The following is a 288,358-nucleotide window of genomic DNA, read 5'->3' on the forward strand; positions in this document are numbered from 1 at the left end:
GAGCAATGGCACACGCCTGTAATCCAATGGCTAGGGAGGCTGAGGCAGGAGGATCTCAAATTCACAGCTAGCCTCAGCAACTTGGCAAGGTGCTAAGCAATTCAGTGAGACCCTGTCTAAATAAAATACAAAATAGGGCTGGGGATATGGCTCAGTGTTGAGTGCCCCCGAGTTCAATCCCTGGTACCCTACTCCCCTGAAAAAAATAGAAAATAAAAAAAATTATAGCTAGTATATTATGTTAGGAAGACAGGATCATTGGCAATACCTTTTAGAAAAAGTTTCATTGAAAAGTTTAAATAAAGCTGAGTAAAATGTAATTCTGAAGGGACAAGATTCTTGTACATGAAAACTAAACTTATATTGGATGCTTTATCACCTGATTTGCAAGTAAAAATATTATTGTAGCCAACTTTTAGTACCACAGTAGATTTAAGAAATTAGAATGATGAAAGATTCCTTGAAATATTTTCTGAATTATTTTCCTATTTTTATATAAAGCCATGTGTTTCCTAGACCACAATAATGATGAGTAAATTTAACAGACTTTGTTTTGAAAGCTGCTCTCAGTAATCCTCTTCTTATTTTCCTAGAAATGCTACCTAACAACTAGACTAAATCTTTCATAAACACCCAAAGCTATTTTTGTCTTATTTCTATTTCAAATTTGAGGTAATCTGGCTCCTCTATTTATCCTGACTCACCAGGTCTTCTTCTATGCTACAGACTATTTGTTTTGATGAAGGTTCTTGTAGAATTTTGTTTCCAAGGGGGAAAAATAGAGAACTGATGCCCAGGACATTTGAAAGTCCTTATTGGTTACTGAAAACTATTTGGCACTTTGCAGATGGGCCTCCTGGAAGCCTAAATTTGAAGTCTGGTCTAATCAATATAATCCTTGGAAATGCTCATTGTTTTCATGTGAACTCCATGTGTAGCACGGGGGGGGGGGTACCTGCTAAATTGCAGATTTCTAGGAGCCACTCTGGGCCTCCCTGAATAATAACCTGAAGGGGCAGGACCCAGGCATCTGCATTTAGCATGCTTTCCAGGTGATTCTTCTATACACTATTCTTTGGGAATCTGGGGTCCAGGTTGTACTTTGCACCTACCTTAGTGAAAATTCAGTCAGTACAAGATTTTTGCCTGTAGATGACGCAAGAAAGTCTTTGCTTTCTGGCTTGAGACCAGTGGTACTTTTTGACTCTCACTTGGCGTTCTGTTTCCAAACTAATTTCTGTGATTAATTGCCCAGTATATTGACTTACAGTGGGATCAGCCATCTAAGAGGGGTATTTTTTTTTTTTTAAGAGTGGGTATTAAAGCTTTTGTTCTAACAAAGGCATGCTGTTGACTACCATATTCCTAACAATGCTGCACCTCCCAGAGATCTAGGACCCTCAGGGAGGAGTCTGCTGGTCTTTATCTTGGAAAGTTAGAAATCAAAATGCAAAGTGTTTCTTCACCAGAGGGTTTTCTGTTTGTCATGCAGGCTTTGATTTTAATGTTCAGTCCCATACTTGCCATTGTTGATATTTAATGGAAAGTGAACAGTTTCTGACATCCCAATAGTGAATTCTCTTAGGGAGAGCATCTGGATGGATTCTGACTCCTTAATAGGAAAGAGCTTGTGTTTTGCATCATATTTTATTGTTTGAGCCTTCTGGGCCCTGTAGGTTAAATGCTGGCAGTTGCTTTTCAAGGAACTGTTACCATCTATCTGTATTTTTAGTCTTGGTCATCATCTCACAAAGGGAAAAAAGCAGGCTGCCTTTTCTTTCAGCTAGTGGCCTGTCTATTCACCAAATTGTGATTTATAGTAAAAATTAATTTAACAGTGAAAGACAAATGTATTTTCATCTAGTAATAATGTAATTACTAGAATAATTATCTATAATTTCTGTTTTAAAAAATTATCAAGCCATATGAATTTATGCACTGGTTAGGCAATTCCTAAATAATTGGAGTTTGGTAATAAAGACATGGCTTTGTCTGGGCAGTAGAAACGCCCAGGCATAGGACAAAGGAGGGAAAAAATCCATCTGAGTGCCAATGAGATTCATAGAGCTAAAGAGGCCATTTATGTTATTTGAGCAACTTGCTTTTGCTTTTCAAAGTAACCTTATTATAGTTTCTAACATGTCAGTAAGAGTTTTTCTCAAAAAAAAAAAAAATACCTGAATTAATACTGTTAGTTTTCTATTGCTGCAATGAAATACCTGAGAAAATTAAAAAGAATGAAGTTTTATTTTGGTTTATGGTTTCAGTCCATAGTTGCTTCGATCTAGTTTTTTGGCCTCTAGTGAGGCAGAACATCATGGTGGTGAGGGCTTGGTGGAGCAGAGCTGATTACTTCAGAGCATTCAGGAAGAGGAAAAGGAAGGAGCAGGGGTCCCAGTGTCTCATTCAAAGGCATACCCCCAATGATCTAGCTGTCCTCCACTAGGTCCCACTTCCTAAATGTTTCACCCTTTCCCAATAGCACAACAGACTGGCCACTAACCCTTCAAGATGTATGGGACAGTTAAGATTCAAACCATGGCAAATGCTAAAACTGTTTACTTGCTTTCAATTTTTATAATGAACTATTCTGATTTGGTATTTATCATACACTTATTTTCCAGTTGCCATTTATTGGAGTCCTTTGAAATTTTATCTCTGTTATTATGTCATAATGATAATCTGTTTTGATTATAATGGGACAATTGGTTATATTTATGATTCTGAAAGTGACAGATTCATGGTAAAAAATCCAAACCATACTAAAAATTATATATAAAATGTAAAGCCATGTGCAATCCACAATTCATGCATAACTTCTTTTATGAGTCTGGATAATCACTGTTTTCAGAACATTTCTCTCTACATATATATATGCATACAGATATAATTTTAAAATTTAATAAAATGAGATCATAAGGAGCTGTTCTGTACCCTCTTATAGGCATATGTCATGGGCAACTCTTCCTGTCAGTACTTAGAGAACTATGTCATTACTAATGGTCATGCTCTTCGTCAATGCATATTGTTTGCATAAGTTCTTTACTTATCCCCTATGAATGTATGTTTTCTCATTATTTTGAAACATTCTATGTATGAATCATCTTTTTACAATTACATGGTTAATATCTTAGGGTGTAGTCTAGGACATGGAATTTCTGTGTCAAAGTTAAGGAATAACTGCTGTAATGTTATATATGACAAATGATTCTTCCAGAAAAGTTGAAGCAATTTTCATTACAGCCAACAGTGCATGAATGTATCCATTTCCCTATACTCAATTTGACAGAATATTTATAAAATTCATGAAAATTTGTGTCAATATGCTAAATCTAAATGTGTTGATTTTATTTGTAGAACAAAAATGTGGATTTCATTCATATAACTTCAGTAAGGACAAACATCTTTTCATACTTATTAAGATTATGTATATAATTTTAAATATCTCATATATATATATATATATATATATATAAACTTATACATAATATATATATATATTTTGAATGTTTTTGGCTCACATTTTCTGTTGGCTTGTCTTTCCTTTTTTAAAAGAATTCCCCCCAATTTTATGTGAGTTCTATGAATAATAAAGATATGAACTATTATATGTCAGATGAGTTATAAATATTTCCTTCATTCAGCTTGTGTGTTTATTATTTATTTATTTAGGGACAGGGGATTGAACCCAGGGTGCTCTATCACTGAGTTAAATACTCAGCCTTTTTAATTTTTTATTTTGAGATAGGGTCTTATTAAGTTGCTGAGGCTGTCCTGGAACTTCCAATCCACCTGCATCAGCCTCCTGAGTCATCAGATTATAGGCATATGCCACTACACTCAGTAAATTATTTAGTATTTTTATATACTTTACATCAGAAAGATTAAAAATTTTTTTCATAACAGGAATTGTGTTTTACAACAAAAATATTTTGGATTTATTATGATTTGAGATTCTGATTTTATTATATGGAATACAAGACTAAAATTCCAAACTATCTCTTATATATTAATCTATTATCTTAGTATACTTCTACTTGAATTATGTCTTTAGAATAGGGACATAAAATTACAATTAATGAGCTTGCTGTTCTTATGACAGAAGTAGTTTTCTCTGAATCTGGGTCACCACTAAACACATAAGATTGGCTAATTTAAGATAAACTACTTAAAATTTAAGAAATCTAAAATGAGAAAAATGCATTTATACATTTATTATGAAAATTTATAGAGCATGTTAAACTTTACAAAAACATTTTCACCTATTTAAAAAAATTTTTTAGTTGTTGATGGACCTTGATTTTTTTTGTTGTGCTGAGAATTGAACCCAGTGCCTCACCCATGCTAGGCAAGTGCTCTACCACTAAGCTCCCACCCCAGCCCCATTACCTATTCAATTTTATTTGCTTCTTAGAATCACCCTAAGTTGGATACCATTATGTATTTTTTATATATGTGAAAAACAGGCTGGGAAAATGAAATAAAATCCTTTTCTGACATAAAATTAACAGACCTAATGTACATAGGATATGGTCAGGATTTGAATTCAGGTTTTTTGAGGGCAAATTATATACTATTCTTATTTAATGGTCTTCAATCCTAATTTTGATTTTACAGTATAATAAAAATGAAAAGCAGGTGCTTAATGGCAAGCTTGTCCAATCATCTGTGGATAAGTGACTTCTTAAACTGAACAATGTGACATAAAGATATTTTCATCGTACCTACAGAAGGAATTCTGACAACCACAGGTTTGATGCATTTTGAGCACTTAGCTAAGAGTAGAAGAATGCATTATATTGTCACTCTTGCTTTAGAAATTTCAGCCAAAGAAATGAGCTAATTCCCTAGTCACACTCCATAGCTGCTGAGAAGCTGCACCATCATTGTCCCTGATGAATTCCCCCATGGAACTAATTACTTGGAGGAAGGAAGGAGGCAAAGATGAGCATCCCTTGTGGAATATGCTCTTGTACCACACAGCTTCTCCTTAACCTACCAAGGTACCAGGAACTGCTATTTTCCCAAGGAGGCCATGTCAATTCTGATATTAAGGGCCATCACATTAATAAAACAGAACCTGAAGGAAGGGACACTGCTAGGAGAAACCAGAATTCACCCAGCACTCCTAGAAGTAAAATGTAATGGCCTGTTACCTGAAAATGGGTGTATGTCTTGATATTGACCTAATTCTCATCCATCAAAAAGCTCCTGGCCATCTCTCCACTCCCCACAAGCCTGCTTTCCAGTGACCTCCCAGACAAATCCCCAAATAATTCCCCAAATCAGTGAAGTCTCTTTAGACTCTCTTTGGAGATCTTAGCATAAAAGAATTTCCACAAGATATTCTATCACCTCTTTCCTCTTTGTGTTTTCTCCCAGTGGAAATTTCCTTGGTTCTTTCTCTAACACATTAACTATAGTGTAGTTTTCCTTAAAGCATTTTCTGAGAGAAAAATTCTGTATAACTGTTTCTATTTCTGGTTTAGAAAAATCAGAATTCTCTTAGGACAGAGAAGGAAACAATCAGATATTATGCATTTGGTGTATAATATAAATTATTATTTTTTCAATAATTTAATTTTGTTAAAACAGGTATCAGTGTAGCTTTAGGTAAATGGCATCTGTGGCTACATTTTTTCCTGTCTGTTCCTACCTATTGTCAATATATCTTCTGTTTACTTCATGTAAGGTCCTTTGTCTGCCTATTTGCAAGTATATTTCACAATAGGTCTTTCAAAACCTTATTATTTACTTTTTAATACCCAAGAGGTAACTTCTCTCCTGAAGCATTATGATACCTGAGATAAAACAGAATGCTCTTGAGAAAATGATTACACAACTTACCAATAAAAACACAGGATGTCCACCTAAGCTTACAGTTCATCTGAACAAACAACAAATAATCTTTTGGTATAAATATACCCCCAAATATTGCATAATTCTTTATGGGACATAGTTATGCTAGGTGCAATGTCATACCAAAATTATTAAAAATAAATATTATTAAAAACCTAAACAATTATTTGCCTTTCGAAACTCAGATGTAATTAGGTATTTTGTATGTCAGGCAACACTACCTGAGGCCAGTTTTCCAATTCTATAGGACCTGAGGTGGAGTAAGTCAGAAAAGAAGCATGGTTTTCAACTTTCACATGAAGTCAGCATCTTCTCCCATAGAAATGGCACAAGAAGGGATATTAGTTCAAATATATGCACCTCCCCACCTCAGGGCTGACCCATTCTGACATCTGAGAATCAGAGCACAAGCATGTATTTTAATTAATTGCTATTCTATTGTACTTCCTCCTCCCCAAGGTGATTTAAAAATCTTAACTCTATAAATCTAACTAGTAAATTTCTGGGTCTATTTCAATGTTGACATTTAAAAAAAAATTTGAGGATTGCATTAAGCTTCAATGAGCCATAGGATAAAGCAAGATAAATAAAATATAATTGCCATTGAAGTCCATAAAAATAAAAAGTTCTCCAAAGTGTTAAACTAAAACAAAATTCCATGCAAACATTGTGTATAAATCATATCTTATGGTTCGACCAAGTTTAACCAATATTGGTTAGAGTTCCAATGAGTCAGTTTAAAAAAGTAAACATGCCAAATTCCAATTTTTAAACTAGAATCTTATTGTTCTCTAAGTTAACCTGTTTATAAGCCTCAGAACTAAAATCAACAATTTTTCAATAGTTGGATGACATCTTTAATGAAGGAAGTCTATACCAGGCATCACAGCTACACTGCCATCTACTGACCTTATTTTTTTTTAGAAATGACTATGTTAGTTCTACCTCCCATCCTGGTTCTCATTTATAAAAACTGATAGGGTTTGCTTTTTAGGTGGGGAGGAAGAAGATCTGTAATAGTTTTGTTACCACTCCCCTCAAAATTCTATAGCAGTGTAGTAGATTAAATATGGTGCCAAATTCTTTGCTCTTTTTCACACTGAGAAGTAAAGTCTAATTTTCTTCCCTTCAGTCTGAATTGGTTTTAGAAACTTTTTTTGATCAATAGAATGTAGCAGAAGTGGCTGTGAGTTTCCTAAATGTTTCATAAGGAGTCTCTGGTTTCCACCTAGGCCTCTGAAAATACACTATGTAACTACCTGAGACCACAGGAGTATGCTGGGAGCTCCCACCCAGGCCCTCTGGTAGGCTGATCTAGTGGAGCTCAACTGTCTGGCCATTCCCTGTGGGTAGACCGTGAGTAGAGCCATTTGGCCCCTTCACCCTGGTCCACCTGCCAGATGAATAACAAGGAAAGGCTACTGATTCCTCTGGGGAACAGGACAGCCTGGCTGAACCTGTTGGAATTCTTGGCCCATGAAATCCTGATGTAAGCAAGTGGTTGTCATTACAAAGTTTAAAGAAGCTCGTTGAACAGGAATAGATGGCCCAAACAAACAGTGATTGTTATGCTTTAAAAGTAACAGAATGAAGGAAAAGGAAAGAAGGCTGTGCAAAGGGAGAAGGTGAAAGGGGAGGAGTGGAATAAAATTCCAAAGAGGAGAACCATAAATGTCTTGGACACCAATAAAAGAGGAGTTGGGGATGTAGAAGACCTACAGTGAGTTTTAAAAAAATCAGAGTCAAAAATGTTTAGCAGGCTGCTACCATGATTTTGGACAACTCACAACTTTGGCCCAACTTCTTAGAGATTCAGAGGAAACAGCAGTCATGTTCCACCTCATGAGGCAATGAATAAACATGACAAATAAATATGCAGAAAATAAGAGCTAAAAATGATAAATATGTAAGAAGCAATCTTTGTTCCTACAAAAAAATCTTTCATCAGGTGATTTCAAATTAGAAGGAGTCTCAGGAGAAAATAATACTGGAAATATGAACCGATTTTTATTTTTGATGCTTTTATTGAAAAGGTACATTTAAAAAAATACACAGACATTTTACCATTTACAGATTGCAGATATAGATACTCTAAAAGAGTTCACTATTTTATTGTTTTATGATACTTCTTGCCCCTGATATCACAAATATTCTAGTCTTGTTGATTCCAACTTCGAAAGGGGGGCATGGGAGCATGACCTGCAACATATTCAGTGAACAGAAAGACAAATTGTTCAATTATAAATTTTATATCTTCTGTACATTATTGCATTAGGGAGCCACAAAATTATGTAGCATCATTACAAATGAAAACAGGTTAAAAATGAAGATAATTACGTAGAAATACATGGATTCATTGTCTTCTTGCAGAATGCACAGGAGGTGCCAAAATGTGCAATTTAGGAAGCTCTTTTTGTGTTTGTATATATTTGCTTAGCAACTCAAACCAGTGAGGAAGCTACAAAATAAGTTAGACAAAAATAGCAAACAGGTAGTAATTATAGCTATGTTATATGGCTTTCTATTTTGTTTAAATATCTCCAAATAAAATATGAAATAAAGAAAATACATTATCTTTTGTTCTCTTAACGAGAAATTCAAAGCTATTTTGCTTCCTAACATTTACACAGCAACTAAAGATGTTGAATTCAGACAAGAGATACAATCTAGTACTACACAGGATACAACAGTACTTGGGTCTAAAACAGTACACAATCCCTGTCGACGAGAGTACACCAAAAAGAAAACGTGATCCGTTGGTAAGATGGTATTCACAAGTAAGCACTTGTGTTCTATTTTTCTTCCACACTAGAATATGCCCAGTTGGATTCCAGAGCTATTTACAGACATCTGAGGAAGATCCTAGTTTTCAAGTCTGTCAGGAAAATATTCCATATTGTTCTAAGCCAGATTATACCCATGGGAAAACAGAGACTGGTTTTCTTTTTCTTTACTTTCTGACTGTATATTTTCAAGAACCCAGATTTCTCAGATACACCAATTAAATGGGGTCGAGTTGGGGAGGGAAGAGGGAACCTGTGCTGCTCACATTCCAAAATGATTTGATCGGTCCATAAAAGCACTCTTGAATCTAGTGATTTGTTTTTCACTGGAGCTGGGGTTTCAGGTGGTAGGCTGCATTTTGTGGGTAGGTGGGATACTTACTGTAACACAAAATGCTCAAGTTGCTGAAATCCTTTTGGCTTGGCTTCTCGACTTTCCTACTGGCCTGGCTGGTCTTGGGGCTTGCAGATGTCAGTATGGGGCAAACAGGATGGAGGCCGGAGTGGCACGGATGGGCCCGTGCCCTGGCCTCAGGAGAGCTGGAGGGATGGCTGGAGCCTGGAAGAGCGAGGCAGATGGCCGGGGTGGCAGTGACAGTGCAGAGGACACAGCCGCTGCTGCTGCCAGGGGTGAGGACAGGAAGGCTGGGGCCAAAGGTTTCATCATATCTTTCTGGAATGCAAGTTTTGCCTAATGAGAGGAAAAAGACCAGGAATGGGGTGAGCAGGTTGTTGTCGAATAACAGCACCACAGAGAAGTCTTAAATTTAAAGTCTACTTTCAGGAGTGAAGAGATGATTATTTTCCCCAAGCTGGTGTCAGTGTCTTTTAGTATTGATATAGTTTTATTTTGAGTTGTTCCCATTTCAAGTCTTTCTTTGGTCTTTGATCCTGGATACTAGGGCACAGAGCATCTCTATGAATAGACACAAAGGGGCTCAGCAAGAAAGAAATAAAACAAAACATGCCCAGAAGTTTCCTGCTTAAGCAATGGATCTCATTTCAAAATTCACACTTATGTTAAACCACCTTGTAGCTTAGAGAAAAGTTTCTTGATTTTTCTTTTATTTATTTTATTTTATTTTTTTTAGAAGTACGACCCTTCACATCACTGCTCTTGGATAAACTGAAATTTAGGTAAGTAACTGAGTTCATTCAGGACATTAGGGACTCAGGAAGAGTAAAAAGACAAAAAAAAAAAAAAAAGTTAATTCCTTCCTTTTCCTGGCCACATAATGAGAATTTCCTGAAAAATTAGCTAAATTAAGTATCTGTTACTGGGAATGACTATTAGTGGACTAGAAACTTTCTCTATTTAAAGGAGTCCCAGGGTAGAATCTTCATGTGAAGTAGGAAAATAATCCTTAATTTCTCTCTTTTGCAATCAGAGGAGTTGTGCAAGATGGGTATGCCTAATGCAGATACCACCAGCTTGCTGCAGAAGCCAAGGTTTTGGAGAAGCTGGAAGGTAAACTCAGCACCACCTCCAGCTGGCCAATCCCAGCTTCATCTCAGACTGAATACCATGCTGGGCCAGGTCCCAGGGAGAGTGTGAAATCCATCCATCTGGGTATTTATATGACACCTACTGTTGAAGTTCCTAGGTATTTTTGCAAAACACAGAAAACTGTACATATTGAGAACAGGTAGGATAGGCCGATCACCAACATGCCTGCTAGAATGGAATATAAACACTACTTTCTTGCAAACACGTGCACGCGTGCGCGCGTGCACACACACACACACACACACACACACACACACACACACGGGAAACACAGGGATATTAAACTAAATGGATGGATTTTTGTTTTATGAAAGCAACCTCTCTGCCGGGTTCCACACATCCCAGGATTCCTCAGGCATCACTTGCCCTGTCCTGAGTCTTTGCTTTTCCTTATATAGTAAAGAAGATAGTCTTCTGACAAGGTCTTGGTAAAGAGTAAGGTATTAGTTCTTCTTTAATTTTATTTTTTATTTTAAGACAGGGTATTCCCCTGTATTAGTTCTTCTTTAATTTTATTTTTTATTTTAAGACAGGGTCTTCCCCTAAGTTATGAGGCTGATGTTGAATGTGCAATAATTCTGCTTCAGGCCCCCAAGTAGCTGGAATTACAGGCATGAGCCAACACACCCTGCTGGGCATTAACTCTTAAAGAGGTTCAGTTTTTCTTTCCTAAAGGAGCTTTCTTCAAGATGTCCTTATAGCAGGAACTAAGCAGTTCATTCTAAAATTTCTGTCTATGTAGGTTGTTTAAATTCACAGCCTTTAGGTTCGGGGTGTTACTTTAGTGGTAGAGCACATGCTCAGCATGTGTGAGGTCCTAGGTTCAATCCCCAGCATGGTCAAGATAAAATAGATAAATTCACAACCTTCCCATGACTGTTAGTCCCTAGGTCCTCCTTACAGCTCCTGCCCAACCCAGCAAGGCTGCCCTCCCCAAAAGGTGAGCAGGTGAGTGAACTTACTGCTAAAATGCTTGGGCTCCGCTGGAGTTTGTTGTAAGGGCTGTATTTCGGCTTCAGTGGCTTCCCTGCAACTCGGTCTTTATGCCTCCGGCTAGAAATGTGCTGAAAAAATGTTTGATGCATAAGCTAAATCCATGAAAGATACATTTCCTACACAGAGGTTGCTGGTTTCTCCATTCCAGCTCTTGGTTCATCCTTCTAGAATGGTTTGGGTAAAATCTTTACTACCTCCTTTAAGACCTGCTTCCTCCTCCCATTGTTCTCTATGACCTTCTCCTTTCCATCTTTTGTTTTCTATAGGCCTTATCAGGTTTTTTTCTGGTGTTTCCACTGTTACTGAAGAATCTCTCTACCTAGACTTTGGGGCCTTGGCAGACTTACCAGTGGCTTCTGCTGGACTGTAAGCTCTGTGTGGTTTTTATGTCCATCCTTCTATCCCTAACACTTAACCTGGAACCTGACATACAGTAGTAGTAGATGCTCCATTACTGGATACTGACTTTCTTTTCCACAGAGAACTTTTATGTTGCATAAGTTATGCATCCTTAAAGGTTAGCAAAGTTAACTGTGAGCACAGTGAGAACCACTCTGTAGATGAGGAGGAGATAGAGATCTTCAAGTAGTGACCCCAAAGAGCAGAGTACACTAATTTCATTACCTGTTTGAGTTGAATTTCTGAGTTAACATGAACATCACAGATTTCACAATGAAATGTCTTGTTCTGTAGTCCTGACCCCTTATTGCCATTCTGCATCTTTAATCTTGATCCAGGTCTAGGATAGGACTTAATTGGACCAGCTCCATTACGAGCCTCAACCATGGTCTTGTGTTTAGATCCTAAAATAGAAAAAGGCATATATTAAACAGCTATTTAAGAACTATAGGAAGCAACTTCTATCTCTCTCTCTCTTTGTTTACTTTTTCCTGTCTTTGTTGTCATTGTCGTCGTTTTTTTTTTTGTTGTTGTTTTTTTGGTACTGGGAATTGAACTCAGAGGCTTTTTGTCACTGAGTTACATCACCAGCCCTTTTATTTTTTATTTTGAGACACAGCCTCACTAAGTTGCTGAGGCTAGTCCAAAACTTATGGTCTTTCTGCATCAGCCTCAAGTAGCTAGAATATAAGCATGTAGCCTGGCAGGAAGCTCTTTATTTTCTTATCCTTGAGAACGTTATCTTCAGACTGAAGTTCCCAGTGCCTTTTTAGCATCATTTTTACACTAATTGTAAGTTTAACATGTTTTCATTGTAACACATGGGAAACCATGAGTGTATAATAAAATATCCAAAATATTGAGAAAATAAAGATTACCTAGAGTTGTACCACTATAGATAACCACGGTTATCAGGGTTTTTTTTTTTTTTTTGCTATGCTAACAAATATGTTTTTTCAGAATTTGGATTTACTAATTAAATATCCTGAAATTTTCAAATATCAAATCATGTATTTATTTTCTAATAATTACATTTTATTGATTAACATATTCTATCATTTTTGGTTACTATAATTTATTCATTATTTCCTTATCAATAAGCTGTTGTTTCTAATTTTTCTCTTATAAAGTGTGTGGCAGTGAATATAGCATAAAACTTTTTGTCTTCATCTCTATTACCTCATCAAAAATGAGTTATAGGGCCAGGGGTGGTGGCACATGCCTGTAATCCCAGTAGCTCAGGAGGCTGAGACAGGAGGATCGCTAGTTCAAAGCCCACCTCAGCAAAAGCAGGGTGCTAAGCAATTCAGTGAAACTCTGTCTCTAAAAAAAATACAAACTAGGGCTGAGTATGTGGCTCAGTGGTCGTGTGCCCCTGAATTCAATCTCCTGGTACCTACCCCCCAAAACAAGTACTTGTTATGGAAAGTATTTGATGCTTTTGAGGGAATGCTTTTGCTTTGTTATTTCTAAAGATATTATGATCATAGTTTTAAACATCATTCCTTTGAACTCAAATGGTAGAGAACACACTATACACACTTCATACCTGGACAACAGAGTGACATTCTGATGGGAAAAGCTGGGTTTTGTTATAAACATTATTTCAATTTGAAAGATAGCTGCTAACCTGTGTTGTGTGCCTCCAGCTGTGACAGGGAGTTCACAGCCACTTTGCATAGTGAACAATAAAGCAATTTTTTGGCTTTCTCTTCTTCGGATTCAGCAACAGACCCTGGTGCTCCATTTGTGCTTTTGGAGGGCGAAGTGGCTGTCCCAGGTGGCAGGGCAGTTGTGCCAGATTTGAGGAGAAATGAGCCACTTTCAGAGCATGATGGCTGACTGGAACTATTGGCTTTCAGCTTTCCTTTATCTTCTAAGGGAGACACAGGGTTATTAAAGACTCATATATCATACAATCATATTAAATCACCATCAAGGAATTAAAAACAAATTTGAAAAATTGAAAAGCAAAATAGAAATTCTCTCAATATATACATAGTTTTTACTTTAGTGCAGATTCGGAATCATAATAGAGTTTGATCTAAACAGAATTCCATGCCACTGGTTTCCATATGAGGTTACCCCAAGATCATGATGACTTCTCACAAAATGACTTAGTTCTCCCTTTAATAAAGCAGGTAATTTTCTGTCTGATTTCCTGGAGTTATAAGTTATGCTCCAGGGAAGTCTTTAATATATAACAACATCAGCTACCCTCCAATATGATTACATGATATGATGGCAACAGGAAAGAAGTTATTAGGCAATGTTAGTTTAATTTGACTACTCATGTTTTAATTATGACATGGATATAAAGTTAAAATTGAATTTCTATACCAAGTTAAATTTTTAACTTTGGCTTATAAAGTAGAGAAGAGGGAAGATTAGTCAAGTTTTTGCTCTTTGGCAATGCAATTTATCTAAAAACAAAAGACAAGGTTCCATTCATTATGCTTATTAATTACTGCCAGTCAAAAAAATTTTTAAATAATGACATAAACCATAAGCACAATATGAAGATTAATCAACTCATTTAAAGACATCTTGGCATTTAGATCACATAGCTACTAAATGCTTATAATCCTCAAGGCCCATGTGCGTGCAGTGAAGGGTCAAAGTGACTTTAACAGTATCTACCTCCTCAGTATTCATTTGCTATTCAGGACAGTCTTTGTTCAGTGACTCCTATGGGAAAGAAATGAGTTTTGTTGGCAACAGCAAGAGCTGGTACTCAGAAAATGTGTATAGACATGATGATTAACTCTCATTAAGAGAGAAAGGGAATTAAAATTGAAAATACATTTGTTAATTGCCCTAATTCAGAATTGGACACCATTGGCCTGGATGATCAAGAGGATACCTTCCCAAGTATCTAGGGAACGATAACCAATTTTGTGTTTCTGTTTCTGGTATAAGGGTCTGTGTATGGTTTGTGAATCAGCAGTTGAGTTTCATCTTTTTTTCTGATCCATCCATCCACGTGAAGACCAACATAGTAAGGGTGCTACAGGGGGACTTGAGATCTGAGGTTGTTTAGAATATATGAGTGCTGAGATCTTTCCTTACCCTCTGCATTCCATATGTCCTTTCAGCAGGTATATTAAAACTTCAGATGAAATGAACTATTATGGAAAAGTTCTTGGATTTTTTATAAGCTGACCTCAATAGTATGAGAGAAGGAAATAGAATCATTCTTTCTAATTGGTAATAATGAGTAAATTAGCCTGGAGATTATTTCAGATCTGTAACTCTTTCATCTATAAGGACTTCTCAGATTGAATTTGTAATCTTATAGAACTCACAAAGCAGAAAAATAATTCAGTAATTTTCATATTTTCCCCTTTGGAATTACCCAGTTTCTTGTGATGAATACTTAAATTATTACACACCAAAATTTTTCCTTGCTTTAAGCATTTCATTTGGTGTGTCATTTAAATTTGACCTGAAAGAATCTGATCTATTTCAGTCATTTACTCATACAATCCCTCATATTACCCTTTTAATGTTTCTTATACTAATTTCCCTCATATACCCTTACATTTGTATACAACTTTACAGTTCACAAAGTGCTATTACTTACATTATCTTATGATCTCTCAAAACAAATTAGAATAGGTATGGCTGAAAATGATTTTTCTTATTTTTAAGATGAGGAAACTGAAATTCATCAAGATTAAATAATGTACCACAAATTAGAAGGCAGCATAAATGAGCATGATGTTTTCTCTAACTGATCGTCATTGGTGACTAACCTTCCTGAATGGAGGGGGAGGGGTGTAACTTGTATCATTGCCATTTAGTTTTAAAGCATATTACTCTTAAATGAATGATTCTATACCTAGAAGACCCTAAAAGTTCCACCAGAAAACTTCTAAAACTAGTAAATGAATTCAGCAATGTAGCAGAATATAAAATCAACACCCGTAAATCAAATGCATTTCTGTGTATCAGTGACAAATCCTCAGAAAGGGAAATGAGGAAAACTACCCCATTTACAATAGCCTCAAAAACAAACAAACAATAAAATACTTTGGAATCAACAAAAGAGGTGAAAGATCTATATAATGAAAATTACAGAATCCTAAAGAAAGAAATCAAAGAAGCCTTAGAAGATGGAAAGATCTACCTTACTCTTGGATAAGCAGAATTAATATTATCAAGATGACCATACTACCAAAAGCACTATACAGATATAATGCAATTCCAATCAAAATCCCAATGGCATTCCTCATAGAAATAGAAAACGCAATCATGAAATTCATCTGGAAAAATAAGAGACCCAGAGTAGCTAAAGCAACCCTTAGCAGGAAGAGTGATACAGGTGGTATCACTATACCAGATCTTAAACTATACTACACAGAAATAGTGACATAAACAACATGGCATTGGCACCAAAACAGACTGGTAGACCAATGGCACAAAACAGAGGACACAGAGACTAACCCATACAATTACAATTATATTATATTAGACAAAGACACCAAAAACATGCATTGGAGAAAAGATAGCCTCTTCAACAAATGGTGCTGGGAAAACTGGAAATCCATATGCAACAAAATGAAATTAAACCCCTCCCTCTCACCATGCACAAAACTCAACTCAAAATGGATCAAGGACCTAGGAATAAAACTAGAGACCCTTCATCTAACAGAAGAAAAAGTAGGCCTTAGTTTCCATCATGTGGGATTAGGCCCCAACTTTCTTAATAAGACTCCTTTGGTGCAAGAATTAAAATCAAGAATCAATAAATGGGATGGACTCAAGCTAAAAAGTTTCTTCTAAGCAAAAGAAACAATATGTGAAGTGAATAGAGAGTCTACGTCTTGGGAACAAATCTTTGCCCTCACACATCAGTTAGAGGACTAATCTCTAGGGTATATAAAGAATTCAAAAAACTAAACACCAAAAAAACAAATAACCCAATCAATAAATGGGCCAAGAACCTGAACAGACACTTCTCAGAAGATGATATACATCATCAACAAGTATCTGAAAAAATGTTCATCATCACTAGCAATTACAGAAATGCAAATCAAAACTATTCAAGATTTCATCTCACTCCAGTCAGAATGGCAGCTATTATGAATACAAAAAACAATAAGTGTTGACGAGGATGTGGGAAAAAAGTTACACTCATACACTGCTGGTAAGACTGCAAATTGATGCAGCCAATATGGAAAGCAGTATGGAGATTTCTTGGAAAATTGGGAATGGAACCACCATTTGACCCAGCTATCTATACCTGAAGGACTTAAGAACTGCTTACTACAGGGACACGGGTACATCAGTGTTTATAGTAGCACAATTCACAATAGCTAAACTGTGGACAACCTAGATGCCCTTCAACAGATAAATGGATTAAAAAAAAAAAGTGGCCATAATGTATACATTATGGGATGTTACTCAGCAATAAAAGAGAACAAAATTATGGCATTTGCAGGTAAATGGATGGAGTTAGAGAAGATGATGTTAAATGAAGTTAGCTAATCCCAATAAAAAAAAATGCCAAATGTTTTCTCTGATATAAAGAGGCTGATTTACAGTTGGGTAGGGAGGGGGAGCGTGGGAGGAATAGGTGAACTCTAGATAGGGCAGAGGGGTGGGAGGGGAAGGGAGGGTGCATGGGGTTAAAAATGATGGTGGAATGTGATGGATATTATTATCCAAAGTACATGTATAAAGACACAAATGGGGTGAATATACTTTGTATGCAACCAGATATGAAAAACTGTGCTCTATATGTGTAATAAGAATTGTAATACATTCTGCTGTCATACATAAATAAAAAATTAAAAAATAAAAAAATGCCTAACCACTGATTTGGGTTATATTGAGATGTATAAAATTACATACTTTTCTCTAGATCCCTATTTAAGAAAAATTAAACAGATACCCTTTCTTATAACTTCTTTTTAAAAGAGATAATTTTTAAAAGAGGTAATTTATTAATTAACAATGCATATTAACGTTATGATAATTGCTGACAATGTGCTAGACACTGAAAAGTAAGTGAACTATTATAGACTTTAAGAAAGTTATGGCTTAGGAAGGGAAATGAGATAGTCATTCAGAGCCTCTAATTTATGATAGAAACTAGCAAGAGGCACGAGAGCATAGAGCAGAACATGATGACTTCTGCTTGGGAAGAAAAGGACATTTTTCATTAAGGAAGTGACATTTCAAAGGTTTTGAAGGTCAGATTTAGATAAGCAAAGAATAGGATTGAAAAGAAAGGGAAGCTCAGAGTGATTAGAAGCAGAAATGTGAAGACATGTTTAAGGGGCTACAAGTCCCAGGGCTTACCTGGTGACTACTTGGTAGTTGAGCATACAGCTGGCAATAGGTAGGCGGCCTATTACTACAAAGGCCAACTGAGGCAAAAGGCAAAGAATATCTCAGATCTATTAAAATATAGTTGAGGACATATCAATATAGACAAAAACAGACATTTCTCTTTAAAAGTATATTGAGAGCATTAGTATACTTAACATTGACATGATCTAACATTTAGATAAATAATGTTTGGATTGTTTTCCACCAAGTAGGCTGAAGTCTTAATTTCAGAGTATTAAGACAAATTTGACTTTAGAAATATATAAATGGTTTCAAAGTATTCAGATAATTCTGGTTTTGGATTGATACCAACTGGTCAGTAAAACATATCCTAAAATCAGGAAAGTCACTCATGGTTTATATATTTAAATTGTGGCATTCTTTCTGGATGTGTAAATTTATAAACTTCAAAGCCTAATTTTTTATTATCTCCTCTCAATGACTTGATATTTTGGTCAAAATTCACTATATTAGTTTTCTTTCCTTACTGGCTTGTTTAAAGCCTCCTTATTTTGTGTATTTGTAAGTTTAATTAATGTACTGTTTACTTCTGTTTCTTTTAATAAAGATGCATGTCATCTGGAACTTCTAGTTAATATGAATTCCATTTTCAAGTATTCCCTCACCAAATTTTAATTATCAGGTCTTCTGACTGTCTTAATTATTTCCTGATTACTCAAACACCTTTTTAAAGGTTTTATCCTACAGGACTTTGAAGCAAAATTTGCTTAACTACATCAGAATTGCCCTTTGTTACAAAACCCCATAATTTATGTATGTAAGTGGATATATTTCCATAAAGTATCTTCCTTATGAGGTTTGACATTGATTCACTTATTTTTCAAATTTCAAGACATTTGAAAATATTTTAATTTGGGACTGTTTTCACATCTAGTTGATGAACCATTTGAAGAAAATCAGTCTTTAATTTTTGTCATCCTTACTTCTTACTTCAAAACTTTACTGAGATTAATCCACCTTATTCATCAAACTTAGCACCATGTTGTTCAAACAGTACTTCAGAGACTAATAACTCACACAGAAGATAAAAAGAATGTGCCAGAGGTTTTGGAAGCACTTTTAAGAAACTGATCCTATTGGTAGATGGAAGTCAGATCCAAATATAGGTATTAATTTTAAAAATGATCAAAATAATATTCTATATAAATGTAGGTCTTGAATTTTGAATTAGAACTTGGAAGTCATAACAAATTTTTATTATTCTATCTACAAGGTTTAATTTTATTAATGTAACAAGTTTTATGTTCAACATAAAATTTAGACAATAAAGTCAGACAAAAAGTAAAAAATTTTAAAATCATCCATGATTTCATTGTAACTTGTCATTATTTCATTAATTTTTTTTGCATACTCTGTGAGGCAGAAAATGTTGCTACCTATACTTTTTATTTCTCCTTTTATTGAGGTATAGTCTACATACTATAAAGTACATGATTTAATTTAAATTTTAATTTTTTTTATTGTTGTTTTGTGATGCTGGTGATCAAACCCAGGGCCTCATACATTCTATTCAAGTGCTCTACCACTGAGCTACAGCTAGAGCCTTTAATTTTTTTTTGTTTCATTTTGTTTTCTGACGTATTGGGGATCAAACCCAAGGCTTTGCATACACCAGGCAAGTGCTCTGCTACTAAGCTTACACCCCTGGATCAGTACATAAATTTTAATAAATTTTTACATATATAAACACAACATATATCAAGATACAGAATTTTCCCACCACCCCAAAAGGTTACCTTGAACTCCTAATTACTTGATAACCCCCAAAGGTAGTTATCATTTTCATCCCTGTCAACTTAGGTCAGTTTTAATTGCTTTTAAATTTCATATAAGTGAATCACTCAATGTCTATTTTTTTTGTGTTTGGCTTATTTCACACAACATTATGCCAATGAAATTCATCCATGCTATACATAGAGAAGTTATTTTCATTGCTTGATAATATTGCATTGCATGACTATTCCACAATTTATCTATTTTGGTATTGATGAACATCAAGAAATGTTTTGGGCTATTTTACATAATGTTAGTAGGAAAATTCTAATGTATATTCTTTGGTAGACATAAACACTTATTTATGTTAAATATACATACATAGTAGAATCACTGGGTCACAAGATATTCATGTATTTGCTTCTAGTAGATTTTGAAAACAGTTTTTCAAAATGGTTATATCAATTTATATCTCTATCAGCATTGTATGAGAATTCTAATTGTTTAATGTCTTCCCCAGCCCTTGGTTCTTTTGATTTCAGGTACCTGGTGGAGATGTGATAGTGTTTTATTGTGGCTTTAATTTGTATTTGTATTTCCCTAATGACTGATGACACTGAGAAATTTTGTAGATTTTTATTATTCAATTATTTCTTTTTTGAAGCATTTGTTCATATCTTTTGCCTTTTTGTGGGGGTGGGGTTGGGGGAGGACTGAGGATTGAACCTGAGGATACTCTACCACCAAGTTATATACCCTGCCCTTTTTAAAGATTTTTCATTTTGAGGCAGGGCCTCACTAAGTTGCTGAGGCTGACCTTGAACTTGTGATCCTCCTATCTCAGCCTCCCAAATTACTGGGATTACAGGGGTGAGCCACCATGCCCAGTTTAATAGCATTTCTTTAAAGGTTGTGTAGGAGACCAGAATACACTATATCTAAATATGTCTCTTTTGTATTAAGGATTATTTTGAGGAACAACAGCCACTGCAGAAACTCTGAGATCAGAGTAGGAATTACCATTTTGTCAGGAAAGTTTATATCTATGAAGGAAACCACTACTTATAAAGGTATTTCCTTCCTTGTACCAGAAAAAAAGGATGATTCTAAATCTTTAGAAACGCTCATCAATGCAGAAGGCACAGACTTAAATCTATATGAGCCTTACCCTTATTTACTATGCTTTCCCTGGATGCTTGCCCACAACTGGCCTTTCTTCTTTACTGATTCCAGATGAAGTTGGTACTTACACCTGAATTTCACAGCTACCTCTTGGAAGTTTTTATTCATTTCTCTGAATATCTCTCAAGTACACCTGAGGTATACATGTTAATAAACTTCTGTTTGTTTTTCTCTTGTTAATCTGTATTTTATTATAGGGCCAGTTTCTCTCAGAGGGAGAGAAAATTATTTTTTTCTCTTCAATAGCTGCAACTTGGCATGTAACCTAGAAATGCAAATGACACTAGCCTTTTAAGAAATACATTTCAAACGAAACTTTTTCTGTAGATTTTTTTTTCTGAGTTATCTCTTCTTGATTAATTTCCCAAGATTAATGGACTCTTTAAAGAAGGTCTCTGGTTCCCTATGTGAAGTAAAAGTTTCCTTGCATTACATTATTGTTTTTGCTAACATTTGTTTTGATTTATCAAGTTGTATGAATTAAAACCACTAAGACTTTTTCTGCCTCTGAGAAATTACAAAGGTTTAAAACTTAAATAAGAGAGGTAATTATCTCACCAGTAAGAGAAGGTACAAATGTCTATTCCTTGGTGGGTGGTATGAAGTGGTGTAATCATAAGAAAGTAACTGTTCATCTACCGGCTTGTTATGTACTATATTAGGTACTTAAAACAATTAAAAAGACCAAGCCCAACTCAGTGGAATTAATCAAATGTGTGTGTGTGTGTGTGTGTGTGTGTGTGTGTATTGTTGTTGTTGTGGCTCTGAAAACAAGATTTCAAAGTATGATTCTTTGGCATACTAAATGACTTTGGATTAAAAGAAATGGAAAGGCCTTAGAAGCTGTCTCAAAATCAAGGACTTTTCAACCTTTTGTACTCTCCCCACCACTCCACAAGCCAGGAAAGGACTCTCTCTTAAGTTCTTTTATCTTTATTTCTAAGCCACAACTTACACACAGCATGTAAATTTCCATGAGGTTTAACTTGCTGGAAAGTAATATGTCTGTATAAAAAGAACTATGGGAGCTAGCTCCAGGAGGTGGAGGTTTATTGTGACCTAAGAAGAATAAAGAGGCTACATAGGCCTTTGACAAAGACTTGGTCTGCTCTGCTTTTCCTTTCCCTTCCTATAAAAGTCCTTTGTGCCCCTGAGTGCCTCAGGATGGAGCTTTTACAATAGCTCCTCCATCTTCTTCAGGGCTGGCCTTTGAATAAATTTGATTCCTTCCTACAAACTCTTGCCTCCCAAATATTGGCCTTTGAGCAGTTAGCAGCATGGATCTTATTCCAGTAACAGATTTAGTATAGACTTGTAGAACCAACTAGACTTATGGATTGATTAGATGTGGGATAGAGAGAGAAAGAAAGAAAATTGATCATTATCCTTTAGGCAGGGTCACTTGGTAAGTAATGGGTAGTGCATTTAGTAGGACTAGAGATAATGATATTTAGGATGCTAATGAAACTTCCTGATTTATTAACTAGGAATATTTGGCTATTCCCAGTTCCTCCCATAACTGACTTATTAATCTCAAGCAAGTGGTTTAAGTGATTGGTACTTTAATTCATGTGTGCTAAATACCACCCTTTTCTTACTGGCCTTGGGAACCAAGGAGATTGTATAGATAAGGCTTCAATTGGAAGACACAAAATTATTAGTTTTGAGGGGTAGGCACAGGTGACTCACACAATGAGATTAAGATCCTAGATTCTGTTACATACTTAGGTGCCATGGATTTCTAAAACTATGACACTGATTGCTGAAGATTAAAAAAAAATTCGTGGATCACTCTTTATAAGCAAATCACAGTGGAATTATCCCTGTTCAACACCCTGGGCCATAAAGCAATGATTTTACTTTTTAATAATTGGGGGAGCAATATTATTCATCTATTTGCATATTATTTTATCATTTAATTTTAAAGACTAACATTTTAGATAGTTTTAATATACAGACATATATAAATTACTGTTTTTCAATGATATATGTAATATGTAATAGGTTCTCAATTTACTGTGTAGCATTCATCATTTGTCAAAAAGAGCCTTTGGAAAACCACAGCCTTGATCATTGATATCCACTGATCTTTCCAAAACAAACCTTCCAGAAGAGCAAAGGAGTCTCAGAACTTGAGAAAAATACTCAAATCAGTAAGGCCACAGTTTTAATAAACTCATACTTTGTGCTTTCTGAAGTCACTAAAGGACACTAGTTGTCAATTTAGGTAATTAATTTTCCCCTTTTACACTTCATATTTCACTAAAAAGACTTAGACAATAGAGGCATGCAGTGAAAGACAGCTGGTCACATATCCTGTATTCACAGGCACCCAAGCAACACCTCATTATTATTCTAAAAAACAAAGCAATGCCTATATTATTATTTAACACTCATTAAACCAAGTCAGCTCACTTTGATAAGGAATTCTGAAATGATTCTCTTCTCCTTTATCATTTACTTTCTGAACAATAAAAAATTAATGGGTGTCAGTCAGAGTACCTGCTTCCCTGTGCAGTCTTGTGGGAAATGAAGTTGCAAAGCCCATGAGGTTCCACGCCAGACAAAAACACCCCCCCCCAAACCCTGTATGTATGTAAATGGATGTGTGGCAGAAGACTTTTTAAGCCTTTGCCTCATTTGTCTCTGCCTTGTCTACTCATTTGACACAGTGCAAAGGATTGAAAGCACTAGCTGATGACAGATATTTTAAAGTTTGAAGTAGAATTCCATTAAGATAGCTAATGGATTTGCAAAAATGCAGCACACAAACTGTAAGATGAACAAGCCAATTTGGAGTTCTTTGCAAAAACAAAAAAAAAAATGTAGTTAGAGCTGTACAGATGCTAGAGCATCACTTAATTGTTGAATGTACAAAGAAAGAGTATTCATTTGTGGCATAACAACTGTACCTGTCAAAAGGAGCAAGAAGAAAAGGCCAGCATTGCAGATTATGGTCAGATATAACCATCAGCTTGTCTCACTTTATTAGATGCTTTCCTGGAAGGTTATGCTTAAAAAGAACTCAAAAATTTAGTAATAATTTGAATATACCATTGAATTAAATTAATTATTTTTTTGGTGCTGGGGATTGAACCCAGGGCCTTGCACATGATAGGCAAGTGCTCTATCCCTGAGCTATACTCCCAGCCCCAAGGCACCATTTTAAAGATTTTTAAAAAATCTATATGTATTTTTATTGGTACATTATAATTATACATAATAGTGGGATTTGTTGTTATATTCTTGATATATGCACAATATAATTTTGTCAATTTCTTTCCCCCGTACCTTCCTTTCCCACTTCTTCCTCTTTCCCTTGGTCCCCCTTCCTCTACTGGCTTCTCTTCTATTTTCATGAGATTTCCCTCTCCAACTTTTTTCCACATCTTTTTCTTTAGCTTCCATGTATAAGAGAAGACACATGACCCCTAACTTTCTAAATGTGGCTTATTTCACTTAACATAATGTTCTCAAGTTCATTCATTTTCCTGAAAATGATATAATTTCATCCTTCTTTATAGTTGAATAAAACCTTATTGTTTGTGTGTGTGTATGTATGTATGTATGTGTGTATATATATATATATATCACATTTTATTTTTGCATTCATCCATCAATGGATACCTAGCCTGGTTCCATAACTTGGTTGCTGTGAATTGTGCTTCATAAACATGGGTATACATGTTATTACTATAGTACACTGGCTTTAATTCCTTAGAATAAATACTGAGGAGTGGTATAGTTGGGTCATGTGTGTGGTACATTCTGAGCTAAAGAACTGTTTTTGAAAGCAGAGCTTTCACTGAAATTCAAAAATTGTAAACGATTATTAAAAATTCTATTATCTTATAGATTAGATTTCCTATTGGTGAACATCAATAAATAAAAAGTTCTTTACCTAGAGAAGAGGTAAATAAATTAGAAAAATGAAGGGAAAAGTGATACACTCAGGGAATACACACATAAGTCAGCTTCCTTATGAAAACATCATCCTTCAAGTTTCCTATCAGTACTCCAAACCCTCATCAGCAAATGTTTGGTCTCCTGTATCTTTTTCTTCTTCTTTAGTACTGGGAATTGAACCCAGGTGCACTCTCCCACTGAGCTACATCAACATTCCTTTTATTTTTGATTTTGAGACAGGGTCTTACTAAATTACTCATGCTGGCTTTGAACTTGTAATCCTCCTACTTCACCCGCCCCCCGTCCCCCTCCAGTAGCTGGAATTATAGGCATGTGCTTTATCTGGTCTCCTATATCTTAGAGAAATGGGAAGCTGGGTAAGTTTACCCTGATATTATAATTTCTTCCATCCATGAGAAAAAGTATATGTTTCCACTTGGGCTATCTTTTACATCTCTTCTCCTTTTTCTATAGCTTCATCTGCTTTTTTTCTACTGGGTTCTTTCTTTCCATCTACAGAATGTTGAGATCACCATGTTCCAAAAGTCATTTCCTGACTCAGTTCACTCCTGAAGCTTCCTTCCCAACTACTCTCTCTCTGGTGCTCCACCTGAAGTCACATGAAGTAGCCCTTTCTACTTCCTTTCTTCTTATCCTCCTAAGTCAGTGATCTTTGTGTAGTCTTTTCTTGAACTTTGTATAAGTTCCTTCTTGAAACTTTTCCCCCTGGATTTCCACAACACTTTCCTTCCACTGGTATTCTAAGTATTTCTTTGTCTAGTTCTCTTTTGGCCTCTACAGTAGCTCATTTTAAGTCCTTCATTACCTGTCTGTCACTGTTGGCATTGCTCAAGGTCACCCTGTTGTCCTCTTCTTAAGCATATATGATCTAATTCATTCACTCCAGTGACTTTCTTTGCCACATTATCAAAAGTTCGTAAATTCACAGATGAAATCTCTACCTTTCTTATAGGCTCAAGACCCTTTTCTTAAAAGAATTATCTTTAGAATAGATCTCTTAAGGAGATGTAATGTGAGAGTCATAACAACAAACACATTCCTTTGTGCCAAGTCCAATATTTTGATGGTGGATAAAATAAAGAAATCTGTTGATTTTATTATCTCTATTATTAGGAATCTTAGAAAAATTTATATATAGATAAATAATGTACTGCTGATAAATATGTAGCTAAACCATGCACCTATGCCAGAAAAATGTAAAGCAAAGGTGAAAATAAAGTATGACCAAAGTAGAGCCAGCCCTCTTTGCAACTAAACTGGTGTCCTACTTTCTGGCAAGTATTCTAATGGAGCATTAGAGGTTCTGTTTGAAGAGTCATTAGAAGTGTCTAGTTCAACAATCCATTCTGTAATGTTTTATTACATAATGTAAAGTATGTAATATTAAATTAGAGTGTACTACATTATATGAGTTTTCATCAATTACATAGTAGATATATTTGTGTCATCATTCTCCTTAAGAAATTCTAAGTACTATTTCCTGTATCATTACTTAATTTTCCTCACCCTTTTAGATGTTAGATGCCTGTTGAGAGCCATCTGTGGGCTGTATGTGGACTATAGGCATCACAGCCAGTGAGGGGATAGGTCTGGCATTGGGAACTTGCCTGTGGCACCCCCACAGGGATAGATCACCTGATGCAGGTGAACTCCCCCTTCAGCTCTGCCAAAGATCCCACACAGCACCAGAGATGGGGTGACCTGCTGTAGCCACACAGTCCCTCTGAGATGGGTGTGACCTATCAAGGTGCCAGTCAACCTGCTGACTGCAAGACTTCATGAAGCAAGACTCCACCCCTGAAACCTTATCCCTGCCTTTGATGTATCCCCTTAAATAAACCGTGGGAGCCATTTTCTAATTGTCTAGCTCCAGCTCCTGTGTGGAGACTGGACCTATAAGGGGCTCCACCTTTTTGAAACTGTCTTTCCAACTTTGTCTTTTATTCTTCACTAATTATTCTAGACTTTAATTTTCTGTGGTTTAACACCCTCCTTGGCAGGAAGAACTCTCTAATGAGGTGCTGGCTGCCTCCATAGATGTCCATCACTGCAAGTGTCATTATAAGACTTTGTGTCTTAGTGATGGTGCCATTCAAACTAACTCACATCCCCAGGGCATATTAATTTCATACCAGGTAGCCCAAGACTGACTCAGTACACTGGGAGTCCTTCAGTTACCCACTTAGGTTTCCTCCAAATAGGTGCCTCATTTAGATGGGATCTAATTTCAAGTGTCCCCAGGGGTTACCCAGCATAGTATAGTAGAGGCTGGTTTGTCACACAACGCCTACCAGTGGGTTGACTTGCCTGTTAGTCATAGTACTTTCTGTTGGGAAACATCTGATCTTAATTTCCACTCAAGGGTGAACTGCTGGACCATCTTTGGAAACTTTAAGAGTTTCCTACATGGCTTATGCTGTTTTGCAAGATAAGGAAAACAAAACAGATAACCATAAGCCCCCAAACACTAAGTAGCCAAGGACAGCCAAGCTAGTTTTTAAAATTTTCAGAGCACTAAAATATTATACCAGTCTGAATTTGTCAGGTCTTTGACATCCAATGCACATTATCATGTTTCCAACCAAATTTCTAGAAACCCTGTCTCTTCAAGCATTGTTGATCACCTTGAAGCTTACTAATTTCCAATTAACTATGTTTATGTCTGATTTTCATACTGTGGACTTTAGACTAATCTTGAAAGCAGGGAAAATTGTCTATAAATTAAAGTGACTCTTCACTGAATCAAAATCTGTATGTCATTTTAAGAAAAAAAAAACAGTGGCAAAAAACTTGATATACGTTTTTAGGACGGATGAAAGCAAGATGAGTAATTCTGTAAATTTAAAACTGGCCCTGTACTCTATTCACATGTTCTAGTAATTCTCTGCCAGGCTACAATCCTGGCACAGAATGATGATGCTCTTTCCAACTGAAACCCTGTGTCAATCAGGTTCTGACCACTGGGCTTCCTGCCCCTTGCAGTGGGTTGAAATGTCAGTCATTGCCCTCCTTATCTGGGCACTGCATGCCAATGGCCCCTACTGTCTGCTATACTGCTTTGTGGAGGAGCAGAAGCTGCCAGTCTTAGGTAAACCAGTGTCATCACCAAGTATTTCCATGTTTAAAATGGGCAGCCTATACTGGGTTATCAGTGAACTGGCACTAATATTGGTGAACTTGTCAGTTTTTCTGAGTGAGCGCAAGAGAGGGCTTGTTTGCTCGAGTTTGAATCTAATGAATAGCTTTCTCCTATTTTGTGTAGTTTTCCAGTCATTTGACTTGCACAATAGAGAAATCAGATTTCAACTTCTTTTGGTTGAAAAATTGCCCCTTTTCTGATTTGTCACCGAGAGATGTGAAAGTTATTTCTGAGGCAGCTTTTATTATTGAAAATAGAATAAGTAAGTCATGTCACTCAAATCAAGTCCCTCAGGGAGTAGGTCCAGTGGAGATTCAAAGGCTAGAAATAAGATTAAAAACTAATTTTCTAGGTAGAATGAGGAACAAGGTCTTTTTCTTTTAAGTGAATGGCCCTATTTCAGAGGACACATAGATTCAGAAAGTACAAGAAAAATTTTGAATTCAGCTCCCCCTGCCTCTCTAGATGCAGAGATCGGTACAGTGTTGAGCTGTGACATTCCAGGCAGGGTGTGGGGCACACTGACTATGGACTGTTCAGCCTGAGAGCTACTGAGGAAACTGAGTCTTTCTTCATCTTTCGTCTCATCAAGGCAGAAAAATTACTGCTGGGAAAGAAGCATTTTTCTTCAGACTACTCCAGGCAGATAGGTACCTGGCTCATCCTCTTTATGGACCTAACTAGGAACTGCCTAGACATTCCAGGGCTAGATAGTCCAGACATAAAAAAAAGCTAGCAATCATTTAGAAATATATTGCTAAAAGTCAATAATACTTCTACATTTCTTTTTCCTTTTTTTTTGGTACTGGGGATTGAACCCAGGTCCTCGTGCAAGTTAGGCAAGTGCTATATTTTGACATTTCTAATCTTTCAATCTGCTGCTTTATGAAGTTGTCAAATCCACCTTTATATTTAAGACCTCTGGGTTTCAGGGGAAAGTCTATTGACCATAGAAAGTCATTTTTGATTTAAAAGATCTGTCCCCTAAAGGGGTTTATCTGGGTTTTCTTATTATGCTAGGTCTCAGAAATTGCTATAGTTCAGATCTACTATATCCCTTAAAGACCAATGTGTCATAGACTTGTCCCTGGCTTGGTAGAGGTGGGATTGAGTGGAACTCTGAAGAAGCAGGGCCTGGTGGGAGGTCTTCAGGTCATTGGGATTGTGTCCTTAAAGAGGATAACAGGACCCTAATCCCTGTCTTTTACTTCCTAGCCATGAGGTAAGCAGCTTTGTTCTGCTACATACTCTGCCATAACATGCTGTCTTGCCACAGGCCCAAAAGCAAGGAGCCAAATCCACCGTGGACTGAAACTGCCAAAACTGTGAGTCAAAATAACCTTATCTCTTCATGAACTGATTATCTCAGGTATTTGTTAGAGTTACAGAAAACTAATAGCAATATCACTATATGGAACTTATGACTCTGATAATAACAGAATTGATCAAGAAATAGATATGATACTGCACTACAAACAATTAACCTCATAGCTATAATACAAAATAAAGAGTAAGGAATTTCTTTCTCATCTTACCTGTGCCCAAGATACAGACTCCATCAAGACATTACAAGTTATTGTAACATAGCATATAGAAAATAGAAGGGGAAAACCAATTCTGTCACACAAAATAGGAGTTTTTAACCTGGAGTCTATAGACTTCCAAGGGGATCAGGAATTCAAGCCATCATCTATTAATTTGAATGAAAAAAAATCTTTATTTTCATTTATTGCTAATTGAAATTCAGCATTTTCTTCAATCATAAATGAATGTAACAAACTATAATAGACTCAGCAATACCTATACCTTTATCACTAATAGAAATTAGTCTTATCAGACATTAGGGTTGTCATAGAATGCTGGAATCCTGATCACCACTGCAAAACTATGGTAGACATTAGACCTGTTGCTAGATCTTACTTAGCACTTTATTGCTATATTATGAAATCATAAAAATTAACACTGGTATTTTAATAGAGTTGGTTTTCTTTACAAAACTACAATTCCCATTTTATGGGTTTAAGAATATCTGTTTAAGAATAGGCATCATTCATTGGTCACCGAAATCCCTGGAACAAAAAGAGGTTAAGAACTTTTGTGTTTATGCCCTAAATTTCCTTCTGTCTTCATTTCTGTTCTCACTTGCCATTTCAACCACTCTCTTACCAACATCCTAAATTCCCTTCCTTACCCCCAGTGTCCTTTCATTGCTTCAGTTATTTCTGTGTGACCGTCTTTCACATTTTAAATCTATGAAGTTCTGATCTTTCTGCTTAGAATCCTTTTCTTCTCCACTCTTGAAACAGGGTCCCAGTTTGCCTGGCTCTTTTTCTCATCCACTAGGCAGAGAGAGCTTAAGTCCTCCATTGAGGCTGCCTTGCCTTCCCAAATTAGGTTACTATTTTTCTTTTCACTCATCAAGCTTGTCATCACTTGTTCAGTATCTATTCATCAAGAGAATATATTTTCATGAAGGCAAGCCCAAGTCTATTTAATTCACCATCAGATACTCTTTGCCTGGAATGATTCTGGTTATTCATTGGGGATTCAATAAATATATAGGAAAACACAAATTAATAAACCAATTGTCCTTTTTTACAACTTTTTAATAATAAACATTACTCATTATTTCTATATGGCTATTTTATTTACTTTAAAATTGTATAATATTGCCAGGTACAGTGGCACAAATCTATAATATCAGCAATTTGGGAGGTTTAGACAGGAAGATCATAAGTTCAAAGTCAGCCTCAGCAATTTAGTGAGAACTTCAGCAATTTAGTGAGGTCCTGTCTCAAAAAATAAAAAAGGACTGCAAATGCAACTCTGTGGTAAAGTGCCTCTGAGATCAATCTCCAGTATAAATAATACAAAATAAGACAAAAACAAATGAAGCCACCTAAAGTTGCATAATACAAATAGTTTATTTAAATAATAATTTCTATAGAACGGATACTTTGCTTTCATTGATCATTAATATAAATAATGCTATCATGGGCATCTTTATGAATAATATTTTACTTTTCTTGCTTTGAATTTATAATTATTCCTTGGTATAGAATTCAGGAATAGGAATTAACTGGTATAATGGAATGAACATTTTTATAGTAATTAATTTATTTTATGAAGTTGCTTTCCAAAAGGATTCTCTCAATTTAAAATGCCACAAGTAATATAAGCTGAATAGCTGCTAATGATTTTTCAAAGTAAGTAACTTAAATTTTTTTCTGGATATTAATCACTATTTGTCTTTTGGGTTAGTCAAAGGACTGGGTAAAATTTGATTGAAAACAAACAGGCAAATAACTTCTCCTAAACTTCAAATGCAGTAGTTAGCCCTCTATATCCACGGGTTCTGTATCCATGAATTAAATCAACCATAGATTAAAAATGTTCAGGAAAAAAATGGCATCTGAAGTGAACATGCACAGACACATTTTTCTTGTCATTATTCCCTAAGTAATTCAGTATAACAACTATTTACATAGCATTTATATTGTATTAGGTATTATAAGTACTCTAGAGATAATTTAAAGTAGTTGGGAGGATATATTTATGTAGGTTATATGCAAATACTATGCCGTTTTACATAAGGAACTTAAGCATCTGCAGATTTTAGTGTACTTGGGGGTCCTGGAACAAATCCCTCATGGATACCAAGGGAATGACTGTATGCTAACTAATTTACATATTGAGTAAAATTATTTTGTTAACAGAAAACTTAGAACAAAGATATGGTAGTAAGGAAAACATTATTTTAACTTAAATATGACCATTTTGCTAGTTAGGTGGATAAAAGTCATCACAAAAATTTTAACAGAAGTTCAAATATTTGAAAGCAAGGAATAAAATAATCTAGTGTGATAATTCTAGTATTTATATCATTTCATATTTAAAAGAAAACAAAGTATATAATTTCTGGAGGCTAAGTAATTAATAGCTGACAATGCAAAAAAAAAATCACACCCCAAGGACAATTTTCACAAGAAGCTGGAAATAAAACAGATGGGCTGACAAGTTTCTCCTTATTTATTGATATGAATGCCAGCAGGGACTTGTCAAGCAGGGGTGTTTCTCACTTGGATGGCACCTTTCTCCTAATCCTCTGATCCCAGTGGCCAGGCCCAACTTTCTCTCTGGACAGGTGGAAACGTATCAGGTTGTCCCTATTTTCCAATACTGTAGCTGAGCATAGGGCAGCCTGTCAACCTGTGAGGTGGGCCATCTCTCATCATAAATACAAAGAAAAAGAGCTAACCTGTGTCTTCTTGCCCTGTCTACATTCTATGGAGTGTATTGGATCTTCTCCCATTTAATTCTGCTTAATAATATTCACATAAAATGTGAAAACTATGTGACTACCATGTATAGAGTAGGTTACCAAGAGCTACAGAAGATATAATGAATGGGATACAAAAACCAGTGGGAAGATGAGTGGAAAGATGTTTCCTCTATTACATAAAAATGCAAGGAAGACCAAGAAGGGTCTTCACCTCTTTGAATGTCTCATTGGGAAAATCAGGCTCATCAAGTCTTAATGTCCTGGAATGAAAACACAAGTGCATATAATTACTGAGGTAATAAAACAAGCATATAAAGAGGAATGTAAGTGCAGGGCACTGTTGCATGCCAGCATGGCACGAAATGATCATAGAGTTAAAATAAGGACAGGGTTTGGAAATTTCTTTGAACAAATGGTTGCTTTTCATGGCTGCTATTTATTGAGTGTCTGCTACATGATAGCCACTGAGCTGAGCACTTTGCATTTATTAGTTCATTAATCCTGAGAGCAACCCTAGAAGGTAGGCATTAACACTCCCATTTTATAGATGAGGAACTAGAAGCTCAGTAAGCATTATTTGGTCAAGGTTTATGTGAGGTCTGAGAGGTGGACCCAATCTGCCTGGCTTTAGGCTTATGCTCTTTTTATTATGCTATAGACACAGAGTAGTAAAATGGCACCTAGCATCACACCTTAGTGAAAATATCCTTATATGAATCCACTCATTTTCCCCACCCCCAAAAAGAAAATCAGTTGTAAAGTAGGGTAGGGAAAGAAACAATATACCTTTCTGAGATTTCAGACTTCTAGAAGTGTCAGTTAGTGAAATAAAATCTCAAACAGCTTGCAAAAAGCATAAGCAGTAAGGCCCAGAACCCTTTATCCACAGGTAGAATATCATGGTAGTGGAGTTGAAGGATAGACTGGTGAGACTCTGGCCTTAAACCTACTTTCTATCTGAACTGCCCTAGGCCAGTATTTCTAAGTTTCTAGTATCCATTATAGGTCTATCATAATCTTTAAGTAAGAGTATATATGAAAACTTGGCACAGTATCAGGCACATAATTATCATTCAGTTTCATGATATTGCTGTTTTTCAGTCTGTTCTCTACTATTATAGAATATCATAGACTGGGTCATTTATAAATAGTAAAATGTGTTTCCCCCGCACTGTTCAGGAAACTAGGAAGGGGCTTGTCAGGCAGGGGCGTTTCTCACTTGGATGGCACCTTTCAGGTACTGATATCTGGTGAGGGCCTTTGTGCTGCATAACAATATGGAAAAAGGGCAAAGGAGCATGTAAGAAAGAGAATAAGGAAATTGGGCCAAATTCTTCTTTTTTATCAGGAACCCACCCCTGTAATAATTCACTCACTTCCATGATACAACATTAATCCAACTAATCACCTTGTAAAGGTCCCACCTCCTACTATTATTAGTATGGCAATTATATCTCAACATGAGTTTTGGAGGGGACATTCAAACCATAGCATTCTGTCCCTAGCCCCACCAAACTCATGTCCTTCTCACATACAAAATACATTCAATGCATTCCAATTGTCCCCAAAGTCTTAACTTATCCCACCATCAATTCAATAGTTTAAAGTCCAGAGTTTCATCTAAATCAGGTATGAGTGAGACATAAGTTACAATTCATCCTGAGGCAAATTCCCTCCAACTATGAATCTGTGAAATCAAAAAAAGTAATCTGCTTCCAAAATGCAATTGTGTGCCAGGTGTGAAACAGAAATTTCCATTCCCAGAGGGAGAAACAGTTAAGAAGTAAAGAGTAACAGGCCCCATATAAGTAATAACCCAGTGAGTAAAAAAACATTATAGTCTCCAGAATAATTTTTCACTCAATGTGTTATTTCCTGGACACACCAAGAGGGGTTTAGGCCAACCTATAACTCTGCTGGCTCAGCCTAGTCAGTACCTCCCAGAGATTGGAGGCTCATACCTGTGGTTTTCTACATTTCTGGGGTCTCAGAAGTGGCACTATTCCCACTGCTCCACAAGGCACTGCCATAGTAGCTCTGACCCCACAGTTTCACTGAATATAGCTTTTGAAGGTTCTTTCTGTGGTGGCTCCATCCTGAAAGAAGTCTCTGCCTGGGCCCCAGCAATCTACAGCACCCTCTGAACTCTAAATGGAGGAAGCCATGTTCCCATGGTTCCTTCGGTCAGCTTGCTCCAAAGTCAGCAGCATGTGAATGGTGCCAAGGTTTACTCCTAGCATTCTTCAGAGGGGTAAATCAAGCTGCTCCTGGGCTTATTTCTACCACAGCTGGGGATGCTGAGGAGCACGGTACTGGAATGCAGACAGCAGAGGCTTGAGGTGGTTCTTGGTAGCAAACTTGTGGAAGGGACCTTGGGCCTGTCTCTGATATTTTTCTGCCCTCTGATGTTGTGCTGGGTCTGTGAAGGGAGGGAGGCAACCTCTAAGATCTCTGGAATGCCTTTTGGGTCTGTCTCCTATTGTCTCAATGGTAAGTACCCAACTCCCTTCTTGTCATGTGAATCTTTAGCAGATGACTGCCTGATCACACCCTTTATTTTTTCTTTCTACATGGTCAGGGTGCTCATTTTCCAGATCTTCCATTCTGCTTCCCTTTTGAATATAATTCCATCTTTAAGTAATTTATTTTTTCTGACATCTCACTGTATGTGGTTAAAATAGCTATGCAGCACCTGAATGCTTTGCTGTTTAGATGTTTCTTCTGCCAGATATCCTAGTTCATCACTTTTAAGTTCTTCATTCTATAAAGTCCTAGGACTTACACATGATTCCACCATGGGACTTCTACATTGCAACTGTAAAATCAAGTTGTCTTTACTTCAGTTCTAATATCTCCTTCCTTATTTCTGTCTGAGACTTTATTAGAATGGCCTTCACTGTCCAAATTTCTACCAACATTTTGAGCATGACCATTTGTAGAGCAGGCTCAAGATAGCTATAGTTAGGCTTGTTCACAAAGACTTTTTCAGGCTATGTTTTTAGTATGCAATCAAGGTCAAGATTACTCTGATTCAGAGTATGTACTCAAGGTCATAAACATTTGCTTGTGAGCATGAGCCCACTTATGTAACTTGTTGCAATGTGCCTTCTTTGTCTGGCTTGCATTTTAAAAAAAGGCTTATGGAAATATCTCAGGGAGCTAAATGGAACTGAAACTAGAGCTGGAGGCTGAGGCTAGACCTTGGGCCTGGCTAAGAGCTATTTCCACCTCTGAATAAAGAATGACTACTATTCCAACTGTGCTGAAACCCCTGAACCTTGCTTCCTGGGCCCCCACAGGACACCATTTAATCTCTTTTCTAGAAGTCAGAGTTCCCCTACAGCTTTCCTCTTTAGACCCCTTTGCACTCCACCCATGAAAATCTGGGCTTTTTCTAGCTTGCCCCTCCAAAATTCTTAAAGTGTCCAGTTCCAAAGCTTCTTCCACATTTTTAGGTATTTGTTAATGGCAACATCCCTGATTCTCAGCACAAAAATCTGTTATTAGTCAGTGTTCTCTAGAGAAACAGAACCAATAGGATCAATATATGAGAGGGGATTTATTAGAGAAATTGATTCAAGCAATTATGGAGGCTGAGAAGTCCCATGATAGGCAATCTGCCAACTGGAGACCCTGAGATGCCAGCAGCATGACTCAGTTCAAGTCTGAAAACCTCAGAATCCAGTAGGGCTGCCAGTGTAAGTCTTGAAGTCCCAAGATTGAGAAACCTAGAGTTCTTTTTTTTTTTTTTTTATTGTTGGTCGTTCAAAACATTACATAGTTCCTCATACATCATATTTCACAGTTTGATTCAAATGAGTTATGAACTCCCAATTTTATCCCGTATACAGATTGCTGCATCACATCAGTTACCCTTCCATTGATTGACATATTGCCTTTCTAGTGTCTGATGTATTCTGCTGTCTATATTATTCTCTACTATCCCCCTCCCCTCCCCTCCCCTCCCCTTTTCTCTCTCTACCCCTTCTACTGTAAATCACTTCTTCCATTTGAATTATCTTGTCTTACCCCTCCTTTCCTCTTATATGTCATTTTGTATAACCCTGAGGATCGCCTTCCATTTCCATGCGATTCCCCTTCTCGTTTCCTTTCCCTCCCACCTCTCAACCCTGTTAATGAAAATCTTCGTCTCAAGCTCTTTGTCCCTACCCTGTCCTTGTTTCCTCCCCTTATATCAGAGGAGTCATTTGGTATTTGTTTTTTAAAGATTGACTAGCTTCACTTAGCATAATCTGCTCTAATGCCATCCATTTCCCTCCAAATTCTATGATTTTGTCATTTTTAAATGCAGAGTAATACTCCATTGTGTATAAATGCCACATTTTTTTAATCCATTCATCTATTGAAGGGCATCTAGGCTGATTCCACAGTCTTGCTATCGTGAATTGTGCTGCTATGAACATCGATGTAGCAGTGTCCCTGTAGCATGCTCTTATTAGGTCTTTAGGGAATAGACCAAGAAGGGGAATAGCTGGGTCAAATGGTGGTTCCATTCCCAGCTTTCCGAGAAATCTCCATACTGCTTTCCAAATTGGCTGCACCAATTTGCAGTCCCACCAGCAATGAACAAGAGTGCCCTTTTCCCCACATTCTCTCCAGCACTTATTGTTGTTTGACTTCCTAATGGCTGCCAATCTTACTGGAGTGAGATGGTATCTTAGGGTAGTTTTGATTTGCATTTCTCTGACTGCTAGCGATGGTGAGCATTTTTTCATGTACTTATTGATTGATTGTATGTCCTCTTCTGAGAAGTGTCTGTTCAGGTCCTTTGCCCATTTATTGATTGGGTTACTTGTTGTCTTATTGTCTAATTTTTTGAGTTCTTTATATATTCTGGAGAAACCTAGAGTTCTGATGTCCAAGGTTAGGAGGAGGAGAGTGTTCCATTTCCAATAAAGACAGGAGGAAATTCTTTTTTTTTTTTTCCTTTTTGTTTCCATCTGGGGATCAGCCTATTGGATGGTGCCTGCCCACACTGAGAATGGATCTTCCCTACTTAGTCCCCCAAATCACATGCCAGTTTTCTCTAGAATTGCCCTCACAGGCTAACCAGCAGTAATGATTTATTAATTATCTAAGTATTCTAAAAGCCAAGTTGATTCCTAAAATCACATTATCATATGCTGTTAAAATTATGTTTTGTATGGTCCTGTGTGTCTAAAGAATAGACAAGGTTCAGCATGATGAAAAATATGAGAGTTGACTATTACAAGAGACTGTCTCTCAGTGACAGCAGCAAGAAAGAGTAGCTAAATTAAGATTACAGGGGCTGGGGTTGTGACTCAGTGCCTAGCATGTCTGAGCCCTGAGTTCAAGTCTCAGTACCACATATAAATAAATAAAATAAAGGTCTACTGATAACTTAAAAACATTAAAAAAAGATTACAGGAGGACCAATAAGAAATAATAAGTAAAAATTAATGATCTGTAAGAACATCAGTAATGGGAATTTCTATTATAATTTACATTCCCAAAACTCTTTCATGATAATTTCAGTTGATTCATACAACATTGCTTTGATGTAGGGAGGGTATTTTCTTTCCATTTTACAATGACAAAGAAGACTCAAATAATTTAATACCCTTCCTGGAGTCACAGCAGGTCAAAGAAGCAAACAATGCTACAGTCTAGAAGTGTGCTGTCCTGTACAGTAGTCACTAGTCATGATATGTGGCTACTTAAAGTTAAATTAATTAAAATGAAATGAAATGAAATATCCAGTTCTTAAATAGCATGAACCACACTGCAAGTGTTGAAATGCCACATATGGCTAGTCACATGCACATTAGACAACACTGATTATTGACTGTTTCCAATATGACAGAATCTTTTATTGGACAGTGCTGGTTTATAGAAATGAAGAGTACCAATCCATTACTTAATAATAATACACCTAGTCTTCATAATAGTGAACCTGAGCCTCTGCATAAGGAGTCAGGGAAGAATATACTTCAGAAATGCGAGAGTTCAAAGCCAGTCTCTGCAACTTAGCGAGGTACTTAGCAACTCAGTGAGACTCTATCTCTAATAAAATATTTTAAAAAAGGTTGGAGGTACTAAGGTTGTGACTGAGTGGTAGAGCACTTGCCTAACATGAGTGAGGCACTGGGTTCAATTCTCAACACCTCATATAAGTAAATAAAATAAAGTTCCATTGACAACTAAGAAATATTTTTTTTTAAAAAGTGAGGGGGTGCTGGGGATGTGGCTCAGTGGTTAAGCACCCCTGGTTTCAATCCCCAGTACCAAAAAAAAAAAAGAAAAGAAATGCTTCCAGGAAAAACATTTCAAGCTTGATATAATCAGCTTAAACTGTATGTGGCACTAGATTAAAATCATCATCAGGATTGGACTCAGATTTCCCCAAATGCGTAGCACAAGTGCCCCCACCACCACAAAATCTATAAAATACTTATTGAGTAGCTCTATTTGATCATTCACCTGTGTAAAAAAAATAGGTGACTGTAAAAGAATTCATCCTGAAGCAAAAAAGTGGGATATTATTAAAATGTAAGTAACAACCTTTATTGAAATCTCAAGGGCATTTATGTTTATACATTTACAAAATTATTCGATGCATATACAAAGTCCTTTTACATTCCTATGTCTTTTCAATGCAGAAAGGTTGTAAATATATGTAATAACAGTTAAAATAAATGTCTAAAGATAAGAAAGTTTTTTAATAGTGATAGACTTAATAAGGAGAAATCCAAGCTTTTTGGAGCAATTTACAACATGTCCCCCAATAAATCACAAGTTAACAGGTTCTCAGTAAATCATAAATCGATCTCAACTTTTGGTTCACTTTTCTTAGAGCAACACTAGAAAATAGCTTTCAAAAGCAGAGAAACTAACAATAAATGTTCTACATTGACTCCCTCAAAGTAATATAAAATGCTCAAAAGTTTCAGAAGTAAGTTTCCAAAGGATGACAAACACTTAACGATCAAAGAATTTTCAGCCTCGCCTGGCAGAATGCTGTTATCAAATTCAAGGTGCATGGGCAAAGATGGAAGCAATTTCATTTTTAAATTGATTTTGAAAGTCTTAATGATATATTTCATTTCATAAAAATATGAGCTTTAGTATAATGGTCTGTTCTCTTTAGACAGATGGCATTCATTTATGTTCTACATGATTGTACCCCAGAACTTCAGACTTAAGATGTTTGTCATAAATATAGTTAATCTATTATTTTATGAGGGATAATAAATCTTGGCCTCCTGGATTTGGGTAGATGTTTGCCAAATTTATGATGGCTTTTGTCTATAAATGACAGATGCTGCCAAAGCAGAAAACTATCATTTTCTTCTACTCAACAGCACAAGGTCCTGTTGCTAGAGACCAAAGGGGAGAAGAGGCAGTTTAGGAGACCTTGCTGAGTAACTGATGGAGTCCTGCAGCAGTCAGTGGAAATGAGAGGTTTTCATTTGGAAAACTTGGCCCCATTTGTCACAACAGGTAAAAACTATGAAACACACAGTGAAACCCAGAAAAAATGAATGCGAGGGTCTCTGTTTTTATCTTTGTTGGAAATACTCTTTGACAAAATCGAAAGTGTCTTTCATAATGCAAAAGGGTGACTGTAAAAAGGCTAAACTGTAGGCTTGATAGGCAAATTTTATCCCAATCCACTAGTAAATAATGTTCTGGGTTCACAGCTGAGGAACTGCCACCATGCAAAAGCATAACATGCTGAAAACTAAACTGAGCTGTTTTGAGATGTCCTGTCCCCTTTCCCTTCTCCCCTGACTTTTCTAAAACTGCTGTCTCACAGTGTCTACAGGTTACAGGAATAGGCTAAGCAAAAAAATCTCCTGGAAATCTTTCAGATGGGATGATCCAAAATGCTCCTGAAAATGTAGACAGGCTCAAGACAACCCAACTGTACTCTTTTGGAGGCAGAAAAAGGCTTATGCCATATTGTCAATGCCCATTACCAACATTAGTTTCCATTTCAGTGAGCATATTTATATTTAGACACGTAAAATCTACCATTGTCAAGTTGGAGTTTTGAGAATATTTGTCATTTACTATTTACTTGAAATAAGTGATTTGTTCAAATTTTCTCTTGAAAAACAATTCAGCTTCTAAACTAAGCTTTGTTCTACCACAGTTAAACAGTACAGACAATAATCTGCACAGAAACTAAAGAATTATCAACAAAATAAAGCCTTAATGGCCCCTTCATTACCACAGTGCCTACCAAAAAGTATTAATAGTCAGCAGACAATTTAAAAGTAATACATGGTCCTACTCACTAATTCTGAAAAAAAAGTTGTTTAGTGGTATCTGACTTTGCTCACTGGGATACTTGTATTTATTCTCTGAAGTCAGACAAGTTTAGAGTAATAGGAATAATAGAATAAGCATGGGAAAAGAAGTATTGAGTTCCTGTTCATTTCTGACTCTACTAGGATTTGAATTGTGCAGATCTACATAAGTTCCAACCTTCCCAAGACCCAGGTTCTTAATGTTTACTATATTTGTGGGAGCAACTTGAAGGTGGTGACTATATATTATTTATTCCTAATATCCAAGATGGTAAAACAAATATTACTAATTGGAGAGCCCTTTGAGGACAAGAAAATGTCTTACTGTTCTTTGTTGCACCCTAGTATTTAAAAAATAAATATGCATTATATATATATATATATATATATATATATATATATATATATACTATACTATAGATCACAATAGAATGTTGAGTGAATAAATGGAGATAAGTTTGTTGCATGAATGAATAAAAGATTTATACTAACATCAGGCCTACCTGACACGGGGAGGGTCACATGAAAATACACGTGCACCTGGATTGTATAAGCTGAAAAAATTTAAGGTGTTCTCATAGTTATATATCAAACAGAACATACTGATTCCATCGTCTTTGCTCTTAGGCGCATTTATAAATATATCTGTGGCATTTTAAATCGTTCCCTGTGCTCTGCTCTGTTTAGATAGCAACTGATTAAAGTCTGCTTAGCTCTAAATAGCTTTATGTATTCTAAACTAGAAATGTATTTTTTCATCATGATATCTAATTAATTTTTTAAATGCCAGTACTAAAGCCTAGACATATGGACTATTAGTTTGACTATCAAAATATGTTATCATTAGGGTAACTATCACAGAATTTTACTACTTTTAAGAAATAAGGTTTTCTGAAGGCTCTGTATTTTTAAAACCTATGAGTGGTTAAATACTGTCACAAAAGAGCCTTCAGCTTGATGTATGGGGCATATTATTGCAGGGATATGTACTGTCTTAGGACACTTGAACCCCAGGGAGAAATTTGGGTAGAATGTCTGGCCAATATATTCTAGCCATCTTCCTGAAGCTGCATAACGCTTGCTGTGTTTTGACCCCAATTCTCCCAAAGCACATTTCTCCTCCCTCTCACTATGTTTCAGACTCCCACTGATGCATCATTAAAGGTTGGGGCAGATCCTATGAGACCATACAGTCATTCCTTTGTGTTTTTTTTTTTTTTTTGGGAAATATGATCTTTATTCGTTTTTTTTTTTTTTTTTGCTCTCAGAATGTGACTAATGTCTTTATTTTCCATTTCTTTTTTTTTTTTTTTATTGGTCGTTCATAACATTACATAGTTCTTAATACATCATATTACACGGTTTGATTCAAGTGGATTATGAACTCCCGCTTTTACCCCGTATACAAATTGCTGTATCACATCAGTTACCCTTCCATTGATTGACATATTGCCTTTCTAGTGTCTGATGTATTCTGCTGTCTGTCCTATTGTCTACTATCCCCCCTCCCCTCCCCTCCCCTCCCCTCCCCTTTTCTCTCTCTACCCCTTCTACTGTAAATCATGTCTTCCATTTGTATTCTCTTGACTTACCCCTCCTTACCTCTTATATGACATTTTGTATAACCCTGAGGATCGCCTTCCATTTCCATGCAATTTCCCTTCTCACTCCCTTTCCCTCCCACCTCTCATCCCTGTTTACTGTAAATATTCTTCTCAAGCTCTTCGTCCCTACCCTGTCCTTGTTTACACCCCTTATATCAAAGGAGTCATTTGGTATTTGTTTTTTAAAGATTGACTAGCTTCACTTAGCATAATCTGCTCTAATGCCATCCATTTCCCTCCAAATTCTATAATTTTGTCATTTTTTAATGCAGAGTAATACTCCATAGTGTATAAATGCCACATTTTTTTTATCCATTCATCTATTGAAGGGCATCTAGGCTGGTTCCACAGTCTTGCTATCGTGAATTGAGCTGCTATGAACATCGATGTAGCAGTGTCCCTGTAGCATGCTCTTGTTAGGGCTTTAGGGAATAGACCAAGAAGGGGAATAGCTGGGTCAAATGGTGGTTCCATTCCCAGCTTTCCGAGAAATCTCCATACTGCTTTCCAAATTGGCTGCACCAATTTGCAGTCCCACCAGCAATGAACAAGAGTGCCCTTTTCCCCGCATCCTCTCCAGCACTTATTGTTGTTTGACTTCCTAATGGCTGCCAGTCTTACTGGAGTGAGATGGTATCTTAGGGTAGTTTTGATTTGCATTTCTCTGACTGCTAGCGATGGTGAGCATTTTTTCATGTACTTGTTGATTGATTGTATGTCCTCCTCTGAGAAGTGTCTGTTCAGGTCCTTGGCCCATTTATTGATTGGGTTATTTGTTATCTTATTGTCTAATTTTTTGAGTTCTTTGTATATTCTGGTTATTAGGGCTCTATCTGAAGTGTGTGGAGTAAAGATTTGTTCCCAGGATGTAGGCTCCCTATTTATCTCTCTTATTGTTTCTTTTGCTGAGAAAAAACTTTTTAGTTTGAGTAAGTCCCATTTGTTGATTCTATTTGTTAACTCTAGCGCTATGGGTGTCCTATTGAGGAATTTGGAGCCCGATCCCACAGCGTGTAGATCATAACCAACTTTTTCTTCTATCAGATGCCGTGTCTCTGATTTAATATCAAGCTCCTTGATCCATTTTGAGTTAACTTTTGTGCACGGCGAGAGATAGGGATTCAGATTCATTTTGGTGCAAATGGATTTCCAGTTTTCCCAGCACCATTTGTTGAAGATGCTATCCTTCCTCCATTGCATGCTTTTAGCCCCTTTATCAAAAATAAGATAGTTGTAGTTTTGTGGATTGGTTACTGTGTCCTCTATTCTGTACCATTGGTCCACCCGCCTGTTTTGGTACCAGTACCATGCTGTTTTTGTTACTATTGCTCTGTAGTATAGTTTGAAGTCTGGTATCGCTATACTGCCTGATTCACACTTCCTGCTTAGTATTGTTTTTGCTATTCTGGGTCTTTTATTATTCCATATGAATTTCATGATTCTTTTATCTATTTCTACAAGATATGCTGTTGGGATTTTGATTGGCATTGCATTGAACTTATAGAGAACTTTTGGTAATATCGCCATTTTGATGATGTTAGTTCTGCCTATCCATGAGCAGGGTATGTTTTTCCATCTTCTAAGGTCTTCTTCTATGTCTTTCTTTAGGGTTCTGTAATTTTCATTGTATAAATCTTTCACCTCTTTTGTTAGGTTGATTCCCAAGTATTTTATTTTTTTGGGGGATATTGTGAATGGAGTAGTTGTCCTCATTTCCGTTTCAGAGGATTTGTCGCTGATATACAGGAATGCCTTTGATTTATGCTTGTTGATCTTATATCCTGCCACTTTGCTGAATTCATTTATTAGCTCTAATAGCTTCTTTGTAGACCCTTTTGGGTCTGCTAGGTATAGAATCATATCATCTGCAAATAGTGATAATTTAAGTTCTTCTTTTCCTATTTTTATGCCTTTAATTTCTTTTGACTGTCTAATTGCTCTGGCCAGTGTTTCGAGGACTATGTTGAACAGAAGTGGTGAGAGAGGGCATCCCTGTCTTGTACCAGATCTTAGAGGGAATGCCTTCAATTTTTCTCCATTCAGAATGATGCTGGCCTGTGGCTTATCATAGATTGCTTTTACAATGTTGAGGTATGATCCTGTTATCCCTAATTTTTCTAGCGTTTTGAACATAAAGGGATGCTGTACTTTGTCGAATGCTTTTTCTGCATCTATTGAGATGATCATATGGTTCTTATTTTTAAGTCTATTGATGTGGTGAATAACATTTATTGATTTCCGTATATTAAACCAGCCTTGCATCCCAGGGATGAATCCTACTTGATCATGATGTATAATTTTTTTGATATGTATTTGAATCCGATTCGCCAGAATTTTATTGAGGAGTTTTGCGTCAAGGTTCATTAGAGATATTGGTCTGTAGTTTTCCTTCTTTGATGTGTCTTTGTCTGGTTTCGGAATCAGGGTGATGTTGGCCTCGTAGAATGAATTTGGAAGTTCTCCCTCTTTTTCTATTTCCTGAAATAGCTTGAAAAGTATTGGTGTTAGTTCCTCTTTAAAGGTTTTGTAAAACTCTGCTGTATACCCATCCGGTCCTGGGCTTTTCTTAGTTGGTAGTCTTTTGATGGTTTCTTCTATTTCCTCTATTGTTATTGGTCTGTTTAGGTTGTCTATATCCTCCTGGCTCAATCTGGGCAGATCATAGGACTCAAGGAATTTATCTATGCCTTCACTATCTTCTATTTTATTGGAGTATAAGGATTCAAAGTAATTTCTGATTATCTTCTGTATTTCTGAAGTGTCTGTTGTGATATTGTCTTTTTCATCCCGTATGCTAGTAATTTGGGTTCTCTCTCTTCTTCTCTTCGTTAGCATGGCTAAGGGTCTGTCAATTTTATTTATTTTTTCAAAGAACCAGCTTTTAGTTTTGTCAATTTTTTCAATTGTTTCTTTTGTTTCAATTTCATTAATTTCAGCTCTGATTTTAATTATTTCTTGCCTTCTACTTCTTTTGCTGTTGTTTTGCTCTTCTTTTTCTAGGATTTTGAGATGAAGTATGAGATCATTTATTTGTTGGTTTTTTCTTTTTTTGAGGAATGAACTCCAAGCAATGAATTTTCCTCTTAGAACTGCTTTCAATGTGTCCCATAGATTCCGATATGTTGTGTCTGTGTTTTCATTTAACTCTAGGAATTTTTTAATTTCCTCCTTGATGTCTTCTAAAACCCATTGATCACTCAGCAACCTATTGTTCATTCTCCAGGTGATGCTTGCTTTTTCCTTTCTTCTTTTATCATTGATTTTCAGTTTCATTCCATTATGATCAGATAAGATGCATGGTATTATCTCTACCCCTTTGTATTGTCTAAGAGTTGCCCTGTGACATAGTATATGGTCTATTTTTGAGAAGGTTCCATGTGCTGCTGAGAAAAAAGTGTAGCTACTTGATGTTGGGTGGTATAGTCTATATATGTCAATTAAGTCTAGGTTGTTAATTGTGTTATTGAGTTCTATAGTTTCCTTATTTAACTTTTGTTTGGAAGATCTGTCCAGTGGTGAGAGAGGTGTGTTGAAGTCTCCCATGATTATTGTATGTTGGTCTATTAGACTCTTGAACTTGAGAAGAGTTTGCTTGATGAACACAGCTGCACCATTATTTGGGGCATATATATTTATGATTGTTATGTCTTGTTGGTGTATGGTTCCCTTGAGCAGTATGAAGTGTCCTTCTATATCCCTTTTGATTAGCTTTGGCTTGAAATCTATTTTATTAGATATGAGTATGGACACTCCTGCTTGTTTCCGCGGTCCATATGAGTGATATGATTTTTCCCAACCTTTCACCTTCAGTCTATGTATATCTTTTCCTATCAAATGCATCTCCTGTAGACAGCATATTGTTGGGTCTTGTTTTTTGATCCATTCTACTAGCCTGTGTCTCTTAATTGGTGAGTTTAAGCCATTAACATTTAGGGTTATTATTGAGATATGGTTTGTTCTTCTATCCATATTTGTTTATTGATGTTACTAAACCTGATTTGTTATCCTCTTTGACTACTTTCCCCCCTTTACTGTCCTACCTCCCATTGTTGGTTTTCAATGTTGTTTTCCATTTCCTCTTCCTGTAATGTTTTGCCAAGGATTTTTTGAAGAGATGGTTTTCTAGCTGCGAATTCTTTTAACTTTTGTTTATTGTGGAAGGTTTTAATTTCATCTTCTAACCTGAAGCTTAATTTCGCCGGATACACGATTCTTGGTTGGAGCCCATTGTCTTTCAGTGTTTGAAATATGTTATTCCAGGATCTTCTAGCTTTCAGAGTCTGTGTTGAGAGATCAGCTGTTATCCTGATTGGTTTACCCCTAAATGTAATCTGCTTTCTTTCTCTTGCAGCTTTTAAAATTCTCTCCTTATTCTGTATGTTGGACATCTTCATTATAATGTGTCTAGGTGTGGATCTCTTATGATTTTGCACATTCGGCGTCCTGTAGGCTTCTAGGATTTGGGATTCTGTCTCAATCTTCAATTCTGGGAAGTTTTCTCGTATTATTTCACTGAATAGACTGTTTATTCCTTTGGAATGGAGCTCTGTGCCTTCCTGTATCCCAATGACTCTTAAATTTGGTCTTTTGATATTGTCCCATAATTCTTGGATGTTCTGCTCATGGTTTCTTAGCAGACTTGCTGAGCTGTCTATGTTCTTTTCCAGTTGAAATACTTTGTCTTCATTGTCTGATGTTCTCTCTTCTAAGTGATCTACTCTGCTGGTAGTATTCTCAATTGAGTTTTTAAGTTGGTTTATTGTTTCCTGCATTTCTAGAATTTCAATTTGTTTGTTTTTTATTACCTCTATCTCCCTGTGAAATTGATCTTTTACTTCCTGGATTTGTTTGTCAATGTGATCTTTCATTGTCTGATTTTGCTGTCTCATGTCTTCCTTGAGACTCCAGATCATCTGAAGCATATATATCCTGAACTCTTTATCTGATATTCCATCTGTTGCAGCTATTACCTCTTCTAAAGTTGAGTTGACCTGCATTGCTTGTGGTCCTTTCTTTCCTTGTCTTTTCATACTGCTCGCGTTTCTTTCTGCTTGGTGCAACTGTTGTGCTTTGAAATTTACCCCCTATTTATTTATGTTGCTCTTGTATACTTGAAAAGTCTCCCTTGCAGGTGCGGGCGGCGGCTGTGCCCCTACTCCAATTGTGGTGATGTGTCTACCACGCTGGCGGCTCTCTGGGCCTGTTCCGGGAGTGGAAGGCGGCTCTGCTCTGTCCCTATTCCAATTGGGGTGTCGTGACTACAATGCTGGCAGATCGCTGGGCCTGTTCCGGGCGTGGGCGGTGGGCTTGGCTGGCGGGATTCCACCTAATGGCAGTCCCTAACCTCCCTGCTTGCTAATTAATGGCTTCTCTGAGGCGCCACGCCTTCTGTAGCTGCGGGGCAGGCTGCGCGAATCAGTTGGCCTGGATCTCCGGGGTCCTGCTGCTGGCTGTTTTGATGTTGCAAGCTGTTGGAGAGTGGTGGTGTATTCTTCAGCTTTCCCGGATGGTGGCCACTGACTGCCTGGATGGAGTGTCCGCTGTTTTGATGTTGCACTCTGAAGGAGAGTGGCGGTGTATCCTTCAGCTTTCCCGGATGGTGGCCGCTGACTGCCTCGGCGGAGTGTCCGCTGTGGGGGATGGGACTGTACCGCTTCCTTCCCCTTCTGAGAACCCGTGCTCGGCCCAAGGGTCCGTGTGGGCTTGGCTGGTGGGATTCCACCTAATGGCCTTCCCTAACCTCCCTGCTTGCCAATTAATGGCTTCACTGAGGCGCCACGCCTTCTGTAGCCGCAGGGCAGGCCACGTGAATCAGTTGGCCTGGATCTCCGGGCCCTGCTGCAGGCTGCTGGGATCCCTGGCACTCTATCACTTTGATTTTTTCCCTTTGTGTTTTACATTTAATTCTGCCCCAACTTCTAAAAAAATGAATGGGATAGCTATTCTTCCTCAACTATCTTTAATGAAACATGCTTAACTTTTTAAAAATCATGCAGTTAGAATTTCTTATAATAAATGAAATTTCTGCTATTGCAGTTTAAACCTCTTTGTTTACTTATGGAGAGGAAATAAATCAAAAAGCTTGCCTTGATACCCTGAAATTTCTATATATGTTAGCTCTATTATAACAAATGTCTTTGTATTGCACAGATCCACATACAACATGAGCCAAATTATGTCCCCATGTGTAACATAAAGAGAGAAATGGTTGTCCCAAGTGTCAAAATAACAGATAAGAAGGCTTACCCTAGCTCTTGAAAGACTGTTAGATCACATCTTGGAATAATTAATGAGTGCTCTCAAGGAGCACAGGGAGGCCATCTGTGGGTCCCATGCTCCTCATCAGATACTCTGAAATTACACCTCACCTTGAATGGTGTGCTATGAATCCCAGGACACTCCTCTCCCAGTAGCTCCTTTCCTTCAACCTGCTTCTTTCTTCTCTCACAAAATTTGCTTTCACTGAATCACCCTCTGTTGCTAAGTTGTTAGTGCTAAAATATAGGACTAGAAATTGAATTAGGCAACCCTATGGATATTGTAAGTGTCTGATTATTTGAAATCTGGCAGCTTAGGCATAGAATGAGAAACATTTTCAATTTTCATTCAAAAATCTAGGACTCACATAGAGGTATTTAAGCCCACTTGACAGAGCTCTTCATTCAGAAGAAAAAGACCAAACTCTAGGGAATTTCAGTCTCATGAGATTTGCCAATCAACCATGAATTTTCACTGTGACTGTTATACTAATGTTTGGCTGACTCCTTGAAGGCAATGTTGTCTGAACTAAAACATTCCAGTCAATTAAGTGTCACAGTCACATTCCTCTTCCCACCCGGTTCTTCACTACGTTCCACCTACACCATTCTGTTTTTCTAAAATGACAATTTAAATGAATAAAAAGCCAGCTACCAACAAATCTATAACTCTGACAAAGCTGTAGGAGCTTTTCAAGGATTCAGAAATAGGTAATTAACAATAAATTATGTATTACATCGTTTAGACCAGATTTCCCATCTGGGCAACCCTTCTAATTTTCTAACTTGAAAACTGTATGAAACATATGAGGAAATTCTCATTTGGAAGCTATATTCAGGCATGTATAAGTATGTGACAATGAATCCACTATCATATATCATTGTAATGCATAAATATATAAATAAATAAATAAGCTACATTCAGTTGAAGGTGACAAAAGAACATGTATCTACTTGGCAAATACAACCCACTCTATTTTTAAACAGTGTCACCCCTCCCAACAACTTGTGTGCTGCTTTTGTGGACATAATAGGATAAATAAATATTTTATTATTATTAATACCTATATAAAATATGGACAAGTAATTTGAATGATCTAACCAGTAAGTTGATCAATAATTTATATAGATTTTAAGTAAGGTAACAAGGAAAAGGAAGTATACCCTCCAAAATATAAGTGGTTTCCATTATTTCTAGTCCAAATTTGTACAGTTCCATAGTAATGAGCTCACTGTTGTTAGATCACAGGCAGTATGGGTTAGGGGTGGGCAGTGGGGAAGTGAAAGAGAGGTAGAGATCACAGGATTAAAGATCACCACAGATATACTCAGGGGATGCTGTAGTTGAGCCCCCCCCCCCAACCCCCCATCTGACTCTACTCTTATTCTCCAGGGTTCTTCTAGACTGGTTCTTTCCTTGTTTATACCAACATCGTTCTTGACCCTGGTATACACTCCAGTTGTTCACTAGGCAAGTATAACTGCTTAAGAAGTCTCTTTGTTTCACTGAACATCTGCTAGCATTCATGTGTTGCAAGAAAAGCCTTGAATTGTTCAATTTTATTCCAGTATATACCTACTGAGCTCATTGTAGGTATAAGGGATACTGTAATAATAACTCAGGCCCCTTCATTTGGATTTTCTATTTCCATAATGTTATTTTCTTGATTCTATCCCCTACTCTTTGACGTTTTTCTACTTCCTTTTCTGTTCAGTGCTTTTACTACTATCCCTAGAGCAAACTCAATTCCCAAGTAATAACTTAGGTGAAGCACTGAGCACATTCAGTAGCAACATGGGGATGTTTATAATACCTACCAACTGCTCTATTAGCTCCAGTCACAAAATAAGCTAGAAGAATAGAGTAACAATAACCTCCATTATTTTATTCTTTTATTTGTAAGTTCTGCTGGAGGCAAAAGGCATACTTCAGGTAATAAAATCTTTGGCAGAGTATTATTTCATAGAGGCAACAACATTCTATAGAAAATGAAAGCAGGCAGGAAGTCAGGAGTTGAGAGATCCTGCTCCTCCAAACATTGGGTAGCCTTTAGTAAATAACTGCCACAATGCTTACCTTAGTGTGGTTTGCAATTTTGCTAAAATGGAGATAGTATTTATTATTATCTGCTGGATATATGGGTTAAAGATTAATTCTCTATCTATGTCTTTTTCTTTAGATGTGAAGAAGTGCTAAGTAAAGATTTAGCATTTATAGTCTGATCATCAGATAATATGATTCAGTGAGTATTACACAAAGAACAAAAAATCTTTTTTTTTTAAAAACAAATTTGGCAGCTAACTTCTAGGCTGCAATGGTTTTGAAACCAGCATCTATGGGATCTAACTGGTAACAGTCCCTTTCTACAAAGTCTCCTTGTCTGAATAGGTTATCTGAACTTTTCCCTTAGAGTAATGGACTTCTTTTTTTCTGAAGACCCTGGGAAATCATGAGAAAGCATTCTTAAGTCTCCTCCTCAAATGTTGATTTGATGAGTGGAAGAGAATCAGAAGCATGAGACTATAACAGAGAGGTCACTAATGAAAGAATGGAACATAAGGGAGGATGGACATGTCCTCTTGGTCTCCTTTATCAGAATACTGAAATGATGACATATCCATGACAGCTCCAAGGCCGGAGGTGAGAAGGCCTATTAAACATCCAATTTCATGGTATCCATGCTAAGAAAAAAAGAGTTTTTTCTCTTTTTACTGAGTGCACCTACTCAGAAATATTATATATTGCATATTCAATAAATTCTTAGAAGACACTTCCATTAGTAGTCTGCTTCCAATTATATGTAAAGTTCTTCTGTTAATAAATCCATAACTTTGTAAACAATTCCCTTAAAATCTTTGAATTTCTGAGAGAAATTCTATTATTAAAAATTAAAATTTTTTATTATTAAATGAATTTCCAGATTCATTTAGTAATGCCATTCTCAGAAAACTCCACTGTTTTGTCACCCTCCTCAACTCTCCATTACTGGGATAAAAACATAAAACATAAAAACGTTTATTAGAAACAAGCTTAAGAATTCTTTCACTTAGAAGCTCTAATATGAACCAAACACAAAAGGAATAAAAAGGAGTAATAACTCAGTATTTTAGATCTACTTCCTGATTTTTGTCTAAATACATTGTGACCAAGTGGCCTTTACATTTTTTTCATGCACATATACTTATATATATATATATTTTTCAACACACATATATACTTAAATGTATATATTTCACAACATGGAATGGAAACATAGCAAATGCTTAGATTCTGTGCAAACACATAATCCTTCCTGTGAAGGTAACATATTAATATTACAAAAGTAAATCATGGAGAGTAACATGCAACAACTGAGAGGAGAAAAACAGGGTGGGGGCAGGGGAATAGGAGCAACACAAAGAATGTAAAGAACGAAAAGTGTCATTGACCTGATTTGTCAGAGCTGTTGCCTGTGATTGGAGTGATGGAGCAGCTGGGATTAGCCTTTGCGCTGTCCTTGGAAGAAACCATTTTGGGTTTATTTTTCGTTGCCTCTAGTGCTTTGACCTTCTTGGCATGTTTACTTCCTTTGTAGTGGGCCTCGGCCTGGCTCTACAAAGGAGAACAAATCAGGCTCATTTTTTGCTACTTACAAACACCACAATGGATGACCATGCAGGGAAAAAAAATACATTCAATCAAAGGCACCACAGACATTTACAACTCAGCACTTGACTATGTTTCGGCATTTAATGAAGTGGTAGATCAGTACCGAAGAGGTTTTAGATAATGAACACTTCCTTGTATACAACAGAGGATCTGTATTTTTTAAAAAAACAGAGATTACATGAGTGGACAACGGGATTAGGGCAAAATTGTGAAGAAGGTGAGCTTTGTCATCAGTGCCCTCCCACCAATACCCCTTGGGGTTATTTTTCAAGCATGTGGCTGACAGCAGCAGCTTTGAGTGTCCTACCAAGGTCATGCATGTGGGCATGACCTTCTACAACCATTTCCCTTCAAACTAAATACCCATCTCTCCTATTTTCTCCCAGCTCTGTTCTGAGACAGGGTGATAAAGCAACATGTTAACAGATGCTACTGGGTGGAAAGGACACTACATTCTGGAGACATCCACATGTGCTTCATGGGTCACTTTGATGATTCCAGTTCCAAATACAGATACTGTATGTTACAAAAGAGGTAAGGATTATCCTTATTTCTGAAGTCATAGCAATTAGTGTTAAATTAATTTATACACAAAACATAAGTAGATCTGTGACTTCAGTACTAGATCAAAAGGAAGAAAAGAGGGCAAGACAAAAAAGAAAAACAAACAAACAAACAAAACCCTTTCAATAAAAAAAGAACCCCAAACCAAATTATAACAAACTTAGAAAACATTGAGTTAATTTATTGACATTTAGGAAATCTCCTTCTCCCTCCCAAATCTTTTTGGCACCTAGTACTAATGGACACATTAACAAAAGAATCTAATTAAATTCACTTGAATCTTATCTTGAACAGACCAAAAAATATGGAATGCATTTTGATAAGTACAGACAAAACATATGGCATAGTGACTTAATTATAAGGTGAAATGGACGATAAATCTCACAAAAACAAGATGAATTTTTAAGTAAAGTTTTTTTTTTTTTTGTACCAGGGATGGAACCCAGGGGCACTTAACCACTGAGCCACATTCTCATCCCTCTTTTATATTTTATTTAGAGACAGGGTCTCACTGAGTTGCTTAGGGCCTCACTAAGTTGCTAAGGCTGGCTTTGAAATCGTGATCCTCCTGCCTCAGACTCCCAAGCCACTGAGATTATAGACATGCACCCCTGTGCCCCACTAAATAATAACTTTTTAAACATCAGTTTTCTAAATTTATCTGTATGTGTATGAAGATGGTAGGGTAGGCTTCACACATACATGAGGTAACAACTGTAGTTCAGAGTCATAGATGTGTAAAGGTGAGCTAAAATAGCAAACATGTATGCAGAGGAGATACAGAACAAAATAAAAGGGACCAGAGAGGAGTGGTATAAATGAAGATGTCCTAAATTTAACCTTTTGATTTGAGATTCAAAGAAAGAGATACATAAGAATAGGCAGAGAAAATTACATTCTGGTGGGAGAATTTAAGCTTCAGGAAAGGACTGTTGCAGAAGTGCCAGGGCAGTGGGTGGGTGTGGCTGGAGAGAAGCTTAGATGGGCCTCTTGGTAGAACATCTTCAAAACGAGACTAAGGAAAGTAGATAGGTCAGCATAGGGAGTAGGAGATTCTCAAGTAAATGCACGATGATACAAATTTCAAATGGGAGGATCTCTACAATGGCTATTCTGTACATGTTTGTTGATTGGATATGAGAGAAAGATAGGCAGCAGGGAGAATATATGATTTTTCTTGTGAAATCACAACTGCAGAATATGAATATAATAAAAATGTCTTAGCTATAATAATATCATTGAATTCTTAAAGCCTTGGCTATTATCAATCCTGCTTGCCATCCCTTACTTAAGAGAACTATTTCATTGCTAACTAGTAGATATGAAGTACTCTTCTGACAGCCCACCACTAGACTAAGCCATCTCAGGCTGATTTTTGTGTGCTGTTGGAATGTTTTTCTGACTTCTTGGCTTGTTTCCTTCCAGCTCACCAGGCACATGTTGCTTTGCTATCTTTAGACATATAGCTATAATTGGTTCAGCAGAATTGATGGTGAGCACCACTTTAAGGCCAATGTCACTTCCAGGTGATGGTGGGGCATAAACTCAGCTTATCCTGAATGGATAAAAGATGATGATGAATTTGTTCATGTCAAATGTATGGTTGATGAAACCATAAGTGTCACAGGTCATGTAATGAGTCGAATATTATATTTATATACCACCTGTCACATCCAAGTGGGAACTTGATGATAGATTCATGCTATTGTTTTTTCAGTGGTCCTTGGTCTTACTATGTTATTTCACATGGAGTGGGAGGTGGTTAGAAACATAATGTACTGCCTTGGTAGTACTACACTCTAGGGATAGATAGGTTTAATTTATGTATTACAACTAAAGATATAACAGTGATTTCCCTAGTCTACAATCTCTATCCTGAATATCTTTCCATAAATATCTCTGTAGATCTTTATTGACTTCTTACTGCTCTTGATTGGTTTGCTCAAGGACTTTTCAAGTTGTTCTTTGTCAAGGTGAAAAAAAAAAATCCCAGGGGAAGACAAAAGTGTAACATGTTAATCCTTTATTTATTAATGAGAAAGTAGTTAAATCTACATAGTTGTGGTTATAAATTAAGAGTAATCAAAAAATTCCAAATAATGTGAAGTATAATAATAATTATTATTATTGAGCATTGTTCCAGGCACTAAGTTTATTTAATCCTCACAATACCCTAAAAGATAGTTATTAGCCAGCACTTTCCAAACTAGAAATCGAGCATACAAACGTTAAGTAACTCATCAAAAGTCACACAGTAGGTACAGATGTCACTTAATGGACATAAATATTTAATTATATGCCTATATATTATACCTACACTAAGTTAAACATTATAATTTTATGTGAAGTGAAGAAGTACAAAGAAAGCACACTGCTTTTAATTACTCAGTGAAAGATTATACCTTAATGCTACTGAAATTTCTATGAGTTGGAAAATATCTACATAATTTTTGGGTAATATACTCATAAGTAGCTAAAAAGATCCCACTTTTTTAGGTATGTAACAGTTTTCACAAGATACAAGGACTCATCTTTCCAAGTACAAGAAATAGGACAGTGTTACCTTAGTGCCCTTTGGCTAAAGAAACATATGGTTCTCTAAATAAAACTTGGTACTACAAGATAAGCAGAATGTGATTTCCTCATTACTAATTCCTGGCATCACTGCAGAAGGTTAACAGTGTCAATTAACACCTGGGATAAAGATCCAGCAAAGTGACACCTCACCGGATGCCAAGATGGAAAGAGCTCTCCATAACTGTGTTCCATTTTCCTTTTAAGCTGTGGGCATGGAGAGAAGGTCAACGAGGGTTAGCTTCCACTGACTGTTGTTTGGGAAAAGTGAAGTGGAATATCGTGGAATAAAGACAGGGTGGTAGGCGCCACTCACTCCCATTTGGCATCTTTCCAGTCCCCCTGTGCTGTTCTTGATAGTGGCACTTTGCTATCTTTAATACTGTGTCTGAGGCAGTGTCAACAGCTTCTGCTTCCTGGGCAAATCTTCAAGTGAAACTGAGACACTGTTAAATAGCAATCAGACTAACATGACTTCATTATCCAGGAATCTCCTTAATTGAGGAGTGAAAGCAAGGACAAGAGCCAGAGAACCCAGGAACCAGGTGATACAATCAAGTCCAATCTACAACGAATCTTGTATCATTTAGGAGAGACTTTGCTACACTGACAGCTTTACACCCAATGAGAAATCAGCAGACACATGGTTGTCTAGTACTAACAGTATTTTCCTTCTTCCTTTCCTGAAGTGCTGTGTCCCCAAGGGTCAGTGACCAAAGAATCCTCTGGACAAGAACTGCCAGAATGATGGTTGGGGATGTAGCTCAGAGTGTGTGTTTGGCATGCCTGAGGCCATGGATTTGATTCCCAGCATCCCAAAAAAGGGGAAGCAAAAGAAAGTTCATATGAAGAGTTGCCAGAACTAGAAAGAGCTGGCAGAAACACCACCCTAACCTTCCCCTAAGTATTTATGGATATTTAGGTTCTTCTTTCAGGGATCACTCCAGGAGCTACCTGGCCACTCCCTGGAGGAAAAGCTTTCAAAGGAAATGACATCCCGAAATCTTTTTCTTCCATTAATCACCTTTGTTACTAAAGCCCTTCACTTTCCCAAATCCTCTACTTTCTCAGAATCCCACTGGTCCAAACAAAAAGGATAATAAGATAAGGTATTGCTTTAGACATAAAAATGGAATGAAATATTCCCAATGAGAAGTTCTAAAATCCACTGTGCTCTCATTTCCGGTTTTTACTTTGTTACTAATTATACTTCAGAGAGATGGCTAGGATCATGAGTCAGGACTTTAAAGTGTGTTCACTCTACATGAAAAAAGAATCCAAAACACAAATTCACAATGGTTAGGGAAGGCCAGGTTCCTGGACAAAGAACCCAACTATTTGTTTACCAACAGAACCAATTCTTTTGCATTTGAAAAAGTAATTAAGCCTATTCAATTAATTAAATTTCTTTAATGTCATGAAAACTGCTGACATCCATTTTAGAGATTTTTTTTTTTGGTGGGGGGGGTATAGGGAATTGAACCCAGGAGTATTTTACTAGTGAGCCACATTCCCACCCCTTTTTATTTTTTATTTTTATTTTTTTATTTAGAAACAGGGTCTTGCTAAATGGCAGAGCTGCATAGCCTCACTAAATTGTTGAGGCTGGCTTGAACTTGAGATCCTCCAGCCTCAGCTTCCCAAGTTGCTGGGATTACAGGTATATACCACTGTGCCAGGTTTTTTGAGATCTTATATGCCAAAGTGGTAGACAATGTTATAAGGAAAATAGCAGAAGTCAGTTAATTAAAAACAAACAAAAAACAAACAAATCCTATATACTAAGATTTCAAATTAAACATATGTCTAACAAGCTTCCATAAAACAGAGAAAACTAACAAGGGAGAAACAAGATTATTTATTCTTTGAAGAATTATTTAACACCTGCCAAATGTTAGACATTGTGAAAAATTAAAAATAAAGACTCCCTACTCTCAAGAGTGGTGGTTAGAAGAAAAGAAAGAAAGGCACATACATAACTATAATCCAAAGCAAAAGGTGGGAAACAGGGGTTACAGAGCAACCAAGAATTGCAGGAATCAGAGAAATGGAAAAATCTCTTCAGATTGAGTGGGCCATGGAAATTTCATAAAAAAGGGGCCTCAGAGCTGGGTCCTGTTACACGGGCAGGGCTCTGAAGTGGCATGGTGGAAGGGGAGGTATTTCCAGCAAAGAGAAAAACATGTCCTAGGGTACTGAGTCCTATGAATTATATATAGCATGTTCCCTGCTTTTCAGCTTCTCTAGAACACACAGAGACAAAGAGAACAAGAGGGAAAAGTTGATACATTGTGCTACCTTTAAAAAAGTTCCCATGTAGGGGCTGGAGACGTGGCTCAGTGGTAGAGCACTTGCCTGGCATGTATAAGGCACAGGGTTCGATTCTCAGCACCACATATAAATAAATAAAGATCCATTGACAACTAAAAAATATTAAAAAAAAAAAGTTCCCATGTAAAAATGGAAAACATCACAATATGTTATACTGAAAATTAAATGTTTGATTATTAGGCATGTTGACTACAAAAAGATGACACCATAAGATGCTGCTTCTACATTACAGTAAAATTGTAGTGGCTATATCTAATGTGATCTGAGTCCAAATCTTTTCATTTGTTCAATTTTTCTCTCTTTCTCATAGTTCTCAACTTAATTTCAAATTAGGTCATAATTAAAAATTTATCTCTTTTGAAAAGCCAGGTTTATCATATAGGCATGTTAAGGTAAAACTCAACCCAGAAAATTAACAACTTATTTCTATTACTGAATAATAAAAAGTATAAAGATTATATTTTGAAAAATACTCCCCAATTAATATAATGGAAGAATATTTGAATTTTTTCAACATAGGCAAGAGATAATAAATAATTTTTATATAGTCATAATTTAATATCATCAAAAATCTTTAGAAATTTATTAAGAAGTATCTGAGATGCTTACCCTAAGAGAATGCTAATTCTTACTTAATAACCCTCTTTGTTACACTATGATTTTATAATTTTTGAAAGGTGTATTTACTTTGTGTTCTGGATTGAGTATCAATACCTAAGTCAATGTTATGATAAATTTATGTATAAACTCCTTGTATGTGTTTTAGAATTTAATTGAGGTATGATGAAGTAAATTTGGACCCTGGAAAAGTATTCCCTTAACTCTCTCTCAAATCATAGAGGGAAGCAATCATGAATGCCACAGAGAATGCACTCAGTAAATCATATACTCTAAATTATTACACCCATAGTAAGAAAACAAGTGCTCTGTACACTAACAAAATTCTCGAATATGAAATAATGGCAACATTTATAATTTAGGAAAATATCTAATTTTCTTAGAGAATTATGCACATGGGGACTTGAACTTTAAGAACTTCTAAACATTAGAATTTTTTGAAACGTAGATATGATCTTTTATTTTTACAATACAACAAAGTATTCAGGATTTATCAATAATTAAAATCCTTGTCATTTATTTTATAGTTTTCTCAATAGTATTTGAAATTGGAAGTTACCAACCTCCTTCAAATTACTTTTGCCTTTTATTAAGCCAAGAATTTTATTAATTCTCAGCAACCTTGAAATATAAAGAAGGGTATCTCAAATTTTGTAGTGATTTCACAGTTATATTCCAAGTTGCTAACATGCATAAGAGTGTTGCTATCTTTTGGTGGGGGAAATGCATTGCTTCATAGAGCAGTTTTCGTTACTCAATGGTAAGTAATGCAATATAATTCAAGTTTCCACATTAAACCTGTGACTATACAGCTAACTCAAGTCTTGTGATGGTATTTTAAATTAGGCTCTCAGGCTTCCACACATTAATTTTTTTTTTTTTTTTTTATTTTTTTTTTTTTTTTTTTTTTTTTTTTTTTTTTTTTTTTTTTTTTTTCTTTTCCACTATACTTTTATTGGTTCTTTTGAGTTATACACAATATTGGGATTCATTTTGACATAATTGTAAAAGCATGGAATAAAATTTATTCTAATTCAGTCTCTAGTACTTCCCCTTTCCCTCCCTTCCTCTTTCCCTTGTTCCCTTCCCTCTATTCTACTGAACTTTCTTCTATTAACTTGTAGTTTGATGGTTAGTTTTTTTTTTTTTTTTTTTTTTTTTTTTTTTTTTTTCCCACTCTTTTTTTTTTTTTATTGGTCGTTCATAACATTACATAGTTCATAATACATCATATTACACAGTTTGATTCACGTGGATTATGAACTCCCCCTTTTACCCCATATACAAATTGCTGTATCATATCAGTTTCCCTTCCATTGCTTGACATATTGCCTTTCTAGTGTCTGATGTATTCTGCTGTCTGTCCTATTCTCTACTGTCCCCCCTCCCCTCCCCTCCCCTCCCCTCCCCTCCCCTTTTCTTTCTCTACCCCTTCTACTGTAAATCATTTCTTCCATTTGTATTATCTTGTCTTGCCCCTCCTTTCCTCTTATATGACATTTTGTATAACCCTGAGGATCGCCTTCCATTTCCATGCAATTTCCCTTCTCACTCCCTTTCCCTCCCACCTCTCATCCCTGTTTAATGTAAATCTTCTTCTCAAGCTCTTCGTCCCTACCCTGTCCTTGTTTACTCCCCTTATATCAAAGGAGTCATTTGGTATTTGTTTTTTAAAGATTGACTAGCTTCACTTAGCATAATCTGCTCTAATGCCATCCATTTTCCTCCAAATTCTATGATTTTGTCATTTTTTAATGCAGAATAATACTCCATAGTATATAAATGCCACATTTTTTTTATCCATTCATCTATTGAAGGGCATCTAGGCTGGTTCCACAGTCTTGCTATCGTGAATTGAGCTGCTATGAACATCGATGTAGCAGTGTCCCTGTAGCATGCTCTTGTTAGGGCTTTAGGGAATAGACCGAGAAGGGGAATAGCTGGGTCAAATGGTGGTTCCATTCCCAGCTTTCCGAGAAATCTCCATACTGCTTTCCAAATTGGCTGCACCAATTTGCAGTCCCACCAGCAATGAACAAGAGTGCCCTTTTCCCCACATCCTCTCCAGCACTTATTGTTGTTTGACTTCCTAATGGCTGCCAGTCTTACTGGAGTGAGATGGTATCTTAGGGTAGTTTTGATTTGCATTTCTCTGACTGCTAGCGATGGTGAGCATTTTTTCATGTACTTGTTGATTGATTGTATGTCCTCCTCTGAGAAGTGTCTATTCAGGTCCTTGGCCCATTTATTGATTGGGTTATTTGTTATCTTATTGTCTAATTTTTTGAGTTCTTTGTATATTCTGGTTATTAGGGCTCTATCTGAAGTGTGTGGAGTAAAGATTTGTTCCCAGGATGTAGGCTCCCTGTTTATCTCTCTTATTGTTTCTTTTGCTGAGAAAAAACTTTTTAGTTTGAGTAAGTCCCATTTGTTGATTCTATTTGTTAACTCTAGCGCTATGGGTGTCCTATTGAGGAATTTGGAGCCCGACCCCACAGCATGTAGGTCGTAGCCAACTTTTTCTTCTATCAGATGCCATGTCTCTGATTTAATATCAAGCTCCTTGATCCATTTTGAGTTAACTTTTGTCCACACATTAATTTTTAATCAGTCCAGGAGGTATTACACTCACTTCTATTTCCATATTAAAGAAATTTACATAAATGATACAAAATGAATCTAAAATTAGAACTTGCATCATGTCTTCTTATATTCAGTGAATATTCCTAATGTAGACAAGAGTTGCAAAGTACTTTTGAAAGTGCCATGTTCAGAAAATTGGTTGAAGAATACCTTTAGTAATATTGTATATATTTAATATGTTGTTATTTAACTGGGTGTGGTGGTACATGCTTGTAATCCCAGTGACTCAGGAGGATGAAGTAGGAGGTCAGCAAGCTTGAAGCCAGCTTCAGTACCTTAGTGAGGTCCTCAGAACTTGATTATGACCTTCTCTCAAAATAAGAAATGAAAAAGGCTATGTATGTGACTCAGTGGTAAAGTGCCCCTGGGTTCAATTCCCAGTACCAAAACAAACACACACACACACACACATATAATTATTTATTTACCATCACTCATTTGAAAACCAGTTTTACAAAATCAGTTTTTGTAAATTTCACACTCAAAAACCCTAAACTATAATTATTAAAAGCCAGCATACATTTTATAATTAAAAATTAAGTGAAATATTCAAATATGAGGATTAATATACTTTTAACATATATAAAAATAAGAGAAAATAATAAAACTACATCTTAAGAAATCACTTAGCCAAACTGAGTTATGCTAACTCTCTACAGTAAACCACCAGATTAAATTAAATGTTTTCGTTCCAAATGAATCTGGTCAATCTTTTTCACATATAAGATATTAATCTACTGGAAGTGAAACAAGCTTGATAAAATGGCATAAAATTTTAGTAAGAGAAGAAAGGGCTGCTAGACAGGTCTTCAGCAGTGGAAAAGATCTCAAAGGCAGAGCTACATACTCCCAATGAGAAGACTATGATAAGAAAAATATGTCCAGAAAACCAATCCCTATGTTTATGGAGGTGAGAATTATCCACTTTCAGTGAAATGTGGGTATGTGTAGAGAAAAAGTGGGAAGAAAATATTGTAATGTAAGTAGCATATTATTTAGGCTCTAAATACTAAATTGCAGGTGAATAATTAATTAATAGCATAATTAGGTAAGTAATGAGAAGCCACTAAGGGCTTTAGTTCTAGTATAATCTGATAGCATGAAGACCTACTAGGAGGCAAGATGGGAAAGTAACTAGAAGGTTCTTTCATAGCAAGACAGGGAATAATGGGGTTCTTTAAGACAGATTTCAGGGGCACTATAAATCAAAAGCTAGGACTTTTACAGAGAAAAAGCTTATTCCGTGTGTGTGTGCGTGTGTGTGTGTGTGTGTGTGTGTGTGTGTCTGTGTGTGTGTGTGTGTTTAGTACTGGGGATTAAACCCAGGCCCTACACACACTAGTTCAGAACTGAGCTACATCCTTATCTCTTTTTAAATTTTATTTTGAGAAAGAGTTTTGCTAAATTGCTGAGGCTGGCCTTGAAATTAGGATCCTCTTGCCTCAGCCTCCTAAGTAGCTGGAATTACAGGTGTGCGCCCCTGTGCTTGGGCTTTTCTTCTTATTAAAGAAAGTTTTTTCTATCCAGAGATGCTGTTCCTTATCTTTTTTAAGACTTTATATTCAACCTCTCTCTCTTGCAAACATATCCTTATTCTCAACATTTAAACAAGCTCAAACCTCCCCAATCCAAAACAAAACATCCCACAGATGAATTTATTAATATAGTTATATATGAGTCACCATTTTCTCTCCTTTAATCTATTCCATCTCAGTTTGCTGAAGTAGAGAATTTTGAGACAGCAGTGCCTTAAATCCTAAAATGGAGAGCATCTTTCACTCTTCTCACTTGACCATGCAGGCATGCTTCTTGCTACTAGTCTCTTGCTTGTTTTAGGAAGACACTTTGCCCCAGGCTCTTCTGCAGGTTGATTTCCCTCTTCTTTCTTTTCAGAACCATTAGCAGACCCATCTTTCCTGGCACAGTCATTAAATGTTGATACAAGAGTCACTCTTAGGTCTTTTTGAGTTCCCACTTCAAACTTTCCAATCTACTCGCTGTTCAATCTCACCCACATTACAACTTATACAATCATTTCTTCACCAATCTCTCTTCTGAACTCCAAATTCAGAATAATGAAGTTTTACAGACACATATCCACTTGGATATCTAAAGCACCTGAACATAAGTTCCATGCCAAACTCATGGGATCATGTGTGTCTGTTTTACTACCCAAACTACCTAGTCCTCTTGTAATGTTCCTTTTCTATCAATAGCACTGTTCTCTATCTGTTGCTGATTTCTTTATATCTACCACAACACTTGGTCCAAGATGCCACCATCATTCCCTGGACTCTACAATGGTCTCTTAGTGATCCTAACAAAGGCCCCTAAAGCTCTTGTCCCAGCTGTTCTCCACAGAGTGGTATTCTCAAAACTCAAATCTGTTTATGTCATTCCTTGGTTCAAAACCCACATGCCTTTCACTGTTCTTGGATTAAAATCTAAAATCTTCACATTCAAGACCTTTATGCCCTACTCCCTCTCTACTCTAACTTTGGTTCCTCTCTGAGGAATAACAACATGGCTTCAGTGTAAGTCCAGGGCTGACTTTCTGCACATGCCTAGAATACTATCCATTCTCTCTTTTATTAATTAATTCTATTCATCCTTCAGAACCCAGCTCAGACTTTCCTTCCTTCTGTGATCCCCTAGACTACTAGTCATATCCTAACTTTTTGGATTCTTCCCTTCATAGTACTTATGACCATTTAAATTTTATTTATTAATTTATATAACCATTTGATTAATGTTTATCTTCTCAAACAGACAATAACCTTCATTAAAGCTTGTACACATAATATTTCTTTTCTCTTCACTGCATTTCTTGCACTTAGCACACTGCCTGAAACACTGGAGGCATTTGATAAATACTGATGATAGGAATGGACGAATGAATAAATGAATGAAGAAAAAGTCTTTTTTACTTGGCAGTAGAATTAAAGTACAAGTAGAGAAAGAAAAAGTACTTAGAGTTGACTTTAAAAGTTTCATATCTAAATGGCAGGAAAAGGGACAAAATAACAAAAAAGTGTAGTTAGGGTTGATGAAGAAATTTTGCAGAGGAAAATGAAGATTCATTCTGAGCATTTTCTGTCTGGTTGCTCATGGGCTGCACAGTGGCACAGTTCGGCAGATGACTGGAAATACAACTGGTATTTGAGGAAAGTGCCTGGGGTGAAGACAACCTTTGGGAACCATATGATAAGATTATGGATGAGACTCTGGAGGTAGATGAGGCTCCTGAGGAATTAAAATTCGTACAGGGAGCAGAATAGAACAGTAATTATACTTAACAGGTAGGATGAGGTTGAGAAATCAGCATAGAATAGAGAAAAAGAGCCACCAGAAAAGTAGGATGGATAAGTCATTAACACATATAGACCAAAAAAAGTGAAAATCTCAAAACTAAGACTAATTAAAAAAATATGGCTACCAAGGAGGAACTACAGACTTTGTGAAGTATGGCAACATCTTAAGTATTAAACTACTTTTCTGTAATCTCAAAGCAACTTCATTAAATAGCTGAAAAATAATCTGAGTTTTTTTCATATTCTAAAAGAATATTTGATAATGCTGCACAAAAAAATACAGTGGTAGCCATGTTTGTTGAAATAAAGGTCTTATTTATAGATACTGTCCCAAGGAAAATGATAGCACCTGACCTACTGCTTCAAAGAGGAGAAGAATACACAGCCATAAAGAGAACACAATGCCAGAAAGGCTGTAAACACAATGTCAGGTTACAAAAAATTTCTCTAAACTCAATAATAAAAATAGTGACAAATAGCTGCCATTTACATTTTGCTATGTACCAGCACAGTGCTAAGAATTTCACATGCAGTATCTCATTTCAGCCTCACAGAACCACACAGAGCAAACATTATTAGTTGAAGTTTACAGAGACTCTGAAAAGTTAAGTTATTGCCAAATCAGAAATGGAAGACCCTGGCTTCAAACTAAAAGATTGGGCTCTTAGCATTACGTCATAAGATCCTGAAGTAGGTTGCAAGCCCAGGTCAGAACACCCCCCCACAGAGGGTCCAAAACAGGGACTCTTAACCTTTAGCCACCCTGGTAAAAGATGATCTCTGTTTCCTTAGAGAGGATGATCTGGAGTGAAAACTGGTTTTGGGGCATGGCCTTTAAGGTCATATAAGATATAGTTTTAACTATAAAGAATGGATTTAGTAATTCTCAATCAATCCTTAGGTTGCCATCAGTTAAAAATACCCTTTGGGATCATTCAAGAAATGTTTATGTAGGTAGCAGGGAGTGAGCAATGAACAAAATGGACCCAGTTTCTGTCCTTATGCAATCAATAATCATGTACGTATGTGTGTGCATGTGTCCATGCGTACATGTTCGGAGAACAGACACTAAACAAAGAGTTATGTAAATAAAGACACATTTACTAACTCTAATACAGACCATGGAGTTTAGTGAGTGTGATAAGATTATTAATGGGGTGGAACTAATTTAGACTATAGTCCAGAAAAACTTCTTTAATGAAGAAACATTTGCGGTGAGACCTAAAGAAGGAGAATAGGAGTATGAACTAGACTGAAAGCAGGTGGGGCAGAAGTGACCTGGAATATTCATGGAAGTGAAAGCAGGCCGTTTTGGCTAAAGCACTGCAAACAATGGGGAGAATGGCAGGAACTGGACTGGAGATGCAACACTGGTTAGCAATAGTTTGAATTTTGAGGATGCTAAGTGACTAATAGAATGAAAATTCTGGTAACAACAAGAGTGGTAATAATGAAATGAAAACCTCCTACTCCTCCAGGTTCCTGACTTTCTGCTTGGATCTCTCTCTTTCACATCATCATCATCATCATCATCTCATCATCATTATGGTTAGATATAGGGTGTCCCTCAAAAGCTCACGTATAAGAAAATGCAAGAAAGTTTAGAGGTAAAATGACTGAGTTATGAGAGTCTTTAACATAATCAGCACATTAATCCTCTGATAAAGATTAAGTGGGTGGTAACTATAGGCAGATTGGGTATGGCTGGAGGAGGTAGGTAATTGGAGGCATGTCTTGGGGATATATTTTGTCCCTGTAAATGAAGTCTCTCTCCCTCTCTGCTTCTTGGTGCCATGTACCCAGCTGCTCAGCTGCTTTTCTCTGCCATGATGTTCTGCCTCACCTTGAGCCCCTAGAAATGGAGCTGATCTTTTGTAAACTGAGATCTCTGAAACTGTGAACTCCCAGATAAACCAGATAAACCTTTCCTCCTTTTTTTTTTTTTTTTTTTTTTTTTTTTTTTTTTGTGGTGCTGGGGATGGAACCCAGGGCCTTGTTCCTGGGTTCCTTCCTCCTCTTAATTGTTCTATCAGGTCTTTTGGTCACAGAAACAATAGAGCTAGCTAAAACAATCATCATTGTCATCATCAATATAAAATAAAAAGCCATATGTACCAACTGATTACAGAGGCTATGACTGGAAGTAGTGGACTAAAGTGAGGGTCACTGGTTTTTAGGATTTTGAAGGTTCTGGCTGCTTGACTAATCTTGGTGTAAAGTGATCAGATTCCCAACGGATTTTAATGCTCAATTTTGAAAAAACAAATTTTGTATTCAATGGTTTGATCATTTGTCTATCAAGATCAGTTTAGGTCAAAACACAGAATCAGTGATTTATCTTTGACTCACCTAATATGATCAGTGTGGATAAATTAATTGGATAACTCAGACCTCAAAACAATAGTTGCTTGGCCTTAAATATGGATCTAGATATTACTTGTGTTCAAAGACCAGAAAGACTTTCAGAGAGATGTTAACCAAGTAATGAAAATATTAATTTTCTTTAAAAGAGAGAAGAGTATTAGATGTCACTAAATATTTATAATTTTAGAAAACTTGTACTAATGAGACTAAAATTTGGGTGATGGACACAATGAAATTAAAAAAAAAAAACCCTTAAAAGTAAAATGTTTTTGAAGAAATGCTGTTAGTACATAACTGTTTGCTATAAGAGATTATATTTGTTAAATATGTATAAGAATTATTTTAGATTTTATCACTGCTGGTGTTTTTAATGAATGCCCTTAAAGTGCTGAAGTGTGCTGGAAAAATCATTTCTGCTGTATTCTAAATCTGTTTCCACCTCCTTTGCAATTCTCATTTGCATTATCTTTGAAGAAAGAATTTGGACCAAACAAAAATAAATAAAATTCATCTATACCTGAATTATCACAAATCCCTAATCAATGTAGTCTAAATTAATAAGAATTTACTGGATTCATAAAAATGGAAATTTATGCAAAAGACAGTTATTCAATGTCTAAATCTCTAGAAAGCTAGCTTGAAAAGAATGTCAGATATTCAAATTTTTAATTTTTAAATCTCCATCTGTGAACTCAGTAATTCTATTCTGGCATTTTACAAATGTAGACATCTATCATTTCCCCAACATTTACAGATATTAATAAATACCTCCTTTTGTGACCATCTGTGTGAATGTAAATTAAATCACAAAGAGATTGTTGGTATTTTTACTTTAAAAGTATGTATAAGACATTTTGTTGGCGTAAACAATTTCATTTACAAAACTATAACAAATAACCTACCTACTCATTTAGTAAATCTAGACTTTTCTCTTCATCCCAAATGACATAAGAAAAAAGGCAATAAATTTATGATGTAAAAACCCCCAATCATCATAGAAGGAATGATTCCATAGGTGCCTCTCATAAAATGTTAGTTACTTCTTTCCAGAACAAAAACTAGATTATCTTCTTTAGCTCACAGTTCAGATCTCTGAACTGATAATGAAAGCTGATTTTCAGAGAATATTTGGTGGGCATAATCAAAGATAAAAAAGAAACTATTTGATGATCAGCATTCTTCAGTATGAATTGCTCATTCTAAATATAACATGAATTTAAAGCAGAACTGTAATTCCCATTAATTGAACATGAATCATTTGTGATATACTGAAGGTGGGGCTCTGGGAATGTTCACCTTACGTGCAGGAAATAAGGTTTTGCACTGTCTGTAGACAATTTAAATAATAAAGTTGACTAAAAAAAAAAAGCAGTCTGCTTTTTATTTTCATTAAATGCTGGTAATTCTAAACTATGGTAATAAAGTACTCCTCCCTGACAAAATATTTTTTTTTTTGGTCTAAATTCTAAACAAATACTTTGGTTACAGTTAAGTTTTAAGAATAATATATGTAAATTTAAGATTAGCACATTTTTGTTGAGTGTGGTGGTGCATACATGTAATCCCAGCACTTGGGAGGCTAAGGCAGGAAGATAGCTAGTTCTAGGCCAGAGGGGGAAACTCAGCAAGACCCTGTCTAAAAATAAAATGGGCTGGGGGTATAGCTCAGTGGTCGAGCATCCCCTGTTCAATCCTCAGTACTGCAGACAAACAAAAACAACAATTAGCACATTTTTCTTATTTAGGTATTTTTAGGGGGGGGGACAGTTACTGGGGGATTGAACTCAGGGGCACTCGACTACTGAGCCACATACCCAGCTTTAATTTGTATTTTATTTAGAGACAGGGTCTCACTGAGTTGCTTAGTGCCTTGCTTTTGCGAAGGCTGGCAATCCTCCCGACTCAGCCTCCTGAGCCTCTGGTAATACAGGATTGTGCCACCACACCTGGTTTATTTATGGTTTTAATTAACTACATGGAAGTTAATATAGAGGACTTGTAATTACACAATTGAACTCTTCAATTCACAGTTACTTCACTACACCTGTTCATTTTAAGAGTAAGTTCCTAACAGATAGGAATCATTCCATATCAGTTCAGATGCCATTCATATTTGCAAACCCTGTGCCACTCCTGATCTGGTATTTCAGTAGGTGATTTGAAATAAACACATGATAGAATAGTAATGTTAAAGATAAAGAAACAAATCTTGAGATAGTTCAGTTTCTTCATTTGACATGTTTACTTGGAATTTTTGTATTTTAAATATAAGAATGCACATGTCAACTGTGATGTGTACTCTTCTTGTTTGATAAATATCAATTTTAGCTTTTACTTGAAATATTTTACTGATTTTGGCTAATTTCATTAAAATTGAAATTTATGTTTAAACTTGTTATGTGCTTTAACACCAAGGAACAAAGAAGGAAAAAAACCAAACCAAAACAACAACAACAACAAGAACAACAAAAACCCAAAGTAATAAAATCATCATTTTTTTTAGAGCTAAACAAACTTTTTAATCTGAAGGTAATACAAATCACTAAGAATTGAGCTATATTCTTCCCCCTCTCCCCAGATTACCTTGAAAGTAAGATGTATTCTGGGAAGACCTAGTTAATCAGACCTGTTTTCTAACTACTGAACACTATATTTGCTCTCCAGGCATCCTACAACTCAAAACTAAAGTGGAGGAAGAGGGAGAGAATGTTCAGGCCAAGGCTTGGTTCCTTCCTTCCTTAGGTTTAGATAAGATGAAATACTAGTCATTCAAAGTGACCATATTCTGTAACATGTTGACAAAGAAAGTTGTGGAACATTCACCCCAGGAGAAGGGATGATTCAGTCACCTGTTGTAAGTAATGTTGGTTTCAGGTATATAGACATGAAAATTTTGCAGTTTTCGGGGTTCATGGATTCCATGGACCAGATCCTTGATGAGCCCTATCTGCTTTGACTCTAGAATTTTTTAATCATTCATTTATCTCTCCCTCAAACTCTGACCACTTCCCAAGTCTCTGTCAGTTTCATCTCCTCCAGGAACCCTTTTGAATATATGGAGATGATACATGTGGAGAGTACCTGGTATAGGGGCTGGCAGAAGAGGAGGCATCCATCAAAGGCTAGCTTTCCACTCATGATTATTCTAGCCCACATGCTCTCACCTTTCCTAAATTTACATTAGGACACACTTAATGCTATTCGGTTCAGTAGATTCTAAGTGTACTATTTTGTTTCCCTAGCTAGATAACCAGGTCTATGAGTATGTTCTTCATACATTCCATTTGAGGGAAGAACTATTTTGATGTTCCTTTCCTGTCTAGGAACAAGTTCACTGCTTCTTTATTTTCCATTAAAAACTCATATTAATTGGTTACACTATTTTGTTAACAAAGTCTTGAAATTTTAGAAATTGGCTAAAGCAATACTTCCTCATGTGCCATCCTCTCCTCCTACCCAGGTCCCAAATCATGCATTATAAGGTTCACCAGCCTATCAGATTTTCCTGGAGAGCTGCTCTTTCTGCAGACCAACCATATTTAAAGTTCTCCAAGCAAAGTGCTGTCACTTTATTCAAAGAGCTGCTTGAAAGGTGAAAGCAGCTAAAAGGTACCTCTTTCACAGATTATTCTGAGCTATATATTAAGTCAGCCACATAGTTAATGCAGTGAAATAGATAAGCTTATTTTTTTGTTCCATCCAGCTTCTTTTTGTTTTTGTCTTATATTAAATAATACATTTTGTTTCTTGTTGGAAAGGTTGTGCGAATTTCCACCGACTGTCCACTGAAGCATTCAGAATAAAAAGATAAGCTATGGGAAACCAAACATGTCCTAAATAAAGTCTGAATGTAAACTTTAAACCAACTACTAATCATTTTGGAAACCTGCAAGTGTTCAGCCTAGAAATTCTATCTATTGTTAATTATATGTTGAATACATTTGTAGCTGGAAATCCTAAACACACACACAAAAATCAAGTGAAACACTGTATTCTCATTAGGGATTTTGTAACCAATCTTAACTAAGTGAAGAGTGAAGATGCAAAATACAGGAACCTTAAGTAGTCTTCTCCCAAGTGACAAGAAAACTTTCAGATAGAAAAAATTCAACAAAATGACTTGAAAATGGCTTTTTTTTTTTTTTAGTTTTCACTAAAAGGGTCATTACTAACACAGGATTTTACACAGGAAGAAAAGAACACCCATAATATTTTTTTTAAAAGGTGTTATTAACATTTGTTCAGCAAACCAATTACCTAATGGAAATGTACCAAAGCTTGTAGTAGTGACAGTAAATTGTATATAGTTAATGGTTTTCTGTTGAAAATGTATCCTGCTGAGGGGTGGGGTGGGTATTGATATTTTCATTGTATAATTCATATTTATGTTATTCACAATATGTATTAGGCTAATCATCAAACTTTTTATATTATTTAATACATATAAAGAATTAAAGTTACATCCTATGTGAGGCATCTATGTGTTTAAAGAATAAACAGAAAAATATTGAATTATATCTGATGCATAATTTCCCCATTACTTAAATATAGGCTCTGATGAGTTTTTTAAGACATAATGCTTACTTTTAAAAATATTTATTTTAAACCTAGTCTCTTTTTTTCAATGATGAATTTTGAAACAGTTCTAAATTATCCAAATATCTATTTAAATTAAGGCAATGCTGAGAAAGATTGTGATGTCTTCATATTATAGTACTACTGTAAAAATTAGATTTAAAAAAAACTAATAACTACTATATGCTTTAAAAAATTGAATAAAGTTTAGGAGCTTTGTTAAAGAGCAGCTATTGAGCAAAACTTTTAGCACAATATGTCCCTGCTCCATGCAATCACGCTATATTTCTGTCATGTTGAAGCAAAAAATGTTCATCATTTTGTCAGCTCTGGCTGAAAAACAGAGAATTACCTTCCCAAGCTCTGGAGATTTATGCTTTTAATTACCTCCTATCTGCTTCACTACCCTCCAAACCTAAGAATCAATATAAATAGTCTTATTTATGGGAAAAATGTAAAATGACAAAAGCTGGTTATCATTTTCTAGATTTTCCATTTGATGCTATTGATTCCTTCTATTTTTAATACTATACCTTTTTCTCTTGACAGAATCAGTTGGTTTTTCAAACTCACAATATTATTCATTTATCTAATAATTTGTACTGCTTAACAGCAGATATAAACTTTAAAACCAGCTTTTCAGTTCCTAGCCCAGCAATAAGATTATTATCACTGTGGTATCTCTTTATTTAATCATCTGCTGCAGAGTTCCATTTAAGTGTGACTTCTCCAATCCCCTCATCATAAACTTACTTTTCAGCGAGGACCAACTTCCATGGCTTATTTTGTTTCTAAATAAGAGGCTATATTAGCATAGGGGAAATAGCACCCTTGAATACACAAATACATAGCTTATATATAATTATACATCTAGTCGTCCCTCAGTATCTGTCAGGGATTGGTTCCAGGACCTCCCTTGGATATCAAAATCTGTGGATGCTGAATTTTCTTATATAAAATGACAGAGTATTCATATATAACCTATATATATCCTCCTATACTCTTTAAATAATGTCTGAAGTATTGATAATGCCTAATACAATGCAAATGCTGTATAAATAGTGTCATACTGTGTTGTTTAGAAAATGACAATCCTTATTGTAGGGAATATAAGTATTCCCTACAGATGCATTTTTCCCCCAATATTTTTGAACTGTGGTTGGTTGAATCCATGGAGGTAGAACCTATGGATATAAAGGACCTACTATATATAATTTATATATATTTATATAAATAGAACCATAAAGGAGTTAGTTTCTACCCTCAAGAGCTTTCAAGAGAAATAGAGCAGATGTGAATGGGTGAGTGGCAGTGGTTGTATACATGTATGTGAGAGAGGGAGCCATTAATCCATAACTTTAACACACGTGGAAATATGTGACAGTGGTCTTGGTGGAGAGTCAAATATTGGGAACTGAATGTTTAAAAGTTTTCCCTGTTAGGGTTGGGGTTGTGACTCAGAGGTGGAGCGCTTGCCTACCATGTGTTGAGGCACTGGGTTCGATTCTTAGCACCACATAGAAATAAAATAAAGTTAAACTATATTATATACTAGTTAAATAGTATATATACGTGTCCACCTATAACTAAAAAAATTTAAAAAAAACTTGAAAAACTTTTCCCTATTATTAGTGACTGAAAATTCTGGAAGTATAAGATAAACTTATTTTTTAAAAAATACTACACTGGTTAGAGTTCCAATTGAAAGGCTTAGTATTTTTTTATTTTTTTTTTTTATCTTCTAGAGGTCATTTTAAGTGAAGTACTTCTGAATTTAAAGTAATGAATCCAGCTATTAAGCTAAAAAATTGCTTAATAAAGACACTAAAAATGTTCAAGAAAGACAGGGAAAAAAGAATATTTGTTCTATTTTTCTACAGAGAAAGAGGAAGAAGGGAAAAAGAAGAGGAGAGGGAGAAGATTGAGTAGAGAACAAAGGAAGGAGGTTTATAGAACACAAAGGAAGAGAAACACTGATAAGAGTTAAAAATAGCCAAAGAAGTCAATAGCAAATTGGCAGGAACCCATAGAAGAATGTTACATAATAATAATAATAATAATTATTATTATTATTATTAAACAGCTTGATCCTTCAGAAAGCCCAAGCAAATGCCTTGTGGCTAGGGTCTCTTCTGCTTTTGCTGCAAGAGACATCTTCAAAGGCAGTGGCTAACTGGGTTTCTGTGTCCTGGCCACTCTGACTTCTCAGACAACCACAGCTGCTGCAGGGACTTGCTGCCTCATGGCAGCTGGTGGAGAGGTGGAGTTAGGTTTGTTGGCCAGAGGAGGTGGAGGACCTGCCAACATGAAGTGGAAAGGGAGTGAGTGTGGGACCCAAAGTTGTAGCTTTCTCTCTAACCTCATGACTGCCTAGGTCTCTGCAGGATGAGGCCAAGGCCTCTAGAGCAGAGACAGCACTAGGGCCTCTGAAATGACAGATGGCCCATGGGGGCAGCTGGTTTATGCACTGTATTATTTTAGCTGCTAAAAGAAATCAGGAAGTGGGAACAAGATAAAAACTCAAAAGAATGAGAGAAAGATCCAGGAGAATATAACTTTATAATATGATTTTATCTAAATGAAAGCTGGAAAGATGACAAAGACACAAATCCAGAGTAGGTGGCACTGCAGAAATACAAACTGTACACTAATGTAGTCATGGGAACTGAGGGTGATATTGAATGACTACATTTTCTGAAATTTCAGAGAAATTTACAGTATAGAAAGTCACCTACAGAAATATTCACACAAATGACAAATACTTGGTCCCCCTACTATTTTAACTTATAAGCAAACCTTCAACTTCCTGCCCATTGTACTTAATCATCCTAATGGAATTCAATGAAAGGGCATGAGGTCATCTCTTTGTCTTAAGACATGAGAAAGCATAAATAACATAGCCAAAAGAAGAGAGGGGTGAAATAAGAGGTAAAGATATTGGATAACCCCAAACCAAAATAAACACAAAGAACAACATCAACAAAAATCACAAACCTAGAAAGTACTACCAAGTAAGATAAAATTAAAAATTGTGAACTATAATGTGATTCAAATTTGAGATGCTGTTCAAAAAGTAATACTGTAAGTTTTAAAATTCAAATGAATCAGCTCCAAATGAGTAATGAAAGCCTATGGAGTCAGTACTTAGGGACAGTATTGTGGTATTAATGATGAATTCCAAAATTTCAGGGATATTGAATTAAAGTATATAAAACTTGAATTAAAAGATCATTATGTTCTCATTTGATTTGCCTATAAAGCATAAAGGACCCAGTTATAGATTAAGGATATTTATAATAAACTGTGTTCTGTGGTAGTAGAAATAGTAGTATAATAATAATGCTGTCATAAAAAAGTAATAATATTGTTATCAAACTAAGTTTTTAAAAATATATATAAGAAAATCAAGTTGCTCTGCTCTTATGTAAGAATCTGTTTAAATTCATATCATCCTTCTGCTACTATTTCCAAGGAACTGAAATTAATATGTAAATTAGTTCCTATCTGCCAACTTTCCACTTAGCCAAAAAGAAAGAAATGTTAGCTTTTTTTTTTTTTTTTTAAGGTACTGTGGATTGAACTCGAGGCCTCACATGTATTAGCAAACTCTACCCGTGAGCTACATTCCAGGCTTCCAAAAAAATTTTTAAGGTGTATGTTAGCTCATTTTCCTGGCAAGTTAACTCTGGAAATGACACTTCCAGGTAAAAAGCAAAAATTCAGATTTAGGCTTATCAATTTATGACCATACTACCGTTATAATGCATCCATTCATTGGGAGAATAAGGGGGCATTCAGGCTAAGGACAACTTCACTAAGCTTCTACCATGTTGGAGGAAAAAAGGTGGTTAAAAAGAAAACAGAGATTGGGGTCTGCATACATTTGGGCAAAAGTCTGGGATCAGTTGGAAAGAATATTATTCCTGGACTGCAGAGCTTGCCCCTTGGCAAAGTTAATGGTGTTAATTTGTAAAGGTTCATTTGGGAAATGTTTGTGATTAATGCCTGCTCATTTACATAACACTGTATTGTGTAAATAAAGCTGTGTCCTTTTGCTTTCCAACAGTGGAGTTCTACCGAGATGGTAAAAGCTGGACAAAGCAGGCTACAGAACACTTAAACTAGGTCACATTGAATTTTAATGCACAGGCCTTCCCTGGTTCGTTTTATATGGGTAATGGAGAACTGCAGAATGCAGTCTGTTTACTGTGCAAATTTGCCTTCCAGATTTTTCAATAAACATATTTTCTACACTGAGGAGTGAAGCCAATTCAGTCTCAGGCTGATTTAGAAATGTTATTAAAGAAAATAAGGATGAGCATCTTCTTAATTCTTACATTAAAATGTAAATAGGGTAATTATAAAATAATAAACTCTCCCCCAAATAAAAAATGCTCAGTTTCAGAGTTTAGTTATGCAGATAGTAGCACCATTACTAAACACTGAGAACATGTATATGTCACATTTGTGAATTTGCCATCCAGACTCTGTGACTTTACTGCCCAAATCTAAACATGACTCAGAAGTTTAATTTCTTTCTTTATTATCAACAGAGCTTTTTGAGCAGTCAGAGAGAGGCTGGTGGTCATATACTTATGCGTGCACAATTGTCCCTGTCTTTATTAGCACACAGGGAGAAAGTGGTTGATTTTGAATGGAACTCAAGTCAAAGCTGAACCTAATCCCAGAGAAATTCTAGGGCTTAGGAAGAAAATTCTTGTACTTCTCCTCACTCAACCCATGGTACAAAATTAAAAATAGAATTTGACTGGGTACAGTCGCATACCTCTGTAATCCCCGCAACTTGGGAGGATGAGGCAGGAGTTCAAATTCAACCTAGGCAACTTCAGGAGACTTTGTTTCAAAAAGAAGAAAAAAAAAAGGTGTTGACTATAACTTGGTGGTAGAGCACTTACCTACTACGCATGATACCCTGGGTTTAATCCCCAGTGTCACAAAACAAACAAATAAACAAACTAAAATAGATAAATAAAAAATAAATAAAAACGGCTAGGATGTAGCTTGGTGGTATAATCCCTCAGTGGTATAGAAATCCTGGATTCAATCCCCAGTACTGAGGAAAAAAAAAAAAAAAGCAAAAACAAAACAGAATTTGTAGTCATTTTTTTCTGTTTTAGCTGCTGTTCCATCTGTAAGATATAGGTGTTCATATTCCACCCTGCTATGGTATTGTGGAAATTATTTTTGTCATAGAGCTGTAGTGGTCCTCCCAAAGGTCAGGTTCATTTCAGGTCTTATTAGAGAAGAGGAAACAGGTTGATAATTTTGAAGTGATTCACCAAGTTCAGAATTAGGACTTAATGTTCATGTTCAAGGACTCTTAGTCTAGTGTTCTATATCACTAACCTTGGACTAAGAAAAACACAGAATAGGAGACCCAAAACACATTCTGGGGGTTGCAGATTAAGGACAAATTCTAGATATTCTTATTCCTATTGTTTGACAGTAAAAGTTGCTGCTGGATTCTGGAGCCTAGCAAAGTGTTTGTCATTGAGGGGGAGTCAAATTCTCAGAAAATAAATAAAGTTATGAGAGACAACATAATATGAAGAACTGTGGATTTAGAGGCAAGATACCCAGATTTTTGTCCTAGCTCTGTCATTTACTGACTATATCGACTATAAAAACCTATTAAATATTAAAAGATGGGAAACCCAAGTGTCTATCTATAAGGGATGAGTTAAATAAATTATAATACATACATATGTAGACTATGTTATCTATTACTTTCACAGCAAATTATCATAAAACTAAAACATACAAATTTATTGTTTTACAGTTTAGATGGTGAGAAGTCTGATGTAGGTCTCACTGGGCTAAAATCAAGCGGGTAGCAGGACCGCTTTCCCTTCTGGAGATTCTAGGGGCAAATTAACTTCCTTCCTTTCCCAGCTTCTAGAGGCTGCCAACATTCCTTACCTTGTCCGCTGCTGCCCGCCAACCTTTTTTTACTTTTAAAGCTAACAATGGCCAGTCAAGTTCTTCTTACATTGCATTACTCCAGTTACCTCTTCTATTTTCAAATAGCCTTGTCATTACATTATCCAGGATGATTTTTTGTTGGTGGTGTTTTAGGGCCATCTTATTAGCACTCTTATTCCTCTTCACCAGGTACAGTAACATATTAATATATTAGGTTTCGGGGTTTAAGACGTGGAAATCTTTGTCTACCACATTTGTGAAAGAAGAGAAAGGAAGCTCTCTACATTGTGAGAGGGAAAATTCTCCAAGGTATTATTATTTTTATTTTTTATTTTGTAAAAAAATACATAGCAAAGAAAAGCATAAATAATATGTAGAAAAGGAAGGAAATAAAAATATATGTTCACATTTAGTTGGTGTTACATAAGCAAACTCTGGAGAGATATGCAAAAATATTAAAGAGGCTAAAAACTGGAAATGATGGCAAGGATGGTAGGAAGATTGAGAATGGGACAGAACAAGATTTTTCAATGTATCTTTTAAAATCATTACACTTTTTGAACCATGAAAACATGTTTCTTTAACTCGAATGATTCAAAATTGCCCCAAGATCCCATTATTAACTTGACTCTCAAAACCTTCTGTTTTGAAGAGCCTATCAACAGTTTTGTTATTTTTTCTTCTTTAAAACTCAAATCTTAACAGGCAAATCCTCATTTTTTTAGTGGCTTTATAACAAACAATTCTCTAACTTTATATTCTTGGGCTTCATGAAATTCTACATCTTTGCGACACTTTGAAAATTTTATTTTGAAATCCATTTGTATTGTACTGTGAGATCTTCTCAAAATCTAGCATTGCTGCAGTGAGAAGGCTAGTGTTAGAGATGGAGCATGTCTTTAGGTGGGTATTCATTTTCAAGAGGCCTGTTAAGTATTGGGACATTTTAATTTTATATTCATACAGTTATGGAGGTGAGGCTTTAATTTTTCTATGTAACTATAAAAATTTGGACAATAAGTGTGTAAAACTGCTAAATATACTTGGATGTATTTCAGTATTTATTATTCTGGCTGTTCTTGGAAAAGTTCTTTATTATGCCTTAAATCTACTAGTAATATCATGGTCTACTGCATTTAGTAGTTATATCCCCATTATAAATTAATCTTTTATTCATAAAATATTTTGTGGCACATATCATTAATTATTCCTAGTCAGGTTTAATAAGGTATATATAAATTCCTTTAAAGATATTCAGTTGTATGGTTTTTAAAAAGCAAAGACAGGGCTGGGGTTGTGGCTCAGTGGTAGAACGCTCGCCTACCATGGGCAAGGACTTGGGTTCGATCCTCAGCATCACATGAAAATTAATTAATTAATTAAAGATATTATATCCAACTACAACTAAAAAATAAATATTAAAAAAATAAAAATAAAAAACAAAGACAGTCATGTAACCACTATAGCACTGAAGGTATAAGATATGCTCATCACTCAAGAGTTCTCTCATGCCCTTTTGCGCACAATTGTCTAATCTTACCCTCAGCCTCAGTGAAACGCTGATCTGACTATTCCCATAGTTTTGTCTTTTGAGAAAGTAAAGCAAGTGCGGCTGTACTGTGTGTAGTCTTTGTGTTCAACTTCTTTCATTTTGCATGTTGCCTTGAGTTTTGTCCATGTTGTAGCATGCATGAGTACTTTATTTCTTTTTATTTCTGAGTGGTATTCCATTGTATGGCTACATTGTTTGTTTCTCCATCAGCTGATGGATAGTTGGGTTGATTTCAATTTTGGATGGTCATGAATAAAGTTACTTTAAACATCACATATATAGGAATATTTGTTTTTATTTATTTTGGATAAATACCTAAATGCAAGATTGCTGGGTCACATGGGGAATGCATGCATAATTTCATAAAATTTCTTATAAATAATTGCCAAATTGTTTTACAAAGTGGCCACACCATTTTGTATTCTCATTATGTATGAGAGTTCTAGTTGCTCCTCATCCTAGCCTCTTGGTACCTTCAATTAATTTAATTTCCCACTTCTTTGTTTGTTTGTTAGTTTGTTTTAGTACCGGGAATTGAATCCAGAGGCTCTTAAACACTGAATCACATCCCCAGCCCTTTTTTATTTTGAGGCAGGGTCTCACTAAGTTGCTGAGGCTGCCTTTGAACATGTAATCCTCCTGCCTTAGCCTCTTCTGTCACCGGGATTATAATTTTAATTCTTCTAATAGGTAAAATGATATTTGATTGTGGTTTTAATCTGCATTTCTGTAATAAATATAATATATGGTTGATCATGTTGAGAATTTTTACGTGCTTGTCTTTCATATTTCTTCTTTGTTAAATGATGGTTCAAATAATTTATTAATGAATTTATGTTACTTAAGTGTTTCATATATAAGTCCTTAGTAGTTTCATATACAAGTCTTTTTCTTATAGTCTATACTTGTTTTTTTCATTTTCTTAAGAGTGTAATAATGTCATCCAAAGAACAGAATTTTAAAATTTTGATGAAACCCAATATGTCAATATTTTTATAGTTTATGTTTTTTGTTTCCTATCTAAGAAATTTTTGTCTAACAAAAGGTCAAATAGATGTTCTATCATTTCTTCTAGACATTCTAGTTTTAAATTTATATGATCCATTTGAATTAATTCTTATGTTTCATATGAGGTAGCAGTCAAGGTTCTTTTTTAAAAATTTGCATGTGCATATCTAGTTGTTCTAGCATTATTTCTGAAGTACTTCTGCAAGGTTATTGACAAGTGACTACATAGGCACATAAAGGTTTTCTGGACTCTGTCCTCCTCCATTGCTCAATGTGTCTAGTATTCTTTCTCCAATTTTATAGTCTCAATTACTATAGATTTTATAGTAAGTACTGAAATAAGGAAATGAAAGCTTTAAAAATTTGTACTTAAAAATGCTTGTGTTGTCCAGTGATTTTCTTTTCTGTGTACATTTAAGAAATTGTGTAATTTTCCACCAAAAAAAAGTCTTTGGTGATTTGATCAGGATACTGATGGGTCTATAGTTTGGGGAGAACCGACATCATCAGTATTGAGCCTTTAAATGAATTAAAACCATATTTTTCTCAGTTTATTTAGGTAAATTATTATTATTATTATTATTTTGGTACCTGGGATTGAACTCTGAGGCACTTTGCCACTGAGCCACATCCCCAGCCTTTTTTTGTATTTTGTTTACAGACAGGGTCTTACTGAGTTGCTTATGGTCTAAGTTGCTGAGGCTGGCTTTGAACTTGTGATCCTCCTGCCTCAGCCTCCTAAAACACTGGGATTATAGGCATGTGCCACCACACCCAACCCTATATTAAATTCTTGAAGATAAAATTTTATCAGGTACCAAAAAATTTCATAGAATTTCTGATTGTATTAAATATAATTTTGTAAATCATGACAAACATCTCCTTTTTCCTAAGGACAATCATTTTATTATGTTTACTATGTAAAATTATAAAAATATCATTTAATAGTATATGTGAAAAAAGATATCTATAATTTAATATTACTGAAAAACATTAATCCTGTAGCATGCTCTTTGTAAAATGGCTTCTGGGGTTGAGTAACCCAAGAATTACCAGAAATGATATGCAGCCTTCAGATTCTGATTTATATTGGTAATTGGCTTTACCTAATAATTTGATATTAAAAATATTCTACTATTATTTGTTTTGCTTTCCTATTACTTTATTTACACATTTTAAAAATCTACTTTTATTAAAAAGATTGATTTTTGTCACTCCTCCTCTTTTAACAGGATGATTATGCTGGCCAGATGAGGCAAATTATGAAGCTTTCCCTGTATTTCCATGTTCTAGAAAAATCTGAATTACATAGTAAATTATTCTCTAAGGTATTTAACAAGATTTTGCACACATATGAAATGTGACACTTCATATTGAAAGTAATAGCAATGGTTTTCTTCAGCATTCATTTCTTTTTAATTTTTTCTATTTTTTGCTATTTGACTATTTTTGACAATATGATTGGTGAGATTAAATGTAAAAGGTATAAGTGAGGCTGATTACATAGAGAAATTCTTAATTTCTGATATCAATCATTTCTTCTATTTTCAAGTTTAAAAAATTGAACTCAAATCCCTTAGAAATCTGGCACACGAAAATGAGTAGGCTAGCAATAGGAAGGGCTACTAGAGAGTGTGCAAATATGAAGAGATGTACAAGATTAAGACCGATTAGACTTCCAGCTTGACAAAACACAGGGGACAATGAAAAGATGATACTCACATCTGAGTTAAAGCGAAGCTGACAGACATTACAAGAAATAACTTGTTTCTTCTTTGGGGGAATGGATACTCCAAATGTGTGGTTAATGACTGCTTTTTGCACAGGATCCATCTGAAAAGCAAATGATTGAAATTAGTCAAATTTTATCTTCGAAGGATAGACAACAGTGTGCAAATAAAAGTATCTTTAGTATTCCTAAAGATTTTAATTCCCAGACAGAGATAATAAAGATTCTTACTAAATAGTAATGTTCTTAACTCCAAGAATTAAGAACAAAAACAAATGACAAAAACCCCACCTTTTTTGAAACTGCAACACAAGAAGAGACCACAAGAGAATCACCACATTCCAAGAAATCTAATACCTACAAAAGAACCTTGTACATCCTTAAAAGAATCGTAAAACAGAAACTTAAGATCCAAAAGTCAGAGTTAAAATTAAGTTGTTAATGTTTTCCCTGTAGAACTGGTAATACTCACAATGGTTTCAAGTGACCTCAGTAATGATTATTACGGACACATTCAAGTTCTTATTTTTAATTTATGATAAAATCATAAATAGCAGGCTCTTGTTACAGCACAGAAAATGTTAATCTTTATCTTAAAAAAATGTATTAACTTACGTATCCTATAGATTGAAATTCATTCTACTGGAAATGCATGTCACAATTGTACACTCAAATGTCTATAACACTGGTTAATATGCAACCCTGTTTAAATATTGGTCAAGTAAAGTTTTGATTTAACGCCTGTGATTTTCCTCCTTTTGGCTTGCATATATCATACATATTCAGAGAAATATACAATGATGAAAGTACTTGGTCACAGCAAAAGAGTGGCACACAGCCATCACAACACTAAGAAGAAGAAACACCTCTACTGCAGAATTTATAAAAAGAGACCTAGCAGTGATTCTCTTGGGTATTCCAGATAATAATCTCCAGCATTAACATCAGACAACTGGCAGTTCAAAAAACAATGTGCCGGATGAACAAAGCATTACTCATAAACAGATGTAACATGAACAAGGAAGGATCAACTGACGCCATCATCTAGGAAATCTCCTGAGGTTAGAGTTTAGAATTGGATTAGCTGATGATATTCGATAAGAAAGGAGAAATGAATACTATCCCTGATCATGATTATAAATGATCAAAGTATAAAATTAGCATCTAGAAAAATTTAAATACAGGGGAAAAGAGGGTGAATTGAGGGGTTACTGAAGAGTATATTACCCTATCTTTGGCTACAAGCTTAAGAAAAATGACAAGATAATGTATGCTCACTATAGAGAACAGATATAGTGGTAGTTTTCTCAAGTCATAGAACTGTTTTAATATCTTAACTGTAGTTATGGTTACATAATCTAAACATATCAAAGTTCATAAAACTATTCACATACCCTCCCCGCCAAATCAATATGTATGATAACTTAGAAAGTTAAAAAAAATGTGAAGAGTATTATGTTTAACTACCCAATACAAAATATATCCAGAAAAATCCAGGGATTCACTTTGTTCAAGGTTATAACTGATTAATTTTTTTATTTATGCTGGGGATCAAACCAAGACCACACATGCTGAGCAAGCACTCTACCACTGAGCTACAGCCCCAGTCTTTACATTTTATTTAATGAGAATAATAATAATAAAACTCTATGGGGTAAAGAAAATCTCAAAAAGTCAGAAATAAAACCTTAGTTTACTTTCTTTCTTTGTTCACTAGTTCATACATTCAAGACCATTCCATTCCCAAAACATAAAACTGTATTTTCTGAGCACAATTAATTAGTAGAGATGGCAAATCAGTTTGAAGAAGCTTAAAAATAAAATAGGCTAAACTTGACAGAATTTTTAAAAAATCCCAAAGTTTTGCAGTTAAAAGACAAAATATTTTATTAAGATATTTTCTGTTCCTAGGTTCTAAAAAATACTTTCCATCTGGTGATTTGTGAAATATATGGGAAAAAAGCATATGAGTATTTCCCAAATACTAATTTTCTCCATACTGCTTTCATTATTTTTGTCACATTCAATACTAATATTTTATTTAAAACTCAAATTAAAATATATTTTAAAAAATATAAACAAGAATATTCATAAAATCATAGTTTTAATTCTTTTCTACTACTCATTTCAAAAATATATTGAAAATTAACATTTACAATAAAAACTTTCACTACTTAAAATAAATACACATATGCTAGTTGTTTTCATTAACACAATATAGAAAAATAGATAAAAGACAAATCTACAAAAATCTAGCTTTAATCTTTTAGTAAACCAAGATAACTATTGAGGACTTCAATCCTTGAATATATATGTTCCTTTACATTTTTTCAGATTGTTAGCTTCCTACATATATTTTTAAGTAACTTCTAACAAAACTTTATTCTGCCCAAATCCCATATTGGCACCACGGGAATCTGAAAACCCTTCCTGTTCCCAAGGTTGAGTGTTCTGGGTCCTGAAAGATGAGCTGAGGCTGAGCACTGCACATACAAGAGCAAGCAAGTTCCCAGCCATCTATTTCCTGCAAAGCAAACTAAGGGCTTTCTTTCAAGATACTAGCCAGAATTGATTGGCTTTACTTATGTATATATACATAATCCTAATTTTTTTTCACAAAATCAACTAAACACAGCCCTTTTATCCCTTCCTACTTATCTGTCAATAACTTGCTGTCTTCCCATCTTTTGAATGACTTGCCACTAATCATATCAAAAGATTATCCCCTTAAATAATATTCACTATTTCCCACTTGATTTTCTACTTCCTTATAGGAATTTTGGGAAAAGACCCACTTTCCCCTCATCTAAATCTCTTTTATAATTCTCATAGAATTCTATAATTATAATTTTTGTTGAAATATTTTTGGGGACATGATTAAATTAAGAGATGTTAAATGTTACAAAAAAGAAGGTTCTACTTTGCAATTTGAAACGTAAACAGACCCTGTCACGTTGATGTTTTCAATATTGGTCATCTGATGCAATAACAACAAATATCTGGGGAATTTCAGTAGGATCTATAAAAGGTTTTCAGATTCTTTAAAAAGAAAGTTGTAAAATTCTAAATATTTGTTTTCAGTGTTTCCACAATGTTGTAAAAGTTAAATGAAAATATCAACTATGGTATTCATTTATATTTAATTTTTCCGTTAGTGTGATTGATGTTGGTTCTTTGTAAACATAATTATATATAAATAAAAAAATATATTTTATATCTACATATATATGTAGATATAAATATATAAATCAATGGTAATTGTTTTATTCAAGTACCAAATTTCAGAATGAATAAAGCATTCAGGATGAATAAAAAGTATTCTCATAATTCTTAAAATGTTGTAAATTCAAATTAGCCAATTTAACAGAGCCAAACTATGTGTCCAAAACATGATGATTTCATATGTATTCAGGTAAATCACTGGAGGAATTGCAATTACCTGACAAACTCGTATTTTATAGATTCAACTGGCATTTCATAGACTTTTTAAATTTATTTTTTATATTTTTAATTTTTTTGTAGTTATGTATGGACAGAATGCTTTTATTTTATTTGTTTATTTTTATGTGATGTTAAGGATCAAACCCAATGTGTCACACATTGTCAAGTGCTCTGCTACTGAGCTCCAGCTCCAGCCCTTCACAGACATTTAATTGTGAAAAATGACTGCTTTCAACACTCTTCATTAAAATATTTAAAATATATGTTTTAAATGAACAAGTGCTTGTTAAATAGTCACATTAAATTAGCTTGTTAGTTCACACTGCACAAAAAACTTGTCTACGGATTGAGAGAATTATGATTTATTAGGAAATAACACTAAAGCTTTTCAAAGGAAAAACAAAAACAAAAACCTATCACAAAGTTCTAGCTACCAATAATCCTTACCTGGCAGAATTTATTGGTCCCAAATAAGCCTCTTCTTTTCTAAAAAAGTAAAAGTTAGAAGTAATCAACTAAAATTTTGAGGCCAGGAAGCACATTTACATGTTTTAAAGTTTAAAAAACTTACTTTTATTGCTCACCCCTGACTAAAATGCTTGCAGTGCTTACCAACTAAAAAGTAGCAAGAGTTAACACTTGTCAGTTTTTCTAATGAAAATCATGCAGAAAAGAAAGTAAAACCTATTAGTGCAATTAACTGGTAGGTAATAAAAATGAAAGATGGGGTTGTGGCTGTTACTAGGAATCGAGGAGGTAATTGGAGACTACATATGGGTGAAATAACTATTATATAATAGTCATACAAAATGAATTAATCAATCTGGCTGTATCACACCATCTATTATATTTTCAACATCAAAATAAGAATAAACATCTCTAGTACATTTACCAAGACTAGGGGGCCTACAAATCTGCATGAATTTTTTAAAAGATCATTACTTTCTCTGAGTGTAATGAAAAGTAATTTACATTTATTTGCACAGTGTAAGCAATCACATAAAAATATGCAGCTGCAAATAAGCTATAGACACAGGAAAAAGAAACACTGCAGCACTTCACTAAAGGTAGGATGAATCTAAGAAAGAGACTCTGTGATCAAATGACTGGACAAACATAAATTATATTTTAGGCTCTCAATGATTTTTCTCCATGGAACTTTAGTAGAATTATAAACTTATTCAACCTTTCTAATGCTTTTCAAGAGGCTAGAAATTTGAGTTGTTTTTCTGAAAGAATCTTTAAACGATTTAACTAGCTAACAAGTAAGGCTGGAATGGAAATAAACTGGGCACCACACCACCTATAACATTCAATAACATTCAAGAATTGTATAGAACTTTCTTTTATCCATACAGTTCCTTAAACATGGAGAAATCTCACCTTAAACTTAACCATCTGCTTTAACCAATGCTTTAAAAATCATTTGGTAAGCACCTAATGGGGTCCATTAGCTTTTCTACTAAGCAGAAGTAGAAACTGGGTTTTTTATTTCTGAAAGTTAAAATCAGTCATTCAACAAATATTTCTGGAGGCCTATTGTATCTCAGACATTGCCCTAGACTAATGGGGAAATGAGACAAACATAAGAAAGGACATAATTTTAAAAGATAGAGTGTAAAAAGGATAATACAAATTCTAATAGGAGTCTGTGTTAAGAAATCACCTTTAAGCAAAATAATGAGGCATGAGAAAGAACAGAAAGGTCTGTTTCCTTTGGTCCATCCTTTTCTCACACTTTATAAACCGAAGGTCCTCCCTTTACCAGTGACATTGATGTGTATCTCCCCAGGGGTATTTGCTATTTAATTCCTTTTTCTAGCTGTTTAATAACAATATTAAACAATACAGTAAGAGCAACTTAGATTTAGAGTTCTTATTGTGTGTTACAAAGTATACTAAGAAATTATCTTATGTAGTCTCCACCATCACATGCAGTGGATATAATTATTTCCCTCCTTCTACAAATGAAGAAGAATGTCAGGTTTTGAGAGGTTCAATTTCTTATTACCCTCAAGTCAACTCATAAATGCTAGAGTCAGGATTCAAACTCACACAGGAGTCTTTCTCTGTTCCATGCTAAAGGAACCTGTGAGGGATGATGGGTATCATGTGTGGCACTGGATTAGTGTGTATGTTTGGGGAGGAAAAGATGAATGTTCTAGAGCTTCTGCAGCCTGGAAGGCAGCTGCCTACACAAACTACATATGGTCTATTGGTGCGTAAGTCAAAGTTTCCTGGAGAAGTGAGCCTGTGTTTTCTCTTTGTGACCCATTTCTGTTATTCTGAGGATAAGCCCATTTTTTCTTGTGCAACTTCAGGAAACCCTTAAATAAAATTCTGGACTGTTCTGTCCTCTTTCCCCATTATAACTATTTGGTTTGCACACAGACAAAAAGTTCTAGAAATACTTAGAGATTACACATTAGCAGGTGGCAGTCATCATTTGCACCTGTCTTTGATTTACAAAGAGGATCTCAGCTACTAAACCCTGTAACCTAGGGCCTTCTGAAAGTTTGGCTAAGCATTAACTTTTTTAACTATGACATTATCGAATTACAGGACTACAAAAAGAATAACTTCTTTCATCCCTTCCTTTTTCAATATCAGACTTTTGAAAAAGGATGTGGCAATAGGGTCTCATTAGAACTTCAAATATTCATAAAGCAACACATTTAAAACTGTGTTGTTGAAGAGCAATATTTCTCTAATGTTACTTAAAAATGTTTTGCCTTTCATTATTGACTCTGACCACATGTCTTTATGTTAGTGTTTTATTCTCAAATCCTTGAAAATTGAAAATAGAAACAAAACAGATACAGCTATGACAAATTTCTTCTCTCAAAGATCAAGAAACCCAAATGATTACATATTGTTGACAGAATTTGTTCAACCATATAACTTTCTGCTATTTTGGATTTCAAATCAGAAGGCTCAATAAAAATAAACGACATAGAACATTACACTGGGATTACATGCTACCGTGAGACTTGCATTTTTGCATCTGGAATGTCTAAAAGCTGACACTTGGCCATTCTGATGCTGTCTCTCTTCCCCAGAGCACCCTGACAAGGGTCTGCCTGAATGCTGTCAATGTTGCTGAAAGGAAGATAAATGGCATGCCACTCTCTCCACAGACTGCTGATTAAACCAAGAGTCAAATATTTGGAAAGGTGCTTCCTCTAAGAATCCCCAGCTCTTTGCTAAAACCATACATTGGCCGTCTTGCAAAGAACATTAACTGTGCCTAGCAGAATGTTACCTAGTCATTCAGAACTGGTACAAAGGCTAGCATACACTGTGGAGAATAACATGCAAGCCACATTTTATTAAGTACCAGTAATGTTTTGACTACTACTACTACTGATACTACTACTACTAGTAGTGTTACTACTAGTAGTATTTTATCAAAAAGTTATAGGCTTCGAAGTATTTTGAGATTGGTTGACAGTGGCAGTATCTAATGGCTGCAGGAAGTAAGTGGGATCTCAAGATTTTGTCTTTCCTCACCTTTCCCAAGCCTTCCTAGTGGCAGTCAATATTACCTATAGGAAGCAGAAGTGGAATCTGCCTATAGGTGGGGCAGCCTATCAGAATGGAGCACAGATTAGTGTTTCATTTTGTTCTTCCATGTACAAAATATACTTAGAAAGCTTGATCTCTCTCACTCAAATTCCATACTGTCAGGTCCCCTTTGAAGAGCTCTGGGATTCATCAAATAAGATTTTTCTATTCCATTGACAAAGAGGATAATGAGAGAAAGGAAAAAAAAAAAAACACCTTGATCTGTTTTGAAGATGTTTTTGAAAAGACTAAAGACTTCATTTTCTCGTAGTTTTTTCTCAAGAAATTCCATCTTGCTTTTATTCTTCTGAAGAATAAAAAGAAATGCATGCAATGCCAAGAGATTGATAATGACTTCTTTCTAGATCACTCTGATAATAAAAGATTTATTAGAGTTTAAAGGTTTTTATTTATTTATTTATTTTAGGATTTAGGATCTTTAGAGTTAAGGATTTCATGTCAACTTTAAATACAGAGTTCTATCCCTGAGAACTTTTGCTCCTTTCCAATATATCACACTTTTTATAAATGCATGATTTTCAATATATTTATATATTTATTATATTTTTCTTAAAGATATTCATTTTCAAAAGTTTATTAAGTATGTTGATTTAGGAGATAGACATAAAGTAGAGAAAAAGCTTTCAAAAATCTAACAATCTAGTTGGGGAGACTTAAATGTCTAAAGATGAATAAGGCATTTGCAATTGTCATAAGTACCATTAAAATAATAAAGCTGGAGAATGGGGAAACAATGATATTTTAGCACAGATAATTCCTAAAAACATTTTAGTTGCCTTGGTACCCACTGTGATTCAGACAAAGTATTTTTACATGTGAAGCCATATCAAAATATGCAAAAATAAGGACAATATTTCATCACTAAGGGAATTTCATACAGAATTCAGAATTGCATAACTGGCAAAAATGGTAGAGTTAGAGGTCACTTTCCTTGGTTTTCAAAGTGGTATGTGAGATATCAGCAAAGGTTTTTCTTTAATTGCTAAGTACCAAGTCAACAAATACTCTTGGCACAACACTACTACCATGTCCCCAAGAAGAGAGGGATACTAAAGGGTTCTGCATTTGGAAATTCTCTGAAGATGAGTGCTAGGCACTAGACACACACCTCATCTGAGATCTTCCTAGTGGGTTTCTATGCAGTGTGGCAGGCTTGAACTTGGTTCTGTAATTAGTTAGAGAAGAGTAAAATGACCCTCAGTTACTTTTTATTTTTAAAATAAACACAGATTTTTATCCAAGATGGTGAAGATATGATAGCAAAATAATGTTTTTCATCTTAATGCTTTGAAAACTTTAAAGAGTCACCAAATGGTAGAAATAAAACATTTAAATGCAAATGGACAGGTGGTTTTACTGTTTCCTTTTCATTAGGGAAAACCCAGTAATTCAGAAATTTTTAAATTGGTCTGAATAGAAGGAATCATTTTTAAGTTCTTTTTTAGACAGTTTTGTTATTGTTTTGTTAATGGAAGATGACATAAAGTTAGACTTGTGTGTCTTACTGAGGCTGAATGTCTAACTAACTATGACAGTGGATCCTTGTATGTAGCAAATATGGTCAGTACAAATACAAAATATTCCACTTTCCTGGCTGCTCCTCCATAAGCCTGGTGATTTTCCATGCTGCCAGGGATCAAGGGTGATGCGGTAAAACTGTAGTTACGCTGCTGGGTAATTTAAGAAGCCACATCAAAGAGCTTTTCAAAAAGTTCAGTTTAACAAATGAGACTTTCAACTTATTTCTGCAATGGGTATGGGACTAGACTGCATGTTCACTCATATCTGGTTGTCACTAACATACACACCCAGCAATGTTTTGGATGTTGATGCTCCTACTTAAGCTTTAGAGAAGTAAAGAACTGAAATTCTAAAATCTCATGAAAATTGAAGGGAGATTAGTAGAGTAGAGGAAAGGGACCAGGGGAGGGAGGAGGAGAGGGAAAAAGAAAACAGTGGGGAGTGATATTGGCCAAATTATGTTGTTATATTGTGTGCATGCATGTACGAATATACACACAACATTAGTTATATACCATTATGTACAACTCTAATGCACCAATTAAAAATATGGGAAAAAAAGGGCTGAAATTCTATTGCATGTGAGCACATATTCAGGTTAAAAATACATGTGGCAAGGTCCAATTGGTTAATGTTATGCATTAGCAAGCCCAGACTAACTTCAGCACCATTTGCAATTGTTTTGCTCAATGCAGGGAAAAAGCATTAAATAACGAGCTGAATTATGTCGCCAAAGGAAACTTGTGTTTTTCATTGTTTGTTTCCATCCCTGAGCAAGCAAATGCTTAGATGTGACTGGAAACCATTAGAAGACAAAGGTGTTTTTCCATCAGGATGCCAAGAAATTTCTCTAAAGGTTTTCATTTTATCCTTGATATTTGATGTTCCCCTACTAAAATAATTTCTGGCCAAAGTTCATATACAAAGTTGAGACATCTGTAGCCTCTTTCAAAGATAATTTAATGAAAAGTTCATATAATATTGCTAGATGCCCTTTGGAAGGAATATGAGAAAAAAATATAGAATTTTTAAGAAAGAAGAAAAAAACTACCTGGAATCTTTAAGGGAATTAATAAAAACTTATTTCTACTTATTTTAATATATCAAAGGAAGAAATGAAACAATAAACTACTACTATTATTTTTTTTTGATCTCTGGAGAAGTTTTTGTTCTTAAGTATTTATACTTTATGTTTCTCAATAAGATATATTAATATTTTTAAAAAAAACAGTAGAAAACATATATAATGACAATGAACTATATGACCCAAAGATAAATGCCAACAAAGCTGGTTAGAATTCAGAGTGATAAAACAGGAACTGGATTTACCAAAATAATCTAAAATAAATGAGTTGAATGTTTCTTGTATTATTTAATAAGTTTGTAAGTTTAATAAGTTTCTTATTTCATTTCTCATTCAGGGTGAAATAAAATAAGAAACATCATTTCAGGAATACGGACTACAGAACAGTTTTTGAATAGATGTATAATATACTAAATGAGATAGAGATTCATGAAACAGGCCATGATAACAATCATTCAATAACACATTTGAATTTCTTCCATGCTAATATTTGGAGGTACAAGCCAAATATCTGAGACAGAAGGTAATTCTTTTCTTGCTTGGCCTTTCCTTTTGTTTTTTTAAAGTAGTGACTTAAAAACAACTTCCAAAAGTCCCCAAAGCTGAGTTTGCATAACATAAAATTCAGTGCCAAAACTAAGCCTGAGAAATATATTTTTAAAAACAGACTTATTTATTCTTTAGAAGGAAAAAAAAGGCATACGAGTAACCAAAGATTACGTGTTATAGATGTAGTATTAAGTATAATAAGTGCTAAATCTCCAAATCCAAGCAAGTAGGTAAGGATTATTGTTTTTTTGGTAAATGGGCTAAAAAACATTAGAAGGACTTTCCAGGAGACCAGGAAAGTGATGAGTTTTCTTGATTTAAAAATCAATATACCTCCTGAACAGCCAAATGCATTAAGTGACATCCTTTCAAAACCATTCTGTCAAAGCTAAGTGTGAAATGCTGTTCAGTATCTAATTAGATATATCCTGATGCTGAGGCAAAACAGGTTCTTGACACAACTTAAAAAGGTATGAGATGAGAGGAAAACCCCACCAGTCAGGAAGAGGTGCTAAAACCTGAGCCTGTCTAGATATATTCTTGATTTTGTGAAACACAGTGGAAATGAACGGTACCCTCCTCTGCCAGATAGATAACATATTTCTTACCCTTACACTAAGAAGAAAATGATAATTGAGAACTGGCAAGGTTTCATGTGAAGCAACAAATTTGCAATGTTCGAATTCTGGGCCACTCATTCATTATGAGGTAGTAAAATGTCACAGATCCTCTACATTTTGAAACCTGTTTGTTTGTTTTAGTTTGAGGCCTAGAACCCCTGCCTCCATCTAACTGGAAATTAGATGGAAATCCTAATTCTAACTGGAAATTCTAACTGGAAATTCAATACAATTAAATACGGACACTGAGTTCTGTTAAAGCAGGTAGGTCAGATCTTAGCCTCATCAGGAAGATTTTAGTAGAACTCATTTCAAAATGAGGCCAGATTTTGAGAATTCTAGTTACTTGCTAAGCCTCCTCAAACAAAACCAGAAACCATATTTTCTGCTAGAGGTGCCATATTTAGCAAACAAAAATATAAGATACCTAGATAACTTCAATATTGATTGATTGATGCAGGGGCTTGAACTCTGGGCCTTGTGCATATCTAAGCATGTGCTCAACCACTGGTCTACAACCATAGCGCTAAATTTTAATTTTAGATAAACAATACATTTTTAGCACAAAAATGTGATAAACAATGCATGGGACACACTTATATTAAAAATATATATATATTGTTTATCTGAAATTCAGCTTTCAGCATCCTTTGATTACCTGTCCTCCCTCTCTGATTCCCATCCAAGGATATCATACTACTTTGGTGTTGATTTTAATGGTCCTCCTCCTTGCAGACTTACCTTGTCACACTAAACATTTTATTTAGGGTCTTGATCAGAAAAGTGGATCCTGAATGGTTTTGCAGGCACAGGATGTCAAAACTATTTTATATCACATATTCATATCACTATTATCCTTTTGTATGGATGCATATATGCATATATATTATTAGCTCTTCTCAGTAGAAAATATTTTTGGTTTAAGTTTGTTTCTGTGTTCATATTATAAAAATGTACAAGACTTGCAGTGTAAAATAAAGAACTATAATGAAATGCCTCACTCTGCTCTCTGCAGTGATAATTGCTTTATTGAATAAGACTCTGTTAATGGTACAGCTTGACATTTAACATTTGTTCATTTGATTTATTATTATTTTTACGTGATTGCAAGGAGGCAACAGCTCAAAACAAAAGTAGTTTTAAACTGAACTGTCTTCATTTTCTTTTGAATTTGTAAGAAAATGTAGTGTTTTACAGGTAAAACTATTTTATTTACAAAATTATTTCAAATATATACAAAGCCCATTTTGCCTCTCTATGAGCTAAATAAAGCCACATAAAAAGAAGAGAAAGTGAATACAGTAAAATAAATCACAAGTTAAAAAAATGCATCTAGTTTCCCTATATTTTGGCCATGAATATGGCATTAAGATTTCCTGGGCTGGAGACATAGCTCAGTTGGTAGAGTGCTTGCCTCGCATGCTCAAGGCCCTGGGTTCAATCCCCAGCACCACCACCACCACAAAAAAAAAGATCTCCTAATTAAGAGATGGAATAAAACCCTCCATGAACCACATAGTAAGTTGTCATGAAACATACCAAATCTCTAATAATATTCACAAAACAATGTTATGAGGCAAAAAGGCATTTGTGTTTTACAATCTATCCACGCCATATGATTTTCAGAAACATTCTTGAATTATTCTTTCCTTTATGAATTCAGTTTGTCAGGATGGTGCTGGCCTATAAGTCTTCACAACACTCATTTGAAATTCACCCTTTCTGCCTCCCATAACCTTTAACACTTTTATAAAAATTGGACAAATATCTGTATCTAGCAACACGAGAAGCTGATATGTTATTTTATTTAAAGATTTTGTATAATTAGCCAGGAATCACCAAATGCAACAGAATAATATCACAATATCAATCTTTGGCAGTTATCAAAACACTACAGCTTGACTAGCCCTCCCAGAGCTAGGGTTAAAAGCTATCCTCTGGAAATCAATCATACTCTCGGCAGAGGAGAATATTTCAGTGATGTGAAAGCTGAAATGGAGACTATAATCTTTTGTGATTACCCTTGAGGCTGAAGTGAACGCAAAAAGGAAAGTCTATGAATTGCTGATAATTTCCTGTGATGACCGACTCCCAGGAAATTCTGATATTATCCTTGCACTGTAACAAAGGGACTGTTCCCCAGACAGTAGCTTCAAAGAACTCCACATCTGGGGTCACAATGCTTCTTCAGAAGCTACTCATCCATTACAGGAGCCAGGCTTGTGAGGCAGCAGCTCTCTCTGAAGACAATGGCGGGTCTGATTGCACATGGACTGATGAGCTGTGTGGTACAGCCTGCCTTTCCAGAATGTTCTTTTCAGAAGGAACTGATTTAAACTTATCAGTTTTAACTCCCCTCACAGAGGTCTAAAGAATGATACATTTCTCTGCTAATAGCTATAGAGCTATAACTATCTTGGCTGATATAATTTTTAAACTTTTGATAGTTTTTTTTAAACTTTTTCTTTTTGTAGTTGTAAATGAACAGAATGCCTTTATTTGTTTATTTTTATGTGGTGCTGAGGATGGAACCCAGGGCCTCACACATGCTAAGCAAGTGCTCTGCCACTGACCTACAGCCCCAACCCTAGGTTGATATTTTTATTCTGAGAAAAAATAGTTTCCATACCTATGCATATACCCTAAAAGTCTATATAATACTTGGAATAAAATATAAAACTATTATTCTTTTATGAGTAAGTAAAAAACTTAGATGTTATTACTCAGAATACAGGTTAATTAGGTTCTTTTCATACAACTGATGATTTAAATTCAAGAAAAAAAGGTGTGTGGGGGGAGCAGAGTAAAAGGGAGATATAGCCAAGGAATTTTAGGAATCAGTTTCTATTACCAATACAAGAAGAATAATTTGATATGTTGACTCTTATGACTAAATTTAAAATAGTTTTCAAAATGGTCATTTTAACCTACTTGCAACTTGATTCATGAAAAATGTGGGAAAAAATTATTTGTTTGAAAATCAGCAATATTTTAAAAGTATAACCAAATGTTATGATGTCTTAGGACTTAATGACAATGTGTCATAAATACACAATTCTCATGCAGTTTGCATGAAGTTTTAAAGCCTAAGCATCACTGAAGATAAACAAGGAAAAACAGAATCCAATAAAACTGGTTGTGGTTATTTCCCCAATCTACTCCTCATCCTTTTCCAAATTCAAATGTAGCTCGTCATTACTCTTCCAAGCAGTCAGGTATCCCTGATCTTTTAAGTGTGCCTTTCAATGACCTCATTCAATTAGCATAAAATGAACATTTGTTAAGTATCAAGCATAACTATTTTAAACTGGAGTAATAATTTATCCTTGGAATCTCCATAATTAGGATAATGCTAGTGCACAAGGCCAGCCCCAGTGATAACACAACTTGGTTTATGTAGAAGAGATCAAAAGGATAGAAATATTAGTAAAAATTAATATTATTTATGAGAATAGAGTTTATCTATTTTGAGTTCTCTATTGATATTCATGACTATTTTAAATTATTAATATTGTGAGCTGAGCACGAGCACTTCTGTAATCCCAGCAGCTTGAAAAGCTGAGGCAGGAGGATCCCCAGTTCAAAGCCACCTTCAACAACTTAGAGGCCCTAAGAAATTACGTAAGACCCTGTCTCAAAATAAAAAATAAAAAGGTCTAGGGATGTGGCTCCATGGTTAAGTGCCCTAGGATTCAATCCCTGGTACCAATAATAATAATGTGGTGATATTATATACTTATTTTTCATAAATTTCAGAAAATTCCAGAGATTTTCTAAATAATAGTCATACCTTTAATTCACCAAAAATTTAACCAAGTGAATTTTTATGATGTAAAGATTTAAAGTAGGAAAACATTATCATCTCTAGTTTTAAATGGAGAAAAGTGACTTTCAAAGATCAAAGAAATTGAGTACAGACATGGATCTTCTGACTCCTAGTTTGGTGCTCTTTCCTATCCTATACATCCACTTATTTGTAAGTGGATCACTGTCTAAGTCTTCCTTCCATTTAGCTCCACTTTCCTGAGTGGAAGGATACAGAGTCAGACCAGCTAGGACTAGTAGAGGTTTACATTGGAACTAGTCAAGTGGCGTTCTCAGAGGTCAGAAAGAACTCTCCAAGTGGTTTTTGGGAGGAGGTGGGACATAACTTGTGAGTGAATAGCCAACTAAATACATGAATGCCACCACCTTCTATAGAGGGTAAGTACTTCAAAAGTGTACCATATTATAGCAGCTATTAGTCAGGGTTTAACATGTAATAGCTTTAGCTCACTTTGAGAAAAGGAGATTTTGTGGGTTTAATTATATCATTATGACATATGATGGATTCCATTTCTACATGGGAAAAAACAAAAACAAAAACCAAAAAACTATGCCCAGATATGGGTTTTTTAATTATTGAACCCCTAGTTATTTGTAAGTTATAAGCCTGACAAAGAGATAAGATGTATTTTCTGCTACATCTTTTGGATCTTTATCTGGCTGTAGAAAATGTGTTCTCACTGAGAGAAAACAAGTATGAGACTGACAAGAAAAATCTGTATACTTAGTAGAATGTATAACAAAAGTTAACTTTCAACCTGTTGTTAGAAGCCACAAGATTTATTGGGTACTTGAAAAAATTTGTCACACATGAATAATCTGTGAGAAGTAAACACATTTAAATTTAGGGTAAGTATGGTGGAAACTAACCCTTTCCTTGTCTGATAATTTTTTTTTTCCTTTTCAGTGCTAGGGCTCTCTACTAAAAGAAATTAGAAGACTGGTTTATATTTTTCAATCTTTTGATCTGCAAAAAGAATTCAGCAATGACACAGGTAGCCTATTTTATATGTGGGTACATTAAAAGAATTAATTATAGTCTGTCTAAAACCCTCTGATACTACAATTCTATGGAAACAAGTATCACTCACATAATTTACGCTCTTTCCCCATTTTATTTCAAGCATCAGAACATAAAAAGGAAGTTAAGAAAACCTAAAGTGAAAGCTAAATTTGAGAAAAAGTATTTTTCTAGGATTCCCACTGAGTTCTGCAAATATATTGAAACTTCACACGTTGCTAAACAGCACTCCAATTCATCTTTAGCACCCTCAGTGTAACTATAAAACCAAAAGGATTGGAATATTCCACAGCATGCCCCTATCCACAAAGAGACTAAAACTTTATTCTGAACATAAGAATCTAGAAAGAGGAGGAAAAAAAATCTGTGTTGTTGGATGGGTTCTCACCACTATCAATTAATGTTTATAGAGCAACCAGTTTAGATACCTATTCTGGGCTGATGGGAATGTTGATACAATAATATTTTACTACCTTTTTTTTGGTATTTATTAAGCTCTTCTACTTTGCCACAGGCACATGAAGGCTTACTTATTGAGGCAAGCTAAGAACAAGGCTGGAGGTTTCTTCTGCTTCCTAATTAACTGGGAATTGGTTAAGAATAAGATAAATATTTTAAAGAAGAGGGCCTGACACTTTTTCCAAGTTGACTCTACTCTTGAAAAATGCTGACCTGGGGCAGCGCCAAGACTAAAGACCTGTCTTGCCAGAAAATCTGATGAACCCTCCAAGTACACATAATCCTTGAAACTCTAGCACTGAAGATGAGGCCCTAGAGCCATGTGAGGTTGACTAGGATAATGAAAGGGACACACAAGAGGACATGGCATGGTGGGACTATAGATGTCTCTCTTCACAGCTCCTGAAACCTTGTATTCCCTAACCTCATGAGGGCCCATCAAGTTCTTAATCTGATGTTTTTTCAGAGCCATGAAACATCAGATTAAGTAATATGTACTGAATGTTTAAAGATCAACTGAACTGACTTCACTATGAGCAGAATTCTCTATTATGCTACAGCAAATTAAACAATAGAGCAAGTTCTATCAGACAGCAATTTCTGTCTTATTTGTTCCTATAGACCCTCCTTGGCACAATGGCTGGGACATGTGCAGTAAATGATTTCAAATGAGTGACTTTTCCTAGACCCCCTAAAGATAACATTGTATTAGATAGAGAGAACCACCGTAACTATCCACTACACAAATATATATATATATATCAATCATAAATATAAATATATATATATATATATATATATCAATCATACCACATTAAAAGAAGGTTCAAGAGAACATAGGGAAAAGGGACATTTGAACAGAGTCTTTATCAAGATAAACCTTGAGGCCTTTGAGTAAGGCAGAAACTTGAGTTGAATTTAAAAAGGATGTGTTTGTGGTTTGAAGGGTAGAGGAAAATAATAGTGCAGATGGTTTTTTCCTTCCAATGACTGGATTCACATAATTTCTCTCTCTGTTCGATTTAATAGGAATGTAAAAATTTCAAGGCACAGAAACCAATGCTTAAGCATTTGTATAAGGTTCTTGTTAGCTTCATACCACATTTCAAAGATTTACTATAACCATTTCTGGGGAGTGGTGCTGTTGACTTTTTTAAAACCAATAGTAGACCAGTGATTTCTGCTCAAATCAATTTGAGTAACCATGGAAAATTTCATTTCAGCATATTTTAATACTACATACTTCAGAACATGTAAAAGATGATGATCTTTCAATATATTTAAAGCATATAATGAAAAATAAAAATTCAACCATATCTTATTTTGATTCAACTGGGATAAATGGATCAGTTCAAGTGGAGTCAGCTGGGTATACTAGTATCTAAGAAATATAGAATATATAACTTTTTAATGACAGCAAGCACTATTAGAATAAAAATAAGATTCAAAGAGCAAAATTATACATTTGGTTTGCATTAACAGACGTAAATTATTGTACTTCAAAAGAATGAAAGAAAAATATGTATTTGAATGTTTAAGTAACTACTTTACTAAATCAATAAAGGAATTAAAGAGAAGTCAAAAAGTTAAATAGTCTAGATTACTTCAGGTTTCCTTATAAAAACATCTCATGAGAAACATGATATAAATAGCAAAGTAAATGTGATTAATTTCTAACTTCTTTCTTTCAAACCTCCTCGATAAATGTATTATTGTTTCAACTACAAGAAAGAAAACTTTATGTTCATTAATATTGCCAAACTAAGGATGATTCAGAATCTCAGAGGACCTAAAATGATAAAGTAAATGGGAATCATATAAATTATTTCCTAGCTTGTCTTGGATGACTAATAATGGAACAATGATTTGGGACTTTATACTTAGAAATAATCTTTATTCTGTTCCACATATTTGTTCATGTCAGGAAAAAATAATTTCAAGGTAGACAGTAAAAATTATATTATTTTTCAAAAAAATAAGATTACTGACACTCTGGCAATAAAGTATCAGTGACTGCCTTGTGCTTTCCTAGAGCAGTTGCGAAAACATGGCAGGATGGACAGAGATATTTCATACGAATAGGCTCATAAGACACCTTCTAACTAGCAGAGAAACTAACTGGTGACTGAGGCCCCTAGATGGTTCTTGACAACAACTATAGCTCTGGAAAGTTACACAAATACATCTGAATGTATGCAAATATTCTCTATTAAAAAGAAATTTTACCTACTCATTGCCACATATATGTTAGGTTGGGTATGTGTCTCCATGTACTTGGGCTGCCATAACAAAATACCATAGCCTGGATAGCTCATCAGAAATTTATTTTCAACATTCCTGGAGGCTCAAAGTCAGCGATTAAGGTGCCAGCATGGTGAGGTTCTGGTGAGGTCCTTTTCCTAGCTGGCAAGAGAGAGGTGAAAGAACTCTCCATGTCTCTTTGTATAAAGACCCTAATGCCATCATGAAAACCCCACCTTCATGACCTTATTTAACCCTAATTACCTTCCAAAGGTACTCAATGTCCAAACACCAACACGCTAGGGGTTAGGACTTTAACATGAATTTTTCGAGAAACAAGCATTCATTTCATGATAGTGAATACATAAGTGTGTCTTCTAAATGAACTTATTTTATCACATTAGTGTTATCCATCTTGGTAAGTATGCAAATTATTTCACTTCTAAAGTCTCTTCTTAATGGGGTTTAAATACCAAGAATTATTCAAGAATTATTCTAGTTCTGAATAAAGGCAAAAATTTAACCCACAGAAAAGGATTCTAATTCTAAGGAGAGAAACAATTGTGTATTTTTTAGCAGCTCAAAAATATCATATACAGCAATTAAATAATGACCACGAGCATCTGACAAAGTAAAATGAATAACAAAATAAAAAAATAGCTCACTCAGATACAAAAATATTTTCTTTCTGGTGTTTCTTGAATTATAAAATGTAACAACTATTTGAACATTGCTGGTGCTTCTTGATTTTTATTATCTGTTTATTTATTTCATTTTTTACTTTAAATTTATTTATTTATTATAATTTGTTATACATGACAGCAGAACTCATTTCAATGCATAGTCCACACATAGAGCACAATTTTTCATGTCTCTGGTTGTACACAAAGTAGAGTCACACCATTTGTGTCTTCATACATATACTTAGGGTAATGATGTCCATCTCATTCTACCATTTTACTATCTCCATGCTCTTCCTCTTTGCCCTATCCCAAAGTTTCTCCATTCCTCCAATGCTTCCCCAACTCCCATTATGGATCAGCACCCATATATTGGAAAACATTTGGCCTTTGTTTTTTTGAGATTGGCTTACTTTGCTGAGCATGATTTTATTCTCTTTTAATGCTGAGTAATATTCCATTGTGTATATGTAGCACAGTTTCTTTATCCAATCATCTGTTGAAGGGCATCTAGGTAGGTTCCACAATTTAACCATTGTGAATTGTGCTGCCACAAACATTGATATGGCAAGGGATACAATAGGTATATGTCAAAGTTTCCACATTTTCCACCCAGAGAAAGTTGGGAACTACAGCTGGAAAAAAATTTGTAATGAATTATTGCCTTTAGTTTACAAAGATGCCTATTCTTAGGAAAATAAAAATGAAAGTAAATACTTGGGCTTATCACTTTGTACTTAGAAGGGGCTGTGAAATTCAGTGACATATTCCCTTTGCTGGTTGAAGGAGTATGAGCATTGAAAATCAGTTCAAAATTCCCTGTCCTTTTTTCCTGTCTTCCCTTCAGAAAAGTTTATTTAGCGCCTATATACACAACAAACATCCTAAAATGAACAAGATATAGTTCTAGTCCTCAGGTTCTGGCATTTTAGTGAAGACAGGTGGACTATGGTATGACAACTGCTGTAACAGACCTCGTCTGAGGTACTTTGGATACACAAAGGATGGAACTTAGCTCAGACTTAAAGAGTCACAGAAGATTTCCTGAGAAGGAAGGGGTATCTAAGTTGAACCCTGAAAGACAAATAGCTAAAGGGTGGATGGCAGTGGTAGAAGTTGAGCACTAGTAAGCAATTGGGCAGATAAATCTATTAGGCCTTCGATATAAAGGTCAAAATTTTTTAAAAATTTATGTGTGGGTTTGCAGAGTCTTTTACCTAAACATGACTCAAAAGAGCATCTCTTTATAGTACAACTGTTGGAAGTGCAGAGTTAGGATCAACATGTTCTAGTCACCCATCTTGACCTAGAGCCCATCCGAAATTATCAATGAGTCAAACTCCAGCTTCCTTATAGTGTCTCTTCATAACTCTGTTTGGACAGTGTCTTGAAATATTTGCTTATTCTTCATACAGAAGCACTAAGACATTGTCAATTGTGGTGTAAAGGATAAGACAGCTACTCAACCAATGCTGTGAAGCATTCTTCGTTGTGTATATATTTCTTCATTGTATAAACTTAGCACAGAACAGGCACATATTTTATTTTGTAATACAGGAGAATCCTATTTCAATTCTTGTTATTTCTCATGTAATGTTATCTTACTACACTATAAAATGGAGGAAACCATTATAAAATAATAAAAACCATTATTATTTTTAAGAATCCATTTAAGGAAAGTAACAAGACTTCAGATTTTTTAAAAACCTTTAGCTGTGGTATCAGAGCATAGTGTTTTCATTCTTCAGATAATAATAAGATTAAAATAGACATTATTTTTTATATTTACTAACATAAAACTTGGTTAAAAATAAAGTGATGTAATAGAATTCACCTCACTTCCAAGAAAAGTAGATTATTTTACACAATATACTTTCAAATTTACCAAAAGGAAATTTTATTTTTTCAAAAATATTCTGCTTCACAGATATTGTTTATAGAAGTATATTTTTATACCCCCAAATCCTTTTCTCTATTTAATGATTCCACAGAAAATCGTCTAGTATGTTTCCAGAAAAGAGAACAAAAGATTCTGATTGAGCTTTGTTCACAAAGGAGGAGGTGACAGGTGGCACAGGCCGAAAGAGCCAAGGATGTGAAAAGCCAGAACATGGGTTTCAAAGTTAGAACATTTTAATTCAAGTCTCTGTTTTTCCTTTGCTAACTCTCTTTTTACCTTCAGACAATAGGGGAAATAACCATAGTTTCCTAAAATGCTTTGAGGTCTTAGTCCTTAGAAGGATATAAATCATTACAAATATATGATAATTTAATATAATCACTAGTAGTGATATAATAATATTTTCTTAGAAAAACTTTGATAATAACTTTCCTAAAATTTCCCTGGAAAATCCATTGGCTAAGTTTGGGTATTACAGTGGATAAATTTATAGGCAAAAAGATTAAAGTAATTTCAATTGCAACTCAAGGTAAAAAAATCATAGATAACTAAATAAATAAATGAATACATTTCTTTACAAGTTGATACAGGGTCTCACTTGCACTGTCTTGTTTTTTAATAAACTATCAGAAGGAATGTCTGCCTAATAAATACTAAAATTTTACTCTAATAAATAGAGTAAAATGATTATTTCATGTAGTTCTTTGCAATTTTCTTTACCTTAACCAATTTAGTAGTATCTTATTTGAAAATTAAAGTTTATTTTCTTCTAGGAAGGAAAAAAGTAAACTTCTACTAATAGAGGTATTGCATGGGTTTTCTCAAACCCAAAGTATGTAAGACTGTTATGTACAGCAATCAAACAGAAAAATAAAAAGCTTATGTTAGTGTTTCTGTAACATTAGTTAGCCATTTGGGAAACTGCATTTTTATATTAAAAACCTTTAATGAAAATATCCCCTCTACTTTAATTTTATATTCCTTAAAAAGAGAGAGGCATATGTCAGAAATTTTGATAACTGAAAAACGTCACTTACAGAATAATCACTACTAATCATATGACTGCAGTTGTGAAAAGAACTGTGAGTGGGTGCCTACCGGTATGTACATATATACTTTTAAAAGGGCCTTCAAGATGGATACCAGCTGCTTACAGTACCTTTTTCTGGTGAAGTGAGAAACAGTGTGTACAGGGGCAGGGGATGATGACGTTTTTGTTTTGCCTTGAATGCTGTTTTATTTGAATCTTTGAAATAAGTAGTTGCATATTGCTTGTAATATACACACATGCACACAGACGTACACAATGAACTACAGGAGGAACTATTTACACCTTCTTACATTATCACTGCTGCCACTTGACAGCACCTGGACTTGTGCAATATCTACAAATGCTGTCTTCTAAATGCACATGAATCAAAATACAAGTACCTAATAAACATTCCAAGAAGTATAGCTGGATTTGATTATGTTTGGAATGTATCACAGATGTGTCGATAGAGGACATAACAGGCATGTTTGAGTTCAAGCTCTCTGAAATGGCCTGATGTGGGTCTTTAGGAGGGTCACTCCACTCTGAATGGATGAATGTAGCCCAGACAGGCATGGTTTATCTTGCTGAACTGCTCCACTGGGCTAGACATGATGCTCACCTTTTCATGCTTTTTTTCTCCCCCCATGTTTTTTTTTTTTTTCTTTTGGTAAATTGTTTGACTTGTCTCTGAAAAACCCAGGAGACAAAAACATTCAACTGTTTACTCACTAAGTCAAAACCAGTGCTCTTTAAAATGTTGGCTGATCCTTTACCCCCTAATTACCTTACAACACTAAGCCCCTGACAGAAAGCCTGTCAGCAGATTTTATTTAGAACCCTTGAGGAAAAATCCTCTTGCTGTTTTCACTTTACACAGAAGATAAGTTTGCAAAAGGAAACATTTGGCAGTACTTCAGATGTGTGCTGTCTGGTGGTGTTGATAATGCAATTCTTTCTTTTGATTATGGCAGCATTTATAATGCTGTTTCATTCACGTAGACCATCATGCCCCAACTGACTGCATTTATCAAATGAACAGACACAATTCATGCAATCTCCTGAACTGTTTACCCTTTCTCCTACTATAAGTTAAGAATCTTGACTACAGGCTGATTCTATATGCTGAACTCAGTTGTTGAGAAAAGTCACACTCCTCTTGGTACACCTACAGAATGTCTTTTTTTCAAATAAAGGAAGTCAGCTGACCTGAGTAAAGAACACTGATAATTATGTATAATTCACTAATATTTATCATATGTTTTGAAGAGAATAAGTATCATGGAGATAAGTAAAATGTAGATTTCAAATGAGTATTTTTTCCTTTTGCTAATAGTTATATTCATATAATCCACAAGAGCCCCAGAATAAAAATTCTGTTTGTGTAAAAGTCACACTTCACCTAAAATATCTCCCAAATAAAAAGGTACCCAGGGAGATAAATCCTACAGTCATTTTTTTCCCTTTCTAGTAGTAGAGATAAATAAATGTGGCTTGATATCTCTAAACTGTGTTCTTGAGCATGTATGATTAACATTCCAGAAATCATATAGGTTCTAAAACCACTGAAAAGTCTATCAAAATTGCACAATGCAATAGGTGAAAAGTCATCCGAGAAAATATTTTAAAAATAAATATGCTGGCTATTGTTTGGTTTAACTCCCATGGGTGAAGCATCATATTTCACAGCACAGCTGAGCAATATAACAATACATAGTTTAAAATCACACACTATGGAAACAGACCACATCTATTGCCTATTTGCAAATGTAGGAACAGACAGAGGTGGAGGAGGTCACACATCAAATAAAAAAAGCATTTACTCACTGTGTTAAAATTTGGAAAGAGCCCAACAGCCGAACTACCGTCCACTGGAAAAGACATAAATGGTTTGATATCCAGTGAAGGCTGCATCATCAGAGTAGGAGTGCGCACAAGAGCAGGAAGGGTAGTAGTATGGCATGTACTGCCTGCCAAGAACAAAATGAAAATGAATTCAATCTCTTGCTCACATCCATCTCCCTCCCAAACCTACATAGCCAAAACAAGGCCAGTGAGCTGCTACCTGCAAACAAGAGAGTCACACTGAAAGTAAGCAAGTGGCACAAGAGTAGTAAATATGGTCAAAAGACATCTTCTTCCTCATTGTCTAAGACAGTGATATAGAACACTCTCCCATGGCAAGAGCCAAGGTAGCTTAGATTCAACAAGACACAGTACACAGCTTCTACTGGAAGGTAGAGGGAATGAGAATGGCCTGGTGCCCAAGCAGGTTGCTTCTAAGTGGCCAATAATTCAGGAAAGAGAGGGGTGGGGCCTCCTGAAGCCAGATGCTCTTTACTACATTAAAAGGGTAATAGACATTTTTTTTTCCAAATCAAAAATAAAAGATTTTTGCAAGAAGAAAACTTAAGACTCTTAGAGTTACTGTTTGAAAGTTATGACTCAATTTGTTTTATTTAAAAAAACAACCCCAAAGCTGGCCTTTGAGAGAAAGAAGCAGTATAGACACTGGATAGTCAGAGAATGTAAAAGGGTCTGATTATAGCCTGGTTGTGGACAGGGTATTGGAGACAGAGAGTACTAGGGCAGGAACTCAAATTTTTGTTGTCAACTATCAGTTCTAATGAGCTTTGTATTATTTTAGTGATTATCCCTTTTGATCTTATATCAGCTGTTAACCCTTCATGTGAATAAGAGATTTGAAATCTCCCCTCCAGCAACAAGCATTCTTCTTTAGTCTTCAACTTTCATGTAATATAGATAAGCAATGGCTGGTACAGGTGGCTTTCTGGGAGATAGGCATGTAACAACTTAATTGAAATATAATTCATAGATGGGAGGGGAGGCGAAAGGGGGAAAGGAAGGTCAGCAGAATAAAATAGACATTATTATTGCTGTATGTATATACGTGACTGTATGACCAATGTGATTCTGCAACCTGTACACTCAGAAAAATGAGAACTTATACCCCATCTGATTCATGATATGATATGTCAAGATCATTGTACTGTCAAAAACAAAAAACAAAAAAATATAATTCATATACTAGACAATCCACCCAAAATATACAATTCAGTAATTTTTAGCATATTCACACAGTTGTACTAACATCACAACATAATCTATTTTCTTGATCTCTTAAAGAACATTTTCATGATCTCTTAAAGAAGCCCTATCCCCATTAGCTGTCACTCCCCATTTCCACCCAACATCTCCAGCTCTTGACAACTACTAATCTATTTTCTGTCTTTAAAAATATGTCAATTCCAGGCACTTCATTCAGATGAAATCATACAATATGTGGTCTTTTGTGAGTGGCTTCTTTCATTTGACATAGTCTTTTCAAGGTATGTTCATACTGTAGCCTGTATCAGAATTTTATGCCTTTTCAAGGCTGGATAATATTCTGTTGTACGAATGTCACACATTTTGCTGCTGTTCATTAATCAGTTCATGGGCATTTAGATTGTTTCCACCTTTTTGGCTATTATGAATAATGCTACTATGGATATTCGTTTATAAGTTTTTGCGTGGACGTATGTTTTCAGTTCTCTCAGGTATCTGCCTAGGAGTGGAATTTTGGCAAACACTGAGTCATATGGTACCAGATAGTTCAACGTTTTGAGGAACTGCCAGACTATTTTCCAAAGGGGCTGAACACTTTTACATTACCAGGAGCATGGTTGGAGGGTTCCAATTTCTCCTGGCCTGACTACATAGGATCACAAAATAATCATATGCCTAAAATCCCCTGCTGACTTCAAGGAGAAATGAACAGTATGAGAAAATGCTCTAACTGTTAAAATTTCCAACCTCTTACAGTGTTCCAGGGTCATTAAAATTCCTATTTCAATGATTTTTTTTGTAATGAATTTTCTTAATAAACTGCATCATATTTCAAATCATTTCAGAACATTTATTGCCAATTGTGTTCAAGGGACTGTCACACCTCTTTTACATTGATCCTAAAAACTGGGAGAAAAAGAAAGGAGGAAAAAATAAAAGAAAAGAAAGGGAACCTGAAGCATTAATCTGTAATGATAGTTCTTCAGTTCTGCCCCATTCATTAGGAAATACAGACAAAGATTCTGCAGAAAGAGACTCAGCAAAAATATAAGTGTAACAGTAATTTTGTTTGTTTATATTTTTGATGAACAAGTAAATACTCTAAGCATGGTATTCACATAGCCACCCTGCATTTAATTACACATTACTCTTCTAATTAGGTAATGCTATATCCATTGCTAACTTCAGTGATTGTAGATCCAAGATGATGTATTATATCAATGTAGATCCAAGATGATGTATTATATCAATATATGAAATGTTGCAGAGGCACTTATATTATTAAAATGCTTGTTTTAATAAAAGCTTTGCTTTAAAATCTTAGTTAAATTAAAAACTAGAAATATTTCTTAAATTAGATCAGAGCCTTTTATGATTTATTATTATTATAATTATTAAAAGTCTAAAGTACAGAGAATAAGTATACAGAATCATTCTACTTAAACTGCCTGATGAACAAATTTGTAATTATTTTGCCATTGTAGATCTCCCAGAGGAAACCTAGGTTCTTTCTCTGAACCCACAATGGTGGCTCTGATAACACTGTGTAGTACAGGGCCCTCAGGGCCTGCTGAGTTACTTTGTACCAACAAACTCAAATCAAATAGAATGCAACAGGGAACTTGAATAGAGATTGCTCCAACAACAAAGGTCAGAATGCACAATGATCCCCCTTACCCAATCAAATCTCTATGCTAATAAAGATAAGGCTTGAGAACTACTTAGCTGCCACCATTCATTAGCATAAAAAACTTAGCAGCTGCTTACCATTTCATTAGCATTTTAATGACAGACAATTTGCCATGTTAAACACAGATTGTTATAAAGTACTGGTGGATCTTCTGAATAAATATAAACTGTGCTTTTATCAATTCTTTTACCTCAACTTGCTGTTTTCACTTTTCACCAAAACTGATTGCTTCAAAGGAAGTTTTTGCAAATGGAAATAAATGGGGGATAAAGTGCATCCCCCCCCACAAGTTATTTTTCATGCTTTGATCCTCTATCACCTTATTCCAGATTTTACTGCTACTGCTATTGCTGCTGGGAAGCCTTTCTCCTCACCTCTGGGTGCCTGAATGTCAGTGGGAATTACTAGCAGAAATTTGGCCAAAATGCATTGCACCCTGCAAAAAATGCTTAATTTCTCCCCAAGTCAAAGACTTGCTGAGGAGGGGAAAAAGGCTGAAAATACAGTAAGTGGGCATCTCAATGCAAAAGTATACCCTTTACATTGCTGTTCCCATGGGATAGAAGCAACCTTTGACTTTTGTAGAACTATTTGGAAGTATTATATAAGGCTTGTATGTTGCTCTGTTTTGAAACCTAAGATACAGACTGGTATATATCACAATGAATAAAATCATAATAGATCTTCACTTTATTTAATATAATAATATATATCGCAAACTCTCTGTACTAAAACTAGATATACATGTAGTATGTAAATTTCACAGATCTAATTGTTACCAGGTCCATCATATTATTATTCTATATGTCCATATAATCTCCTGTAAGAATGCAATTAATCTCCCAGAAATTTCATTTTGACAGTGAAACACTTAAGGACAAGAGAAAATTTCCTTTCCGCTCTCTGAAGTTACACTGAAATGACAATGACAGGTTAACAGGAGAAAAAAAAAAAAAAACATACATAAACTTATCAACACGCATAAGCTCAGGAATCACACAAAACATGAAACTCAAAGGAAAGGTCAGATGGTTGAAGCTTAAATAACCTCTTCACAGGGGAGTGGAAAATGGAGGGTGCTCAGGTAATTTTAAAGGAGAAGCAAACAATTTTTAGAAGAAATGGATGAGCCCAAAGAACTCATCAATGCTGAAAGGTGTAACAAAGTCAGGAAAGCAATGAAAAGAAAAAATCGAGTTCTGGAAATAAATCTGAGATGCTACTTACGTTAATTACTTTAAAGAAATATTTGGAAATTCTATAATTGAAATACCCCCAACACACACACACACACACACACACACACACACCATAAATCTTCATGGTGTGTTAAGTTTTATATTTCAGCACTGAAGGGGACATACATAATAATAGTATAGGAAGAAACTACTGCAGGATATATAATAGACCTAATCTCCTGTAAATGCTCAAAGAACTCAACAATTGCCTGGGACAAAGTTCCTCTGGGTTCTAGAGGAGGTAGCAGCCAGAAGTTACTGGAAGGTGAGAGGTGGAACTTTACTGCCAAGGAAGGTTGTCTTATTGTGCAGATAAAGTGTCCAAGGTAATCCCTTGGAGCTGCCCTCAAGAGAATAGGTGAAAAGTCTATCTGGGAGGGGTGTCAATTTTTAGTCTCTTCTCTTTTGTGGTGGTTAATCTTTCCTGGTTATTTGATGAGATTTCTAAAGAGGAGGTTGAAGACAATTCTTTTGGAAGAATTTCTTTTGTCAGAGAAAGGAATTTCAGAGATGGTGTCCCTTTTGTGCTCAGGGTTCAGGAGGAGAAACAAAGTCCAATTTCCTTTAATTCAAAGTGCTCAGCACTTCAAAGCTTCATTCTTTTGGGTATGATTTTCTGAGCCCTAACAAACACAGCTGAATTCATCTATTCCCTGAAACCAATAATATGTGAAAGATTCACAACTGTGATTGTATTAAAAAATATATTTCAGCCAACTGTCTCTGTAACATAATAGGTACTTTATCATGTCAATGGATTATGTCATAATCCATCACAATAAAACTTCATTTGAGGACCAAGTGACACTTGAAAGTATTACCTTAGTCTTTGGCCTTTAGAAATATTATATTGAAGGCTCTTTTAGGATATAGTCTGAGGCTTCCTAGTGGCTCTTATGTACCACAACAGAAACTAACACATAGTTCATTCTTGAAAAGGAGAGTACACCAAAGTCACAGAAAACCTGCATAAAGAAGAATTTGCAGGAGATTAGGTCTATTACATATCCTGCAGTAGTTTCTTCCTATACTATTATTATATATGTCCCCTTCAGTGCTGAAATACAAAACTTAACACACCATGAAGATTTATGGTGTGTGTGTGTGTGTGTGTGTGTGTGTTGGGGGTATTTCAATTATAGAATTTCCAAATATTTCTTTAAAGTAATTAACGTAAGTAGCATCTCAGATTTATTTCCAGAACTCGATTTTTTCTTTTCATTGCTTTCCTGACTTTGTTACCCCTTATAGCATGTATCTTTCCCTCTTACCAAGTGGAAAAATAACTTACCAAAAAACCATGAAATACGGCCACTAGGAAGTGGTTATGTGAATAAGGGACATGACTGATAAAGAGTCTAGTGTCTAAAAAGATTACACAATAATAGTAACTGAAATTGCTGAGGGCCATTGCCAAGTAGGAATGACGCATCGAAATTTCCTTGCCAGCGTACCCCATGTTGCTTAGAGGAAGGACTCGTGGAAATGGACTTGCCTTGGACATTCGCTATGACATTGCATGTATGTTTGAGAAAGGTGACCCTACTCAAGGACCAGGGTGGATCCAGGTTTAGGGTGTATCCTGCAGGTTTTAGGAAGTACCCGCTCCTTGGATTTAGGGCGTTCCCAGTTTAGGACAATCTGGGTTTAGGGCAGTTCCAGGTTTAGGGTTATTCCTGCTGGGAATAGGGCGTATCCTGCTACCCACCTGAGTTCCCATTGAGTTCTCCTGGAATTCAGAAAGTATTTGGGATTAAAAGCCTGGTGGAGTACGTGAATGGGGCCCAGAACTTGGATTTCCCCATAACGTGTGTAGAGGCCGGTGTGAGTTCGGGAATAAAGAATTGCTGTTTGAATCTACAAGGTGTGTGGTGGCTCGTGATTCTGTGCCCAGCCAGACTGCGGCATGAAATAACATTTTTATAACACAAACTATGTACCAGATACTATCCTATTGCATGTTACATATGTGCACAGATATGAATACATACATACAGGTAATCCTCAAATGTATATGTCTACATATATTCATATATATGTGTATGTATACTTATTGTTTAATCCTCACAAAAGCCCAATAAACAAGGCATTATTGTTAGCCTCACTTTATAGGTGAGAAACTGAGACAAGAGAGATTAATCACAATTCATAAAGGTTATATGTAAAGGAGTTATCATTTAAATCCAGAAATTTAACTTCTGTATTCTCTTTTTGCTACTATGGTATGGTCACCCAACTGTAAAACTGAAAACACTCCAGTTATATAGACACATTCTCCAGTTGTAGACAGAAGCATTTTGCCACCAAACTAAGGGATTAAAATGCTGAACCTACAAACAGGGATAGTTTACAGCTGGTATTAGTTAAAACTCTTATTTGACCATAATTATAGTGTCTGATACTGAAATGGCTTAAATATATAAGTTTTTTAATGTTTTATAAGAAATTATAGAATATATTTATCTAAGAATAACCCTCCCCAAATAATAGTATTATTTAATTCAAACAATACTTATGAGGACCAACAAGGTATAGAGCTGACAGCTACAGAGATTATAAACTGAGTTAAAATTTTACTTTTTTTTAAAAGATGTGTTTTTTTAGCTGTAGATGAACACAATACCCTTATTCAATTTATTTATTTTTATGTGGTATTGAGAATTGAACCCAGTGCCTCACATGTGCTAGGCAAATGCTCTTATCATGAGCTACAAAACCAGACCATTTATTTTCCTTTTTAGAGAGTATACTTACTACCATTTAATGAGATTCTACTGAATGCTAGATACTGTGCTAAGTGAATTTGTCCTGCATTTTATTAAGTTATACTACAATTTATAAAGGTTGTATTATCTTCATTTTAGAGATGAGAAAGGTGTGACTTAGAGAGATTAAGATCACATAGTAAGTGATAGAGTCTGGGTCCAAACTTCTGCCCTTCTAAAGCCCATGACATTATTCCATAAAGTTGGTTATATATAAAGTTGTTACATAAAAAGATGCTCTCATCAGAACTGGGGATGTAGCTCAGTGATAGAGTACTTGCTTAGCATGCTCAAGGCCCTAGCTCTTTTATAAGAACTAAGGGGGAAAAAAAGAAGTAAAAGGAAAATGCTGGCTTCAACAAAGTTTACTTTTAATATACTAATGTCACTGTGAACATCTAGTTATTTCTTCTCTGAATTTTGGAATGTAGAATCTGGCCTTCCGGCCTTCCTCCCTGAGCTTCTGGGACAACCAGACCTCTGTGGCATTGGCTTTAGGCAGCACTGTTTTCCACACAAAGGATCAAATCAGGAGTCAGAAAGCAGTGATATGTAGGTCCCACTTTTATGTGTGACCTTGGACAAGTGATTTTACTTCTTTATACCTCTATTTTCTTTTCTACAAATTGGGGAAAATACAAGCACCTTTATCATAGGGCTGGTAGAATTAATTGATATTTTTCTATCAAAAGTGCTGAACTATGTGCTTGACACAGTTAAGTGTTGTATAGCTTCAGCTACTGTGGTTAATAACTACTCTACTCCTAGGACAATTTGTCATATCCCAGGAGGGTATAATAGTTAAAATTATTAATACTGATCAGAAAAGGTAGGGTATGTCAGGGGTTGTGTGTTACCAATAAAATGTTAAAGAGGTCCAAGAGACAATGAAATTGCATTTGGTTGGAGGTTGGTTTCATCATGGTTTCCCTAGATAAGACTTTTCTTAAGATAAACTTGAGAAAAGGTTGGTGTTTTGAGAGGAGGCTATGGAAAAATGTTGGAGGGAATAGCATAAGCCAAAATCACACAGAAAACCCAACATATTCAAATTAAAACCTTTTTTAAGTTCTCAAGGTATTGTTAGGCTTCCTGGATTAGAAGGTAAAATAGTAAAGAGAAAAATAGAGCACTTTTGTGAACTTGGAGTAACCAAACATTTCCTAAAAGGTGGTAATCATGAAAGAAAAAAATTAATGAATACATTCTATTAAGAGTATGGAGGTGACACCACCAAAGGAATAAAAAGGCAATCCAGATTGGGAGATGACATTTATTAAGTATATATAGTATAAATTCAAGTCTTTTGTCTAATTAATATATACACACATATTATATACAACAGAATGTACATGCATACAAAATATAAAGAATCTATCTAATCTGCATACACAATAAAGAACTCCTACAAATTAATAAGAAAAAACACTAGCAAATATGGGCAAATGTCTTGAACGGACACTTCACAGAAGTAGATATTAAAATGGCCAATAAACACACAAAAGGTAATTAACTTCATACTGGGGACATGTGAATTACAACTAGAATGAGACATCACTACACAACCACAAGAATGTTTACAATGAAGCAAGACAGAGATTACCAAGTGTTGAAAAGGATATGGAGCAACTAGAACTCTATACTGAATTGTAAATTATTGCAGCTATTATGAAAAACCATCTGGCAATATCTAAACACATACCCTATGACCCAGCAATTCAACTTTTAGGTATATGCCTAAATAAATACATTTCCTATGACTCAGCAATTCAACTTTTAGGTATATGTCTAACTGTATTAATTGTGCCATACACTATGTACTATACAATGTTCATAAAAACACTAGTTCCAAACTGGAAATCAGCCAGTTAACCCATCAAAAGTAGAAAGAATAAATAATTTTGGCATTTTCACAGAATAAAATATTCACACAATAAAATGGAGCAATATGAGAACAAATGATTTATAATTATATGCAATAACAAATCTTGGGAACATAACGTTGAGAAAAAGAACTAAGAAAAAGAACTACATGCTATATAATACATTTATATAAATATAAAGCCAGACAAATTAATCTCTGCTGTTAATAGTGGCTATCCTTTCAAAAAGAGGAGGATGTGTAGAGGATGGAGTAAGTGGAAGGGAATGAGAGGATCTTCTAGGGTACTGGAAATATTCTTTCCTTGATCTGGGGCCAGTTACATGGGGATTTGTGCAAATTCATTCAACCATGCACTTAGGATATTTCTCTGTATGGGGTCAGTGCTATTAACATCAATGAAATGTTTTGACAAATTCAGGCAAAATTCTCCCATAAAAAGACCATATTCAACTACTGTCAAGTTATTATGGTTCATATGATGTTTGGATTTCTTTTTTTTTTTACCAGAAGCCTAACTTTGCTTAAAATAATTTGTGAGCAAATAAAATCCCCTCTAATGCTGAAGCTTCCTTACTTCATTCAGGAAGTGGAGAGAGGATACTGACAGAATCCAGTGATCCCAAAGACAAAACTATGTATCTGGAGCACCGAGTCTATACAATCTTAATTTTTCTGCCTGAGTCTCCCTTGGGGCACCTCAGAGTCCCCTTCAAAGAGCTCCCACAGCAACCACCACTGTAGCAGCCTGGCAGGATGTTATGTTTAAAAAGAAATCTTTCTGAGTGCCACACTGAGGTTTATAAGCAATAATAAAGTGTTGTATCAAAAATGGCAGTGAAGCCACATCATGATAGATTTTAAGCCACAATGTCCTTTGGGTCTGGTAGTAATACACCAGCTTTTACACAAAATGATGAATACTTCACTAAGATGGATTTTCAGATGCTGTGGCAATGTGAAATCACACAGCCAAGTGGTGATTCACTTACACCTAAAATCTGGCCCATATACGGAATTTCTTCCATTAAATGCTGCAAAAAAAAAAAAAAAAAAAAATGGGCAAACTTATTTACCAAGAGTACAAACTACAGTTTGTTTAACCATGGGAAAAGTAGTTATCTTTTTTAAAAGCAGCATTGAAAAATATGAGAATAGGAGAATTTCAGAATTTAAGTAAATTTAGATAGTTAAAACAGAATTTAAAATATTTCTGCTTTATTAAAGTTTCTCAACTTGTAACCCAATAGTATTAAGCATGGCCATGCAAGATAGGAAACTCAAAGAAGGAAAAACTGGGTCCTAACAAATGCTTTCTCAAGTTTTTCAGAGTAGTTTTTAATATACCTGACTTATCAAAAGAGAATGTCATGTGCTAGTTCCTAAATTACTAAGTCTTTAGAGAAGCCAGAATTATCTCCAGACAGGGCTTTACTAAAATTGTCTGAGGTCGAGACTGGATTGGGAGGTCACAGGAGCCTGACGAAATTTTCTGGCAGGAAGACCCAGGGAGATGGTCCTGGGCTACATTTGCCTGGTGACTCTTGTTAGTGGCATCAAGACCCTTACGTGAGGTCTGAAGCTTTCCTGTGACCAACAGAGAAACTATTTTCTCTCCCTTGACAGCATGCTGGGGAACTAATAGCAACACAGAGCTATGCCTTATTTTAGAAACTTTCCTAAAACCAAATTTTTCTAGCAAAAGTGACAACTATGTTTAGGAATGAGTATAATTTAGGAATCTACCCTTTGGGTTTTTTTTAATAAATAAAATAAAATTAGGAGGGCTTATTTCACCATGGTACTGACTAGAGGTAGAACCAAACCTAAAGCCCACTTCCCAGGGACACTTTTACGAATATTCAAGTTGGTGTAATCAAACATATACAAAAATCATAAGTTATGGATTACCACTTTTAAAAATTTAAGTAGATTAGTATCTGATCTGCTTTCTCTTTTAATTTTGAATGAAATTTAAAAGTACTTATTTTTAAGTAAGATTTTAATTTCAGTATTTTTTAACATGAAAAACTGAAGAAATTCACTAAAAGAAAACATAACATGGCCAAGAGTCACCATTTCTTTCTAGTTTAAAGGACAACAGAAAATTGATCGTGGTTTTTGTTTTAAATAATTCTTTTAATATTCCCAATATCTGCCCCCCAAAAGAACGACAAAGTCCATTAAAACTATGTTTTTAACCATACTGTTTGGATCAATGTAACTAATCCTAATAGCTTCGTGGTAGGAGGCATATTCACATTTGTATCAGTGGTTTTTATAAGGAAGTATTATCAGAATTATATCAAAAGTGCTACCTAAAATGACACATTTTTTTCAAAGCAATGGAAAACTCCTTCCACTGGAGTGGATTAAAGCAATAGAACACTTTAGGCCTCTGGCTCTGTATTTAGGCCTGATCTCACACAAAGTGCCAGCCTGAATGGGGCTAGACATAGCAACCCCAGAGGTCAGTGCATCCAGCTGCTGCTATAAATTCTACCTTGAGGACACAAAAAATTTTCCCCCTAGTTTCAGAGAATTCAGTTTCTACATTCAATGTCTAGACTATTTGCATTTAAGAACCAAAAAGGGGATACAGAGAATAGTGGTTTATATGAATTATCCTTTTAAAAAGACCCCCCCACACACACCTACCTAAAGCTTGCTCAGTTTAAAGGAACACTGTTAATATTTGCTCTGCTAGTGCCCTCTACTCCTACCTTGGTAGAGAAAAAGGTTTCCCAGGCTTAAATATTAACTAAACACTCCAAAGCTATTAAAAAACTGTTGCCATGTTAAAAAAAAAAAAAAAGTAATAGGCTCCCAGAAAGTACACCTTAGGTATAAACACAAACAGTAAAAACTGCTGTAAGCTTTTTATATATGTATCTCATGGGCACAATAATTATTATATGATATAGGGCATTCAGAAAAAATTCTAGTGGATTGTTATTTTCAGAGTAGGCAAACACAGAAAGGCCACTCTTGGTCCTCCATCATCAAAGAAGCCACTTTTCCCTAGAAGTAGTGGAGATGGCTCCCACATGGCAGCCAGGGCTGTTTTGTGAGCAGCATGATACTCCCTGTCCCATCCCTATGGAAACTTGGTGTGGGGTGCCTGACCTGGCCATGCCAAGGACAGGGCGCGCATAGATTGTGAGTAATGAGGCGCTATTGGGACTAAGATGGGAAAATGGGTGAGGGAGGGTTTGGAGAGAGAAGAAAAGAGTGGTGGTTTAGTTTTTCAGAGTAGATTATAATTAGCACTGAGTACTTATTTGGAAATTTCTAGTATTTTCTAAAAAGGTTTTCTTCCCTTTTGTCTTTTCATTGTATGGCAAAAGTAAAAAAGAGCAAAAATAATATAAGCTGGAACAACTTAGTTACAGGCAGAATATTTCACTCCTTCAAACACAGGACCTAGGCAACTGGGAGGCAATGTGAGAAACATGGAGCCTCCTTTAACCCAGGGGATGCTTCTACTCAGAAGGATTCTTAGGGGCTATTTAGCGGATGGGATCAGTGCCTGGCTTGGCTCCTTAGAACTCTGCCATTGTTTTGACATCCTAGGAATTGAGGCTACCTGTTTCCATGATGCAGGCAGCTCTGGGGCACTAGTGATATGCAAAACAGCATCAGATAAGGCTCTTCAGTGAATACCCAAGGATTTTCTACACAGGAAGTGATTCATATAAATGATTGTTCCTGCACCTCTGTATCATGTTTACTTTTGTACCATTCTGCTGAATTTGTGCTAGGTTTTCTCTTATTGGGATTTCTTTTTTTCCTTCCTTAAAAAATATTCAATCTCATGAAAATAGAAGGGAGACTAAAATGTACATGAAAGGGATTCAGGAGAGGAAGGAGGGGAGGAATGTAATGGGGAATGAAACTGATCAAGTTATGTGCTTGTATGAATATGCCACAATGAGTAACCCACTATTCTGTATAATTACTATGTATTACCAATGAAAAATTTCATTAAAATCATCAAAGGTTTTATTATTTGACTGTCAGGCTTCTTCTCTGTATGAGTCTTTACATGTACTAAAGAGTTTATTTTTATGTTGCATAAATTTAAGGTGAAGAACAGAATAGGTAGGCAATTTAACATACCCATCATCTCACTTAAAAGTTACCTTAGTGTAACTTTTGTTGATTTTTAAAAATAAAAATGTTGATTTTAAAAAATAAATTCCACATGTAAGTGAGATCATGCAATGTTTTTCTGTGTCTGTTCTATTTCACTCAACATAATATCCTCCAGTTTCATCAATGTTGTTTCAAATGGCAGGATCCTCTTCTAAAGCTGAATCATATTCCTTACATGGATTTTCTTTTGGACTTCCCAAATGAGTCCTTCTTACCCTCTCAATGAACACCAAAAGTCAAAGCCATAATGAATTTTTCAAAAAAGGAATTCCACTGAAAGCAAAGGATTTAATCACAGCATTCATATTTTCCTTTTCAATGATTTATTTTAAAAGGCAGCAAAGGAATGGAAATTTTTTTAGACTTTTTTTTTTGACTCTTGGTTTCTTCTGGACTTCAAACAGCCTTTTAAACTGATTTTGCTTTTAAAAGACAGCAATGGAAAGTAAACAAACATAGAAGTGGAACTGGTGTTCAATGTATTTAACTTGACAAAGTGTGTTTCCAGTTAAAAGAAATCCGAGGTTCCAAAATTTCACTATACATTTCCAAACTCTGATTAACATGTACCTCCGTCTCTCTTTCCCTAACATCCTCTTTCTCTTATTCCTGTCTGTCTCTTTCAATGTATTTTCTGCCTCTCCTCCCTTCTCTCTCTCATGTTCTCTGTGTGTGCCTGTCTCTCTTGATTCTTTGCTTCTGTCTTTCATTGTAATACTACTAAGGAACTAGAAAGCACTCAAAAAATTTGTCATTTACCTTGATTTAAGCTATATTGTATTAACTTTCTTTCATTATTTGCTTCTATAAATCAAGATGAAGAACAAGATTTTGCAAGGATCAGGACAAGATGCAATTAAATTAGGTCACATCTCTGTTTATGTCTCAAGTAGTCCTGTCAGTTGCAACAACTGTGGTTTGATTTTATATGTACTGCCACAATGGTATGTGCCAGATGCATGTGAGAATAGGACAGGTTAGCAACTCAAATTTTCAGGTGTATTTTATAGAAATTCAGCATTGTGTCCTGGGCTAACCAAACGTTATATACCTTTTCACTGGAGAGCATAGGATGCTTCTATATATATTAAGTAGCCTCCTTACATATATTTTATATATAATAAGTTGTCTTGTAAAACGTAATATGGCTTACAATCATCCTATATTTTTCTGATGTAGAAAATGATGCTCTGGGATAAATAATTCCACATAAAGCAAATATACAAAATGAAGGCAACAGCAGACACAGGTCTAGAAAAAAAGATTCTTCCAAAATTAGGTACCAACCTATTGTAATAACTACGCTGAGTAACAGTCTTATCTGCCAAGAGTTTACACATCATAGAGTCACAAGGACTTTGGAAAAACTAATGTACTTTGGCTTTAACTTACTCATTTTTTGCAAGAGTTCACTGAACCCTCAGTGTTTACACCTACATCCACCAATGAAGCAGAATAAAAGGAGTCAATGTCTTTCAATATTTTCCAAACCACCTGAAATCCCAGTGGGAACTCTGAGATAAAAACATCTTCTCCTTGCCAAGAGTTTCTAAGTCCTTTCCTAACAGTAATGTTTACTCATGTTGTACAAATGGCAAAATTTAAAGGATAAGGATTTCTTAGATGAGAAAAACAAAGTGATAACATTAAAATAGGAATGAGAATTTCACAAGTATCTTTATATACATACAAAACACACTCTCGCCCTTTAACAGACAATACTCCCTCTGGAGGAGCTAGACTTACCTGGTTTCCAGAGAGATTTCTATGCCCCAGGGTCTAAATAAACATGAAATCATTGAGTTTTGACTTGAACTAGATGGAACATTAAAGTCTGAAATGTGCCCATCATAAAAATCATATGACAAGAGTGTAAATCACCCACGTCACTCAATTTTATTACAGGCTCCCAGCCACTATTCTGACAATCTGAATGTGGATTCTTGGATATATACAATCATCAGCTTAAATACACTTTACAAGAGAAGAAAAAAAGAAGAGGGATTCTAACATTTTTGAATTAAATATAAAACTCATTTTTGCCTAGTCCTTATTCTGATAAAAAACTTCAAAAGAAAATAAATGGGAGCTCATAAAGACAAAAGGAAGTGAGAAATCAGTCACATCTTTATTATATTAAGCAGAGTGACTCAATAGTACAATTAAAATACAAACAAGTCAGGAAAATCGAAGTAATATTACAAAAGGGAGTCGTGAAATGAGCCAATTCCATGTTTCCTAATTCTGTTATTTTCCTCCATTTCTGAAATTGATTTGAACTATTTTATATTTCTGTCACATACTTCATGAAAAAGTTCCCTGAGGTGTAAATGCTGATCAGTCAGCAACGCTTACCTTCACTTTTAAGAATACAGTTCACGTTTCCTTCTGCATTCAAGCACTGTACAAGGTATTGCATTTAGAGATAAATAATTCCATTATTTCAACCTGGTGCTCCTGTGAAATGTGGCGCTAGGAAACAGCCAACCGGCAGTGTGTCTGAACAAATCATATGTCCTGTAATTGCTGCTTAGCTCTAATTACTATTGAAGATAGTGTTTGCAACTTGATTCCAGGGAGAGGGCAGGCTACCTTCTGACGACACTGCACCAAATATATCCTAAAAGACTGACAAGTTACTTTCTTTCATGTAATTTTTTCCTTTATCATCTCCTGGGTACTCAGAAATTACCACTTGTCATGGGAAAAGGGAAATCACAATATCGGACACCCATCTCTCTTACCAGACAACAAAATAATTCAGTTCCCTCAAAATATCTTTTTATCATCATAATATGGAAATTTCAGTATCATTTATATTTCAATGTTTTTTTTCCCTTTCCCAGGTGGGCAATTAAATATTTTAAAATTGCTTTTAATCTCTAAAAGGATTGTTTTCAAAATGAAACTTGTTTATATTCTGTTAATATAGAATAGTTTATTTGCATACAATGAGACCTGAAAAATTATTTTTTTCCTATGGATTTTCATTTTAAATAAAAATTCAGAGCATATAATTCAAAATACTAAAGCAGATGGCAATTTGGTATTGGTTTGGTATTAAAAGGAATTTGGTATTAGTAGGAATGTTTATATATCTCAGCTCAAAAATCTAATTTCAGTTATATAGGAAATTATCATGGTGAAATTAGCAGTTATATAGGCTTGGAACTAAAATGAAAAAATTATTTACTCCCATATTTAACTAATTTCACTTTACATTTAATGGTGTCTGACCATGTGATTAGAATAAGGATTATGATATGACCAGGTTACCCAGCATAGCTGTGACTAGATGGTTGTTTTGATGATTGTCATTGATACTGATGAGTTACTGGGCATCTGACTGAATGATAGAAACTTGAAATGACTGATGTTCACAAATGTCAGAAAGAATTTTGCACCTTTGATTGTGCAACTTTGTATATTTGCCAACCACAGCCAGCACTTTAGAGACGTACAAAACAAATTACCCTTACCTTAATTCATATATTTGGTCTTTTTATGTCAGATTTGCACAGTAAATATCAGGGGCAGGTAAACCTAAGTGAATAATTAGATGCAGCAATCAAAGTGGTAATTATAACACCAGCTTTTAGAAATGGTGCATTTCCCCAGGCCCAATGAGCTCCGGTAAGTTATGAATAATAACATAATAGCATTCTAAATGGAACACAGTATGCTAGCTCTATACTTATTTTCCTCCAAATAATAACTGCACACTTCTTACTCACATCATATTTAGCTCTTCATGACTAAAATAAAATTAAAGTCATGTCTGTGGTTCTTCTTTTTTTTCCAATTAAATTTTCACCTATGATACACTTCCCCTAAGAAACCTCTGCTTAGTGGAGGTAATGCTGATGCTTCCTGCAAAGTATTTTTCTGTCATGGAACTAGACAAAGTGTTCTATTCCTTTTTGTCTGCTCTTAAATTGTGCCTAATTCTTGGAGTATTTTTCTAGAACATTTTCACATCTAGCATTCTAGTGCATCTTCAAGCTCCCTAATTCTTTATTTGTAGCTCTCATATATTCTTAATTCAATAGCTCACAAAGCATGGTCCTTAGACCAATTGCATCACTTGTAAGAAAAACGAATTCTCAGGTCTCACCCTAGATATTCAGAAGCACAAACTCTGGAGATAGAGCCCAGGAATGTATGTTTTAACAAGCCCCTTGGTGACTTGGAGCCTGTGGGTGTTCAAGAACCATCAGCCAATGGTGCATGTTTGTACTAAGAACAGAGGGAGAATGGGATAAGGAGCATTGAGCTTTTAGGGGAAAACCATGGGAGAGGTCAAGGCTCAGCAGTAGGGTGGCATTTGTGGTCATTAAAAGACGGGAAGAAATTGGATGGGAAGGAGGCACCAGGAATTCCTGACCCAGCTAACTCATCACCCACTCTAAGGCTTCACTCAATAAATCTCATCTTTCTTCAGTCATTCCATTCTTTAAAGAAAACTTACTTCATTCCTATTAACCTCTTAGCCTATCAACTACTCTCTCCTTTTCCTTCAATTTCAACTCATTTTAGAATAGCCTACTCTTCCTTTAACTTTTTATTATTCTCTGGTTTCATAAATCCCAATTTAGCTTCCAATTTTTCCAGCCTAATAGAACTATAGTTTTAAAGGTCTTTTTTAGTCCTCCTTGACCTGTGTACTATTGGTAGACTAAGATCCCACATCTAAGCGGCCTATTTTCGGAGTCAGCTTGTGTATTTTCAACCACTTCCTGAACCCTTCCCGTCTTAACTTCAACTTGGTTATCCTGGCCTCCCTTCCCGAATTCCCTCATCTTGCTCCCCAAGGATGTTTCTGTGGTAGAATTTATTTCACTGCCTGGCACCATGAGCCTTGTTACACAGACTCTAAAACTTGAAGCTGTATTTGCCTTATCCTTCTTCCAGTTTCCTCAATCACATGAGTTATCTTTAAGACATCTGTCACCTCCTTTTTCTTTTCTTACCCATCACTGTTACCTTCACTGAGGTCCACATTGGCTGGTCACTAACATAATCCTTTAATCATTGTATTCTTCCTGTAATCAAATGAATTCTTAAGAACAGTTTGGATTGATCATTTTCCTATTTAAATGTCTTCCATGGCTCCTGTTAGTGAGTTACAGGCTCTGAAATCCAATATACCTTTTCAAATCTCTGCTCTTGCTTACTAGCTGAGCAACATTACATGAATTAATTGACTTAAGCCCCAATTTTCTCAGATAATTAGGAATAAGACAGTAATCACATCTCCTGAGGAGACGTGAGGAAAATGCTTATAAATTCTTACCACAGTGCCTACAACACTGAAGGATTTAGTAAACGACAAACATTATCATCGCCATAATCAAAGTCATCACCATAGAATCCAGTTCCAATGCCTCAGTTTAGCAATCACTGCCATTCTCAATTCAACTGGAAACCATTTCTCATTTATACTTTGTAAGGCTTGTTAAACAGGATTCTTCCTTAAGGGCAAGGATCCCATCTTTCTTTCCTTCCTTCCTTCTTTCCTTCCTACCTTCTTCCCTTCTTCCTGTCTCTGGCCCCTTAGGTAGTGCCTGACACCTGGTCCTTGCTCAAGAAGTGTTCTCTGCATTATGCACTAGCTTGTTCTTGTAAATATATACTTTAATAGTTCTATCATTTTGTTTATGTCACACCTCCAAGCATGCTTGTCTCTTTTGGTCCTCTTTTAAATTCTCTTCATTTTCACGTGGCATTTTAAATGCCATTTCTTCCAGGAAAGCTTCTCTCTTCCCTCATGAGAAAGTACCTTGCTTTCCTCTGAACTGCAATCCATTGAATTTATACGGAAGACATTCGCTTGTGAATTATTGTGTCTGAGCCTTCTTCCTCAAGGAGCCCTAAGGTCTTTTGGATCAGAGGCTAGATTTGTTTCACTGATGTTTTTCAAATGCCTCATCCAGAGAAGGCACTCAATGAATGTGTTGAATGAATGAGTGAAGCCCAAGGAACAGATCTATCTATCTATCTATATGTTTTTTCAGATTATAGGGTTTTTTTTTCTTTTCCTTTTTTTTTATTAGCTACACATGACATTACAATGATCTTGGCAATTCATACATTTGAATCAATTGCGGTATAATTTCTCATTTTTCTGATTTTTCAGATTGCAGAATCACACTGGTCATAGAGTCACCTATATGCATACAGCAATCATAATGTCTATTCTATTCTGCTGCCCTAGATCTATATTTTTATTGTAACAACCACATAGTTGCTTATTACTCAATTAAAGGTTTTATTTCCCCTTCATAATTGTGGATTACCATCAAACTATACATGGCTTGTGAGATTTACAGAAAAAGTTTGAGAGAACCCTTATAAATGGGATGTTCTGTTAACCTTGGTTTTAAAGTCTGTCTAGAACCCAAGCATTTTTCATAGAAGCAAAGTCATATGTGGTCACTGGCTTCCTATAATAGTCCTCAGAAGTTCAATTAACCCATAGGATGGGCTGTATGAACAGAGGATAACACTAGAAATAGCATCTTAATGACATTACTATAAGGGGCCTTGAAAAGGAGTCACCATTCTTGATGAGTGTTTATAAAGATGCTCCGTCTTCTTTGCTATAAAACCTTGGCTTTTGCATTATTTTTTATATTTTAAAACATATTCAGAAAGCCAGAACCAGAAACCAGTTTTGTAGATTCAAATGATTACTTTTCGCGGGGCACAGTGGCACACACCTGAAATCCCAGTGGCTTGGGAGGCTAAGACAGGAGGATTGTGAGTTCAAAGCCAGCTCCCAAATCAAGTAAGGGGCTACGCAACTCAGTGAGACTCTGTAAATAAAATACAAAATAGGGCTGGGGATGTGGCTTAGTGATTGAGTGCCTCAGAGTTGAATCCCAGGTGCCAAAAAAAAAAAAAAAGTTATTTTTTATTGACAGGATGAATGTGATTTATGAGTGTGATGATAATAAATTATAAATTTAGAAAATGGAAATCCTCTATAAAGTATATATATTTGAATTTTTTAGAAATCAGAAATCATTTCCTCCATATGATTCTAAATTTCATGTTCTTTGACTATGTTCTGAATTAAGTTTTAATTGACTATGGCCTCTGATCTTTAGATTTTCTTGGTTCCTTTATCAGGAATCCCCTGGCAAATATATAATGACTTGTTGACAAACTTCTAATTACATTCGTTATAGGGGTCTGTTATTTTAAAGTAACTCTTGAGTGAGTAAATAATCCCTTTTTAATGGAAACATGATTGCCATCCCAATGATCTGAAATTCAATTTTGGATTTTCGTAAATTTACATATTTAAAGAAGTCTATAAACATATTATCTATGAAGAAAATGTATTTTCACTGTCTTTTGCTTCCCCCCTCATAGAACTAAACATGGAAAGCTGAAAAGTGATGTCCCTGGTTAAAAAGGCAACTGTATTTGGAGAACACTAATAGTATATCTGAGATAAGGGAATCTAATACAAAATTTAGTGTAAATTATTGGCACTGACATAAAGGTAGTATAAGACAAAAATTTCCACAAGGGCAGGGATCTTGGGGTGGGGGTGGGGGTGGGGGTGAGGTGGGTACTAGGAATTGATTCAGGGACACTCGACCACTGTTTTGTATTTTACTTAGATTTGCTTAGTGCTTCACTTTTGCTGAAGCTGGCTTTGAACTCAAGATCCTCCTTCCTTAGCTTCCCGAGCTGCTGTGATTATGGGAGTATGCCACTGCACCTGGGTAGGGCAGGGATCTTTGCTTTGTTCATTATGTGTCCCAAGCATTTAGAGCCATACCTTGAACATGCTATGAGCTCAACAAACAAATGCTGCACTAAAAGGAGAGACCAACATATGTTAAAATGGCTAGAGCAAGTGTGACTGAAGGCCTGACATGGGCAAAATCTCAGCAATGTGGTTCCCTGATTCTTCCTTTAGCTCTGCACCTACATCCTGACTATCAGCAAGTCCTGTTTCTACCTCCAGAGTAAAAATGAGAGTCTTCCTGTTTCTCTCCATATCACTGTCACATTGTAGTTCCAGACAACATTTGTTTGGACTCTCTCTGATGGCATTTAACAGATCTTTGAGGACTATTTATTTTCTCCTACACTTGATTTTCCACAAAGCAGCAAAGCAAGCTATTGAAAAATATAAATCAGACTGTGTCACTCCAGTGTAATGGCTTCCCAGTGTACTTCAAAGGAAATCAAACACTTATCTTGGCCTATAGTTAACCACATGACTCAGCGCCCGCTCACTTCTACAATTATACCTATGACCAATTCTTCTCCCCATCTCCTGAGATCTCAGCTTGCTCTCTCTTTCCTGAACATGTCAAATTTCTTCCTCAAGGCTTTTTCTGTTCTCTAGCCATGGACTTCTCTTCTAGTACAGTTGTGTCTCTACTCAGTTTTTACCTCCTGTTCTGCAAGATCTTTCTTCTATTAGATTATTATTCATTGTCTCCTCTAGAATATGGTCTCCATGAGGGAAAAGGCTATTTTCTAGGTACACTATGTCAGTACTGGAATAGTGCCAGGCCTATAGTAGGTACTTAGTATACATTCTGAATGAATGGATGGACATTACTTCTTCTGTCTTTTCTAGTGTGAAGACACAATTTTAGGGGCTGGGGATGTGGCTCAAGTGATGTCGCGCTCACCTGGCATGCATGCGGCCCGAGTTCGATCCTCAGCACCACATACAAACAAAGATGTTGTGTCTGTCGATAGCTAAAAAATAAATATTAAAATTCTCTCTCTCTCTCTCTCTCTCTCTCTCTCTCTCTCAAAAAAAAAAAAGACACAATTTTAGCATCAATGGATTTCAAGGACTTCTTATATATTATCAGTACTATTTTCTTTTCCTCTCTTTATTGATTGCATTCAAAGTTGCTATAAAGTCAGTAACATTTAAGGTAAAAATGATATATAATGATACAAAAATGATATAAGGTAAAAAGATATATTTTATTATCATAGTAGGGGCTGACATACAGTTGGCTAAAAAATATGTGATGTGAGACATGGTATTTATTTAATCCACCAAATACTTAGTATGTATTTCCATTTATAGGTATGTGAGCATCCTCAGCCCTCTGAAGGGCTGATGTCAGGGGATTTGCTATGACAACATAGAAGGAATGGCAGTGATCCTAGTTAGAACTTTCTCAAGACAAATATAAGAATAGATTCTATATAAAACTCTATCCTAAATTAAGGACAGAGTTATTTTTAAAATCATCCAAAACACCTAAATTAGAGTTTACTGGCCATCTTTACACATTTGTGTAAAAACTGCTGACTCTTACATGAATACTTGTTGTATACTGTGCAAAGACTTTATACATATTAATTTGCTGAATCTTCAAATTAACACAATAAGGAGAATTTGCTATTATCTTCATTCTCTAGGTAAGGAAACATAACACACAATGAAGGTATCTTGCCAAGGTCACAGAGAAGGCGAGGAGCAGAGCTGGCTTCAAAAGTCACTTAGTTTGTCTCTAACTCCATACTTTAAATTCTAGCTAGATGGTCTTCCTAATAGAAGAAGGTACTATCTTTATACTTGTAGAATCTCTCTTGTCAACCATAACATGTAAGAAAAATTATAAAAAGAAGAAAAATTACATATCAGATGTCATTTACTCCTAAATACACACATTTCTCTTGTAAACATTCTTAAGTAGTGTTTTCCTCATTCCCAAATAGAGGTTGGACACACTTAGCAGCAAGGGACTCATAAAGCAGTTCTAGATCATGTGGGAAATCATGAAGAAAATCAAATGCCAAATCTTACTCTGCCTTTAGTATCACTGTGAAAACAGCATGATTTTCTAGGACACACTGTGAAGTCTGAGGTAATAAGACAGCATTTCTTAAAATGACCAAAAACCAAAGTGGATCTATGAATGTATTCCTGCCTCACCAAGAATGTTCTATTCTGACAGGTTTGAACAGGGGACACAGATCTCATTGTAACATAAAAGGTCTTCAAGTTTGCAAACCACAGTGATTTCTACACAGTATTGGGTAAGGCTGTTTATGAAGAAAGGTCAATATTAGCTTATACTTAAGACAGAATCCAGTAAGACTCATTTTTAAGGGAAAACTACTGGAGACTGAAGTGGAGCAAATTTTATACATGCATGAATATGTCAAAATGAATCCCACTATTACGTATAAATATAATGCACACATCAAAGCATAAAATATATAGTCTTAGGTTGTTCCTGTCATTCCTATAAAGCTCAGTTTATTCCCCCATTTATTCCCTCTTTTTTAAAGAGATGAATCCACTATCTTATGAAAGGTGAATGAGTCAAGGAGGAGTCAAGTCTACCAAGCAGAGCCGGGCTTTGCAACCTGACCCCTACGTAATAAATCTTTTGGGAAGCAGGTTTTCTTTTCCAAATGGGGCCTGTCTTCACTTTTCTCATGTGAGACTTGGCAAATGGGACACTATTTTGAATTTGACAGGCCACTTCTCTGCTCCTCAGCTGACAACTGTTTTATAAAACAGTTGTCAGCCGGAAACTTTTACTGGGGCACGTAGGGGATCAGGACTTTTGAATCACGTCCAGACAAGAAAGTTCATCAACCTGGAGCTCTCTATCCACCCAAGCCCATCCAAATGGCAGCATTTCACTCATGCAAGTCAGCCCAGCCCCAGGGGGACAGCACAGAACATGGGAGAGGGTTATTAAGATGAATCTGGTTTAGGAAGTTCCTTTGTGAGAAGCTCTCAAGGAACAGAAATCTCTGTATTTTGGTGAACTATTCTTTTGGAAAGAAAAAGAATAAAAAAGACTCCAGAAAGTCCTAGAGAAGAACTGTGAAGGAGCTAGGGAAGAACTGTGAAGGAATTTACGGCCTTTTATAATAGCCTTATAGCTTTAGCATTAGACCCCAATTCAAATTTTGCTTTACCAGTGACGAAGCTTTGGAAAATTGTTTAGGCTCTGAGCCTCAAATTTTTTATCAGATGTAATAGCTGCCTTTTTTAGGTTTAGAAGGAGGACAATATAACACCCATAAAATGCTTAGCAGAGTGGCTGGCACAGAGTATGCCTTCGATAAATGTTAGTTTTCTCTTTGTTTCTCAGATCCTGAAAAGGGCCAGGTGTTTGGAGGTCCAAATTTAGAAATGCCTCCAATATCTTCAGCATATTCCATTTTCACTGGCTTTTGTCTTTGTGTTGACTTTATTCCAGGGATTCTTAATTTAGGATACACGGACCACCCCTTCTCCAGAAATTGGCTGCAAATATTTGTAACCATGCTCATTTTTCAGGGAGAGGGAAATAAGATTTAATCAATTCACAAAGGATTTTGTGATTCAAAGAGATTAAAATCTCTGCATATGTTTCTGAAAAGTTGCAGGCAAATGGAATATCTTTTTGTAAATCAAATTTGGTTTTAATGTACTAGAAAAGTCTGAGTAAAAGGAACTCTGCTGAAAATCTTTTTGTAAAGCAAATACTTGTTTCATAAACTGCAAAGTTTTTTGGTTTTTAAAAAAGATTCAAATATTCACCTACTAAGTTCAATTAAATAGAGTATAGAGTAATATTATATGCACAGTAGCTAACTTCTATGAAAAATTTACCACAGAGTCTGGTGGTCAAGTTCAAGTTCACAGTAAACCAAAAGAAGGAACTCCAGAAAGTCCCAGCTCCTAACCATACAGAATCTTAGTTATCCGCTGCTCCAAATACCTCATTTTATGATTGAAGAAATGGAGGTTCTGCAAGGTTATGTGACTTGCCCAAGGTCATCACAGTAGTTACGAACAATGAGGAATAACAGCTGTAAAAATAATGACCGTGATTATGATGATGATGACAGCACCATGATCTATTGAGCATTTACTTGAGCTAAGCCTCTTAAAGACTTTAACCTCATGTACTCAAACTACAACCCTGCAGGAAGATTTTATTACCTCTATTCAGCAGATGAAGCACTCTGCCCAGGGCTCTACAGCCAGCAAATGGACATCTCAGAAGTCATATGGGTTCAGACACCAGAACTGTTTTAGTTCCTAAGACTGTGCTCTTTTGGGGGGTATAAGGGGAGGCCCAGCAGATTGAACCAGGAACACTCTACCAGTGAGATATATCCACCACCCACCCCACCCTTTATATTTTTAATTTTGATACAGGGTCTCACTAAGTTGCTGAGATTGGCCTTGAACTTGTGATCCAACTACATCAACCTCCCAAGTTGCTGGAATAATCCAGGTATACACAACTACACCTGGCAAGACTGTGCTCTTAAGTACTATTTGAAACTCCTTCCCAGAACACAACAAATCAGAGTCACATGGTTTAGAAATATAAACAAAATTAAGAAATTAGGAAAGATACACCTACAGTCTTTAGGTTCTGTTCATATATTTTAAAAATATAATATTAGACCATTCTTTCTAATGCTAAATACCTTTACGAATACACACTACAAATCTATTTTCTAGAACAAACTCAGGTCCTCCCTGGCCATGTACCTCCTCAGTCTGTAGGTCAAGGAGATCTGACCACACGAAATCTATGCCCTCCCCTCCCTTCTAAGTCTACATTTGGGTACCTGGAATTCCATAAACCCATATCCTTATGGACCTGAAATCACTTTCAGGTCTGCATAAGTCTCTTTTCCAGATCCCTCCTTCCAAGGAGGCCAACATCTGTGTGGGCCTGGGAGTGGCCACAGAGCGCCTATTTTCTAGGAATGTAGAATAGGATATGGGGTCGGACAGAAGGCACTGTGCTTCCTTGTTCTGGCACAAGACTTTGTAAGAATTCTAAAATAATATCTGACCTTCTCATGGTTTTATGAATGAAGGCATATTTGTCAAAGTAGCACCTTATTTCACAGGCTTATTGGACTGATTTTTAACAGACATTTGTGGGCTTCAATTTGTATTCCTGTCCCAGACTTTGCAAATGTTAGGGTAAAGCAAGGTAGGGCAGAATCCCTTTCTTGGCTTTCCCGCTCCTTTGATACCTCTGTTGTACCCCATATCTCGTGTGTGTGTGTGTGTGTGTGTGTGTGTGTGTTTTCCTACTTTTTGTGTTGACCTGGTATTATGGAGTCTATTTACCAAAACAGTCAACAGACATTTGATGATAAGCCACATATAGTACTGGATGCAGGGATATAACAATGGACAAGAAACCCTCAGACCCTGCCTTCATGGATGAAGGATGCGATGCGCTTGAATATGCAGAGTGGTTACGTGTGATAACAGGAACAATCCTGGGGATGCTGAGGGGACTTCCATAGGTGTCCAATAAGGATTTTTAACCTTTTTTTTTTAAAGCAAGGTCAAAATTGAAAACCTGGAGAGTAGGATTTACCAAGGTAAAAAGGAATGACTTGGGAGAAGAGGAAGAACTGGTCAGGTATGTTTCAAGTTGAGGTAACTACATATGAGGAAAGACCTAGAGCCAAAGCAATCATGGTGCACTGAACTGAAAGAATTTGTCTCCAGGGTAAGCACTGTTCCTCAAAAGATGAGCTGGGACTAGGTCAGTACAGGTCTTATACGTCATGTTAATGTGTTTAGATTTATCCTAAAGACAGCGCAGAGTCAAGGACAGATTTTAAACAAGGACATGAAATGAGGAGACTTTCATGTTAGGAACATCAATGGGTATACACCAGATCATTTATAATATATACCAGAGGAACTCATGGGGAAGGGTTGTGTAGGATAGAAGCTTACAAAGTCTGGAATTCAAGTAGGAGGCATTGGAGCGATCCATGTGAGAGTGAGTGTTGGTATGAACTGAGGGTTACACTGGGGTGAGAAAGGTAAAGGTAAAATCAACAGGACATGACAACTGATTGGATATGGGGCTGATATCCAATATTCTAAAGCAAAGCTCCCAGCTTAGATAAATAAAGGAGTCAGTCAGAGAGAGAGAAGAGAGAAGGGTCAACTTGAAGGGAAATTTGGTTTCTGAGGTCCTCAGGGCTTCATCTTTCAATACTACACATTAAGGCTGAGGGGGGTCCAAGGCCTATGTGCTAGTCTGTGTGGGTACCCTCTTCCCTCTCTGCTCAGCTTCTTCCCCACCAGGAGTAAGGAAAGACAAATAATAGCTATGAGTAATGGAAATTCTTGAATGAGATTCTCATTTATAATTCCATTAACAAAGTTAATCATTTATTGAAAATATTTGACCATCATGAAAGTTACCATACTATTCAATAAAAGATAATATGTCTGAATTTACACAATTATATTTGATTTCCAGGTGTATACAATATTGCAGCAAGAATTCAGATTCAGTCATATTTCAAGATTATGCTCTCCTATTTGAAATTAGTCTATTAATGTTGATCCTTTAAAGGTAAAGACAAAATCACTTAGGAATAGCTAATCATATCTGCAAATTTGACTTGACACATTTCATAGTACATCTGCATCAGGATTAATACTTCCAAATTAAAATATTTTGTTAATCTCCAAGAAATTAACACAGGGTAGTGGTAATAGAAGGAATGTTTTAAGCAAAGGCACTTAGACTTGGATAAAAGAAATATTGTGATTTTTATTTTTTCTATGGTCACCTGAAATACTAGCTAATAGGCTAATAATAATTCTTTGTCAAGCTAGCAGCCACCAGGACAAAAACCTGGTGGTTTAGTTTTTGAAAGACCTGGTGGTTTAGTTTTTGAAAAACATCATGTCAAAAATAAAGTTGATCATTTTGCTCAATATTAATGAATATTAGAGTTTGTATTATTCATTGGCTATGTCATATAGTACAGTTAGGTATTTAAAATATCTAAAACTTAAAAGCAAAATTTAAGAAAGTTACTTTTGAACTTTTTAACAATTGTGCTATGTGAATTTTTGAAGTTAAAAAAGTAGAAATCGATACCATGTAAGGGAAAAACAAAAAGCTGGTGAGAAAGCTTTCAAGGGCTTCATTAATATTTTAAACTAGCGCAAAGCCGTTATGTCAGCAATGCCAAGGTTGCTCAGCTCTAATGCCCATGTGGATTTGGATAAAATTCTCAATTTCTATGTATTTCAGTTTCTTCATCAATAAGAGAAATAGACTAAAAACAAACTCCCCAAACGCCACACGAAAGCAGGTTTATAATAGTTTTCACTCTCACTTGATGAAAGTCTAGCGCTATTATTAGATTCAGCTATTTCTTCCTTGTGTGGAACTGTATCCCTGTGAACCAAAAGGAATGATTTTTAAAATCATTTCTTTACTGTAATGCCATGTAAGATTGATAACAAATTCTTCTCTCAGGAGGAATGGGCAAGAAAACTTAACAAAATGAGGATGTTTTAGTCGAATTCTTAGCCATACATAGATTTAGGGGTTTGAACCCTACATAAAAACTGTCTTAAAGAGAGGTGAATATAGCTAAACTACAATCTAATTGGGGAAAAAATAGCATCACACCTTTCTGTGGATAAAATAAAGATCAGAACTGATACTCACCAGACAGGCAGCACTGACCTTGCCCAGAACAATAAATGAACTCTGACTACAATAATATAAACTTGTCTTTTTATTTTTCTCAAAGTTGTTCAGAGTTCTATCAGTGTGAATAACGAAGTAGAAAGCTCGTGAAAGCAGAACCTAAACTATTCTGTTTTGCTTTGAGCAAGGAACTTATCTATTTCATACTGAATAAGGTACAGAGAGGGCTAAAAAACAAACAAACAAACAAACAACAACAACAAAACCACCCTGATTTAACAATGTTAAAATCTACTGGGTAACCATTAAAATAACTAATATTGAAACACTTGTATTATAGTCAAATTAATTATAGCTGCTTACAGGAAAAGACCATTAAAAGCCACAAGGCCTATAAGCAAACTAGATGAAAGTGCTACAAAGAAAGCTAATTTACAATCACACTTGTACACAGAGAAAATTATATTCCTCATATGGCATAAATCATGAACAGTTAAAAGTACAGATGAGCTAGGCAAGAATGGAGGGAAGAAGAGGAGGAAGGGTTTTCCCTGAGGGAAGCTCTTTGTTTCACTGGATCTCTCTCTCACTCCATCCTTCTTTTATTTTGGTATCAGGGATTGACCCCAGGGGTGCTTAACCGCTGAGCCACAACCCTAGTCTTTTTTATTTTTTATTTTGAGACAAGGCCTCACTGAGTTGCCAAGGTTGACCTTGAACTTGCAATCCTCCTGCCTCAGCCTCTGGAGCCACTGGGATTAAAGGTGTACACCATGGTACCTGGCTTACTCCTTTCTTCTTGAGCCTTGTTTTAGCCTACATTCTAGAATTTTTCTCTTTCCAGGCCCTGCTCTGGTCTCCCTAATCAAGTTGCTCTCTCTCTTAAACTTCCTCTTGCTCTTCTGGGTCTGTGCATGATGTTGTTGCTCAGGTTTCCATCTGGTCTTCTCTGGCCAGCCCCAACACTCTCTCTGGATGATCTCCCTGTCTCTCACAATTATCTCTCTGTGACTTCCTGATACTCAGAGCTTAGGCATCTGCCACAAGATTCAGCTCTATATATCCAGATTGCCAGCTGGATACCCTAAATCCACATCTAAAACCAAATTTATCCGGGCTGAGAGATTTTATTGTGAAACAGGGCAGAATGAAATTTCTCATCCTAAAGGGATCTCCTATGATAATATGAAAACATTTTTACAAGAGGAGGAGAGCCAATGACCAAGAGTGAGAAAGGAAAAACATTAACAAGAGTTCTCATAAATTTTCAGTATAATAGTATTTTATACTTTAATAATAATCTAATCATAGATTAAATTGAACATTATTTGAACTTTAAGTTCTTTGGTTGGGTGTGTTTTGCCCAACACCAAAAGCTAGAACCAGACTGAAAGCCAGAAGTAGAAATGCTGCCTGTCTGGAATTCTCCTTGGCCTCCAGCTACTGTTTTTTTCCTGTGCAAAGTGAAGAATCTTTTAAAAACCACTGTTTGGGAATGAAGTTCCATGTAGTAGCTGATTGTGTTCCTTTCACAGCACAAAGCCAGGGGAAGAATGTCAAAAAAGAAAGCAAAAAGGAGTAAAGGATTATGGTAGTCAGTCATGTCAAAATATTTTGGTATCATCAAAATAAAGGCCCCTTTTGTTGTTTTTAAGGGAGATGCCCATGGTTTTAATGTATATTCTGGAGCTAGTGCTACTGTACAACACACAACACATTTTAAAAATATGAAGCACTACAAAAATTTTATTGAAAATCTATTAGAATTTCATCTTGGGTTTATTTTCTTAAAAACTGATACATAAAAATTGAACATATTTATGGGGTACCATGTGATGTTTTGATATATGTGTACATTGTATAATGTTTGAATCAGGGTAAAAATTCTATTTTCTCAAATATGTATCATTTCTTTGAGGTGAAAACATTTAAAATCATGTCATTTAGATATTTTGAAATACACAGTATATTTTCATTGTTTATAGCCACCCTACTGGGCAAACAGAGCATCAGAACTTATCTATCCTAACTATCAGTACTCAGATCAACCTTTTATGTTTAAAGTACATGCTGAAACAAATTTAAATTATAATATCTTGCAGAAAAATTTGAATTTGTTTCTTTCCCTAGAACTCCTCTCTTGGTATTCTTTAGGTGAAATGATGGCAACTCTACCATACTAATTGCCTCCTATCTCTCCTTTTCGTTTCACAGGCACACAATTCCTGGGTCTTAAATTCATCCTTATGACTGATTTGTCAGTCCCTATTCCAGATCCTTTTTCTTCCCATCATTACGAGTCTCTTCCACTCCAGTTTTATTCTCCTTAGGTTCATCTCACATGCTGCTGACAAAATAATAAATATATCTAAAATAAAAACTGAACCATATCACTCTTAGGCTTAAAATCCTTTTCATTATTCATCTACTCCACACATATTTGCTGAAGGCCAGGCCCTGTGAGCCAGATCTGTTCATGATATTTGGAACATGGAGTGAACAAGACAGATGATGTCTCTGTGCCCATGGAGCTTCACTTTTGCCAGGTCATTTTCACTAAAATGGCCTCCATGGTCTCGTCCTTCATGGTGAGACCCCTGATTTCATCTGACTTCCATTTCTCTTGTTGGCAAAACTACATTTTTCATTATCTCAAATATTACATTAGCAATACAGTCTGTTTATGATTCTATGTATACATTACACTGTTTCACATCTCTAAGATTTTCTCCTATGGGTCCTTAGCTCTCCTCACCTACTTTCATCTTCCTATTCCTACCGATTTTTAAGAGAGGATGTCTCTTTTTAAAAACTACTCAGGCTAGATGAAGTATCCCTTCATTGTAGTCCTACAATAATATCCAAATTCTACACCTACCTCAATTGCATTGTAAGGATCTTTATGGTGAAAACCATCATTTTATGTACACCCAGTTCTAGACTACCAGTTTTAGACTATTATTGCTTTAATGAGTACTGAACTTGAACATGATTCATATATTCAATATTTCTATAATGATTTCAAAGAGAATTATTGGCAAAGAGATACTGATAGTATAGAGATTCACAATTCAGGGAAGAGAGCAAAAGGTGTCTGGATTATAGTTCTTATCCCCTATCCATGATGGGTTTAAAATATTCTGGTTGGTCAACAATTATCAAGGAAGTTCAACCATTTGTCTTGTTTCAGTAATGTCTGCTGCATTGTTACATACCTTTGTGATTGAGATGTTATGTTGTGGTGAAGCCTGGTTCTTTAAAGATTTGAGGAAATCTCTTAAAGGATGGTTTTAAGTATTCTTCATAAGAGATTTGAATAATAAAGGAGAAAACTGGATATGAAATATATTGAGGCAGCAGAAAGTAATCACTATCTGCAAAGAGACACTGTAACATGGGAAAGAAACTCCACATGAGTGCCTAACAGTATAAAAACTGACTTTCCATGAGGCTTTCAAAACATTCTGAGACAACAAGCACTCTACCTTGGCTAGTTGGATTGAAGGGATCATGATTGTTAAGGCCAAGATTCATGGAGAATAAGCCAAAGCTACTTCATGAGGTAAGAGCTTACCATAATTTCTTTTTTCCATTTTAAGCTACTTCTAGTTCTAATTAGAATAGATAACATAAAGTTGCTCATATATCAGATATTTAAATCTCACAGTGAAATATAAAGTTTCTATAACATATGCCCCCAAAGTATACATAAATACAGTTCATTCCATCTGTGAGACCTACTATTTGTAATTGTCCAATTATATAGAGCTGGCATCTACTATTTGTATGTGTGTGTGTGGGGGTGCTGGGGATTGAACCTGGGGCCATGTGCCTGTGAGGCACACATTCTACCAACTATACCCAGAGCTATACCCCTGGTCCTGGCATCTACTTTAAATGGGAACTTTGCCTGCAAATGTCAGTTTATTTCTAGCAGAAAATGTGGCAACTGGACCCGTGTTCTTTTATAATAACTAATTTCAGGAAGGAATATCAGGCTAATTTAAGTGTTTATTAATGTCTTCTAAATTACATAATTTTATTTTGAGGAAAAACTATAATTTATTTTTAACAAAAGTTTAGATGATTATGTTTCAGTATTTTAAATAAATTATCAACTATATTCACAGTAAGGAAAATCATGAATATAATAATGGTTTAGAGATTTGTACTGACCATCCATCTTCATTAAAATGACAAACAACTGGTAGCTATGAATAAATGTCAATGAGCTTGAATTTCTGTAAATTTTCTTGGGTTAACACATTTAACTCTCCTGATGTTTTTAAAGTGACATATATCCATTTTCACATTAAGAAATCAGTAAATTTTTAAATGAATATTCTCTGCTCTAGCAGTTACTTATTACGTAACTTTAGGATTCAATCACTTAAACTAGTGATAATACTCTGAATGTGGGAGATATATATATATATATATATATATATATATATGTATGTATGTATGTACATCTGCATAAACATTAATAGATTCTTTGCATAATGTTTATATTTCTATATATTACACATTTAAGTACATATATGTCCATTCATAAGCTTTAATCCATTTATCCACCTATTTGAATATTTACTATACATCTACCATGAGCCAGACCCTGTGTTCATTCTGAGTGAATCATGGTTCCTGCTCTCAAAAGGTAGATGGTTAAATAAACAAGGACAATAAGTGACAAGGGCAATAAGTGACTTATGAACAATATAACAATTGATTGTGTACATACAACAAATCAAGTTGTACCTTAAAACTACAACCATACAAAAAGATGTTTAACATAACAGGTTTATTTGTCTTGTTCTCCCAAATCAAAGCCACTAAAAAAGTGTGTGGAGTCTGTCCACATATGTATAGTTATTCTGAGACTGCCTACAAAGCAAAAGAAAAAATAATTTTATGTTACAATCCACCTTACTCATACACATATTAATAAATGCTTTGCCTAGGTATGAGTGCCATTTTGTATTAAAAATTCTCAGTCATGATCAAAACTAACAATCTAACCTTAAAGTTTCTTTTTCCTCCTCTTTTCAAGGTCATTAAACTGTTCCTGAAGCCTGAAAGTCACACTGTCTCTTCACTGTTTGTTCAGCTGATCACAAATCAGAGGTAATGACATTTACATTGCTAATAAACTTTGTTCCTGTTAACTCTTATTTTGGTATAGTTTCTTCTACCTGGGAAAAGCTCATTTGACCTCCTATAGGAAAGTTTAACTAGAACAAATTCTCTGGCTAAGAATATTCCTTTATTTGTAAATCCACAAACACACACTCATATCAAACTAGAAATTTATGAAATTTCCTAATTATATCTTCCATATGAGAAACAGAACTGATGTGCAAAACAAATTAAAATATGTTGTTAATTTTCCCTGATGTTCACATTAAATTACCTAATAAATCTGGTTGTATTTGAAAAGTACCTCTTTAGTCATTATGGTTTACACAGGCTACATGACAATGACCTCTTATGTTATGTAGAAACAGACTAATGGAAAAATATGTATTTTGATGGATATCAAATCCTAGCTAGTGTGGAGACAATTGAAAATATTAATTTGGCTGTTCAGTATACTCAATTTCAACCAGTAACATACTTGATTGTTTCTTTAATATTTCTTTGATCATAATTATTAACCTATATTGACTATTACAGGCTTATTGGTCTGAGGTGAAAAGTGAGAATTCCAAACTCAGTTTCTTTTATTAATGAGAACCAAATGACCTCAAACCAAAGCCAGATTTAAAAAAAAAAAAAAATTCCCCTGGCTTATTTAAAGTCTAACTGGTAGCAGTTTATAAAATGTCTGCTAATTATTTCCTGTTTTATTGTATTTGCTTGGTCAGGTATAGATAAACATATGCCTAAATAAATATATAAATAAATAAATATACACAAAAGGATGATGAGGTGATAAGACACGTATGCAGGGGTTGGGGTTGTGGTTCAGTGGTAGAGTGCTCACCTAGCATGTGCAAGGCCCTGGATTCAGTCCTCAGCACCGCATAAAAATAAATAAATAACAATATTGTGTCCAACTACAACTAAAAAATAGTATTAAAAAGATGCATATATCTGAATAAAATCCATATTATGAATTTTATAAAACTTTTAAAATAGTAAAGTGTATCAAGATTAATACACAGTTTATGTAATTTGAACAGGGCTGAAAGTCCAATAAAATATATAAATTTGGTTTACAGAGTTAATTCAATAAACAGTATTTGATATGTGCTTAAAAATAATAGTCAATAATTCTGAACAATTTTCTATGTGGCAGGGGCTTTGCTGAGTGATTTCTATGCTTTCTGTACTTTAATTTTCATTAGAACCCAATGAGATGGACTCTATTATTTCCTGTCATAGAGAAGACTGAGGAATTTTAGTGACCTAAGTAAATTGCCCACTTATTGTTAAGAAGTGACAGAACTAAACTTTCGTGACTTCAGAGTCAAATTCCAGCTCATATTTGGCCCAATGTGGCTTAGAAATTTGAGGGTCTAGAATGGAGTCTCAGTGTCCAATCAATTACTGGCCCTAAGACTTCAGGGAAATCACTAAACCTCTCCAAAAGTCAATTTTCTAATATGTAAAATAGAGACAATAAAATATCACAATCATTCTTATAAAGTTATCCTGAGGATTGAAGAGACAATGCAAGAAACTATAGAGTACTCTACAAATACAATTTCATTTCATTGTGATATCTAAACATTTTATAATTTCCAGGATATTCTGTGGAGTCAAACAATGATATTAAACCAGAGATCTCATCAGAGAAAGTGCTTAGGAAGTCACTGGAGTAATATTCTCTTCCACTATAGAAAATTTTAGGGAGGTTGCCAAAGATGGTACAGGGCAAGTATTAGAAAAAACCTTCACCTTTTGTGGATGTAATGACAAATGAAAAGGAAACCAGTATTATGGACTAAATTTCTGTACCCTCCCCAATCATATATTGAAGCCCTAACTCAATATAATTATATTTAGAGATAAGACACATGCAAAGGTAATAAATGTTAAATGAAGTTACAGGTTGGGGCTCATCCAACAGGGCTCATGCCCTTATAAGAAGAGGAAGAGACAGCAAAACACACACACACTCTCTCTCCGTCGCTCTCTCTCTCTCTCTCACACATATATACACACACGCGCGCACACACACACAAATACAGTGAGAAGGGAGTCATCTGCAATTGAGAAAGAGAACTCTCACCAGAAACTTAATCTTGGACTTTTTAACTCTTACTTAAACTTAATTTTGGAATTTTTAGTCTCTAGATATGTACGAAATAAATTGCTGTTAAGCAAGGCTATGGTATTTTGTTATGGCAGTCCAACCAGATTAATATCACCAGTATCATGTTCACCCCTCATGTTGCCAATGTCACCCAAAGAACAAGACCAACTGAGCCTTGTCCAGCTGCCAGCTGGGTAGCACTATGTTCTGATAAATTACATGAGGAGCTGACAACCTGGGGTTGTGGCCCGTAGAATGTAAGAATGTCCTAGAAAAGGTTAGCATGAATGGGGCTCAGTATAAACTACTTTACCTAGAACAAAACTGTCTAAGTTCAGCAGGTTACTGTAAATATCCTCAGGAAAACAATAATATCAAACCAGGAACAATGAAAATACATCAACAAAGGTGCAGTGTTAATCTGTAAGTATGTCATTTCTAAAAGCTTAAAATTGAACCCAGGCAAAGAGTAGATAGAATAATTTTGGTTCATAAAATTACAACTGAGCAAAGAAAAGAATTTCTGCATTAGAAATAAGTAACTTTGTATCTTTCCTTTTTCCCAAAGCATGGTATCTACTGGCATTTACTGAGCTAGAAGGGAAACAAACAGAAAAATTGTTATATATAAAAACAGGTATGCCATAAGAAATTCTTTTTGTAGTCTATTTTCCTTAGGATGAATATAAATTACATTTCTTAGGAGTAATGTTCTAATTGACAAGAAGATAAGATTAAGTTTTCAAATGCAAACGTATCTTCCTAGAAAGGTCTATCCCAAATTCTTGAGTACTCCAAAAATCATAGTTGGCGAAATGTTTCTACTTACCTTCTCTTTTCACACTAATTTTCTCCCACACGATTTAAAAAGAACATTTGGTGAGCATTTTTTTCTGTTTGAGGCACTATTCCAGGTACTTACAGCAGGACCCGCTACTTGCCTCAACAATCTCCATGATACTACCAGTACCAATTTGGCAATCTGCTTCCTGGTTTAAAAAAGAAAAAAAAAAAATCCCCCAGCTTGCTTTGCAGTTAGCTAGTACCACATGACTAGGTTCTGGCCAATGAGATGTGAGTGGAAGTAATTAACTTCCGGGTCATACCCTTAGAAGGAAATGAATACTTCCTCCAGATTTCCTGTTTCCTGTGGCCTGGGGAGTGGAAGTGGTGGTGAGTTGAACCAGCAAAAAAGGAACGCAGACCAGAAGTGCCTATATGTGCCCTGGGATGGTGTAGTTTGGGCTCCCAATACGCTATCACACCATTCCTGAATTACCCGGTGAGACACACAAGCCTTACTTGAGACCCACTACATTCTTCAGTTGCTGTTACTGTGAGTGTTCTCATTAAAAGATGATTTTACATCTGCCTTAGGAGGTACTACCAGTTTTACTAAGGAATTTAGTCCTAGAGAAATTAAAGAACATTCTCATAATCCAATAGATGGTGGTGAGGATGGGATTTTAATCGAGTGCCTTTTCCATTTTATCATTTTCATACTAATAGAAAATAACTAATTCATAAGAAATTAAATTGTGTATTTTTCTAATCCCTGATCTATTAATCTTGTAGGATTATGAAAAGGCTTCTGTTTCCTTGGATTAGAATCTGGGTAACAAACCCTTTTTTTTCTAATAAAGAATCTGGTAGTCACTTTCTGATGCCTCTGAGACTCTGTCTCATAAAATGTTCCATCAGGAAAAATATGGATAAAAAGTCTGTTGGACTGTGAAACAAATGGCTATTGGGGATGCTCTAACAATTTATAGAATTCACTAAAAATATCACAATAACTGAGAAACAGACCTGAGGGATTTTTTGGTGCAATTTTTCTCCTGTTGTTAATCTTAAGTACTCTTTTAGGCCCTGGACAAATAGCAGGGAACAGACTAGACAAAGTCCCTGTACACTGGAGATGATACTCAAATGCCTATGTTGTAGACAATACTGTACATAAATTAATGTAAGGTTATGATGTGGGTCTAAAATTTTATTTTCAAAATTAAAAATGAAATAATTTGGAATAATAATTTTAAATTTTTGGAAAAATGTAAAGTTAATACAGAGTTCTTATATTCTCTTTACCTTTTAATGTTAACATGTTACCATGAGACATTTGTCAGTGTTAAGAAACAAATTTTTTTTTAAAATTGACAAATAAAAGTCATATATAAAGTATTCCCCTTGCCTTGTCCCCAGGGGAAATAATAACAATTTAAGAATTTCAGTTGGTGCTTGAAACTGTAGATGGTACTAAAGTCATTAATTTAGTGCCATTTTCATCTCAACTAAGCACTTATCATGCATTGTGGCTGTAACTTTCATAGTTTGAGATTGCAGTTTGAGGTGCAATAGCCTAGTACAAATTTCTTTTTCCTTTACAATTTCACGGAAAGAAGATCCATTTTTATTGTAGATCATAGCAATCTCAGCATATGAATTTTTTCTTCCCTTATTAATTCAAGAACTTTCACCTTTTCACTTAAGGGAAGCACTTTACAGCTTTTCTTTGGCATATCTTAATTGTCTGTACTTATACTTTTGCACTTGGGCCCATTAAGTGAAATAAGGATTACTTGAACACAAGCAGTTAAATATCAAGAATAGATCTGACAGACAAGGTGGCTACTGAGTGACTTAACTTGTGAGTAATCTATACAACGTGGAAATGTTGGACAAAGGGATAATTCACATCTTGGTTGGGATGGAGTAGATGGCATGAGACTTCATGTTGCTCAAAATTGTGTGCAATTTAAAACTTATGAATTGCTTATTTCTGGAATTTTTCATTTAATACTTTCAGACTGTGATCATAACTAAAAATGAGGGACTATGAAAAGCAAATTATTTTGAAATATGCACACATTGTGGGAATGGCAAAGTAAAAAAGAAAACAATTGGTTCATTTCTAATAACTAAGTTCCAGAGTTCCTTCAGATTCTATGAGCTGTTTTCATAAATGTCCTTTCTCTATCTAGCATTTATTCTTCATGCTTCCCTAGTATCTTCTAGACTGGTAGTTTCTCAGTTCTTTTTTTTTTCCTATGACCTTGAAAAATTTGAGCAGTACTGCCATGTATTTTGTAAATATCCCTCAATCTAGATTTTTAAGTGTTTTTCTCAGGATTAGATTGGAGTTATGGGGTTTTTAAGGATAGCAGAGAGGTAAAGTGTTCCTTTTATAATATGATACTAAAAAGATAGATGATAGCAAAATGATTATTCACTGGTGATATTAACCCTGGTTTCTTTTATTGGAGAATGAGATTTAGAAACCCAGATCTGGGCACTGTGTGTGCTCATTGCTACTGAAATATCAATGTTTCCTGGCCCTACCAGGAGTAGTGCGATTTTTTAAAAATTTAATAATTTGTGGGCATCAAAACTGATGAGTATCATTTCTGTAAGACTGCATTAAAATGTAACTAGTTTATTTGGGGATACACACACACACACACACATACATATATGGGGGACACATACACACATACTTAGAGATAGTCAAATAATGTTAGCTTTTGTACCTGGGGTTTAACCCAGGGGCGCTAGAGCACTGAGCCACTTCCCTAGCCCTTTTTATTTTCTATTTTGAGACAGGGCTTTGCTAAATTGCTGAGGCTGGCTTTGAACTTGCAATCTTCCTGCCTCAGCCTCTGGAGTCCCTGGGATTACAGGTGTGTGCCACAGTGCCTGGCTAATGTTAGCTTTTGAATAGTAAAATGAATTATTTAAATGTTACAATATTCCTGTCCTTTGTATTCTAATATACTAGGTCTTAATTAATTTACACAGGAACACACTAACTACAGAAGAAATGCTTTTTTGGAAGTGCCTTAAAAGAAACGAAGGGCTTGGTGCAGTGGCACACGTCTGTAATCCTAGCAACTCAGGAGGCTGAAGCAGGAGGATCACAAATTCAAAGTTAGCCTCAGCAATTTAGCGAGGGTCTAAATAACTTAGCAAGATGCTGTTTCAAAATCTAAAAAAAAGAGGGGTGGGGAGGCTGGGGATGTGGTTCAGTGGTTAAGAGCCTCTGGATTCAACCCCTGGTATCAAAAATAAATAATTAAAAATAAAAAAGAAAGCATCACCTTCCTCACCATGTCCTTCAGTCTGCTGCTTGGCACATAGAAGTGGTGACAGGCAACTTTTGTGGGACCGAGGTTTAGGGATGGTAATGTGTGAAGGTAAAAAGAGCCTGGATTCCTTAATGACTTTGTAGATCTGTCAAATAAACCCTGTACTGTAAAACTCCAGACTTGTTTTATGTGGGAGAAAAGTCAACTATTGCTTAATCCCTTATTATCAGGATTCTGTTTTGAGGTCAAATGAAATACCTAACTAAAGGAGGTAGTTTGGAGATGAGGCAGAGAAAAAAAAATTACTGAGGAACTACTATATATCAACTACTCTATATACTGCAGTTCATATAATTATCAAAACAACACTGTGTATATGTGAGAGAATTAAATATTTATTAAGCTGAGATTCTTGCTTATACTTACATGGCTAAGTATTGCAATTAAGCCAGAATGTAAATGAAACCCTGTTTTCCTATGACAGTATGCTAAAATGTCTTCCATGTTATAGATAACTCAGACCTATTTTATTTACCAGTAATGAGGGCAAACACATAAATTTTTATTCTTCCCTCAACATGTAATACAGAAACGTATCTTAAGTATACAACAAATGCATAACTAAATACATATTTAAATACACAGTAAAATGGAAACATGCATTCATACTTTGACACCTCTTATTTGTGTCCATCGTCTATACCTCAAACAGTAGAAATAACTTCTGGGCTACTTCAAGAGTGAAACCTGAGGATTTATTTCTCTCAGTCCACACGTAACTATAATTTTTCTCTCTGGGCTAGACTGGGAGACCACTCCAAACTAAACTACTCATTGATTTATACATTCATATTTATTGAACTTCTACTATATAATCAAGCAACATGCTATATCTCATGTATACATTTTTGAATAAAGCATAGTTCCTATTCTCCAAAAGATTATAGTATAGTAGGAGAAACCTCAGCTTCAATGACTTTGGGAAATGCATAATTCTATATTGTGAGAAGCTATGCATAGTAGGCTATTTAGCAGCATACCTTGCCTTTTTCCACTAGATGCCAAGAGCATCCTAACTCCTTTTGATAACTTAAAGTATCTTCAGAAATTTTCAAGTGTCCCCTTGGAGCAAAATCATCCTCTTATCACCTATTCCTTCCTCCCACCTCATCAGAACTGTTGCAGTAAATGATACTATAAATATGCAAAAGATAGGCATAAAATGACAGGGTTCTAAGGTCAGGAAAGTTTTTAGAGGAGGAACTTATCTACAGAGACCTGAAGCCTCAGTAGCATTCAGCTAGATGAAGTAAATAATTGCATGTGTACATCTGTTTTATTTGAGTATCAAGAGGCCTCTGAGCATATGTAAATACTGAATTTTAATTAATATAACATTTGTGGATTGAAAGGTGGTGTAGCATGATTGGAGTGGGGAGGTATGCATGAGGAGGAGGCATGAGAAGGTACATACATGTATCTACGAAGGAAAGCAGAGGTCCAGTCACAACAGCATAGGAGCTGGTGATTACAGAAGGCCAATGTTTGGGGAGGAAGGAGTTCAGGTTTTGGACGAGTTGAAATTGAGTTTTCTGAGGGACCACTAGGTATGGATGTCCCATAGAAAGTTAGATTCTCACTCTGAACCATGACTCAGGCCAGAAGAATGAATATCGCCTATGTAGAGAAGCGTGTGTGAAATAACCCAGGAAAAAGTACAGAGTTTGAAAGAGGAGCCAGAGATCTGACAGTGACAAAGTGGACAGAGGTAAGGGAAAATCAGGGCAATACTGATGTCACAGAGGGCAAATGAGGAGAGTTTCATCAACACAGCATAAAGGTCAAGTAAGATGAGGAGTGAGACACGTCCACTGGAGTCGGAAATCAGGAAGATATTGGCATCTTTTGCCAGAGCCACCTTGTGAGTGTGTTCTGGGTGGTGGCCAGCTTACAGTGGGTTGGAGTGAATGGGATAGGATCCAGGAGAGACATTTTCAAAAACTTTGGCAGATATATTGGAATGATATAGGCAGGTCTCATGGTAGTATAAACAATAACTGTACCCAAGTAAAAACCAAAAAATTAGCATGAGTTTCAACTTTAGGAAAGTTGTGGATACTACTTGAAGGCTGCTCTCTAAAAGTCTGGGTATTTTTTATTAACCTCCCTCACGCAATTGGTGCATATAAGCACTGGATTGTTTTTGTTTCTGTTTTTCTCATTTTCACAGTATATCACACAGTTCAGAGTAACTTTGCAGTACCTATTTATTTTGCTTATGGTATGTCTTCAGAATAAAGGACTATAATACCATTCTGCACTAACATCATAGAGCCTTTTTAAAAACATAATCATCCCTAAAGGTTTAAAAGCAAGAATTTAAAACAATAAGCTATTTTATCAAGCTCTTAAATTATATTTCCCTTAAGTATATATTAGTATGTAACCTAGCAGCCTTGGAAGAATTGAATCATGACAGGTGAATGTTGCAAGGTATGCTAGATGTTTTCTTACACCTGTCCATTCAGTGAGTTTAGAGGAATTACTTCCCACACAGCTTACAGTTCTTTCCCTTCACTCCACAGTTAGTACTGTCATCTTCATTATTTCTCTCTCCATGTGCTTGTGCACTAGAATCCTAACAGGTCTCCTTGCCTCCATTCCTCGCCCTCACCAAGTCTCTGTCATACTAATAGGATGCTATTTCTAGAACAAATATATCAACACTTCATAAACTACTGTCATGGCTACTCATGAAACCCAGAATCTGTATGTCATATAAAGCCTTTTATATTTTCAGCCATCCCTTGCATATTTCACTTCATATTTACATTCTAGTCATATAAAACCATACATAGGTCCTGAGGCTTTATGCTAACTCTCTCATTAGGCTGTGTTCTTTGAACGGCTGTCCCTGTTCATCTAGAGAATGGCATTCAAGCCAAGTTCAAGCCATCTTCTCTCCCTCATATAGGACTGACATATCTCTTTTTCTGCCTCTCCCCTCAATATATCTTACAAATTTCTGTAATGATCTCAAAACAACCTCTTTGCATGTATTACTTTTTACAGATATCTGTCCTATTAAAGTCTCAGCTACTTAAAAGATGGGCTGCTTTCTATATTTTTACATTTCATCAAAACATATCAGGAGCTCAGTAACTATCTGTCAGTTCACATATGCCTGGTAAATAGCTATTGAATGAATCCAGTCTAAGCCTCTGCTATTACCAATGAAGAAACAAAGTCCAGAGAAATAACTTGCCCAAGATTACCATCTAATGGGTGGCAGATTGAGGAACAGAAGTGATTGTTGTTGCCTGTCTTTTAAACTAGGGCTCTTATCATTATACTTGGTCAATACTGTATCTATTTGAAAGGAGGACCCAGGACCCAACTCTGTAGGTTGCTGACTTATTTAAACAAAGGTTTAATATTAAATATCTAAGTAAATATTTGATGAGGAGCTATTACCTATTTCTGGTTGAGAGAACTAGTGGACTAGATCATTTAAAAGTAGCATATTATTTGATTTTATTCTCACCTTTATCTCTAAACCTTTACCCTCTTCTAACTGGTTGACCTCACCAGTTAGTGTTTACTTAGGTATTTTCAAAAGATTTCAAAATCTCTAAATAAATGCCAGCTGAAGGAAAAACTAATGTATTACTCCATTCTTGCTGGCAGAGAAGAAGCCTATTTAATATGGGATAAAGATAAGAATTAAAAAGAAACTTTCTTGGATTTATGTGAGCAAGTTGCATTATATGAGGAGACTATATCTTTGTTTATATATATGATTATATATATATATATATATATATAAAGATAACTAGCTTATGCTTTTCATTCATGACTACAAATAAAACAGGACACTTAACTGATGAAAATGTTTTATTTTGGGGTTTTTAATAGTTCTTAGTATATAACATTAATATGTAAAAGCCCCAAAGAGTCCATTAGAGGCTCAGTACAAAAGCTACATATTAATAATGCTGACACTATGTGAGATGAAAGCCAATTTCTGCTGTTTAGGAAACATAAGCAAAAATCAACTTCCTGAAAGAGCTGAAGCTTATGAGTAAAAGAGGTTTAAAATGCACATGACCTACAGATGGCAGAACTTAATATCACCCGAAAAACATAGGACAAAGAAAAGATTTAAAAAACCACCTCAAAGCCCAGGTTTCTTTCAAGTCTTCCACTCCAAAGAAGATCGAGAGCACTGATGAATATTTGACTTTTCTTTTAATGATAAATCTCACTTTAAAAATCTATGAAGTTGGCTGTGTGCCATGGTGCATGTGTGTAATTCCAGTGGCTTTGGAGGCTGAGGATTGAGAGTTCAAAGCCAGCCTCAGCATCTTAGCAAGGCACTAAGCATCTCAGTAAGACACTGTCTCTAAATAAAACATTTAAAAAAGGGGCTGGGGATGTAGTCCAGTGGTTGTGCATCCCTGGGTTCAATCCCTAGTATTTTATACACACACACACACACACACACACACACAATATATGAAGTAAAAGTTGCCCTATGTTTCAAATCTCTCAAAAGATAAAATGGTCCTTTATATTCCTTTAGGCATTTATGGCACTTGAATATGGAAAGACTTGTCATAGGGAGGTGAAGTGAAAACCTGAGTGCCATTTTGTTGGTGCCAGTTTCTACCTCCATTGGAAAGGTGAGTTATTCGCAGGCCCTTCTCTCTGTACTAGCAAAATTTATGGTGTAAAGAAATTCTCTTTTGTTTGCACAGGTTTTCATTTCAAAGATGGGAATGAAGAGGAAAGATTATTTTTCTCATCTTTATATAGAACATCCTAAAAGTCAGGACCCAGTCCTGCCATTCCTCATGCAAGCAGGGGAGTAGGAGATGGAGTTCTGTCACACATACCCACCATGATTGCTAAAATCATTTTCCAACTTAGTCTCACTCGCCTGGGAAGGAGCCCGAGGCCATGAAAACCACTCATTCATCACATGCCACACCACTGTGATCCACTGAGCAGACATCCAGGGTCAGCATAATTTGCTTGACAGCCCTGAGGTCAGCCTGCCTAGTGACTTAAGACTCTTTTCTTTTCCCTCTTCAAATGTTATTTTGTACTGTTCTTTGTATACAGGGGTATTCCTGATCCCCCCAAAATCAGAGGTGGGGAATCTGAGAAGGAAAATGTGATGATACAGTAGGGCTGAACTTGAGGGGCGTACACAGAAGGAAAATGTCACAAAATGACAGTAACTCTTATAAAACCTATTGCAGAGACATCTGCATTTTAGCTTTTCACCTACTCTTGCTTGACCCCACACCTGCAATCTCTCTGGTATTTTTCACATTTTAGTTTAAAACCAATTTCTGTTATCTGTGACAATTTCATACATTGGCTGGTACTCCATACATTTATAGTGACAAAGAAACATTAAAAAATAATCATATCCATGCACTTAGGGAAGAATTAAGGAAGGTGTGCCAGCTTTAATTTTAAATTTTCTTGTTACTTGTCATTTTGCCTCTCAGAGTTAATGCCAGGAGGGAATAAAAATCATCATTACTTGCTAGCTGCTCAATGGCATACATGAAATGAATAGGGGGCTTAATTCAAGTTTAACTGGCTCAGTTTCTCCTGTATCAGCAGAAAGCCAGGGACTGGCTGCTCCAGCTCCCTGTCCACTCTTCCATCAGACACAAACCAGGTAGAGCTGCCCAGACACACACATTGCAGAGGGAAAGGAGAACCCCAAAGGCAGCTGGGAAAAGGGGGATTATTTAAGATTATTTCCTGAATGGACTCTTTGGGAAGTAGTATTAGCATTTTTTTTTTATCCTTAGCTTTTCCTTGTCCCCTGGAGAGGCTGGGAAAAATATGTCTTACTAAAGGGTCCCCAGAATTTAGAAATAATTAACCAAGACTAATTCTAACTCACTAGCTCCATGATTAAAAGGAATAATATCAATGAGATACTGTCAATTTAGTCACTGGAATACAAGCAAGTTTGTGAAACCATCCCATTTTGGTGATAAAACTGTGTCTTACAGAAGGCTATGCAATGAGCCAATTTGAAAAGAGGATATTATTTTGATGTGAATGTTTATTGCTGGTCTGAATTTCATGTTGATCTCCTGATTTTTCTTTTGCAAGGCAGATCTAATTAAAGTCAGATATTCAATTCAGTATTCATGAAACTGTCACCAGAAGGACAACAGTTACAATGGGAAAAAATTAATATGGTATAGTGGAAAGTATATGTTTAAAAAGGTCTGGGTTAACATACCTTCTATTATATAGGATCTGTGTATAACTCTGGAGAAGTCAGTTAACCTCTCTGATCCTCTCCTACCACATGCTTAATGGGGCATTCATTATCTACATCAGCAGATGATGTCAGTCTTACAGAGTTACCAGGATTGAGCAGGAGGGTACACAGACCTTACAGCCAGATCACTGAACTCATGTTCCATACTTTGAGAGACTTCAGGCAAATGAAGTGAACTTCTTTGTCTCAGATCACTTATTTGCAAGAAATGGATTGTTAGAGACTTGGCTTCATACCATCACATGAAACCATGGTACAAAGAGTTTAAGGCCAACGTGTGGCACTTGATACTTTTACCTGTGCCATTCTATTTAACCTGTGACTGGTATTACTCTTTCTTTACCATCCAGAGTGTGGTAGTGTTCAATAAACAGTGGCTTTATTTCTTCCTTTTGAATTTCCTTTGTACTCCCTTTCTGAGAATTTTACATGTTTTTAGTACATAAACATTATTTAATTCTTTCAGCTTTCCCTTTAGATAAATGCTTTACCTGACTTACATTTACTTATAATAACTGATGGCAGTGACAGTCCTTGAAAGCTAAGGTTTAATGAGACCTTAGGGATTGTTTAATTATCCACTTCCTATTACAAAGATAAAGTGTCTCAGACCCAGACTGGTTCATTCCCACCATGTGTGTATGTATTTATGTACACAACATTCATATATATCTGAACTCTTAGAACTTTTATTTTTGTAATGATAGGAAATTCTTTTATGTTATTTTTAACTTCTTTCACTATGGTTTTCCTATTTATTCCATACATATTCAAAAAGTTGCCTTGGTCCTTTCTATGTTATTCATATACTGTGTTTTCAATTTTTAAAAAATTTCAGCTTCCTAACAGTTCTTGAATTAAGCAAAATGGGATTTTTAAAATTAGAATCTGTTTTACTTAATACAATATATACTTTATTAACTAAGAAAATATAGACAGAATTAAAGGGTATGGGCTATTATTACCAAGCAGATAGTCAGAACCCAATGGGAGTCAGGGTTGGCCTAATACTGCTTTCTTAGAAGACTGTGTAATAGTCATCCCTAGAAATTGCTCCTTGCTAATGAAACTTCAGCTCAATCTCTTATAGGCAGGGCTAATTTAAAAGCACCTTAAGATTGTTCTACCCAAATAGTGACTTCAGCACCTGCTAAGGGTGTAGGGTAGGGAGTAAAGCAACTGGTCATCACTCTCTGCTTTAGCTTTCATTTTGCTTTGCTTACATAACACTAAGCCCTACTTCTCCTTGAGGGTTGACAGAGATTCTCTTTTGCCCTCCTAGATTGGTCTTAATGGAATGTGTAAGTTCTTTATAACAGTTTAATTGAGGCTTGAGCAGAGCCTGTTAGTGATGTATCAAGGTCAGCTACGGGCTGAATCTCATCTCCCTCTGGGTCCCATTCCATAAAGTTACTGGGACCATAGAGTTCCTTCTGTCCAGTGACTTGAAATATCAACCAATTTTCTTTTTCGCTAGTGAAACACAGGCGGAGTCTGCCCTATATATACACGATGAGAAAATGATGCTGTAGGCAGAAACAATATCTTTAAAAAAAATCATACCGATGAAACCTTTGCACAACTTCATTTATGAAGAACAAATAGTCCGAACCCCTTTAAAATAAGATGAATCTCAAGATGCAGGTTCTCTCTCTCTCTCTCTCTCTCTCTCTCTCTCTCTTTTCCTGATCTTCCTTCTTTTTTTCACTGTCTTTTAGAAAACATGTGATCTCCAAGCAGGGAGGTTAGGGAAGGCCATTAGGTGGAATCCCACCAGCCAAGCCCACAGGGACCCTTGGGCCGAGCACGGGATCTCAGAAGGGGAAGGAAGCGGTACAGTCCCATCCCCCACAGCGGACACTCCACCGAGGCAGTCAGCGGCCACCATCCGGGAAAGCTGAAGGATACACCGCCACTCTCCTTCAGAGTGCAACATCAAAACAGCGGACACTCCATCCAGGCAGTCAGCGGCCACCATCCGGGAAAGCTGAAGAATACACCACCACTCTCCAACAGCTTGCAACATCAAAACAGCCAGCAGCAGGACCCCGGAGATCCAGGCCAACTGATTCGCGCGGCCTGCCCCGCAGCTACAGAAGGCGAGGCGCCTCAGAGAAGCCATTAATTAGCAAGCAGGGAGGTTAGGGACTGCCATTAGGTGGAATCCCGCCAGCCAAGCCCACCGCCCACGCCCGGAAGAGGCCCAGCGACCTGCCAGCATTGTAGTCACGATACCCCAATTGGAATAGGGACAGAGCAGAGCCGCCTTCCACTCCCGGAACAGGCCCAGAGAGCCGCCAGCGTGGTAGACTCGTCACCCCAATTGGAGTAGGGGCACAGCTGCCGCCCGCACCTGCAAGGGAGACTTTTCAAGTATACAAGAGCAACATAAATAAATAGGGGGTAAATTTCAAAACACAACAGTTGCACCAAGCAGAAAGAAACGCGAGCAGTATGAAAAGACAAGGAAAGAAAGGACCACAAGCAATGCAGGTCAACTCAACTTTAGAAGAGGTAATAGCTGCAACAGATGGAATATCAGATAAAGAGTTCAGGATATATATGCTTCAGATGATCTGGAGTCTCAAGGAAGACATGAGACAGCAAAATCAGACAATGAAAGATCACATTGACAAACAAATCCAGGAAGTAAAAGATCAATTTCACAGGGAGATAGAGGTAATAAAAAACAAACAAATTGAAATTCTAGAAATGCAGGAAACATTAAACCAACTTAAAAACTCAATTGAGAATACTACCAGCAGAGTAGATCACTTAGAAGAGAGAACATCAGACAATGAAGACAAAGTATTTCAACTGGAAAAGAACATAGACAGCTCAGCAAGTCTGCTAAGAAACCATGAGCAGAACATCCAAGAATTATGGGACAATATCAAAAGACCAAATTTAAGAGTCATTGGGATACAGGAAGGCACAGAGCTCCATTCCAAAGGAATAAACAGTCTATTCAGTGAAATAATACGAGAAAACTTCCCAGAATTGAAGATTGAGACAGAATCCCAAATCCTAGAAGCCTACAGGACGCCGAATGTGCAAAATCATAAGAGATCCACACCTAGACACATTATAATGAAGATGTCCAACATACAGAATAAGGAGAGAATTTTAAAAGCTGCAAGAGAAAGAAAGCAGATTACATTTAGGGGTAAACCAATCAGGATAACAGCTGATCTCTCAACACAGACTCTGAAAGCTAGAAGATCCTGGAATAACATATTTCAAACACTGAAAGACAATGGGCTCCAACCAAGAATCGTGTATCCGGCGAAATTAAGCTTCAGGTTAGAAGATGAAATTAAAACCTTCCACAATAAACAAAAGTTAAAAGAATTCGCAGCTAGAAAACCATCTCTTCAAAAAATCCTTGGCAAAACATTACAGGAAGAGGAAATGGAAAACAACATTGAAAACCAACAATGGGAGGTAGGACAGTAAAGGGGGGAAAGTAGGCAAAGAGGATAACAAATCAGGTTTAGTAACATCAATAAACAAATATGGATAGAAGAACAAACCATATCTCAATAATAACCCTAAATGTTAATGGCTTAAACTCACCAATTAAGAGACACAGGCTAGTAGAATGGATCAAAAAACAAGACCCAACAATATGCTGTCTACAGGAGACGCATTTGATAGGAAAAGATATACATAGACTGAAGGTGAAAGGTTGGGAAAAATCATATCACTCATATGGACCGCGGAAACAAGCAGGAGTGTCCATACTCATATCTAATAAAATAGATTTCAAGCCAAAGCTAATCAAAAGGGATATAGAAGGACACTTCATACTGCTCAAGGGAACCATACACCAACAAGACATAACAATCATAAATATATATGCCCCAAATAATGGTGCAGCTGTATTCATCAAGCAAACTCTTCTCAAGTTCAAGAGTCTAATAGACCAACATACAATAATCATGGGAGACTTCAACACACCTCTCTCACCACTGGACAGATCTTCCAAACAAAAGTTAAATAAGGAAACTATAGAACTCAATAACACAATTAACAACCTAGACTTAATTGACATATATAGACTATACCACCCAACATCAAGTAGCTACACTTTTTTCTCAGCAGCACATGGAACCTTCTCAAAAATAGACCATATACTATGTCACAGGGCAACTCTTAGACAATACAAAGGGGTAGAGATAATACCATGCATCTTATCTGATCATAATGGAATGAAACTGAAAATCAATGATAAAAGAAGAAAGGAAAAAGCAAGCATCACCTGGAGAATGAACAATAGGTTGCTGAGTGATCAATGGGTTTTAGAAGACATCAAGGAGGAAATTAAAAAATTCCTAGAGTTAAATGAAAACACAGACACAACATATCGGAATCTTTGGGACACAATGAAAGCAGTTCTAAGAGGAAAATTCATTGCTTGAGAAGAAGAGAGAGAACCCAAATTACTAGCATACGGGATGAAAAAGGCAATATCACAACAGACACTACAGAAATACAGAAGATAATCAGAAATTACTTTGAATCCTTATACTCCAATAAAATAGAAGATAGTGAAGGCATAGATAAATTCCTTGAGTCCTATGATCTGCCCAGATTGAGCCAGGAGGATATAGACAACCTAAACAGACCAATAACAATAGAGGAAATAGAAGAAACCATCAAAAGACTACCAACTAAGAAAAGCCCAGGACCGGATGGGTATACAGCAGAGTTTTACAAAACCTTTAAAGAGGAACTAACACCAATACTTTTCAAGCTATTTCAGGAAATAGAAAAAGAGGGAGAACTTCCAAATTCATTCTACGAGGCCAACATCACCCTGATTCCGAAACCAGACAAAGACACATCAAAGAAGGAAAACTACAGACCAATATCTCTAATGAACCTTGACGCAAAACTCCTCAATAAAATTCTGGCGAATCGGATTCAAATACATATCAAAAAAATTATACATCATGATCAAGTAGGATTCATCCCTGGGATGCAAGGCTGGTTTAATATACGGAAATCAATAAATGTTATTCACCACATCAATAGACTTAAAAATAAGAACCATATGATCATCTCAATAGATGCAGAAAAAGCATTCGACAAAGTACAGCATCCCTTTATGTTCAAAACGCTGGAAAAATTAGGGATAACAGGATCATACCTCAACATTGTAAAAGCAATCTATGATAAGCCACAGGCCAGCATCATTCTGAATGGAGAAAAATTGAAGGCATTCCCTCTAAGATCTGGTACAAGACAGGGATGCCCTCTCTCACCACTTCTGTTCAACATAGTCCTCGAAACACTGGCCAGAGCAATTAGACAGTCAAAAGAAATTAAAGGCATAAAAATAGGAAAAGAAGAACTTAAATTATCACTATTTGCAGATGATATGATTCTATACCTAGCAGACCCAAAAGGGTCTACAAAGAAGCTATTAGAGCTAATAAATGAATTCAGCAAAGTGGCAGGATATAAGATCAATAAGCATAAATCAAAGGCATTCCTGTATATCAGCGACAAATCCTCTGAAACGGAAATGAGGACAACTACTCCATTCACAATATCCCCCAAAAAATAAAATACTTGGGAATCAACCTAACAAAAGAGGTGAAAGATTTATACAATGAAAATTACAGAACCCTAAAGAAAGACATAGAAGAAGACCTTAGAAGATGGAAAAACATACCCTGCTCATGGATAGGCAGAACTAACATCATCAAAATGGCGATATTACCAAAAGTTCTCTATAAGTTCAATGCAATGCCAATCAAAATCCCAACAGCATATCTTGTAGAAATAGATAAAAGAATCATGAAATTCATATGGAATAATAAAAGACCCAGAATAGCAAAAACAATACTAAGCAGGAAGTGTGAATCAGGCGGTATAGCGATACCAGACTTCAAACTATACTACAGAGCAATAGTAACAAAAACAGCATGGTACTGGTACCAAAACAGGCGGGTGGACCAATGGTACAGAATAGAGGACACAGTAACCAATCCACAAAACTACAACTATCTTATATTTGATAAAGGGGCTAAAAGCATGCAATGGAGGAAGGATAGCATCTTCAACAAATGGTGCTGGGAAAACTGGAAATCCATTTGCACCAAAATGAATCTGAATCCCTATCTCTCGCCGTGCACAAAAGTTAACTCAAAATGGATCAAGGAGCTTGATATTAAATCAGAGACACGGCATCTGATAGAAGAAAAAGTTGGTTATGATCTACACGCCGTGGGATCGGGCTCCAAATTCCTCAATAGGACACCCATAGCGCTAGAGTTAACAAATAGAATCAACAAATGGGACTTACTCAAACTAAAAAGTTTTTTCTCAGCAAAAGAAACAATAAGAGAGATAAACAGGGAGCCTACATCCTGGGAACAAATCTTTACTCCACACACTTCAGATAGAGCCCTAATAACCAGAATATACAAAGAACTCAAAAAATTAGACAATAAGATAACAAATAACCCAATCAATAAATGGGCCAAGGACCTGAACAGACACTTCTCAGAGGAGGACATACAATCAATCAACAAGTACATGAAAAAATGCTCACCATCGCTAGCAGTCAGAGAAATGCAAATCAAAACTACCCTAAGATACCATCTCACTCCAGTAAGACTGGCAGCCGTTAGGAAGTCAAACAACAATAAGTGCTGGAGAGGATGCAGGGAAAAGGGCACTCTTGTTCATTGCTGGTGGGACTGCAAATTGGTGCAGCCAATTTGGAAAGCAGTATGGAGATTTCTCGGAAAGCTGGGAATGGAACCACCATTTGACCCAGCTATTCCCCTTCTTGGTCTATTCCCTAAAGCCCTAACAAGAGCATGCTACAGGGACACTGCTACATCGATGTTCATAGCAGCTCAATTCACGATAGCAAGACTGTGGAACCAGCCTAGATGCCCTTCAATAGATGAATGGATAAAAAAAATGTGGCATTTACACACTATGGAGTATTACTCTGCATTAAAAAATGACAAAATCATAGAATTTGGAGGAAAATGGATGGCATTAGAGCAGATTATGCTAAGTGAAGCTAGTCAATCTTTAAAAAACAAATACCAAATGACTCCTTTGATATAAGGGGTGTAAACAAGGACAGGGTAGGGACGAAGAGCTTGAGAAGAATATTTACAGTAAACAGGGATGAGAGGTGGGAGGGAAAGGGAGTGAGAAGGGAAATTGCATGGAAATGGAAGGCGATCCTCAGGGTTATACAAAATGTCATTTAAGAGGAAAGGAGGGGTAAGTCAAGAGAATACAAATGGAAGAAATGATTTACAGTAGAAGGGGTAGAGAGAGAAAAGGGGAGGGGAGGGGAGGGGAGGGGGGATAGTAGACAATAGGACAGACAGCAGAATACATCAGACACTAGAAAGGCAATATGTCAATCAATGGAAGGGAAACTGATGTGATACAGCAATTTGTATACGGGGTAAAAGCGGGAGTTCATAATCCACTTGATTCAAACCGTGTAATATGATGTATTAAGAACTATGTAATGTTATGAACGACCAATAAAAAAAAAAAAAAAAAAAAGAAAACATGTGATCTCTAAACAGTGATGCACTTAAGAGCCCTCTACACCCTCTTCCTCCGGTTGTTCACAAACATAATGTCTACTTGAAAAAAATTTCTTTAAATAATTTAATAATTTTACCACTTTTAGTAATTCATAACTGTAGCATTGACCATGGTAACTTAAGAATTTCAATAAAGTTGATGTCTGAAAAACAAATCAATCATAGCTATCATAATTCGAGCTCTATTCTTTTTGTAGAACTCTTTCCTTTAGCAATAAGTCTGCTTCATGAAAGAACTGACAATGAAAGCAAGACATTGTGATTAACTTTATGTCATTTTACAACAGCAGAAACTCACAGCAACTTTTACCCTATAAAAGTGCTAAGAGTGGGTAAAAGAATGCTGCTGAAGAACAGTATAGTGCAATATTTTTGGACAATCATTTTTACAGAAAGGAATACACTATTAAAACACTCCTTTGGAATTATGTTGTTACTTCATGATCCAGATGGAGTCGTTGCATTATGTTAATTAATAACAAGGTAACAAATATTAAATCAAAAGTGTCTTAGCTCTGTTGAAAGCTGTGTATGGAAGATTCTTGGCAATTCTAATCATCAAGATACTTTACTCCTCTGTGCTTTATTTTATTGATAGAAGACAATAATGGCTTCTCAAAAATTCCTATGAAATTCTATTAAGTATATCGTAAGGGAACATTGGGAATTTTTATATAGGAAAGCTGTCTGTTACAACCTTCTAGGGGACTTTAAAACACAAGCATTTTCAGCAAGTTTTATTTATTCACCCACTATAAAAAGGTATTGTTAGAAGGAAGACAAAGGAAATGATTTCTCTAGGATTCAATGAAATCTCCCCCAAATTTTAATATAGCTTTCAATTATGATAAAAATGAATTACTCATTATCAATGGGAATGAAAACCTGGTTTGAGGCAAGAAACATTTTCTTTAAATTATAATAAACACTGAAACATAACAGAAAATAGCCTTTAGAAATTGCAAGTGAAAAATAATATTAAAGTATCTGAAGAAGGCACTACTCTATTAGTTTTTATTCTGTTTGCTGAACATTTGAAATATTTTCCATTTAAATGCTTTTTCTTTATCAAAATTATTAATAACAATAGTATCATTGTAAAACAGTTATAGTGAATATATTTGATTAAATGTCCATTTTCATTTCAGAACTATAATTTAAAATAAGGATTTCCATTGGCAATACTTTAATCATTGGCTAAAATATCCTCTCATTTGTTATAAACCTGTAAGAATTTTGAGTAGTTCAATTTTCACACATGTAAACAAGAATTATTGCTTGAATATTTGAAAACACCCTCAAACGAGAGTAGTTCTGAAGAGTATATAGAGGCTCAAGTGACAGCACAGGCAATTCATCCTTGTGGTTAAAACAACTTATTTCTACCAAAATGTCAATTATCATCAACATTTTTAGAGAAAAATCCTACTCTTTTCTATACCATTCTTAACTCATCTTAGTTATGACAAGGATGACCATGTAATTTATCATCCAACCCAGGACAGTATGGAGAAGGAAAGAGAATGCTATTAATAGGCATAGACCAAGAAGGTCTCAAGCAAACTGAGCTCACTGGTCACCTTAGGTATAGCTTTCTTCCTTTATCATCTTTCTGCCATTAAGCTGAAAGTGCACACGAGTAGTCATCTGCTCCAAATTATAATGTCTACTTCCAGGGAACATAAGTAATGATGGGAAGGAGTGGGAATTGGGGGAGGAAAATGACAGACATTTTTCTTTAAAGTTTGAAAAAGAAGGCAGAAAGGAAGAGAAGACCTAAATAAATAAATAAATAAAAATAAGACTATAGCAGAAAACAAAGTTTAAAATAAATAATCACACCACTTGCCTTACTTCTTGCTTTGAATTGGCTTTTGCTTTCCATTTAGCCTTTAGCCTACTAGTAGAGATTAGTAGTTTGTTTAGATTAGTCATTTGTTATTATTAAGCAGCTCTAACTTCAATTTAATTTGGCAGCCACACAAATCTAAACAAACAATAGAATGAGAAGTAGGTAATTCCATCAGGTTTCATTAATGAACCAATACTCAAAGCTATTTCAAAGGGTCCAGTGCTCTCAAATGGCAGTTATGCTAATTTAGTCACTGTCAACTCATCATCATACATTTTTAATAATACCTACTTTTTTGCGTATGTTACAGCAGGGAAGACAATGTTCACCACTACTGATTTCTAGTCTTCTTTGTGACAACCTATATCTAAGCCCCAATGTTCTGGGTGTAAGTCACAGAAAATAATACCCTAACATATGACTTAAGCCAGCAAATGGCATTTGGCCTAAGGTTGACTCAGTTACTAAAACTGCCAGCACTGCTGTAAGCCCATTGTAAGCTGATGTTATTTTTGACATTAGTATTTTTAAAGCTAGTTCAGATAAAGAGGAGGCTCAAGGCCAAAAAATGCTTGTAAGTAAGATTCATTTCAGGACAACAATATGTTACACAAACCATGATACTAAGCCATTGTTTTAGGTGACATAGGCAAACTCTTGATATAAATTAGAAATGAATATAAGACTTTGCAGATCTACTACAGTATGTTGAAGCAAATTTTACAAAAGCATAAAATAAGTGCCAATGAAAACTAAAAATCTAATTTTATTTTTAATTTTAATCAGTCAATAAAGAACTTATTGAACAAAATGAAAACTATCATTAAAATATTAGGAATACTAAAAAAAAATCATCCTTTATATATCTGAATTTTTTATTACTACCTCCCAAACAGAGAATTTGGCTTTATTGCATGAAGTGTCTTTCCTAGGCTTTCTTCATTTAAATCACTAGGGTCTCCATTGAGGATACCTTGGGTTGTTCAACAACTATGCCAACCTTCTAATATTTCTTCCTGAAAAGCTTAAAAACTACACTTCCTGTATGCTCCTATTGCTTAGGTTCTTGGTATGATTTAGGTTACACCAACTAGAAATGCTAAATTAGGTCCCCATGGGACCCTAAGACCCAGTTGTGATATGGTGTTTTACAGCAGAGGTGTAGAGAGGTGATGCTTTCCAATGATGGAGCCAGTGTCTCCATCAGTAGCTTAGTTCTATACCAGAACTTCAAGAAACTCAAGATAAAGGTTATTTATTTGGTTTTCAGTAATTCCAAACATTCTGTAAGTTGTTTAATAAATATTCTAAATAGTCCCCTTCTTCTTGAATTAGCTAACATGGATTTGTTCTTTGAATCTTGACTAATGCAGTATCTCTTAAAATAGTAATAAAAATTACAAGTTTCCTGCTGGGCGTGGTGGTGCATGCCTGTAATCCTAGCTGCTTGGGAGGCTGAGGCAAGAGGATCACAAATTCAAAGCTAGCCTCAGCAATTTAGCGAGGGCCTGAGCAACTTAGTGAGACCCTGTCTCTAACTAAAAATACATAAAAGGACTGGGGATTTGGCTCAGTGGTTAAAGGTCCCTGGGTTCAATACCTGATGTCAAAAAACAAAACAAAACACAACTAGTTTTCTTATTCAAAAAATAAAAGAAAAATGAAAAAGTAATGAGCATAAATTTCTTCTAAGAGAGCATTTGGTCTTCCCACTTTGGCCTATTATTAATATTTCTCCAGTATTTTAGCCACTCCCTCTCCTACCTCTCCATACCTTCTTTTGTTATTCTTTAAGAAAATAAAAATGATCAAGTTGGTGTGTTCCAGAATGTTGACTTGGCTTTTTTCATAACCCCATCCCTACCTTGGATATTTAAAGATCTTGACATAGGCCACACCATTTCCTTCCATTTGAAGACTTAATTATATTTGGATGTGATGAAAGCTAGAGTGGGCAAACAAAATTTTCCCTAAGGACCTTTTCTTTAGAGTGGTATACTGCAGATTCAGGTTGATATCTAGTAAATAACTCCATGAATGATATTAATGGTTACATAAGAAAGCTAAGAGAGACTTCACAGTGCTCTGTGTATAGCTATTACTCTGAAGAGACTTGAAACCTACTTGTCTAGGTGTAAACTGAAATAAGTTTTAAGTAGAAAAGAATAGGCAGGTCCCCTGCGTCTATGAATATACGTATTTATAACTTCATGGAAACCATAAAAAACATAGCATTTAAAAAATCATGTTCAGAGCAAGCATTTTGTGAACAGTTTAGGAGTGACATACATAAAAATCTCAAGGACTTACTTTGTTCTCGCATATAAAATGTATAAATAAATTCTTTAGCATCTTTTAGTAAATCTAGATATTAATATCTGTATATATTATTGAATAACAAATTACCAATAAACTTAGTGACTTAGAACCACACCCATTTATTATCTCACAGTTCTATAAGTCTGAAGCCTAAGTAGACTTGATTGGATTCTCTGTTCAAGGTCTCACCAGTCCCAAATCAAGGTGGTGAAGAGGCTGGACTCTTATCCAGAGTCCTCTATACTTCAGATCTGTCTTCTAAGTCCGCCTTTCTTTTGTATGTTTGACAGAAACTGAGTGGTTTTATTATCCCTCTTCCTGCAAGTAGAGTTTTGGTGTCTGTCAGCCCTTCACTGGGTACTCTCCCTGTTTCTTCCAGTCCAAGATGGCAGTGTTCCTGCTGGTATAATTTTCTCAAGAACTTCGTGGGTCTCTTATGAAAGGCTCAGTGATGCACCCTATTAGTCAAACCATGTCCATGAATCTTGTTGAGATAACTCTTTCCGGCTTCTGTTAGATTTTAAAGGGCAGCATTCTTGAGTCATCACAGAAGTCCTCTAACTTAAGATCTATAAAGTACAACCTTCATCTCTTATGTCCAACCACTCTAATCTTTTGATTTTTCAAAAGTTTCAGCAAAGTGTTATGCAGCCAAACCCTTGGCTTCCCTTTCTTTTTCTTTCTATGCCATATTTTCAGAATCAGTCTCTTAATTTGCATCTTTTGTCCTCTGAATAGGCAGAGATTTTTCCAAATCATAAGTCCAACTTCCTTTTTGTTTAACAGTTAACCTGAATTTATCTCTCCTCTCACATTTTACTTTAAGCAGTAAAAGAAACAGGTGACATTTTCAACACTTTAGTTGGAAATCTCCTTGACTAGATACCCTAGTTTGTCTTTCACAAGTTCTATTTTCCACATAACTGGAAGAGACAATTCCACAAAGTTTTGCCACTACATAACAAGGATCTCTTTACTTTTAGTTCCCAATAATACGTTCCTCATTTCCTACTGAGCCTGCAACAACAACATCTTTCATGTCTGTATCTCTATTAGGAGTCTGAGCTTCTACCTACTTCCTCATTCCAGAGCCACTTTTATATGTTAACTTTTGTTATAGCAGTACCCATTTTTAAGCAGCTAATCTAGACAGAAAGGTCTTATTTCTGTGAGTTGTTATAACAGCCATAAGTTTGGTTTTTATATTTCTGTGGTGGGTTTAGTGTGCCATCTTAAAGAGTTTCAGCAACATTAACACAGTTCAATAGTAGCCCAAGTTTATGATGTATATATTGTTTGACTATTTTTTACAGATTAAATGTACTGCATTAGCACAAAAATTTGGGTGTAGGCATAGCTTAATATGATGTCAAAGACTGTAAATGCAAACCCTATCTGTTTCCTTCACTATTACCTCCCAAAAGTCAGCAGCCTCACTCTTGAATTCCTCTCCATCAGATTTCCATGTTTCTTCTGTCCATTTTTTTCTGTATTGCCCTGAGATTCTCACACAGTTTACATACAGGTATCTTTATGTCAATCATCCATGAGTCCTTTTGTACAAGCTATATCCCAATATCTTCTTATTTTACATTTTAATGTGGATAGGAGATTTTCATGAGATAGATATGAAGTATATGTTATATTCATGTCTTACAGACAGAAAAATTTAAAAAAGATTGGTAAGTATTATTGTTCCAAAGGCCTTTCCTCTCTTGATTTGAATTTTAAGTTCTCAGCTGAGGTTTCCCAAAACAAAAATTCACCACACACACACACACACACACACACACATCACTTTTATTTTCCAAAGGCCTTTCCTCCTTCTTTCATAAGTTCTATTTTCCACATAACTGGAGGAGACAATTCTACAAAGTTTTGCCACTACATAACAAGGATCTCTATACTTTTATTTAGTTCCCAATTTTAAATTCTCAGTTGAAGTTTCCCAAGACAAAAATTCACCACACATATATCACTTTTCAGCCTTTTGGCTAAGGTCAAATGAAATTTACCACACACAAAACTTACTGCAAAGATTAGTTCAATTTCTTCCAATGTGAAGAAGTAGAAGTCATCTTCACTAGAGCTCAAGATCTGAAAATGTCAGTCGAAAGAAATAATCTTGAAAAAAATTCCAAGTTAGCAAAAAGAAAGACTTACAATACAGTTGCTATGGTAACTGCAGTGTACCCTGTTGCAAACTAGTAGATGGTTAGTAAAGTGAATCTGAATTAGATTCTTTAGGATAAAGACATATTCAATAAATACAAAGTTTAGAGAATTCAGAAATAATGTCAGTTTTAAAATCCTTTCAGGAAGATATTTTAAATATATGGCCAAATTTAAAATCCATTAAAATGGGCTCAGTTTTTTGATCTGCCTGAGACTCCTCAAATTCCTCCTTTGCAGCTTGTCTGGAGAGCTTTAGCTCATGAACTCTGTCATCTGCATCCTGCTCCACTGTATTGAGAGATACCTCCTGGGGGGGTATGGATGAAATTTTTCCATAATTAATACTAATAGTTGTTATATTATGGAGGTCACCACAGAATTTTCCTTGTTCTGTGTTTTCTTCATCATGGTATGGTCCTAAAGGACTTAAGTATCTAAAACAAGTTAGGGACCTTTTCAACAGTTAAATCATCCGATTGTAATTGAATGTGTCAAAGATGAAGTTTATTTATAATATATATAATCTACAGTATTCTGGTGTTTGTGTGTGTGTGTGTGTTTAAATTTTTTTTTTTGTAGTTGTAGATGGACGGAATGTCTTTGTTAATTTTTATGTGGTACTGAGGATCGAACCCAGTGCCTCACGCATGCTAGGCAAGCACTTTGCCACTGGGCTACAGCCCCAGCCCTGATGTGTGTGTTTTTAAAGATGAAACCTATACATATATATTGGGGGTAGAATGTGCACATGCTGCCTTAAAAGCATGAATTACCTATTATATATTTTCATAGCTCTGAATTTGGATAATAAAATGTAAAAATTATACATTGTGTTGTTTTGACCTATGTATATATTATGTAATATTTAAACCAAGTTAAACATGGTTATCAAACATTAATCATTAGTTTATGGTGAAAACTTTCAATATACTTTCTTCTAGTTCTTTGAAATGTACAGCACATTATTGTTATCAATAGTCATCCTCCCTTGCACACTAGTCATTCTTCTTTGCAACACCACACCAGAACTTCTTGCTCCTAACTTGTATTCATTCTTAATAAATAATTAAATATTTAATACACAGTGGAACACTCTGCTATAAGCCAAAGATCTATATATTATATGGTTCAGATGTTTACAATGCAAAAAGAAAATGATCCCTAAGAATACATTTATTGTGAAGAATTCTAAAATATGTGAGGAATCAGTCTAATTCAATATAAGAAAGTACATTATTTGACACAAGGTAGAAAATAAATGAATAAAAGAATATTTGAATGATTATATTATTAAACATTGCATGTGTATGTGTGTGTGAGAATGGATGAACACCTCTGCAGAAATGAATAAGTAGACTTTTGTGAGTAGCAGATGGTGTGTGAATTTTTCAACAGATTGCCTTACTGTTTGTTATACTTATATTGCCTACAGAATCTTTTTGAGTGATATAATTACTAGGACAGTTGTTTGTTGTTCAAGCAATACCCACTTTTTGGATTTAGAAATTAAATTTCAGGAAAACTAATGGACTTGCTCAAACCAGTGCTGTTTGAGTTTCTGAATCAGATCAAAATTAAATTCTTCTGATTCCAAAAGCTATGAGTTTATACAAATTAGCACTTTCATAACTTACTATCAAGTTCATGTAGATGGAAAATACTTTCAGGAAAATTAGTGGAAACAAGGTGAGAATTCCTGATAAACTGATGCTATTATATCAAAGAAAGAACAGCTGAATATTTTGTTTCAATCAGTTGCCACAGTTTCACTAATTCATGGCTGAATTAATGGGAGAAACTCTGTAATTTTCCTTATTTAAGATTTCCCCCCAAATCGGGCAGTAGCATGGCGGAGTGGTCTAAGATTTCCCCAAAATAACTTAAAAATAGGAATATATTTTATAGTTTTATGTACAAGGATTTCCCCCTAAATTTTTTGTCTAAATAACTTCATTAAAGAAGAGTTTATATTATTTAAATGTTATAGTATTACATGTCATTCAGTGTTTCTCATAAACAGTATTCTGAATTATGAAAGTATATCCTAAGCATTTTTTAGTCACAAAATCAGTAACAACTAGATCAAATAAAGGTTTGCATAAATGAGAATTAGGATTATCAGGCAGTCTTCTTGACATTCAAATACCATTCTATAAGACTGGTCATAGCCAAGTTTGATGACTATGGTTCTAAGCCAGTGGTTCTGAGCTGCCCTGTCCAGGTGGATTCCTCGTGGAGCATGGTCTGCATTAACCACTTTGAATATGCCACAATGGCTGTGGAAACAAGGGAGGCATCAGGAACTGGGTCTACCAACCAGTGTCCCTATGTGTTGGTCTTTTAGTAAATTCAAGTGAACACAATTCTAAATGGAATCTGAATCTTTATTTTGGCCAATCTTATAGCCCAGACCAGTTTTAGTGACCTGGCTCAGTGCAGGGTCAATGACAATCACATAATCAATGTCTACAACCATAAGGGCAACACAATAACAGATCTAATCTGAATGCTAAAAATGGGCTCAACAAAGAAATTAACTCCAGAGCATTGTGAATGAAAGATACCACTTAACAATGTGAAGTTTCCTTAAAATATCACTTTAATATGCAATTCAAGAAGGAGGTTTAGTATATTGACTAAAAAGCTACAAATGTAAATTGGATGCTAACAATAATGTGAATTACTTCTGTAGGCAACTCAACCAGAAGAGGGCTAACAATGTTCTAATTAGAGTATTGCTTAGTTTCTTAAGTAGATCATGAAATGAGAAAATATTTGAGTATGTAAGTCTGATAAGTTAGTATGTGTCAATTTTTCTATCCTTTTGAGTCAAGTAATTTATCTCTCAAGTCTCTGCACAAGTAGACTCATTATTGTAATTGCCTATTATTGCTTCTGAGGGCACAGCCATTCAAGTTGATTAACAAAGGTTAACTGTCCTGCTTGTTTTCTATGATGCTGCTTGTTTACATATAAGTCTTAGCTGCTACATTGTGGACTCATTGAAGGCAAGAACCAAACCTGTATTATTTATTTTTCTCCCTTCATTATAGAAACCAGCATATGGTGGGTACGTAACAAAAGTTCCCGGAATCACATCACTCGAGTAGAAAGACCCACATTCCATTTACGAAAAACATTTCCAGCTCCCAGTTTGCTACATAATAGCGGCATTTAGACTCCCAATGGAGAAGGAAATGGTGAAGTGCAGCTGAGTTTCTCAAAAGTTTTATGAATACATGTGGCTAGAAAAAAGGCAAGGTGAAAGTGACATTATAAACACATTGGCTTTTTCATTCTTGGATGAATGAAGGCATATAACCCACTTGGGTATCTCAGTCAGCATCATTTTCTTGAATATAAAAGACAAAAGTGCATATTCTTACAAACCTTTGAAATGCATTAGAGACCCTGAGTATATTTCCTTAGCAACATCTAGGAGCTACATTTAGTTTTGGGATGCTGCCAGCTCATTTGATAGCTTTATGCTTAGGGAGGAGGACTAAGGGTTTGGGACTGATAAAGCAAGAATAAGACATTTTGAAGTTCACTAAGCAAATTCTGAAAATATCTCAAAGCAATAATAAAATATTCATTTATGTAAACATTTCTTGATATTATCTAGGATTGCCACTTTTATGCCTTATAAAACTGGAATCCAGGAGTAAAATAAATGTATGTAATATAGTTTTTTACTTTTAACATAATAGCAATTAGTATATAAAATTTTTAAATCAAAGTATGGGAATAGTCTTGAAGTCTTGTGTTGCTGATTCCCCTACCCTTCCCTCTCTCTGTATATATATGCACTGGGGATTGAACCCAGGGGCACTTTACCACTGAGCTACATTTTCAACTATTTTTATTTTTTGAGACACGGTCTTGCAAAGTTGCTGAGGGTCTTGCTGAGTTGCCCAGGTTGGCCTTAAATTTGCAATCATCATGCCTCAGTCTCCTGCATCACTAGGTTTAATGCGTATACCACAGCACTTGGCGCACTCTATATTTTTAAGAGCTCTAGTAATATGTACATAATAGCACCTGACATTAAAAACCTGTCTTATATTGTGCCCAAGTAATTTGAGGACTCCTCCACTCCCATGTCACTTTCACCACTTGAACCTGAAACAAATTATGATAATATGTATATTTATGTTACTTGAAATTCCGTATTTATTGCAATACACTCATTACAAATATTCCCAGGGGTCAAGAGATACAAGGTCCATTAAAAGAGCCAACAGAGCTGGCAATACTTTTAATTAAAATGTCATAATCCAAAGAAGAAGTTTGTTTTTAAACATCTTCCCCCTCCAAGTATGCCATTAGTACAGACTGGGTATTAAAATTTCTTGCTTCTCCTTTTTCAGCTATGATCTGCTGGATCATTTTGTATGATAAACTCTGAAGAGTCAATAAGGAAGAGATTTCAGGGGCAGGGCCAAATGATTCTAGTTTTACTTAGTGACTAACTTACAGTTCTCACTACATTGATGAGAGACGTACATGAGGTCTATAGAATCAGATGAAATACAATGTCTTCTTCCATTAGGAGATTCTACAAGAAAGAAGGACTAAAAGAATATTATGGTATATGAGATTTTCAATGATATTTATTAGTACTCAGGACTTTCCAGCAAAAAATGTGCAGTTAAGACCAGACTATTTTTATAAGCTTATTTTAAGACACTGGACAATTATAGCTTACAAGTCTCAAAATACAATAAACATGTCTCCCCTCTCCCCTTTTTTCTTTTGTCAGTGCTAGGAATGGAAACCAGAACCTTATACCTGCTAAGCAAATGTTCTAATTTTTTTTAAAAAAATGTTACAATGATTATAAATATTCTATTAAGCAAATCACCTAAGAGTACTAAACTGGAATTGCATATTTTAACATGACAGTATGTTTCTCTGTTAGCCCAACTAGTTATAAATGACTTGATATTTTTTGACTTCTACAATGGTAATTATCCTATAATTTTTCAAGAAGAAAACATCTTGTATATTGTCAACAAATGAGAGTCTGGGAAGCCAGAATGATTTTCCAGTGGAGGAGCATTATTTTTTCAAAAGGAAAGTTATCATAATTCAAATGTTATATTGGAGAACAAAATCCTGACATTATAACATAAATTGTGTATTTAGAAAGTTTATGCATTGCCACAGCTGTTTCTTAATAACTCAATAATCATTAAACAAATTTATTTTGGTATTTATTTTTCATTGTTGAATGGAATTTAAAAAGTTCTTTATGTGCAAAAATGCTAGAAGTCTCCTTCAATATTGCTAAAGATCAGTGTCATGCCATGGGCATTTTCAGTCCAATTTGAAATTAAACAATGTGGTTCTTAGCATTTAATTTTCTTCCTCATGGATTGGGATTGCTCTAAAATTGATCGAATTTTAACTGACAGTGTTTCCAGGACAGAAAAGAGGAAAAGGACACTGATGCTGAATAAAGACAAATGTGGATTCAGGTCTGGTTCTGTGCTTGTTGATGTGGGTTACATCAGACATCTCAGCCTCTGTAAACCACGATTTCCTCACCTACAAAGTGAGCATAAGACTACTGCCAACCTTTAAAGGGCTTGTACTGAGGATTAAATGAGACAGCATGGCAAAGCCTTCAACATAAGACTTGACAGAGCATACACACTTTGTATTAACCCCAGTTAATGTATATACTAAGTTCCCAGGCAGCCCAAATTATTAATTTGGTTGTAATGGTGTTTGTTTCAGAGTACAAGCATTAGTAAAGATTATTTTTTAAAATAGAGTTTCCATATTCTAATTTTTCAAAAGAAATTCTTTTCCATTCTAATAACTAAGGCAGTGGCTTAGGATCTTAAAACAACTACTGTTATGTTTTTCACTGTTTCATGGTTAAGTCATACATATCATGATCATATTGTATAATTTTAGGATACTTTATAGTACTCGAAGTGCTAGTTCATACATTTCATGTAACTGCAGCAATAATTCTATGATGCCAGTCTAGTAAATAGTATCTCCAATTGACCCTTTATAAAGGCAGGTTGGTTACTTGACAAACTTCACAGGGCTAGTCACTGACAGAATTCTGACTAGATGCAGTTCTTAGCCAGGTACTTCCTCCACACCACCTCTCTTCCAAACTACAACAATTCTGTTTTTATAGAGAGTCAAACTATGCTACATTATTCACCAATATTTCTCCTATCATAGTTAATTTATTGGAAGTTAAATGTAAATCTCCATTCAGAAATGCTTCTGTGGCAATTTGTGACCAGTTTTAAAGCTGAGTCAATTCAGAACATTTTCATTGAAAGACTTATCTGAGGATTGGCATTGCACTTGACCCCATGGGATATATCAAAGCAAATTCACAGAAACTCTGCTCTCAATAAGTTTAAAAGCCAACTGTAAAAATTGCCAAGAGACAAAAAATATACCTAAAATAGAGAATAAAAAAGATGTTAACGTTTGTAAAAAGTGGATTCCTAAAAAAGGGCCAATGATGATTAGGTAAAGGAACAATTTCAAAAAGGGGTGGAACTGAAAAGAAATAATGATTAAAAATAGTTTTGTTCCAATGAAAGAATCATCCTATTTTTAGAATTTTGAAGTTCACAGACAGGAGAGAAACTGTAGTTAGAATCTATAACATCCACCAACCTTTTCTGCAAGATAAAAGTATTTATGTTGGTAATCTTTATTGGATTCTGTGTATCATATATATTCAAATGCAAATAACATGTCACTTGGTCTCAATATCCAGAGGGTTTTTTCTCAAAGTAAATATTTTTGCATAGTGTAAATCTATAAAAAATGTATTACAGAACTTACACAGATTTTAATTTGTTGCAAAGTAAAACAGCAAGACAGTTTTTGAGCAGACTTTTTTGTCTGCTTATAGATACTATCCTTGTCAAAGTGTTTTTGGTGGGGAGTGTCTGAAACTCTATTTCCAAAGAGCATTGTAACATTTAAAATTGTAAAATGTCTCTATGCCTACACATACCTTTTAACCCAATCCAAAAACATTTTATATTCGGTAGCACAAGAGAATAGTATTTTATTTTCAAGCCAGGTACATAACTGTGGAATAATTGTGGAATAATTTGTTTTCCACATTGCATATTTTAAGAAGTACTCATATGTTATTTTGTTTCTGGCTCCATATCCACTGGCATAATGTATCCTGTATTTTTACATAATAGTCTCACTATCCCCATTTCAAGGATTTTGAATGCCTAATAGAAGCATGTTTAAAATATACACATACAATATGATTTTTAAAATTAACAGCAATATGCTTTGGAATATTAAATGTTAATAACAGATTTTTATAGATATTTTAATTTTATCACATGCCATTTCTCTTACTACTCTTAAGCTTAATAAAAAATTTTATGTTTCAATGATATTTATTTTCTGATTACAATTGGGCATCAAACAGACTGCTTTCTGTGCTACCTTATCTGTCATATACTCCTTTATAAACCAACCCAAATCATCTTGAAACTTGAAAAGTAATTTTCTAAATATAAAAACTGAAATTATAGTAGAATCACCAGTTGTCTATAAGTAGTTTTTTAAAAAAATTAAATAGTTGTGGGATAATCAGTTATGATTCGGGTCTAAGTGCATCATTCATGTTGGGTTATCAAAGTGGATACTGGAATTCACTGCTTATCAGACAGGGTGACAGCAGTTACCAGTGCTTGAAATATGCGTAGTGACAGGCACCTACATGAATAGTTATACTTGGGATTTGTTTCAGTATGAAAAGTGAATGGTCAGGAATTATGTCTTAAGATGCATTTATTTTCATGAATTATCAAATGAGCGTAAAAATTACAGGGAAGCCAAATGGCAATTACTAATTCATGTCCTTAAGTATGGTATTCTCAAGTGAAGTAATTGGTTTTAAGTTATCAAACATTAATGGTATTAGAAGCTTAGGACTTTTAGGTAGGTCCTAAAGACAGCAGACACAATGAGAAAGTCAACTTCCCTTTATTTTCCACAGAGATTTTATCCTGAGGCCTATGAAAGAGGTTATATTCTCTTATGAAGAGAACATTAATATCTAGGTGAAGAGGACTTTTCAGAATACCAAGGAATTCTGAAATGCTTTATAAGCCACCTTTGGAAAATAAGATTACACTACTATGTAAATCTGAATAAAAATTATAATTATTTTAGTAATGACATAAGAAGTACATATAGAGTAACTGTTTCTACATTTGTAGAAATAAACTAGCCATATCTGTTAACATTTATACAAAGTTCTTTTTTACATGTTGATCAGAGTTGATTAGATGGTCAACTAATGGAAAACACTGCTGTTAGTTGTAGGATATATAGGTTGAGACTAGAATTTCAAGTAGAATTTGAAAAGGACCCTCTTTGTTCAGAGAAAAACACATAAAAAAGGTTAAGAGTGCCCTGTGACATGAGCTCCTTAAATGGTGTCTAGAATTTAGAGCTGACCAACACCACACACTGACATTGTTAAAGGCCCTTCTCATTACTGGAGGGTGGTATCATAGTAGTTTCTGTGTTTGACCAGCTCAAAGAAATCATGGACATTCTTGAAATGCTTCAGTAGACATTTGTCAGCACAATATTACCTTCAGAAAGCACAGCTTCTGCTTTCTGACCTTCACACATTTCTCTTTTGCTCTGAAAAAAGAGTGTTTGCTCCTTTATGTTTTTAGGAGCTGTGGAAATCTAGAGTTTTGAAGATTTACTGAGTATCTATAAAATATGCAAATGATTTAAAATTTAATGGCTACATGTCATTCTAATTTTTCCTTATTCTGTTCTACAAGAGTTTCCTTGACACAATATATTATTTTATAAAAATAACTGAAGAGGTTCTCATTATAAAAGCAGCAGCACTTTCTCATTAGGAGTTTTGAACCAGAAAATTATAAAAAATGAAAATCTATATTTTTATTGCTTGGGGATAGCAACTCATGGCATTTGGATATCTATTGCAGTTTCATGCTTTCTGAAGACTTCATACTGAGCAAAAGTTGGATGATCCAAATGAGAATGTCTCACAGTGGTAGCACTCAAGGAGGGTACACATCTGGGAGAGTAGGTGCTATGGTTTCACCTGAGTCTTGGTTCTGCCTCACTCTAGGATTTGTCGTTTCTTCTTTGATATTTCTCAACATTTTCTTATCTAGACTTCCTGACCCAGATTATTTGGTTACAGCTGGACCTCATTTCTGACATATCCAAGAATGAGGATGTGAGCACAGGAGTCAGAGAATACTATCGAACATTGAAGACTGCAGAAACTTCCAGTTGTGACAATTTGTAATTTAACATTCACATTCCTAAGGTGAATTTTACCTTTTCTGGAAGAAGATTTTCTGTGTTTCTGCTGACAAACAGATCCCATTTCTGTTCACTTCTATTCATTTCTCTGGATGGAACTTTCCACACATATTATCTTGAGACACAAACTTTGTAAGTTTTCAGAAACTCTTAATTGCTTCCTTCTTTTTCTCTTTCTTGGTTTGCACCCACCTCTACACTTTCAGACTTAGATACTGTAAGCCAGAAGAAAAGAGGTAGCACCTCCTAGTGATGTAGAACTCCATCATCAGAAAGCAGGAATCAGGAGGCAACAAGGTATGGATCTTCTAAACTGTCTGCAGAGAAAGTTCCACATATTGGACAGACCCACCTGCTGAATGCACTGCTGTCATTCAGACTCATTCCTTTCCAGACACATTTTGAAGTCATAGCCAGCACGGTATCTCATTGGTCTACAGCTTTCCTTGTCTTACCTATACTCTCAAATAAAAACAGCATTTCAATCTTTTCTTCAGGCTCTGTTTTCTAGAGAAGAGATTCTCATAAAATAAAATGCAGGTTCTGTCTCAGGACATCTGGGATGAAGCCTAAGACTGGGCCTTTCTAAGTTAGGCCTTTCTCCTGGTTCTTCACGTAACAAGGTTCTAGAACACCCAAACTCAGACCTCATTATTACTCAATGTAAGTTTTTTGAGGGTCAAGACACTGTATTTGCATATGTGTATGTGTGCATGCACATTTTTCATTGTTATACTCACTGAATCTATAGTATATTTTTGAATGTAGGAAGTGTTCAATAGATATTTGAGTAAATAGTAAATAAATGAGTTTTCCTAGATGACTTTAGCAGTTTCTAGGCATAATGAAAATTACTGATTTTAAAATTAAAAATTTTAGGGAGAATTGCATTGTCTGAAGGTGGGCCTTTTGTGTTTCTAGTGATTGACAGGTAAAGGTGGAATGCCTAATATAGTTACACATTCATATTACCCCAGAATCTAGGCATTAAAGTCAAAAGCCAATAAAAAAGTAGAAATTTATTTTAGAAATTTCTTGCTGGTTTTGAAGCACTGATGAACAGTAGTGAGGTATCTAGTTCAGGAAAACTGATGCTGGGATTCCAAAGGTCAATCCTACTTTTAAAAGCTTGCTTGTCTTCTGGCAGGTGTCAGAGAGCAAAGAAAGGTGTGCTTAAGATCCATTACATTGGTAGCATCTCATGTTTACTCACCCAGAACTTCACTCTTCATACAATATCTTTTATTATAGAGGGTGAATGGCAGCAGTCTGCTGAATTTTAAAATAGTGTATCATGTATAATTCATAAAAATTGCCAGTAGCATCAACATCCTCTTCTGGAATTTGTCCTACTTAAGAAATGTCACACATTAGACTTGTATGATAGGTGTTATGCCTGTTACTAGATGTAACTGACCTTATCCCACTGTCCCTTCCACTGCTACCAACAACCATCTGGACACTTAAGACTTACAGCAACAATGTCAATAGCTATTCTTTTCTCTTACACTTTAATTGTCATAGAGACATGGAAACAACTGAATAGATTTTTCATATATGGAGTTCCTGACAAAGGAAAGATACTAACTGTGGTACTATATGCCACTGCATTTGTTTCTAAATGATTTTATAAAGGTCAGGCTCTGGCAATTGAATTTTAAGGGTTATTTCCAAAGACCACAAGATAAACATCTTTCTACCAGGAACTCTCATTTGGAAGGACTTTTTATTATAGTGGTTCTTGTAGTCTGTGTGCCAGGAGCACCAGCAACACCTGATAACTTGTTAAAAATGCAAATTCTTGGGCTCCATCCCAGCCCTGATGAATCAGAGACTCTGTCAACTGTTTTAACAAATCTAGGTGATTCCAATGAATGCTAAATAAAGTTTGAAAACCACTTCTCTGTAGATAGAAAGTTGCTGGGGCTGGGATTGTGGCTCAGTGGCAGAGTGTCTACCTCAGACATGTGAGGGACTAGGTTCAATCCTCAGCACAACATAAAAATAAATAAACAAAATAAAGATATGTGTCCATCTATAAATAAAAAATATTTTTAAAAAAGTTCCTATAGAATCTAGATATAAATGGGATTCAGGATATTCTGCATAGAGATATTTTAAAACATGGCATATGTCAGTGTTTCAGAACTAGGCTTGAACTATTTCACTACAGAAGAGGTACTTATTAAAATACACAAGCCTTGACTCCACCCAGACCCAGTGAATCAGTGTCTGGGCAGGAGCTGATTGCATGTTATAGGACATTCTAGACAGATTTGAGGCACCAAGCACAAGAACATATAATAGTGTTTGAGAACATCAGCAATCTCTGGGTAATGGGCCCAAGAGTGACCTTTATTTTCTATATATTTTTAAAATATTCTTAATTGGATACAATGATCATATATTACGGGTATAATCAGAAAACAACAAGGGGATTATTTTAAAATGGTGGTAGCATATAGAATAATATCAAGTCATCATATCAAGACCTAAGAGCTTGAGGGATTTCTTTTGTTTATAGCTGAGAAGTAAATAGCTGAGATTTTGGAGTAATACTATCTGAGCTCCAATCCTAGTGACTGACTGATGAGCTATGTAACTTTCCTCTTAGGAATCTCAGTTTCTCTATCTCTTAATCAGAGATGATAATAATAGTGTATATATAGGGTTGTTGTGAGAATCAAATGAGAATACTTATAACAGTATTTAGTGCATGGAAATTCAAAATGTAAGCTACTAGTAATACAAAGGTATCTGTTTTATGATTATACATGACAATATGTTTATGGCAAGTCTTAGTTCATCTTCTGTAAAGGTCATATATTGATCAATTGATCAACTTTTACTGTAATACTTAAACTAGCAATGATTAAGTGGTCTATGTCTTCTTTCTTCATGGGGAATAACTTTCTGCCTCATCTCTGACTGTAATTCCTCTCATCTGCCTTTTGTCCATTGCCATGACTCTCACTCTCCTTTTGTCAAAAAGCCACCTTTCAGCTTATCTTATATTTAGTGATCAAGGTCTTTCTTTTTCTACTTGTCCCCATTAGTGTGGTGTGCCATCTTTATTTGACTCCCAGATTTCTCTGTGCACTTAATGAATGTTTGCTAACATATTGCTATATTTTTACAAACTATATTTTTGTTTTGGACATTATTAATAATTAGGTTTCTGAAGCTCTGGAAAATAACTACACTTCTGGATATCAAGTTAAGAATTGGTTTAAAGAACATTATCCCTGGATCTGAGTATCCAGGGCAGGGAGTGGTACTGAGCTGGATGCACCCTAGCTGGGAACTCCTGCAGCTAGTATCTTCAGACCAGAGCCCAGCTAAAGTTTCCCTTACCCTAAAGGGACATCAATATGTGCTGAAGGCCTAGCATCACCTGATTATTTTTTCTCTTAGACTTAATCAGAGCATTATAAAGTATTGAGAAAAAGAAGTTTAGGGGAGGAATTTATGCACTTTCTATTTTCTAGAGCACTTTTACATTGGAAAAAAAATCTGAAGGCAGTGCTTTTAAGAATACAGTTCACGTTTCCTTCTGCATTCAAGCACTGTACGAGGTATTGCATTTAGAGAATCACCTGAAGGACTTGTTAAAACACAGGTTTCTGGGGTCCACTTCAGAGTTTCTGATTCAGTGGGTCCAAGAAAATTGGCATTTTAAAAATAAATTCACAGGTGGTATGGAGTCCACTAGTTCAGGGACCTCACTTTGAGAACTACTTGATATAATGTGGATATGAAATGTCCTCCAACACTCAAACATTAAAAGCTTTGTTCCCTGCTTGTTGCATATTACTCACATCTGTCAATTCAGCCTGAGAAAGGGATCATCCCATACTCAGTCTATTTCAGAACCTCATCAAAAATAAATAAATAAATAAATAAATCATAACCCTTACATTATTGAGATTGACTATCAGTTTAACAATGGTTATTATTTTAGCAGCAAGATTTAAAATTTAGTTCTATCAATGCCACCCTCTATATTTTGGTATATCTATTTCATGTCTTTCATAGTCAATATATGTTTCATTTCCTCTTTAAGTTTTTGTACTTATAATTTCCCCTGCCTTGACTATTGCTTCACTCCTTGTCTATCCATGTCTGTAACTTCTTTCAAAACATAGTTTCCCATGATTCAATTCCTCTAAAATGTTTAGAAATTTTGATTTACACAAATGATTCATTGGTTTTGTTTTCTAGGGGATAAATACAGTTAATTGTCCCTATATTAAATTTTCTCCTGTTTTCTAATAAATCCTGGCTGACTGATCTTATTTTTCATTTTGCTATCTTCCTCTAACCATAGCTCTCCTCCCATAAAAGCAGAAGATTATGAAGAGGATCAGAACTAATGATAGTATCTCCTATCAGTGCCTGAGTTTCTCCACATGTTATGCACAGGGTAGGGGTAAACAGATTATTTATGATTGGGAGAACAAGAGGAAGCAGGAAAGCAGCAGACTTTTCAAACTTTCCCACTAAGTTAAAAATCCCACACTCCCAGTGATAGCAATGACTAGGTGCTCTGAAATTTCTTGGCTCCAGAGGTCCCCAGATCCTAAACTGTTCATCTTTCTCTTTCACTTGGACACAATCACTGTGCTCAGGAAGACAGCACAGCCAGAAGTGTGATGGCTTTTGCTCTGCTTCAATTTTTGCTTCAGTGTTTGGAGAATAGAATGCAGCTACTATGAAACAACACCTGGTCTGTTTACTACAACAATGTTATAAAACATGACTTAAAAAAAAAAAAAAGAACTGGATGACTGGGCCCCTGGACAAAACTCAAGCACAAATTATCACCTCACACTCATAATAACCATGGTAATTTGAGGATAGAAGAGATGCCAAATGATTTGGGCCAGCCGGGTTATATTCTCCTGCTGTGCCGATGAACATTTCAGGTGCATCTTAATGTTGTATTGCTGTGAATATCAAAAGCACAGCAAGAGTCCCTAAAAGCTGGCAATAGCCAATAAACTCAGGACTCACAGACTTCCAGGAAAAATATACATTCAGCATTTGTTTTACTAAGATAATTTATTCTATCATTTATTCTGATTATTGGTTTGTACATCTCTATTACATTCTTTACTGACCTTTTTTAAAAATTTTATGTTCAACATATATATCTAGTATCTCTCGCAGAAGCTGGATAACCAAGCAACTCCTGCTCTATCCCTGCCTGCCCTCCCTTCCCCAAACCCCAAATCTCACTCAGCCAAAAACCTCAGTGAGGATTAGGAAGCACAAACTTCAGGGCCCCACAGAGCAGAGGCAAGAAAGAAGCAATGATTCCTTGTATTGGAATATACCTTATTGATTTTTGCAAAGTAATCACTCAAAAATTAACTCTAAATATTAAGACACTAGGATAAGTCTCATATTTATCAAGTATCATTCACTTGAAAATTATTTTACAGATTGATTTATGGAAAAGGAGCCATCTTATAAATGAGCTAGTGAACAGGCATCTTCCAATTCTTAACATTCAGACCTAATTTCTTAAAGGTCACTCTCTCTAAACTAGAAAGTTTATGTATCAGAATATATAGAAAATAAATGGAAATTCCATCACTTTAAAAATTACCATTAAAACATTCAATGGGTAGAGAATAGGGAAGGGAGGGGAGGGGAGGGGAGGGGAGGGGGGGACAGGGAGGGCAGCAGAATACAACTGACACTAGGAATGTGGTATGTATACACATGGATGTTTAACCAATGTGATCCTGCTATCTGTACACGAGAAAAAATGATAATCCATACCCTATTTGAATCAAATGTATGATACGTCAAGATCATTGTATTGTCTTGAGCAACTAATAAAAAAATCATTCAATATAAAATGAGTATTGTAGCATAATAAAAAGACCCAGAAAGATATGGGATGGAATTCTAGTTCTGTCATTCATTAGTTATGTGACCTAGGCAAGTCTTTCAACCTCTTTGAATGCCAATTTTTTATTTTATAAAATTGGTGATGAGTATATTAAATATATATTAAATATAAAATACAGAAACTGTGAGGGTTTGATATTGATGAGGTCATAAACAGACCTTTTCTCTTTTTGCCTGAACCTGCTGACAAGGTTAGGCAGAGGTAACTCCTCTGCTTTTGCTCTAATCAACTTTCTGTTCTTTGTCTTAGTGATTAACTTAAGACTAGAACTGCTTTTACTCCAGAACTTTCTGTTCTTTGTCTTAGTGATTAACTTAAGACTAGAACTGCTTTTACTCCAGAACTTTCTGTTTTTTGTCTTAGTGATTAACTTAAGACTAGAACTGCTTTTACTCCAGAAACTAGCTAGACTGAAACATTTCCATCCAGATGACTGAGATTTCCCTGATTGTGAAATCTCAACTGTGCATCCCCTCACCTAAAACTCTGTCTACTCCTCCCTAGTTGGCCCTAATCTCCATCTCCTTGGGCCGGGCTCCAAATTCCTTAATAGGACACCTATAGCACAAGACTTGAAATCAAGAATCAACAAATGGGACATATTCAAACTAAAAAGTTTTTTCTCGGCAAGAGAAATAACAAGTGAGGTAAGTAGGGAGCCTACATCCTGGGAACAAATTTTTACCCCTCACACTTCAGATAGAGCGCTAATCTCCAGAGTATACAAAGAACTCAAAAAGATAAACAGCAAAAAAATTAATAACCCAATCAGCAAATGGGCCAAAGATCTAAATAGATACTTCACAGAAGGGGATATACAATCAATCAACAAGTACACACAAAAAAATGCTCACCATCTCTAGCAATCAGAGAAATGCAAATTAAAATCACTCTAAGATATTATCTCACTCCAGTAAGAAAGGCAGCCATTATGAAGTCAAACAATAACAAGTGCTGGTGAGGATGTGGGGAAAAAGGTACACTTGTACATTGCTGGTGGGACTGCAAATTGGTGCAGCCAATTTGGAGGGCATTATGGAGATTCCTGGAAAGCTAGGAATGGAACCACCATTTGACCTAGCTATTCCCCTTCTCAGACTATACCCAAAAGACCTAAAAAGAGCATACTACAGGGACACAGCTACATCAATGTTCATAGCAGCACAATTCACAATAGTAGACTGTGGAACCAACCCAGATGTCCTTCAACAGATGAATGGATAAAAAAATGTGGCATTTATACACAATGGAATATTACTCAGCACTAAAAAATAATGAAATCATGGCATTTGCAGGGAAATGGATGACACTAGAGCAGATTAAGCTAAGCAAAGTTAGCCAATCCCTAAAAAACAAATGCCGAATTTCTTCTCTGATATAAGGAAGGTGACTCAAAACAGAGTAGGAAGGAAGAACATGAGAAGATTACCACGAAACAAGGAAAAGAGGTGGGAGGGAAAGGGGGAATTGCATGGAATACAGAAGGAAACCCTCATGGGTTCACAAAATACATATACGATGGTGTGAGGGAGAAGGGAAGAAAAAAAGAGAGAGATAAGTGTCACAGTAGAATGGGTAGAGAATAGTAAGGGGAGGGGAGGGGGATAGGGAGAGCAGCAGAATACAACTGACACTAGGATTGCTGTATGTATACACATGGATGTATAAACAATGTGGTCCTGCAATCTGTACATGTGGAAAAATGAGAATTCATACCCTATTTGAATCAAATATATGATGTCAAGATAATTGTATTGTCTTGAGCAACTAACAAAAAAGAAAAAAATTAAATAAATGAATATAATTTGTCAATAAATAAATAAGTGAAATTTTAAAAAAAGTCCAAGACAATACCACTTTACAGAGACACTCTTAAGATCTGGGCTGCTCTCCCTATTTCAATAGCCTAAATAAAATTTACCTTTTTTCTGATTTTTGTCTTTGACAATATCAAAAACATAAAAGTACTTGACAGTTATCAATAATTAACATTTTATTCCAGACTTTCTATGAATAGTACTCTGAATATAACTCATAGTGGGCATAAATATGAGAAAAATGTGTTTTCTGTATTGGTGTCTTCTGAATCTAGTTGCAGTTACATATATTCATGACCTTAATATCTTAATTTTGTAAGGTTTTCCTGACTTCCATGATGATAAGCTAATTTTGGAAGATCAGTAAGCAATATGAATTCACAAACCACTTTAATGTGGACTTTATAGTCATATATTCATAAGAACTATAATCTTCAGCTTTGATATGTAGACCAATTCTTTATGACTTAGTTAAGATGGCTCTGTTTCCATGAAGTTTTTCTAATTTTTTCAGTAAGAAATAATATCTGTTCTCTGTGCTCTAGCTTGGGTGAAAAAATAACTATGCATTGAAAAATCTGATAAAATTTCACAGTAAATAAATACATACTTGATAACTTTTGGAGAGGTTATTATCCCAACCCTGAATATCTTAGTATACAATGTATAAATAAGACAGACTATAGTATAGGGCTTTAGAAATTTCACATACTCCACCAAGTCAGAATCAGGAAACAGTATGGTATGATTGTGATGCAAAATTTTTCTTTCAACAGTAGGTTATCAATGGAATGCCAGTAAGTGTTAACAGATGACTCTTGGGGGAGAGGGAGTCATGATTTATAGTACTGCTGATATCTGTGGTGTAAATATTCCCACCATGACTGATTTTAAGCTACCAACATGTTACTTGCTGTAAATTTGAGAAGTAGTGCACACAAATCTCTCCTCCAAGCTGGTGAGAGATGGTTTCATCACAACCTTCCTGGTTATCTTTCTCTTTGCCTTCCTTTTGATGAATAGGATGATGTTATAGTAGGTCTAAGGGGAAGGGAAGACAAGAAACAGGGATTCACAGGAGGTTTTGTTCCCCAGTGTGCCCTCTGGGAATAACAGACCATCTCCAAGTTGCATTGTGCAACCTGCAAATCCAACAATCAACTTAGAAACAAAATGAAAACATATTGTCATTTTTTGAGTCTATGATGAAAAATTTTGGAACACTTGCAACACAATAAATGGTGCATTCACTTTGCCTACATGATGCAAGTTTAGTGTCCTTGAATCTGGCAGGAAATCTAAAATTATAGTTATGTGTCACTTAATAATGGGGATATGTTCTGAGAAATGCGTCATTAGGCAATTTTGTTGTGTAAACACCACAGAATGTACTTACACAAACCTAGATGGCATAGGTCATGGCCCCTTGGTACAATTAAGAGATGCAGTAAAACAATGTGGGAGACTGCTAACATTCTGGTTTATAGTAAATGGTTTAAAAAATAAGAAGAAATGAGTACTCTAATACAATGATTACAAAAAGCATAGTAAACACATAAACAAGTAAATGGCCATTAATTATCAAGTATTATGTATTATACATAATTGTATGTGCTATAATTTTATATAACCGGCAGTGCAGAAGGGTTATTTATACCAACATCCCACAGACATTAGTGATTTTATATACTACAATGTTATATGATAGCTGTAGCACTAAGAGATAAGAATTTTTCAGCTTCATTTATCTTATGGGATCAATATATGTTTATATCTGTCTGTTGATCACAATGTCATGATGCAGCATGTTTGTATATGGGAAAAGACAGAAGCTATTGATTTGTTAGGATTTTTAGTTCTTCTGCAGTGTACTAAGCTATACCTTTCTCAGCTCATTAGTTGAGCATATATAAATTTATTTTTTTCTCCTAATGCCAAATATACTGAAATAAAAAGAAACATTAGCACAGTTTGAGAACTTACACAAATTAGCAAAGGCTCAAGCACCCATGGCTAGGAACGAATTGGATCTCAAGACATGCAACTATTAATAAAAATTTAACAGCCCAGCCCTGGAACTTGTTCAGGGTTGTCACCATCAGAAGTATCATCACCCTGACATCTTTAGCCTGGCTTGGGCTGGTGTAAACAATAAGCCCATGGAGTTTCCTGGGTTTATTTTTAAGAATAATGGACACCAAATCAGCTTTGTGCAGCACATTTGCTATCTGTGGTGTTTAATGACACTGGAAAATCCCTAAAGAAAACTTCTTGGAATAACTTAGGTACCAAAGTTAAAAATAAGACTTATTTTCTAAGTTTAGACTCAAATGACTTGAGAATACATCCTCCCAGGAACTCTTATAGAAATTATTTTGGTTCCAACTATGTACTTTAGAACCTAGGAGGAGTTATTTAGGTTCTCATTCTACATGTTCAGAATCTTGAGTCATTTTAAGCTACATTTATAAGATAATTTTTAATGGAATAATCTTTCCATATCCCCACTTATACAATTGCCACACCAGAGTGGTCTGGTGTTGTTCCCTATATCTGGCAATGCAGAAAGAAGACTGGACCTCACTGCAAAGGAGTAGCAGCTGTAGAAATGACAAGGGTGGTTGGCAGCACATCTGTGAAAATAGGGACATGCTGACCCCAGAGCAGTGCATGTTCTACTATCATTATCAAGACTTTTCTGGAAGCCCTTGCAGGGCATACATGTGGGATAATCCTAAACATTAAATTTATAGCTCCAAAATCATCCAAGACCTCAAAATTATATGAATACTTGAAGTATTAGCAGACATCTCTCTCACCACTATCCTACTCTTTGGATGCCTATAATTTAAACCTTTTATCTCTCTGAAGAATTCTGCCCTCATGAGTTTTGGTAGGAGGCAAAATCCATTTCACTGAATAAGAGCCCACGATATCACTCTTTAGCATTGTTTGAGGCCAGATAGGAACATAGGACTTAGGCTCAGTCAGTCACACATATCTTGTCTCTCTTCCCAGGCCCTCATGCCCTAAATCTTGATTTCAAAAAGACATAAAGAAAGCAAAGTCTTTTTGGAGAAAGCTGCATTAGCAGCAGCTGCAGGCTAGGGATCAGAATTGCTGACCAGTGACGGTCAGTGTTTGATGGCACCAGAAGCAGCTCTGCTTTGGGCAGATGAATTAATGGACTGTAGGATGTTTCCAGCTTCCTTGCTTTCCCATGCATCATCCAATGTCCTCAACCTGCTTCTTCAGGCTTCCTGGTGTGTGTGTGTGTGTGTGTGTGTGTGTGTGTGTGTTTAATTTTGGTACTGGGGATAGAATCCAGGGGCACTTTACGCCTAAGTTATCTCCCTAGCATCCTCCTCCCCTTTTTAATTATCTTCTATTTGGAGACAGGGTCTCACCAGGTTCCTGAACTTGTGATACTCTTGCCTCAGCATACCAAGTCACTGGGATTACAAGCATGTGCCACTACACCTGACTTCCTGGTGATTGTGTGAGCTCTCTAATGCCTTTTCAACAAACGTCTTTACTATTGTAAACATCTAGTCAGTTTCTTGGCTAGCAGCTAAACTCTGATTATTACACAAATAAATTAGTCTAATAATTTAGTGTAATGGAATCCTTGAAAGGTTGCAAGACTCAAAAATATTAGACAAATATTTTATGCTTCCTTCTAAATGGGCTTATATCTGCAACCATAGTTTTGAAATAACATGGCAGCCTGGTATTGTTTCCATGCTTTCTTGAAGATCTCATCTTACATTCTTTACCATGCAGTTTTGTTAAAAATTTGGTTGATATAGGTGGTACTTGGGAATGATTATTTGAACAATTTCCCCTAAATGTTCTAAGTGATATCTTTAGAGCAGGCAAAATATTATCTTATTGGACCCAAATATTCTGGATTTATTTGCTGCATTTTATAGTAAATCCTTCAGCAGTTATGAAGGAAAAGTAACAGAGAAATTAAATCCATTGCCCCAGTTTCTTCTAGAGTGTTTGTATAGGCATTGTCTAGTCCAGACACTCGTTGTCTCCCACATGAAACTTCATGCCTTTTTGTTGTGTATACAAGAAAAATGTTTGCTTTCCCCGAGGGTCTCTTTTTTTCTTTAATAATAAGAATCATGTAACTGATATATCTTCCTTTCTTTTGTCTACTGGGAAGTTCAGATGCAAGAATGAGTTTCAAAGAACTGTGGAAGAAGTGGTGGTTTGATTAGATTTTTCATCTGGCCCTACTTATTCATGATATATAAGTGTGTGTACATATATGTGCAAATGTACATATTTGTATATGCATATTATGGTTCTTTTAAAAACTTTTTTGGTTGTAGATGGATACTATACCTTTATTTTACTTATTTATGAAGTGCCGAGGATCAAACCCAGTGCCTCACACATGCTAGGCAAGTGCTTTACCATGGAGCCACAACTGCAGCCCTATATTATGTTTTTTTTATTTTCAACTAGAATTCAGCCATTATTTTCTTATTTATTCAAGCAATAAGCTGCTACAAATTATTTGTGTAAAGTATAATGTGAATAAATATATAATTGGATGAATAAAGGTGGCTAAATAATATGTTGGGTGAACATTAGCTATTATCACTACTTATACCAATTACTTGGTACATACTAAGTATGTGTGAAGCAAGTAAGAAGGTATAACAGTCACAAGAAAAACCCCTGACATCAAAAGTTTTGAAATTTAATTGAGTAACAGGGTTGGTACATAACATAATACAATAAATATACTATTATATGTATGGAATGGACAGATGAACAGGTCATATACTAGTATCCTTCTTGTTTAAGAAGATGAAATTTAAACAGATTGGTGGTGCTTCTCTACAACTTTGTCCCTCAGGAGTATAACTTCTCTCCTCTACTGGGGCCAGTGAGGTCTATGCTGACAGATTCACAACTTCCAGCCTTCTTCCTACCTCAGATGATTTTGTTTTTTAAAAAATACATTTCAAGAAGATTTATTAATATAAATATGATTTTATATGGACCACAAAAAGGAGAGTGGTTATTTTATTTTTGCTGAACTTTGTAATGGTACCTTTTAAAGCATTAGCTTTCTAATGTGTTTTTCTTTTTTGTACTATGACTCAGAAATAAATTTTGCTTCATAACTCAGAATGCACATGTGTGCGCATTCATTCACACACACACACACACACACACACACACTCTCTCTCTCTCTCTCTCTCTCTCTCTCTCTCTCTCTCTCTCTCACGAAACATACATTTCCCAAAACACTCTACCCCTCTTATGTGTGACACACATAATACTTTCTATTTTGTTCCATTTTATTTCTTAAGACATACTTACTATGACCCACTAAATTTAATTTTGAATAAGTAGCACTATTTTAAGGAAACAGGAAGGGGCAAATGTTTTAATTTTCTAAAGTGAAACTATTCTTTTAAAGATCAAAGGAGGTTAGGATGGATAATACAATATACTGCTTCTTATCTCCTGTGTATTTGCTCAGCAACCCAAAATATGCAGATTTATGATTCATGAAACTCTCTCTTAGAGGGGAAAATACATCCCCAAATTGTATTCTCAGTAGGAACACATCAACCCACATACATAAATCAAATTTCCAAAGCTTTTAGTATTAGTGTCTCCAGATTCTAAAAATGGACTTGATTTATAAGTCAGCTTCCCCCTAGCCTTAGTTATCAAAAAAGGAAAAATATATGTATGTTTATATAGCATATAATTCGGTGATTTTGAAGACTGTAATATTATTGACTAATCAGCAATGGCCTTAATCTTAGATTCTGCATAGAAATATGAAATAAATTATTCAGGAAACAAATGGAAAAAAACATTTTTTCATTAACTGATACCGTGGTTAATCAACCAACTTAAAGAACTTGGAAAATAAAATGCTGCTATTATTAATAAGTCTACTTAAATATAATCAAAATTGTGAATGGAAACACTTCCAATTTTCCAACATAACCTAGGCTTGTTCATACCAGAAATATCTTGGCATGAATTCACTAGGAGAAGATTAAGAAAGTTGTAACCTTTTTTCCATGTCAACTTAAAGTAATACTTAATTCTTACTATGATTTGCAATGCCAGTTCTCATTGGACACATAGCCCTACCTTTAACCAATACTTGTATTCTAGGTGCAATCATATCACATTAACTTCCCATCCTACCATTTAATATCTAACTAAATTAGAGCCTAGTGAGTTTCTGTCAGATTTGTGATATTGTGTCCCAAATCTGCAATTTTAACTAATTATAGAAAATCTGGGCAGGAAGTCTTTTCAAAAGATGATAAGCTTCATTTGCTCTTTGAAACTTTGAAACCACCCCAAACCAAGAGGTCTCTTCTATTTTAATTTAAAGAAAGGATACTAGTATGAATGATCATTCACTGTGCAATGGAATACCACAATAGATCCATATGTGTGTGATCTGACTTAATCCTTACATCTTAATGTAATAGAAATGATTATCCCGTCTACAAAGGAGAAACTAAGGCTCAGAAAACTAAGTTGATCAAGGACAAAGAAAGAGTACATTTTATATTTGAAATCTAACCAAAATTTAGAGTCTGACTCCAAAACTAATACTTCTCTGTTACTCCCCAGCAGTGGGATGGAGTTAGCTCTTCAGGCTCACAGAACTGGTTATACACAATCTCACATTCAGTAATGTCCCATTAATAGCTTGGAATCGGCCACAGTGGGAATATTGACACCTTGAAAACTAGCAATCACTACAAGAAGGACTTTTTCAGAGAGCCATTTACTAGCATACCACTACTTATAAAACCTATATGTAATATTTCAGAAATGTCATGATTGAATGTTTCTCTTGATCAAGAATCTTTTTTTTCATTTGTAAAAACAATTACAAAATGTGGGTATAGTTGCTCTTGGCATGTGTGTTCCACATTTATTTGCTGTATAACTTTGCCAACCATTAAACATACTGGGAATTTTCAGAGTTTTCAAGAAGTACATAGAATAATATAATAGATCTTCATGCCTCCATTATCCATTTAATAATTATACAGTATAGCCAACCTTATGTCATATAAACTCCTCAAACACTATTTTTCCTCCTCAGCTAGATTATTTGAAAGAAAACTCAGGTATCATATCATTTTATCTGTAAGTATACCAGTTTGTATCTATAAGAGATAAGCTTATTTTAAACATTATAACAAAAACTGTTATAACTCTTTAATGATAATTTTAATATCTACCACCTTTTACCCTTACCACTTGTTTGTAGAAGAAATGGAATCATTTATCCTGTAGAATGTCTTACATTTTGTACTTTACTTTATTAAGTATTACTTTCCTAATTGGTTCCTGGGGTATCATGTGACATTTTCCTCTTCTATGTTTCTTGAAAACTGATAGTTAGACCTAGAGGTGTGATATATATTCTACTTTTTTTGGCAAAGAGATATCATGAATGGGAATGTGCTTGCTACCACATCACATCAGAAGGTCAAAATATCTGTTGTCTTACTTTTTTGTATTTCATGAGCTTTGGTGTTCTTAGCAAACCCATCTCTTGTAAAAAGATTCTCCATCAATCTTTCCCCAGATGGTTTGAGCAATAATTGGTAATCATTTCCTATGTTAACTCTTTCCATAGAGGTTACAAACAGTGATGATTTAACACTTTCATAATCTCTGCATTTATTGGCTGGAATTCTTCTGTAGAGAAGACACTTTTCCTGTCAAGAATCTGGGTCTGGAAATATATAAGAGCCTAGAAAATGCTGACAAAGAAGCTATCAGAAACTGCTCTGCCAATGGTACAGAATAGAGAACACAGAGACTAACCCACAAAATTGCAATTATCTTATATTATACAAAGGTGCCAAAAACATGCATTTGAGAAAAAATAGCCTCTTCAACAAATGGTGCTGGGAAAACTAGAAATCCATATGCAACAAAATGAAATTAAACCCCTATCTCTCACCATGCACAAAACTCAATTCAAAATGGATCAAAGACCTAGGAATAAAACCAGAGACTGCGTGTAATAGAAGAAAAAGTAGGCCTTAATCTCCATCATGTGAAATTAGGCCCCAGCTTCCTTAATAAGACTCCTTTGGTGCAAGAATTAAAATTAAAAAAATCAATAAATGGGATGGACTCAAACTAAAAATTTTCTTCTCAGCAAAAGAAACAATCTGTGAAGTGAATAGAGAACCTACATCTTGGGAGCAAATCTTTACCCCTCACACATCAGATAGAGCACTAATCTCTAGGGTATATAAAAAACTCAAAAAGCTAAGCACCAAAAAAGCAAATAACCCAATCAATAAATGGGCCAGGACCTGAACAAACACTTCTCAGAAGATGATATACAATCAATCAACAAATACCTGAAAAAATGTTCATCATCACTAGCAATTACAGAAATGCAAATCAAAACTACTCTAAGATTTCATCTCACTCCAATCAGAATGGCAGATATTACGAAGACAAATAACAATAAGTGTTGGCGAGGATGTGGGGAAAAGGTATACTCATACACTGCTGGTAGGACTACAAATTGGTACAGCCAATATGGAAAGCAGTATAGAGATTTTTTGGAAAAGTGGAATGGAACCACCTTTTGACCCACCTATCCCTCTCCTTATCTATACCCAAAGGACTTAAAAACAGCATACTACAGGGACACAGCCATATCAATGTTTATAGCAGCACAATTCACAATACCTAAACTGTGGAACCAACCTAGATGCCCTTCAATATATGGATGGATAAAAAAAATGGGGCATATAAACACAATGGAAGATTACTCAGCAATAAAAGAGAATTAAAAATCATGGCATTTTCAGGTAAATGGATGGAGTTAGAGAAGATAATGCTAAGTGAAGTTAGCCAATCCTCAAAACACAAATGCTGAATATTTTCTAAGATATAAGGAGGCTGATTCATAGTGGGATAGGGAGGGGGAGTGTAGGAGGAATAGATGAACTCTAGATAGGGCAGAGGGTTGCCAGGGGAAGGGAAGGGGTATGGGGTTAGAAATGATGGTGGAATGTGATGGACATCATTATCCAAAGTATATGTACAAAGACATGAATTGGTGTGAATAAACTTTGTATACAACCAGAGATATGAAATAAGAATTGTAATGCATTCTGTTGTCATATATAAATAAAAAATTAATAAATAAATATATAAAGTTGTCTACTGTTCTCAAAAAAAAAAAAGAAACAAAATAAAACTATTCTGATTGTGTAAAAAAGACAAAGGAAATAATCTGAAATATAGCTTGCACAGGAAAGACAGGATACTTGTTTTCTTTCTCTTTATCCACCAGTTTTCAGAGTAAGTTTATGCCTTCATAACCTTCAAAGGTGATTAAGAGAGTTTCTTTGTGTGTGTGCCACCTGGTACAGTGGAACACACCTGTAATCCCAGTGGCCTGGGAGGCTGAGGTAGGAAGAACACAAGTTCAAAGCCAGCCTCAGCAACTTAGCAAGACTCTAAGAAACTTAGAGAGACCCTGTCTCAAAATAAAATATAAAATGGGCTGGTTATGTGGCTAGTGGCTAAGTGCTGCTGGGTTCAATCCCTGGTATCAAAAAATAAAAATGAAGGTTTTTTTGTTTTTAATTTTGGGTATAATTATGTAATAATGGATTTTAATATATTTGATGTACCTCAATAAATTTCAGTCATTACTCTTCTTGATTCTTTCAAATTATTTCCTTTGTGTTTTTGATAGCTAATTTTTGATAGCTTCCTTACTTTGTCATTATATTTCCTGAACCTGTTCTTGTAACACATTTTTTGAGGAGCCTGATGGGAAGTGGTTCCACCCACCATTTAAACTGATTGGGCTTACTCAGGAGAGATTCTGAGCACTCACAGAATATACATGAGGTAGAGTGTGCTGGCAGCCAGCATCTGAAATTTTATTTCTTAGACCAAAGGTATCAACTTATTACAATATCTCATACTGAATGCAGAATTTATAATCCTTACTCATGACCTAACTTGTTATTGGGAGCATTAAGCACATGAATGAGTGATGGTCAACAATACTACCTTGTGTGCACTCTGCATGTGTGACTGGAAACTCCAGATTTTGAGGGACCTAAAATCTAAACTAAGTGGAAGCCCTCTTTTACATAATAAATATATGAATATGAAATTACAAATATAAAATTGGACAAAAACATGAATATTTATCTAGGCTGAGGGAAAACATAGCAAATTATAAACTTACAAAGCTAGAAAAATGCCACAAAAATCACAAAGTATAAATAATAACATTTTTATAAATTTACTATCTGACTACTACATTTTTTGGTTGCTTACTCTTTGATTCCCTTTTCATATGATAATGATTTCCTGATATCACTATAGAGACATCAGAAAGATAATTTGGTCTTTCCTCTAGTTTGGTTGATGAGCCTTTCCTTTAACATTTGATAGTTGGAATGCATAAAAACATATAAAGTTGGAATGCAACTTAACATATAAACATGGTTTGTGTTTTTATTCTATAATATTGTTAAAGTACTAGAAAAATCTTATAAAACCTTTAATGTGTGTTTTCCATCCAAAGGGGAAAATGTATGATGTATTTATAAATATATAGAACAATATACTGTCTAGTACATTTTGACAGGTAAGAACTGCATTCTATGTAGGGATTAATCACAACTATATCATCCAGTTGTACATTTACATGTCTGGTGACTGAAAGAATTTTCCATGGAAAAACTTCTGGTTCTATACATTTCAATCATCATTTCTTCTCTAATGATTATGTACTCCCAGAGCTGGGGAATGTAGAACATATTAGTAGCAACACACAGCTCTGGCCTTGCTGAGTGAGTCAACTGAGTATATGATAGGACTTAGAAACCATTCATTCTCTGGGATTACTAGAAATAGCTTATTTATACAGAGAAGTGATTGCAGACTTATGTATATAGTATTAAATTCTTGAGTAAATGTATCTCCGACCTGTGTTCTCTTTTGCACAAAAATCTCTCTAAAACTATCCAACATAAGAAAAATTGAGAGGAAAGGGAAGTTGTAGTAGAAAAAAAAAAGCATTCTTAATCAATTGTGGTTAGAATATCTTATTAAAAAACCATATGGCCATATGACCACATATGGCCATTCACCAGCTGTAAATCAAAAGATTTTAACCTTTCTATATTCAGAAGCTTTTTGGGGTTCCTTAGACATTTATAGTGTTATCCTTTGACTCTGGCATCATCCTCAGGGGACCTAAGTGCACACATATAGAAACCAGTGCTCTCCATGACTATTACAGAGTCTTCATCAAACCCTCCACATGAATGCAACATGTCAGAATTTTGCTCTCTCTTGTAAACAACTCATATGGCAAAATCAATATATATATATGAGCCAAGTGTGGGGGTGCACATCTGTAATCCCAACTACTTGGGAGGCTAAAGCAGAAGGATCACAAGTTTGAGGACAGCCCCTGAAACTCTGAAAGGCCCTGTCTCAAACTAAAAAATAAGAAGGAATGGAGATGATGGAGATGTGATAGAGTACCCCTGGGTTCAATCCCTACTACTACTATTACTACTACTAGTAGTCTCTTTCTCTTATTCTCTCTCTCTCTCTCTCTCTCTCTCTCTCTCTCTCTCTCTCTTTCTCTCTCTCACACACACACACACACACACATACACATGTTTATATGAATCTACAATTCATAAGAAACTTGTGGACTTAAAGTATAAAATATCTATATAGATATATCCTGTCACTCTTAGTTGTAATCTAAGAGAACTTCAAGTAAAAAACATACAGAAGTCATACCAGGGTCTGGGGGTGCTGCTCAGAGGCAGATGCTTGCCAGGAGGAGAAGGGGAAGGAGCATGGAGAAGGGGAGGGGAAAGGGAAGAAAAAAAAGAAAAAATAGCAAATAATTTCCAGCTATTACACTCACTAGTATGAGTAGGGACAACATACTTGCTTTGGTTCTATGCTGCGTCTGTCAAGTCTGGGAGTTGCCGGCAAGTGTTTCAGGAAAATTTCCAGAGCTATTATTAGATATAATACAGACTTTCCTACCTAGTTTTTAGCCATGAGATCTCTGGCAGATGCCTCAGTGATTACAGCGGTAATCATGCTTGGTATCCTGGCACAGACAGTCTGCCTCAGGATCAGCAGCAACAACTGACTGGGATTTTGTGGGAGGAATTTTTATTTTTATTTTTCTGATACTTCAAAAGAAGGACAAGGCCATTCCCAATGCCAGAACTCCTAGCTAAGCCATTACTTTTCCTTACATGTTATTAAAAGGAGAGAGAGGGAGGGAGGGAGGGAGGGAGGGAGGGAGGGAGGGAGGGAGAGAGAGAGAGAGAGAGAGAGAGAGAGAGAGAGAGAGAGAGAGAGAAATCAAACCCCAAACCCACAACAAAAGCCCCAACTTGACAAGAAAATAGGACTTTAAGTGTGGTAGGAACTCTGTATACCTGGAACATAGTTTCAAATTTAACACCACTGTCACTAAAATCACTGGTAATATTTTTTGTCATACACTATTCATTAGACATTAAGCTAAGTGCTTTGCATTAAGATAGCAGTAGCCCAACTTTACAGATGAAGAGGAAAGGACTGCAAATCTGACCTGGTTGTAACTAATAAATGTGAGGCAGGGTGGGAACCAATATTTGCCCTCAGGCAATCTAATTCCAGAGACAGTGTGTTAACCACTCTTTTATTGTAATCATTCTTATCATAGAAATATATGTGTGAATAGATGGATATATGAATTAGCTTTATGTAATAATTTCAAATGTATACAAATATCAAAACACCACATTCTATACTGTACACATATACAATTTTTTCAATTATACCTTAATAAAAACTGAGAAAATAAAATAATCATATTAAAATAGAAAAAAAATAGTATAACCAGAGTACACATGATTGTAAAACATGTTGTTAGGGGAGTGGGAGAAGAAAAAGCAAGGCAAATCAACTAAAAGCAGGGAATAGGATATTCACACAACACCAACATGTCACAGAACAAAAACATTTCTTTACAATGGAGTACACGTGCAGACACTGCCTTACCTTACATCACCAGTAATGGAACGTACTGACATGTATATCCTCTGAGAAGAACACTGAGAAGGGCACAGCCTTACTTATGCAGATATGCTTAAACTGAATCTAATAATGAGGAAACAATGAAACAAATCAAAATGAAGGACATTCTGCAAAACAACTAGCCTAGGCTTTTAAACAGTATCAGCACTGTGTGGTACAGTTGTAGCAAAAAACCTAGAGACTTGTTTAAAGGAATCTAAAGTGATATGACATCTAAACACAGTGCATAATTCTGGATTGGATCTTGATTGACAAAAGAAGAAAATTATTTAAATGACATTCCTGGGACAACTGGGGAAATAAGTTTAGACTGTGTGATTTACAGTAATACCCTATTAATACTATTCTATTGATAGTTACTTATATTTTGCAGAGAATGTTCTGGTTCATAGGATATTCATGCTGAAGGATTTAGGAGTTCACTCCTAAATGTCTATAATAATTCTCTCTCTATATTTTTTGTTTCTGATAATGAGGATTGAAACCAGGAGCATTTTACTACTAAGCCATATTCCTAGCACCCTTCTCCTACTTTAAAACTTTTTTGATTAGGGATTCACTAAATTGCCAATGCTGGCTTTGAACTTGTAATTCTCCTGCCTCAGCCTCCTGAGCTGCTACAATTACAGGTGAGTGCCACCATACCCAGAGGTAATAATTTTTAAATGGCTTAGCATGATTATATATACATGCATATACATATTAATGACATATAAATGTATGTACAAGAGTACAAGAAATATACATCAACATTCTGTTTACCTAAGACAACTACTACAAGTGTGGAAAAAATAATATTTAGTAAAGCTAAATTTGAAGGATATATGGATGTTTCTCATATTATTCTTACAGTTTATTGAACAAGGAAAAACATTTTAAATAACATATTTTAGTGATGGCCTAGTTAGAATTGTTTTCTCTTTGTGAAAAAAAAAATGGTGTGATAGCCATCACTTTATATCAAATGTGGTTTGAGAGCAATCAAAATAAAAAATGAGAGAGAAATTACAATTCAAGATATTTACATTCAATTTGAAAAGAATGATTAGCAAATTGCTAAATGCAGGAAATTATTGTTAGGGAGATGACAGAAGTGTAAAAATGGCCAGCTCTCTGAAACTGCTTCAAAGGAGCAGTAGAATTAACCAGTAAATTCAGCAGGTCCCATTGGATGTTATACATGTTTAATTAACTGAAGGAAAAAAAAATTGAACTAGGAAAAACATTTTAGATAATATATTTTAATGGTGGCCTAATTAGAATTTTGTTTTCTCTTTGTGAACAAAATGGTATGACAGCCATTACTTTATATCAAATGCATGAGGTTATTTGTTCCAAAATTCTCTTTTCTGATTTCCAGTTTAAAAGTTATGAGTTAAATTTCATCTCTCAAAAGATAGTTCCCGCTAATATTTATTATGGTTCTATTAAACATTAATTTTTCTAAATCTATGTTGAATATTTTTCAAAAGAAATTTGTATTATCTACCACAGCAATGATTTTTGTAATGTGACAATTGCATGAAAAAGTTATTCCAAATGTTTTTCTCTGTGTTACCTTTCAGGAATTTGATAATCAGGCATATTCGGTCCTGTTCATATGCTACAGAACTTTAGTCTTCAATCATATTGTTTTGTTTTTCCAGTCTGAAGAAACAATATTCTTATCTTTTTAATCAGTCCAGTTATTGTCATTTCAATGCCACCCAATTTTAATTGCCTTTCTTATGTGGTTCTGTTTTTCTAGAGGAAAGACAACTAGACTAGGACTCACTTGTCTAAGTTTCTTTATGTAGGCTAAAGTCCACTTGAAGTTTCATTTCTAAAATCTTGATGATATCCAGCAGCTTTTTTATTCCTTATGAAATATCACTTGTTTGCAGCTGTATCTCAACCTCAAGGGACAAACTATAGCATTTTTCTCAAAGCATAGATGGACTCTTGGAAAAAACATTTTATAAATATAAATTATAATTTGCATTTTCTCCCCCAAAAGTGTTATGTCATATATACACATAGCAGAATTGAACTTCTGTGGTCTCTAAGGATTCAGAATGCATTACTTATACTTTTAGTTCAATCACTTAGTCTCCAAATTCAAAAGTAGAGAGGGATAAAAAATCAGAATAAAGCCTAGTTGTTCCTGTAGGGAAATCTTATGAATCGGAGCAAAATCTGTTCAACCCTTGCAGCTGGAGAGGCAAATGAAGCCAAGTCCTTTCCTCCCAGGAGCCACATTGTGGAAGGTGTGGAATGGACAGTGATCAGAGACTCTCATGGCCTCAGATGCTTTTGATGCCAGTGGGAAGAAGGCAGAGCTCTCCTATTCGTGTTCAGTATGTCTGTGAACAGCATGTGGCTTCCTTAGCAGTTCTACCTACCTCAAAGTTTGATTCAATTCTAACCTGCAAGCTATTAGGAGCAGCATCTTGCAAGGCGCTCAGTGAAACCATATAAAACTGAAGACAGATTTAGAATGAAATTGAATTTTCAGATATTGAAAACCACTGTCTGAAAAAAAAAATGTCTGAACAAAGTCAGCTATGCTTAGAGATATTATAAGCCTCAGATTCTTGGGTCACAAATGCCTATTACAACTTTAAGGATTTTCAAGAAATCATTTGATCTGATCTTCTACCTTCAAACAGTTGAAACAGTAAATGTTCTAAGAGACTAAGTAGAATTCTGTTCTGAAAATCTTTAAGATGTAAGACATATCATCCTGCCTTCTGATAATCAGTGATGTTCTACTTTGTTTCATTTACAGCTCCAAACACAGAGAACAATTGATCCCCAACTAAAATACACCTGGAGACAGGACGCAAGCTACTCCATCAACCGCAACTTCTCATGCAGGAACAGCTTCATTCCTTTTTTTCTTGTTAAATCATTGAGCCCATATTCTATTCTAATCTTAGTTATTCTATAAACCAACATGAAACATAGTCAAAGAACTCTCCAAGTATATTTTGAAGAAACTTAATGGTCCCAAGATATCTCTGGAAGTTCTACAAACTATTTTCATAGTAATGCTAATGCTTTGTGTTTCTCACTGTGTTCGCATTTGCACTAATGGCATAATAGATGCAGTGAGTAAAACCTACTGGTAATTTAAGATGCGGTAAAGACAGACTTCAAACTACCAGTAGTCCTTGTCTTGATCACATTATACTCAGAACTGAAATTTTTTGATAATATCCTTAATAAAGTTATAAAGATTATTAACTTCATTAAAATTCAAGACTTTGGCAAACATATTATGAATATTCTATGTGACAAAATGAAAAAATCTGTATAAGAACCTCTGCTGAATATTCAAGTATCATGACTGTCTCAAAAAACCAAAACACCCAAATGATTGAGTTGGGAGCTGAAATAGTCACTTGTTTCAAGGAACACATTTTTCACTTGAAAGAGGAACTGGCAGAAAAATTGTGGTTATTTGGCAGATAGTTTCTTTCTTTTTATTCTGAGGACATTAATTGTTTCAGCCTTTAATTATTCATTTTGGATTCTACCAAGTGATTTTTTTAGAGCATTATAGTTATACGTAGAAGTTGGGTTCATTTTGACAAAATCATACATGCATGGAATTTGATTGACTTCCTTTCAGTCTGTCTCCCACCTTTTTCCTCCTCTCTTCCCTTCCCCAGCCCCATTTCCTTACTCTACTGACTTTTTTCTTTCACTTGATTTATTTGCTTACTTTTGATTGGTACTTTCTACATATGAAGTGAATCTGTCACTCTGAGGGAAACGCACAGGTTTTGTTCACTTTTTGTTTCTTGGTCAGTTATAAAATTCAAGTTTTCAAATAAAAAGTTAAGATTTTGGAAAATTGGTTTTCTCTACTGACAACTTTCCAAAACTTAAGTCTTTTAAGACGAGACTGATAGTGAAAGCAAAAATGCAATTTTTAAAGAATATTTTCTAAGGAAATGTACCAACATTTAGAGCTTTTGTCTGTATATCTCAGGAAACCAACATTCTTCAAATGGCCAGTGCAGGAAGTTAAAGAATTATACATACTTAAAAGAATCATTCAAAGTCAGACAAATCAATGCATTTAATGCAACATAGTACAAAAGGTCATAGATAATAGTTTCAGGCTTCATGTTGCAACTTCTAAAAAACTACTACTTGTCAAATTCTGGTGTGATATCAAAGGGAATGAAATCTACTCAACAATACAAAGAAATGAACTTTTGATCCATGCGAAAATGAAGATGAATCTCAGGGACTTTATGTTGAATACAAGAGATTATTTCAAAAGGTGACATATTGTATGATTCCATTTATGTAACATTTTGAAAAAGGCAGAACTGCAGTGATGGAGAATAGCTCAATGGTTGCCAAGGATTTGGGATGAGAGAGAGAATAAATACAATAATGCAGCACAAAAGAAGTTTTCAGGGTAAGTCAAACTGAATTGTGACTATGGCAGCAGTTACATGAATCTATATATGTGTTGGAACTTCTACAACAAAAAAATAGTCCAATTTATTAAATGTTAATTAGCAATGTAATACAAAGAAATCTTATAGTACAAGGTTAGCTCACAGAAGATATTCAATAACTCAATAAATGTTAGCTTTCTATATATTAAAAACATTCCAAATCCTGACCATCAGACATCATTCTCAACATGCTTAATACCTTTTTTTTTTTTTTTTTTTGGTAACACAGGGTTTGAACCCAGAGGTGCTTTACCACTGAGATACATCCCTGTACCTTTTTCTTTTTTTTTATTTTGAGACTAAGTTGTTTAGGGACTTGCTAAGTTGCTAAGGCTGGCCTTAAATTTGCCATCCTCTTACATGAGCCTCCCAAATTGTTGGGATTACAGGCGTGCACCACCATACCCAGCTCTTAATACTAGTATTTGAGAAGACTCTACACTTATGATTAACAAACAAAAAACCCAATTATTTCTCCCAATGATATATACATGCTTAGTCATTCTTGGCAACAGTCAGTCTTGTGAAAATATTATGGAAGTTAAAATCCTAGAGTTTGATTCCAGTTCTATCTCTGACTGTAGTAAAGCAGATGATAACCAATTATATTAACAGTGTTCTCCATACTGTGAAGCTCTTTTTGTTAATGCTGCAGTGATTGATGAAGGTAATCAGGACAGTTAACTTATTGTCTTCAGCCCCCATTACAAGTCTTCATGTAAACCTCAGAGCAACACTACCAGCGTGGCTCTATCAATTCAAGGTCATATAGCTCACAGACCACAAAATGCATGCACTCAGCCACTGAGTGAAGTGTGCTCTGCATCTAAGTCACCAAGGTCCCCTATTCACCAACAACAGATGTTAACAGGTAAGCTGCCTTTGGTCCGAAGTCCCATAAGTCAAGAATCTTTCTAAACTTAATTTAAGAGAGATTTCTATTTCAAACAATTTCTGATGAAAGATTTACTTTCATTGTGAAAATTCAAATCAAGTTGCCAGCTTTTCCACAGATAGTTTTGGCAACTTTTATTTCTATCATTTCCTGAATTGTGGGTGATAGGATTGGGACATTAGACTAAAATGAAACATGAAGAAAGCCCAGTCTCATCACCTGATCAAATAAATCTGCTCATTTTTCATGGATCTATTCACATTTATTTCTGGTTTTTTTCAACTAAAATCTTCCCCTCAGCTATCTTTCCTTCTTCTTCTAAAGTGTTTGAAATGATGATTTAAAATCTTCTTGTCTAAATTTCCTGATTTAAAGTCCCATTTTTGTACAATTTTTTGTATATTTTACAAAGGAGCACACCATTTTTAAAGTTAGCATAACAATATTCTGTTATATAATATTTTAAAATATTTGTTTACATTTTTTTAAAAAAATAAAGTAAGTTCTAAAATTTCTCACTATTACTTATTGTCAACAGGATGGTTTCATCTTTCTGGAATTCCTGTCAGAGAGTGAGATGTCAAAATTTTAATGGCAGAGAGGTTTGTAGAAAACATTAAAATACTATGGGCACTCATTACCACTTTATTAGATTTACCAAGCAAATGGGAGAAACATCTGACTTCAAGTGGCTCAGCGTGGCAGCTGGAACAACTTCTGTCACATCTAGGAAACATACATTGTGACACCCAGTCTTTAAAAGGACAAACTCTAAGTATGGCCGAGAAATGCTAAACTTCAGGGTTGACTTTTACCTGGTTTTTACACCTAACTCCTGGTATTGCTAATATAATTAAACAATCACTGTCAAATGACCTTGGTCACTCAGAAGAAACAGTAACACATCTTTTATGTATTTCGATGTATTTAATAACAATGAGAATTAATATCAACTGAGATCTATGAGGCAATATGCTAAGGCCTTCATAATATAAAGGTCACATAATATAAGGAGGAAGAGTTTTGAGGTAGCACCTAGCTTAAGTCTCAAGCTCTGTGACTCCCTAGCTGCACTTCATGAAGATCCACACAGGGGCAGAGCCTGGAGGATGCTTCTGCCATCTGAAGTGCTTCTCCATCCTGACCTATGGTCCCAATTCATATGCCACTTTTTCTAGCCTTTTCTGATCAGCCCAGTCTAACACCAGTGCAGCCTTTAAATCCCATTGGGCAGGGCTTATGGACAGTTGTCCACTGAGACCTCTAGAGACCAGGCCTGTGCCCCACTTTCCTGGAGGAAAAGGTTGGGTCTTAAGAAAATGTAGTTATGAACATGTCCATGTGCAAGTTCCTCTCGTGGAGAAGATCATTCTTTCTGATGAGTATAGGAGTTCAGAATCCTGGGAAGTTTAAGAAGCCCTCTGAGTCTAATCTGCCCTCTTTCCATTCCATTGCCTCTGCCTTGTGTCAGCATCTTTAGCCTGAATACTGCAGTGATGTCTTGCCAGCCTCTTGCCTTTATCTACCCTTTTGGAATCCATCTTTCACAGTGCTGCCATGTGATCTTTTAAAAACCCAACCCTAGTGTCATATTCAACTCTGGATCCTATTACATACTTAACAGTGTGTTGAGCACAGGAGGCACTCAATAAACATCCACTGAATAAATGAATGAATAAGTGAGCTCCTGCTGACAGGCTGAGTACTTGCCCAGGACCCAAAAATAACTCTCCCAGACTTGCTCCTGTGACACCCTAAGACACTCTTGAGTCTATCTATGGGTTTGGCATTGCACTTGATGTAATGAAAGATACACTAATGTGCCAAACGAAAATCACAATCTCTAGTTCGTAAAGTGAGTACATTACAAATATGTTCCTAGTTTAAAAGTCACAGATAAAGAGATTCCAATCAGGTTAGTAGTATGTGGTTTTGTTTGTTTCTAATGGCAAGGACTGTCTTCCTTTGGGGGAAAAGATTTGAAAGAACTATTTCATAAATATATTATACTATTTTGTATGAAATCATAGATACAAGCAAAGTTATAACCTAGGAGCAGTAAAATTTTAAGGATTAAAATTTCATACAAACATCATTTCTGGTTATCGGTGTCAGATGTCATAGCTTTGACTTTTAGACTGAAACGGACAGCCCGCCCTCCAGGTCAGGGTGACACAAACTCGCCCTGGAGTCCAGCAGTACAAACCTCCCATACCAAGTCTTATCTATACGTGAATAGAACATTTGTCAGCTGCATACTTATATTACAGTCTGAAACATTCCCCAGAGAAAACTGCTTAAGTTCTGTAGTCAGCACAAAAGGGCCTAAAAATGCCTAAAGTGACTAATGTTCCTATAACAACCCGGAACCCTAATCCTTGAAGTTCCCTAATCCTTGAAGTTCCTGCAATCCTCAAGTTAAGCCATGCCATGTCCAACCCAAAGTTGGACAGCTAGAGCTCGAGCTCGAGCTCCCAAAGTGGTCCACACACCCTTGACCCTAGGCCTCCATCACATTGCTCCTGAGTCTGGCCCAGGAGACGGCTAAGCTCTAACTCAGTAAGAAGTGATCAAAGTGACCACAGTCTCCTGCTTTGGTGGCTGTGGTACTGGTGTAAGGTCACCCTCAACAACAGCTATACCAGATAGCAAAGGAAAAAAAAAACATGATATGTGTTATTTCAATAAATATATTCAAATGTGTAATCATCAGGGTAGGGTAAGTGGCATATCCATTACTTCAGACATTTAAGTGATCATATTTTTTATTCAAGTCAAAATGCTAGCAGATAATTTTTTTAAGAATTCACTTTTTCCATCAATTCCATGAATACTTCCTTTCTAAAATTAATGGGAGGGGCAAAACCAGATAATCTGTGTCAGAGTAGGGGGGTGGGCAAAGCTTGGTGTCTGGAACAGGATGTCAGGACAAAATATGGTGAGAAAGATGTCTGTGGTAGAGGATTTACCAGTGAAGGGAGGCACAGCCTAGTGGGCTAATGTAGGGTTGTCTGGCCTGTGTTAGTGCCTGATAGAGTGAGTAGGGTGTCCTGTTGGGGCATGGGGCTCAGCTTGCAATGGGGTAGTGAACCTTGGGTGGAAGGAAGAGGCTTCCACATTGGAGGGGAGATATGTTTTGCTTTAATTTGAAAAAATGTCTTGTGTGGCTTAGTAAAGTAAAATTGGTATAAAATAAGTTTTAAGAATGTAGTTCTAATCATAATATCTATTTATATTTTCCAACTTTAGGATCTTTCCTTTGCCTGCTCTCACTTTACTAGGGCAAGACAAAAGACTTACCAGCACTGGAGACCAAGTGCTTACCACAGAGCCTGGTGCACATTAGGCAACAATTACATATTGTAGAATAAATGCATGAGCCTGAAGCTCGTATATACCATTTACATATATAAAATTTCAACATTTTTTGAGATATGGAAGACTGGTGTTCATTGTCATGTACATAATGTGTAGACTATACTCACAGTGAAAAAGTTCTTCTCTGTGAAGATTCTAGAAGAGTGAAGAAGTAGAGTGAGGGAATTTACCTGGAAAGATTGTGTATATGCAAATAATACATATACACAATGGAAGTGCTATGATTTAGATGTGTTTCTTCCCCCAAAGGTACATATGTTGAAATCTTGATCCCTGATATGCCATTGTTGAGGTGAGGCCTATCGGAAGGTTGGTGAATTTATGGAAAGACCACTCTTGGAAGGGACTAATGCTGTTCTCATGGAGTGTGATAGTTTTCACAAGAGTGGAGTAATATAAAGTGAGGCTACTTACATGCCTAGTCCCTTCTGCACACAGCTGTTTTCCTTTCTGCTTCTCCATATGTTGTGACCCATCCTGGAGGGTTTTGCCGGAGGCTTAACAGATGGAGGCTGCCTGATCTTAGAATTTCAGCCTCCAAAACTCTTAGTCTCCTTTTTGTTATAAGGTATCAGTGTCAGCTATTCTAATATGGCAACACAAAACAGAATAATTACATGAGGGGAGGACTGGTTTGAAGTATGAGGAAACGAAATAAATTCAGATTCACATTTAACTCCATTATGTCAAAATTCCATGTTTGTGAGACTGGTCTATGGAGAATGTATCCTTGATAAATAGGTTTTTTTTTTATTTAAAGGAAATCATAGAAATAGATACATATGAGAAAAGATAAGGGATACTTGAAGACAAATGAAAGCCCAAGTAATAGATATTGCTAAATGTGGAAAGGATAACATGATATCTATCCATAATATTTGAGGTTGGTGCAAAGACTGTGGAATTTTATTGTTGAAAGATGAATCCTGTAGCAAGCTATCATTTTGAGGCTGACACTGTGCCTTTTCCAGTCATTTGGTTATATCAGTAACTTAACAATTTATTCAACACAGGGTAGATATTTCATCATCTTTATCAGAGATAGAAGAAAAGCAAATCAATGAGGTAGGAAGAAAGAAACCAAGACATGTAAGTCTTTTGTGGTTATTTATATAACATGAATTTTCTTTGAATCAATGTGTCACAGCGTAAGACTTGACTAACTGACAGCTAAACCTTTCACTGTTTTACTGGATAACTAAGAGGCATTAAATCCAGTGGACAATTGATACAATCATATCCTGCTACAAGTAAGAATTGACTAAGGAAAAATAGAATAATAGTTATCTTTAGTATCAACATGGCAAACGTTAGCAAATAATGCCTTTTGATTTCCCTTGCTACTGTCATTACTCAAAGATAAAAAAGTCACATATTACTTTAACTGCATAATAGAGGAAAGAGCCATAAAATTGTTCAAATAATTCTGACTAAATTTACAAAGGGCATGTTTTCTCCCCCAATTTTTCACCATTAGAGGAAAATTTGGCAAAAGAATCAAATTATGTAGGTTGCCTCCCAAGTTAGGTAACTAACAGAATATATATACTTTCAACAGAGTGTAAACACGTTACACTTGAGACAGTATGTTCAATAATATGTTTTCAGGTGAAGGACCTGGAAGTATAAAGCAATATTATTAATATGTATATACATGTATACATATTCATGCTGAGCCATTTAAGAATTATTACATCTGCGCATGGTGGCACACACCTGTAATCGTAGCAGTTCAGGAAACTGAGGCAGGAGAATTACAAGTTCAAAGCCAGCCTCGGCAATTTAGTGAATCCTTGTCTCAAAATAAAAATTGATCAAAAAGTAGATTAAGTATCCAAAATGTCTTGAAATACCAGGAAAATAAGATATTTGTTGTACTTCTTCAGATTAATAATTGAACATACTGTTTTTCACAAAGAGGTCCTTCACTTAAAAATGTGCCTATAGACTGAAGAAAACATACAAAGGAAAATATTTTAATATAGCTAATATATTGCATAAATACAAATAGATGCTGTTTTTTAGCCCCGAGGACATATTGTATATTTTATGGAGTATAAACACTACCACTTTCATCACAAATAAAAATAAACCTAAATCCCAATAAGGTAGTCTCTAGATAGTTTTTTACAAGAACCTCCAAATATGGATCCATAAGAGGACAGAGAAAAATATGAACATTGCCTTGTAGAGGACTCCTTGGTGACTGAGTGCCAAATCATTAGCAAGGTAATGTGTATGAGGTAGTGCTCAAGTTGGACGTAAGGTAGGAATCCTTAAGTACCAGTTGAACCTAAAGGAGATTACCCTCCTAAGAGAATATGGCTAATATTAGTGTTATGGTTTGAATCTTGACTGTCCCCTAAAGGCCCACATGTTAAAGGCTTTGACCCCAGGGTGGTGCTATTGGGAGGTGATAGAATCTTTAAGAGGTGGTGTCTAATAAGAGCCTTTAGACCATTGGGGGTGTGGCCTAGAAGGAGATTGTGAGATCCCTGTCTCTCCCTGTATCTTTGCTTCCTGGACATTGCTTTGCTCTGCTATGTGCTACCACCGTGATGTGATGTGCTTCCTTGCCATAGGCCCAAAGGGTTAAATGGGGATGTTAAATGGATCCAATTTAACATCCTCTGAAAACTTCAAAACTAGGAGACAAAATATAAACCTTTTCTCTTTCTAAGTTTCTTAATCTCAGGTTTATTGTTATAGTTGTGAGAAATAGAAAGCCCAGTGATCTGTTTTCAAAAAACCCTGTTTAGCTTTAAATGTAAAATAAATTGGGATGTAAGAAAGACAGCTGGAGGGGAGAGCAGAATGAAAAGTTACATAAAAGGCAGCTGGAGGGGAAAGCAGGATGAAAAGTTACAAGCAGTTAACACAATAGTGTAAAAATTCACAGCCCCTTGACAAACAGAAAGTGAGAAGGAAGGGCCAACCTGAGCAACAGAGATAAAGTGTGTATGTGCCCAAAAGCATTCAATCCAAGGGGAATTTTCTTCCACAAAAGGAAAAAGAGAAGTGGGGACAAAATAAAGGTCTATTTCTTTAAATAACTCAATAGGAGACAGGAACACCTAGATAATATTCGGGGAGATTATACATTCCCCATAGTGCTCAGCCAGGGAGGAACCAGGGGAGGGACCTTGTGCTCCAGGGGATAAAGTGCTGATTGTACCCAATCTGGATGTGCCTGCTCCCTGCCCCCAGATGCCTGTCTTGCCTGTTTTGCAAGACTGTTATAAAGCTCTCTCTTTTGCTATACCTTTCATTGTCTCTTAGTCCACTCTTTGGATTTGGACAAGTGATACTCACATAATGACAGCTGCCTAACAATTAGTTACCCTCCTCTTTATGAGGAATACCTTTCCTCTAAAAATAAAAGGAGGAAGAGATCAAAAAATAAATTCCATATAAGTGTTTCTATCATTTAGAAAAATGGAGTTTCACTGGACATACCAAAACTGTACTGCCAGAGAAAATGTATATTCTTAGATTAAAAAACAAAATGGTTGACTTTCCTTTTCAATATATCAGAAGACCAGAAAACTCTTAACTTAGATAGTATATTTCACAGGACAGACTTGGGAACATGAGAGGGACTCTGACCTTTTAAGTAACTATGGAGCACATAGTTAGAAATATTAAGATATATGAATGATGCTAACTACTGTTAGGATAGCTTTTTCATGATTATATGGTCTCTTTTTTCATAGTTTCATTGAGTATCTTTCTAGAGTAGAGGAATGTAATACTGGTGTAAAGTACACACATAAGAATCTTTAAACTACAGTTTCGGCTAAGCCCCCTAATTCAGAATCATGTAGTTTATCCCAAACAGTGTTAACACTGTTCCTGGAACTGTTTCATTTGTACTTCAAAGAGTTGAACAGTTTGTGCCAATGGATTCTGGGAAAGCCCGCTTTTACAAGTGAGTACTTATGAGACTCCTATTTAATAAGAGCACACATTACTAACAGTGAGGTTTTAAACTGCTCGCCTCAGCAGCCAGGAAATTAGGTCTTATGGTTATTACCACAGCTCACCCTCATCCAGGACAATGGAATCATTTGCTAGTCCCATAGATCTTGACACTTTGCCACCATAGCTATTTGCATATCTGCTTCCCAACTAGATGAGTGGTCCCCTGAACTTTAAGATGTCTCATTTATTTCTCAGCCCCTACATATGAAACCACAGAAGATGCTCAAAAATTATATTTTTAATGACTAATAATAATCAATACTAAATAATGTACTATAAATACCTTACCTATTTATTTAGTAATTTTAAGTGTTCAGAATTGAACAATATTAGTCCCATGAACTCCCCTGAAAGCATAAGATTAAGGATTCTTAAGAGTCCCTGAGATTTCAAAGCCTTAGTTAAAGAAAAGAAAAATTGAGATAAAAGCTATTTAAGGACAGACACTTTTTTTTTTTTTTTTTTTTTGCCTCAGGTAGACCTCAGGGTCTACCTAACACAGTGTCTAGTGTATAACATAATAGATACTCAATAAAAAAATGTTGAGCAAATGACTAAAGTAATGATTATGTCTTCTCCAAATTCATACAAGAATGAAAACAGTAGAACTAAAATCTAGGAGCTAGCATTGCTATAGACAAGCCCAAAGACAGTTGTGACTCTTTGTCAGCTGATGCAACAGAATATCAATAGACTGTAAAAAAAAAAAAATGTAGTCAAAATGTAGAAGCCCAACAAGCTGGGATCATTTCTTTCAGGAGCCAACAGATCTCCCTCAGGAGACTCTGAATACCATTTTGCTGCAAAGAACAACAATTAACTGTTGCATTAAGGATTCTGAATTAAAAAACATTTTTAAAAACCAAACTATGTCTATAACATTAAAGAAAGCAGAGAAGAATATGATGTACTAAAAGAACACTTCCATCACTTATCATTCTAATTGAAAACTATATAAGGAAGATGTTTGGGGATGAGTTGAAGAGACCATGTGAGCTACTTGGTCCCTGTGCCCATATCCTTCTTCTAGCCTTCACTGTTTTGGGTGTGAGGTACAAAAGAAGGGACCTTTGCTTCCTTGCACTTCAATACTTGTAGCTTCAAGGTGGCTTTACTCAGTGGGAGACTCCATCAGGAGAAAGGAGGACAGAAGAAGTGAGAAGCTGAGGTATTTTGGTTTTCCTCCTTGCCTGCATTCTGGGAATGGCATCTCTCCACAAAAACAGTTCCTATTGAGCAGCCCTTCTTCTGGCCTCCACTTGCAGCTCTTTGTAGACTTAAGGGACTCAAGAGACACCTTCATTATCTGATCTCCCCTTTGAGGAATGAAGGAGTTTACATTTGGTCAAAAAACACCTTGTCATCTGTGGTCGATTTCCTTAAACTTCCCACATCTCTGCAAATAGGTTCTTTATTAAATTCTCGTTGAAAATCTGAGCTGGTTATGCCTTCTATATCCAGTCAAATCTCTGACCAACACATCATGCAATAAAGTCAGGTTTTGCTACTCTTTATGAAACTGAGAACCAATATATCAAGAACAAAGCAATTATCAAATCAACCCATCTTTTTTCCATATTATGGTATCCTCAAAGGAAAGAAGGAAAAAAAAAAAAAAAACAAAGATAGAATGTGACCATCAGTGGCAAGCTGCTCAGTTCAACAATACTCCAGAGCTACAGAACTATTCAGACCCATCAGTGCCTACCCACATTAGCTAAGGCCACTTTAACCTTTCTGAATGAGTGAAAAAATAATTGGCAACGATTCTCTAAATTATTTTGGAATATTTCCATAGAAAGAAATGGAAATGCGCAGGGGAAACAGAAGTAAAAACAATGTTTTATCAGAGAAAAAAAAAATGTCATGGGTCTGGCTCAATCAATTTGCCAGTAGATTAGGAAGGAGGACCTTGGATTTGGCAACAGGTGCAAATAAAATCAAGGGACAGGGTAGGGGACATTATGTGACTTTCTTTCACAGGGGGATAATAAACTTCTTGGCCATCTATCCTACTATCCTAAAAGAGGAAAATAGTAAACAATGGAAAGATGACTGTTTTCTTATGCCAACTTTCATAGATGAGATATTTTGATCAAAATACTTTGCCTGTTTTAACTAAAATTTATAGGAACAAACAATGCTGTATTAATTCTTCACAATGTTATGGTTCCAAGTTCAAGTTTGTGAATATTTTTCTAAAATCTTGGAGATGATAGTTGTATATTTTCAGGTTTGGGAAAATCTGCTTTTTTCACTGCTGAAACTAAGAGACCCAACCAGAACAATTTCAGAGGAGGAACAGTTTATTTTGGGGGCTCACAGTTTTAAAGGTCTCAGTCCACAGGCAGCTGGCTCCATTCCTCAGGGCTTGAGGTGAGGCTTAACATCATGGTGGTGGAGGGTGGTGGAGGGAAGCACCTCATATGATGAGCAGAAAGCAGAGAAAGAGAGACTCCACTCACCAGATACAAAATATATATCCCTATAGCACAGCCCCAATGACCCACCTCCTTCAGCCACACCATACCCACCTTCATTTATCATCCAGTTAATCTCATCAGGAGATTAATTCATTAATTGGGTTAAGGCTCTCATAACCCTATCATTTCTCCTCTAAATCTTTTTGTATTGTTTCACACAAGAGCTTTTGGAGGACACCTTACATCCAAACCATAACAGTGCTCAAAGAAGCTTTATTTCAGATCTCACCATTTATGCTAAAACATTTGTCTTCTGTTTTAAAAACTCAGATTTTTCCCCTACAAGGACAGTATGTAGCCTTACAACCCTTCCATGTGGATTAAAGAATATCTATTATGCACCAGAACTTCCAGGGTGTCATTTAGTAGACATGGATTTTTAATTCAACTCTTCAGTCTAGTGGCTTTTTAAAGTCAAAATATATATACAATGGAGTTACACTCAGCCATAAAAAAGAACAAAATTATGGCATCTGCTGGCAATGGATAGAAACAGAGATTATTATGCTAAGTAAGTATTATGCTATTATTATGATAAATAAGCCAAACTCAGAAATTCAAACTACAATATTTTTCTCTCATATGTAGAAGCTACGGTAAAATAAAGGAATGAGGGAGGGAAGTATAAGATAACATTAAGATAAAGGGAAGATCAGTAACGTAGAAGATGATCAAGAACAGTGGAGGGATGGGTGGGGGAGGCAATGCAGAAAGAATTCTTAAAAAATCATGTTATGGGCATATATAAATATATGATAGGGAACTTCACCTTTATGCATAGAACCAATCAAATACAAATTAATAGATGAGGAAAAGGAAGGCTAATAGAATAGAGGAAGCAGAATGAGAGATGGGAGGGAGGGTAGGAGGGAAAAGGGGAAGGGATTTGGGGGTGATCATGAACTAAAATCAAATACCATGCACATAGGAATTTGTAGGGATGAACTCAACTATTATGTAGAACTATAAAGCTCTAAAAAACGAAACAACAACAAAAACTCCTTCCAAAACCCTCTTAGAGTATACTTTTAAAGTATAAGGATATAGAATATGAACCAATACATTTTATTCCAAAAGAGGCTCTGGTTTCTCATATGATTTGGAAATGTGATGTTTGTCTACCCTGAAAAACTGTCTTCTCAGCTCCTTGGAAAACTAGGAAGAGAGTCTTTAATAATTACACCACTGATGCTTTTTAAATTTGAAAACTTAAGGGCTGTTTCTGCTGTTTCTTGCCTACATATAGTATTCTTTTAATTCAGTTTCTCAAACTCCTATGTTCTCTGCTGTTAAGATAAGAATTACAAAGCTGCACTCTGGCACAGAGAACACTATGCTATGGTTATTCATTATTAAGTGACTTCTCCCAAAGAAAAGTGGAAACATGGTCAAGGAGACAAATCACCAGGAAATAAATAAATACACACACACACACACACACACACACACACACACACACACACACATGCTGTATAGGTAAGGGGGATTATACTAGCCATACCAGACTTGTTCATTTATTCTATATGTTACGTCCCAATACTTGTAATTAAAGTATTGGGAGTAATTGGAGTTTTTCTATTGGTGTTTCACCTGTAGAAATGAGCATTAACCTTACAAAGTAAAAGAAAATGAATTAACCTGGAAACAACATTGAGAGACAGTTTATCATAAAAGCAGAGGAAGAGGCAGAACTAAGAGGGAAGGAGAGAGATAGAAAGAGAAGATTCAGAATGAATACAAATTGAAGATTTTCCTTTCAGGGAAACAAACATTTCTTCAGAGTTATACCAATACTGAAATTTACCCAACTGCATGTGAATTCTCATGTTTTAAGTGGTATTTTCTTTCAATTAACAACTCTATCCTCTAACTTAGTACATGTCAGTTAACATCTGAAAGTTTTTAGTTTATGTCAATAGGTGTGGTTTGTAGTTTAAACGGATATTAGAAATTTATCTTTCTTTTTATAGGTATTATTAACATTTGTCTTAGAGGAAACTTTGTCGTTCCTGGATAATAATATGTTTATTACTCAGTTCTAAATATCTTTTTAAAATATATTTTTAAAGCATAAAATTTGTATTAAAAGGCACAACCTAAAATTATAGTCACTAATTGAGTAATGAGAATTGGGTAACATGCAGAAGGCTTTATAAACATTATTTTGATTAATCCTCACAGTACTCTTACCAGGTGGATATAACGATCCCCAAGTAAACTAAAGACAAGGAAACTGAGGCTTACAGAAGGTAAGTGACGTGCCAAGGATCATACAGCAAATAAAAAAAGGTGGTGCTGGGATTCACATCCAAGTACACCTTGTTCTCAAATTTTTCCCATTTCCTTATAATTAAAAAGAGGAGGCTAGGGCTGCAGCTCAGAGGCAGAGTGCTTGCTTAAACACGTGTGAGGCACTGGGTTTGGTCCTTAGCACCACATTAAAAATAATAATAATAATAATAATAATAATAATAATAATAATAATAATAAAGGTATGCTGTCCATCTACAACTACAAAAATTTTTTTTAAAATGAGTAATGGTACAATAGACAATATTTGACTTATTAACACACAAATGTTAGTTTAAGATTTAATATATTAAATCAGGCATAAGTTACTTTCATATTGAACATGTTTTGAAACAATTTGGTAAAGATTCATACTCCACAGCTCACAGAGTCTTTTGATACTCGTGACTAAATTGGTATTTCACTTCCTTTTTTTTCTCATAATGGCACCCTCATGGGGACTTCTTAGACATTTTTCCTGTTATCATTTCCCTTTGTTTATGTTAATTTATCTATGCTTTATATGTGTACTTTATATATAAAAAGAATAAGATTTTTTGCTCCCTAGTGTGAAGTTTTACCTCTTGGGGCAATGCTTTAGAGGATGGACCTCTTCCAAATCTCACAACCCATTGGTATTCCTTATAATTACATGGAATTAGGGCTTTCTATACTAGCTTATAGTTTTTTTTTTAGCATGTTAACATGCAAATACATGGAAACTGTTGATGAACCCCTCCTAAGTCATTTATCTCTTGGCATGGACAGAGATCAGAAATCTACTTTGATAGAGTAAAGAAGGAGAGTTTACAGCATTCTTTATTGCAGCAGGGGACAGGGGAAGAACAGAGAGCCTCTGGTGTTGAAATGCCTGCATCACAATTGTCCTTCGGTCTAATCCTGTTGAACATATTAACACAAGTATGTTCTGTAAGGAGATGCTAGCTCCCCATTCATGATGAACAAGAAAACTCAGTCATAAGCCATCTCAGTGACCATCACCTATTGGTTATTGTGTAAATATTAGCTTTCCTGCCTGTGAAGAATTTACTGTTTGGTTCCTTTCAGGCCTGTTTGCATATTCTCAATTGCTATGTGGCCAAGAATAAGGAACTTTATGTAATGTTCCAAAGAAATGGCACAGCACCATGGCTCATTTTAACCAAGGTATGAATAGAAGACAGATGAATTCACAAATACTTCTTTCATATGTACTGTGAAACCCAACTTTTTATTCCCAGAGGCCAAAATGGTCTTAACCATTCAAGTAATTATAGCTCACCACTATAATTTAGAGTTAGCTCCACATGACTCTAAATTTAAACAGGAAAATAATTCACTTATCTTATTGGAACATTGAAGTAAATAACTTCATAAAACCCATAAAGTTTCAGAAATCCTCGAAAGTGTGGTTAATCCAAAGAGAAACCCGGCTATAACTTAAGACAACAATATTTAATCTACTGTTTGTTAGTTACTGACTTAGAAAGGCTAAAGTCCTACACTTGACACTTTATAAATGTTACACATTTAGTTCTTACATCGATCTGTAATATTTGTATCCTCATTTACAGACGAAAAGAATGTAGAAAGGACATGTGAGTTTCCTGATTCCCTGAAGTGGAGGAGAAGGGATTCAAACTCCTGACATCTCAAGTTCATTCTTCACTATCTCAGCCACAGTGAAATGATGGAAAATTCAAGTCTACAAACTTTTAATTTTCAATCAAATGGAGAAAATTTGGGGCAAATAGTTTTTATACCATAGATAATGGTATAAAAATATTTTGAGATTTTTGCATGTGAGAAGCTTTTATAGAGATGATTTCAGCTGCAAGATCACTTTTTTAAAATAATATAACTAATGTGGGTATTGGTAAGAATTGTCTGATTTTGAGAACCATGAAAGAATGTAAGTGTCAGGGCCTTGGTAAATGATGAAACTGGTGGCTGTTTTACAGAAGTGTAGGTACACTTTCTAGAGGCAGGGACCATTCCCCTAAGCTGCCTACATTGTTCACTGTCCATCAATGGCATTACATTAAACCTTTTGACCTAAAAGGAGTTCCCATGTGAAAGGATAGTCCTTGTTTAAAATTTCCAATGTATTTTACTTGTGTATATAGTGTCTCCAACATGAAAGAATAATAGAAACTAAGAAGGCAGAAGAGGAATAGCAAAAAGAGAGTAACTTTCAGAAACCATTTTATAAAGGAGGTAACCCAATTGTTAGAAGCAGTATTGAGGAACCAGAAATCTCCTAAACACCTAAATCTCCTAATTCCCAGACCAGTGTTTACTTCACTGTTACCAAGTAAAATAGCCTGGAAATTTCAGAAAAACTTGACCCCCAAATACATCATCAAATAGGTGTCCTCTGTGCAGACTTACCTAATATTTAAATCATTTAAACATACATAACAAAATATAAAAATATAAACGATTAACATAGTTTACAGTATGCTTACTATATCCCAAATGGATTATCAAATATCTTTAGTAGTGACAGTCTTAATAACTCCAAAATATATATTGAAATTGCTCTCACTTCAGAGGCAATGTGTGCAATTGGTCAAAGCTTAATCAGTGCAATAAAAGACATTTTCACCTAATTTCCTGGAGACTTCAGATATTTATGTATTTCTTTATTAGTTGGAAAATTTCTCAACTCATTGTGCACTTACTGATATAATCTATTAGAAAAATGTTTGCTTTCCAAATAAATAATCCAAGTTGTAAATTCAGCCAGTGTTTTATAACATGCACTTGACAGTAAATGACATATTTTATCAATGAAGCTTTTTAAATGTTCATGTAGCTTCTGATGAAATTCTTATTTAGTTATGCTTCTCTACTAAGCGAGGAAGCCTCCTATATCAGATCTTCTTTTAATGGTTATGTCAGATTTCTATTAAGACTAATGCATACAGATATTATATTTAAAATATTTTATATAATGTACAATTGTGAATATGCTAAAAATATATAGCATATTAACACTTCACCTTTTTAACATTGCACTACTTGAAATTAATTTTAGGCTGACAGCTTAAGCATTTTCAATTATCTTAAACACTAATAAAATAATCATGTAGAACCAGCCTTTTCTGAAGACACATTAGAGCATTGTACAATATATAGAAGCCCAATATATTTTTTAAAAGAAGTCATGTCCAAATTTAGACCTTGAAATCTCTATTGTTTCTAAATGACTACTGATGAAACCTCACAATGTTATGCTCATTTTAATGGAAGGAAGAAAGAGCCACAGATCAAATGCTAATCGTGACTGCTTCTTCAACTACATACATTTCCCAAATTGTTCTAAATAGCCAAATATTGCTACCTAAAAATCTGGTAGGATAAATAACACCAATTATAGCATCGTCTAGCACTTTTGAAATCTGTACAACCCTGGAAAATTAAAACTAGAGCCAAGTACACCTATAATAGATACTTCCTATCATTTTAGAACAACAAATCTATCATTTGTATACTTACCTAGAAGCATCTTTCTTAGCAATAGTCAATTCAGCCAGTCTGTAATTTCTGTATAGCAGATGTATCAAGAGCAGAAGTAAAATTTAACCTGCCCCAAGTTTTATTACAGATTCAGTGTGAGCCTTCACAAACTCTTCCTTGTGTCCTAAGCCTGCTGGAGGACTGCCCGACTCCACACACTCCCTGCGTACCTTGCTTGCAACTAACAAACAATTCAGTGACTGTCAGTAGATGTTGCCTCCTCAGCCTATCCAGCCAAAAAAAATTATGGAAAAATAGGTTTCTTCTCTGGAGTTTTGAGATATAAATTCTGAGTTGATCATGCTGTTTCTTTAAAATTCCAAGTGATAGTTTCTACTCAATGCACAAAGGAACAAATTTAAACATCTGCCAGTAAGTTTATAAAATAAGTTGTAAAAATGTGACTTTTTAAAAAGTATGCTTTTTATCCCCCAATATTTTTTCTTCTAAGATTTTTAAATACATTTTGGTACAGACAAAAGAGAAACTGATCTACAAAAGAAACTGTATATGACACATGTTTTAAAGGAGATTGAATATTAAAATATTATTATTCACCATGGATCAGAAAATGCAAATTTATTTATTGGTATTATGAACTTGAAACTCCAATGAAATTTTGGTTTCACAATGGATTTGTTTGTCTGACTCCAAAGTAAAGATCATTATTTTTGAAATAGGGTTCTCTTAACAAAAGAACAAGCCTTACAGTTTTAAAAGCAATAAGTATATTGCAGTAAACATCCAAAAAAGGAATATATCATCTCTCTATTTCTTTACTGGATATGTATTAACAATTAAAAAAAGGGGAGGGGAATATTTCTGGGTCCAAAGCAAAAATACACCACATGCCAGCCAGCATTGGAGCAAAAAGATGAGTGTGATTTCTGGGACTATGTTTTCTAAAATAGAAAATAAAATGACATGTCCATATACTATATATTTTAGCAATTGTTTTTAAAACACCATTCAATGTGTACTACTTTTGGCACATTATAATGGTAGAGGACAATATTATGCTCTACCTTCATAGAGTCCAGATTTCAGGTATTTGCTTATGCCTCTGTATTCCTCTATTCCTTTATTTGGGGATTCAACTTTTACTTGGCTAGCTACTTTTATTTTGGTAAAGGCAAGGCTAGGAAGTTAAAAATAGGAACAGCAAAGGAGAGCCTGAAAAAAAGTGTAAAAGGGAAATGTTCCTAGATTTTGAAGGAAAGAAGAGCCAAGTATACAAAGATAGTATAATTTGGAGCAAGGGAAAGCAAGAGAGATGGCTAAGGATGATAAAGATACAACAGACCAAGGTCTGGTTTTTGCCATTATAAAATGCTAGCTTCCTGCATATCATATACATTTGAATGTAGCATGCTGAAGGATGACATATATCTTATTTTGAGTAAACCAAGTACCAATTAGAAGGAGAGATCTGTGTGTTCATATTAATAAGAATTTCTCTGGAAATGTGGAAAGAAGTCTCTAAAATAATGACTCAAAAAAAAAAAAAGAGTAACCCGAGGACAGGTTATTTTTTGTTTGTTTGTTTCACTTCATGATTTTAACTTTTTATTTCATTTTCTCTGTTTGGGGTGTTATGTTTAATCAGTTCTTAGGTTGCCTGCATGTTTATGACTTTATATGGCAAATGGTAACCATTCATCTACAAACACAGCTTTATTCTATAACTTTTACTCAAAGAAGAGAAATTACTTTAAAAATGCATCTCTCAGACTAATCTGCATTATCATTTAAAAGCAGGGGCAGAAGGAACAGGTATGCATCAGGCTTTCCAGTTGGCTCTTCTGACAGCCATTGTACAGATAAAGACAATGAGGTTGTGGTGGCTTCAACAAATTGCCCAAGGTCACAGATCTCCAAATCCAGTGCTCCTCTCAAGTTTCTTCCACATATAACCTTTAGTTCAATCAGGGTTGAAGTAAAATTTTTTATTTTTTGTGAAGATTTCCAGAGAATGTAAAAGATTTCATGTTTGGGGAATTGAAAATATAAATCATAGTAAGTAAAAGGAAAAAATTTTTTCAAAAAAGCAAGCAGACCTTTAGTTTTTCTTTTGCTTTTGGGGAGAGTTTTGGTTTTCCATTATTTTTTCCACTACAGGGAAAAATGAAAGTATCTGAGAATGAATCATATTAATTTGAAGTATTATGATTTTAGATTTTTCTATCATGTGAATATTAAGTTCTAGCATCTTTTATCCATTAATTCCAACAATTTTCATAGATATCATCTAAAATATGTAAAATTGTTCAGAAGCACTCATTTTTTTTATACGTAGCACTTAGGTTTTACTTAAAACCACCTAACAGTATCACTACTATTATTTCTGGTGAGATTATGCTTAACTGAGGAAAAACTAAAGCATAATCAGCTTTTCAATTTTCTACAAGTATCCGTCTCTGTGGATGAAAGATAATTAGTATTAACTAGACTCTAACTTATGTGATAGAGAGAACATTTAGGGAGTGTATGAGCTCCCAGTCTGGGAATCCAGAATAGACCCAGAGAAGAAAAATAAAGACTAAAAATAAAGAATTAAAATTATTATATGAAGATGTTAATTACCTTCTGTGCAATCACAAATATATGGAAGCATCCTAGATGTCTTATATCAGAGGACTATGTGTGTCTATGTTATGAAATGCTTTAAATTATATTCAGTGACAGAAGAAAGTATGTACTATGTAAGAAGTAGGAAAAATGATGTAGAACTGGGTATACAATGGAGATCAAATATACAAAATGTGTGTATCATTTTATCAATGTGACTGCATGTATATATGCATATCTACAGAAATATAAGACACTCCAAAACAAGTTGAAGGCTAACAGAAAATTTTACTTTATTCTTTTCTGTTGTCATTTTTTGGGGGGTCGGGTTACTAAACTGAAAAAACAAAACACTTAACAAATTGTAGTGGGAGAGATTTGGTTATTGAAAAGGAAACTCATGGATTATAAAAGCCTAGATGGAAATCTAGCAGATTAAATTTTTTTTTTTTTTTGCCTGAAAACCTTATAGCAACTAAATGTCAAGAACTAGCTAAAATCTCAGGTTCTTCTGGGTCCCAGTGATCCTCTGATTTGACTGCAGTAGGGTTGTGGACTGGACAAGCATGTGCACTAAAGACAAGGAGGAGGCACAAATTGATCACTGTCAAAATGCTAATGTACAGCAAGTGGTAAGAAATAAACAAGATAAAAGGGAACAAGGATAATGGTAATACAATATTTATAGTGAGATTCAATCATCAATTCCCACAACTCCTTGGTGACTCTCTTCACCTGTGGTATGTGCATCTCTGCATCCATACAGATGAGCATCAGGAGCCTGCAGAAAGGGGATGGCAGGAACCCAGCTCAGAGATTGGCTTATGTGCATAATTATTCCCCCCAAGGCATTAAATCTTTTTAACCACCATGGTAGCATTGCCATTTTTACCCAAGCATTTAACTCAGACAAAGGCAATAATTTATGTTGGGAAGACGTGGCTCCCCAGAAACCTTTTATATCCTAGCCCTCATTAAACTATTTATTCTCTGTCATTGTTGTCAGATTTCTATAACTACATCACGCCATATAATTAACATTGTTCAGACACATCAGATTTTTGCACAACTGGATACCTCAAAAGAATTAAGTCATCAGACAGAGCACCAGCTCCCTTCCTATACTGGATAGCAGATGTTCAAATAATACAGTGTAGGTTTTTTTTTTTTTTAAGGAAGATGCTGCTAGATGTATCAAGTCTTTCAACATGGTTGAATTACAAGTGCTGTCATTTTTCTTTTTATTTTTCTAAACTCTATACCTGCCTAGTGTGCACCCTGTTTACTTTTATGCAAAGCTAGCTGGTCTTCTTAGGTAGAGTTTGCCTGGGTCAGCAAAATGCTCTGTGACTATTTAGCCCATGTAAGTGACAGCCAGCTGGGAAAACTGTGCTATTCCTAGTTTGTCCATGATATATAATGCAGAGGGAGATGGATGTGACAAGACTTTGGACAAGGTGAACACTTTTGAAGTGAGACAATATTCTGCAAACAATACTAGAGTACATTTGATTTTGAGAGATGAAACCCAAATGTATTTTAAGTTTTTCTCTATTTTGACATAAATCTAAAAAAGAAAAATCCTATTTAAAAATCACCAGAGCAGTGGCTTTGGAGGCTGAGGCAGGGGGATCACAAGTTCAAAGCCAGCTTCAGCAAAAGCAAGGTGCTAAGCAACTCAGTGAGACCCTGTCTCTAATTAAAATACAAAAAATAGGGCTAGGGATGTGGCTCAGTGGTAGTGTCCCTGTACGCACCCTCCCCCCATAAAAATTTACCAGAGCAATGAATTACCATACAAGGGTATGGTTGAATAACTTCTAATGTTCAACAATAGCAGGATAATTATGGTTCACCACAATTAATCATGCATTTCAAAATATGGAGGATTTTGAGTGCTTCCAACATCTATTGAAAGTCAGTGTGGGCAAGTCTTTGCACGTGTAAGAAGTTCACATAAAAAATGTATCTGCTCACATGCCCCAGCTATGCCTCCTATGTTAAATCTGAACATGGCTATGCCTTCTTGGTTTAATCTTATTGGGCTGTCACCAGATTCCTAGGAGGATTAACCTGGAATTAGACAGGAGATATAAAAACTTTGCTAGATCAAGAAGTGAAGAATGGCCTTCCTTCTGACAAAAATCATTTGGGGAGAATTTTCTCAGAAGCAGCTTTATTTTTATATAGTGGTCTTGCCCACAGCAGAGACCAGTCCATGTCACTGCACTCAGCTGGCAGCTTCAACCTCGGCTTTGTTTCCACAGTCCTACCCTTGGTGCTAAGGAAGATATATCTATCCTCCAGGGCCATGGAATTCACAGCCCTCTAGTTCCCCTAATATTTGGTTCACTTGCTCTTGAAAAACTAAAAACATTGGTGAATTCAGGCAATGTAATCCTTGGACCCTATAAAAGCATGGTGCACACAGTTCATGTCTACAGGAAATGATAGATATCAAGCAATTCATTGATAAACTCCTGCCTCCAATTGATTGATATCATTAAAAAGTCATGTTTACATAGAGTATAGCCTTTCTCTGTGCCAAATCTTGACACTTCTAATGTTTCCAGTGTTAAAATGTTTGGTAAATACATACCAATGATACAGACTAAATAATGTCTCTTCATGAGAATTTTATAATCTACAGATGTTTTTTATAATATGATCTGAATACATAAGTATTAAAATAGGTGAAACAGATAGCCTTTTTTCTTAAATGCAATTCAGCAAAATAATAAAATATCACAACCAAATTTTTCAATACATCATTTGAAAATCACTACTATATTTATTAAAATTTTTTTCAGGTATAAATGAACAGTTAGGTATAAACAACTCATATATGCTGTGACATAGTCTATGGGTTTATTCCAAAACTTCTTTGTCACCATGTAGTCTGCATTTTTATGTCAGTGTTGATATATGGTAATAACCATAATAGATAAGAATGAGATGGTATTTCCTCATTCTTAGTAATAGGGACAGTGTTTTTCAGTGTCGATAGTGATGCTGCTTTCTTTACTCAATGGCCCTTTTATTCTGGGGACCAGATTTTTCTTTTCCCAGATATCATTTCTTTTTAATATTCTTTTATCCTCTGAAGAAAAAAAATTTGGTCTTTCCTGATTTCCCTTCATATGTATTTAAAGCCAATACATGCTGTAATTTGACATTCTGAATCACAGTTACATGGTATTTAAAATCTATTTACACTTGAGGAGAAAGCAAATATGTCTTTAACCCATGAATTCAAACAACTGTCCCTTAGTCTAAATTTTGATCTGTTTTGTTATTAGAATCTTCAATCTAGGTAATCAGAATAATTCTGTGGTTTGATTTTCCGTAAGTAACTCAAACAATAAATAGATCATTTTCTAATATGTTCTGAAATATGTAACACTGATCCTAAAGGCTAATTTCTAACATTATTTGTTTTACTTGTAGCATAGAGCTCAGGTTTTATTTTTTCTATACATGTTTGAAACCAACTACTGTAGAAAATGAGCAAGCCGTTAGAAAAAAAATTTCAATAAACTTATTTGAAATTTTCACTTCACTTGACTTTTTTTAGGAAAAAAAACTAGTTTTTTATACAAACATAAAATAGCAATCATTTGATTTTTAAATAGTAAAAAATAATTAATTATTCAGAACCCTCTATGTATGGTATAGTTACTATACATTTTAATATATAGCAAAAGTGTATGCTTGTTACTTCTGAATGTGTTAATTTATCTGCTGTATTCCAGCTGACTAAAATCAATCTTTTTTTTAAAAGAGAGAAGAGAGAGAGAGAAAGAGAGAGAGAGAGAGAGAGAGAGAATTTTTTAATATTTATTTTTTAGTTCTCGGCGGATACAACATCTTTGTTTGTATGTGGTGCTGAGGATCGAACCCGGGCTGCACACATGCCAGGCGAGCGTGCTACTGCTTGAGCCACATCCCCAGCCCCTAAAATCAATCTTAAAAATGAATCTTTATAAATGGATACTAATTGATAATAGAAATAATTTAGTAATGGATTATATAGAATATTAATAATGAATCAATATGTACTTGAATGGATTTAAAAGTTTTAAACAATCATTTATTAAGTTATTTAGCTTTACATAAAGATATAAACTGCTATTTCAGTTATACAAATAAGCCAGATCTTATTTATGGAAAAAAATATCCCTTTGGGGGTATTATGCTGTAAAGTACAAAAATGTAAATGTTCTTAACAGTTTCTATTAATATGAAATTAAATTTATTTCTGAAAAAAGAAACATACTATCATCTATAAATATGTACAGTTATTATGTGTTGATTAAAAATAAAAAACACATTTAAAAATCACTGATTGGTTTCACTTTCTTTCAAGATTGAATTCATTGGAGTAAAAGAAATGGATTTTTACTTCCCTTCAAATGAAGAATGTAGTCTTAAGAAAAGATATAACAGAGTTTTAAAATTTTGAAGACATGCCATGTAATCATAGAGTCCTGATAAAACACTGACTCCCAAAGCATATATTCTTGTGAGTGAAGAAATTCAGACACAGAGGAGCAAATTATCTTGTTTATTGTCACTTAGATGATTCAGTGAAAAAAAAATCATAAGACTATTCATTCTTTAAGTCTATACTGAGTTCTCTTTCTGTGCCAGGCACTGTCCCGAGTCTCAGGTACAAGAGTCCCTGCTCTTGTGGAATTTGTTTAGATTAATGTCTATTGATTCTGATCACAGAGCCTTTTCAATTTGCTCATATAATTTTCTCACCAAAAGGGCTAATTTATACAACTTACAAATGGGCTCCTCTGTCTGATTAAAATGCTTGTGGTTTTGCTATTATTTTTTAACCTGCATTAGTCTATCATGGTTGTTTTCTTGATGATTATCTCATCTATCCACATAAAAGAGAAAACTGTCTGGTCTTTTTGTCATGTGCCTTTCAATGAAGAACTTACATAATAAAATGGACATTATGTTTTCATGATAATTAACATATTTTGTATTTGGTTGCATAATATAAAAGGAAAGAGTTTTGTCTCTGTACCCCCCAAAAAGGAAAAGATTCTTAGAGTAGAGGATATTGATTTGCTATTTCTTTCCCAATTCAGTCTTAGGTAACTCCATTAACATTCAGCAGTCATCATATTATGATTCAAGCAAAAGATTTGGAAAAGAAATATCTATATAGTATCAAGTGAGCTTGAAATAGTCTGCAACTGCAGCAGTAAATCAGGAAGACTACTAATTTGTTGTTCTGTTCACTAGTATTCTGCAGAAATCATGTACTGCACATGTGTTGCAATTTTTAGCTGGAAAAACCTTAGATCACTTCATTTTGTAATTAAGGCAGAAGATAAAGCAAGTTTCCAGGGCTTGCCAGCCTCCTGTCTCTTCTGTCTAATGTGACCCTTCTTTGTACCAAATGACTATCCAATTCCAGCTTTGGCTGATAAGACCACGTATGAATAGCTGATTCGAGGGCAGTTAGTCATCAGAAACGTATCACTGACGGCCTGGTTCAAAACCATGTGCCAGGAATTGGAAAGATGTGATACCAGTGGGTTGAGCACTGAGTGCTGAGCTCTGACCAGGTTCACTGGGGGTCACGTCAAGCCAATGTTTATATGGAAGAAGGACAGATTACAAGAGAGAAGAGCACAGAGTATAAAGAGCTTAAAAGGCAAGAGATAGGGACCGACTCAGAGAAAGAAGGTTCCCTGGGGTTTCTAAGTGAGTGACATCAGTTTGTCCAATCCCAGCTAGCAACATTTATTGACAATGTATTTTCTGAGATTCAGGGGTGTAAACTCACAACAAACATTCTTCTTAAGTTAACCTGAGTTATTCTTTGCAACCAAACAAATCCTGGCCTTCTTCCTATGTATACTTAATTTTTGCCACAAGAAAAAAACAGAAGTCAATCATGAAGAAGGGCACTCACGTCCTCTTAGTCTCTGAAGGATCATCCTACTGAAAGTCAATTTGGGGCACTGGTCTCTAGTCCATTAATACTAACTACATGGTAGTATTTGTTAATTTCTACAACCTTCTAAATATAAAATCACATAAGTGTTACAGAAGACCACAGTACTGAATTAATCTTTTCCAACTTTCACCCTCTAAATAGTTTTGGTTATGCTCATTTATCTACCTAAATTCTCCCCATCCCACCCCACTTTTATTTTTCTATCAAAGTGATTGGAAAACAAGCACCCAAATAAATCAAAGTAAACACTTGTGATTTGCCAGTTCTGTTATTTTCCCTTATCAATTCAGTTTTTGGATACATATTTGGGTATATCTCCCAATGAATATTGCTCCTAAAATGGTATATTCACAAGGGGTTTCTCCTTTATCTCTACCTAATTAGTCATCAGTCTGTCTCAAACAGAATGGATGAAGAAAATGAATTTTTCCTTTGTTTCAGTTTTACTAAAGATTTGGTCAAAGTATTTCTTTCAGCTGCCCATCTTATCATTAAGTTCCTCTAGCAAATACATTTTCTTCTATACATGTTTTGTCCCTTTGAAAACAGGTCTCCAAAAATTTGTTGCTACTTCCTCATAAGTCAAAGGAAATAGTAAGAATTAAATCCTTTGCAACGTAAAGGAAACATCATTTTCAGCCAATGCAAATGCTTTAATTCCAAAAATTCTTCAAAATGCCAGGACTGAGTAGTCATTGCTCAATACTGGTTTTGAGCCATCTGAAGCATTTTACTCTGGTTGGGGTTTTCCAACTGCTGAGAAAATAAAGATCTTTAAGCAATAAAAAGAGGGAAAATACTGATATAATTAAAAGGCAACAAAATAGAAGGAAAGAAAATATAAAAAAAGAATATCAAAGTTCAATTTTCAAGCACATAAATGTCTATATGTTACAAAGCATGGAGATGACACAGAACTATGAAGATGTATATAATGGTCACAGGAGTGCCAGGTCCTGATAAAAAGAGTCTACCTGTATCAACTAATATATTATCATTATTATTATTGTTATTATTGTTCACATAGGAAAATGAAGCGTAGAGATTATAAGTAACTAATCCAAAGTTACACAGAAGTTGAGTGGGAATTTCCAACCAGGAGTTTTGGCCTCCCCACAGCTAGAACCCTTAATCATAGACCATTTACCATTTCTGTAAATATCTTGACTTGTAAGTTATTTAACAGGTTGCATATTAGAACTATCTCAGGAGCATTTCAAAGCATACCAACATCTATGTTCTACTGCCAGAGATTCTGATTTCATGGAACTAACTTGGGCCTGTCATCAGTATACAGACAGCTCCTGACTGACAATAGTTTAGCTTAAGACTTTTTGACTTTATAATGGTGCAAAAGTGATTCACACTCAGTAGAAACAGTATTTTGAATTCTGAGTTTTGATCTTTTAAAAAGTAGTGATAAGTGGTGTGATATTCTCTCTCCATGTTGGGCAGCAGCACCAGCTGTGAGCTGCAGCCCCAAGCAGCTATGCCACCATGAGGGTGAGGAAGGACTTCTCCACAGTGTGCTGTGTTGCTAACTGTGAGGCAAATTAGGTGGATTAAATGTATTTTCAACTGAACGATATTGTCAAATTCAAGGATTTTTATCAGGATGCATTCCCATGATAAGCCAAGGTGCATCTATATTTTATAAATCCCCAGGTGATTCTGAAGTACAAAAAGTTGAGATGAAGCCCATGTCACCTCTCTATTTATTAGTGGCCTAGCCAGAAACAAATCCAATTATCTTGACTTTTCCCTCTACATTACAATTGCTCCCACCTTCTACAAGTTGAGGGGGAAATGAAGAAATAAAAGTTTTCTCTTAGAATTATGACTTTAAGTTTCTTAAACCAAAAAGCTTTAGTTCACTAGCTAGGTATCATGAAACACTAGGTATCAATCATGTTCTTTGGTGGTTATTAAAGCTAAGGTGAATTCTCTATTTCTGAAATAATTAAGTACATTAATGAGAAACAGATAGATTAACATTTCCCAACTCCTTTTATTAAATACTGTAGCACTAGTACAACTTAGACACCAGAGGTCTCTGCTATACAATTTAAACCCTCTACGTAATACAGAGCCCTCCTAAGACTCCAACTCAAGCAAAATATCTTAAAGAAGAGATAATGATGATTATCTGAGTGTTGTGATTATTTGGTAAATGTTGAACAACCTGGGCTCTGAGGGGTGGAGCCCTGATGGTGTTTACCAAATTATTACTCCCACTATTGCCAAATCCAAATTATCAAAGTGACATTATTGAACATATGGCCGGGGAGAGATGTATTATAGCATCCCATTATATGGTACTTCTACCATCCAGGCACAATAAAAAAATTAAAACAAACCTTAAGAGCATGGATAGCAAAAGAATTAGGAAGGAATGGGGTTTGAATATTACATTTATTTTTAAATATAATTCATTTAATGAAAGTTATATAATTTAGTTTTAATAATAGTCATATTTAATAACTGCAAAAATTCCTGAAAATATAAAGATTAGTTCTCATGAGCTAGTGCAACACACCACTGAAAAGGCATCCATTCCATCACATAGTTTTCTTGGAGAAGGGCAGTATTTAATTAAAGAAACTAAACAAGAATGAGTCATTGGTGCAGTACATTCAGTCTAAAGAGGAGATAAACTTTCTTCATTAATTGAGCTTTCTCAAGAATGAGAAGTTTTGATTAAACCCTCCAGAGTAAACCCAGTCTTCATGGTGAGCAGTGGGGCACAGAAGCTAAGGGTACAGACTCGGGTCAGAATGCCTAGGTGAGTTCTGGCTCACTCACCTGTACTCTATGACCTTGGAGACAATACTCAATCATAATTATTCTACCTGTAACTAAAATGGTAATAGTATCCTTAGAATTGTTGACAAAATTGAATGAATTATTAAATGTGAAGCATATACCAGCAGTACTAAGCGCATAGCAAATACTCAGGGAACATTAGCTACCACTCTCCTGTGAAAGCACGTTCAGATAGATAAACTTCATGTATTGAGACAATTCTGTTCATTGGTACCATCTTAAAGTTCCACAAACAGACTTTTAAACTCTCAAGTAACCTAGCCTTTCCTCGTGCTCTGCTTTCTTCCTGAAATGATGAACTCATATATCTTTTTAAGCTAAGATCAGAATGTTTACTTCTCTTAACTTTCTCTGATTCGCTTATAGGTTCCTGGGGGGCAAGTCCCAAAAGGGTTTCTCATCTCCCCAGCCCCTTCCTCTCTGTTTCCCAGAGCAGCTTCCATTCACCAGGCACTTCCACCATCAGTTTCTCTTGGAGTTGGTCAACCATGGACTGAATCCTCTGAAACCATGAGCCCAAATAAATCTTTCATCCTCTACATTCTTGTCAGGTGTTCCGATTACAGTAACAAAAAACTGACTAACATCCCCTTACATGGTTTGAGTTTTAGATATTCACTACATGCCTGGTTCAGGAAACCCCAAGCCAAGAAAAGCAACGTATATGATCCAGTGTTGACTGTATCCTAGGACTCCTGGAAGAAGCTAAATTAATTCTTTCTAAAGGAATACATCCTCAATCCACGCTTGACATTCCCACAGGGAAGGCCTATGAAACATGAGCTCACAATCCAAAATTTTAAAATACACACCCAAAATAAGCTACCATAAGCAAGAGACAGAGAAACAGAAAACAGCACACTATAAACTCTTCCATAAATCTCTTAGAGTTATTAAACACAGAATACAAAATGTCTGAAATAGTTAAAGATTTACAAATTATGGATCCCATAATGGTCATTAAAGGATTAAATGACTCTATATAAATGTATGATACAGCAAAACTTTGAGACCATCTGTTTGGAATTAAGATCCAGAAGAAAAAGGTAATTCTCCTCTCAGATTTCTTTTGCCCCATCCTTCCTGCCCGATGCACTTCTTTCCTCTTCTCTGGTCCTTTTGGAAAGGCTGGAATATCCATTCTGACTCAGCATAGAATAAGATCAGCCCTAATTATAGTATAAGCTCCATTGCCAACAATTGACTGGAATCTTTATGAGTGCAGACAATACTCATGTTCTAGCTTTATTTGAAGATATTTTTACAATATTAACTTTAAAACATTCTCATTATGGAACATTTCTTAAAATTTATAAGGAACCATGTTATTTCATTTGAATATGAGAGTAAAATAAAATTTATAAACCTTTTTATACAACAGGAAATCACATGGATTTTTATCAAAAATTAAAATATTGCTGGGTGTAACTACCAAAAGACACAGTGTTTCAACAAATACTTTATGTAAACTCTGTTACATATTCTTATTTCTCTTACAGAATTATATCCTGAATTATAAATAGCTTTCTTAAGAGTAGGAACTACTTCCAATGTTAGTTATATATTAGGAGGCTAACACTGTATTCCTTTTTTGAAAAGCATTTATTTATTTAACATTTAAATAAATATCCACTTTGTGCCTGGTCCTATAATATACTCTGTAGATACTTAATGTGCAAAATTGGACCTAGTTCCTGCTCTCATGGAGCTTACAACATTGTGATGGAGATAGATGACCACAGCAATCACCAAAGGAATGCAGAATTTCAATGAAGCAACTATGGCATATTCTTTTTTTTAAAAAAAAATTTAAAGAGAGAGAGAATTTTTTTAATATTTATTTTTTTAGTTTTCAGTGGACACAACATCTTTATTTTATTTTTATGTGGTGCTGAGGATTGAACCCAGTGCCCCGCTCATGTCAGGCAAGCGCATTACCGCTTGAGCCACGTCCCCAGCCCCGGCATATTCTTTTTTGACTGTATTTAATGATAGAATTAGTTTTAAGGCTCTTCTAAGGAATATTAAGTTGTTATAAGTTAAAGGGGTAATAGGTGACTTAGTCTTGTTGTAAATTTATTCTTTTTTAAATATAATCCAGTCTCCATATGGGAAATCTTCCCTTGATATTGATGCCTATTAAATTCTTTAAAATCATTGTCTATTTTGCCAATACTTAAGAATTTTTAGTGTCCTTTCATTATAATTCCAAATGACAGCCTGCTAGATTTAATAATTACAACTGACAAAATTATTTACTTATTTATAAACTCTGTGGTAATGCATTAATAGATTTTGAAGATTTCTGCTTTACTTTGTGTTATCACAGCTGCATTTTAAGGAATTCTTAACTTCATCTGATGCCAACAACCTGCTAGATGGAGACCTAGGGCAGTACCCAGGTGGGCTGGTCTGCAAGTCCCAGAGAGGGAAGACTGAATGAGGGGATGGTATTCACAGGTGGGGAATCACGTGACCCCAGAATCCCTAAGAACTGAAGTCTAGAAGTGGTCTTCATAGCTCTCTAAAACCCAATCCAACCCATGCAAAACCAATTGTGGGAAATTCTACCAAGAGTAAAAAGAAAATCAAGATTTTGTTAAAATATGTATATTTGGTGACTTAGTTCCATTACTTGGTCCTTTGGTAAACTATTTTTTAGATAATTGGCTCTAATCCAATTGACCTAGAATAACCTATTACATGTCCGTCTGATTTGGTCCTAAATCATTAGGTAAAAATAGCCTGGCAGTTTGAAGCTGGAGCCAGAATAGAAGGAAGAATGTGAGTGAAGTATGTACGTAGAGATGGGTGGAGCAAGGAAGGAGCAGGCGGGAGAAGGACAGGTGCCTGAACTGGCAAGGGAAATGTGTTGAAATGGATCCAGGGTACCCTGGGTCCAAGGAGGATGAACACTGCAGGCTACTGTAAAAAGTTCTATCATCAGATCAAGTCACAGGGAAGCACTGACACTTTGTAAATGGAGTTATATGATGAGAGTAAGATTTTGAAAAGATCATCCTTGCTATTATATATGAGAGAATGTTCTGAGGAGCAGCTGGGATAGGCAGAATGACTCTGATGAAAGCTATTTTAGTTTTGCTTGCTGAGAAATGATAATAGCCTGGACTGGAGAAGTAGTGAGGGATGTGGAGAGAAGTGGATGATCAGAGTGGACAGTGGTACTCAACTGGGGGTGATTTCAACCTTCCTGGGTCATTTGGCAATGTTTGAAGACTGTTTTGGTGTTGCAACTGTGGGAGGGGAAATGGGCAGAGGCCAGGGATGTTGCTAAACATCCTTCAACATACAGGACAGCCCCTCCCCACCAACAAAGAGTTCTATGACTCAAAATACCAACAGTGCCAAGGTTGAGAAACAGTGGAACAAATTCCTAGGGAGCAATATGGACTTAATGTCAGAAATTAACCATTGGCACAATGCCAGATTTATTAAAATAAATTGCAATGACCACAAGAAAAATACCACAACTATCAGTAACTGCTTTAGGAACAACAAAATTTAAATGACCAGTTACGAATCAAATAAGCAGTTAGTAAGTAGGAATATATAGGTATTAAAATGCTTAGATGGGAGTTGTAAACTGCTTTCCCAGCTTGACAGAAATACACAGCTACTAAATCTAGCATTGTCTGCAAAAGAGACACACATTCACTCCAGTAACAGTCAGCAGGATCTAAATTTAGTTTATACTCTTAGTGCATTAAAATAGTATCAAGATGCTCAGGAAGTCTAAATCCATCACACTCCAAGCTTCTGTCTATACTGTTAATAGCTACTTGCCAAGATCCCCCTGGCCCATGTGATTACAGCCTATTAAAAACACGTCCTTTGTGAATTCCCCTCAGAAAACAGGAAACAGAGTTAAAGGAATGTTCACCAACTAGCAATGCGTCACAATGCAGGCATGCTTAAAGAGTATATCTTAACTTCTGAAAAGAATGGAATTTTGTGCAAAGCTTTATGGAGCTTCTTTATGGTTTACTATAAAAGTTAAATGCTTTCTCTCCAAGTTCTAGGGTTAGAATGGCAAATTAGAACATCCAATAAACATTTTCATTTGAAAATAAGATCTACTAATTGTCTACTGTGTAACTTAGCTAAATGGTCAATAGGGAAGGGCGGAGCCAAACCTAGGATTGAAAATGCAAAATGATTAAGGTGGTGCCATGATACCTGCATTTATCTGTTAATCTCTCTTTTACTCAAAACAAAACATAGACCCACCTGAAGAGATTCATTTCCCCCCCCCCTCTATTTCACAGAACCTTTTAAAATGCAATTTGAGATTTTTAAAAATATTGCTTCTTTTTCTGAAATGTTGGTTTAAGGTGTATTCCTTCTGGGGGAGTGCTCCCAAACCTCCACGTGTTGCATTCTGCAAGCATCTAAGTAGATACATACCAACAGAAGAGGAAAGCTAGCAAGTGCTCAGAATTAATAAACTTCAACAAGGATGATGAATAGTATTTTTCCCCTCCCTTGACAAGAAGCTACAAACCAAAATGAACACAAAGGGCTTTGTAAAGTCAACAAAAATAGCATTGGCCTTTTTACTTTAACAGATAATGTATAACTCCCTCTGCTCATCACCAGGTTATTTTTCTGTGTGAGATATATGAAATTCAAAAACTATCTGGATCTGTCTACTCACACTTATCTAATACTTCATGCCTCCTAGGCCCAAGACTTTGAAAGCAGAGCCTCATAGTCTCTCAATATGTTTGTTCCTTCTTTATAAACAGATCACCAGTCTTTAACTAGGTCACCCAGCTATCTAAAATAAGGCCTACATTTCTCAGCCACTTTTGCATCTAGGTGTGGCCATTTGACAAAATTCAGGCCATGAAGAGCTTCTAGGTATTTTTTTAAAGGTTGAGGAAGTGATGGCTTTTTTCTTCTACTTGCTAGACTGTTCTGGCAGCCTCTTACTGGATTTGAACACCCTTCATGTTGCCAGCCTGACCATTATGTGGATCCGACATAGCAGGGGAAACCATGTGTTTGAGGTCTATGTCTTTTTTGCAAGGGCACTCCAGCGCCACGGATGTTTTATGGCACCTTCTCACCAAAATTTTTCTTAGCGACAGACCAACATCATGAATTTCCACCTCCATTATATCGATACTCATAACAACCCTGTGAGCCATGAGAAGCACTGAAAGTTGCTTTTTTCTTTTTTTTCTTTTTAGACAAAATTCTCGCTATGTTACTCAGTATGGTCTTGAACTTCTAGGCTCAAGCAATCCTCCTGCCTCAGCCTCCTGAGTAGCTGGGACTCTAGGAGCACACCACTATCACTGGCCTCTTCATTGAATGTTGCTTCTTAAAAACTGATGTGTATGGGCTGGGGATGTGGCTCAAGCAGTAACACACTCGCCTGGCATGCGCAGGGTGCTGGGTTTGATCCTCAGCACCACATAAAATAAAAAAAATAAAGATGTTGTGTCCACCGAAAACTGAAAAAATAAATATTAAAAAAATTATCTCTCTCTAAAAAAACAAAACAAAACAAAAAAACTGATATGTAAACTGAAATTCAGAGGTAGTTAAGTTTTATTCCTCAAGTTCACACGAGTTCAGTCTAATACTTTAATCCTTGATCCCTAGATTGGTGCTCTATTACACGTAACCATTTAAAATAGTGTGCAACTAGAATAAATTATCTATGATTCAAATAAGTAATTTTGAAATTTGACTCTGATTAGACTCATTGTGGGTCTTCAAAACTGGAATCGCTATTTTATCCCAAATCTCTTTGGTTTTAAAAACAATGTATAGGTTATGGCCAACATCAGAAGGATGAAAAATTTTCCATCTAATTTTATTCTTTCACATCAAATAAAGTTCATGAACAACACTTCATGTCTTCTTAAATAAAGCCATAAAAAATTTCAAGTGTAGGTAGGGTTCCGTTTTGAAAAATCTCTTTTAAGACTAAACTCTGGTATCATAACAAAATTGTTCAGGGACCTTCTATTCTGAATTTTTCTCATAGATCTCTGTAGTCTTAGGAAAAGGAAGAATTGTTTCCTTTTTAATAGCTCTACAATAAGAGGAAGGACAAAGAAATATTTTAGGTCATGATTAGAAGACTAGGTTAGAACATTTTGGTGCAAAATATTTTGATGACTATGATCACTCTAAATGGTTTAAGTACTCTTTGATCATTATAGAATACAGCTCAACTTCCACCAGGTATTTTTAAATTGCATACCTTTGATCACAATGGATTCCAGGAAAACGGATTTGTATGACTTGATTGATATCATCTATTCTATTTGAAAAAAAGGAATTCAAAACTTTAGAAAATTGATGGTGTGTTCAGTCTCATCTCTGGATGTGGAACATGGCTGCTGTTCCATCGATGCATGTAGTATACATTGGTAGGATTCTTGTGGAAGAAAGTTGGGCAAAAGGTATCAACAGTTTAAAAGGGGCATTATAATTTCCTTTGTAACTCAATTTATAAGGATTACTTGAAGGAAACAACTAGCGAAATATCTACAATTTTGCAAGATTACCCAAAACAGTATTCAGAGCATAAGTCATAACTTTAAAAACCTTTAGTGTAGGACAAATGTCAAATAACGAAAATGTATTAAATTAACTGTGGCACATTCATAAACAAGACTTTGTAGTCACTGAAAATAATGTTGTTGTAGTCCGGCACTCAACCAGTCATTTTTCATCTGTGACGCTATCAAGTCATAAATACATAATCGACAGGTCAAGCAAAGGGTACATTATGCTAAATCTCCTACAACCTTCATAAGTGCAGAAACTGTCCCCTTTGACATGTCCCACCAAGCTTGTAGGGGTTCTCAACCCTTTTATCTTTTTTAAATTTTTTTTTTAATTAACTGCTGCCCTGTGAAGTTGAATCAATACACTGGCTCTCTGAAGCTGATCCCAAGATCAGAGCTCTCATATTGCAAGCTGAGGGTCCCTGATCAGAAATGAGAGTCATCCCTAAAGGCGTGGGGAGCAGCTGGCTGGCAGAGGAGTAGCTCATTAAGAATAATCTCACCTTCCTTCTCTGTCTTTCTGAATATTTTCAAAACCTTATAACGTAGACAAATAATGGCAAATAATCAGGTGGGGCACAAAGTACCGATCAAATCATAGATACAACACCTTCCCTTTATTGTTTTAAAAAATACCCCCATACCCACACACACAATTAAGATGAAAATACACCTGTGACTAACAGTAGCTGTCTTCAAGAGGTGGAAGAAATATGGGGGGGGGGCAACTGTTGGGGTTCAGTTTCCTTTTTCATGTCTATACTTTTGAGATGCTTTACAAACAGCAGCAGCATGCATGCATTGCTTTTATCATTAGGTAACATTAACCTTCGTTTCTTTTTCTAAACAAGACATTGGCTTCTCTATCTTGAACACACTGAATGAACCATGTTAAAGGTCTAACTTCTGTTTTTAGTTTTCTTGGATTCCTCCATTTTTGTCATCTAGTACCATTCTCTATGACATTCCCTTATTTTTAACTTTAAAAGTAAGAAAAGTGACAACTTAAAGAAGAATGATTGTTCACATCTCTGAAAGAAAGACATTACAACCTTCTAATAACAAAATCCAGAGCACATGTAAAATCTCCCATTTACATTCAGAATCTGCTAGCAAGGGCCTTCATTAGCAAGTGCAAGTTCCACAGAATGTCTGTGATTCTTTCTAACCTTTCTAAGTGTGTATTCTGAATCACCTTTGTGCTCAGATTAGAAATAAAGTGTGTGTATGTGTGTGTATGTGTATGTGTGTGTGTGTGTGTGTGTGTGTATACATGTATATGCAGATACAGATGCACATATGCTTGAGTTTAGCTCCTGGGCTGGCCACAATTGAATAGCCACCTTCATTTCTCCCTATGGAGGTGAACACTGTGCTCAGTGGCAGATACTGAGAAACACTATATCCTAAGAGCCTCTGGTTATTTAAGAGCATCTTCCAGGCTTGTTCCTCTTTGAAAAGATAAAATAAAATATTCATGTGCTATCATTGTGTGGTTTAACAAAGAGAGGCAGCCTCTGCTTCTTACTTTTACCAATCCATGATCATCCATAACCTCATACCAAGTCAGACATTAATGCTCACATCCTCCCATGTGAATGAGGAAGGCAGGGAAAACAATGGTCCTGCAAACAGTGCTCATCAAGTAACATTAGAATCAACAGTGAGACGACTCGTCCATTGTCACCAAACCACATTTCAAACATTCGTCCAATGACACTTTGAACAAAACACGACTTACTTCATGCACAGAACAACCTATTTCCAGGATGCCAAGGCAACCTGCCCTCCCTGAGAACTGAGGAAACATCAATGAACACTGAATGCAAGTTTATTTTCTGAATTAAAAATTTGAGCCCTTTAAATGTAATAGCAATACTGAAAGTAATTCAACATCTTTTAAGATAATTCAAAGTGCTTAACTCATTAAATATAATTATCTCTTAACATTGCTGCATAGTCTCTATTTTCCTAGTGCTCTTTAGAAAGGACAAAATACCCTTCCTTTTACCATAATTTCCCCCTTGTCTATATCTAATTGAAGAGCTTTCTATCAGGAAACTTGAAAAATGGATAATTACTGCTCTGGGGCCTTTCGTCAACTATGAACTTGGGAATTAGAGTTTCTGGCCTTGCTTAATGAAAAGTGGCTGAATTGAATTTTCTTCATCTAACAAGTATCACTTTTTTTTTTCTTTTGGTAAAAAGTTTCTTGGAGAAGCTCTCTTAATAGCCACTGGCAAAGCCCATAATTCTACTACTGCAACAATGAGATCTATTTTCCAGATCATCAATCTTCATTCTCCAGACAGATACAATTGTTTGAAGAGTTGCAATTACATTATCCCTTGATGCTTCTTCAGGCTCCACATTTGGCTGATTCCACAGTTAACAATTAAAAGGCCAAAGGAATTGAGGATTAATTTTTATCTCTAATAATAAAAAGTTCATTGCATTAAATTTCTTGGTATCAGCATCACTGCCCTCTTAATTAAAAGGGCAATAGTTACACCATTTTGTAGAAGGAGAGATGGAAGTCAATACCCACTCATGGACTATAGATTGAGAGCAGTAACTGCGATCATCATGGTGGTATGGATGGTAGAATTCTTTTACTACTTGTAAATGATACATTTAAAGTCCTGGACAGTGGTTGACACACAGTAGAGGCACCAAATATGCCAGCACTCTTCTCCCTTGCTAGGCTAGGTCTATATTGCTAAATCTTCAGCCACCCTGATGTTAAAACTACATCACGTGTGTTTGAAGAGCAAAATATCTTTAGCAAAAAATAGGTTTGGTAGATTTCAAACAAAATGTTGATAACCAGGATGGTCACACACATCATCACGTGTGTTCTTATGTGAGCTGGCATCAAAGGCCAGCAGGACCAGGGTAAAGATCCCAAGGAAGGCTCCGCCCACTGAGGGGCTCCTAATCATCAGAAACCCATCAGAAAGGGATTCCAGGTGCCTAGTCTTCATTTGTCCTTTCCTTCACCTTTGACACCAGTTCTCCTTTCAGATAGACACACTTTTAATTTTGTTCACTCGAATCAGGGGATCATCAAAAGTATCTCATGTGGTCGGGAGAGTGTGAAAACCCACTTACACAAACATGCTTACTTGCTCTACTCTGAGCACTGACCGCATCACCTTGCCTGTCATGTTGGTACTCCCCTCCTGTCATGTTGGTGTTCCCCTTCACAGCTCTACTGAGAGACAACCTCTCCCCTGACTGCAGATTTTCTGATTTATAGGTCTTTGTGGTGACCCGGGAATTTGAATTTTTCACAAGTGACTATAACACTGCTGAGATTTGGTCTTAGCCCCGTTCTTTTTAAAAAATATTCCTCTTTTTTTTTTTTTTTACAAAATATATTCTACTGTTGTAGAGTGTATTTTGAAATATTATAGATACATAAGATAAGTTTTACTTGTTCCAATTAGGATCCTATTATTATGGTTGCACATAATGAGGAGTTACATTGGTCTTGTATTTATATATATGAAGATAGGAAAGTTATATCCAATTCATTCTACTTTTTCCTATTACCATCCCCACCTGCTTCCTTTCATTCCCCTTTATATAGTCCAGTGAATTCTAATCTTCCTCTCCGTTTTTGTGGATTAGCACCCACAAATCAGAAAGAACATTCTGCCTTTGCTTTTGGGGACTGGCTTATTTCACTTAGCATGGTATTTCCCAGTTTCATCCATTGACCGGCAAATTCCATAATTTTGTTCTTCTTTATGGCTGAGTAATATTCCATTGTGTATATGTACTACATTTTTATTTATCCATTCATCTGTTATAGGGCACCTAGGTTGGTTTTTTACCTTGGCTACTGGTTAACACCATTCTTTAAGGAAAAAACATCCTGTACTGCAAGCTTCTTAATACTTCAAAATCTTTGTTCTTAGAGGTTGGCACAGTGCCTCAGATACATAAAAAAGACACTGGTAATATGGTGATTTACATTAGCAATTGTCTTAGAGAAAAGAAGTTTGCAGGAGATCTGGGTTGTGCCAAGTACCCTTTCACACACCAGCACCCCTGAGTTTTACCTTCTTCATCTGGGGAGATAGGTTGTAGGAGAGAAAGAAGGGAAAAGAATGTGGATGACTGGCTGGTAGATAGGACACTGTTGGGTCTATAGCTTGGGACAGTTTTCTTGATCTCAAAACCAGCGTTCCCTCAACTTGCCCTCCCCTAAAATCAAGAACCGCAAAGCAAAACATAAATAATCCATGGAATATAGTTAGAAATCACCCAAACAATGAACTATTTCTCTTTTAAAAGAAACTTATATTAATCTACTAAAAACTGAATGTCTTTCATCTAAAAAAAAAAAAACTTGAATTTTGTTTAGAAATACACATCTTTAAAATTACCTATGCCAAAGTTCACCTGTGAATCAAAAATTACCTATGCCACAGTTCACCCCTAATTATTTCACACATATTGTGTATCAGTTCTCTTTTGAGATAATGAAGTAGTTAAAGCAGAATTTGTATTCATTTTTTTCACAATGTCTCCATATTTCAGTCATTTATAAGTTTGTAGGCTAGTTTCAGTGTCAGGACTCATTGTCCACATAATTTCAACTGAATGCAGTATAATTCCCCCACTTCCTTCTCTGGTATTTTATTTGACATGATTAAGATCTATCAAGAAGACCCATGGGTGCTTGAGAGGAGTTCACTACTAAATGGAAGTCGATCGTGAAGGAAATGATTCAAGCCATTAGAAACTCTCTGGGCAGATGGCTATTACTAGGCTATCTTTAAAGGAACGCTGTAAAGTTTCAAAATCATCTAAACCTGAAAGTGGGTAAACTGACACCCTTCCAGCTGAGCCTGCCTACTGAAATCTGTCTTTTGGTTTCTGGGACCCAGAGGCTCTGTGATTTGTGGCTCTCTTGATTCACATCATGATCCCCAGATTTCCATATTTCAAAAATTAGGGTCATGGCCTCCATGGCTCCACATTAACATCATTAACTGATCTGCGGGCCATACCTCAGAGGGTCCTGTCAAGCGGATTCTTTCTCACCTCTCACAAACAACCCTCCTGTTGAATAATCTAGATGCCAAACAAGACACTATTACATTAATATTGTCCCCACATTCCTGGTAGGTAATATTATCAGGTTGGCATTGTGGAAGTATCAATGGTGATTTGGAGAACTGGGTTTCATCTGTAGTTCTGATGCAAACTAGCTGTGTGGCCAGAAAGGTGCCAAGGTTTCTCTGAACCTCAGTGTACTTGTCCATAATGTGGCAGCACAAATACTACTATCTCACTGGGTTTATGTGAAAATTTAAAATGAGACATGCATAATAGCACAGGACTGATGAGAGTATTTGCTTAACTGCTGGGAACTGCTAGATGAATGCTGCTATTAATGAAAGGGCACATGCTTCAGGGTGGTTCGTGGTTCTGCATTTCAACATCTTCCTTTATAAAGTGGAGCTGGTACCATCTACCCTACAGATTTGGTGTCACCATCAGGGAGGCCTTTCTCATTCTCTATCTACTAATAAGGATTCTGATTTGGCCATCTCTGTTTCCATTACTGCCATCAAGGACAATTCTGTCACAAGGCAAATTCTCTAGGACTTCTATAGTCTAGAAATGAAAGAAATGGGAAAGAGTAAATAGAAAGGAAGAAGAAAAAAAGAGAAGAGGGGAAGGGAAGGGGCTTCAGGGAAGATGAGCTCCTGGGCTCTTCCAGGGCATACCCCCAGCAACCCACCTCCTCCAACCACTCCCCACCTGCCTATGGTTACCACCCAGTCAGTCCATTCAAACTAGAGTGGGCTGATTGGGTTACAGCTCTCATCATCTAATCATTTCTCCTCTGAATATTTCTGCCTTCCATACAAGAGCTCTTAGAGGACACCTTATAGTAAAACCATGATATTCCACCCCTCCCCTCATTGCACAATGCAAAGTACATCTAGTTCATCTCCAAGGATTCCCATAATCTTAAAAGTTCAAGTACTGCCCCAAAGTCCAAGTCCAAAGTCCCTGAGACTCAAGGCAAACTTCTGGCTGTGTGCTCCCGTAAAAAATCAAAAGCAATTTACATTATATCCAATATGTAACAGCACAGAATAGATGTTACCATTCCAAAGCAATGGATAGGGACATACAAAGAAGGGACATAACCAAAACAAGACCTAAACCCAGTCGGGCACACATTTCCCATAGCTCTACTTTTGGTGTCTGGGGCACATGGCGGCAACATATTTTGTCTTACAGGCTTGGGGAGTCCCCTCCCTTTGACCTTGCCCATTGCAGTATTCATGGCCTCCTAGTCTGCTGCCAGCTACTTTACTCGGCAACAGTCCATGTTACTGGCATCTTTTAACTCCAGGGGTCTCCAGTGCAGCTTCGACGATTCTCAAAGCTTCACATGTCACCCTCCCAGGAACTGCCCTCAGGGATTCCAATCCTGCCACATTCTGCCAGTCTCCCAGGTTTTCCTTTGAAATCTCAGGGAAAGCCTCCATGACTTCCTAACTCCAGCAGCCTGCTTCCTGCAGAACCAGCACCATGTAGATGATGCCAAGGTCTGCTGCCAGCTCTAACAATAGTCAGGCCATTGTCACCTAGGACCAAGGCTGCAAAAGACTCTGAGTGCTTTAGTGACTGAGTGGGGTGAGACAAATCCTTCAGAAACAACTTTCCAGGCACCCTTGTGTGAGCAGGGCACCCCCACAATCTCTTAAAGAGTTTTGACTTCTACACCCTGGAGCCTGTGATGTGGGTGGTCCTGAAAATTCCTGAGGGATCTTCAAGTCATCTTTCATATAGTTTCAGTGCAAAGTACTTACCTTCTTTTCCAGTGGTGGTAATGTCTTCAAAAAACACACAGATAGTGTTTATAAACTTTTCCAACCAAACTTCAAGTTTTTAAATCATTCAGCTCTGCCATCTGCTCTTAATTCTCGAAGTAAACTTGGGTTAAAAACTACCAGCAAAATCCATGCCCCTGCCTGAATACTGGGTAACCTTGACATTTCCTGGGCCGGATTAATTAGTATATCACCTTCAAATGTGGAACCAATCCCACAAGGATACTGAGGGTCAACTGGATGTTAAGAGAACTATTACTGGACTTTTGGGTGATAAGATTTGTGTGGCCATTTGAGGGAATTACTTTCAGGACTCTGGAGCACCTGGAGGCAAATAAACAGTAAAATAAACACTCCGCCAATCACATGAGAAGGGAAAAAGTCTTTCCAGTTAAAATCTGAGAACTAAGAAACCAGGTGAACTGGGAGGGGCTTCTTAGAGACTTGACCAGAGTATGCTTCCTGCTATGGGCCTGGAAACAAGTGGGAAGCACCCTGAACTCCAGAGATATTGAACCCAGCTCTAGGATAACATCACCTAAGTGAAGGCAGGAGCACTAGCAGCCCCAGTGCAGAGTAGGGCAGGGAGGAAGCACCTGCTTGTTGGGCTACATGACCATGGCAGGCAGGCCCTGGGCAACCAACGTTCCCCATTACTTTTCCAGATCCAATATTCCCCAACTATTCACCCTGTGCTGGGCCTGGGTGGCTGACCTTTGTGGACTCCTTTGGTGGATCCCTTGTGCTCTGGCTTCTGACTGGATCCAGTTAAGGTTGGCCTCCAGCAAGGGACTGGGATGCAAAAGAGTGAGGGCAGGTGTGTGTGTATTTCTTTGTTTTCACCCCTGATGTTGTTTAACTTTACATCTTCCAGGGGGCAAAAGGTTGGCTGTATCTTTCCTGGAAGGCAGCAGCTCTTCTTATCTGTTGGCGGTCCCTCTCCTGGGGCTCAGTTCTCTTCACTGACTAGTAATTGCTCTCTTCTAGTGCCCTTTCAGGGTTTAGAGACAATAACTGATACTAGCCATTGCTAGTCTGTGGCCCTGTCCACACTCCATTGGCTCTCTTAACCCTGCTCATACCTCTGAAAATATTATCTTTATTAAATAAATTCCCTCCAATGACTCTACCTAAGCATACCATCTGCTACCTGCCCAGACACCAACTGAGAGACCCAGAGAAGACAATAATTCCACAATGAGAAAATGCAGAGGGAGTGTGTCACCCTCTGGAAGAAGGCAGGGGAGAAGAAAAATATAAGAACTAAGGGCCTGGACTTAGGACCTGGGTTAGAGAATGTTTCTCGTCTTCATGTGAACTAAAAGCTAGATTCATGGTAATGTAACATATTTGCAATTATTTTCAATGAAGATTTACTTTATTTGTAAAGTAAGGCAATATTCTCTTTCACAGGGTTCTATTATTTAACAATGAGTTGATATGCGCTGTTGCATGACAGGAATAAGATTCAAATCCCATTTTCACCACTTACTATGTTAAAGTCACCATTCATTTTTTTATGCCTCTACTTTCTCATCTGAAAAATGGGGACCAGGGGCTGGGTTGTGGCTCAGTTGTAGAGAGCTTGCCTAGCATGTGTGAGGCACTGGGTTTGAAACTCAGGACCGCATATAAATAAATGAATAAAATAAAAATCCATCAACAACTAAAAAAATTATTTTTGAAAACATGGGGGCCAGGATACCTTCTTCACTGGATTTTTATGAGAGTAAATGGTAGGCTGATGGACATGTGCTTGTTCACGTAAATCCTTAACAATTGACAGTTCTACTTGTTCCTTTTTTTTTTTTGCCACAAGTCTCACTTTAAGAATTCTCACAAGACTGTGGTTTTGCAAAGGAGCTTGTATCTTGGAGAGCCCAATGAGTTCCCTCAGCACTGATTTTGATCTGGATGAAGATGAAGATGACTGTGATGAGCTCCACCTGCTCCCACCTTGCTGGCAGGGAGCCAGCAATCAACACCTCTGTTATCATTCCCTTTGCCAAAAAAATTAGCACTATAGTTTTTTTTTTCCCAGAAAAATATTCCAAATCACATCAATTTGTGATGCATATCATACTTCAAATCCTCAAATTATTGATGAAAGTACTGTGAATGACTCTTGAAAATCCTAATAAACCAGTGATACAGAACTTACAAACCCTAATACAACTGAAAAATTCCCTTTCAAGCTGGGCACAGAGCACATGCTTGTAATCCCAGAGATTTCAGAGGCTGAGCCTCAGCAACTTAGTGAAGCTCTAAGCTATTCAGTGAGACCCTATCTCCAATTAAAATATAAAAAAAAGAGCAGGGGATGTAGCTCAGTGATTAAGTACCCCTAGGTTCAATTCCCAGTACCAAAAAAAAAAAAAAAAAAGATCCCTTTGTACCATATTTGCCATAGTGAACATTCTTGAGAAGTTTGCTCAAGATATGCTCTGAGGAGAAAAAAAAAAAAATGATGGGCTAGGGTTGTGGCTCAGCAGTAGAGCACTTGCCTAGCATGTGCAAGGCCCTGGGTTTGATCCTCGGCACCACATAAAAATAAATAAAATAAAATAAAAGTATTGTGTCCAAGTACAACTAAAAAAATTTTAAAAAAGAACTAGCCACAGAAAATATATTTATGAACAAATATCTCAATGTCAATTCTGTTCTTTAGTAAGCATCTTGCATACCACAACATTTTTAACACTACTATGGCTTTATGAATTCATTCAATAAATATTTACTGAGTGCCATGCACTGATCTAGGTTTGGAGAAAATAAAACATACAGAAGCTCACATCATGATGGAGCTTACATTCTAAATTCAAGGTTAATAGGAGCTCAAGTAACATATTTTCCTCCATCTCTCCTACATCTCTACTTATTAAAAAGTTCTGGGTTTTAAGGAGTTAAGTGTTGACAGACAAAATGTATCCCATTAAGTGTGAATTTCAGATCGACAACACATAATTTTTTAGTACAAATTCGTCACATATGTTGTGCCTGAGCAGAGGTATTCATTGGACATATTTATACTCAAAGTTACTCTTGTTTTTCTTAAATGAAAATTTAACTGGAAACCCCTGTTTTTCATTTGCTATATCTGGCAGTGCTAAAGGGATCACTACTCTGCCCCAACTTGCTAAGTGACTTTACACACATTATTTAGCTTTTCTGGATCTCAGTTCGCTGATACATAAAATGATTTGATCCAAAGGATATTTTAGGTCCCTTATATCTCTTTGGTACCACTTCTTCATAAGCAAGTGATCTTGTCACCACATGCCTCCTTCCCTTCTCCTCAATTCCATTCATGGATGTTAAAATTAACTGTGCATGGTTGCTCCAGTGTCTCCTTTTCTCCGTGTCCCTTGGTGATAATATCCATATGATCTTCAGCTCTATGTTGGTTACTTGCTTAAAGCTATCGATTGTTAAATGTCCCACACTGAGTAGCACTTTGTACTTCAAATATGCTTGCACACATTTCTGCATTTGCTGTGTTTCTCCTCTACCTCCCCTACCATTCTTATTTTTTGAGAGAACACTACTCAAGTAAAGCAAATCTGCTTGCTACTGTACAGATTTTCCAAGGACCCTGACTCCAACGATCTTCCACAGCTAGTGTCTCTCTATGCTTGTTGGAACTTCCTTCTTTTCTTTCTAGTCACAGGAACTACTTCCCTTCTCCCACAATAAGCCCTCTGCTTTCACCTTCCAAGTCTAGTACCTGGAGGGGCCCACTGCAAACTTGGACCACTATGCTACTCAGTGCGGTCTTGGACCCAGCAGCCTCCGTCTGCTGGGTGCTTGCCAGATAATACACAGTTGCTGATCAGAACCACCTTTCTTAAGTTTGAGAAGCATTGGTTTAGAACACCCCTAATCACACAGTTTTTCCATATTTTCTGAGAGGATCAAAAGTACCCAATTTGGTCTGAATTTATTAGTATATCCCAGGATTGATAGTTCCTAAACCTGTACAAGGTACACCTGGAGGATAACACACTCTTACTTAAAGGGAGGCTGACAGACATCAGTGATCCTCATCCCACCCACCTCACATGCTCTTTTCGTGAGGCACTCCTGATATCAGCCAGGATGCTGAATGACCTGGTGAGGAGGGGGCAGACACAGGCTACTATGTCTTAATATGTTACACTGGCTCCTGAGTAAATGAGCAATATGAATTATGACCTTCCATCTCTTTCTGGCTACCTGCTATGACCAAATAAATTGATTCATTTTGAAGGGAATAATGCAATAATGAATTATTTCGGATACAAAGATGCTTAGTGAATAATTTAGAAGCACTTCATAATCTCAAAAGTTCTCAGAGCTCAATGACTAGTAAAAACAATCCAGAGATTCATTGACTACATCTTTTACCTTTGTGTTCAATTCCACAGAGCTGTTCCTGAAGCAGGTAATGTCATTCAAAATACTGTTTATGAAAAGATTGGCAGAACCAAGAAAGCAATAGCTGCCTGCCTTTGTAAACAGACAGTGAATTCCTACGTCTCCTTTGGACTCAAGAGACAAAGACAAACGCATGTGAAGTAATCAGGTTTTTGTCTGACTATAATATTAATCTTTGAATAAGACACTGAAGGACAGAAAAAGAATTCTGCTCTATACTGAATCCTTAGATAACCCAAATTTTTGGAGTCAAAAATAAAGCACATTGTTTATTTTTTTTTTCTTGCAGTAAGAGCAATGTCATCAAAAGTATAAGTGGCTCAATTACATATGAAGCCTAAAAATACCAACATGATAATTGGGGAACTCATTTACATTCAAATACTGAGTTTATCTATTTCAGTACTACATTCAAGGATAAAAAACTTAAAGAAATATCCAATAATTGTTTGGAAAGATAAATGGCGAAGTATTTCTTAAAGATTCAAGCGTACGATTATTATTTAAATCCATGCAGGAGTCTCACGCACATCATTGGCAGCTAACAAAACTAACTTGAGATATGTGGATATTTTTTAATCAGGTCTGAAGTTCACTCTAGTACCTTATTCAAAGGAGTTACACAGTTGTGAATTGATATCATTAGAATTGGTGGATACATGACAATGCTACAGTCAGATTACAGGGAATTTGGAATAGTTCTCAGTTTCAAAGCATTATCCTCCCTCCCGTTTTCTGACTGTGGCTTTAAATCACTGAAGTAGCTGTGTAAATAAGAGTCAATAATTCCAGCAAGTTATGAAATTCACTTGTAAAATGTAGATTTTAATTCTTTGAGAGGATAGACAAAATTGCCCACGAACTGGAAATTTATATATTTAAAGTTAATATTCACTCTCTGAGCATGTTGACACATAGCCACATTGTCTCAGGAGCAGAAATTGAAAAGGGGATGGTAGAAAGATTGTAATGGAAACATTCCTAGAATATTTTTTGTCAAGTCCACAGATGTAGAACTTGAAGACACAGAGGGCCAGCTGTGCTACCTGAGATCCAGTGGGACTCAATATCTATGTTCTGGAATTTGAAGCTTAGTATGACTCTTAATTTTAATTATAATACACTCAGTGCTAGGACTATCTATAATTTTTAATCTCACTCTGGAAAGAAGGAAAGATGGACTACAATAATCAACAATGTCCAAGCCTGGCATAGGCACAGATGGAAAGGCCACATGAGGACAAATAAAAACAAGGCCAAAACAGCATTCCCCACTCTTCCTCACGTAAGAACCTGGTACTTTTCAAAACCCCTTGGGAATAGATAGGAATCCTCAAATGAATCAAGATTAAATGGTTTATCATCTTGGAGTCAGATTTGATTTCCTTTGTGAAAATAAGCATATGTACTTCTAGAGCTAATAAGCAAATTCAGCAAAGTATCAAGATACTAAATCAACATTCAGAAATCAGTAGCTTTCCTATCCTCTAATAATGAATTCACTGAAAAAAATTATGAAACAATTCTATTCACAATGGTCTTTAAAAAAAATCAAATAAAAATAATACATCTATGTAGAAAGACCTTTACAATAAAAATTATAGAACCTGAAAAAAATTACTGAAGACACAAGAATATGAAAAGACCACCTATGTTCATTGTAGGTAGGATTAACATTGTTAAAATGGCCATGTAACTACATGCAATCTATAGATTTAACCTATATCCATGAAAATACCAAAGATATTCCTCACAGAACTAGAAAAAATAAAACAGTCCTAAAATTCATATGGAAGAATAAAAGCCATGGAATAGCCAAAGCAATTCTACACAAAAACAAACAAACAAAAATCAATACTGGAAGCATTATCATATTTGACTTCACAATATACCTCAGAGCTGAAGTAACATAAACCACATGGTACTGGCATAAAAACAGACATGTAGACCAATGGAACAGAACAAAAGACACAGAGACCAACTCACACAGATACAGTCATCTGATCCTTGACAAAGGCTCTAAAACTATGGGATAGAGAAAAGAAAGCTTTTTAAACAAAACTGGGTTTCCATATGTAGAAGACTGAGTCTAGACCCCTATCTCATACCCTTCACAAGTCATCTCAAAGTGGATCAAAGACCTAGAATTAGACCAGAAACTGTTGCAACTGCCAGAAGAAAACAAAGTGTCAACACTCCAACATTATACCACAGGCAACAACTTCTTCACTATGACTCCTAACATTCAGGGAACAACACTAATAATTAATAAATGGGATGGAATAAAATTTAAAAGTTTCTGCACAGCAAAAAAACAATTAAAACCATGAAGAGAGAGCCTGCAGAATGGAGAAAAATCTTTGGCAGCTAGTCTTCTGATGGAGCATAAATATCCAGAAAATATAAAGAACTCAAACTTAACATCAAAAACAAAACAAAGCAAATAATCCAATCAATAAACGGGCAAATGAACTAAACAGACACTGCTCAAAAGAAGTACAAATGACCAAAAAAATAGATGAAAACATGTTCAACATCTTTAGCAATCAGGGAAATGAAAATCCAAATTACAGTGAGATTTATCTCACTCCAGTTAACAATGGAAGCCATCAAGAACACATACAATAATAAATACTGAGGAGATTGTGGAAAAGGAACACTTATACACTTTTGGCAGGAGTATAAATTAGTATAACCACTACAGAAATCATCATGATGATTCTTCAAAAGACTAGAGACGGAACGACCACATGACCCAGCTATACTACTCTTTGGTATTTATCTTAAAGAATTAAAGTCAGCATATTACCGTGAAACATGAAGATCCACATTTATAGAAGAACAATTCACAACAGCCAAATTATGGAATCAGCCTAGGGTGGCATCAACGGATGAATAGATAAAGAAAATATGGTCTATATACATAATGGAGATGTATTCAGCCATAAAGAAGAATGAAATTATGTCATTTGTAGGAAAATGGATGGAACTTGACAGCATTATATTAAGCAAAGTAAGCCAAATTCAGAAAGGATTGTATGTTTTCTCTCATATGTGGCAGCTCAGGAGAAAAACAGGGGGTGGGGGGGGGACTGTGTCCCATGAAAATAGAAGGAAGACCAATAGATTAGAGGAAGGGGGTCAAGGGGAGAAAGGAAGGAGGGGAGGGGAAGTATTGGGGGGGGGAATTGACCAAATTATTATTTTCTATTGTATATATGTATGAATATGTAACAATGAGTCCCACAATTATGTATAATTATAATGTACCAATAAAAAAGAACAGATTAAAATGAAAATAAGCATATGTGCCGTTCTTTTTGCATAACTGATTTTTGTGGAATAAAATTCAGACTCAGCTCACTACCCACATCTGTCTAACTATGACTGTAAACTAAGTCTTCAGGTTTCTCTGAGTCCAGCTAGAGATTAGAATGTAAGATCACTACTGATGCTATAGTTTGAAGATGATTCTAATCACACGAATTTATGTGCTTATTTCCCTTTTCAGTAAATTTAGACAATATTTGTAAATGTGTGAATTGTATAGCTGAATTCTGTAAGAAATGGAATCATGGAAAACATGCTGATCAGATCACCATTTACATATATGAAGCTAGTTTTAAGTAAGTCTTCTAAAGAGGAAATGCAGTTTGTCATTAGGACACAGCTACTCTTCAATAAAACATGGCTAAAGCAATAGGTGTGGTACAAATTAAAGTATTTCTGTCATAAAGGTTTTAAATTGGGTTTTAAAATAACCATCATAAATACTGAAAATTCTTGAAGGCAATTATTATTTATCCAACTCTTGACATCTCACAAAAGCATTTCAGCACCTGAGAGGACAGGATAACTTAGAGTATCACATAAATTCTAGAATCACTTATTCAAATCAAATATCCATTTTTACACCAAGGGCAAGTACTTCTTCATAAAAGAACTGTGTAATATATTACCTAGAAATGAATGTTACATATTTATAACTCTGGCTGGTAAATCCCAGTCATACTATTATTATGCCATTAAACTGGAAATATACAGAGTTGAAAAGAGGAGTGATCGTAATAAAAGCACTTTATTCTGCACATAATACCTAAAATTCAATCTAATACAACTTCCAGATACCAGAAGTTTAATGTTTATGGTCTTTATCGAATAATCTTTTCCTTCTTTGACTAAAGTCAATAAAAAGTCATCTCTAAACTTTTCAGTCAAGCTAGAAACCATTACATTATATAAGGTCATCAAGAGAAGAATAAAATCAAGAAAGCATCTTTCCAATTCCTGCTAGCAAATGATTTAGTATTTATCTTCTGGATTCCAATATTTAAATACTTTCACTGGATTGAAGTTTGACCAATATTTTGTGTTAATGCATTTTACTTGCATATTCATATTGGAATTAGGGTTATTTTAAGGAAAATAATGTTATTGAATAATGCTATAAAGATTCTAGAAAGCCTTTTAGGTTGGGAGGAGATAATTTTTTATAAAATTTATATAGTGATGCCAGGCACAGTGGCACACTGTGCACCTATAATCCCAGAGACTCGGGAGGCTGAAGCAGGAGTATTTCAAGTTTAAGGTCAGCTTCAGCAACTTAGTGAGGCCCTAAACAACTTAGCGAGATCCTGTCTCAAAATTTAAAAAAAAAAAAAAAAAAAAACAGATTTGGATATGTGGCTCAGTGATTAAGCCCCCTGGGTTCAATCCCTGGTACTCAAATATATATATATACATATAATTTTGCTGAAATATACATAACAAAAATCTACCATTTAACCCATTCTTTTGTGTACAGTGCAGTGGTATTAAGTACATCCAAACTGCTTGGCAACTATCACTGCCCTCCATTTCCAGAAGTTTTTCATCTTCCAAACTAAGTACAAGTTTCAGGTCAGCCTCAGCAACATTTCTCTCTCTGTAGGTAGAAGAAAATTTAAGTAACATGTTTTTCAAAAAACATACACTCATATATTGGAATTACACTCAAGCAAAAATCCTCAGTTAAAGGGCTCCAGTAACTCTCTTTTACACTTTAGAAGAAGCAATTGAACATAGTCGTTTGATGCAATGTTGCTGGTTGGTATTAGGGACACAAGGAGTAAGGCATATTTGTTGATGTTTACAGAGTTGTTATATATTTTGGATTCTGGCTACATAATTACTTTTAAACACCAATGGAAATATTGTAAACATTAAATAATGATTTATCTTTTGATTAACTTCTACTTTTTAACAAAAGGTTCAGAATATATATGGGGAGGGGCATGCATACAAAATAATATGTTGTTACTTAGATGCCCACATGACAAGCCTGATCAACTTGAACACGAAAGTTCTTTTGTGTAAAACTTTCCTAAGGATGATTATGTACGTACAAAAGTTCCTGTATTCTTTCATATTCTGTGTCCTCTGTCACCAGGTTGGTAACATATATTTGTGAATAGGTGAATATACAAAATGGCATATGCATAGGAAAGTTCATTAATTAGTAGTAAAAAAATAATTCAAGAAATAAATGAAGAAGAAATAACTGCTTGTCTGATGAAAAATAAATTAGAGCTTGCAGGAAAAGTTAGCATTTTATGGGAAAAAAAGTATTCAAAAAGCACCTAATCTACTGACTTGAATGTAAGAGGAAGCATATGTCTGTCTGTGTGGGATGACCCTACTTTGCTGGCACTCACTCCTCCAGTTCTGCAGCCCTGGACTCCAAACTGTACCCTTGCACTATGAACAAATATTTGCTGACTGCCTGCTCACAGGCCACATTTGTTCCACTCAGTTCCCATTCCATTGCTGGCATGTTATGGAACCTTTCCCTTTAACATTTTCTGATGCCCGAGTGAACCCTATTCATTCATACTAGCTTTTTCTGTTTTACTCTCAAATCCAAACTACACTATATGCTATGGACTCCAGGCCTTGAGCAAATTCTGTTCTTTTCCAATGTCATCCTTTCATCTTCAGATTATATATCTGTGCCTATGAAATCTGGAGACCCCCAGAGATGATGATGTCTAGTATAGTATGATAGCAAAGGAAGATACAGCCTTTGTAAGATGCTGCATGGATTTAGTTTGAAGAGTGGGCAAGCAGAGACAATGTGCCCGGTTTCCACAGTGAGGTGAATGCCACTTTAACCATAAAGCCTTTGTCACCATTTGACACGGCATCCTTTATACTTCATTTTTCATAGCAAACTGAAAATTATTATAATCCCAGCCACCTTATTAGTATTATTAATAATTATTAATTGTTATTGCTACTGATACAAGATTTTGTAGCTTGAACACATTGAAAATCTCACATGCAGTTTAAAAACCCTCCTCACTTGGGTAGCATGTGCAAAGACCAAGCATGTTCTCTTCCACATTATACCTCTGTCTATTTTTCTCTCTCTCTTTTTCTTTATTTTTTCTTTTTTTTTTTTTTTTTGGTACCAGGGATTGAACTCAGGGACACTCAACCACTGAGCCACATCCCCAGCCCTATTTTGTATTTTATTTAGATACAGGGACTCACTGAGTTGCTTAGCACCTCGCTGTTGCTGAGGCCGACTTTGAATTCTCAATCCTTCTGCCTCAGTCTCCAGAGCCACTGGGATTACAGGTGTGTGCCACTGTGCCCGGCCTGTCTGTGTTCTTTTTTTTTTAACATTTATTTTTTAGTTGTAGTTGGACACAATACCTTTACTTATTTATTGTTACGTGGTACTGAGGATCAAACCCAGGGCCTCACATGTGCTAGACAAGCACTCTACCGCTGAGCCACAACCCCAGCCCCCCTCAATTGGCTTTTGGTAGGAATTACTCACCCATTGATGAAAATAAAGCAATATACTAAGAATAGCCAGGTTAAAGATGCCTTGAAATTATTTCTTCACTTTAATGTAGTCTGTTCTTCACTTTAATGTAGTCTGTTCTTAAAACACAATTTATATGTAAACTCAAGAGTTCCATTATATTCTTAGTAATATCAACTAACGATTACTGAGATTACTGACAGTTTACAATGCACAAGGAAGAGTCCTAAGAGTTTACATTAGACTGTGCATTTAATCCTTAAGAGAATCCTGTAAGGTAGAGACAATTATGATTCCCATTTAATACACAGCATAAATTAGAAGGGGTATTAAGAAATTTACTCAGTGCCACCTAGACCTTATCCAAGGTCATTAGGGATGCTCCATCACACTCTTAATCATGTTTTAAATGTCTGTATTATTTTCCACATGTAGATTGTTTCTATTTCCCAGTTTTACCTACTTTTTAAAGATTTTGTAGAGGTGAATGGCAGTGCGTATGGTTGGTCCTGCCTGAGACTGCTGCCACGTAAGGGCACTGTCCTTGGCTGGGCAGCTTGGACACTTCAGCTCAAGAACTGGTATCTCAACAATTTTTGGTGCATACTTTATTAGCAATCCACTGCTGAACCTCATGAAAGGGTCACAATCCTGCCGAAATGACTTTTCAGGCTTTAAAGTCAAAACTGGAGACTCTTCTGCAAAAACAGAAGGTAGGCATTCTATCACACCTCGAAAATGGATGTCTCTCTTGTTTCTCTACATACACAGGCATCTCACTAAATGGAACAGACACAGCTCCAAGTAAAAACAGTTTCCTTCATTATCAGCCTCCTGGAGATGAATCCTCAATTTATAAGTGGGAGTGGGAGGGAGGAAAGATCGATTTTGCTCCACAGTGCACAAAGGGGCGAGTTTGCTGTTTTAAGAAACTGTTTATTATTTTTGTTTTTTTTTAATGAAACTTCTTAGAGGATTCTATCTATTTATATCTAAGTCAATCATATCCAATATTTTTTAGAAGTATCTCAGTATAGATCTATTGCCCTATATTTTAAGGCATAATTGTATGTGGCTGTTTAAAATAAAATAAATTTAACAAAATAGAAACATATCAGATTATTGTAATTGCACGATTTTGTTTCCATTTAGAGTTCTCAATGTACTCATTCAAAATTTGTGAGCAAAAAGCAGGTTTGCTTTCTCTATTAATTCATTTATAATCAGCAGACTCGTTTGCTGAAAAGAGATCCAGGTGCTAAGCACAAGCAGTTGCAAAATTCAGGAAAATCTTATTACTGGAGAAACATGGTCCAAGACACTTTATGACAGACATTAAGGCTGGGTTTGGGTATTGTATGTGATACGCTTATTAATGGGGACTGATTACTGTAAGACACATACACAGATGAGTCTCCTTCATTTACGGTGACACCTTGTAGACAAAAACAAAAGTATTCAAATACAGAGAATTTTTTTTTTTGAGAAAACTGCAATTAAATATGGTTAGATGAGTTTTGAATCTGAAATCAGGCCCATGGAGCAGAAATAACTATTTCTGGTTAAACAGAGGAGCACTCTTGTGGTTCATATGTTCTGATGGAGAGCCTTGGTATGTCTGTGATTCTGCTCTTTCTCTCACGTCACCTCTGGTGCATGAGCAAAAGGGCTTCAAAAGAAATGTACAACTCGGTCATTTACCACCACATTCACTGTGGCCATCTGAGTCCAAACTACAATTCTTTCTTATCTGAATTACTGTGGTAGTTGCCTAAGTGGTCCCCTTCATCCTCTTTTCAACAGAGTAGCCAGGAAAGGTGTGTTTAAACAGCTGAAGTTCTGACAACCACTTGGCCATCTGCCTTACTATTCCCATTCTGACCTCATGTACTGTCTCTCTAATTCTCTCTGAAGCAGACCTCCTTGGCTCTTCCTCAACCCTGTTGGGCATGTGCCTGGCTCAGGGCCTTGGCACCTGCTCTCCTCAACCTAGAATATTCTTTTTCCGCAAACCACACCACTAGGTCCCTCCCTTGTTAGTGAGATGGATTGGGTTCTTCTTTCCACTCTGTCCTAAACTATCAACCCCACACTCAACATACATAGACTTAGAAATCTTATTCCCTACTTTAGTTTTCTCCTTAGTACAATATTTACCATCAAATACGCATGTCATTTTTGTACTCTTATTTATTTTCTGTCTTTTCATTAGAATGCCAGACCTAGGAGATCTTGCTTGCCACATTCTGGTACCTATAAGAGGAGCTGGCATGTAACAGGCTCAGTTTTTTGTTAAATGGAATGAATGAATACATGAGTGGATGAATTTAAAGTCATAAAAATCATAAGCCATGACCAATAAAAGTACTCATATAAAATAATTTTAGTGGAGAGGAATCAGAAATAAAGAAAAAAAAATATGCACACATGCATACATTCATTGTTTTTCTTGAAAACTGGTTTTAAGTACTCACATGTAACTTCTCCCAGGAGATAAATCATGCAGTCTCTCAAAAAGTTTATAATATAACTGGGAAGATGGAGAAATAGACATTCATTGATGAAGCATTCTAATAGAAGTAAGACTGGGGCACTGAGCAGGGCTCCTGATCAGAGTGGCAGGAATAGATCTGTACTGAGAAATCAGGCTGGAAAGGAAGCAGGCCAAAGCCAGATGATAAATGATCTCTTCTGTCATTCTAGGTGATTGGATTTAATCCTAGAGCCACTGATAAATTTCAAGCTAGACATTATGACGAGTAGATTTTTGTTTTATGGAAGTCATTCATCTAAGGATGTTATTTATATTGTTAGGTGTAGTAGCAAATAAATATAAACCATAACCAAAGCCATGGAATTGGATGATAAATCATGACAGATCCATATAACACAATACTAAATCTGCATTAAAATGATACAGATAAGTATTCATTGATAGTATGGGTTTGGTGTTGGGTTCACCATCTTTCTCACCACCTCCAAACCTATCAACATCTTACGTGATTTCAACAGCCATATGGTCAGCCCACTTGTTATTCTCAGGTCCTTCAATGAAGAAAAAGTGGAGGAACTTCAGAGATTCAACTTTCTGGAAACTTTGTTCTCTTCGTTTACCTCATCTTTTTATCCTTTTTTTTTTTTTTTTTTTGCTCAGACATTATGTTCTTTGGGGAGAAATGAAGGAAATAGACTAGACCAAGGATTGGCAAACTTTGTCCATAAAGATCCAGTTAGTAAACATTTTAGGACTTACAAACCTATTGTCACAATTATGTAACTTTACCATTGTGGTAAAGCAGACACAAAAGACACATACTAAACAAATGGGACTCTATACAAAGCTTTATGTACAAAAAAAGCAGTGGATTGGATTTGGACCACAGGAGCACAGTTTCCTAACCCCCTCAAATAGATCTTTCTCTTTCCCCTTCTGTCCTATTGGTTGGCCCTCACTCCTTTTTGTTCCTACCTCCACCATCCTCTCATCAATGTCGACAGCTCCATTGATAGACTCTTTCTGATCAACTCTCCCACAAAAACTAAAATCAGATTAATCTACCTTGGTTGCTAAATATTGATGGTACATTTTACCACTGGTAATATTATAACTCCTGGTTTCAATACACAACTTTCACCATTTCATAGCAAACATCCTATATTTTCTTGATGAGTTTTCTCTTTTATACTCTTCAGTAATAACTTCTAAACTTTCCCACTTTCCTCACGAATTTTATCCTACTGCTAGCCTCCTTGTTCCCAGCATATTATTTCTTATCTCACTTTATAGGCAAAATAGAATATATCAAAAGAAAACTCCCTAAATGTTTTGCCCTCGCCTACAAATGCACTGCCATTCAAATCTGTATTTCCTTCCTTTTTATCTTACTGGAAGAAGATAATTTCTCTCTTCCTCTCTCCTGTGCATTTGATCTCTTCTTCTGGTTCCTTTCCACCAGAATTTTAATATGCTCAGATTTCTCAAGAAAATAAAAAATCTTGGTGTGTGTGTGTGTGTGTGTGTGTGTGTGTATGGTGTGTGTACATATATTATATGAAGTTTCATAAAACAAAAACAAAGTTTACCTTATTACATGTCATGATCTATAATATTGTCTATTCTGCAACAATTCATTTTTTCAAAAATGTACCAACCAAGACCCACTTAATTGATTTCATATCCCATTAATAGGTATGCCAGAAACTTGCATATGCACATGAGTAAATGTATAAGAATTCACATTGCCACATTTTTAAAGGAGAATAGCTGTATGATGGCATACATGTTCATCAACATGATACATAAATTATGATATGCTCATAACATGGAAAATACAGCATATAATAACACAGTTATATGTAGAAAATATGTATAAACATCAAAGACAAAATACTATTGCAGAGTAGGATTAAAATATTTTATAAATTTATAAAATTTGACAACCTACAAAATACTATGTTTTTATGGATGGACATATGGAAAGACACATAAATCTCAAGTATAAAAAGATGCTTACAAATAATAAACAACAAATTCAAGAACCGGTTGCCCCCAGGGCAAAGTCTACAAAGGATTTCACCTGATACGTGGCATTCCTTGAATATCTGAACCAATATGGTAAATGTTAAGATTCAACAAAACTGTATGGTGGGTTGTTATATTAGTTGATTGTTTTAATTTAAATTTCTAAATTTTTCATTTAAATTTTTATGAAAAATCTGCTAAGGATGTGAGTAGATACACTAATTTAACTAATTAGTGATTGTCATGGTCAAGGCTCACTCCATGATTCCTTTTATTTCACCATACATGCTTTCTCCAGGAGATTTGCATCTGGGTTGAATTTCTGATCCATGTGTTGATGATTGAAGTTTATACATCCAGCCCAGATCTCTTCTCTGAGCTCTAGATCCTTATATCCAACTGCTATTATCTGGAAGTTTCATAGGAACTTCAGCTTCAAAAACCTGAAACTACCAAAACTGAACTCATGATCTTCTCTCCAACTTGGGTACTCCCCCAGTGTCTCAGTAAGCAACCTTACTTGTAACCAGTTACATGAGCTATAAACTTAGAGGCCATCCTTTTCATCTCCTACCTTCACCATGCTTCTCATTAAATTCTTCATCATGCCCTTTTGCTTTTGCTTCCCTCATCTCTCTTGAATCTTGCCCCCTTGAACCCATTTCCATTACCACCACTATAGTTTCATTAAGCCCTCACTGCTCAGGGTGAGATTTCTGGGCAAGGAACATCATTGTCACTGGAAACTTGTTGGAAATGCAGATTCTCAGGCTACCCCAGATGTGCTGAATGAGAATTTGATTTTAACACAATCCCCAGATGATTTATATGAACACTAAAATTTGAAAAACATCTCTCTCTTGCAAACTTCTTTTGTCCTTTCCCTGTCCCACTGTACTTTCAAGAGTGGGCAATAAGATGAATGAGTTGGAAAAAAATGAAATTAGTTTCTTAACCATGTCTATCTCTCCAACATCATTTCTAACTCCTGTCCCTCTCTCCCTTAGCTCCAATCACAGAAGCTTTCTTTTGGTTCTTCAAATGCATCATTTTGCTATCTTCCTTTGCCTGGAATGCTCATTTCTTCCTTCAATCAGTTAACTCCTATTTAATATTCCATTTCAGCTACCTTCCTCTCTGACTTCCATAACTGTTCCCTCTCCATCCACAATTAAGACCATTTCCCTGACCTTTATTCTCAGTTTTCCCTACGTGTTTCCGTCACAGTACATATCACACACTGTGTGATTATTTGGTTAATATTGCACCTACCCATTTTATAGTAAGCTCAAGGAGGGCAAGATCCAAATCTGCTTTACTTACTTTGAATCTTCAGTTCTTAACACAGGGCTTAGCATAGAATAGGCTCGCAATAAATATTAGTGACTTTCTGGCTGAATAAATGAATGCTTAAAAAGTAATGATTTTCGTTAAGGGAGGGATGAGACTAGATGACCCCTAAGGTCGAGCCATGTGTCTCTTGCTTGGCTCATAAATTTTTACTTTGTCCCACTCACAGTGTAAGAATTGTTGTTGTAATTCCCCTACATGCCCTAGGTAAGGTCAGGACTTTTTTTTTTTTTTTCGATCTGACCTCCAGAATAGACACCATAAACTAATATTCTTTCATAAATATCTCTTGTGCCAAGAAAGAGTCTAAGCATAATGGATACATAGGAATGTGAGAAGTCAAGCAAAATGCCAAGTTGGTTTACTCTGCCCTGCAGAGAGCCATACTTATCCAGAAAAATCTGTCAGAGATTAAATTTAGAATGTCTCAGGCAAAAGAGAAGTTAGTAGGGAGACAGAAGCAAGTGAGGAGGAAAAATAAAAATGTAAATAATAATAACTATTATCATAGTACTTACAGAGCACTCACATGTGCTCTGTATAAGAACGATTGTTATTCCCATTATGCATATAAGGCAACTGAAGCAAGGTACTTTTAAATGAGCCCTACCAATATCTATTAGTAAATGTTGGAACTGAGATCTGAACCTAGTGTTCTGTTTTATATTCAACCATACAATGATGCCTCCTTAACCAAGATAATAGGTTAAGAAGGGAAGATTTAGGGCAAGTGTTGGATATACAACAAAGAAAAGCCTATGCACATCAACAGCTATGGCCATTAAATTATTAGGGCCACAGCAGGAGTATCACCTCTATGAAGATTAAAATTGAGAGCAACATCCACAATCCTACCAAACCTTAAATCTTCTTGTTTTGGAAGGACAGATTTGTGACTTTATTAATGATTTAATGCTGACAGTTTTCTTTATCTCCATCTGTCCAAACTTTCCTGCTTATTATACCTATTTCCCCAAACTATACCTACCCAAGTTATCAATTACTGGTGATTAATTATAATTATAAACACATATATAAACGAGCCATTAAAGCAAATAATCTCACAGAAGAATAAGGATCATTATGTGATGATACCTCATTCCCAATCCGTGCACTTTTTGTGCATGACCCGATTCCCTCCCCTAAACTAGCCATGTCTCACTGTAGTTGATGACTTCCAAGTTCACATCTCACTTCTAATCACTAGTAACCTCAGAATCTCTGTTTCACCTCTGACTTCCCAAGAGCTGTTTGCTCTTCTGTGGTCTAAGTAGCTAAAAGGTCCATATGCAGGGTAAACAACCACAAACCTACACACTTCTTCACACAACCCTTAGAAGAGTGCTTGCATAAGGACCATAGATGGCTCTACAAAAAAAAGGGATTTAACAAAAAAGCACTGGGACCAAAATCTCATTGACAGCTGGTTCTCTGAGTTGAGAACACACACTAATGTATACTCTGCACTTAAAACTTTCTAAAATAATCTAGTTCAGAGTCTATTTCAGCTCACATATAAAAGCTAGAATACATAAATTCAATTTGATTGCCCTGTGTAATAAAATCCTAAACTGAGGTTGATAGATGCAAAATCTTCATTTACTTTGTGATGGGTAAACAATGAACTGATTATTACTAAGTTTTGCTTTTATTCTAGTTTTGTATAAAATGTTGGAGTGGTATGCCCATTTAAATAATTTACACCTATATTTTTTTCTGCTTTTCAACATTGTTGAATCCCATAATCCATAATAGCTACAAAATGCAATGTAAAGCATTATAATTACCTCTAAAATTTTGTCTAACAAAAAATAACAAATTCCAGCAAGGATGTTGACAAAAGGGAACACTCCTATACTGTTGGTGGGGATGGAAATTAGTAAAGCCATTAGGGGTAGGGTATGGAGGTTCCTCAGAGAACTAGAAATAGAAAATTTAAGGCTGGAAATTTTTATTTTTGATATATCTGATAAAATAAAGGTAACTGAAAGATCAGTGCAAATCAATAAGGAAGAAAAAAGAGTCCCAAGTAGAAACGTAGATAAAGGGGATTTTCCTCCCCAATACTAGAAAAGACATATGATATACATCAAAATGTCGGCTGAAGCTCTATCTATAGAGTGAAATAGTAGGTGATTTTTGTTTTCTATTTTGTGTCTTTCAAGATGGAGCATATTCTCCTTTTTTAATTTAGGAAAAGCAAAGACTATGTCACCTAAAACCTTACAACAAACCATAGAAGAAAAACCATATGTGGAAATTGTACTCCACAGGGCAAGACCCAATCCTAAGCAGATGTAAGTTTCTATGAAATTTTAGGCATTAGTTACTTGTTTCTGTACCACATTATGCTTTAGAAAAAGCAAAAACTAAGCAACAATGAAACCCTTTATACTTAACTATTTTCTTAAACTAAAAGTCTTTATTTGTGATATCATGGACTGTAGTACAGACTATTATGTTAGTGTTCAATTAGGTTGAGGCCAAGTACACATCTCAGTGGCCCTTACCCATCCAACTGTGGGTGCCTCAAAACTGCTGCTCATCTCTGCAGACCCAGTGTCCTGTTCAGTGCCTGATCATGGGGTGCTCAGAGCTATAGGTTAAACCCATGGACAGGGGCCCTATCATTATGACACACCATGCAACACAAGACATAAAACAGAGCGGATGAGTTACTCTAGTGCTTTACATGACACCAGGTATTTTTATGGAAACTCATTTACTAATTTACTTCAAGTCACTTACATTCTCCATTTGTTTTCAAAATGGTTCACATACTCCAGATAGCAATAAGTCAACTTTGAGATTTTAGCCACTTCATGGAAAATAAAATGACAAAAAAGTTCTAATTTTCCCAGAGTACTTAGTACAAGACTATGTCAAAACTAATTCAAACTAAGGGTTGCCCACAATCAGCACAATTAAATCTTTCATTAAATTATAAATGTAGCTTTCACAAATATTCAGAACTTCCAGTTAATATTTGTTTCCATTATGGAGGATATTAAAAAAATATCCAATTTGTCATCAGTTTTTAATATTTGCATAAACGTATCAAGATCCTTGAAAGCAATTTTTCCTTACACAGATTAGGACTAGCATCTGAAGATTTACTTTTGCCCTTAAATTACTTAGCAAAGAGGTTTCTTGATAGCCTGATGTTTACGCTATGCTGAGCCAGCAACTTTTATAATGTCTCAATTAGCAAGGCCTGAATTAATGAGCCTTCATTATTCTACCAATATTTAAATACAGTGTGGTATAAAGTACGTCTAAAGAATGATTTTTACTAACACAAAGGGTATTGTTATTTAATGTAGAAAGCATTTATCTAAGATCTTATTCATTCACAGCAGGTTAACACAAAAATAATGAGAATTTTATCTTCAGTTGTTTTGAATACTGGGTCTTAAATAATTTTTTCTCACTTTATGATTAAAGATAAATATATGTTTCTTCCATTATAGAACAATTCTAATATCTGTAGTTTGAATTGTATATAAATGTACTACTTTTACATTCCATTACACACTAAATCATCAAAATAAAAACACTGAGGATTATAAATGCCAGTCTTTTAAATGACTATCTCTATATACGTGTTGTTTCTTTACAAATTGCTATTTTCATTTTAAAGGTAATCTCTCATAGAATCAGACAATAACAGGAGTGAAAGATGATGCAGAGACATTACAAATTTATTTACATTTTCCCATTCAATGTGTTAAAACATATATAGCTATTTTTCTTCTGTGCTTGATATGATCATCCTCAGGAATCTTCCTCACTAACTGGTTTGTATGAATTGCCTCAAGAATCTTTGTAGTCTCTCGGTGTTAAGCACTTCATGCCACCATTCCCACTTTCTGGGGCCACTGTGGGCTCACAATAAACACCTTGTCTAGTAAGCCCCCCACACACACACACTTGCTGCCTCTACCCACAAACTCTACCCCAGGATTCAAAGAGAATCAAGGACAAATCTCCCTTGTTTTTGGTGTCTCAGTACACCTATGTAATACTACCACCCTCATTCCATGAGCCAACAAAGATGGAGAGAAATCAACCATAGTATTACTCTTCTAGCTTTGCTCCCCTGTCCAGCCCTCATGTACCAGAGAGAAAGGGGTCACCTTTCTATCATATCTTTCATTATATATCACAGACATTATAGTGTATCATGCCCTCTTCTTGAGGTGACATTCTGCACTATTTTTTCCTCAGAGGCCGTAATGGCAGATGAAGAATAAGGAAATACTACCTTACTGACATCTGAGCTTCAAGAAGGAATAAGCAGAGATATTGGAAAAATATGTGGGCTGCAATGCCCACTCCATATGACAGGCAATGGTTTGGGTTTAGACTGTCATTCACACTTACAGGATATAACTGGTTCTAACTGCCACCAGGATTACTTAGGAAGAGACAGCAGGGAACATGGCATGTCAGGATGACAGCATCAAATACCTCAAAAGAAGTCCTTACAGCAGTTAGGTTATATGCTTTCCAGATCCCATAAGATTATTCTCAAGTCAGTTGTAAGAAACAAAATCTCACAAATGAATGCTGGCTTCTCTGACACAAGGAAGCCTTATCCACAGAGGGAACCAACCACATCTTGTAACTGCCTGTCAGTATATTTTCCAACTCCCTACCAGGCATACACTCAGTCATGAGAAAACCATCTGGGGAAGCTGAGGTTATGAGTTCTTTGACAGATTTTCATGCACTTGGAATCACACGGGCTCTCGAGTCTGTTTGCTAATTAACAGTTCTCTTAGTCGAAATCAGGAGATGTCTTCAAAATAAATAATATTGAACATGACTGATATTCCACATTTATCTTAAGTATGTTTCCAAGGAAACAACGTCAGGAGATGATAAAACCAAGGTCATTCTCACATGCAAAACAGGTTTAGACTGATAATTTCTCTCTCAAAGGGTAAATCTAAAAATATGTGAACAATTTGAAACAATAATAATGACTAATGTGTGGGAAAAATACTGAAACCAGTTCAAATACTGTTAACAACAGAATATAATTTTCAGAATGACTACATTTTTCAGGATAACAGTAAAGACATTGATTAATTTCAGACTCTAAATATCATGCTAAAGTACATGGGGTAAAATTAAAAAAAATAAATGTAGACAATAAAACTTCTAAACAGAGAGAAAGCTGAAGTGAGATTTTAAGATGCAGGTTCTTCCATAAAGAAGCTTGCAAAAAGAAAAAAGAGAGAGGGGGAGAAGGAAATAAAGTAAACAATAGAAAGTACAAAATAAGATGATAAAGGAGAAATTCAAATATATCAGTTATGTCTAAGCATAAATGGACTATTCTCCAGGTTACATTTGAAACAAAAAAACATAATTAAGTTGTTATGTGCTCTTTATGAGATATGTAAAATATTAAAGAAACCCCAAATAATTTGTTAACATCAAAGAAAATATAGTTTAAGGCAAAAGAATTACTAGGGATAGAAAGATATGTGATAAATGTTTCAATGCATCACAAAGACCTACACAAATGAACAATGTTAGCAATGGAGAGAATAACATAATTGGAGATGTTTCAAAGATTTGATTCATTAGTAAGGGGTATAATTAATAAATTTATAACACAATTTGAAAAACATAGATGAAATCAAAACATTCCTAGAAAAATACAACTGAACCAAAATTGACTCAAGAAAAATAGAAAGTCCAAGTAGTTTACATAAGATTGGTTTTAAAGATAAGTTTTTCAAATCATTTAAGGAATAGATAGATTCAGTCTCACAAGTTCTTCCAAAGAAGACATATTACTTAACTCCTTTTAAATACTTATATACTAAATATACAAACCATCTAATCATTTTAATTAAGAGAGTATTTAATAAAATACAATGTTACTTATAATAAAAATTAACACACCAGTAATATAAGAGAAATTTCATAATATTTTATAGGATACATTTTTAAAAAATCCTAGTCATAGAATGTGAATGTATTCTTGATAAGATAAGGAATAATGGCAAGAATGCATTCTTTGACCTTTTCCACGTAAATTCTAGCCAGGAGAATAAGACAAAATAAAGAGATATGTAAAATATTAAAGAAAAGAGAAGTTGAAATAAAGCATTTGTAGACATGATTACATATACAAATATGAAATAATCCAAAGAGAAATTAGAATTAATGTACAATTTAGCAAGATGGAAGGGTACAAGTAAACATACAAAGTGAACTGCATTCGTACATATTAGCAATAACCAGTATATAAATCACTTATAAAAAGATATAACTTAAAATAACACACAGCTGGGCATGATGGTGCACACCTATAATCCCAGCAGCTCAGGAGGCCGAAGCAGGAGAATTGCAAGTTCAAAGCCAGCCTCAGCAAAAATGAGGTGCTAGGCAACTCAGTGAGACTCTGTCTCTAAATAAAATACAAAATAGGGCTGGGGATGTGGCTCAGTGGTTGAGTGCCCCTGAGTTCAATCCCTGGTAACAAAAAATAAAAAATAACCACAGATAACACAAAATACCTAGAAAAGTATCTAAGAAGAGATATCCACCCATTTTGGAAGGAATTATAAGAGTTATATAAAGAGTTTAAAGAAGACATAAATTTGTGGAGAATAAGATCATGCACTTAGAAAAGATGACTCAACATTTGTACAAGAATAATAAATGTTCAAGTTAGTTGTCATACCTGAAAAATAAAAGCAAGGTGGAGTGCTTGGCCCAGCAAGCTATAAAGACTTTTTATAAGTTTACAATAGTAAGACAGCATGGCATTGGGGTACAGATAGACAAATAAACCAATGAAACAGAAAAGAGTGCACAGAAACTAACCCAGACATAGAGAGAGACTTGCTTTTGAGCCACCACGAATATTGGAAAGCAGTGGGGAAGAAGAAACTATTCACTAACTGACTCTGGTTCAACTGGTAATCTACATAGAAGAAGGAAAAATACACAAAATCGATTGTATAAAAACAATTTTGGGAAACTAGGGATTTAAAATTACATTGTAGTACTTGTATAAGATTAATACATTTGGGAATCTGTATGGCCTTGGGGAAGGAAAAGCCTTCCTAAACTATACAAAAAACAGAAATTACACGAGCAATAGAAACATTTGATCATATTAAAACTAATGATGAATTTTCTCAAGAGAGGCCAAAAAGGGGAGGAAAAATCAAGCCATACACCATGAGAACATAAAAGGCAGAAAACGAATTAGTTATCTCTATTATATAAGTGACTGCTACAAGTAATTGTTTAAAAAGTAATGATTCTATTAAAAATGGTCATTGGATGTGGTGGGAATTTCATAGAAGAGAAAACACAATGGCCAATAAACATGAAAAGATGTTCAACCTCATTAGTTATCAGGGATATGCAGATTAAATCCCCAATGCCCAGCATTTCATAACCACCAGATTGTCAACGATTTTAAAAAGTCAGACAGTCTCCAGTGTTGCCAAGGATATGACACAATAGAATACTGTGCTGCTGTTGGTTGGAGGGTCTATTGATACCATAGCTAGGAAGATTCTTTGGGTTTCATTCATTCATTCAATATATCTGAATTGATTGCTTACAATGCATCTGGTACTATTTTGTGGCAGTGGCATGGAAACATTGCCATTTCAAGTAACTCACTTCCTAGAGACAATATCCCTGTTAAGTACAGTATATAAGAAATCTCTGTGTGTATTTGCACATATGAATGTTCAAACCAGTACTGCTTCTAATCAAACTAAGAAAGAAAAGTAATAACCAAAACGTGGATCATCAGTAGAACGGATAAGTAAATTGGAGTACATGACACAAAAAAATATAAAACAGCAATTGAAAAAGAATGAACTACAGCTACCTATCAAAAAGTATGAATCTCAAAAACTTTTTTAATGGATGTATTTGTGGCAACAGGCTTAACACATTTAAAGACATGGACATATTTAGTGACAAACTCTAAAGTATAGCAAGGAAATAATCAACACACAATTGCAGATAGGAATTACTTCTGGAAACTAAGGAAAAACAGGGGGCATCTAAGGTAAGGTTTTATTTTTGAGTCAGGTTTTAGTTACACAGGAATTTGATTTAGTTTTTCAAAACTATGTGTTTTATATACTTTTTTATTTATATATGACAGCAGAATGCATTACAATTCTTATTACACATATACTCAATATATTTTTGAAAACACTCTGTATTTTACATTTTTAAATATTCTAGGTCCTTAGTTCATTAATTCAGCTAAGTTTCTTTGCTTGGTTTTCAAATGGGACCAAAACAACAAAGTGGTAAAATCAAAGACTTCCAAATAATATTATTCATAGTCCATGTAAAAACTAGTATATTCAAATATTGCCAATTAGTATAATCTTGTTTCAGTGAAAATTAAAAGAAGCAATATAAAGTGATTAGAAAACTGAATGAAAGTTTTTAAAAATATGTCTATGTAGTTCCAACATTATCTATGATAATGTTGTCATTAAGAACAAAATATACAGTATTGAAAGCACTGTTTAATACTTAAATTGAACTGGTTCTCAAGAAATATTTCATATACGTAAATCCTTCCAGAGACACTCTATAATTTGTCCCGTTAAGAAAGAAACCTTATCAAATCTCTATTATACCTGTCAAAAAATGATTTCTATGGGTTTACATAATAGAAAGCCATTCATACAGATTGATTCTGCACAATGTTTATGTTAGAAATAAAATTTAGTGAACATTATTTAAACATAATTTTAGCTTAAGACTAGCAGACAAAGCTAATGCTAATACTTTGCAAAACAGAAATATTGAAATGGAAGCTATTTTTAAAAGGTCAATAATTATTTTGACCCTTTAAGCCAAATTCTAATAAATAACATTGTCTGGACTGTAAGCTAACTGGGTAGGGAAAGAGGGAGTGGATCTATCATACCCGATGCATAGACAGGGTCATCACACATAAATAAGTCATTTTTACCAAAATTATTAATTATAAGATTTTTGTAATTTAAAACATTAATAATTTTGCTATGAAATAATAGGCATATTTAATGGCCAACAAACATTGTGAAGCAAGTTCTAAATCTATGCCACTATTAGATACATATAAAATATTGGGGAATTTTCACAATACATATAAATAAATGAACATTACAATGAATTTATGTCATTACTGAATGTCTGTAAGAAAGTATGTTACATTAAATTCACATGATTCATATTTAATTTCACCTATTGGATTAGGAACTACATAGACATATTTTTAAAAACCTCATTATGGTAAGAAAAGAGGATTGGGTGATTAAAGGTTCAGTGCACACTGTTCAATCAAATCATCTAAGTATTTATAAATTTCAACTAAAATAATTCCTACCTAGGAGTGTTGTAGATTTTTAGGGAAAAGTTTAGTAATAAATGAAATTAACATTTAAACTATGTATTACTATGATGTGCTCTGTACAGTCAATAACAAAAGATTCAATTACCTTAAAATTTTTACCACACATGTATATATATGAATGTTTACATGCATATGTGTGTGTGTGTGTGTGTGTGTGTGTGTGTATGCACACCTGCAAACACAGTTTCCCATTTCTTCTGAGAAATCCACACCTAAGATCATTTGGGGACACTTTTTTCTGAACACTAAATCAAGGTGTTGGTTTTTCACATTATATTTTTGGTATGTAGTCCTAATGTTCTTTATTTTTCTAACTTTGACTGTCAGTTTCACACTGCTTTATAGTGTGAAATTGACAAAAAAATGGTGCAAAACCTACATGTGGTATCACAGAAATTTAACAAAAAAATTACTATGTAAATTGTCTGAAAAAGGCTGAAAAAATACTGAAATAGTGATAGCAATGATTATGTTCCAATTAATCAGTTTTCAAAGAACCCTCAGACTATTCTGAATGTATGGACCTTTATATATGTATAAGCATTTTTTTCAAAAAATTATAGTAGGATAATCTAGACAGTTTGACATTACTTTATAACCTTACAGGAAAAGATGCATAGCACTTTCACAATGAAATCTGAGAGCCATCATTTCTGCTTATCTTACTTTTACATCTTTGTGAGTAAGGTTATCATCATTTCAAACTCTCCATAGCAATCTTCTCAACTTCCTTTACAAGTAGGAAATGCAGTTTAAAAAGGAATGGTATGTTAGGATCACCTTTGGTATTTCCTTCATTAATATATCTTGTCTATTCATTGCCCTAACAAACCAGTAATTATTCTTTGGGATATCAGAAATAAGAGACTGCTCCATGCCTCCTTTCATTTTTCTTGCTACATGACTTGCACTCTTCCATATTATCCTTTCTCTGTTTTCTTCCATCCCTCTTGTTCTACTTTAGGCATGAATGTAATAAGACAGTTAAAAAAGCCTGGAGTCACATTTCTAACTCTTCAATTGCTGTGTGACTTAGGGGCAGTAACTCTCTGGTGTTATATTTTGTTTTTGTTTTTGTTTTTTGTTTGTTTGTTGTTGTTGTTCAATAGATATGTGGGTGTCAGCAAAAAAGTTTTTAAACATTAAATACAATTATACATTTATAAAGCACTTTAACATACAGGTTGATACATGGTAAGTTGTGATGGTGGAGGTTTAGTGTTTGTATGAAGTACCTAGTCACTCTAATGAACCTAATCAAGACTTCCTACATTATTTCAAGATGACAAAATCCAATTTCAATAACACAAAAATCACCAGAAAATTATGGGTTACTTTTGTTTGCTTAATATATGACTTAGGAGGGGAAGGAGAAATAGCAGGGGTACAATATTATTAAAAATACTGCCCTTGTGCTTTGCAACATAGACACTGTCTTACAAAACTTGCACAGCATGTCTATAAGTTTATAAAACAAATATAATTTTCCTTATTTTAATGATGAAGAATAAACCACAGAGGTTTTAAATAAGTAGTCCAACTGGACACTGGGTGTATGTTAAGCCAGTTAATACAGAACAGCCATCTTGAAATATTATTCCTATGGTCCAAGTAGAGTTCTGTGGAACATTAAGTCTACAGTGCTCAGTTCAAATGATATAAACAAATATTCAACATTAAGAATAGATCAGAGTTTCCTTGAGAGATCATTTGGGTGAAACAGATGATACTTTATCAGATAATGCTTCAATTTCTGTGACTTTATTTATTTATTTTTTTTAATATTTATTTTTTAGTTCTCGGCGGACACAACATCTTTGTTGGTATGTGGTGCTGAGGATCGAACCCGGGCCGCACGCATGCCAGGCAAGCGTGCTACCGCCTGAGCCACATTCCCAGCCCGACTTTATTTTTTTTTAGTTCAAAGTGTGTGTGTGTGTGTGTGTGTGTGTGTGTGTGTGTGTAAATAGACTCAAACTTGAACTGTTCTATTTAAAATCTCTATCACTTATATCCTTCCAAAAAACTATTTCTAAAAAATGAAATTTATTTATTGTCTACAGAATTTTCAAAGGGAATGATGTTATCTAAGCAATGTTAGGATATTACAGCATAAACTACCTTATAATGGAACATTTGGAAAAAGTTCTATACAATGGAGAAAATAATATCTGAAAAGCATATGATAGAGGCAGTTTAAAATGACTACTTAGAGTCTTTTAAGGATTAACCATGGGAAACACCAATAATGCTCCACATCCAAAAACACATATCATCTACTTAAAGCAGACTATAATCATACAGTCTTTCTGCTTAGATATGTTTTTACTTTTATAAGCTTACAATTACATACAAAACAAGGCTAAACTGGGAATCATATGATTTAAAATATACCCAATGAGCATGACCAAATAAAAGCTGATTTAAATAATCACCATGGGAAAACATCATGTCACACCTAAATTCTATGTATTTAAGCCATATGGAGCACATCAAAGCTACCATAAAGTGACTGAAAAGATTTATTTTTGACATTGGGGAAATCTTACTTGGGAGCAGATGCCCAGACTAGCTTGGAGGCAGTAGGTTTTCATTGGGTGACTAATCACATCACTGGGGCATCTTTGTGAAGTCTATAAAAAAGACATTTAGTAGTAAAATGCATGAATATTGATGATAAAAAACAATATGGGCACTTCAAAATATCTCTGAAGAGCAACACTATAAATGCCCTGGTCTTCAATCAGATGCAGCTCATTCCCATTCTCAGAGAACAACTGCCCTTTCATCAGGTTTGACTGTTTCAGACAAAAATCAATGAGAAATTTGCCTGAATAAAATGTACATGATTAAACTGTTGGAGCAGAGTTAACTCAATCATAATCTCTCATTTAATCCTTCTTATTCTTAGAGTCACTAATTCTGGAGAAAATAAGAATCATTACAAATTCTCTTCTGTCTCTCCTCTTCTCTCTCTCCCCCTATATCTTTAACTATGAATGCAGTCAACCTTGAAGAATCTTTGAGTCAAGAAGTACTTTACAAAATGAACTCATACAAAAAGTAACCTAGAATTTTCCTAGAATTTTCTGGCTTAAATTGTTCTTAATGGGAGTACCAAAAAAAAAAAAAAAAAGTAATCAAAATCCCTCATTTTGGAGAAAAAGACTCTAAAGCTGAGAAAATACAGTGGTTTATTCAAGGTCTCAGAGTCAGTGAGTGGCAACTTCAAACTGAAAACCTAGAAAACTCAACTCTCATCTGATGTTCTTTATGCCACACCAGGACTTCTTTTTAGATGGAAGACGCCTATCAGTATAAAAGATATGCCTTTGTGGATTCAAGGTCCTGAAAGTTTATCCTTTAGTCAGCTTTTTGTCACTGTGATCAAAAGACTGAAAATAACAAATTTAGGGGAAAAGTTTATTTGGTGCTCACGGTTTCAGAGGTCTCAGTCCATAGATAGACAACTTCATAGCTCTGAGTCCAAGGTGAAGCAGAAAGAACATCATGGCGGAAGAGTGTAGAGGAGGATGGCTCCTCCACATGGACATGGCAATCAGGAAGCAGAAAGAGCTCTGCTCACCAGGGACAAAATATAAATCCCCAAAGGCACATCCTCAGTGACCTATTTCTTCCAGCCACACCCTATCTGCCTTCACTTACCGCCCAGTTAATCCATATCAGTGTATTAATGTACTGATTTGGTTAAGGCTCTCATTACCTAATCACATGGTTAACATTTTTTTGGCCCAAAATACAATAGCATTATCATAAATGTAAACATTTTTTTAAAATTTAATTTTAAATCTACAATACCTGGTCTTGGTATGTTCCCAAAGAACTGATATCATCAGGAATCCTTAATACTCAAAAGCAAAAAACAGTACTCAATTGCTAGAGAGGACACCCACAAACTCTCACTTGGGAAGGCTTTGGCACAGAATGAAAACACTAAAGCACAAGTAATAGGAATCCATGTAAAAATATTCTTCAACAACCATGTCATTTATACATTTATAATTTTAAAGCCCAATAATGACTTCTTGATAAAAGATCAAGTCAGGAAGCTATTTAAAAATGTTACAAACTTGGGTAGCACAAGTACTTTCTAAAGTTTTCTGAAATCCCTCATCCAAAGTAACATCTTTTAAAAGACTCAAATAGTTTATGATTTAGAGCATCAAAGAACAGGTTAAATTCTTACAACATACGAAAGTGGAAACATGACTTCAAGGAAAATCTAGTTTACATAAAATATTTACACTGGAGTCCAAACTGAGTTAAAGAAAAGTAATGAAAATATTCTTCTCTACTGAAAAAAGGGGGAAATTAACTTTCCTTTTAGCTCAAGTTTCTTGAATATCCCAAAAGGAAACACTTAATTTTTCTAGAACATGCTGAAAGAAACAGGTAAAAAGGCAACACGGCTAGAGCTGAATTAATCAAGCAAACATCACTGACAATCAACAGTGCTTTCCTGGTGATTAAACACAATTTGAGACAGCTGGAGGTGGACCCAAACTGGTTGGAGATTCCAAGGGAACAGAATCTTAGGAGTGCAAAATGCATCTCAGAAATGGAATTTGCAAATGGATGCAAAGCTCTCAGCATTTTCAAGACTCCAAGGACAAAATCAGAGTAAAACCAAAAGGGTAAATCTTGCATTTTCAAGTTTCAAAATATATTATTTACTAGTACAGCTCCTTACCTGGTCTTGTTCTTGTTTTTCAGGTTGCATAGGCTTACGTGAAATACTCATCTTCTCCAATTTTCTCAGTGTTCCCAGGACCTAAGACTAACTACTAGCTTTCAGGAAGGTCAGAGATTGAATATTGGACTGTTCCAAGACTGGGATTGCCATAGGTGTTAATTCTAAATTGTTACATGAAAAAATATCTGGATTTTTGTTCAATCTAACACTTGAACTGGGAAAATTCTAAGACTGACCACACCCCTACTTAGAGCGCCCACACATTCCAGTATGAGGTAATACCAAGTTTATGTCTGAGTCCTGGCTTAATCATTAATAACTCTTAAAAGTGTCACATTTCAATGACAAATCACATGACCACCATCTTAAAGAAGTTTAAGTGGCTTCTTCCCTCATTCTCCCAGCCCTTTAGAAGACTTTCTTCCATGTAATCCAATGCTAGAAAAAGAGTTACATGTTGACCTCACCGTAATAGGTACATTCCAATGTGTTCCTTGGGTTCTTAGGTCTTAATGCCCCTGTCCCTTTTCTTTACTATTTTCTATTACTAGTATAAATTTTGGGTCTTCTTATAAAAACCATGTATTATTCTTCTCTGAAATATTTCCCCTAGTGCTTAGCTAGCTCAGAACCATAGATCTAGCTTAAAATACGAAAACTATAAGAAAGTACTTTGAAATCACTAATTAACTAACAAATCAATCATTATAACTAAGTTCATTTGTAAATCGGGCACTGTTTCTATACTGATAAAAGAATTTAGGCCAAAATTTATGCTTAATAAAGGTTTATGAATAATCATGTGAAAGAACGATTAGGAAAGGAATTAAGAAGTTAAGTGTGAAGTAACGGAAAAATTATTATGACATAAAAAGAAAGAGACAGGATGGCCCAAAGAGAGAAGAGCAGCCTAAATCAAAAGCGTAATTAACTGCGCTCCAGTTTTCCACAATGACCAGCTCATCCTAAGGCAACAGAACATATAAACTCAGTCTACTGAGACTGTTTTTTTTTTTTAATTTTTATGGCAAAAATGTAATTTAGACTTTATCAAGGAAATAACTAGTTAAAATAGGTTTTTAGAAATATATATTTACTTGATCTAAAGGCATTATATTTTTGAAATGATGTGCTTGAAAACCTGTGTTCAGATCTGGGTAACATTCTTCCCATTTTGTTCAATAAGAAATATCCAAGACTACCAACTTATAAAGCTATACCTCTGCTTTTGTTTTTTTCTCACAATTACTAAGTTTTCAATCATTGTGCCAGGCTCTCTGACATTTGTAACTTCATTTGACCATTACTCCAACTCCTGAGGTACATTTCACATATGAGAAAACTCAGATCTGAGAGTTGTTAGGGAACTCTCCCACACAGCTGGTAAGAGTTAGTCAGGGTTTGAAACTGGCTGCCAGATGCCAGATCACAAACTCTGCCACTGTGCTTTATCATCTCCTTCTCAACAGTTTATTCAATCAATCATTTCTGATTCTTCTTTCCAAGACCCCAGTTAACTGCCCCACAGAGTACGAACTCCTTTAACCAGTGATTCCCACACGTGGCTTTAGAAAAAACCAAGGATTCTTAAAAACACTCAGGACAATAATTCTAACTTAATTGATCAGGATATGGTCTGAGGGTGAAACTGAGGGGCTGAGTGAATGTTTATTAGCATGCTCCAGGCTCTGGGTTTAATCCCCAGCACCTCAAAATTAAAGATAAATAACTGATCCCAGAGTGGAACCTGGGAATCAGTACTATTTTAAACTTTCCTATTGAATTGGGGGTGTTAGAATGCTTGCCTAGCACTGGATTTCATCCCCAGATCCTAAAAAAACAAAAAACAAACAACAACAAAAAAATTTCAACTGATTTTAATGGGAGGCCAGAAATGGGGAGGCAATTGCAGAATGGTCCCCTAAACCTGCTGTGACTAGCTTTCCTGCTTTACCATCACTATTTCATGATGGTGTGTCTTAGCCTATCTTCTAGACATACCACCAACAGACCAGCATTTGGCACTATTCTTATACAAAGATAGAATGGCCATCAAAAGAAAGAAACTTGTTATTCTGGATCAGGATCTTGCACAAATGTTCAGTCTTTGTGGCTTCGGGATTATATTCCCTATGCTGATGCTTGGACACTTCTCTGAACCTATGAAGACTGTCTGGCAGGGAAAGTCTTGGCTCTATATGGATTCAAAAACAAAAATTTTACCTTCAATCCTGAGTAGACAACACACAAATGCCAGCTATTATGTGCTGACCATAATAGGGAGAGGGTAAATGGCTTGATGAAAACCCAACAGCATCACCTTCAAATGCAAAGAAAAGAATATTTTAAAGAGCAGCAGTCTAGTCAATTTAGACTAATTAGAAGGCAGCAAGAAATTGTCAGCTGATCATAATATTAATCAAATCATTTTACACTTCTGCAAACTGACAGTCAATTGAGATAAGCAAGGATTTTGAGCTTAGAAAACAAAGAGCTAAATTAACATTCAAACTCAGCATTAAACTCCTAGAAGCAAAAGAATTCATGATAAAATGTCCATCATCTCACCATGACTTTGTAATACAGTCCCAGAGGGAAGATCACCCAGTGTTATGAAACCAATGTTATGAAACAGTGTGAAACTGGGTGATCTTCCCTTTGGGAATGTAGGATCTTGGGGGGTTTTGTTACATGTAAGATCACCCCTTTGGGTTAATAAGATTTGTAGATATTTTGTGTAAAAATCACTCAGTATTATGAAACAGTGTTTTCTGTTTGACAAAGAACTAAATGTATGAGGTTAAAAAACAAACTCATTGTGACAATGGTAAGCTCATACATGCTGTCATATTTGCAGATTTAAGGTCTGCCTAAGTAGTATTTTAATGTGGTTTCAGACTTTCTTCCTTTCGTTTTATATGGTAGTATAATTTATACTGAAGTACTTCTAAAGTTGTCATTTCATCATAAAGCTGAGGTTCCCTGAGGCCTGGTGGTTTACATGGGCACTCGTGAATAAGACAGGTGGGTGTATTTGATGGCAAGGACACTGCACAATCATGAATCCTTGAGGAGTATCTTTACAACAAACTCTGGAAGGTAAACATGTACCCTTAGGTGAGATACATTGTAGAGAGTCAGGCAACTCCTGCTCAGGACCTGACCAGATACTTTATTTTATTTATTTATTTTTATGTGGTGCTGAGGATGGAACCCAGAGCCTTGCACTTGCTAGGCAAGTACTCTATTGCTGAGCCACAACCCGAACCCAGTGCTACACATTTTTACTAGACAACTTTTGATTATTTCACATTCCTTCCACTTTCCCTCCACTTCTTGCATCTTTCATATTCTTCTTTTATGTGGATATATTTGTTATTCTCAAAACTATGTGTATGCTAAAAATTCAAAAGTACCAAAGGTTATCATAGTTGAACATAAGCCTACTTCAAATAGTACAATGGATATATAGTTTAAAGTAATTCTTCTTTGAACTCAAACTCCTATGAAATAAATCCATACATTCTTTTTCTTTCCTCCCCTTCTCTCTTGTGTATATATACACAATATATACACACACATATTAAATGTATAAGTTTATCTTTCTTTTACACCAACAATGTATGCTTTGTCCTGTTAAAAAGAGCTTGGTTTTTAAAATACGCCTAACTTATTACCTTTTTTCATTTTATAAGCATATTTCAATATGATAAAGAGAAAATAAATTCAATATTTGGGTCAGTAAGAACCACGACTGTGGCAATTATAGCTAATAATTAAAGGTTCTGATTAAAGGTGAATCTATAATCTATATATATTGAAACATGAATATGCAGAATAATTTTTAAAAGTCTCCATCTTGTTTGATGCTTGTTTGGAGGGGAGTTTATAACATTGTATAAAAAATTTCTTTTAAAATAGCACATTTTTTCTTTATCAATTTTGCAGATATATTTTAGCTCTTCAGTTATCAAATCAAAGTACTAACTTTAGTTTCTTGTCCTTCCTCCTCCCCAACTCATAGAACCATTAATTTCTTAGTATATCAGGATTCATGTTACTCTTAGATTTGTCAGACCATGCTAGAGAAACTTGCCCTTTAGCACGAGATATCAAGGATAGTTAATTATGCTATACACGAAGTGCTTTCAGCAGTCAGGCAAAATAAAATGCAATATTAACATTAGCATCATTGACTAGTAGGGCTACTTCTTGAGCTCTGAATGATCAGTCCAGCCTTCTTTAAGTACTATCTTCTGATCAACAGCAAAGTGTAAAACTTCATCCCTGCACTAAGGTCATCCATTCCCTTTACAGATTTTGCTTCTATTTCCAAACTTCATCACATGGTTTATGGTCTCTACTGATAAGCCCTTTTTCAAATGTGAATACCCTATCTGCACCAGACTAGGCAGGGGAAGCTGATGTGGTATTTGGCAACTGTTGAGTGGGGTTTGGGGTAAACAAGTCTAGGTTTGACTTACAGCTCTGCTGTCTTCATCAAGAGAGCACTTCAGTCATCTTTTTTTTGAGGTTGCTGATTTATTATCAGTATAATAAGCAAATCTTAACTTTCTCTACTTCTTAGGGTTATGGTAAGGATCAAATGGAATAGCAGTTGGAAATGGATGAAGAATTAAAACCAATAGGTTCCCCAGTCCTCCACTGAGAACCTCTCTCCCTTTCACACCCACGCCCACTCTTCCAGAGCCTCCACCCACCCCAAGCCTCACACACTATGCCATCCAACTTGGGTCTCCTGGGCTGCAGCCCCAGGGCTTCCATCAACATTGACCCTTTTTAGGTTTTAGCACTTACTACTTGATTTTAGAAGATAGTGAAAACAGGAGAAAGAATAATTTGCAATTAATAATAATGGGCTGCATTTATCAAGCCCTTACCACATGCCAAACCAGAAAGTCATTATTTGGCAGCCCTGTAGCTTTTGCTATGATAACTTTTGGTTATATATTCCTTCCATTTCCTCTTAGCTCATCTTGCAAAGACCTCTATATACATTATTCTCACTTATCTTTACAACAGATCCATGCAGCAGGGTCTATTTTTATCTATGCTTTACAGATAAGGAGACTGAGACTTGGAAAGTGCAGTAATTTGCCCCCAGTCATGCAGCTTACTTGTGGTGGAGCCGGACTTTGAATTTCTCAGAAACTGCTCCCATAACCATTCAGCTCCTAGATGCAGAACCCATGTGCTGAACAAGTGGTCACTGATGTATTACCTTTTGAATTTAACACACTCATATAATTATAGATTGAGGTTGGAAGATCATCTGCTTTAACCACCCACCTAACACTTAAATCTCCTTTAATCACATGTCTAAGTCACAATCTGCCTTTTGTTTCATAGTTTGAAGTATCAACATTCCTACATCTTCCTTTCTCCCCCTCCTTCATTTCCTGTTAGTTGAAACTGATCAGGTTAGAGATGGGCCATTTTTCTACTGGGGCTCCAATAAGGGATGTCCAGAGAAGGAATCCTATCATTTTCAGATGATTCTATTTGGAAGTTCTTGATATTAAGCAAAAATCTTTCTTCATGAAAAACAACAACAACAACAACAACAAAATGCTGATCTTAATTTTACCTGAGAGTATTATTGAAAAACTATAATTTACATGTTACATATAATAAACTCCTTAGTAATCACTTCTTGAAAAAATGCTTTACCTTGGCCATGCTGGTTACTCTCAAATGAAAGAACTTTTAAGGCCCTCTGCATTTTGCCCAAACTCCAGGCATGCTCTGCCCAGCTGACCAAACAGCAGTACCCCACCCTTCATTATTACAGATGAATATTACTCCTATGAATACCATCTAAGAGATCATTTAAAGTTGTGGGGGGTGACTATGACTATGTCATGCTTTTGACCCAGATATGAGTTTATAGTTCATCAACATTCCTACATCTTCCTTTTTCTCCCTCCTTCATTTCCTGTTAGTTGAAACTGATCAGGTTAGAGATGGGCCATTTTTCTACTGGGGCTCCAATTGGGATCACCTTGAGAGCTTTAAAAATACCAATTCCTGAATCACACCTCCAGAGATTATAATCCATTTGATGTGAGAGGTGGCCTAGGGATCAGGATTTATGTTACTTGCATTTCCCTGTGTATTTATTATCCCAGCTTCATAACATCTACATATTTAATTACCAAGTGACCAGTGTTTGTGTCGAGCCACTGCAGGGTCCTGGAGCCTCATCTTAAGTTAATATTAGCTAGGTACACTTTGGGTAGAGGTATTTAGCCAGTTACAAATTCACTGAAATACATTATCACTCCATCCACTGTTTTCAATTTTGTTTACAACATAATATCAGCAAAGATTTTGTTAAAGGTCCTGCAGACAGGTAGTTTGGCAGTGGTTAAAGGCATGGATTCTGGAGCCCCACTGAGAGGTTCCAATCTCAGTGGAGTCAGGCGGATGATTCTGGGCTGTTAACTTCTCTGTATGTCATTTTCCCTAGCACTCATAGGATTTCTATAGTGGTTAAGCAAGTCTACATCCACAAAGAGTAGGGCATATTGTTAGCTTGAAAGTTAACTATCACTGCTGTTACTATTGTCCCATTATACTTTATTTACTGCATTCATTCCATTATAAAATGACAATGATAACACTTGTTGATAGGGATTTAATGCTGATAAAATCCATTGTCGATGAAGCAAGAGATCATTTCAAAACCATCCCCATGTTCTCCTTATGTCAACTAACACATGATTCATTATTACTGGGTGAACTAATGCAGTATGGCTTCTAATACTTACTCCCCTTAATTTACACAAAACATCCAAATGTTCCGGTTAGACAAGAGTTACCTAATTTATTATGAATATAATATTACCCACTGTGAAATCTATAAGGTTTGGAAAACTGCCAGAAAAAGAAGTCCCTATAAATTCATTTCTGAATCTGCTTACTCGTGCTCTTTTTCAGAATCCCCTAAAAATCTTGAATAAAGAAATATCACTTTCATCTGCCAGAAGAGAGGAGTCTAGACATAAAGTCATTCCTTCCATCATCTTCTAAAAAACCAATACTAATTGAGGGTGAACCAGAGGGAGGGAAAAAAAAAAAAAACTAGAACTAGCCACGGTTTTACCATAGATCTACAAGTGAAAGTCAAATACCAAGTTTAAAATATCAGCAAAAATACATTTTACAACTGCCCTAAAGGTGTTGCAGACACCCTGAAAGAAATCAGAAGACAGAAGGCGCCTAACCTCTAAAAATGTAGGTGTTTCACCAAGGAAGCATCTATTGACTATTCAATTGCCATTTTCGAAAGAGAAAAAAATTAAAAGCCATTGAGCATCCTCACTGTCTTAAGTTTATTTTGTTCTGCTAAAATAATACTTGATACTGGGCAATTTATATAGAATAAACATTCATTGCTTAATCTCTGGAGGATGGGGCATCCAAGGTTAAAAGGGTACATCTGGTGAGAACCTTCTTGCTATACCATATCATGGCAGAATGCAGGACATGGCAAGAGAACAGAGATCTAACTCACAGCCTTAAGCCCTTTTATAATGGCATCAATCCATTCATGAGAGTGAATTCCTATGACCTACCTAACACCTGTCACTGGGCTCCACCTTCCAACACTGCTGCACTGGCAGTAAGTTTTTGACACATGAATTTTGGGTAACACATTCAGCTATCACATTTTAGGAAATTAAAAGAAATAAAGTCCTTCAAACCAGCAATTTAACTTACTCATCAGTGCCTTTCCAATTTCAAAAGAAAAAAAAATTGGAAGATATTCAGTGATTGAAATTGGGATCATGAATTCACATTGGTATTCTGCCACAACAAACATACCACACAGCCAAATATGACTGAAGTAAGTAGGAGGACATTGGAGATGGTGTGGGGAATGGAGGAGAGGATTTAAGGTAAAGAGAGATCAGTATCTTTTCTCAAGGAGTATTGTTCAGATACCAGAAAGCACCGCTAATATCATTTTAAACAAGTAAAACAAGTAATGCACAATACAGGAATATTTTGACTAGGCAAAAGTAAAAAACAGATTGATGAAAAGAGGCAGAAAATGCATTGGGGGATCCAGAGTAATTACAAAGAGGTGCATACTGTGAATAGATATGAAAAATGGAAATAATTAATAATTTGTCCTCTACACAATAGATATTGAAAAATTCACTAGATTATGGAGGTGGGGGATTAATTCAAAGAAGATATGGTTTACCACACTGCCTTTATTGGGATGGTAGGGACCATCTGTTTCCAAAATTTAAGTTAATATTACCCACATTCAAATGACCAGTTTGGGCTCGAAACAGGTTTCCTAGTTTGACATGTTACATGAGTGACAGAAACCTGAGGTAGCCTTATAAGGGTCAAAAAGGTTAGGTTGCAAGGCTGGGGTTATAGCTCAGCAGTAGAGCACTTGCATTGCAGCTGTGAGGCACTGGATTCAATCCTCAGCACCACATAAAAATAAATAAAATAAATAAAGACATTGTGTCCATCTGAAAAAAAAAATTTTTTTTAAAACTACATTGAAGAAATTACTCCAAGCATCTTCGCTATATTATTCACTAATTACTTGCAAGGAATCAACATAGCATCTTATTGCAGTATGTATGTGGCTCATTTCTACTTTTTTTTTCCTCATTTTGAGAATCAGGTTATATACTGATGTACAGTCATTCTTATCAGGGATATTTACCAAAAATGAAGGTATGAGGAAAGTGGAGAGAAAGAAAGGCAGTGGAGAAGCGTGAGTGAGCCAAGAGCACTTCCCAGTGCAGCCTTAGGTGAGATGAGAGAACCAGCCTCTTCATTCTCTGCAGAGAGGTTGCACAATGTTTAAGAGTAATATTCCAAGCCAGGATAGAATACTCTGCTGTGTTCTGGTGAGGTTAAAACTGAGGCAGCTCAGAGCTGGGAATAGGGTTTTGGTAAACAACGTAGCATGTGTACAAAATTGTTACAAGAATTTAATAAAAACCCACCTATAAATATTTTTTGTTGTGTGAGGCACATAGTAGGCACATAAAATTATCTTTATTTTATTCTGCTTAACTAATGAATTGAACAATTAAAGGACTACACACTTTTTTTTTATGTCAAGTCTGCAAGTTTCTTTGCCTTCTCTCAGAAACCTATGGGGTGGCGAGTCAAAAACTGAGTCAAAAGCCAGAAAGTCGATGGACATTTAAATAAACACCAGATAGAGGGGCAGGGGAGTGGGCACTAGGGGAAAAACCTCTCATTATGCATCTGAACTGCAAGAAGACAAAATTAACTTTCAAACCTGCTTAGGGAAGAAAGTCCTGAAAATGTTCTAGCTGATAAAGGGTAACAATTGGAAATTAATTGTACAGTACTTATTTTTTTGTCTAAAATGCCATTGATGGTTATTATTAATATGTCATTCTTATCATTTTACTTTAGTAAATACAGGAGCCTTCATATACTTATTCAGGATTTCCACACCATCCATCATATTTTTATATACCATTTTAAGTTTCACAAATGGTAACTCACCAAAGAGCACTGTTCAGGCATTAAACTGCAACAGTAGGCGTGTATTTCTTTTACAGGAATGTCAAGAAGCCTTATTTTGGCTTTCATGGAACCAGTTTTAAGAACCATTACTGGAGACCCACATTCTTAGGTGGAAAGTAGAAATGGTTATCAGACTTGTGCAGAACACCCAGTTCACACTTGAACTTCACCTAAACAATGAGTTATTTTTTAATAGAAGTATATCCCAATATAAGCAATGTCCCAAATGTAATACGATTATACTAAAAATTAATTGTTTTAGCTAAAATTCAAGTTTAACTGGAAGTCCTACACAGTTTTATTTGCTAAATTTGGCAACCATGAAATGAGGTCTTCTCATTTAATTAATGAGGAGGAAAAGGAAGTTAATGAAAGGACTGAAAGATGGGAAATGAAGCTTTTGAGGTAAGAACCCATTCTCTCATTGAAGTATATTCACCTCAGCAATGTATCTGGAAATAAACCAGACACTTTGTAAAAATTGTTCAAACTACTGACGTACACAATTGGGAAATTCCAAAGAATTTGGAGAGTACTTCAATTTTGCAGTCACATTTCCCATCTCAAACACGTTTACTACATCTGCTCTATTTCATAAGTAATCATTTTTAAAATCGGGTAAAGTGCAACTTACAATTACTGTCCCTTGACATAAAAGTGAAAAGCTGCAGGTAAGTTGCTGAAATTCTTGAGGTTCATGTTCTCATGACTGCCTAAATCCTACCTCCTATAAAAAAGAAAAATTGCTACTAAGATTTCAGGCAGATAAGCCGAATTATCCCTTTTCTATGTTCTATGTAATATGACAAGTTTCACTATTCTAAGAGAATTCTGAAATTCTAAAACTTCTTTAAAGGTTTTCATTATTAAACACATTACATCATCATGAATTTCAAAGAGAAAATTTTGATGCCCTATAACCTTCTAATTCTCAACCACGGATCCAATTTGTTTCTTAGGCTTTGGGGAAGTGATAAATAGGAGGGGCATTTTATTTGTAAGTTGAAATCCAGAACAAAGTACCCCTGACAATCTGACAATGAATTGTGACATGACATGACATTCTCAAAAGAACAACAACAACAAAAAAGAAATGTTGTGTAAATGGTGCTTTGTCCAAAACCAGAAAATCTTTTCCTAATTAAAAGAGCACATTCTAAAGTGTCCAATAATAACACTTTTATTTGGAATTCATAATCATGCTCAACTACTTAACCTAGGCAAAGATCCAAGAATTAACATGAAGAAAATCATAAAATTCAGGATTTCATAGGTGTTTTCAACTCCATTGTCAAGACCCCATCAGAGAAAAGGTGTACTAGCCTCATCCCACCATGTCAAATGACCCATCTACATATCCATTCCCAACATTACCAACATGCAGAGAATAAGCACAATAAAGAATACCCTCCGATGTGTCTTGGTAATTTTGATCATCTCTCTTTCAAAATACATTATGACTCACAAGATGGTCAACAAGGGTTATTTTCTGATGGAAACAAGAGGCTCAGGAAGGCCTTCTTACCACATTCATAAATGCATTACCTCTGTGAGCATTCCATAGAAACAAGTAAGATGAAGTCACTGCGTGAAAGGGGATGTTTTTCAAGTGTTTAATGTATTTTCAGAATGCCTTACTTTGACTCACTCACCCAACTCACAGCACAGACATGTACAACCAAGTGGGAGTACTTCCATCAAAAGTAAAAGGTACAGAAGCCTTTCCCGCTCTGCAAGAGTGCTCTGGGATGTAGCAACAGACAAGCAGAGTAATGACGAACTGCACAATATGGTCAGCATGAGGAGAGTGACTTTCTACAAATGTATAGTAGAGATGAACAAATACTTCACATTTCAGAGCACAGCTATTTTGACAACGCATGTTAGGGAAGGTCCACAGTGGTAGATGTCAACAACTTGAAACCTGTAGATCCTGGATGAAACAACATAAAGAACTCTGGAGAAAATGACAAAACACCCAGAGAGTAGACTAGGCTGAAAGTCAGAGTCTCTTCTTGAGGGTCTAATTAGACTCTTCCCACCTCCCCACTTTTTTTTTTTTTTTTAAATCTCACACAGACACCTTAGCAGAAGCAATCAGCTTTGACAGAACACCGGAATCCCAGCAGTGAACCATAAATTGACCATTACCATAAAAAGAACTGCTAAATGAGAAACCATGTGCTCAGTATAAAACTAATTTCATGCTTTCAAAAGCACACAGTGGCTTCTAGCAAGATAGTGGCCCTGGGACTTGCCGAGACAGATTGGCGAACACAAATGGTTTGCTCCCGATGCGTCTGCTTAGTCAAGCTTTACATGTACTGGCAGCAAATGGGGTTCTCGAGTCTTCTGTCAAATACACACTTATCTATAACTTTAAAGCTGAAAGCCATAAAACAGCTGCCTCAAGTAAATTTAGCAGGAAAAACACATATACACACACCCCATGTACCATGTTAGCTTCCAATCAAATAAAAATAGATTCCTCTGCAGACCGAACACTTAATAAGCATAATGCTATCTGAATTCATCATCACCTTCACAATCCTTCCTTGTTTAGGAACGGCTTCTCATCATATAGAACTAGAGTTTAGCAGAGGCTAAGCAATTGACTCCATCTACCAAGAGGCTAACTTTGAGCTGCCCTTGTCTATTTGGCTTTCAGATAGCCTATACTCAAAATGCTACATCAGATCTTTCGGAGCATGATGATCATATTTAACATAATTTAACTTCCCCAAGTGAGCACTGGGGGAAGTTACACTTAAGTGATAAAACCTGATACATTTAAAATATCACATCTAATTAAAACATGCTTCAAGAGGAAATGCTGTTAATTTCCACCCCCCCCCTCATTTGGCACACCATCACTAGAAACCAATTACAGTAGGTTGCCCACTGCATGACAGGTCATAACTTTTAATTATTAATAATGTCCAGCTCAACAAGGTGTCAACTCCAGTATGTAATCCATTTCTCTTACTTTCTTAGTTATCTCGTAAACATGACTTTGCTTCCTCCTATATATTTTTCATGTCAAAGATTCTACAAAGTACATTTAGTTTACAGCCTTTTTCATACACCTGAAGCACATAATAACACTGCTAATTGCCTACTTTCGGTAATGATAGCAAATCACATAATATCACTGACTTGTTCTGAATGTTTAAAATGCAAGGGAAGTCACCTACTGGTAAGATGTCCTCGGCACACAGCTTACAGTGCAGAAGGAAAAGGATGCTTATCACACCCATTTAAGGAGTAACTTCCCAATAACATTAAAGAATCAGACATTTGCTCTTCAGTTTTCCCCTTTGGAAATGTCAGTGCAACGTGATAAACACAACTGATGACTCCACAGGATTCAGCACAACATACAAAAGAATCTGTAACTGACAGCCCAAACCTCAGCATCCAAGTTTTAGAATAAAAATGCTCACCTCTGCTAGGAAGTCCACTCCACATCCTGCAAGGCTTTCACCAGCTTCCCAAGCAACCAAGTTGGATAAACAAAACTTCCAGGATGTGACCAGGGTAATGCACAGTGCTACCGGGACTTGGCTGCAGCCCTGATTATCCGTGTGACAGCACCACGTTATATCAGTGCCGCTCCAAACCTTCCCAGTTGCTGGCTTATTGCACTGCTCATTGAAAATCCTTCACACGCTGGCAACATTTTAGGGAAGGACAAGCACACTCTGAGTCATTTGTAAAGAAAGCAGAGCAATTTCAATTCTATATCTCCACGCGTGCTGAAGCCAGAAGCACTGTCAACGCACAAGTCTGAGGTGGATTTATGCTGAGAAACAGGCAACCTAAGCCTTCATTATCAATGCATGAAATCAGCCACTGTGATCAAATTCAAGCAAACCACAAAAAGCATGTAATTATGAAAGGCTCCACAGATTAGCACCAAACCTTGTGGAATGAAGAATCATCTATCGAAATTGTGTAAATGTTAAAAATAGCTCTGGCTTTTCAACAATAAGCAGGATACAGAAAAGCAATCAGTAGTCTATATTATAAGGACTTATTATCAAGGTTGCAAAAACCAAAATAGCTATAGGTTCCTGGGACTTCTGTCCTGACAAATGAAATCACTAGAAGCTACAACAATTATAACAAAAAAAAAAAAATCCACAGATTTGGCACAGATGTCCATTAAAGAGCAAGTCAAATATCCTTTAACCCCTAAGCGCCTGTCTGTGGATTAAAATGATAATAAAAATGTGCAGGGCTCTGTTAACACCAGGGCAAAATACTATCAGTTTTACTCTAGGACAAGTTCTTAAACAATAAAGATTTAAATTTATTCTCTTTATAAAGATTTTAACATGCCAAAGAGTATTTTCGACATCATAATCTTTGTTCATTATTTTAAGATAACCTATAGCTCATTAAAACCACATATCCCTGTTTCAGTCACCCCCAAATTGAAACCTTTACCTTTCAACATCTTCTTTCTTCTGTTACTAAAATGTAAGATGCAAGAGTGGTTGACACAGTCTTAAAAAGGCACAAGGTAGCTACACCCCAGAAAGTACCAGCAGTGACTTGCGATCACAAAATGCAGAGCTTTGACATGTTCATGCAAAGCAAAAAGGACATAAAACACTTACCAAAAAGTCACCAAAAAAAAAGAAAAGAAAAGAAAAGAAATCCTTAGTAGGCAGTACTAAGAACACATTTAAAGGTCTGTTCAGATTTTTTAAATGGGCTTAGGTTCTCACTAAAATCAGGATCCAATAAAGGCAATGCTTCATTTGGGGATCTTCTGCAAGTGACTGGGTTCTCTTCTAGTAATCCTACTCTCCCTTAGGGAACACATTTAGTACTGTCAATAGTCTAAGACATCTGTATACAAATAAGCATATGCCAGAACATACATACACAAAACATGGCATTGGGAGCAATATCAAATGTGGCACTCCCAGGGTTATCTTCACTATGTCCCTATCTGTAGAGTTGACTAACTGTAGAGTCCCTGTCTGTAGGATTAGACACCCTTCCTCAGAGACAGACGTGGACACACAGGAGTGGATATACAAATGCATATACAAGTGCACGTGTGTGTACATGTTCACATTCTACGTTCCATGTCAGTCTCTGCAATCACCTTTCCCCACCTGAATTCTATTTATTTTGTGAAGCCCCTGGGGCAACACTTCAGTGTATCATGAGAAATGACAGACATCATTGATTTCACAATTGCTCAGTCCCCTCCCTCTCAACTCTTCTTGTCGTAGAAAATACTTCATGAAAGATTATGGGCTAATTTTTATTATTATTATTATTATTATTATTGTTACCACATGTGAAGTTCCCTAGTAATACAAGTTTAAAATGAAACCAACATTTTGATTATAGATCCTTAATTTTTTATCTTTAGTATCTGAAACATTACTGAATTTAAACATTTTCAGATGCATATACCATGAATTACATAACATCTCCAGTAGGGTCTGGGACAACAACTGTGTAATCAGAAACATTAGCATTTCTGTAGCAAAACATGTGCATATTCATACTAGCTGGGAGAAATAAACACTATAATTAACCTCACATCAGTTCAGGTCAGGTTTTTCCATCAATATGAATTATAAAATCTTTTGGTTTTCAGAGCTTCTTGGATTTTAGGAGTTTTTGCAGGTAAAAGAATAAGGATATGTAGAAATGTGTATTTAAACGTATAATGCTAAGAACCATGAAATGGTACCTAAGCAGGTGTTCTCCTGCATGGGAAAGAGATTTTGGTGGGTAGCAATGCTTAGCAGGATGGGCAAAAAATATAAGGGAAGGTGAGACATAACAATCATTTATTGATTGCCTACTTTATATCTACTGGCAAAAAATAGATTTAACATACACAATTTTTGGCAACTTACTTTAATTTTTAAAAAATTAAATGGAAGAATGCATTTTCAGAGTGAGGCATAAAACACTGGGTTTTCTTACCATTTTCTCATTGTACCCATACGCAAAATACATAGAATATTAGACAAATATAACACTGTTAGAAACAAACAATAAGTTTTTACCTTATAAGATAAATGTCCCTATTTTATTTGTGTGTGCTATGTACTTCTTGGTATGGGGATTCTTCAAAATCACTTGTAGAAATAAACAGCAATATTCATTATCATCAACATTCAAACTTTAATTTTAAAATCCACTTAAGAAAGAATGTTCCCAAAGAACATGAATATTATGTTGCATTTAATTGAAGTTTATTCTATGAATATATTTAATAAATACATTTTTTAATATTTATTTTTTAGTTATAGGTGGACACAATATCTTTTTTATTTTTATATGGTGCTGAGGATGGCTGAACCCGGTGCCTCACACATGGTAGGCGAGTGCTCTACCTCTGAGCCACAACCCCAGCCCCAATAAATACGTTTTAAAAGTAAGTATATCACAAAACTTTAACAGAGCAAAACATGGACTCTGCATGTTAGACCAAGGGCATTTAACATACTAACCAACTTCTGTGTTTTCTGATTGGCCTTTGGGATCTAGATTGACCTGGGGAGAAGTCTTCCTATTTACTATATAAAGTCGAGTGGAATGTATAACTCTTGTCTTAGTATCTAGAGTATGATCACAATGTCATTTTCCTTGAGAAGAAG

General features: G+C 35.6%; 1 protein-coding gene and 1 pseudogene across 2 annotated transcripts; one reads left to right on the forward strand and one right to left on the reverse strand.

The window, feature by feature from the left end:
• Nucleotides 1–7,882: 7,882 nt before the first annotated feature.
• Znf385b (zinc finger protein 385B) lies at nucleotides 7,883–160,827 on the reverse strand. Of its 2 annotated transcripts, none has more exons than XM_077799005.1 (9): nucleotides 160,753–160,827; nucleotides 104,944–105,086; nucleotides 85,049–85,087; nucleotides 81,154–81,264; nucleotides 51,729–51,891; nucleotides 13,175–13,420; nucleotides 11,770–11,948; nucleotides 11,112–11,213; nucleotides 7,883–9,333 (listed from the first exon to the last, which is right to left on the reverse strand). In XM_077799005.1, exons 2-9 carry the CDS (start codon nucleotides 105,031–105,033, stop codon nucleotides 9,115–9,117), a joined length of 1,149 nt encoding a protein of 382 aa, XP_077655131.1. In that variant the 5' UTR covers nucleotides 105,034–105,086; nucleotides 160,753–160,827; the 3' UTR covers nucleotides 7,883–9,114. The 2 variants fall into 2 exon arrangements, with proteins under 2 accessions (XP_077655131.1, XP_026247807.2); XM_026392022.2 differs by lacking the exon at nucleotides 160,753–160,827 and adding an exon at nucleotides 120,271–120,435.
• A 58,471-nt stretch (nucleotides 160,828–219,298) lies between these two features.
• Nucleotides 219,299–221,230, forward strand: LOC113185065 (acyl-protein thioesterase 1 pseudogene; annotated as a pseudogene).
• The last annotated feature ends 67,128 nt before the right edge of the window (nucleotides 221,231–288,358 follow it).

Source organism: Urocitellus parryii, chromosome 1 (genome assembly GCF_045843805.1).
Source record: "Urocitellus parryii isolate mUroPar1 chromosome 1, mUroPar1.hap1, whole genome shotgun sequence".
Taxonomy (NCBI): Eukaryota; Metazoa; Chordata; class Mammalia; order Rodentia; family Sciuridae; genus Urocitellus; species Urocitellus parryii.

Bases quoted from the DNA above. Each gene is read 5' to 3' on its own strand.
- Znf385b (XM_026392022.2), bottom strand. From the start codon at position 120,334: ATGCAATACCTTGTACAGTGCTTGAATGCAGAAGGAAACGTGAACTGT. The intron at 105,087-120,270 runs GTAAGCGTTGCT...TGTTCTTGGCAG, and splicing joins CTGTATTCTTAAAAGTGAAG to GCAGTACATGCCATACTACT. The intron at 85,088-104,943 runs GTGAGTAAATGC...TTACTTTTTTAG, and splicing joins TCTTTCCAAATTTTAACACA to AAAAGAAGAGGCTTATTTGG.